The following is a 288,358-nucleotide window of genomic DNA, read 5'->3' as shown; positions in this document are numbered from 1 at the left end:
CTGTGGGAAGGATGGTGTGAAAGGGTTCAGAAAAGATATACATGGATGTTACCAGGATTGGAGGGTTTGAGCTATAGGGAGAGGCTGAATAGACTGGGGTGTTTTTTTCCTGGAGTGTTGAAAGTTGAGGGTGACCTTAGAGGTTTATAAAATCATGAGAGGCATGGATAGGGTAAATAGAAAAGGGTTTGTCCCCTGGAGCAGGGATATCGAAAACTAGACGTCATAGGAGACAGCCCCTTGTGTGGTTGAAGTGTAGCAGAGGACAGTGTCCACAAGCTTGCAAGAAAATGATAATGATGGTATAGGTCAGTGAAAGCTTCAAGAAGCAAACAGTGAGCTGTAACTGCAAGACAATTACTCTGACTTGCATACTTGGAATTAATACAATTTCACTTCTCAGGAAAGTAGAATTGGAAACCTTCCAACATTACTCTTACAGTAAAACCGCTGTGAGTAGTTCTGGTTACGATATTATAAGAAGGATATAGAGGTACTAGAGAGGGTGTAGATAAGTTTTGCAAGGGTGAGACCAGAAATGTATGACGATACTTAACAGGAAAGGATTTTTTTCCAGTTGAAACTGGAAGATTGAAGGGTGACTTGATAGGGATCTATAAATTGAGAGGTTTTGATAGTGGGTACAGATTGTTTCATATTGTGGGGAAGGGTATGAATCAAAGCCAGCAATATAAGGTAGTCACCAAGGAATCCAATAGATAGTTTAGAACTCGCCACTAATGGTCTAGATGTATTTAAGGAGTTATAAGACAAGGATTTGAACGTTTACAATGATAGGTTTAGATAAAAGATAAGAGGTTTCAGTGAAATATAACACTGTCGTGGGCTAAATAGCCTGCTTTTATTGCAGCATTTACTTATAGTCTGATATGCAGCCCAGCAGATGTCAGAGAATGATGATGCTTTGGTACACATTGATTCCCAGATATGGATTCCCACAGTGTACTGTATAACTGCTGATACACAGGTATAGATTGATACTGAAACAGATTATGGACTAATTCACCTATAAATACACATAGATGGATATAGGCTCATAAGAGACATGCTGCTATGGCTAAATAAGTACATAGAGAGCTTGGAGTTCATGTGCATGGATCCTTGAAGGTGACTATTCAGATTGAGTGTACTAGTGAACATATCAGCTCTTGAGCTTCATTCCCAAATACATTGAGTAAAAAGCAGCAAAATTATGGTGCAATAAAATGGAGCTGGAAAACGCACAGCAGGATTTAACATCAAAAGAGCAAGAGAGTCAGCATTTTGGCAGGCCCTTCATCAGGACTCACTATCTGCAGTCCTCACTATCTCAAATTATGCTGCACCTGCATAAAGCCCTGGTTAGGCTGCAACAAAAGTATAACAATGAGTTATGGTCACCACAGTTTAATAAGGAGTTGAAGGTCATGAGAAGGCACCTAGGAAATATACCAAATGGTTCCAGAGTTGGGGTATTTTAATCTCAAAGTTAGATTGAAGAAGTTAGGTTTATTCTCTTTGGGCAGAGCGGATTGAGCAGAGATTTTAATAGAGGTATACAAGTTTATGACTAGTTTAGTTAAGGGAACAGGTGTTTATATTAATTGGTATAAGGACTAGAGATTTTACAAAAGAAACGTAGGAGGTGGGTTTATGCATACTGATAATGATGTGAGCATTTTGAGAAGATTTGTAGCTCAAGCTGATGTTCTGGGGGATCTGGTGTGCGTTGTGGAGAGTCAGTGACCGGCTGTGTCTGGGGGAATCTGGTGTGTGTTGTGGAGAGTCAGTGACCGGCCATGTCTGGGGGATCTGGTGTGTGTTGTGGAAAGTCAGTGACCGGCCGTGTCTGGGGGATCTGGTGTGTGTTGGGGAGGGTCAGTGACCGGCCGTGTCTGGGGGAATCTGGTGTGTGTTGTAGAGAGTCAGTGACCGGCCATGTCTGGGGGATCTGGTGTGTGTTGTGGAAAGTCAGTGACCGGCCGTGTCTGGGGGATCTGGTGTGTGTTGGGGAGGGTCAGTGACCGGCCGTGTCTGGGGGATCTGGTGTGTGTTGTGGAGAGTCAGTGACCGGCCGTGTCTGGGGGATCTGGTGTGTGTTGTGGAGAGTCAGTGACCGGCCGTGTCTGGGGGAGGGGTGTGTGTTAAGGGGAGTCAGTGACCGGCTGTAACTGGGGGATCTGATGTGTGTTAAGGGGAGTCAGTGACCGGCTGTAACTGGGGGATCTGATGTGTGTTAAGGGGAGTCAGTGACCGGCCATATCTGGGGAATCCGGTGTGTGTTAAGGGGAGTCAGTGACCGGCCATATCTGAGGAATCTGGTGTGTGTTGAGGGGTGTCAGTGACCGGCTGTGTTTGGGGGATCTGGTGTGTGTTGAGGGGTGTCAGTGACCGGCTGTGTCTGGGGGATCTGGTGTGTGTTGAGGAGAGTGAGTGACCGGCTGTGTCTGGGGGATGTCGGTTTGCTCGCTGAGCTGGAAGTTCATTTTCAGACGTTTTGTCACCATACTAGGTAACATCATCAGTGAGCTTCCGGGTGAAGCACTGGTGGTATGGCTCGCTCCCTATTTGTTTAGGTTTCCTTGGGTTGGTTAATGTAACATGAACATCAACTAACCACAAAAAGACATGTCCCACTCTACCTAGTATCCTTACATACAGATGAGGAAGGACACCACTTCGACTGAGACAACACATCCATCCGAGGACAAGCCAATCAGACACGCACAAGAATTCCTAGAAGCATGGCGTTCCAACCAGAACTCTATCAACAAACACATTAACTTGGATCCCATTTACCACACCCTGTGAAAAAGAACAAAAAATGACATCGCCAAGTCAAGGAAACGTAAATATATAAATAGATAGTGCTTCATCCATATGCTCACTGTTACCTAGTATGGTGACAAAACGTCTGAAAATGAACCTTCCAGCTCAGCGAGCAAACCGACATCCAGAATGATTGAGAACTTAACGAGGCTGATGGAACATTTTCCTTTTTATTATGAGAGGAATTGAAAACAAAGGTAAGGATGATGTGCTTCAGGTATAAGACCACATCTGAGAATCCCTACAGTATGAGAAGAGGCAATTTGGCCTATCAAGTCTGCACTGACCCTTCAAGGAGTGTTCCTCCCCGCTTCCCCCCCATCCCCATTAACTTCACAGAGGTTTTATTTTAACCCAGCTTGCCAGCACAAGTTTTAGCACGGCAAGTTAGCTAACCTGCATGTCTTTGGACTGTGTGAGGAAACTGGTGTAGTCAGAGACAACTCGCACAGACGCGGAGAATGTGCAAACACCACACATAGTCACCCAAAGCTGGAATCGAACCAGGTCCCTAGCACTATAAGGCAGTTGTGCTAATCTCTGTGCCGCCCTGATCTTGACACTTCTGTACAGTTTTTGTCTTCTTAAAGACTTTTGAGGCAGTTTGGAAGATATTTAAACATTGAAGATAGGAGTAGGCGACTTGACCCCTCAAACCTGCTCTGTCGTCTATTCTATCATCAAGCTCAATAACATATCAACCCCCTCCCCATATCCCTTGTTCTCTCTTAACACAAGAGCTATATCTTCTCATAAACAATGGTTTGGCTTCAACCACTTTCTATGATAGTGAGTTCCACTGGCTAACCATTCTCTGGTGAAGAAATTTCTCCTTATCACAATCCTAAAAGGTTTACCCTTATCCTTTAGACTATGAGCATTGCTTCCGGACTCCCTCATCATCTGGAATATGCTTCCACATCTAGCCTGTCTAGTCCTGTTAGAATTTTATAGGTTTCTATGACATTCCCCTCTCATTCTTCTAAACTCCAGTGAATATAATGCTAATCAGCTCAGTTTCTCTCCATGCCATATCCTGCCACTCCATTAGTTAATTTTGTAAACCTTTGTTGCAGTTCCTCTATGGAATCCATACAGTAAGGAAACAGGCCATTCAGCCCAATAAGTCCACACTGACCCTCCAAAACGCATCCCACCCACACTCACTCCCCTACCCTATCTCTGTATTCCTGCAGTTTCCCTTGGCTAATCTACCTACCTTGCACATAGAGTCATGGCATAGAGTCATAGTACAGCATGGAAACAGACCCTTTGGTCCAACCCGTCCATGCTGACCAGGTATCCCAACCCAATCTAGTCCCACCTGCCAGCACCCGGCCCATATCCCTCCAAACCCTTCCTATTCATATACCCATCCTAATGCATTTTAAATGTTGCAATTGTACCAGCCTCCACCACATCCTCTGGTAGCTCATTCCATACACGTACTTCCCTCCGCATGAAAAGGTTGCCCCTTAGGTCTCTTTTATATCTTTCCCCTCTCACCCTAAACCTATGCCCTCTAGTTCTGGACCCCAGGGAAAAGATTTTGTCTATTTATCCTATCCATGCCCCTCATAATTTTGTAAACTTCTATAAGGTCACCCCTCAGCCTCCAACGCTCCAGGGAAAACAGTCCCAGCCTGTTCAGCCTCTCCCTGTAGCTCAGATCCTCCAACCCTGGCAACATCCTTGTAAATCTTTTCTGAATCCTTTCAAGTTTCACAACATCTTTCCGATAGGAAGGAGACCAGAATTGCACGCAGTATTCCAACAGTGGCCTAACCAATGTCCTGTACAGCTGCAACATGACCTCCCAACTCCTGTTCTCAATACTCTGACCAATAAAGGAAAGCATACCAAATGCCTTCTTCACTATCCTATCTATCTGCGACTCCACTTTCAAGGAGCTATAAACCTGCACTCCAAGGTCTCTTTGTTCAGAAACACTTCCTAGGACCTTACCATTAAGTGTAGAAGTCCTGCTAAGATTTGCTTTCCCAAAATGCAGGACCTTGCATTTATCTGAATTAAACTCCATTTGCCACTTCTCAGCCCATTGGCCCATCTGGTCCGAATCCTGTTGTAATCTGAGGTAACCCTCTTCGCTGTCCACTACACCTCCAATTTTGGTGTCATCTGCAAACTTACTAACTGTACCTCTTATGCTCGCATCCAAATCATTTATGTAAATGACGAAAGGTAGAGGGCTCAACACCGATCCTTGTGGCACTCCACTGGCTACAGGCCTCCAGTCTGAAAAACAACCCTCCACCACCACCCTCTGTCTTCTACCTTTGAGCCAGTTCTGTATCCAAATGGCTAGTTCTCCATGTATTCCATGAGATCTAACCTTGTTAATCAGTCTCCCATGGGGAACCTTGTCGAACACCTTACTGAAGTCCATATAGATCACATCTACTGCTTTGCCCTCATCAATCTTCTTTGTTACTTCTTCGAAAAACTCAATCAATTTTGTGAGACATGATTTCCCACGCACAAAGCCATGTTGACTATCCCGAATCAGTCCTTGCCTTTCCAAATACATGTACATCCTGTCCCTTAGGATTCCCTCCAATAACTTGTCCACCACTGAGGTCAGGCTCACCGGTCTATAGTTCCCTGGCTTGTCTTTACCGTCCTTCTTAAACAGTGGCACCATGTTTGCCAACCTCCAGTCTTCCGGCACCTCACCTGTGACTATCGATGATACAAATATCCCAGCAATAAGCCCAGCAATCACTTCTCGGGTACACCTGATCAGGTCCTGGGGATTTATCCACTTTTAACCTTTTCAAGACATCCAGCACTTCTTCCTCTGTAATCTGGACATTTTGCAAGATGTCACCATCTATTTCCCTACAGTCTATATCTTCCATATCCTTTTCCACAGTAAATACTGATGCAAAATATTCATTTAGTATCTCCCCCATTTTCTGTGACTCCACACAAAGGCCGCCTTGCTGATATTTGAGGGGCCCTATTCTCTCCCTTGTTACACTTTGTCCTTAATATATTTGTAAAAACCCTTTGGATTCTCCTTAATTCTATTTGCCAAAGCTATCTCATGTCCGCATTTTGCCCTCCTGATTTCCCTCTTAAGTATACTCCTACTTTCTTTATACTTTTCTAAGGATTCACTCGATCTATCCTGTCTATACCTGACATATGCTTAATTCTTTTTCTTAACCAAACCCTCAATTTCTTTAGTCATCCAGCATTCCCTATACCTACCAGCCTTCTCTTTCACCCTGACAGGAATATACTTTCTCTGGATTCTTTTAATCTCATTTCTGAAGGCTTCCCATTTTCCAGCCGTCCCTTTACCTGCAAAGATCTGCCTCCAATCAGCTTTTGAAAGTTCTTGCCTAATACCGTCAAAATTGGCCCTTCTCCAATTTAGAACTTCACCTTTTAGATCTGGTCTATCCTTTTCCATCACGATTTTAAAACGCATAGAATTATGGTCGCTGGCCCCAAAGTGCTCCCCCACTGACACCTCAGTCACCTGCCCTGCCTTATTTCCCAAGAGTAGGTCTAGTTTTGCAACTTCTCTAGTAGATACATCCACATACTGAGTCAGAAAATTGTCTTGTACACGTAAGAAATTCCTCTCCATCTAAACCTTTAATGAGTTTTTTGCTTCTGCCTTTACGAAAGAAACGAACTTTGTAGTGAATGAAACCTTTGAAGAGCAGGTGTGCATGCTGAAATGGATAGAGATAGAGGAAGCTGATGTGCTGAAAACTTTGTCAAACATTAAGATTGACAAGTTGCTGGGCCCGGACCAGATTTGTCCTCGGCTGCTTTGGGAAACGAGAAATGTAATTGCTTCGCCACTTGCGAAGATCTTTTCATCCTCGCTCTCCACTGGAGTCGTACCTGAGGACTGGAGAGAGGCAAATGTAATTCCTCTCTTCAAGAAAGGAAATAGGGAAATCCCCGGCAATTACCAGTAAGTCTCACGTCTGTCATCTGCAAGGTGTTAGAAAGGATTCTGAGGGATAGGATTTATGACCATCTGGAAGAGCATGGCTTGATTAAATGCAGTCAACACGGCTTTGTGAGGGGCAGGTCATGCCTCACAAACCTTATCGAGTTCTTTGAGGATGTGACTAGAAAAGTTGATGAGGGTCGAGCTGTAGATGTGGTGTATATGGACTTCAAGGCATTTGATAAGGTTCCCCATGGTAGGCTCATTCAGGAGGAATGGGATTCAGGGGAACATAGCTGTCTGGATACAGAATTGGCTGCCAACAGAAGACTGCGAGTGGTAGTAGAAGGAAAATATTCTGCCTGGAAGTCTGTGGTGAGTGGTGTTCCACCGGGCTCTGTTCTTGGGCCTCTATTGTTTGTAATTTTTATTAATGACTTGGATGAGTGGAATGAAGGATGGGTCAGCAAGTTTGCAGATGACACAAAGGTTGGAGGTGTCGTTGACAGTATAGAGTTCTGTTGTCGGATGCAGCGGGACATTGACAGGATGCAGAGATGGGCTGCGAGGTGGCAAATGGAGTTCAACCTGGATAAATGCGAGGTGATGCATTTTGGAAGGTCGAATTTGAAAGCTGAGTACATGATTAAGGATAGGATTCTTGGCAGTGTGGAGGAACAGAGGGATCTTGGTCTGCAGGTACATAGATCCCTTAAAATGGCCACCAAAGTGGACAGGGTTGTTAAGAAAGCATATGGTGTTTTGGCTTTCATTAACAGGGGTATTGAGTTTAAGAGTTGTGAGATCTTGTCGCAGCTCTATAAAACTTTGGTTAGACCGCACTTGGAATACTGCATCCAGTTCTGGTCGCCCTATTATAAGAAAGATGTGGATGCTTTGGAGCGGGTTCAGAGGAGGTTTACCAGGATGCTGCCTGGACTGGAGGGCTTATCTTATGAGGAGAGGTTGTCTGTGCTCAGACTTTTTTCATTGGAGAAAAGGAGGAGGAGAGGGGACCTAATTGAGGTATACAAGATAATGAGAGGCATAGATAGAGTCGATAGCCAGAGACTATTTCCAAGGGCAGAAATGACTAACACGGGGGTCATAGTTTTAAGCTGGTTGGAGGAAAGTATAGAGAGGGTGTCAGAGGCAGGTTCTTTACACAGAGTTGTGAGAGCATGGAATGCGTTGCCAGCAGCAGTTGTGGAGGCAGGGTCATTGGGGACATTTAAGAGACTCCTGGGCATGCATATGGTCACAGAAATTTGAGGGTGCATATATGAGGATCAGTGGTCGGCACAACATCGTGGGCTGAAGGGCCTGTTCTGTGCTGTACTGTTCTATGTTCTTAACACTATGGCAGTCCCAGTCGATGTTTGGAAAGTTAAAATCCCCTACCATAATTACCCTATTATTTTTACAGATAGCTGAGATCTCCTTACAAGTTTGTTTCTCAATTTCCCTCTGACTATTGGGGGGTGTCTATAATACAATCCCAATAAGATGATCATCCCTTTCTTATTTCTCAGTTCCACCCAAATAACTTCCCTGGATGTATTTCCGGGAATATCTTCCCTCAGCACAGCTGTAATGCTATCCCTTATCAAAAATGCCACTCCCCCTCCTCTCTTGCCTCCCTTTCTATCCTTCCTGTAGCATTTGTATCCTGGAACATTAAGCTGCCAGTCCTGCCCATCCCTGAGCCATGTTTCCATAATTGCTATGATATCTCAGTCCCATGTTCCTAACCATGCCCTGAGTTCATCTGCCTTCCCTGTTAGCCCCCTTGCATTGAAATAAATGCAGTTTAATTTATCAGTCCCACCTTGTCCCTGCCTGCCCTGACTGTTTGACTCACTTCTGTTCTCAGCTGTACCCGTCTCAGATCGATCTCTTTCCTCACTATCTCCCTGGGTCCCACCCCACCACCTTACTAGTTTAAATTCTCCCAAGCAGTTATAGCAAATTTCCCTGCCAGTATATTAGTCCTCTTCCAATTTAGGTGCAATCCGTCCTTCTTGTACAGGTCACGTCTACCCTAAAAGAGATTCCAATGATTTCGTCTGTGGAGGAAACTAAAGTACCCGGAGGAAACCCGTACAGACAAATGGAGAATGTGCAAACTTCACACAGACAGTCGTCCACAGGTGGAATCGAACCAGAGTCCTTGGTGCAATGAGGCAGCATGTTAATCACTGATCCGCCATGCGCAGAGTAAAGACATCTTTGTTCAGGCAAGGAGTTTGAAACTACACGCAATATTCCAGGGGTGGCCTCACGAATGCTCTGTATAATTGCACCAAAACATCTTTATCCATGTCGTCAAATCCTCTCACTATGAAGGCCATTATACAGTTTGCCTTCTTTACTATCTGCTGCTTACTTTCAGCACAATGGCATGGGTCTCATTGAACATTCCACTCTCAACTTACAGGCAACAAAATAATAATTTTTCTTCCTACTTTTGCTGCTATAATGGATAACATCACATTTCAGCAACGAGAGTCATGAGAGCATGAGCGAGGAGCCTGCCAGAAAGGTAAGTGTGAGTGTAAAATACTTACTTAGTGAATCAGCAACCTTCACTTCAGCAGTGAGAGTCAATAGAGCACGAGCCAGGAGCCAGCCAGGAATGTAGGTTTGAAAATAAAATACATATACTTCATGAATCCGTGGAGTGAAGCAGAACAGGAGCAGAACCGGACACTGGGACTGCTGTGTAAGTGAACCAATATATTCTGGCAGTGGCTAAACCCAAAGCATTATACTTGTAGCATCTCCCACCCATCCTCCTCCTCTAAACAAAATAGAACATTCTGTCTGGAGGGTTGGTAAAGTTGTATTTTCTTTTATCTCTTGGCAACTTAGAGCAGAAGGGATGGAAGCTAGGCTCCTCTTGCAGGATAGAGCATAGAACATAGACCGCTATGGCGCAGTACAGGCCCCTCAGCCCTCTATGTTGCGACAACCTGTGGAACCTGTCTGAAGCCTTTCTAACCTACACAAATCCATTCTCGTCCAAATGCCTATCCAATGACCATTTAAATGCCCTTAAAGTTGGAGGTCTACTACCGTTGCAGGCAATGTGTTCCATGCCCCTACTACTGAGTAAAGAAACTACCTCTGACATCTGACCTATATCTATCACCCCTCAATTTAAAGCTATGTCCCGTTATGCTAGTCATCTCCATCGAGGAAAAAGGTTCTTACTGCCCAAACTATCTAACCCTCTGGCTATCTTTTGTCTGAATTAAGTCTAAACCTTCTCCCTAATGAAAACAGCCTCAAGTCCCTCAGCTTTCCTCATTAGACCTTCCCTCCATATCAGGCAACATCCTAGTAACTGTCCTCTGAACCCTTTCCAAAGCTTCCACATCCTTCCTATAATGCAGCGACCAGAACTGTATGCAATACTTCAAATGTGGCCACACCAGAGTTTTGTACAACTGCAGCATGATCTCGTGGTTGTGAAACTCAATCCCTCTACTAATAAAAGCTAACTCACCGTGTGCCTTAACAATCCTATCAACCTGGGTGGCAACTTTCAGGGATCTATGCACCTGGACACCGATCTCTCTGCTCATCTGCACAACCAAGAATCTTGTGTTTAGCCCAGTACTCTGCATTCCTGTTACTCCCAAAGTGAATCACCTTTTCACATTAAACTCCATTTGCCACCTCTCAGCCCAGCTCTGCAGCTTATCTATGTCTTTCTGTAACCTACAACATGCTTTGTCACTATTTAAAACTCTACCGACCTTAGTATCATCCGCAAATTTACTAACCCATCCTCCTATGCCCTCATCCAGGTCATTTATAATAACAGTGGACCCAAAACAGATCCTTCCAGTACCCCATGAATAACTGAACTCCAGGATGAATATTTTCCTATCTAGCTAGCCAATTTATGATCCAAACCACTAAATCACCTTCAATCCCATACCTCCATATTGTGTGCAATAGCCTACTGCGGGGAATCTTATCAAATGCCTTACTGAAATCCATATACACCAACAACTGCTTTATCCTCATCCACCTATTTGGTCACCATTGTGGGATGTGGAAGGCAAGGGTAGCCACTAGTGTCCCTGCTGACTTCACCACCTGCAAGAAGTGCACCTAACTCCAGCTCTTCACAGACTACATTAGGGAACTGGAGCTGGACGAACTTCAGAAGAGGTGGAGGGCGTGACAGGGGTTGTAGGGACAGGGGTGACAGGGGCGTGACAGGGGTTGTACGTTACAGGATAAAGGTCAGAGGGAAAGGGAATAGGCAGCCAGTGCAAGGATTCCCTGTGGCCATTCCCCTCAATAATAAGTATACTGTTTTGGATACTGTTTGGGGAGGGGGGTGACCTACCAAGGCATTGCCAGTGGCAAGGTCTCAGACACCTGAACCTGGCTCTGTGGCTCAGAAGGGAAGGGGAGAGAGTAGGAGAGCGATAGTGTTGGAGATTAAATGGTTAAAGGAACAGACAGGAGATACCTAGATCACAAACGAGACTCCCTGAAGATATGTTGCCTCCCGGGTGCCAGGGTAAGGGGTGTCTCTAATCAAGTCTACAGAATTCAGAAGGGGGAGGATTAGCAGCCAGAAGTCATAGTATACATCTGTAACAATGACATAAGTAGGAAAAGGGATGAGGTTCTGAAAGGTGAATATAGGGAATTAGGTTGGAAGCTAGAAGACAGGACAAGCTGAGTAGTCTCAGGATTGCTACTGATGCCACGTACATACAGAGAGCAAGTGCAGCTGAACACATGGCTGCAGAGCTGGTGTAGGAGGGAGGGCTTCAGATATGTGGATCATTGGGATACTTCTGGGGAAAGTGGGACCTGTACAAGGAGGATGGGTTGCACCTGAACTGGAGGGGCACCAATATCCTGGGTGGGAGGTTTGCTAGAACTCTTAGGGAGGGTTTAAACTAGTTTGACAGGGGGATGGGAACCAGAGCTACGGATCAGAGGATGGGATAGCTAGTAAGCAGGCAGATACAACGTGCAGGGAGTCTGAGGAAGCAGAGACAGTTGATAGCTCAAAGATGCAGTCACTGTGAGGGGTTGAAGTGTGTCTATTTTAATGCAAGAAGTGTCAGGGATAAGGTGATGAAATTAGATCATGGATCAGTACTTGGAGTTTTGATGTTGTGGCCATTACGGAGACTTGGATATCACAAGGGCTTGAATGGTTGTTGGATGTTCCAGGGTTTAGATGTTTCAAAAGGAATAGAGAGGGAGGTAAAAGAGGTGAAGGAGTGCCATTGCTAATCAGGAATACTATAACAGCTGCAGAAAGGGAGGTCATTGAGGAGGGAGGGTTAGTCTATAGAATCAGTACGAACAGAAGTTAGAAACAGGAAAGGAGCAGTCACTTTATTGGGAGTGTTCTATCGGCTCCCCAGTAGCAACAGAAACACAGGAGCAGATTGAGAGGCAGAGTTTGGAAAGGTGCAGAAGTAGCAGGGTTGTAATGAGTGACTTCAAGTTCCCTAATATTGATTGGACCCTCCTTAGTGCAAATGGTTTGGATGGAGCAGACTTTGTCAGGTGTGTCCCGGAAGGATCCCTGACAAAGTATGTAAATCAGCTGACTAGAGGGGAGACCATATTGGATTTGTTGCCTGGCAAGGTGGGAAAGCATTTCAGTGACAGTGATCACAACTCTCTGATCTTTACGATAGTCATGCAGAGGGATATGAGCAGATTGTATGGGAAAGTATTTAATTTGGGGAGGCGGAATTACAATGCTATTAGGCAGGAACTGTGACGCATAAATTGGGATCGTGTATTCTCAGGAAAATGCACCACAGAAATGTGGAGGTTGTTTAGGAAGCAATTGCTGTGAGTGCTGAATGGCTTTGTCCCACTGAAACAAGGAAGGATTATAGGGTGAAGGGACCTTGGATTGTACATCTAATCACTAGGAAGAAGGAAGCTTATTTAAGGTTGAGGAAGCAAGAATCAGATAGGGCTCTAGGGGGTTACAAGAAAGCCAAGAAGGAACTTGAGAATGGCCTCCGAGCTGGAAAGGGGCATGATAAAGCCTTGGTGGATAGGATTAAGGAAAACCTTAAGGTGTATTACACTTACGTGAGGAACAAGAGGAACCAGAGTGAGGGTAGGGCTGATCAGGGATAGTGGAGGGAACTTATGTCTGTAGTCAGAGGAGGCAGGGGAGGTCCTTAATGAATACTTTGCTTCAGTATTCACTAATGAGAGTTTAAAAAACCTTAGAAGATGACCACCAATACATCTTCCTTAGGTATCCTGGGATGTAGAATATCAGGCTCTGGATGTTTATCAGCCTTCAAAGCATTCAATTTCTTTAATACTACTTCTCTATTAATACCAATTTGTTTAATTTCTCCCTCTAAAATCTGTGTTCACCATGATTTCTGGTATATTTTTCATTGTCTCCTTTTGTGAAGACAGATGTCAAGTATGAATTCAGTTCATTAGCTATTTTTGTTTCCTGACATAAATTCCCCATTTCTGACTGTAACATTAGTTTTCACCAATCATTTTTGTTTTTATTAACCTCTTATTAGATTGTTTTATGAAGAATAATTTGGACAGACTGGGTTTATTTTCACTAGTGTCTAGAAGAGCAAGGGGTGATCTGATTGAAGTATGTAAGGTTGTGGCACTGGAAAAGCACAACAGGTCAGACAGCATCTGAAGAACAGGAGAATTAATGTTTTGGGTGAAGGACTTATGCCCAAAATGTCGATTCTCCTGCTCCTCAGATGCTGCCTGCCGTGGTATGCGTTTCCAGTGCCATACTTTTCGACTTTGATCACCAGCACCTGCCGTCTTCACTTTCTCCTAGTATATAAGATTGTGAATGGCATTGATAAAGATGTAGAAAGGATGCTTACTATTGTGGGTGAATCCAGAACAAGGGGCACAGTTTTAAAATCATCATAGGACAGAAATGAGACTTTTTTTTTAAGAAAGGGAGATTGAGAAAAATAGGGGGTTTATGTTAACCACCCTTCAATCCGTTTCAGAGTATGAAGACCACAAATGCATCTGTTATTTCTACAGCCACCTCCTTAGGTACGCTGGGATGTTTTGATTTGCATGACTTTGCAGCTCTCTACCTCAGAGTTCATTGAATATTTTTTGTGATGCTAGATTCTTGTTAGGTAAAGAAATTGAAGAATATTGGGGGTAGATGGAATATAAAGTTCAGAACAGAAACCAGTCAGCCACGATCAGTCAACTTTGTACGAGCAGCTGGGAGAGAGCACATTGGAACTGAGACAAGCCCTTAGTGAGTGTGCTTCCAGGAATTTGGAGCACCACAGAAATTGAACTGCTAAGTCTTTTCTTTTTCTCAAAATTTAAATGTTTGTTGTCCAGATAAAAGGTGAATAAGGTAGCTGATGCGGCTGATTGAAGAACTGTTACCAGTCATAAAGCTGAAGCCTGAAGAAGGTGTTGATTACTGCTGAAGCTTAATGAGTGTGAGTCACCTCAGATCACCAATGCTATACTGTATTTACAAGTAGTGCACTTTCAGCAGAACCATCAGTAAGCTTTGCACGAGCAATTGGGAGTGAGTACATTGTGACCCAAGTGAATATCTTCTGGAAATTAAGAGTATTGGGGGAGTTTGGTGTAGAGGGGAAGAGCTTTTACTTTAAGTTCTTTGTGTAGCATGTCTTTTTAACAGGATAAATTGAGGCCCAAGATTGATAATCCAGCAAAAAAGAGTGACATCATAGGAATATGATTTTTTTTTGGTTGGTAGTAGTTGCAAATTTGATTATCTATTATAATTTGCTTTCAGATTAAAGATAAATAGGAGAAATTGTTTACAACTTAAAAACTAAAGGCTGGTAGGAAATTTTAGAAAAATCAAGACAAGAACTAAGTAAATAAAACATAAATATAAGGCCAGGTAATGTGTTGCATCTGATGTGCAAGTTGGTGGATCCCATTGTGGCTCTCGTCATGACATCGGTAGTAAATGTTAGTGCTTGAGGGACTTTGACTCGGAGTTAATGTGCTGGAGTCTGAGCTTCAGACGTTGTGACACACCAGGGAGAGGGCAGTTAGATAGCTCGGTTTCTCAGCCTCTATCGGGAGGTTTAGACAACGGCATACGAGGGAAGCTGAATCAACCATTATCTCTCGATAAGTTGACCAAGCCCCTGAAGTCCTTAGATAAGAATAAAATTCCTGGAAGCTATGGCTTGCCCACCAAGTTGTGTTTAGCTCAATGGGACTTAATTGGCCAGGACCTGCTGGAGGTGTACAACCAGCATCTGGCAGGTGGCTCGTGCGAATTCATGAGGGAAGGTATCATCCCCCTCCTTCACAAGCAGTAGAGGGTGAGCGAGGAAATTAGAAATTGGCAACCGATTTCTCTGCTGAGTACAGATTACAAAATCCTGTCAAAGATCATTGCCAACCGAATCAGGTCTGCTGTGGGATCAGTGATTCACTCTGACCAAACCTGTGCCTTACAGGGCAGGACAAACTCTGATTCTCACGCTCTTCAGGATGCAGTTGCCTACGTACAGGAGAGGTGGGTGGATACCCGCCTCGTCAGCCTGGACCAGGAGGAAGATTTTTGAAAAGATATCGTACAACTCCAAAATGAGCTTTGTGGAGGGAATCTGCAATTAAATCTGCGTGCTCTACACCAAAATTATTTGCAGTTACAATCAATGGGTAGGAATCAGATCTGGAATCGGACAAGGCTGTCCATTCCACAACCCCACCACCACCCCCAAACACACACACACACCATGTTTGTGTATTACAAAAGGTTTGTGCACAACATTAGATCAAACGGTATTAGGGTAGTGGATTAGCTTGGATAGATGATTGGCAAACCAACAGAAAGCAGTGAGTCACGATAAATGGATTTTTTAATTGCCAAGATGCTAATGCACTACCCTAATATCATGTCATCTAATGCTGTGTATGAGCCTTTTGTAACACACAAACTAGGCAGAGAGAGTGGATGAATGTTTTGTGTTGCTCCTTATCAAATGCCTTCTGGAATTTGAGATATATACTGTAATGTCTATTCGATCCCTATTATCCACTTTGATAATTACATTTTTAAAGAACTCCACTAAATTAGTCAAAGATGATTTATCCTTCACAAAAGCATGCTGTTTCTGAAGGATTGCATTTTTACTTTCCAGGGTTTCTATTATTGCTACCTTGATAAGCAAGACAGAGTACAGGAAAAAATTGAGTGCTTAATGGCATAGTATAAAGACAATAATCTCTCCATCCACATCAGTAAAATGAAGGAGCTGGTTGTTGACTTCAGGAAGGAGAGTGGCGGACCCTAACTATTTACAATTTATGTTAAGACTTAGATTAGATTCCCTACAGTGTGGAAACAGACCCTTCGGTCCAACAAGTCCACACCGACCCTCTGAAGAGCAACCCACCCATTCCCCTGACTAATCCACCTAACCCTATGGGCAATTTAACATGGCCAATTCACCTGGCCTGCACATCTTTGGATTGTGGGAGGAAACCGGAGCACCTGGAGGAAACCCACGCAGACACAGGGAGAACATGCAAACTCCACACAGGCAGTTGCCCAAGCCGGGAATAGAACCCAGGTCCTTAGCTCTGTGAGGCAGCAGTGCTAACCACTGAGCCACCGTGCTGCCCTTGGAAGCAGGGATAGAAAGCAATACAACCAAATTTGCAGATGACACTAAAATGGGTGGAAAAATAAATTGCAACGAAGAAATAAGAAACTTACAAATGGATACTGATAGATTCAATGAATGGGCCAAATTTTGGCAGATTAAGTTAAACATGGATAAGTGTGAGGTTATCCATTTTGGTCAGAGGAATAGAAATACAACTTATTATTTAAATGAACAGAACCTTCAGTGCAGAGTAATCTGAGTGTATAAGCAAGGAAGTGTTCACAAGGCATTAGTGAGACTGCACCCGGAGTATTGTCCTTATATTAAGGATGTATGTGGTTGCATTTGAGGCAATCAGAGGAGGTTTACTAGATTAATTCTATAGGTGAGAGATCTGTTTTATGAAAAGAGATTGAGCAGTTTAGCCTCATGTTGGTCAATCTAGAATGCAAAGTCATAGTTTTAGGATAAGGGGTTAATAAAGGATTGAAGAACCAAAGGCCCACTTCTGCTCCTAATTCATATGTTCGTAACTGGCTGTTTACAAGAGTAGTGGAAATGGAAAGGATTGACTGTTTAAATTAAATTGGGTGGGCACTTGAGGTACGTAACTAAATAACTGGATTGCTCTGAAGAAAACTGGTGACAACTTGATGGGCTATGTATGCTTCTGTATTGTAATAATCCCATGACTGAATTAAATCTTACTTGTGTTTGATAAAGTCCTTATTTCAATTAAATTGGAATTGAAAAATGTTGAATTAGCCTTGATCCTATTGAATAGTGGAACAAGTTTGAAGGGCTGAAAGCCTACTCCTATTTCTGTTTCTTATGGTCTTAAAGCAGATTTGCCCCTTCACTAGTTTATGTTGACTGATGTTTATGACCTTTTTATAACTGTTCCAATTATGTTCATTGCACTGCATTAGACAGCAGTCTATTCTAGCTCCCAAAAATGCCAATTTCTCACATTTTTTAATTCTTTCAAATTCATTGCTAGTTATGTGAATATTTATTATCCATTTCTAAATGCCATTGAGAGAGTGGTAATGACCTTGAACTGTTACAATCCATTTGGTGTAGGTGCTTACACTGTTCTGTTAGGAAGTGAATTCTACGTCTCTGAACATGCAAATGACACTAAGCTGGGTGGCAGTGTGTGTTGTGAGGAGGATGCGAAGAGGCTGCAGGGTGACTTGGACAGACTGGCTGAGTGGGCAAATAGATTAGATTAGATTACTTACAGTGTGGAAACAGGCCCTTCGGCCCAACAAGTCCACACCGACCCTCCGAAGCGCAACCCACCTAGACCCATTCCTCTACATTTACCCCTTCACCTAACACTACGGGCAATTTAGCATGGCCAATTCACCTAACCTGTACATTTTTGGACTGTGGGAGGAAACCGGAGCACCCGGAGGAAACCCACGCAGACACAGGGAGAATGTGCAAACTCCACACAGACAGTTGCCCAAGGCGGGAATTGAACGCGGGTCCCTGGCGTTGTGAGGCAGCAGTGCTAACCACTGTGCCACCGTGCCGCCCAAATACTTGGCAAATGCAATATATTGTGGATAAATGTGAGGCGATCCAGAAAAAACAGGAATGGTGGCAGTTTAGGAAAAGGTAAGGTGCAACGAGACCTGGCTGTCATGGTGGTATAGTCACTGAATGTTGGCATGCAGGTGCAGGAGGCAGTCAGGACAAATAATGGCTTACTGGCCTTCCATAGCGAGAGGATCTGACTTTAGGAGTAGGGATGTCTCGTTGCAATTGTACAGGGCCTTAGTGAGGCCATACCTTGAGTATTGTGTGCAGCTTTGGTCCCCTAGCCTGAGGAAGAATGTTCTTGCTTTTGAGGGAGTCCAGCAAAGGTTCACCAGACAGATTGATTAGAAATTTATGAAGAATGAGGGGGGATCTCAAAGAAACATATAAAATCCTGATGGCACTGCACAGGTTAGATGTGGGAGGCAAGTTCCTGATGTTGGGCAAACCCAGAACTAGGGGTCACAGTGTAAGAATAAAAAGTAAGCCATTTAGGACTGAGATGAGGAATCTCTTCACTCAGTTGAGAACCTGTGGAATTCTCCACTATGGAAAGCTGTTTGGGCCAGTTTGTTAGATATATTCAAGGGGAACTGAACATGGCCCTCGCGGCTAAAGGGATCAGAGGGTATGGAGTCAAAGCGGGAGTAGGATACTGGAATTGTATGATTATTTTGAATGGTGGTGCAGACTTGAAGGGCCGAATAGCCTACTCCAGTACCTATTTTCTATGTTTTCAATGATTTTGACCTAGCAAGAGGGATTGCAATATAGTTCCATGTCAAGATGTTGTGCAACTAGAAGAGGAACTTACTGGTGGTATTGTGATGTGTTTTGTCCCAGAATTCATGGTTTTAGAAGGTTTTATCAAAGGAATCATCTGAAGCAGCAAATTCATGCTAGACACATTGGATTCTGAGATTCACCTATGGATTTTGGGGCACGTCTATGTAGTTTTAATAATATTTAAATGTTTAAAGCCAATAAAAAAAGCTCTCAAATGTTTGTTACTTTCTTCGATGTTAATGGACGTGTGCATTTGATGATACAGGCTGCATTATAAAACTGGGCTGTAAGGTTCACAAGAAACCTGTGAAACGGCAATGCAGTATTGCCTGCATGAATTTCAAAAGGGTAAGATGCATAACACTGCCACCTACAGGTTTAATACGATGCAAACTCTTGATAACTAACTACCTTTTGATGGAATCTAACAGAAATTTTTGAGAATTCAAAGGGTAAAGAGGTCTGTTGCATTTTGACTCAATGTCGACCGTAAGTTATGAATTTATGCTACATTGTTGATATAGAAATTTGGAAAGCTAATTAGTAAACAACAAGGGATTTTTATAATCTTAAACATTTCAAACCATTGTGATCAAATTGTTTCTCACAATGCCTAATTGATGAGATCAGAGCTCATTTTAAGCATTCAATAAGCATCTTAGATCCTTGAATGGCAGTTTTAGCTAAGTTTCCCATATCAAAGTAGAGGCATTTCATTGAGAGGTCTTTACTGTATTTGACATGTAAAGGCTTTTTTAAATCTAATCTAAGGCACAGAATGAAGAGAGGATTAAAAATATGACATGGTGACCATTTACTGTGGCAAAGAATGTAATGGTAATAATGCATTAAGAATAATTTTCAAGCAAAAATCAAATCACGTTACTATCGATTAATCCATCAGTTCTATGATCCCATACAGTAATATTAGGTCTACATTCTTGTAAGTAAACATTAACAGACTTTATTAAACATAGCCACATACACAGGATGGTAAGGGGCCAAAACGTCTTGAAAAACATCTATATTGCAAAGGAGGTGGTGTTGGACATCTTAAAATGCATAAACATGGATTAATCTGTGGGGCCTGCTCAGGCGTACTCTAGTACTTTGTGGGAAGCTAGGGAAGTGATTGCTGGGTTTTTTGCTGAGATATGAGCATTATCGATAGCCACAGGTGAGGTTGCCATAAGACTGGAGGTTGGCTAAAGTGCCACTATTTAAGAACGGTGGTAAGGAAAAGCTAGGAACTGGTGACCGTGACATGTTAGTTGGAGGGGATTTTGAGGAACAGGATTTATGTGTATTTGGAAAGGCAAGATTGATTAGGGCTAGTCAACATGGCTTTGTGCATGGGAAATCATGTCTCACCAACTTATTGTGTTTTTTGAAGAAGTAACGAAGAAGATTGATTAGGGCAGAGCAGTGGATAAGATCAATATGGACTTTAGTAAGGTGATCAACAAGGTTCCGCATGGTAGACTGGTTAGCAAAGTTAGATCACGTGGAATACAGGGAGAACTAGCCATTGGATACAGAACTAGCTCAAAGTAGATGACAGAGCGTTGGTGGAGGGTTGCTTTTCAGACTGGAGACCTGTGACCAGCAGTGTGCCACAAGGATTAGTGCCATGTCCACTGTTTTTCATTTATATAAATGATTTGGCTGTGAACATAAGAGGTATGGTTAGTAAGTTTGCAGATGACACCAAAATTGGTGCTGTAGTGAACAGCCAAGAAGGTTACCTCAGAATACAATGGGACTTTGATCAGATGGGCCAATGGGCTGAGGAGTGGCAGATGGAGTTTAATTTAGATAAATGTGAGGTTCTGCATTTTGGAAAGGCAAATCAGGGCAGGATGGTAAGGTCCTGAGTAGTGTTGCTAAAGAAAGAGACCTTGGAGTGCAGGTTCAGAATTCCTTGAAAGTAGAATTGCAGGTAGACAGGATAGTGAAGAAGGTGTTTGGAATGTTTGTCTTTGTTGGTCAATGCATTGAGAATAGGAGTTTGGATGTCATGTTAGTGGGTAGGCCAGTTTTAGAATATCTGGTCTGTAGTGTGGGAAGGATGTTGTGAAACATGAAAGGGGCTACAAAAGATTTACAAGGATGTTAACATTGAGTCTAGATGACTCCTCATTGGAGCCATAGATTCAACGTTAGCGAGCTGTCTCTTCATGGATGCTGCCTGACTCACTGTGATCTACAGCATTTGTTGTTTTCAGTGCAGATTCCAGCATCTGCAATAATTTATTCCAATTTTTTTTACAAGGATGTTACCAGAGTTGGAGCGGTTGAGCTATAAGGAAAGGCTGAATAGGCTGGGGCTGTTTTCCCTGGAGGGTTGGAGGCTGAGAGGTGACCTTACAGAAGTTTATAAAATCAGAGGGACAGAGACAGGGTGAATCACTAAGGTTTTTTTCCCAGGGTAGCAGAGTCCAAAACTCGAGAGCATAGGTTTCCGATGAGGGGAACGGTTTAAAAGGGAGCTAAGGAGCAACATTTCATGCAAAGGATGGTGCATGAATGGAATGGGCTGCCAGAGGAAGTGGTGGAGGCTGGTACAATTATAACATTTAAAAGGCTTCTGGATGGGTATGGGATTAGGAAGGGTTTAGAGGCATTTGGTTGAAATGCTGCAAATGGGACTAAATTAATTTAGGGTATCTGGCTAGCACGGAGTTGGCCCGAAGGGTCTGTTTCCATGCTGTATAATTTTATGACTCTTATCTGCAGAACTCTACAGACTGAGGCTCTAGCTTCATGTGATTTGATAGTATGAAGCAGCTCCTTAGACATGTGCTCAGTAGTAACTCTTATAGTAGCAATTCCCCCAAGTTCATTTACATAACCCTTTTTAACTACTTGATCATGACAATTTATATTTTAATCTGTTCCACGTCTCCTTTGCTTGAGGCATACACTTCCATCAAATGTTAAAGGTACATGGAATCTGTAATTGTGTCTGAAGATATGAGCGGAAAATGAGTGGGATAGCATATTCTTTGAACAGGATTTTTAGAAATCTGTTTTTTCTAATATCTAAAACCTGATAGTAGTCACACAATACTAATGAATAACTGCTTTTATGTCAAATCTCATTGATGTTGCTAGATTGCCCCAAATCTTATTAAGCTGTGATCAGTTTGAGGTCATGTTGGTTTAATTTTAACTAAAATTAAAGTTTCATTGAGATAGGTATTTTCCTAGTCAACCTGAGATGTTACACCATACCTCTGGAATAAATAGGACTTTTAACCCGGGCCTCCTGGGTCAGAACTAGGGTCACCCTCTGCCAAAAGAGCCCTTGCATTTCATCAAGATGCATTGTGTCTTTAGAAATTCTATAGTTTGGTCCTGTAATTGTTAAGCAAAACACAAACCCTCACATGTTTCCACAATTTTCTGATGAATCTCTGCTATAGACTCCAGCTTTCATTTGTGCAGCTAAAGAATTTCTGCATGCTAAATTTTGGCATGATCCAATTTAGGCCTAAATCTGTTATTCCTCCGGATAGCTTTTTATTAGCTGCTTGTGTTGTTGAATTATAACTTAATGGGCTGCATCCAAGAATTTAATTTTTTTCTGTATGCCAAGTTCAAAGTGATTTTCTCTGAGTGTGATTAGAAAGATGTATTGCAAATCAATGCAGATGGTGAATCATCTATACTGCCTGAAACACCAGAACTTATGAATCAAAATTGGAACTGTGAAAAGTCATTTATAGATGATGGAAGATCCCTTTCTAACTCTATTTCCTTCAGATATTTCAGACAGTGTTATGACTTTACTGGCTGGGGAAATTTTGAAGCCTTGTATGTTTGCATTTGTGATTAAATTAATCGACTCTGTTTGCTGCTTCTCTGCAATGATCCAGGCTTTATATCACAAGAAATTGCTTCATCCAACGGTTTTCACTGCGGTGGGTGCTGTAATGAATTGGAATTGGACAAGTTGTCCACCATTGCCTGTTTGTTAAAAGCAAAGTGCTGTAGATGCTGGAGATCTGAAATAAAACAAAGTGCTGTAGAAAGTCAACTGATCTGGCACTGTGGAGACAGGAGCCAAGTTAATATTTTGAAACTACAATGAATCACTTTCAGAACACAAAAACCTCCAGCACTTTTGGTTTTCATTTAGCTCTTTGTTGTCATTTTCAAAAGGGATGGCTTGCCCAAAAAGGTACACCAGAGACTTTGCAAAAAGTGCCATTTTATTCCAAAGGTACAGGATGATCTAAGGTCTCTATTGAACAACATGAGAAGTAGGTTTCTCCTCTGTGTCCTGAAAGAGCAGACTAGAATCTGGAGTGCTGCTGGTTCACATTGTCTTTAGTCATGATTTGGAGATGCCGGTGTTGGACTGGGGTGCACAAAGTTAAAAATTCACACAACACCAGGTTATAGTTCAGCAGGTTTAATTGGAAGCACTAGCTTTCGGAGCACTGCTCCTTCATCAGGTGGTTGCTTCCAATTAAACCTGTTGGACTATAACTTGGTGTTGTGTGATTTTTAACATTGCCTTCAGTGTCTTTCTTGTGCTTTTTTTTAGCTTCCCTTTTGAGATCAAGAATCACAGAACATAGAACAATGCAGCACAGAACAGGCCCTTCGGCCCACGATGTTGTGCCGAACATTTGTCCTAGCTTAAGGACCCATCCATGTACCTATCCAATTGCCGCTTAAAGGTCACCAAAGATTCTGACTCTACCACTCCCACAGGCAGCGCATTCCATGCCCCCATCACTCTCTGGGTAAAGAACCTACCCCTGACATCTCCCCTATACCTTCCACCCTTCACCTTAAATTTATGTCCCCTTGTAACACTCTGTTGTACCCGGGGAAAAAGTTTCTGACTGTCTACTCTATCTATTCCTCTGATCATCTTATAAACCTCTATCAAGTCACCCCTCATCCTTCGCCGTTCCAACGAGAAGGCCGAGCACTCTCAGCCTATCCTCATACGACCTATTCTCCATTCCAGGCAACATCCTGGTAAATCTTCTCTGCACCCTCTCCAAAGCTTCCACATCTTTCCTAAAGTGAGGCGACCAGAACTACACACAGTACTCCAAATGTGGCCTAACCAAAGTCCTGTACAGTTGCAACATCACTTCACGACTCTTGAATTCAATCCCTCTGCTAATGAACGCTAATACACCATAGGCCTTCTTACAAGCTCTATCCACCTGAGTGGCAACTTTCAAAGATCTATGAACATAGACCCCAAGATCCCTCTGTTCCTCCACCTCACTAAGAACCCTACCGTTAACCCTGTATTCCGCATTCTTATTTGTCTTTCCAAAATGGACAACCTCACACTTGGCAGGGTTGAACTCCTTCTGCCACTCCTCAGCCCAGCTCTGCATCATATCTAAGTCCCTTTGCAGCCCTCCTCACTATCCACAACTCCACCAATCTTCGTATCATCTGCAAATTTACTGACCCACCCTTCGACTCCCTCATCCAAGTCATTAATAAAAATTACAAACAGCAGAGGACCCAGAACTGATCCCTGCAGAACTCCTCTTGTAACTGGGCTCCAGGCTGAATATTTACCATCTACCACCACTCTGACTTCGACCGGTTAGCTAGTTTTCTATCCAATTGGCCAAATTTCCCTCTATCCCATGCCTCCTGACTTTCCGCATAAGCCTACCATGGGGAACCTTATCAAATGCCTTACTAAAATCCATGTATACTACATCCACTGCTCTACCCTCATCCACATGCTTGGTCACCTCAAAGAATTCAATAAGACTTGTAAGGCAAGACCTACCCTTCACAAATCCGTGCTGACTGTCCCTAATCAAGCAGTGTCTTTCCAGATACTCATAAATCCTATCCCTCAGTTCCCTTTCCATTACTTTGCCTACCACCGAAGTAAGACTAACTGGCCTGTAATTCCCGGGATTATCCCTATTGCCTTTTTTGAACAGGGGCACAACATTCACCACTCTCCAGTCCCCTGGTACCACCCCTGTTGACAGGGAAGACTAAAAGATCATTGCCAACGGTACTGCAATTTCCTTTCTTGCTTCCCACATAATCCTAGGATATATCCCGTCAGGCCCGGGGGACTTGTCTATCCTCAAGTTGTTCAAAATATCCAACACATCTTCCTTCCTAACAAGTATCTCCTCTAGCTTACCAGTCCGTTTCACACTCTCCTCTTCAACAATACGGTTCCTCTCGTTCGTAAATACTGAAAAAAATACTCATTCAAGACCTCTCCTATCTCTTCCAACTCAATACACAGTCTCCCACTACTGTCCTTGATCGGACCTACCCTCATCCTCGTCATTCTCATGTTTCTCACATACGCATAAAATGCCTTTGGGTTATCCTTGATCCTATCCGCCAAAGATTTTTCATGCCCTCTTAGCTCTCCTAATCCCTTTCTTCAGGTCCCTTCTGGCTATCCTGTATCCCTCCACAGCTCTGTCTGAAGCCGGTTTCCTCAACCTTATGTAAGCCTCCTTCTTCCTCTTTACAAGACATTCAACCTCCCTCGTCAACCAAGGTTCCATCACACGACCATTTCTTTCCTGCCTGACAGGTACATACATATCAAGGACATGTTGTATCTGTTCCTTGGAAAAAGTTCCACATTTCCACGACATCCTTCCCTGACAGCCTATGCTTCCAACTTATGCTCCTCAGATCCTGTCTTACAGCATCGTAATTACCCTTCCCCCAATTGTAAAACCTACCCTGTTGCACGCACCTATCTCTCTCCATAACCAAGGTGAAAGTCACAGAATTGTGGTCACCATCACCAAAATGTTCACCCACGAACAAGCCCATCACTTGTCCCGGTTCATTACCGAGTACCAAATCCAATATGGCCTCCCCTCTGGTCGGACAATCTACATACTGAGTTAGAAAAGCTTCCTGGACACACTGCGCAAACACCGCCCCATCCAATCTACTGGATCTAAAGAGCTTCCAATCAATATTTGGGAAGTTGAAGTCGCCCATGACTACTACCCTGTGGCTTCTGCACCTTTCCAAAATCTGTTTCCCAATCTGTTTCTCCACATCTCTACTGCTATTGGGGGGCCTATAGTAAACACCCAACAAGGTGACTGCACCTTTCCTATTTCTGACTTCAGCCCATACTACCTCCAAAGGCAGATCCCCCTCGAACTGCCTTTCTGCAGCCGTTATACCATTTCTAATTAGCAACGCCACCCCCCCTCCTTTTTTACCACCCTCCCTAATCTTACTGAAACATCTGTAACCAGGAACCTCCAACAGCCATTCCTGTCCCTCTTCTATCCACGTTTCCGTGATGGCCACAACATCGTAGTCCCAGGTACCGATCCACGCCTTATTTCTGATACTCCTTGCGTTGAAGTATAGGCACTTGAACCCATCTCTGTGTCTGCAAGTATTCCCTGTCAGTGCTACCTTCTTCACAGCCTCCCTACATTCTTGGACATCCTGACAAACAGCTAGCCTACTTGCTGGACTACAAGTCCGGATCCCATCCCCCTGCCAAATTAGTTTAAACCCCCCCTGAAGAGTGCTAGCAAACCTACCCCCCAGGATATTAGTGCCCTTCTGGTTCAGGTGCAACCCGTCCTGCTTGTATAGGTCCCACCTTCCCCAGAATGCAGTCCAATTGTCCAAATACCTGAAGCCCTCCCTCCTACACCATCCTTGCAGCCACGTGTTCAACTGCACTCTCTCCCTATTCCTTGCCTCACTGTCACGTGGCACCGGCAACAACCCAGAGATGACGACTCTGTCTGTCCTAGCTTTTAGCTTCCAGCCTAACTCCCTGAGCTCCTGAATGACCTCCCCAACCCTCTTCCTACCTATGTCGTTGGTGCCAACGTGCACCACGACTTCTGGCTGCACACCTTAAGGATTCTGAAGACACGGTCCGAGACGTCTCGGACCCTGGCACCCGGGAGGCAACAAGCCATCCGAGAGTCTCACCCATGTCCACAGAACCGCCTGTCCATCCCTCTAACTAGAGATCTCCTATAACTAGCGCTCTCCTCCTCTCCCCCTTTCCCTTCTGAGTCTCAAAGCCAGACCTCGCGCCACGGACCCGGTCACTGCAGCTTACCCCTGCTAAACCGTCCCCAACAGTATCCAAAGTGGTATACTTATTGTTGAGGGGAACGACCACAGGGGATCCCTGCACTGCCTGCTTCCTCCCCTTCCCACCTCTAACTGTTACCCAGTTACCTCTGTTCTCTGGCGTAGCTATGTCTCTGTAGCTTCTATCTATCACCCTCTCAGCCTCTCGAATAATCCTCAGTTCATCCAACTCCAGTTCCAGTTCCCTAACTCGTTCTGTGAGGAGCAGAATCTGACTGCATTTCCTGCAGGTGAAGTTGGCAGGAGTATCGGTGCTCACCCCTACCTCAAACGTCCTGCAGGAGGAACATTCCACTACCTGCGCTGCCATTACTCTACACCTCGTCTCCAAAACAAGAACACTGAGTAGCTTCCCTGTGGACTTTTAAATTAGGTTAGAGGAGGAGGATGGGAGGGAGGCCCTACTATGTAGGGCCTGGGGTCTAGAACACACCCACTCAAATATCAATCACTTACCTTCCCAACCAGCTCTGCACTCCAACCTCACTTCCGCCCAGCTCGCGCCGCTCTCTGCTGTGAAAAGACCGTTGGCGTCTAGGTAAGTTCTTTATATATCAATCACTTTCCTTCCCGATCAGCTCTGCGCTCCAACCTCACTTCCGCCCAGCTCGCGCCGCGCTCTCGCTCTGCATTATTCCTTTGTTCTAAGGCTGGAGTGTCATTAACTGTGATCCCTGGCATTCTGCTTCTTTATTCAGTAGGACTACATTATCTTTGGTAAAAACAATGACTGCAGATGCTGGAAACCAGATTCTGGATCAGTGGTGCTGGAAGAGCACAGCAATTCAGGCAGCATCCGACGAGCAGCAAAATCGACGTTTCGGGCAAAGCTTTATTCCTGATGAAGGGCTTTTGCCCGAAACGTCGATTTTGCTGCTCGTCGGATGCTGCCTGAATTGTTGTGCTCTTCCAGCACCACTGATCCATTATCTTTGGTATCTGCTAACCTGAGAATATTCAAACCGATAGAAATAGCTATACTAAATAAAGAAGCGTAATGATAAGGAGTGAAGTGCAGGGTTTCTGTGATCTCTCTACCACTGTAGCAAACTGTAGCCTGCAGCTGCTCTCTCACTTTGTTTTTAATACCTCCCAGTCCTCAAGGCTGTACAGAGGATGGTTTAAGAAATTTTAATTTCAATCCTAACGTAGCATTAGAAATAATATATTCATCTGCTCAAAATTAGTTTTCTTGGACTTAAAAATGATACCTAAATGCCAGAATTAATTTTGTGGGTCTGTAAAATCAGGAAGGTGATTGCCTCCATTTGGCCTGTTACCTCCCTCAAGTAGAATGTATCTTGCTTTTCAGCATCCTCCAATACCTGGACACCTGCAGACAGCAGTGATCTATTGTCTCTTTTCTGTGTTGACAATCCAGTTCTCTACTGGTGTCTTTCCTTGGAAATTGTGCCCCTCTGTAATATTGCCTTGTTGGGTTCCCCTGATAACATTGACTGCATCCCATTTCCTAGCACACCTTCTGTCCCAATTCACTAATGTTTTACTCACTGACAGATTATTTTGTCCTTTTGATTTCTGCATTTTCTGCCAATATCACAGTTCTTCTAATACCAATCACTTTAGGTTGTGGAGTAGTACTGCTGGTATGAGATGGAATAAGTACTATAGCGAGGAGTTAATCAGAAGATATACAATACATATGGGTGGAGGCAACAAGTAAAACAGAAAGAAGAAACTGGTAGGAGTAGGATTCAGGCACCCTAACAACAACCACAGTGGGGCAGATAATAAATCAGGACATAATGAGTGCATGTAACAAAGGACCAATTAAACCTGTTGGACTATAACCTGGTGTTGTGTGATTTTTAACTTTATACACCCCAGTCCAACACTGGCATCTCCAAATCATGTAACAAAGGCAGTACATTAATCATGAGGATTTGAAGTGATTAGAACCAGATAGATCTTGCTAACTACAAGATCCTTGATTGTGGTTTTTAACTTGGTGGAATCAGGAAGACCTGACTGACCAATTTAACAGGCGATTCAGAATCTCCTCAGTTCAGGTCACTAACTTCGAGCCACAAACCAGTGTATTGTGTATAAGTAAATAAAGGGTGACTTGGTGATGGTGTACCGGCCTCTGCAGTTATTTCACTGATTTGTTTTTAAAACAAAATAAACAGGAGATTCAGAATTTCATCAGTTTGGGAGATTGACTCCAAGCTGGTTGGTCACAGCCAGTGTGTACTGCTGTTAGTTTATGGGGAATTAATGGGTGAGTTTATTATGGGGAACAATGAAATGGCAGAAGAGTTGAATTATAACTTTGGATTTGTCTTCACTGGGGAAGACACAAGCAATCTCCCAGATGTAATAGTGGCTGAAGGACCTAGGGTAATGGATGAACTGAAGGGCATTTATATTAGGCAGGAAATGGTGTTAGTTAGACTGTTACATCTGAAGGCTGATAAGTTTCTGGGACCTGATGGTCTGCATCCCAGGGTACTTGAGGAAGTGGCTCTAGAAATTGTGGAAGCATTGGTAATCATTTTTGAATGTTCTATAGGTTCACAGTTCCTGTGGATTGGAGGGGGGCTAATGTTGTCCAACTTTTCAAAAAGGAGGGAGATAGAAAACTGGGAATTATAGACCAGTTAGTCTGATGTCAGTGGTGAGAAAGATGCTGGAGTCAATTATAAAAGATGAAATTACAACACGTTTGGATAACAGTAACAGGATAGGTCAGAGTCAGAATGGATTTACAAAGGGGAAATCATGCTTGACTAATCTTCTGGAATTTTTTGAGGATGTAACTATGAAGATGGACAAGGGAGAGCCAGTGGATATAGTGTACCTGGACTTTCAGAAAGCCTTTAAAGTCCACATAGGAGATTGGTGATCAAAATTAGGTTACATTGTATTGGGGGCAAAATACTGACTTAGATTGAAAATTGGCTGCCTGACAGGAAGCAAAGAGTAGTGATAAACTGGTCCCTTTCGGAATGGCAGGTGGTGACAAGTGGGATACCACAAGGTTTGGTGCTGGGACCGCAGCTGTTTACAATATACATTAATGATATAGATGAAGGTATTAAACGTAATATTAGCAAATTTGCTGATGACACAAAGCTGGGTGGCAGGGTGAAATGTGAGGAGGATGTTATGAGAATACAGGGTGACTTGGACAGGCTAGGTGAGTGGACGGATGCAGCTTAATGTGTATAAATGTGTGGTTGTCCACTTTGGTGGCAAGAATAGGAAGGCAGATTACTATCTAAATGGAGTCAAGTTAGGTAAAGGGGAAGTACAACGAGGTCTAGATGTTCTTGTACATCAGTCAATGAAAGCAAGCATGCAGGTACAGCAGACAGTGAAGAAAGCTAATGGTATGCTGGCCTTCATAACAAGATGAATTGAGTATAGGAGCAAAGACGTCCTTCTGCAGCTATACAGGGCCCTGGTGAGACCACACCTGGAGTATTGTGTGCAGTTTTGGTCTCCAAATTTGTGGAAGGATATTCTGGCTATTGAGGGAGTGCAGCTTAGGTTCATGAGGTCAATTCCCGGAATGGTGGGAATATGTTGAAAGATTGGAACGACTGGTCTTGCATACACTTGAGTTTAGAAGGATGAGAGGGGATCTGATTGAGACGTATAAGATTACTAAAGGATTGGACACTCTGGAGGCAGGAAGCATGTTTCTGTGATGGGTGAGTCCCGAACCAGAGGACACAGTTTAAAAATAAGGGGTAGGTCATTTAGAACAGAGTTGAGGAGAAACTTCTTCACCCAGAGATTAGATTAGATTAGATTAGATTACTTAGTGTGGAAACAGGCCCTTCGGCCTAACAAGTCCACACCAACCCGCCGAAGCGCAACCCACCCAGACCCATTCCCCTACATTTACCCCTTCACCTAACACTATGGGCAATTTAGCATGGCCAATCCACCTAACCCGCACATTTTTGGACTGTGGGAGGAAACCGGAGCACCCAGAGGAAACCCACGCAGACACAGAGTGGTGGATATATGGCATGCTGTGCCCCAAAGGCAGTGGAGGCCAAGTCTCTGGGTACTTTCAAGAAACAGACTGACAGAGGTGTTAAAGATAGTGGAATCAAGGGTTATGGGGATAAGGTAGGAACAGGAAATGATTGTGGATGATCAGCCATGATCATAATGAATGCTGCTGTGGCTTGAAGGGCCGAATGGCCTACTCCTGCATCTATTGTTTCAGTTTTTTTGGGGGAACCTGATTTCCAAACTGACTGATCCACACAGTCAGTTTGTTACTGTTATCCCTTGTTGTTTTGACGACTGATTTCTGAACTGGCTGATGTTCAGTCAGTGTTCCAGTTCTTATTAGGGAACTGTCATTTCACTGGCTGGTTACAGCCTGTGTGCTACTCTTTTTGGTTTGTTTTAAGAAAGGGCTATGCAGATGTGTGGCAGGACTTAGCCCTTGCACTCTCTGATTTTAAGTGTCTGCACTTTCCTTTTTGCATGTGTTTTCACTTTTGTTTGGTGTTTGGGCTCTGCCCTTCTGAGTCAACTGCAACTTTCCAGATGAACTGTCAGGGTGGCCGAGGGTCAGAAGATCTTTGGGCTCCCATGCACACCGTTATCCCAGGGAAGGGGACGTGCTGTCCGATTGGTGGCCAGAAGGTGTGTCGGAGCAGTCCACAGGCCAGATGGTGTGGCAGGGTGAACCGAGAAGCCCAAAGAGGCATGGAGCGGACTGAGAGCTGAAGGGCTGTCAGGGTGGGCTGCTTTTGAGTGGCCAGAAGGTGGGAGGGATGAGTGGGTTGCTGGTGGGGTCTGTGTTCAATGCATTTTTTCATTGGATTGGACTGTCCTTTCTGTGTGTGTTACTGTTTCCTTTTGTGGTGGAAGGTGGGATTTGAGGTTCACTCTTAGCTCCCTGATAACTGAACGGTGGGGTTTGGGGTTTGGCCTTGCTGCCCTTTCCCCTGTAAATAATTGTTTTTGTGAACTGCTGGTTTTTTGTTAACTGTTGGTGTTTTGTACTGTTTCATAAAATAAAAAAAAGGAGATTCAGGATCTCATCAGTTCAGAGAACTGACTCCAAGCCAACCGGCCACAGCCAGTGTATTGTGCACAAGTAAATAAAGGTACCGGCCTTGGTGCAGTTATTTCACTGACTTTAAAAAAAAAAATATGAACAGGGGATTCAGAATCTCGTCAGTTCAGAGGGCTGACTCCAAGCTGGTTGGCCACAACCAGTGTGTACTGCTGTAGGTTTCAGTTTTTTGGGGAATTCCTGAGCTGGCTGATCCACACAGTCAATTTGTTACTGGTATCGCTTTTTTTTTTGTTTGTGGACTGATTCCTGAGCTGGCTGATCTTCACAGTCAGTGTGTTCCAGGTATATTTCAGTTCTTATTAGGGAACTGTCGTCTCACTGGCTGGTTACAGCCTCTGTGCTACTCTTCTTTTTGGTTTATTTTGAGAAAGGATTATGCAGATTTGTGGCAGGGCTAAGCCCTTGCATTCTGATTTTTAGTGTCTGCACTTTCCTTTTTGCATGTGTTTTCACCTATTTGTGTTTGAACTGAGCCCTTGTGAGTCAACTGCACCTTTCCAGATGAACTGTTCCTCTTTGGGTAGGTCTGGTTCTCTGTAGGTGGAGTAGGCCTCTGTGTGTGCGCTGGGAGGTGAGCATTTGCTGCTCCTGGAGTGGACTCTGCCTTTGGGAGTGGACCAAGTCCCTGTGAGTTAACTGCTCTTTTACAATAAACTATATTCCCGAGAGTCGGCCTGGTCCTCTATGGATGAATCAGGCCTCCTATGGAGACTGAACACCTGTGTATATGCTCTGGGGTGTGCATTTTCTGCTTTCAGGAGTGGACTCTGCTTTTGGTTGTGGACTCTTTCTGGTAATGGATTCAGTATATCATTTCTGGTAATTGACTCTGCTATTTTTGCTTGTAGGGTTTATCACCTGCACTGTGTTGTGTGTCCCTGGATCTGGCTGGCTTTACTGTGAGTCGAGAGTCTCGTACGTCATCCTGAAAGCTGTCACCGCAAGAGCCGGAGGGTGAGTAGGCTGTCCTGTAAACCGGAAGGTGGGTAGGCCATTCTGATGCCGGTCGCCCTGAGAGACAGAAGGTGGGTAGCTGTCCTGTTGTCCCGAAGAAAGGGCGGAACGGGCTGTCCTAGAGGTGGCTGGAAGGTATGTCAGGATTGCTGAGATCCTAGGAGCAGGCCAAGGACCAGGAGGGGTGTAGGGCAAGGCTGCCTTTGAGTAGCCGGAAGGTGGGAGGCACAGCTGGGATGTCTGTGTTCTATGTACTGTTTTTCATTGGAGTGGACCATAGAAACATAGAAAAATACAGTGCAGTACAGGCCCTTTGGCCCTCGATGTTGAACCGATCCAAGTCCACCTAACCGACACGAGCCCACTATCCTCCATATACCTATCCAATGCCCGTTTAAATGCCCATAAAGAGGGAGAGTCCACCACTGCTACTGGCAGGGCATTCCATGAACTCACGACTCGCTGAGTAAAGAATCTACCCCTAACATCTGTCCTATACCTACCACCCCTTAATTTAAAGCTATGCCCCCTCGTAATAGCTGACTCCATACGTGGAAAAAGGTTCTCATGGTCAACCCTATCTAAACCCCTAATCATCTTGTACACCTCTATCAAGTCACCCCTAAACCTTCTTTTCTCCAATGAAAACAGCCCCAAGTGCCTCAGCCTTTCCTCATACGATCTTTCTACCATACCAAGCAACATCCTGGTAAACCTCCACTGCACCCGTTCCAGTGCCTCCACATCCTTCCTATAGTATGGCGACCAAAACTGCACACAATACTCCAGATGCGGCCGCACCAGAGTCTTATACAACTGCAACATGACCTCAGTACTCCGGAACTCAATTCCTCTACCAATAAAAGCCAGTACGCCATATGCCTTCTTCACCGCACTATTTACCTGGTGGCAACTTTCAAAGATCTGTGTACATGGACACCAAGATCCCTCTGCTCATCCACACTACCAAGTATCCGTCCATTAGCCCAGTACCCCATCTTTTTATTACTCTTACCAAAGTGAATCACCTCACACTTAGCTACATTGAATTCCATTTGCCACCTTTCTCCCCAGCTCTGCAGCTTATCTATATCCTGCTGTAACCTGCCACATCCTTCGTCACTGTCAACAACTCCACCGACTTTCGTATCATCCGCAAACTTGCTTACCCAACCTTCTAGCCCCTCCTCCAGGTCATTTATAAAAATGACAAACAGCAATGGTCCCAAAACAGATCCTTGCGGAACACTGCTAATAACGGCACTCCAAGATGAACCTATACCATCAACTACTACCCTCTGTCTTCTTCCAGCCAGCCAATTCCTAATCCAAACCTCCAACTCACCCTCAATGCCATACCTCCGTATTTTTGAAGTACCCTACCATGGGGAACCTTATCAAACACCTTACTAAAATCCATATACACCACATCTACCGCTTTACCCTCGTCTACCTCCTTAGTCACCTTCTCAAAGAATTCAATAAGGTTTGTGAGGCAGGACCTGCCCTTCACAAAACCATGCAGACTATCCTTGATCACATTATTCCTATCCAGATGTTCATAAATCCTATCCCTTACAATTCTCTCTAAGACTTTGCCCACAATAGAAGTGAGACTCACTGGCCTATAGTTACTAGGGATATCCCTACTCCCCTTCTTGAACAAGGGAACCACATTTGCTATCCTCCAGTCTTCTGGCACTATTCCTGTAGACAACGAGGACATAAAAATCAAGGCCAATGGCTCTGCAATCTCCTCCCTTGCTTCCCAGAGAATCCGAGGATAAATGCCATCAGGCCCAGGGGACTTATCTATTTTCACCCTTTCCAGAATTTCCAACACCTCTTCCCTACATACCTCAAAGCTGTCCATTCTAATTAATTGTGACTCAGTATTCACATCGGTAACAATGTCCTGTTCCTGAGTGAATACTGACGAAACGTATTCATTCAGTATCTCCCCAATCTCTTCAGCCAAGGAAAAAAGGCTCTCCCTGTCCTCACGATTTAACTGTCTGATTATCTTTTGTCTCAATTAAGTCACCCCTCAACCTTCTCTCAAATGAAAATTCCTCTCTGCCTGATAGGTACATACTTATTCAAGGAACAGGTACTGCAGGTCCTTGATAAGCTCCACATTTCAGTGTGTCTATCCCCTGCAGTTTCCTTTCTCATGCTGTGCATCCTAAATCTTGCCTAATCACATCATAATTGCCTTTCCCCCCAGTTACACCTCTTTTCCTGCGGTATATATCTATCCCTGCCCATTTTATTGTAAGCATTATCGAATTGTGGTCACTATCACCAAAGTGCTCACCTATCTCCAAATCTAACACCTGGCCGGGTTCATTCCCCAGTACCAAATCCAATATGGCATCACTCCTTGTTGGCCTGTCTACATACTGTGTCAGAAAACCCTCCTGCACACATTGAACAAAAACTGCTGCATCTAAACTACTTGAACTACTTCCCAGTCAATGTTGGGGAAGTTAAAGACCCCCATAACAACTACCCTGTTAATCTCGGTCCTATCGAGAATCAAGTTTGCTATCCTTCCCTCCATATCCCTAGAATGAAGGGGGGATGGGTTTGCAGCCAGGGCTGGAACAGCTGAGCCTAAGGCATAAGCCTGGCATAAGTGTGGCTTGGGCTTGCCATGGTGGACTGCTGGAAGACCCCATACGATCTTCTTCAGTGTGGGCTTCAGGCAACAGTGGTGATCCTGGTGTTTATAAAGCCCAGGCAGTAGCAGTGAAGGCAGGCCCAGGTAATGGTGGGGCCCAGGCACCACCAGCAGCAGTCCTGGGTGACAGTGAGACCCAGATAGCAGTCGTGGAAGCCGGCTCAAAGTTTGGCAAGATCCTGGCACCAGCAGTGGAGGTAGACCAAGGCTACAGCAGCAACAGTTGTGGTGGTAGCTGCTTGTGCAGTTGAACACAGATCAACAAAGGAAAAAGAAAATCAAAAAACACAAAAACGAAAAAGAGAACCAGAAGTCAAATGGCCACCTTCTCAAAGAACTCAACAAGGTTTGTGAGGTACGACTTATCCTTAACGAAACCATGTTGATTATAAGATAGCAAATGTTGATCCCTTGTTCAACAAGGGGAATAGGGACAACCCTAGTAATTATAGACCAGTGAGCCTTACTTCGGTTGTGGGTAAAGTGTTGGAAAAGATTATGAGAGATAGGGTTTATAATCATCTAGAGAGGAATAAGTTGATTAGAGATAGTCAATGCGGTTTTGTGAAAGGGTGGTTGTGCCTCACTAACCTTATTGAGTTCTTCAAGAAGGTGACAAAACAGGTGAATAAAGGTAAAGCTGTTGATGTGGTATATATGAACTTCAGTAAAGTGTTCCACACGGTAGGCTATTACACAAAATACGGAGTTTCGGGATTGAAGGTGATTTAGCGGTTTGGATCAGAGTTGGGCATAGAAGGATGGCTTAGTAAATTTGCTGATGACACTAAGGTAGACAGAGTTGTGGATACTCCCAAAGGATGCTGTGGATTACAGAGAGACATAGATAAAGATACAGAACTGGGCTGAGAAGTGGCAAATGAAGTTTAATGTGGAAAAGTGTGAGGTAGTTCACTTTGGAAGCAGTAACAGGAATGCAGAGTACTGGGCTAATGGTAAAAATCTTGGAATTCTGTGTCTTGGTGCATAAATCCCTGAAAGTTGCCAGCCAGCTTGATAGGGTTGTTGAAAGGCGTATGGTGTGTTGGCGTTTATTGGTAAGGGGATTGAGTTTCTAAGCCACGAGGTCATGCTTCAGCTGTACAAGACATTGGCAAGGCCACACCTGGAGTACTGCGTACAGTTCTGGATACCACATTGTCTGTGTGGAGTTTGCACATTCTTCCCGTGTCTGTGTGAGTCTTCTCCGGGTGCTCCGGTTTCCTCCCATAGTCCAAAGATGTGCAGGTCAGGTGAATTGGCCATGCTAAATTGCCCATAGGTTAGTGTGTTAGTCAGAGGGAAATAGGTCGAGGTGGGTTACTCTTCGGAGGGTCGGTGTGGACTTGTTGGGCCGAAGGGCCTGCTTCCACACTGTAGGGAATCTAATTAAAAAAATTATAGGAAGGATGTGGAAGCTTTGGAAAGGGTTCAGAGGAGATTTACTCAGATGTTGTCTGGTATGGAAGGAAGGTCTTACGAGAAAAGGCTAAAGGCACTGAGGTTGTTTTCGTTGGAGAGAAGGTTGACAGATGACCTAATTGAGACATATAAGATAATCAGAGGGTTAGATAGGGTGGGCAGTGAGAGCGTTTTTCCTCTGATGGCGAACGCTAACACGACGGGATGTAGCTTTAAATTGAGGGGGTGATAGATTTAGCTCAGATATCAGGGGTAGTTTCTCTGCTCAGAGTAGTAAGAGTGTAGAATGGCCTGCCTGTAACAGTAGTAGATGTTAAGAGCATTTAGATTCATAGAGTCATAGTCATAAAGATGTACAGCATGGAAACAGACCCTTCAGTCCAACCCGTGCATGCCGACCAGATATCCCAACCCAATCTAGTCCCACCTGTAAGTACCCGGCCCATATCCCTTCAAATCCTTCCTATTCATATACCCATCCAAATGCCTCTTAAATGTTGCAATTCTACCAGCCTCCACTACATCCTCTGGCAGCTCATTCCATACACGAAGGGCTTGTTTCCACACTGTAGGGAATCTAATCTCATCTAAACTCCACCTAGTACTATTCGGACCATTGGCCCCATTGCTCTAGATCCTCTTGTAAACCTAGGTAACTTGCTTCACTATTAAAAGAAGAGGGAAGCCTCAGGCTCCATGGCCACCAGGACTGGTGGGGGAGAGCAAACGCCCACAAAGGCTACATTTTCCTTGGATGAAGCGCCACCCCTAGGAGGGTGAGGACTTCCCCACAGCACGGCTGTGTTGCCCCTCCCCAGGGGGTTCCTGCTGCCCCCTTTCCACCAGCCCCCAGTGATGAGCCAGAGCCCCACATAGGCCATTGTGCGGTCTGTACTAGTTTTATCCTCACCTCTTCCTCCCAGACAGTTTTTCCATTTGCCTTCCCCCGGGGGAGGATCTTTTCCCCGAGGTGCTGGGCAACCCAGTTCGGGAGAGTAGTGAGGCCTAAAGCTTCTGCCACCCGATGACCCGACCTTGGGGCACACCTCGAAGGGGTGCACTGAGGAAGTCCCTGCCAGTAACCCTGAGGTTTAGGTCGCTGGAGGTTTGAGACCAGCTGGTGGTGCCAGACCAGCTCCCACTCTCACAACAGGGGAGGAGCTGGCGACTGAGAGTGACTCTGGATCAGTGGTGCTGGAAGAGCACAGCAATTCAGGCAGCATCCGACAAGCAGCAAAATCGACGTTTCGGGCCCGAAACGTCGATTTTGCTGCTCGTCGGTTGCTGCCTGAATTGCTGTGCTCTTCCAGCACCACTGATCCAGACTCTGGATTCCAGCATCTGCAGTCATTGTTTTTACCTGACTGAGAGTGACTGCCCAGAGGAGGGTTCAGGCTTGGCGGTGGGCACTGAGGATGACGCAAAGTCCATCTCTAGTGAGGTTTTTGACTCCCAGGCTCCCCCCACCGAGCTCCCCCTCATCCTGCTCGGGTAATTCCAGGACTTTGTCGAGGAGATGCACAGTCGCCGAGATTGAGCTGGCCTGGCACTCGACTGCTGGAGCTCCTTTTAAATTAGTGTTACCGGTCAGCCCAGGTTGCTCACTGAGCACCTGGTTAGATGTGAAAGAGCGAAAATGGATCAGAAACTTGTTTGGTGCTCTCCTGCTGAGGGCGAGGGATTTTTGCGCCCCCCCATCCTCCCAGCAAATGAATATAGTTTAATTGTATTGGTGGTGGTTGCACAATAGTGCTGACATGAAGACAACCATAGCCAGCCTCAACATCAACGGCAGCAGGAAGCCACAGCACAGATTCCAGACCTTCTCGGTCCTTCGGGACGGGAAGTATGCAGTGTGCTTCCTGCAAGAAAGCCACACTACCCCGGGAGACGAAACCACCTGGCTTCTGGAGTGGCAAGGGATGGGGCTACATGAGCCACCTCACCTGCAGATCTGGCGGGGTGGCTATCTTGTTGGCCCTGCATTTTCAACCAGAGATCTTGGGGGTCAGGGAGCCTGTGCCAGGGCATTTGCTTCACCTGATGGTTTGGCTGAGGGGCAGTGGTGCTTCACTTTGTGAACATCTACGCTCCCGTGGTCTGACTAAGGCATTTCTTTGGCGAAGTGTCCACTCATCTTGCCTCCATTGACAAAGGCCAGTAGATTGTCGTTGATGGGGGGGGACTTTAACTGCATCCTTGAGGACAGGGACCATGGCGGTGCCCGGTCTGGTTTGGCGCGGGGAGGAGTTTGGGGGACTTGGTCAAGTTCTTCGACCTGGTGGACGTCTGGCAGAATCTCCATCCTGACTCCATCACCATCACCTTCACCAATGAAGCCTGGAGTCAGAGCGTCCAGAATCCGACCACCTGTACAACCCACGTGGGTGGCCTACATGTGGCAAGTACTCTGCACAGATCATCACCTGATGTGGGTGGAGCTCCTTCCATTCAGCGGCTGCCCAGCTCGGGTCCACGTACAGCAGTTTAGCAATCTGTTGCTGGAGGACGAGCAGTTCTGGGACTCATTTCGTTAGTTCAGGCTGGCTGGAGATGGAAGTGGGGGGAGGGCTTTCAGGGCTTTCCCTCCTTCAGGGTATAGTGGGCAAAGCCCATGCCCGTGTTTTCTGTCAAGAGTTCAAGAGAGGGTCGAAGAAAAGGCGGAAATACAGGATCAAGGAGTTGGAGAACATAGAACATTACAGCGCAGTACGGGCCCTTTAGCACCCCTCAATTTAAAGCTATGTCCCCTTGTGCGAGGAAAAAGGTCCTCACTGTCCACCCTATCTAATCATCTGATTATCTTATATGTCTCACTTAAGTCACCTCTCAACCTTCTTCTCTCAAACAAAAACAGCCTCATGTCCAACCTCAAGCCTTTCCTCATAAGACTTTTCCTCCATACTGGATACCATCCTAGTAAATCTCCTCTGAACCCTTTCCAAAGCTTCCACATCATTCCTATAATACGGTGAGCAAGTACAGCTGCTGAATGACATAAATGACCTCATGGCTCCGAAATGCAATCCCTCTACCAATAAAAGCTAACACGCCATAAAGCCTTCTTAACAACCCTATCAACCCTAGTAGGAACTTTCAGAGATCTATGTACATGGACACCAAGATTTCTCTGCTCATCTATACTGCCCAAAATCTTACCATTAGCCCAGTACTCCTTATTCCTGTTGCTCCTTCCAAGGTGAATCACCTCGCACTTTTCCACACTAAACTGTATTTGCCACCTCTAAGCCCAGCTCTGCAGTTCATCTCTGTCCCTCTGTAACCAACAATATCTTTCTGTTACTATCCATAACTGCTCCGACCTTAGTATCATCTGCAAATTTATTAACTGATCCTTTTATGCCCTCATCCAGAAGGAGGTGTTCGACCTGGCGTGTGGTCAGCCCGACATGGACCCCGGCCTTGCAGGGGATGTATGAAGAGAAGAAGGCTGCACTCGTTGGATCCCGGGGCGCGTACATGAGGTTGCGGATCTGGCTTCTCCAGGACCTAAACCCCAGCTCCTCATTCTCATTGGAAAAATGGTATGGTACCCGTCAACAGCTCCTTGTGCTGCTGGCAAATGACGGGTCCCTTGTGTTGGATCCGGTGGACATCAGGGCCCAAATTCACGCCTTTTACACCACCCTGTTCTCTCTGGATCCATCCAACAAGGATGCTTGCAGAGTTCTGTGGGAGGACCTGCCACGGCTCAGCCCATAGGACACCGGAAGGCTCAACGCTCCCGTCATCTTAGAGGAGCTGATCGGCACTCATGACCGGTTCTTGAGGGGCAAGTCCGCAGGGCTGGATGGGCTGACTGTGGAGTTCTTCAAGGTATTCTGGGATGTCCTGGGGAGCAACTATGTGCAGGTCTTGGGCCAGTGTCTTACTGCTGGAAAGCTGCCCCTTTCTTAGCGCAGGACGGTCATCGCCTGCTGCAAAAGAAAGGGGACCTTCGTTCTCTGAAGAACCGGCATCCGGTCTCCTTCCTCGGCATGGATTACAAAATTTTCACCATGGTGGTGGCTTCTCACCTGGCCTCTGTGCTGGCCCACATGATCCACCCTATTTGCAGCAAATCTAGCAGTACATTGTTTGCAAATCAAGGCTCAGTACAAATTTAATTTTAACCCTTCATTTTTCATCTTTCGGTAAACAACAAATAAGGAGAAAAAAATACATAACCAGGAAAACAAAGAAAAGAACTATAAAGAGGGGATTTACCCTTCGTCAGGAGTAGCTGCCATTGTCAAAGAGCTGTTGCTCAGGAATCCACACCTCCACAATTGCATTCAAGTGGTTGTTGGAGGGGAAGGCCATGGCTACAAGGGTGACCAGGGTCGAGGATGTGCTGGGTGGCGGGGGCCTGGGCTGGATGCTGCGACAGGAGTTATCTCAGAGGGTGGCAGTAGACATCCAGTTCACGGGCATTGCCATCCAACACCTTGAAACGGCAGTATTCCGACCCAATGTCGTGCACCAGTTGGAGGATGTTCAGGTGAGCGGTGGGACACCGTCCGTGCTTACCCCTGCCCAAACGGAATTTCACATTGGCCCCAGGATCCCTTACCGCCCCAGAAGCCTGTGTCCCACAACCTGAGCCGCCTCCCAGAACTTTAGTTTTGTCCTCCTCAGGGACATAGAGTCATAGGGTCATAGAGATGTACTGCATGGAAACAGATCCTTCGGTCCAACCTGTCCATGCCGACCAGATGTCCCAACACAATCTAGTCCCACCTGCCAGCACCCATCCCATATCCCTCCAAACCCTTCCTATTCATATACCTATTCAAATGCCTCTTAAATGTTGCAATTGTATCAGCCTCCACCACATCCTCTGGTAGCTCATTCCATACACGTACTTCCCTCTGCGTGAAAAAGTTGCCCCTTAGGTCTCTTTTATATCTTTCCCCTCTCACCCTAAACCTATGCCCTCTAGTTCTGGACTCCCTGACCCCAGGGAAAAGACTTTGTCTATTTAACCTATCCATGCCCCTCATAATTTTGTAAACCTCTATAAGGTCACCCCTCAGCCTCCGACGCTCCAGGGAAAACAGCCCCAGCCTGTTCAGCCTCTCCCTGTAGCTGAAATCCTCCAACCCTGGCAACATCCTTGTAAATCTTTTCTGCACCCTTTCAAGTTTCACAACATCTCTCTGATAGGAAGGAGACCAGAATTGCACGCAATATTCCAATAGTGGCCTGACCAATGTCCTGTACAGCCGCAACATGACCTCCCAATTTCCTTTCTCCAATTTAGAACTTCAACTTTTAGATCTGGTCTATCCTTTTCCATCACTATTTTAAAACAAATAGAATTATGGTCGCTGGCCCCAAAGTGCTCCCCCACTGACACCTCAGTCACCTGCCCTGTCTTATTTCCCAAGAGTATGTCTGAAGAAGGTAGATTTCTGAAGAAGGGCTCATGCCCGAAACATCGATTCTGCTGCTCCTTGGATGCTGCTTAACCTGCTGCGCTTTTCCAGCAACACATTTTCAGCTCTGATCTCCAACATCTGCAGTCCTCACTTTCTCCAAGAGTAGGTTTAGTTTTGCAACTTCTCCAGTAGGTACATCCACATACTGAATCAGAAAATTGTCTTGCATACACTGAAGAAATTCCTCTCCATCTAAACCTTTAACACTATGGCAGTCCCAGTCGATGTTCGGAAAGCTAAAATCCCCTACCATAACTACCCTATTATTCTTACAGATAGCTGAGATCTCCTTGCAAGTTTGTTTCTCAATTTCCCTCTGACTATTGGGGGGGGGGGTTCTGTAATACAATCCCAATACAATCCCCTTCTTATTTCTCAGTTCCACCCAAATAACTTCCCTGGATGTGTTTCCAGGAATATCCTCCCTCAGCACAGCTGTAATGCTATCCCTGATCAAAAATGCCACTCCCCCTCCTCTCTTGCCTCCCTTTCTATCCTCCCTCTAGCATTTGTATCCTGGAACAAATGCTGCCAGTCCTGCCCATCCCTGAGCTATATTTCCGTAATTGCTGTGATATCCCAGTCCCATGTTCCTAACCATGCCCTGAATTCATCTGCCTTCCCTGTTAGGCTCCTTGCATTAAAATAAATGCAGTTTAATTTATCAGTCCCACCTTGTCCCTGCCTGCCCTGACTGTTTGACTCACTTCTGTTCTCAGCTGTACCCGTCTCAGATCAATCTCTTTCCTCACTATCTCCCTGGGTCCCCCCCCCCCGCCACCTTACTAGTTTAAATCCTCCTGAGCAGTTCTCGCAAATTTCCCTGCCAGTATATTAGTCCCCTTCCAACTTAGGTGCAATCCGTCCTTCTTGCACAGGTCACTTCTACCCCAAAAGAGATTTCAATGATCCAAAAATGTGAATCCTTCTCCCATACACCAGCTCCTCAGCCATGCATTCATCTGCTCTATCCTCCTATTCCTGCCCTCACTAGCTTGTAGCACTGGGAGTAATCCAGATATTACTACCCTTGAGGACCTCCTTTTTAAATTTCTGCCTAACTCTCTGTAATCTCCCTTCAGAATCTCAACCTTTTCTCTTCCTATGTCGTTGGTTACAATGTGGACAATGACCTCTTGCAGGCCCCTCTCCCCCGTGAGAACATTCTGCACCCTTTCTGAGACATCCTTGATCCTGGCACCAGGGAAACAACACACCATTCTGTTTTTCATTGCTGGCCACAGGAACCTATCTGTACCTCTGACTACAGAATCACCTAACACAATTGATCTCTTGGAAGCTGACATTAGAGCCAGTATCAATACCAGAAACTTGGCTGTTCGTGCTACATTCCCCTGAGAATCCATCACTCCCTACATTTTCCAAAACAGCATACCTGTTTGAAATGGGTATATCTACAAAAGATTCCTGCACTAGCTGCCTACCTCTCTTACCCTTCCTGGAGTTAACCTATCTATGTGACTGTATCTGAGACTTTCCCCCCTTCCTATAACTGCCATCCATCACATACTGTTGCTGTTGCAAGTTCCTCATCGGTTCTATCTGACTCTCCAACCGATCCACTCAATCTGATAAGATTTGCATCCAACAGCGTTTATGGTAGATATAATCCGCAGTAAACCTGAAACTCTCTTTAAACTCCCACATCTGACAAGAAGTACATATCACTGCAAAGGCCATTTTTGCTCCTTCACAATCTACAGACCCAGAAAATAACACCATCTTATTCCTCTGCAAACACTGCCCCAGGTTAAATTAATAGTTATGGCTTATATTTTAAGTTTAATCAAGAGACTTATCTCCAAAAACATATAATCAAGAAAGAATCCACTATACTCACTACTGCAGCCTTTCTCTTGGCCAACAATTAACTTATCTGATTCTGTGCTGTGAACTTCGCCCAACAGTTCCTCCAAGATTAGTTGTGAATTTCACTGTTTGGTAATTTTCTCAGATGCACTCCGATGTTCACCGACACACGAATTCAAACAGCAAAGGCAGTAACTGTGCAGGTTCTCCCTCTCTTTCTCTTGCACTGTCCTCCCCATGTGCTTCCTTTATCTGCTCTTCTCCCTTTTACAACTGCTGTTGTTTTGACTTTTTTTTTCCAAAGTTCCAAAACAATGCAACAGCATATAAAACAGTAATTTCTGCTCCTGGAATTCGAGGAAAAATGGCCAATTTGACATAACACAGCGGGATCTGTATTGACTGCTGCTGCTCACCATCCACCTCTTCTCCTCATCCACCGCCCGGACACATGCCCATCTGCCACCAGGCAGTGGGGATTCCCAGTGGAGGGCTCTCTAAACTGGAGTCCTCCCCCTTTCTCTTGTGGATCTGGGGTGGAGGGTGTTGCATGCGGCAGACCCCTACAACCACAGATTGCAGTGGTTCACAGACTCCCAGCCCAACTGCTTGTTCTATGGTGCTGTGGAGTCTGTGGGCCATATATATATTGAGTGTGGGCATTTGCACCCCCTTTTTGAGTTTCTCAAAAACCTTCTGCTCTGTTTTTGGTTGCACTTCAATCCCACACTCCTGTTCTTTGGGCACCCGGTACAGAGGGGGGAGGGTAGGTCAGAGAACCTCCTTGTGGGTCTGCTCCTGGGCCTGGCCAAACTGACTATAAACAGGTCCAGGCAGTGGGCCATGGACGGGGTCGTTATGGCTGATTGCCTGCCCCACTTCCGCAGCTACGTCCAAGGCCGGATGTCTCTGTAGAAAGAGCAAGCAGTGCTTGAATACCAACACCCTTAAGGTTTTCAGAGACAGGTGGGTACCATGCGGTGTGGAGTGTTTTGTCTCTGCCTCTAACTCAATTTTGATTTGATCCCTGTCCTCCCCTTCACAGTTTGATCACGCAGCATTGCTCTCGGAGAAAGGCACTGCTTGTTACTGGCCACTCGGGTGTTTCTTTTCTTCCTGGTGGTGGAATAGAAATAAAGATTTACACACTTGTTGTTTTTCACTGTGTCCTACGCCTGCACACACATGACATGGGTGCTGGGGAAAATAAGCACTACTGTTGTTTGGTGATAGTGTAAGAGGGGGAAAAAAGCAGGAGATTAATATCTCCTTAATGAAGGACTTTCTCCTAGCTGGCTGGCCACAGCCAGGGTACTGTGCAGTAGTAAATAAAGGGGGATGTGATTTTAAAAAGATGTTAAATGGTGAGTCCTATATAGACAGCTGCTGCACACCATCCACCTCTTGTCCTTTATCCATCACCTGGACACACCTTGGCGTACCCATCTGCCACTGGATGGTGGGGATACCCAGTGGAGGGCGCTCTTTGCAGGAGTCCTCCCTCTTTCTCTCAAAGATCTGTGGTGGAGGGTGTTGCACTCAGTAATCTCCTGCAACTGCAGATTGCAGTGGTCACAGACACCCAGCCCAATGTTTATTCTGTGGTACTGTGGAGTCCGTGGACCATGTATATACAGGGTGTGGGTGTTTGCACTTTTTAGTTTTCTTAAAGGCCTTCTTTTATGTTTTTGGTTGCACTTCAGCCCCACGCTCCTGATCTTTGGGCACCCTGTACAGAGGGGGAAGGGCAATTCAGAAGGTCTGCCTGTGGGATGCCCATTAACAGGTCCAGGCAATGTGTCGTGGAGGGAGTGGTTATTATTGACTGCCTGCCTCTCTTCTGTTAGTACATTTGTGTCCAGGTGTCCCTGGAGAAGGAGCACATGGTGTCTGCCAACACTCTTGAGGTCTTTAGAGAGAGGTGGGCACCACGAGGTGTGGAATGCTTTATATCCCCCTTCAACCCTATTTTGATTTAATCCCTACCCTCCCCTTCACTTTTTCTTCACATAGCTGCTGCCCTTATGGGATTCTGCTTGTCACTGTTTCCTTGGCCACTTGCATTTTATTTTCCCTGGTGGTGGAATATTTATAAAGTTATTTATACTTGGTGTTTTCACTGTGTCCTGCATGCACATGAATTGGGTGCTGGAGAAAATAAGCACGACTGCAGTATGTCAGTAGTGTAGTAGTACATAAAAAAATACCACCAGGAAATTCAAATGTCCTCAGGTTACGACTGACTCAGAGCTAGTTGGTCACAGGCAATGTGTACCACTTTCCTTTTCCTTGAGAATTGGTTTCTGAGCTGGCTGGGCCACAGCTCGTGTACTGTGGGGAACGTTCCTGTTGGACTGTGATATTAACTCGTATGGCTGTGTTATGCCACTACTTTAGAAAAGAAAAATATAAACAGGATGCAGAATCACCTCACTTTCAGGGGACTGACTCTGAGCTGGCTGGCACAGCCAGTGTACTGAGCATATGTACATAAAGAATGAATTGGTGATGGGATACTGGCCTCTGTGCAGTTATTTTAGTAATTTTAATATTCATATAGATTGGAGCAGTCAGATTAGTGGAAGAGGCCGTGAGGAAGAATTCATAGAGTTTTTTTGGGACAGTTTCCTCGAACAAAATGTGATGGATCCAACCAGTCATCTGTTTATTTTGGATCTGGTGCTGTGTAATGAAGCAGGTTTAATAAATAATGTCCAAGTAAAAGATCCGCTTGGAAACAGTGACCATTTAGAAATACATATGAGTCAGCGTGGCTTCATGAAGGGGAAATATAGTTACTAGAATTCTTTGAGCAGGTAACAAGCGGGAAGCAGTAGAGGTGATGTATTTGGATTTTCTGAAGGCACTTGACAAGCCTTGGGACATTGGCTACTTAGTAAGAGCCCATAGTATTGGATGGAGGACTATATAGATTAGATTAGATTAGATTACAGTGTGGAAACAGGCCCTTCGGCCCAACAAGTCCACACCGACCCGCCGAAGCGCAACCCACCCATACCCCTACATTTACCCCTTACCTAACACTATGGACAATTTAGCATGGCCAATTCACCTGACCTGCACATCTTTGGACTGTGGGAGGAAACCGGAGCACCCGGAGGAAACCCACGCAGACACTGGGAGAACATGCAAACTCCACACAGTCAGTCGCCTGAGGCAGGAATTGAACCCAGATCTCTGGCGCTGTGAAGCAGCAGTGCTAACTGCTGTGCCACCGTGCCGCCCATGAGTAATATACTCGAGTAATTGTCTAATATTTTTGACTACATTTTAATGTTAAATTTTACGGGGTTGACTATTACATGACTATTACATTATTTTGAGTGGCTGAAATTCATGCCAGTTCAAATTCATACCTTTTAATTCACAGAAGCCCAACTGATCTCCAAACGAACAACAAAAAAACAACAACAGATAATTGTAATTCTGAAAACCTATAACAGAGCGCAATGGCAGGGAACTGGAAGACTAGAATAAAGGGGGAATGACCGGCACACTGACTCAAAAATGTTGATCTGTTATCTTTGAAGAACTAAGGTCAAGTCTTGGACAAGATTTATGGAAAATTCCAGATTTTTTGGCCAAAGATAGGGGGTCAACCTTTATATGAGATCAATTATTACTCGAGTATATACAATAATGCAAGGCAAAGAATTGGGCTAAGGGAGTATTTTCAGGGTAGCAACCTGTAATTAGTAGTGTGCCACAGGGATCAGTGCTGAGGCCACAATTACTTACATTAGCTATTAAAGACTTGGATGAGGAAAATTAATATATTATAGCCAAGTTTGTACAAAGTAAACAAAATAGGTAGGGAAGCAAGCAGTGAGAATGACACCAAGTGTCTGCAGAGGAATATCTACAGGTTAAATGATCAGGCAAAAACTTGGCAGAGGGAATATAACGTGGAGAAACATAAGGCAGGAAATATAAAGGAGATGATTATTATTTAAATGGAGAAAGATTACATAAAGCTACTAAATTGATGGATTTTGGAATACTCATCCATAAATCACTAAAAGTTAGCATCCAAATTTAGCGGGTAATGTTGGCTTTTATTTCAAAGGGAATGGAGTATAAAAATACCTTAAACTATACAAGGCACTCATCAAATCACAGCTGGAATACTGTGAATAGTCTGAGCCCCTTTAACTAAAGAAAGATTTATGCCATGCCATGCATAGCAGGCCTTCTTTAGGAAGAGATTGGGCCTGTACCCATTGGAATAAAGAAGAATAAGTGGAAACCTAGAGACTTGAGAAGGTAGGTGCAGAAAGGTTGTTTCCCCTTCGTATAAAAGTCCAGAATGAATGAATAATAAGAGACCACATATTTAAGACAGAGATGAAGAGAAATTTCTTCCCTTAGAGGGTATTAAATCTGTGGAATCCTTTACTGTAGAGTACTGTTGTGGCTGGGTCATTTTATATATTCAAGGCTGAGATAGACAGAGCAGTAAAGGAGGGAATCAAAGGTTATGGGAAAATGGCAGGAAAGTGGATTTTTAGGATCATTAGATCAAAGTTTGTGCGAAGATTTGTAGCTCGGGTGCTCGTTGTTGTGGTTCTGTTCGCCGAGCTGGAAGTTTTTGTTGCAAACGTTTCGTCCCCTGGCTAGGCGACATCATCAGTGCTTGGGAGCCTCCTGTGAAGCGCTTCTTTGATGTTTCCTCCGGTGTTTATAGTGGTCTGTCCCTGCCGCTTCCGGTTGTCAGTTTCAGCTGATCATTAGATCAACCACAATCTCACTGAATCCCAGAGAAAACTTTCTGGGCCAAATGGCCTACTGTTGTTTCAAAGTCTTAGGTCTAAATCTCCTCTCAATGTTCTCTTCTCCAACGAGAATAGCCCCATCTTCTTCAATCTCTAAAATAATTAAACTTCCTCACCCCCTAGAACAATCTTGCAAATTTTGCCTGCATCCTTTTTGGTATGTTGACATCCTTTCGAATGCGTGATGTCCAGAATTGGATGCATTACTCCAGTTGGTGCTGAGTCAGAATTTCATAGAAATTTATCATAATTTCCTTGCTTTTTCACCCTGTATCTTCAATTAACAGTGCACAGGATCCCATATGCGTTCTCAACTCGTTATATTACCTTAATAATTTGAGAATAAATTCCCAGGTCTCTCTGTCCACACCATGTTAGAATTTCTTTTTTTAATTGTATCCCATTATTCTTTCTACCAAAACAAATGTGCATTAAGTATCAAAAGCCAATCGTCCTCCCATTCTACCAAGATGTTCATGTTCTTTTGAAATTTAACGCTAGTCCTCTAATGGTTCACAATACTTAAAGATTTTATGACATTTGGACATTTTGAAATTGCTTAATTTTGGTCACCGACATATCAAAAGCTGGTGTCCTGACACTGGACCACATGACAAACATTTTTCTAGACTGAGAAACAACCATACACAACTAGAATCTGTTTCCTGTCACTCAGCCAATTTCCTATCTGTGAAGGAAGACACATTTATATCATGAGCTCTAACTTTCCTCATTGTGTGAGACTTTATCAAAACTCTTTTTTAATTTCATGTACATCATATCAATCGTATTATTCTCATTAACCTACATGTAACAAAGAACTGCAGGTACTGGAGATCTGAAACAAAAATTGAAACTCAACAGGTCTAACAGCATCTATGGGAAGAAAGTTTCAAGTCTGGTGATTTTATGTCAGGACCAATAGTAGCTAGGAAAAGCTGTTTCTCATGCTGAAGGTGAGGTCTGTCCATGAAAATGATTCAGAGCTTCCCATCGCCTGCCAGTTCAACAGACTACTGTATTCCCATGCCAACATTTCTCTCATAAACTTGGCTATGTGCAAACTCGAAGAACAGCATTTCATTTTCTGCTTGTGAATCCTGCAGCCTCTGGGATTCAACATCAAGTTCAATAACTTTAGGGCCTAATTCTATCTTTCCTTTTTTTTTTAACCCACCCTACTATGTCAAAGAGTCATAGAATAATACAGCATGGAAACAGGCCATTTGGCCCAAACTGGTGCATGGTGCCCACTTAGCTAGTTCCAATTGTCCACAATTGGTCCATATCCCTCTAAACCCTTCCCATTCATGTACCTATCCAAATGTTCTTTTAAATTTTGCTATTGTACCTGCTTTAACCACTTTCTCTGGCAGCCCATTTCATATGTGCACCACTGTCTGCGTGAAGAAGTTGCCCCTCAGGCCCTTCTTAAATCTTTCCCCTCTCACCTAAAACCTATGCTCTCTAGTTTTCCATTCCCCATCCCTGGGAAAAAGACCATATGCATTCACCCTACCCATGCCCCTCATGATTTTAAACACCTCAATAAGGCCATCCCTAATTCTCCAACATTCCAAGGGATAAAGTTACCCTTACCAATCTCCCCCTGTAACTCAGGCCTATTAGTCCTGGCAACATCCTCGTAAGTCTTCTGTGCACTCTTTCCAGTTTAACTATTTCTTTCTTATAACAGGCTGACCAAAACTGTACACAATACTCCTAGTGCAGCCTCACTAATGACTTATTCAACTGTAACATAACATCCCAACTCCTATACTTAATGCCTCGATCGATGAAGGCCAAATGCCTTCTTCACATCTTGTCTACTTGTGACATCGTTTTCAAAGAAATATGTACTTGTACTCCTAGCTCCCTCTGATCCATAACACTCTCAGGACCTTAATATTTCCTGTATAAGTCCTACCTTAGTTTGACCTTCCAAAGTGTAACACCTCACATTTATCCATGTGGAATTGCATTTGCCAATGCTTAGCCCACTTTCCCATCTGATCAAGGTCCCTCTGCAATTTTTGAAAACTTTCCCCACTATCAATGATACTCCCTAATTTTGTATCATCTGCAAACTTACTAATCATGCCTTGCACATTCACATCCTGATCATTTATGTAAATAGCAAGTAGCAAAGGTCCCAAAGCACCAATCTCTGTGGCACACCACTACTCACAGGCCTCCAGGCCAAGAAACAACCTTCAAGCATCATCCTCTGCTTTCTACCATCGAGCCAGTTTTGAATCCAATTAGCTGTCATGGTTTGATTTCAGCACAGCTATCCATTCTATGCAGCCCTCACTTCTTAATATTGGTCATTCGGTTTCTTTTCTGTCCTAATCTGCCATCCATAATCCCCTCATTTATGTACCCTTTTCATATTTCTCTTTCCCTGGGCTCCATCTCAACTATCCAGTCACCTCTCCACCTCCCTGTCCCAAAACCTCATCGTCAGCATAAATAATAGCTTTTCCGAGCTGCTGTCAGTTCTGATGAAGAGTCACAAGATTCGAAACAATGACTCTGCTTTCTTCCCACAGATGCTGCTAGCCTAGCTGAGTTTCACCAGTAATTTTTATTCTCATTAACATTCTCTGCCACCTTATCAAATTACTCCAGCACAGTAATTAAACATAATTTGGTTTAACAAAACTATGCTAGCTTTCCTTAATTAACCCTAATTTACCCAAGCAACTCTTAATTTTGTCCTACTTATGAAGGCACAGTTTAATGGATGCCTGCCAGTGGATTTGCTGGGAGGTGGAGTTGTATGAAATTCCTGTGGCCTTCCCATCATATTCACCTCTGATATGGGCTCGATTTGCAGAAGGTGTATGAGGTTTAGGGCTGCCCAGTCTTTGTCTCTCACCCTAGTTGAGGTTGAGGGCGATAAGACTAGGGGATTTGAGGAAGGATGTCAGGTTATCATGTTTGAGTTTTGGGTAAGAAGACAGGGGCTCCCCCATTATGCAACTTCCCACATTCAATTCTCCCCCAAGATCTTCCCACCCCAGATGCTCCCTCAATCCCTGTCTAGCATCTCCATCAAAACCTCAAATCTTCCCTCCTATCCCACTTTTGCTGCAAGACCTTCTCTTTAATCATTATCTTGGCACCAGACCAAGAATCTGGGGTCTATCTGTATTCCTCGCAGCTGGCAAATCTGCTGTGGGACTTCATCACGAATAAGAGATGCAAGTCTCTCTCCAACTGCTTAAACTCCTCACAGCATGAAATTCCATTTTGACAGTCAATATTTTGGTGATTTGGTGATGTATTCTGATAATCAATTTTAAATTAGCTGTCCTTTAGTTGTTGGGCTTATTCATGTATTCTTGTTTGAACAAGAACAATTTAATTTTCTACCCTCTGATGGCACCCCCATTTCTATGGTGAATGGGAAAGCATTGACCTGTGCTCTGCAAATTCCACCCTTATGTTCTTTAGTATCCTTGGATGCGTATTATCTGGGTGTGATGGCTTGTCAACTGTAAGTGCATTCCAGTCATTTAACATCTCCTCCTAATGAATTGCAAACACATTAATTGTCTGAACTACCTCTTTAGCAATGACAGCATCTTCTTCTTTGGTAATGATAAATGCAAAGCATTCATTTAGTAACTCAACTATACCCCCTGTCTCCAGGCAGAAATTCCATTTTGTGTCTATAATTGACCTCATTCCTACTTTTATGACCCCTTTGTTATTTATATACCTGTAAATGTCTTGTAGATTCCCTGTTTTGCAGTTTCTTATACTTTCTCCTTCAATGTTTTATTTGAGTTTTTCAATTCTCCTGTACAGAAGGAAGACATTCGACCCATCAGCTCCCAAAAGAGCTATCCAGCTAGTCCCACTGTTATGGACCTGGCCAGACCCCCTCAAAACATTTCAAGAAGGTAGCCCATACCCTAACCTTTCTAGTTGTTTAAAGCAGGTGTACAGTGGATATTCTAGGAGTGATGTAGCTGTCAAAACCCCTTGGTTTTAAACAAAACCATTTAGTGTGCTGAATGAAACATAAACAAAAGAGATCAGAATAGAGAATAACGTAAATTTTCCGAAAACCTAACAGATGATCCCAAATTAAGAATGCTGTTCGAAATGTCTACAACTATGGCCAGAAAGATCCCCCAGCAAAAAGGTAAAATCAGATACAGGTTTTTACAGGAGAGAGAGATGTCAGGGAGATTTAACATGGAACACCTTCTTCCATGTAGCTGTTTCTTTGGCCAGCTTAAACTGACTAGCAGCTCTGAACGGCAAGACTGCTTAAACCAAAACAAACCAGAGAAAAGCTGAACTGGGACAATTAGCTGCTCCCCTTTCATGTACATTTTTTTTTAAACTTAACAGCTTCTTCAAGTAGATAAACCCAGATATCTTGGAACCCATGACTTTATGATTCCTCTGAAAAAACCAAGGACAACGAAACCTTGTTGAAGGAGCAGCATCATCACACCACTCTCCAACCCAAGTTTGTAACCCTCTAAATTCAAATATACACCAACTCTCTTTTCAAACCTCCTATGGAATCCGCCTCTCCCAGGCAGCACATTCAAACCCTAACAACTCTCTTTGTAAAGAAGTTTTGCCTCACCTCACTCCTAGGTCTCTTACTGACTGTTTTGTAATTGTGAACCCCCCCCCACCCCACCCCACCCCACCCAGTTCCTGACATATCAATTAGTACAAACAAATTTTTTTTTACCCTGTCAAAATTATTCATAATTTTGATCAGCTTAGTAAGGTTACCTCTTAAGCCCCAATTTTCTAATCTTTGCTTGTACCTAAAATCCCTCATTCCTGGTATTGTTCTAGTAAATCTCTTTTGCATACATTCCAGGGCTTTATCATCCTTGAAACAAGGTGCAGAATGTATTGTAAAAGACAGGACACAGGGTTTCATAAAAACATAAATAATTAGGACCATAAATAGGCAATTCAGCCCCTCAAGCCCGCTCTGTAATTTAATACAAACATGCATGATTTCATCTCGGCCTCATCTCCACTTTCCTACCCAACTCCCATTACTCTTGAACCTGATGCGAACTGAAATTCAGTCTGTCTCCACCTTACATTTATTCAGTGACTCAGCATCCACCACAGTCTGGGTAGTGAGTTACACAAATTCACAACACTGAGAAAAGTAATTCCTCTGTTTTAAATCTGCCATCACTTAACCTAAAATTCTGACCTCTTGGTCTAGATTGCCCAACATTTAAGATCATGGTTGATATCTGAGACTTAGTGCTTGCCATTTCTGTGCTATTTGTGAAGTTCAGGATTCAACATACATTTGACATATGTGTTTAGGGAGTGTCTCCAGGTGCTTGAGCATGGTTTCAGGATTTACATATTTGAGTAACTGGAGTCACTGAAGAACATCAAAGAGGAGCATGTTTTCTGGTGTTGTTCCTTGAGCTTGTGATCATACTTTTCAAAAAAAAAATCACTTGTCGGGCATGAATGGCACTGGCTGTCCAGCATTTATTGCCTGTCCCTGGTTACCCTTGAGAAGGTGGTAATAGCTGCTGCAGTCTGTGTGCTGAAGGGAAACCCACAATACCCATGAGGAGGGAATTCCAGGATTTCGACCCAGCAACAGTGACGAAATCGTAATAAATTTCCAAATCAAGATTGGATTACTGGCGCATACAGTCATAGAGTCAGAGATATACAGCATGGAAACAGACCTTTTGGTCCAACTTGTCCATGCTGACCAATCTAGTCCCACCTGCCATCCCTCCAAACCCTTCCTATTCATATACCCATCCAGATGCCTTTTAAATGTTGCAATTAGACTAGCCTCCACCACTTCCTGGCAGCTCATTCCATACACACACCACCCTCTGCGTGTAAAAGTTGCCCCCTCGGTCTCTTTTATATCTTTCCCCTCTCACCCTAAACTTATGCCCTGAGTTCTGGACTTCCCCATCCTAGGGAAAAGTTTATCCTATCCATGCCCCTCATGATTTTATAAACTTCTATAAGGTCACCCCTCAGCCTTTGATGCTCCAGGGAAAATAGCCCTAGCCTATTCAACCTCTCTCTATTGTTCAAATCCTTTAACCCTGGAAACATCCTTGTAAATCTTTTCTGAACCCTTTCAATTTTCACATCATCCTTCCAATAGGAAGGAGACCAGAAGTACACGCAATATTCCAAAAGTGGCAGTCCCATTCAGGGATGTTTGCATGAGAGTAAAGTAGTTCATCAAAATGGAAGGTTGAGGTCATTCCTACAGACAGAATAGAGGTGTTTCACAAAGCAGTCACCCTGCTTTGTGAAAGGTCTTGTCAATTTATAGGACACCACGTGTGACCAAAAAATAGATTTAACTAGATTAAAATAAGTACAAATAATTTGCTGAAAGACGTATATGGGACCTTGGTCGATGAAGAGTAAGTGGTGAATGGGCAAGTGTCACACTTTCTGAAATTGAACAGCAAGGTACTATGGGGAACGAGCAAGTGTTAGGAGTAATGGGGGAGTGATCCAGTGTGTTGCAGATGGAACAGTCACTGAGGGGAGTGGAAAATATATTTGGTAGTGGTATCTTGCTTAATTTGGCAGAAATTGTGGAAGATGAGCCTTTAATTATGGAGACTAAGGAAGGGAAAATGAGGACAAGTGGAACTCTATTGTTGTCCTGGGGAGGGAGGAGAATATGGGAGGGCAGAAGTGTGGGAGATGTAAGCACCATGTCAACCAACCGGTAGAGATAAATGCTGATTTGAGGAAAACGCAGGTCATGTCAGAGGCAGCATGGTAAAAGATGGCAGCATCAGAAGAGACGTAAATGAGAAACTAGGAGGAGAGAATGGAATACTTATGGAAAGCAGGATTTGAGGCATCTTAGGTTAACTCATTTTCTTTCCTCGTGTACGCTCACTTGGTGCTGACTTCCATGTTCCCGGCATCGTTGCCTTGCCTTTCCATGCTTATTGGTACAGTCACACAACCAGGCAGCATGGTTTGCTAGTCAGCAGTCCTCAGACAAGAGGGTATACATATTACTTTACATCACTGTGCTACATCATCTCTTATTTCCAGTATATGCCAGCAATCTATGTGACACATATCCTGCATGTACAGTAAACAGACAGCCATATATTCATTGCTGTGGGGAATAGTTCTAACTGGAATCTTTTGGGGCAACTGTCAGTCAGGGGGTCCCAGCACAATTAGTCAAGGGCAGCCTCCCAGATGAGTCCAGGGGATTGATCACAGTCCGGGTGGGTGTTCTTTGTCTGGGGATCTGTGCTACTGCAGTCCAGGGAGTGGAACACCATCAGTTATTTGGTTCTATAGCGCCAAGTATGCAGAGTTGGCTAATGCTGTCAGAGAGAATTACAAGCAATAGTCAGTGGTATCCTGGAATGTCTTGTGCGGGACTGTCCGAAAAAGTCAGTAGAGGAGTTGGGCCATGGTCAGGTCTGCAGAATCTGAGGAGAAAGGGAAAAGGTGGGGGTATGTTCGGACAGAGCCACAATAATGAGATATATAAAATTATGAAATAATTTTAGGAATAAATGTTTCCCTTTGTTAGAGGGATCAAAGACCGGAGGCATAGATTTAAGCAAAAGAGCAGAAGGTTTAGAGGAGATACGAAGAAACATCTCTTCACCCAGAGGGTAGTGGAAATCTGGAACTCCTTGCCTGTATAGATCAAGACAGGTGATCAAGACAGAAACCCTCATAACATTTAAGCAGTATCTAGATGTGCACTTGTGATGCCAAAGCATACAAGACTATGGACCAAATGCGGGAAAATGGGATAAGAATAGATAGGTGAGTGTTTTTGATCAGTGTCGACTCGATGGATGAAGGGGCCTTTTCTCTGCTTTAACCGATATGAGGCTGAGCAAAGTTTCTCACCATAGCTTAAAAAACTTGCCCCATTAATGGTCTAGACCAGCTCATGTCATCCTACATTTCCAATTCTAGCCCCAAATTACTATGCCCTATTACTATCGCACCTCATTTTCACTGTCCTCCCATTACAGAGAAAGGCAGCTTGTAACAGGGCAAAGCCATCGTCTGGAAGTGGAAGGGTGTCCAATATTAGGCTCCTCGCCACATACTGGGAGAGAATCATGCTAGAAAAAGGCTGTGACCACTCCTGTGGAGTTGCAGAACACTTCATGACCATCCAACCAAGTAAGGACCACTCTTTACTTCACCGCAATTCACACAGTAACCTTGCTGTCAGTGTCACTTACTACACACCACTCCCAATCACTGGTCACAGCATCTTCTCTCCTTTGTGTCTTGAGGCATCACCAGCTCATCTACCCCATTGTGATGAAACAATCTATTCCCACAAAAGCCATTTCTATTACCTCTGATGAAGAGAGTGCTGAGACTTCACAGGAAGAATCGAATAGTCTGTCTCCTGACCGCCCACATCTGCTCAGCCACTGTTACTCCGGTGAGAATGTTATGCCCAGGGAGAGTGGGACCACAATCCGGTGAACACCAGAAATTAACTAAAGATCCTCAGGCAGCAGATTTCACCCACAGCCACTTCCATCTTGAAGAGTAAGAACAGTCGATACTGGGAACACCAATGTCTGCATGTCAGATGTGGATTTATCTTCGAGAAGCTGCTCCCTGTCCATTTTTTCCAGTTCCTACCTAACACTGTTGAAATTTGCCTTCCCCATTGTGGCACTTTTACCCAAGGACCAGTCTTATCCTTTTTGTTAACTGCCTTAAAACTTGCAGAATTATGATCACTGTTCCCAAAATGCTCTCCGACTATACTGCATGCAGTGTACAAAACAAGGTAAATGAGCTTGTAATGCAAATTGAAATTGGCCAGTATGATGTTGTGTGTATCAGAGAGATGGAATGGTAAGGAGATCAGGGCTGGGAACTAAATATCCAAAGATGCACATCCTATCAAAAGGACAGGCAAATGTACAAATGGGGTGAAGGTTGTTTTGTTAATAAGAAAATAAATTAAATCAATAGCAAGAAGTGATATAGAGTCAGAAGGCATAGAATCTGTGCGGGCAGAGTTGAGGAACCACAAAGGAAAAAAAAAACCCTGGTGTGAGTTATGTACAGGCTTCCTAGCAGTAATCAGGATTTGAGAAAGAAATAAATCTGGAGATAGGAGCAGGATACTATTAGGAGATAGGATACTATTACAATAATCATGGGGAAGATACATATGCAGGTGGACTGGGAAATATAGATTGAAAGCAGATATCAAGAAAAATTCATGGAATGTCTACAAGATGTTTTTATGGAGCAGCTTTTGGTAGAGCCCACTAGGGTACAGGCATTTCTGGATTTGGTGGTGTGTCACGAGGCAGACTTGATTAGGCAGCTTAAGATGAAAAAAACCCCTCAGGATAGTAACCATAATATGCCAGAATTCACCCTGAAGTTTCAGACAGTGAAGCTGGAATCAGATGGAACACTATTATAATTGAGTAAGGGTAAATGAAAAGACTTGAGGAAGGAGCTGCCAAGTGTTAATTGAAAGGGGAGCCTAGCAAGGAAACAGCAGTGGCAGGAGATTCTGCAGGTAATTTAGGAGGCACAACAGAAATTGATTCCAATTAGTGAAGAAACATGCTAATTGGAGGAGGAAGAGGCAATTGTGGGTGACAAGAGAAGTGAGGGACAGCGAAAAAGCAAAAGAAAAGGTATACAATGTGGTGAAGATTACTGGGAAGACAGGGAATTGGGAAACCTTTCAAAACCAGCAGGTCAGTAACAAAAGCAATCAGTGGTGGTGGTGGAGGGGTTCAGGGTGGGGGAAAGGGGGTTTGAGGAGACGATGAAAATATGAGGTTAAGCTTCCTAGTTAAACAAAAAAAGATTACAAGAGGTTTTGTTTAGATTCATTAAAGGTAAGAAAGAGGCGAGCGTGGACATTGGACCACTGGAAAAAGATGTTAGAGAGTTAGTAATAGGTCACAAAGAAATGGTGGAGCAACTGAAAAGGTGCTTTGCCTCAGCCTTTATGGTGGAAAACATAGTAGCTTACCAGAACTTCAAGGCAGCTGTGGGTAAGAGGTGAGTGTACTGGTCATCACTCAGAGAAAGATGCTGGAGAAGCTGAAAGGTCTGAAGGTGGATAAATTACCCAGACCACATGGACTACACGCCAAAGTTCTGAAGGAGGTAGATGAGGAGATTGTAGAGGCATTGGTTGTTATCTTTTAGGAATCACTGGAGACAGTGAGAGTCTCAGAGGACTGGAAAATTACTAATGGATCACCCTGTTTAAGATGGGGGTGGGGGTGGAGGTGGGAGGGAAGGCAGAAAAGAGGAAATTAAAGGCCAATTAGCCTGACCCTAGTCATTGGTAAGATTTTAGAGTCCATTATTAAGGATGAGATTGCAGAGTACTTGGAATTCACGATAAAATAGTGTTGAGTCAACGCAGCTTCATCAAAAAGAAAAGTTAAAAATCACACAACACCAGGTTATAGTCCAACAGGTTTAATTGGAAGCACACTAGCTTTCAGAGCGCTGCTCCTTCACCACCTGATGAAGGAGCAGTGCTCCGAAAGCTAGTGTTTCCAATTAAACCTGTTGGACTATAACCTGGTGTTGTGTGATTTTTAACTTTGTACACCCCAGTCCAACACCGGCATCTCCAAATCATCAAAGAGAAGTCATCTGACAAATCTGTTAGAATTATTGGAGGAACTAATGAGCCAGTGGATGTGATCTGTTGGGATTTCTAGAAGGCCTTTGACAAGGTGCCACGCAGGAGGCTGCTCAACACAATAAGTTCCATGATGTTAGGGGCAAGCCACAGGCATGCACAGATGATTGGCTGATTGGAGGAAGGAAGAGAGTGGAGATAAAGGGATCTTTGGATTAGTGGTGCTGGAAGAGCACAGCAGTTCAGGCAGCATCCGAGGAGCAGTAAAATCGACATTTTGGACAAAAGCCCTCCATCAGGAATACAGGCAGAGAGCCTGAAGGGTGGAGAGATAAGTGAGAGGAGGGTGGGAGTGGGGATGTGGACTTCAACAGTTTCCTCATTTCTCCTTCCCCCACCTCACCCCAGTTCCAAACTTCCAGCTCAGCACTGTCCCCATGACTTGTCCTACCTGCCTATCATCTTTTCCACCTATCCACTCCCCCCTCCCCCCGCCGACCTATCACCTTCATCCCCTCCCCCACTCACCTATTGTACTCTATGCTACTTTCTCCCCACCCCCACCCTCCTCTCACTTATCTCTCCACCCTTCAGGCTCTCTGCCTGTATTCCTGATGAAGGGCTTTTGCCCGAAACGTCGATTTTACTGCTCCTCGAATGCTGCCTGAACTGCTGTGCTCTTCCAGCACCACTAATCCAGAATCTGGTTTCCAGCATCTGCAGTCATTGTTTTTACCTATAAAGGGATCTTTGTCAGGATGGCAGCCAGTGACAAGTGGGGTCAATATTGGGACCACAACTATTCACTTTATACATTAACAATCTCAATAAAGGAACTGACGACATTGTTGCTAAGCTTGCAGATGACTCAAAGATAGGTGGAGGGGCAGGTAGTGTTGAGGAAGCAGGGAGACTACAGAAAGACTTAGAACAGGCTAGCAGAGTGGGTAAAGAAGTGGCAGATGAAGTGTAATATAGGAAAATGTGAGATTATGCACTTTAGCAGGAAGAATAGGGGCTCAGACCATTTTCTAAACAAGTGTGACAACACTGTGACTTTAGGAGAAGTCTTTTTTATCTTGGTTTCCTTCAGAGTGAGACTGGGGAACAGGTGATGAGCAGACTATGAGAAGATAAACAACTTGTGAAGCCTTGGATGTTTTTTTAAAGTGGAACAATAGAAGCAGCCTGAGTGGGTACGGTGAAACTCCCACTCCCAAGATCTTTAGTTTAGCTTTCAGCAGTTGCTGTTGGGATCTTGAAGAGATGGAAGCTATTTTTTTGTCCCTCTCTCAGTTACAGCCAAATGCTGGTGATTGTCTGCCTGCTACAGGATTTACTTGTGAGATAGCTCTATTTTCTGAATTTGCCTTTTGCCAAGGGTGTGTTTATGGGATGTTGCTATATTGGAACATTTGCTGTTTAGTAGTAAAATAATCTATTATTCTGTTAAGTTTTCCAGTAGAGTTAAATTATTCCAAGTTCCTCTATCTTTTGTTGCATTTTAGCTATAGTGCTTGAAGAAATTGTGTTTTGCTTAAAGTGGAGTAGTTTAACCAATTGATTGCATCTAGAAAACAGCACCTCACATTTACCTTTGAAGTAAGAAAAAGTTAAGGTCTAGGCTATCTTCTTAATATATTTTGAGGGGATGTGGTCTGATCCATAACACAAAGAAAGGCTTTGAAAATCTGAAGTGCAAAAGGACTTGGGAGTTCTGGTTCAGCATTCTCTCAAGGTTAACATGCAGGTTCATTTGGCAGTTAGGAAGGCAAATGCAATGTTAGAATTAATTTCAAGATGGCTAGATCACAAGATCAGAGCCGTACTGCTCAGACTATAAAAGGCTCTGGTCAGACTACATTTGAAATATTGTGAGCAGTTTTGGGCCCCGTATTTAATGAAGAATATACTGGTGTTGGAGTGGATCGAGTGGAGGTTTACAAGAATGTTTCTGGGGATGAAGGGCTTGTCATATAAGGAGAGGTTGAGGATTCTGGGATTTTCAAAAAAATGGTGGGGGAATCTGATTGAAACTTACAGAATATTGATAGGCCTGTATAGAGTGAATGTGGAGAAGATGTTTCCTCTAACAGGAGAGACTAGGACATGAGGACATAGCCTCAGAGTGAAGGACAATCCTTGAGAACTGAGATAAGGAAGAATTTCTTCAACTGCTGGGTGATGAAAATGTGGAATGTATTGCCACAGAAGGCTGTGGAGGCTAAGATATTGAATGTTTTTAAGACAATGATAGATAGGTTATTGATTAGTAAAGGAATCAAGGGTTATAGGGAGAAGGCAGGAGAATCAGGTTGAGAAACATATCAGCCACGATCGAATGGTGGAACTCAATGAGTCAAATGGCCAAATTCTGCTCTTATGGTCTTATGGTCGTTTCAAATCATCTCTACCATTGTGGAAAGCCACCACATTGCACTTTGTCTGCACCCGTCTTCCCCTTGTCCCCCTCCCCCCAACCTGCCCCCACCTCCCCCAGAATCCTACATTGTTGATGCCCACCCTGCTCCTTTACACACCCCTGTGAAGGTAAGTGTAGTGGTCGCAATCAATAATCTCCTAGCCTACAATCCCCCAGCCTACAATACCCTTGGATGCTCCCCCATTGAACATAACTAACCCCCTCACTGGCCTTATTCCCACTACAAAAAATACCTTTGCTCTTCCACCAGCTGCTGTTAATCCCCAAAACGTATTGCTTACCCTTGACCCCTCTTGAAAGATATTTTGATGGACATTCAAGACTACAATCTCTCCAGACCTCAACTGACATGAATGAACAGTCTCTAAATATGGCTAATAAAACACCTGATCAGTATGTTTACTGTTCCCTACACAACAATACATGATTTCCCTGACTGCTGACACTGACTCTATAGGACTAAACAGTGAACATTCTTCAGATTGTACAGACTGTGCAGTTCTCCTGATCATGAGCATCCCAAGCAGACAACTGATTGTGTTGAAGTCCCTGTACTGTGTGCAGAAAGCACCCCTGACAGACAGTGCTTGGACACCTTGATTGACAATGGTCCCGGCTTGTATGACTGACGACTGGACCACATCAGGTTCTGACATAGGCAAAAGCAGAAATTGTTGAGATGCTCAGCAAGTCTAGCAGAATCCATGGAGAGAAAACAGAGTTAAAGTTTCTAGTCTAGTGACCCTTCTTCACAATTCCCAACCAACCTCCATCTGGTTTTCTCTTCACAGATTCTGCCAGACCCATCAATTTTCTTTCAGATCTCCAGTATCTGCAATTCCTTGTTGTATTTCACTTTCTGATATGTCTATTTTGTTGAATGAATGTTTATAGCCCAGGTAGCTGGTACATGCAGTAAATGTTGGATTGACATCAAGGTATGTTATTCACCAAGTTGTATTTTCTCCCCCTACCCTGAACCTTTAAAACGTCTGGCTTTAACTGAAACACCAATGTGCTAATGGGCATGGCATGGCAAGATTAGGCTTGGCATGGATGGTGTGAGCATGCAGGTAGGTGCTCAGTAAGTTGGTGCTAAGAGAGCAAGACAGCAGCTCTGGGATGCAGCTTGGTCCTATCCTTGAGCTGGGTACTTGTACATGAATGCAAATTATGTCTGCTGCTGCCTTCTCAATGCTAGTTCATGGTACACCCTGTAATAAATGTCAGTGTTTCGTGAGTGGTCTGCCAGTGTATTGGAGAGGTGTCATGATGGTTGTGATGGGCTGGCAAATGTTGGATGCCCATATCTGTAATGAAGGTGTATGCGATTAGTGCCTGAGGACTGAGTCCTGAAATGTTGTTGCAATATATATAACATGGGAGGCTGATCAAGTAAGTGGTGAGCTGAACCACACCATGTACATGGTCTGGTTTCCTTGTCAGGTTTTCCTGACATCTAGCTTGGTTGGCAAGTTTGGTAAGGTGGGAGAATGAATATTAATGAGATGAGCTATGGTGTTAACAATGCACTGAACAAGCATTAATTCCTGTAATTGTCTTTTCACTACTGCTTAGCTAGAATTTCACATGCTGCAAGTAAAATGATCTCAATGTCATGATTCCCAAATTCTGCTATACATCTTTTATAGCCCACATCATTCAGACCTCTATAAATTAACCCAAAAAATGACTTTCTCTCTACAGATGCCATTTCACCTGCTGATTATTTCAGCACCTTTTTTTTATTTTGACTTTTTACAAAAGTGCCCATGGCAACAGAACTCTACATATTGTTTATGATAGAGCCACATACTTGATTCAATCATCACCGAAGTTGCCGTTTTGAAATTAGTAGATGGCGAAGGACTTGCCAATAGATGCAAACAGATATCCTGCTGTGTTATTACTCAGACTATTACACTGAGCTGTACTCTGATGAGATGGATCTCTCCTGCAGCTTTCAGTAATAATTCTGTCAGACAAAAAACACATGACCCTGGAAAGATCACTGATCTCTTTAGCAAGCAGAAAGGCAAGTGGTGAGGATAGAGTTCCAACTGAGCTACTCAAATGCAGAAATCTATTGCCACACGTTCATCACCCCATCTTCTCTGTGACAAGATAGATGTGTTCCATAGGGTGTGTGTGATGTAAAATTAATCATATATTGTGAAAAAAGTGACAGTCGACTCTGCACCATCTGGAGATGGCATCATTTGGGAGTGTGATGCTGAAGGACATATTTAAAACATTATTTAAAATTGTAATGACTGAGTGCTTAATACTCAAAGATAAAAATAAATCAGGGTTGGTAGTGAATGAAGATAGAACAGAGTAGTTGCAGTACTGGTAACAAAAAACATTGTGGAAAAAGAGAATTTCCTTGAGGGGCAAAGACAGTTAAAGCTGAGATGTAAAACAGGTATGATCATATTATGTGAGAGTATTCCAGTTGTGGTGACAAATGACTCTTCAAATTGCCCTTTGACATTCAATAGTATTACCATCATGAAATCCCCAATTATCAAGGTCCTGGAGGTAACCATTGACCAGTAACTGCATTAGACCAGCCATGTAAATACAGTGGCCACAAGAGCAGATCAAATGCTTAGGATATTGCAGTGACACCTCCTGATTCTCCAAACCCTGTCTACCAACAACAAGGCACAAGTCAGGAGTATGATGAAATACTCCCCACTTGCCCACATCATGCATCTCCAGCAACACTCAAGAAACTTGACACCATCCAGGACACAGCAGTTCATCTGACTGGAACCATAACAACAAGCATCCACTCCCTCCATCACTGATACCCAATGGTAGTAGGATGTACCAATTAAAAGACTGCCGAAATTCACCAAAGACCCTTAAAAAGCCCTTTCCATAACCATAAACACTACCATTGTCAATAACAAGGGCATTAGGTCACCACCACCTGTAAGATCCCCCTCAAATCAATTACTATTTTGACTTGGAAATATATTGCAGTTCCTTGACTGTCGCTGAGTCAAATTCTGAAATTCCTGCCCTAACAGCATTGTGGATCAACTAACAGCATGTGGATGGCAGTGGTTCAAGAATGCAACTCACTTCCACCTTCTCAAGGAAAACTAGGGATGGGCAATAAAAGGTTGCCAGCAAAGCTCATGTCCTACAAACAAATTAAAACAAAAGTTGCCTGCTGTTGCTGGTGTCAGCAAACTCTACCATCAGATATTAACTATAATGAGGATCAAGGTGTCAATCACACCCTTTATGCATAGCCTGAATACAACACAGCTCACTTATTCATTTAGTTTAAGAAGGATGATGGACTTTTGCAACAAGGAGTGGACATTCGGCCCATTGTACTTATGTGGCCTCTTTTAAAGTTGTTGTATTCAATTTTCACTCCTGTCTTCTTTCTGCTTATTTCTGCATTATTCCCCTTTCTCCAGTTTCCCTCTGGTTTGTAATATTGAACCTGCTCCATTGCTTTTTCAGGCAATCCATTCCTGATAAGATGGACATGCTAGGCAAACAAATACCTCTTCTCCCTTCTGAACCTTTAGCCAATCACTTTGGATCTGTGTTATTTGGTAGCTAATGTGTTGCCATTTTCTCCTTGGTTATTCCGTCAAATATTTCAGCATTGTAAACACTTCTATTAAATCTTAACCGTCTCTACTGCAAAAAGAACAATCTCAACCTCTCTCATTTAGACTCTTATGGTATGACAAAATAATTTATAGGTGTGGCAGAGACAATCTGAGACTTTGAAAGAGAATTTGCACGTGAGTTACTAACATGACGTCATCAATGTACAGAATGTCTCTGCCGATAAAGGTATTGTTTTCTGATCAAAATATCTTCTGCTTGCTTTCAATCCAGCAGATTGTAGAATTTGACCTCTGAACTTGCAGGTAAACTCTAAGTTAAACTCGTTCCATGTTTGTTGGAAAAGCAAACGTCAGGAGCAAGGAGAATAAAATAATAAAGTGAGGGCCAGGGCACAACTCTGTTACTCTGTTCTCAGGGATCAAGAGGGATCTTGTGGTGTGTAGTGATTTTGCAAGATCAGCCAGCTGGATCTCATAGAATATGAATTCCCTGATTGGAGCTATTAATCTGGTACAGTCATGGAGCCCTGGTTGATGGGATGTTGGCCTATGTGGAATTATTTCAGGGTGCTTGCCCACAGATCCCAGAAGATGGCAAGACAAGTTAAAAGTGTAATGAAGAAGACAAATGAGAAGTTTGCCTTTATCGGGCGTGGCATAGATTGTAAGAGCAGTTAATTCATGGTGGAGCTGTACAGAACTTTGTTTAGGCCACAGCTGGAGTGGCCTACATAAAGGATGTGATTACTCTGGAGGGGCTGGAAAGGAGATTCACCAGGATCTTGCTGGATTGACATTTCAGCTGTGAAGAGAGGATGGATAAGCTCGGTTGTTTTCTTTACAGTTGAGAATGTTGGGGGTGGGTGATCTGATAGAGGTTATAAGATTATGAGGGGCATGACTGAATGAACAGAAAGCAGCTGTTTCCTATAGTCGAAGGATTAAAGCAAGAGGGTATAACATTAAAGTGAAAGGCAGGATGTTCAGATGGGATTTGAAGAAAATCTGTTTTACCCTCTAGTACGTCAGATGGATCAGTTTTTGTCCAATATATATAGGAGGGTTTCCTGACACAGTATGTTAAAGGGCCGACAAGAGGGGAGGCCACAGTGGATCTGGTGCTTGGTAATGAACCAGGCCAGGTGTTTGATTTAGTTGTAGGTGAGCACTTTGGAGAGAGTGACCATAATTCAGTTACATTTAGTTTAGCGATGGAAAGGGCTAGGTACATGCCACAGGTCAAGAGTTATCGATGGGGCAAGGGCAATTATAATGCAATTAGGCAGGAATTAGGATGCATAGAATGGGGTAGCAAAATGCAGGGGATGGGATGCAGATAATGGAAATGTAGAGCTGGTTTAAGTAACAGGTATTGCATGTCCTTGATACGTATGTCCCTGTCAGGCAGGGAGAAAGTGATAAGGTAAGGGAACCATGGTTTACAACAGAAATTGCATCTCTTGTTACGAAAAAGAAGGAGGCTTATGTGTTGATGGAGATTTACAGATCAGCTAGGAAGGATTTAAAGAGAGAGTTAAGAAGAGCAAAGAAAGGACATGAGCAGTCTTTAGCAAATAGAATAAAAGAGAACACTAAAGCTTTCTGAGGAATAAAAGGATGATTAAGGTAGGAATAGGGCCAATCAAAGACAGAGTGGGAAGTTGTGTGTGGACCCTGTGGAGATCAGAGAGGTGCTAAGCGAACATTTCTCATCGGTTTTCACTCAGGAAAAGGAGAATATTGTAGAGGAGAAGAATGAGGTACGAGACATTATACTAGAAAGGATCGAGGTTAGTTACGAACAGGTGTTATCAATTCTAGAAGGAATGAAAGTAGACAAGTCCCCTAGGCCGGATGGATTTTTCCAAAGATTCTGTGGGAAGCTAGGGAGGAGATAGCAGAGCCTTTAGCTTTGATATTTGAGTCGTCATTGTCTACAGGTTTGGTACCAGAGGACTGGAGGATTGCAAATGTTGTGCCCTTGTTCAAGAAGGGCAGTAGAGATGACCCAGGTAATAATAGACCAGTGAGCCTTATTTCTGTTGTAGGAAAGGTTTTGGAAAGGATTATAAGAGATAAGATTTATAATCATCTAGCAAGCAACAATTTGATTTCAGATAGTCAACATGGTTTTGTCAAGGGCAGGTCGTGTCTAACAAACCTCATTGAGTTTTTTGAGAAGGTGACCAAGCATGTAGATGAGGGTAGGGCATGGACTTCAATAAAGCTTTCAATAAGGTTCCACATGGTAGGCTGTTGGAGAAAATGCGGAGGCATGGAATTGAGGGTGATTTAGCAGTTTGGATTAGAAACTGGCTTTCTGAAAGAAAGCAGAGAGTGGTGGTTGATGGAAAATAATCAGCCTGGAGTCCGGTGCCACAAGGACCTGTTTTGGGACAACTGCTGTTTGTCATTTTTATAAATGACTTAGACGCAGGCATAGGTGGATGGGTTAGTAAATTTGCAGACGACACTAAAGTCAGTGGAGTAGTGGACAGTGTGGAAGAATGTTACAGGTTGCAGGGGGACTTGGATAAACTGCAGAATTGGGCTGAGCGGTGGCAAATGGAGTTCAATACAGCTAAATGTGAGGTGGTGCATTTTGGGAAGAATTACAGGAAGGCAGAGTACTAGGTAAATGGAAAGATTCTTTGTAGTGTGGATGTGCAGAAGGATCTTGGAGTCCATGTACATAGATCCCTGAAAGTTGCCACCCAGGTTGATAGTGCTGTTAAGAAGGCATACGGTGTGTTAGGTTTCATTTGTAGAGGGATTGCGTTCTGGAGCCGCAATATCATGCTGCAACTATACAAACGACTAGTGTGGCCACACTTGGAATATTGTGTATAGTTCTGGTCCCCATATTTCGGGAAGGACGTGGAAGAATTGGAAAAGGCGCAGAGGAGATTTACCAGGATGTTGCCTGGTCTAGAGGAAAGCTTTTATGAGGAAAGGCTGAGAGACTTGGGTCTGTTCTCATTGGCAAGAAGAAGGCGAAGAGGGGATTTGATAGAGATATACAAGATGATCAGAGGATTAGATAGGGTAGACAGTGAAAGTCTTTTTCCTAGGTTGATGACTTCAGCATGTACGAGGGGGCATAACTACAAATTGAGGGGTTATAGATTTAAGACAGATGTCAGAGGCTGGTTCTTTACGCAGGGAGTGGGTAAAGTTATGGAATGCACTACCTGCTAATGTAGTCAACTCAACCACATTAGGGTGATTTAAACAATCCTTAGATAAGCACATGGATGATTTTGGGATAGTGTAGGGGGACGAGCTGAGAATAGTTCACAGATTGGTGCAACATCGAGGGCCGAAGGGTCTGTTCTACACTGTATTGTTCTTTGTTCTATGTTCTATCCAAACAGATATTGGCAATCTGAAATGCACTGTATGGGAGAATGATTGAGGTAGGAAACTCTCAACCTTTAAGAAGAACTTGGATGAGTACTTGAAGTGCCATAACGTTCATGATATGGGCCTAGTGTGGAAAAGTGGGACTAGTGTGGAAGTTGTTTATTTCTGAAAGTAGAGTCTCGATTGACTGAAGGGCGTCTTCTGCACTGCATGATTCTATGATATATTGCACGTAGTCATGTGGAAGAATTGTTAAGACTGAGGAGCTTGATAAAGAGTCAATTATCTCCAAAGTCTCGTAAAATCCTGATGAAGAGCTTATGCCCAAAATGTTGATTCTCCTGCTCCTTGGATGCTGCCTGACCTGCTGTGCTTTTCCAGCACCATACTCTCATCTCTGATACTCCAGCATCTGCAGTCCTCACTTTCTCCTGAGATCTATGTAAGTCAAGTAAGGAGATATATTCTGTTCTCCATTTTTCTCTTCCAGCTGTGTACATGGAGAGATCACGTCCAGTGCCAATCTGTCATTATGGAAACCCTATTGTGCCTCTACACATGATTGGCCTGCAAATAGATGGAAATATGATTGTCATTACTAACACCACATCATAATTGTGCATTCGCCCCTGGAGCTCTTCAACATTATTTGCTACCTTTACGTGCATCTATCCTCAAACTGTTATTGAATTCCCCATAGTTCTTCTTGGTCTCCTTCTACGTAATATGGTGCAATGTGTTTCTCTACCAAGCACTCTCAATTCTTATTTCTCTTTCTTAATTCCTTTCATGCTTGCCCATCCCTTTGTTGATTTAGTTTAAAGATCCCCCAACTTCTCTATTGAACCTTGCCCTGAGGATGTTGGCTGCAATGTTGTTGAGGTACAACTCATGCCTTTTAAATAATTGACTCCCGATATAGAATTAATCCTAATTCCCTAAGAATCTTCAGCATAATTTGTAGCTCCTGCATCATACTTCAGGCCATCTCTATTATTATCCTAACTTTCCTATTTGTAGTTTTGTTGATGCATGGTATTGAGAATAGTCCACAGACTGCGAATTTCAGTGTCCTACAAAACTCTGATGACAGGATCTCTTAACCTGTCCCCTCCTTGTGATTGTTACTGACATCAACCACAACATACAGCTCACTCCTTTGCACATGCAGAACATTCTGCATTATCTCTGTAGTACCCTTTGGATCATGTTGGACTCATTATGATGGTTATGAAAATACCTGTCTGTGGTTGTAGTTTTAGATTAGATTACTTACAGTGTGGAAACAGGCCCTTTGGCCCAACAAGTCCATACCGATCCGCCGAAGCTTAACGTGCCCAGACTCATTCCCCTACACCTAACACTACAGGCAATTTAGCATGGCCAATTCACCTGACCTGCACATTTTTGGATTGTGGGAGGAAACCGGAGCACCCGGAGGAAACCCACGCAGACATGGGGAGAATGTGCAAACTCCACACAGAGAGTTGCCTGAGGCAGGAATTGAACGCAGGTCTCTGGCGCTGTGAGGCAGCAGTGCTAACCACTGTGCCACCGTGCTGTGTAGGAGGTCTAGAATCTCCTACATGACTGCATTTCTACTACCTGTATTCGTTGTTCCCTTCATGTGCAATTTTTCATTAATTGTTTCTATAGGCTAGACTGCACTCCCAGCAGTGTTATCACTCTCAGCAGTCCCCAATGAAACATTTAAGAGTATGTACCCAATCTACATTCTCCAGCACTTCCTGCACCTCCCTATTTTTCCACCTATCTGCTACTCTGAACTGCCTTTGCTTATTGAGTGGCCACCTTCTGGAAAATGCATTCTGGAAAACACTCAGCCTTCCTGATGTCCTCCAGTGAATCCAACTACCCATACTGCTCAGAAATCCTGAGCAGAGATAAATCCTACACTTTTACTATCACCATTCCTCAATCTAATCAGCAAATACACATATTCTGAAGTTCTGACACAACATAGAAATTGATTGCAGGAACGATGCAGGAACAAGCAATGGGTTCCCACCTTCACATCAAAACTTTTTTAAAAACCCGAGAAACTTTTGATCAAATATAACAAAACTATTACAACTTTTAATGACATTTAAAATTAATGGGAAATTGCATTGCACAATCAAGAAACAAGTCAATGATATAACCTAAATAGCTAGTTAAAAAGCATTTATTTACTTGATTAAGAAAAGAAAGTGTCAGCATTTGAAACCCTGCAGTGTGAAAACAGGCCCACCCACACCAACCCTCTGAAGAGTAACCCACCAGACCCCTTCCCCGACATTTACCCCTGACTAATGCACCTAAAGTACACATCTCTGAACACCATGGGAAATTCACCTAACCTGTACATCTCTAGGCTTGTGGGAGGAAACCCACCCAGACATGGGGAGAATGTGCAAACTCCACACAGACAGTCGCCAGAGGCTGGAATCAAACCTAGTTCCCTGACGCTGTGAGGCAGCAGTGCTAACCACTGAACCCCCGTGCCACCCCTTAAAATGCAAATGTGAGGAAGACATGTCACAATTTTAATGATGAAGACTTCAATGTACTTCTTAAAGAGGTGTAGGTGAGACATCACTAACGTACTGGTAATGATAATTGCAGGATGCCTATCAAAGTTATAATCTTAGAGTGGGTGGAGGTAATAGAGGTTATGTGACTGCCAGCAGCTCCATTTCATGGATCATGAAGCAATGTCTAAAACAATTGAATGATTTAATACAACTTGCCAGAGTTTGTTGAGTTCTTGAAAATAAATTTAACCTATGTTTTCATTTTAGTTCTAAAACGATTTGAAGCAAAGAACTTAGCCATGATTGTTTTGATGGGTTGTTGGGTTACATAAAGTCAAATGTATTTAAAAATCAGTTGCCTTTGGAGAAAGGATCACTAAGTATTTGTAAAGTTATCTTGTTTTATCAACAGCCAAGAAAGTGAAGATGTGAATTTTGTTTTCATCTCCAAACCTCACAAGTGAAGAATGAAGCATAACATAATACTTATGATGCCTGTGTTTGTATTGAGATGGCTCAAAGTGTCTGGAATTGTTCACTGACTGAGAATGATGTGGCCTTTCTGAAGGATCTTAATGAGTTTGATCAGAGGATCAGAGGATCAGAGTCTCAAGCAATTGGTGGGAATCATTAATACTTCAGTGAGCATGACCAATTGATGTAGAGAAAGCTGAGTGTCACCAACTGAATGTTCAAGTACAGTATGAGTGTACATGCTTCTATGATGTAACAAGTGGTAATGTTTAATAATTCCAAATTTTTTCTTCTTCCATCTCCAGCTCACTTTGGCAACATTGGTTGGACATGATGGTAGGTCAGCAGCAAGGATGTTGAAAGGGGCTTGGAGAAGACACTGAACTGTGGGTCACAGATAAAAGTGAGATAGTAATTGAGCCAGAGGAGGAAAGCAAATGGCATCCAGACAAGCAGGAAGGTGCACACCCTGGAAGCGTGGACAACCTGAGTGGCACAGTTACAATGGTGTTCACGTTTCTCTTTCAGGCTTCTGCTTGATCGGGGAAGGGGACAGTCGTAACTGATCATTGCAGTTATAGATAATACTCAGCCTCTCTTCCTCTGAACAGACAGATATGAAACTGATGCCATTTGATTCTGAGGATGTGTGGTAGACCATTCTAACTGTTGGGTGGTAAGGAAATCTTCAGTGATGCATGGTCCACTTCCACCCCATATTGAGACTTCAATGGAAGAAGCGTTTATTACAGGACAATGGAATGTATTGATTGCCCAACATGACAGGCATTTAGAATCCTTGTACAGGACATGGAGGTGAGGGAGGTGAAGACAGGTTTTGTCTTTTTCTTCAAATCTTGCTGATGCTACAAAGTGGACATATCTCACTTGGGGTGCTACGAGTGGCCCTAACCAGATCAATACAAACATGTGAGTTGTATGCAGCTAATATGGCATTAATACAAATGACTTTGATAGGACTATTCTTGCCTGCTCCAAGTACAGTAACTGTGCAGGCCTCCTAGCCAGAAACTGCATCTCTAAATGGTTGTGATGAGCTATCTACTGCTGGTCAAGCTTTTGGCACAAGAGGCCACCAGCATGGGAAAGGCATCTGAGGCAATAGGGTGTCAACTCTTGCAGAATGAACACTTCTCACTCTCCATCTCCTTTGCGACTGTAATGATGACAGTGTGAATCTTTTGGTGTTCTGTTTTGAGCAAATCTTTGTGCTGTGTTATTTAATGCAAGTACAATTATAATTTAGTTTCTACATTCCATTTGAGCCTATATTTAAGCAAAGAACAAAGAGAACAAAGAAAATTTACAGCCCAGGAACAGGCCCTTTGGCCCTCCAAGCCTGAGCCGATCCAAATGTACTGTCTAAACCTGTCGGTCAATTCCTAAGCATCTGTATCCCTCTGCTCCCCACCTACTCATACATCTGTCCAGACACATCTTAAATGAATCTACCACCTCTGCTGGCAATGCGTTCCAAACGCCCACCACCCTCTGTGTGAAATACTTGCCGCATGTATCCCCCTTAAACATTCCACCTCTCACTTTGAAAGCATGACCTCTCGTTATTGAATCCTTCAACCTGGGAAAAAGCTTTACTGGTGTAAAATTATTTGAAATTATTTTATTAACATGAAACATTTTAATATTGCAATAGAATAGTTTAAAATTTGGAAAAAGGTGAACTACCGCACTGTATCAGAAGTTTAGCACAACAGCTGAAATTGACATCATACTGCTTTAAATGACTTAGAGTCATTCAGTTTTGCAGAAACAGACCCTTCAGTCCAACATGTCCATGCCAACCAGATATCCTAAATGAATCTAGTCCCAATTGCCAGCATTTGACCCATATTACTCTAACCCCTACATATTAATTTCCATCCAGATGGCTTTTAAATGTAATCGTAACAACCTCCGCCACTTTCTCTGGCAGCTCATTCAATGCATGCATGACCTGCTGCATGAATACATTGTCCCTTAAGTTCCTTTTAAATCTTTTCCCTCTCACCTTAAACCTATGCCCTCCAGTTTTGGACTCCCGTACCCTGGGAAAAAGACTTTGGTGATTCATCCTATTCACGCCCCTCATGATTTTATAAATCTGTCAGCCTCCAGTGCTTCAGAGAAAATAGCCTCAGCCTATTCAGCCTGTCCCTATAGCTCAAACCCTGGCAACATCATTGAAAACCTTTTCTGAACCCTTTCAAGTTTAACATCTTTCTTAGATGAAGGAGACCAGATTTGAATGCGGTATTCCAAAAGTGGCGTAACCAATGTTCTGTACAGTTACAACACAACCTCCTAACTCCTATACTTAATGCACTGACCAATAAAGGCAAGTGTACCAAATGCCTTCTTCATTACCCTTTCTACCTGTGACTCCGCTTTCAAGGAACAATGAGCCTGCACCCCAAGATCTCTTTGTTCAGCAACATTCCCCATGACTCTACCATTAAGTATATAAGTCCTGTCCCTATTTGTCTTACCAAAATGCAACAATTCACGCTTATTTAAATGAAATTCCATGTGCCACTCCTTGCCCCATTACCCCTTTTGATCAATGTCCTGTTATACTCAGAGATAGTCTGCTTCACTGTCCACTACATCACCAGTTTCGATGTCATCTGCAAACTTACTAACCATGCTTCTTATACTCACATTCAAATTATTTATATAAATGAGAAAAAACAGTGGACTCTGCACCAAGCTGTGCAGTGCATTGCTGGTCACAGGTCTACAGTCCGAGAAACATCCCTCCACCACCTCCTAACTTCAGGCTAATTTTGTATTCAAATTACAATCCAAATTTTGTATCCAAGCTTGCAATGAATTACAATGAGATTTTGCTCTAAAATAAAATGTCACTTACTTGCTTTCATTTATTCTGTTCTTTTGTCCAATTTCCTGAAGGAGGTAAAGTTTGCCATCTCAATCAAAATGCATCGCTCACCAGCTGCTCAAGTAACCCCAGTCCTGTAGTTTTCTGAGGAGACTTGTGAAATGCGGCAAGAGTGATATCCATGTTGATATTCTTCATTTCATTGAAATCTGGTGCAATCCCACCTGGAGAGGTGAAATGTCAGTCCGTTCTGCTGAGCCAAGTGTAAAATGCGCCACAGCCTACCACATAACGTAACTGGAAAGTGCTGTAATGTACTGCCTGACCTCTTCAGTGACTGGAAACATATTATCAGCATCCTGATTGTCCTCCCCACCACTTGACCTGTGCAGATGTGTGTGCAGTTGAATCTTTGCTTCATTATTCGTTGATGGTAAGATGTCATTAGCCACAATTTTAGTAGGTAACCTTTGTCATGAAATAACCTTTCAGATCTGGGATTGAACATGGCCACTGCTGGGGCAACCGGTAGCCACCAATAGAAGTTGTTGTTTGAACCAAACAGCAAGGTAAATATTTGAGTCTGGCTTGCAGGCTGCATCAATGGGGTTCTGAGGGCTAGGGGCAAGAGCAGCACAGTGGCTCAGTGGTTAGCACTGCTGCCTCACAGCACCAGAGACCCAGGTTTGATTCCCGCCTCGGAGTCTGTGTGGAGTTTGCGCATTGTCCCCGTGTCTGCATGGGTTTCCTCCGGGTGCTCTGGTTTCCTCCCACGGTCCAAAGATGTGCCGGTCAGTTGAATTAGCCATAGTGTTACATGCATTAGTCAGGGGTATGGTAGGGGAATGGGTCTGGGTGGGTTACTCTTCAGAGGGTCGGTGTGGACTTGTTGGGCTGAAGGGCCTGTTTCCCTACTGTAGGGAATCTAATCTAAAGGGGCAACAGTGATTATTGGAGCAGTGGGGGAAAGTGGTCCTCTAATATGGCAGAGTTTTATGTCTGGCATTGATGTTCCTAATGTTGTTTCACCCTCTGACCCAGGTCCAGAAAGATCAGACATAACCTCGTGTGGAGTCTTCTCCTCATTAGCAACTCTGCCAGTGCTATTCGTCCAGTTGCATGAAGAGTGATCCAAAATCAAATAAAAACTGTCACAGCTTGTATCTAGTGAGGCTGTAGGCTGTTTCTTTAAGCCAGCCTTCAAAGTTTGGACTGCTTCTTTCTGTCAGACCATTTAATGTTGAGTGGTATGGAACTGCCGTTATATGTTGAATCCCATTCGACTTTAAGAAATAATGAAATTCCCTGCTGGTAAATGCTGGTCAGTTATCTGTGACTAACTCTACTAGGACTCCATGTGTTGAAAAAGATACACACAGTTTCTCTATCATTGTCCTAGTGTTTGGTAAATGGAACCTATGTACATCCCAACACTTTGAGTGGACATCTACAATGACAAAGAACATTGAACCCATGAAAGAATCTGCATAGTCAATGTGCCATCAAGTCCTTGGTGTACCTACCTATTCCCATTGATGTAGGAGAGCTGCTCATTGTAGTTTTTGTCTTTGTACGCACTCAGGAGAACTGCTCCACAGTGTATTGTATACAGTTCTGGTTGCCCCATTACCAGAAGAATATGGAAGCATTGGAAAAGGTGCAGAGGAGATTTACCAAGACGTTGTCTAGTCTGGATGGAAGATCTTATGAGGAAAGGCTGAGAGACTTGGGTCTGTTCTCATTGGAACGATGAAGGCTAATTGGGGATTTGATAGAGACATACAAGATGATCAGAAGATTAGATGGGGTAGACAGTGAAAGTCTTTTTCCTAGGATGATGACATCAGCTTGTACGAGGGAGCCTGGCTGCAAATTGAGGGATGCTAGATTTAAGACAGAGGCAGGTTCTTTACTCAGAGAGTGGTAAGGGCATGGAATGCTCTGCCTGCCAATGTAGTTAACTCAGCCACATTAAGGAGATTTAAACAAGCCTTAGATAAGCACATGGATGATGGGATAGTGTAGAGGGATGGGCTTAGATTAGGCGAGAAACAGAGGGGCTGAAACAGAGGGCGAGAAACAGAGGGGCTGAAACAGAGGGGGAGAAACAGAGGGGCTGAAACAGAGGGGGAGAAACAGAGGGGCTGAAACAGAGGGCGAGAAACAGAGGGGCTGAAACAGAGGGGCTGAAACAGAGGGGCTGAAACAGAGGGGCTGAACCCATTTGTTTCTCGCTCTCTGTTTCAGCCCCTCTGTTTCAGGCCCTCTGTTTCAGCCCCACTGTTTCAGCCCCTCTGTTTCTCGCCCTCTGTTTCTCGCCCTCTGTCTCTCGCCCTCTATTTCTCGCCCTCTGTTTCAGCCCCTCTGTTTCAGCCCCTCTGTTTCAGCCCCTCTGTTTCAGCCCCACTGTTTCAGCCCCTCTGTTTCTCGCCCTCTGTTTCTCGCCCTCTGTCTCTCGCCCTCTATTTCTCACCCTCTGTTTCTCGCCCTCTGTATCAGCCCCTCTGTTTCTCGACCTCTGTTTCTCGCCCTCTGTTTCAGCCCCTCTGTTTCTCGCCCTCTGTTTCAGCCCCTCTGTTTCTCGCCCTCTGTATCAGCCCCTCTGTATCAGCCCCTCTGTTTCAGCCCATCTGGTTCAGACCCTCTGTTTCTCACCCTCTGTTTCAGCCCCTCTGTTTCTCGCCCTCTGTTTCAGCCCCTCTATATCTCACCATCTGTTTCAGCCCCTCTGTTTCTCGCCCTCTGTTTCAGCCCCTCTATTTCTCGCCCTCTGTATCAGCCCCTCTGTTTCAGCCCCTCTATTTCTCGCCCTCTGTATCAGCCCCTCTGTTTCAGCCCCTCTGTTTCTCGCCCTCTGTTTCTCGCCCTCTGTCTCTCGCCCTCTATTTCTCGCCCTCTGTTTTAGCCCCTCTGTTTCAGCCCCTCTGTTTCAGGCCCTCTGTTTTTTGCCCTCTGTTTCTCACCCTCTGTTTCAGCCCCTCTATTTCTCGCCCTCTTTTTCAGCCCCTCTGTTTCTCGCCCTCTGTTTCAGCCCCTCTATTTCTCGCCCTCTTTTTCAGCCCCTCTGTTTCAGCGCCTCTGTTTCTCGCCCTCTGTTTCAGCCACTCTGTTTCAGCCCCTCTGTTACAGCCCTCTGTTTCTCGCCCTCTGTTTCAGCCCCTCTGTTTCTTGCCCTCTGTTTCTCGCTCTCTGTTTCTCACCCTGTTTCTCGTCCTGTGTTTCTCGCCCTCTGTTTCAGCCCCTCTGTTTCAGCCACTCTGTTTCAGCCCCTCTGTTTCTCGCCCTCTGTTTCAGCCCCTCTGTTTCTTGCCCTCTGTTTCAGCCCCTCTGTTTCTCGCCCTCTGTTTCTCGCCCTCTGTTTCAGCCCCTCTGTTTCTCGCCCTCTGTTTCTCATCTCAACTGTGAGCTAATCTCTCTGCGTCCAAAATGGTTTGAATTTTAGTTGTGATGGCCCTTCGGTTTTCCCATTAATAATACCATACATACTCCAGTAATAGTTGATCTCATGTAAATGTTGCATCCTTAGTTTTGGCCAAAAAATCTGGAATTTTCCATATATCTTGTGCAAAAGCTGACTCTAGTTCTCAGCAGATAACAGATCAATATTTATGAGTCAGTATGCAAGGTGTACTGCTCTGCTCCAGATCTTCCAGTCCACCAACCAACACGCTCCCCTCCAGGTTTTCAAAGTTACCATAATTTGTTGTGCATTTTTCTTTACTCCTTCAGAGGTCAATTGGGCTTCTGCTAATGATACAGTATGAATTTTATGGACATGAAATTCAGCCACTCAAAAGTAGTATCCATGTAATAGTTGACCCCATAAATTTTATATTCAAAAATAGTCAAAAACATTTGACTATTACTCGAGTATATATGTTAGGTGTTTTACTTTTGAAAGGACCCAGGTGGTATAGTAGCTCAGAGGTTAGCAGTGCTGTGTCTCAGTGCCAGGACCTGGGTTAGATTCCACCTTTGGCTGACTGTGGAGTTGGCTCATTCTCCCTGTCACTACATGGGGTTTCTCCAGCAGTACAAAGATGTGCAGGTGGATTGACCATGGTAAATTGCCCATAGTTGCAGGCTAGGTGGATTAGCCATGTGAAATACAAGGTTACAGGGATAGGGGTAGGGTGTGGATGGGAGGGTGGGTACGGGCAAATGGCCTGTTTCTGCACTGTAGGGATTCAGTGACTGGATCTTTCAGCAAACAGCGTCTGATACTGTCAGCTGTAATTGGGAGCACGGCCATATCAGTGATCACAGAAACAGTTTTTAATTAAATTTGCTGTGAACTCCAGTCCTTTGCACAAGACCTCACTTAGGCTGAGAATCTAAACCTTTACAGATTTAGGGTACAACTTGGTTTTGATCTCTTGTTAAAAACAGCTGGTTTATTTAGCAGTGATTGTAGTAAAAAGCTCAGGCCCAAGCTGATGGGGCAAAATTCATTGTGAGAGAGTCACATGGATTAGCTCAATATTTTTCAATTCAAAAATGGCTGCCTGAATGAAGTCTTAATTTAGTACTCAGAAAGTCTTCCAGGAAGGTCTAGGGGCTATCAGAGGAGCCAAAGCCACCTTGCATATTGACCAGGAAGCAATTCTGCAATTCTGCAAGGCCTGGCCAGTACCATTTGCCTTATGGGCAGAAGTAGAGGCAGAAATCAAAAATCTGGAGAGTGAAGGAATCATCAATCCAGTCCAATTCACAGGCAGGATACTGGAAGAACACAGGAGGCCAGGCATCATCAAGAGGCAGAGAAGTTGATGTTTCGGGTGTAAACCTTCTTCAGGACTGGGGGTAGGTGTGGGGGGAGCTGTAAATAAAGGGAGTGGTGGGGGCAGGGTGGTGAAGTGGGGTTCGGAGAGGAAAGTTAGAGGATACAACCTGGTTGGTCAATGGGAGGGATGAATCTGGTTGGTGGCAGGGAGGAGTGGAATGGAGGGGGTGGGGCTAGGAAGGGAATCGGGGAATGGGAAGGGGAGTTATTTGAAATTGACGAACTCAGTGTTGAGTCTTCTGGGCTGTAGGCTGCCCAAACGGAAGATGAGGTGTTGTGCCTCCAATTTGCATTTTGGTTCATTGTAGCAATGGAGGAGGCCAAGGATGGTCATGTCAGAAAGGGAGTGGGAAGGGATTCGCTTGTGGAAAGAACATCCTCAGGAAGTGATGGAAGAGGATACAATTACAATGTTCAAAAGACATTTGAATAAATACATGAATAGGAAAGTCTGGAGGTACATGAGCCAGGAGCAGGTAAGTGGGACTAATTTAGTCTGGGATTATGTTTTGTTTAGACTGGTTGGACTGAAGGGTCTGCTTCTGTGCTGTATGACTCTATCACTCTGAGATGGGGACGGTACAGTCATTGCCATCAATGACCTGGAGAGGTGAAGGCATTTGCATTTCCTCAATCAGGATATATTCTAATCAGAGAGACTCTAGGTTGGCGCACAGCAAAACCCCAAGACAAACTCAAGCCTCGGCCAAAAGGTTAAAAATTTCTTCTGGGTCCTGGCCAGCAAGCCATTATTTTTGCCGCCAGTATGCAGAGGCCTAAATTAAGTAGTACAACGCATAAACCAGAATCCAGGAGGATATCCAGACAAGTTCATACCCTGGAAAGTCCACCTACATCTAGTTTTGGTACTAGTTAAATTGCTTAGCAACATCAAAATAAGAACAAATCAAGGTAAAAGGCTTGTTAAATAATCTTTCAGTTCTGAGAGAACCTTGGTGTGATACTGTTATAGATCAGTAATGCAAATGCTGATTGGTCAAAATCTGTGAGCACCAGGGCTCATGCAGGGAGATAGGGATAGGGGATTGGTTAGTTAGGAGAACAAACATGTATTTCTGCAGCTGCAGATGTGACTCCAGGATGGTGTGTTTCCTGCCTGGTGTCAGGATCAGGGATATTACTAAGCGGCTGCAAGCATCCAAAAGGGGGAGGGCGATAAGATAGTGGTTGTATTACATATTTGTACTAATGATATAGGTAGAACGAGGGATGAGATCTTACATCAACCATTCAGGGACCTAGGCATTAGATTTAGAAGCAGGACCCCTGAGTATTGTTGAGATTTCTCATGTTGCTTTGTCCTAGAAAGTATAGAAATAGGAGAAGAAAGCGAATGAATGTGTGGTTCAAGAGTTGATGCAGGAAGGAGGGTTTTAGATTCCTGGATCAGTGAGATCATTTCTGGGTAAGGTGGGACCTCTACAAGTGGGATGGTCTGCACCTGAACCAGAATGGGACTAAGATCCTTATGCGAAAATTTTTAATTAGTCCAGCAGGGGCAGAGAACATAGCCTGTCAGTTCAACAGTGACACAGCATAACTTAGAATAGGAACCAAGATAGACTGAGTTCAGACATATGTCTCGAGGGAGTAAGGTAAGGCTGGAGGCCTCTAATGCCAGGAGTATTAGAGGTACAGATGAGTTAAGAATATTAAATGATAATGGAGATGCAATGTTATTGCAATCACAGAGATATGGTTGAGGGAAGGATAAAATTGACAATGTAACATTGCAGAGTATAGGGTCTTCAGGCAGGATAAGGGAGGTGGTGTTGCATTTTTGGAGCAGCCAATTTTGAGAGGGGTCAAAGTGCTGCTGGTAGCTCTAAGTACAGGTTTAGGTGAAGACTGGACTTTGCTGAGAGGATGAGCAGCACTAAGGCAAGGGGAAGGTTAGACATTTTATTTCCCAAGTTCACTTGCTGTTAGAAGGGTAAAGATGGCAGTCAGTGGAGTGGTATGCTCTTCTGTTAGATGTTGGAGATCAGGAAGTAGTTGAGTGTCTATGGTGACTAAGTCTGAAGGAAGGTGTGTCAGGCTGCAGCTCCTCTCAGACTGGATGCACTGAGGAGCATGCAAGAGGCATAGAATGTGATATATAGTAACTTCAGGGAGCAACTGAACTGCAAGGGGACTAATACTCTGGCACAGAGATTTGTTAGAGATACTTGGGCGTTGGGATTTAAACTAGTCTGGTTGGGGAGTGGGGGGGGGTGTTTTGTGGGGTGGAGGAGGAGGGTTGGATTCTAAACAGTAATAGGCAAAGATAAATTTGAGGCTACTACAGAAGTTAAAGTGAGCAAGTTAATTAGGCAGGCAGCTGCATTTTCAGGACACACTTCAAGTCAGAGCTGACATGGTCAGACTTTGGATGCAGAAAGATCTGGTCCAGGCAAAACTGAAAGGGGTGGTGGTGATGGGGGAAACCAAGGGGCCATCACAGGCAGAATTGAAACCTTTTTGGACCTGGAGAGACCAGATCAGAGTAGAGAACAGCATATTATTATGGGGAGCAGAGTGATTGTCCAGAGCAAAGGTCACTGCCAGATATTGGCTGAACTCCCCCAGAGTCATCCAGGGGTTTCCAAAATGAAGATCTTAGTGAGAAGTTATGTCTGGAGGTCAGGATTGGATGCAGACATAGCTGCATTGGTGGAGCAGAGCCCTGAGTGCCAACAAGGATAAAGGTTATCTCCAGCTGCTCTTCCACATTCATGGGAATGTCAGGTAAAACTTGCACTCAGTTACACTTTGACTATGCTGGTTGTTTTATGGGCTCAATGTTCTTCATCATTATGGATACCTGTTCAAAGTGGCTGGATGTACCGAAAGTTGATTCGTTATACAAAAGAAAACAGTGCACAACTTTTGTAATAGACAGAGTCCCGGAAGGCAACTGGCCATTGCTTACCAGCAGGGAATTTAAGTATTTCCTAATATCAACATATAAGCACAGCTCCATACTGTCTATCATCCAAAGGTCTGGCAGAAAGATCAGTCCAAACTTTGAACGCAGCCTTAAAGAAACAGCCTATTCAATATCAAACTTTCCCATTTCCTATTTTATTATAAGACCACTCCTCATGCAACTACAGGCATATCTCCAGCAAAGTTGCTCATGAAGAGAAGGTTCAGTACCAGGTTAAATCTGATCTTTCCAGATTTGCGGAAGGAGGGTGAAATTGCATCAGAAATGCCAAACAAGACTCCACTAAATGAGACACAGTTTACTTCAGGAATTAAGTTTGAAATCACAGGAATGGTGCTACATGGCTAAGAGGCATGGTTGCTGTGACGTCAGGTCCAGTGATGTACAAGGTTTGGATAGCTGTGCTGATCCTGAACAAACATGTGGACCATATGAAAGCTGCAAACTCACAAACGGTGAGGGAGCAAAATGGGCCCGGCTCCTCAACAGCCTTTCCCAGTGTTCTGGAACACGAGGGTTCTCCCACTCAGTCAAGTGTTGAAGAGACCTCGGAATCTGAGATGGATACAGAGTATGTTAGTGCCTATAACCCTCTGCCACCTGAAGAGGAGAATGACTTTCTTCTGTGATGCTCTGGTGAGCTCCAGTGCGTTACACACTGCCTGTATCAGAGGTAGAGTTGTAGCAACCTGACCCAGCTCTAAAACGACCAGGAGAAGCTGCAGAAAAAAAAGAAACAGTCTGTGTCCTTGGAAGTTCTTATAACATGGTCAGCCAGGTGGCCCTCATACAATATGATCCCCAGATTGAGGTTGTTGATCTGATCTCATCAGGGAGCCCTGGCTGACAAATATAAACAGGAGTGTCAGAGGTTCTGCTCACTCTGAGGAAGCTGGAAGCTGACAAACCTCATTCCTAATGAAGGACTAATCCCCGAAATGCCAGTTCTCCTGTTCTTCGGATGCTGCCTGACCTGCTGCACTTTTCCAGCACCACACTCTTCGACTCGAAGCTGGATCCGTGTCAAGGACTTCTAACATGGCCTGAAAGACCTCTTCTGTACAGTATGATTCTACAATTCAAATGAAGTGATGGACTGGTGGGTATGTAACATAATAGCATTTTCACAAAGGACAAAAATATCTGTTTTGTAACTAGTCGACAATACACAAACGTAGTTATGTGCTGCATGTTATAATATGTCATTGTATTGGTGTTTTGATTTCTTTAGTGTTAGATTCACGTTAATTTTCAAATGTTAAAAAGAGGGTGACGTTGGACAAGCGTTTGGAAAACACTGCTTTAAATGCAAAAAATGAGTACATGTCGCATGATCAAACACTTAGAAATGCCTAGAGCATGGCACCTCCATGAATCAGAGCTTCAGTTATTCAGAGGTAGACCCTCGACAATGTGACATTCAGAAGCTATACACTTCCATGAAGGTTGCAAACGCATCATAAATTGCCACGTGATAAGTATGGGTAGCATAACTTGATCCCACTTCTCCCACCTGGGAATGAGTGGGTGAACGTGGTCACCCCTGTTGTCTGTGTGAATCTCAGCGCCTACAACCAAGCGGCAGGGAGCACAAGCATGCACTCCTGAAAGCAGGGCCCCAGCTGGGCGCGGACGCCGGCCATTGCCATGGAGAGTGTCAGCCAATGAGGTAAGCTGGCCGGGCCGGAGCGAGCCTGTTTCACAAATTCGGGGGCTCGATTTGTTCTTCGTGTGAAAAAAGGACGAATAAACGAGCTGCACAGGTTCTCAGTACAATACCGAGGACAGCGCACACCCAGCAAGATGATGCACATGATCCTGGTAAGCCAGCCGCAGGTGCATCCATATCATTTCTTGTTTTCCGTAGCATTCAAAATCGGATCTTATTAACTTTGTTCACCCTGTTTTTATGAGTAATATTTTATGCGTTCATTGCCAACTGGTGAAATATTAGATTGGATGTTGTGCTCAGTCAATGATATTGAAAGCGTTTGTTGTAAATTTCACAGCGTATTCACGCTGGATCTTTCAAGCCATTGTCAAAGCTCGGGATCTGAACTGAGCTTGGTTGAAAACACAAATAGTCCACCTTGGAGTCCAGGCTTTCCTTCGACCGACAGTATTTTGTAAAATAACTAACAATTATTTATTTAATACCTGATCATAAGATAATTGATTTCTTTTTTACTCCAATTTCATTCTCTGTATCAAACTAACTCAATTTTTAATGCGAGAAATCTAATACTCCCGTGAAAATATAAACACAATTATTGTGTATAACGTATTTATTTCGTAACATTCTCATCTCGTCCCTCTTATTCCCCGAGTTATTGTCTGAATGAAGTATTGTAACTGAGTAAGACCTACGCCCATTGATTTCCACCATTGCCTTGGAATAAGTATTTTAAAAAAGACGTTTGAATAAAGAAAATGCACACCCGAGTAGCTTTTCTTAACGTTGCATTGTGCGAATGAATAGAAATTGATGAAATAAGAGAAGATTGTTCTGGATAATAGAATTCACCAAGTAACCCACTTTCTCGAGAAGGAGCACTGAGAATCTTTGGTATAGCTTTGAGGAGTATAACTCACCACCACGGCTTTCCTTGTCTTTATTGGACTCTAGCTACATCAGTAAGACCGACGTTGAGATACAAATATTGTAGAGCAGCCTATTGACTAGTTAATTTCTTTATTGTTTGAAGACTAAATGTGAATGGCTTGTAAAACAAACCATTTTCCATTTTAATGGTAAATACATTTTGGAAAGTAATCGTAAGTTGGATATTTCCAATCACCCTGTTCATACTTGTTACTACACACCTCTGGAGCAGGTTGGACTTGAATCTAAACTGGGAACAGATACATGATTTGCAAACTAAACCATTTGATATTATCGACCCCAAAATAATGAATGTATTAAGCTCAACTGTGCCAGTAAAAAGTGTTTGTAAAAAAAAAAGTAATGGTAGTTTAAGTGCTTAGTTACTTCTGGCTATGTTTTGTGAAATGACAAACACACTTCAATAAATAGACAAGGAAATTGGGGATAATGGGATGAATACATTGTTCAAAACAAGTACAAGGCGTATGGAATTTTAAAATTATCTTTGTGAATTTCACAGACAAATCAATTTATTGGCTTGCACAATATTCATTCATTTTGGATAGCCAGTTTGTGATTTTTGGATACTTGTTTGATTTTTAACATTTGTAAAAATATTTTTTCTAATAGTGAGAGAACTTGCTGAGTAACTCGCTGGGGTTTTCTGTATGAATTATTATCTCCAACAATGTTGAATTGCTGTCAAGTTACTGTAAAATATCCCTCATAAAAGATCAAAAATGAATACCTTCTCTGGCAGACTTTCCCATGTGATACCTACTAACAGGTTCAGAGTCTTAGGTAGATAGGATAGTGAAGAAGGTGTTTGGTATGCTTTCCTTTATTGGTCAGAGTATTGAGTACAGGTGTTGGGAGGTCACGTTGCAGTTGTACAGGACATTGGTTAGGCCACTGTTGGAATATTGTGTGCAGTTTTGGTCTCCTTCCTATCAGAAAGATGTCGTGAAATTTGAAAGGGTTCAGAAAAGATTTACAAAGATGTTGTCGGGATTACAGGGTTTGAGCTATGGGGAAAGGCTGAATAGGCTGGGGTTATTTTCCCTGGACTGTCAAATGCTGAGGGCTGACCTCATAGAGGTTTATAAAATCATGAGGGGCATGGATAGGATAAATAGATAAAATCTTTTCCCTTGGGTGGGGGAGTCTAGAACTAGAAGGCACAGGTTTAGGGTGAGTGGGGAAAGATATAAAAGGAACCTAAGGGGCAACGTTTTCACACACAGGGTAGTGCATATATGGAATGAGCTGCCAGAGGAAGTGATGGAGGCTGGTACAATTGCAACATTTAAAAGTCATATGGATGGGTATATGAATAGGAAAGATTTGGAGTGATATGGGCCACGTGCTGGCAAATGGGACTAGATTAGGTTGGGATATCTGTTCGGCATGGACGAGTTGGACCGAAGGGTCTGTTTCTGCACTGTTCATCTCAGTGACTCTATGGATTCCCACATTAACATTTTGGATTTAAAGAAACGCAACTGAATAGGCACAAGGACAAATCTGGCCCTAATGGACTGGGCAAGACATGGCAGAAGTTTAAGGAGATGCTCAATTGCTCCAACTAAAAGATATTGTATTCCAGAAAGAAAGTAAGATTGTAAAAGGGGGAGACTATCCATGGCCATACAAGGAAGTTAAAGATAACTGAAGATAAGAAATAAGATATTGCAAAGGTGAGAGGCATGTTGGAAGATTAGGAAAATTTTAAAGATTAACAATGGATTACTAAAAACAAAATCATACATGAACAGAGGTAAATTATGAAAGAAAACTTGTGCAAAGTATAAACATGGATAGTAAAAGCTTGTCTAAATATATAAAAGCAAACAGAGTAGCTAAATCAATGTTAGTCCCTTGGAGGATGAGACTGGGAAGGTAAATCAATACTTTTCTTCAGTTTCACGCAACAGATAATGCAAAGACTATAGAAAAGGAGGAACTTGGAATAATCATCATCACTAGGGATACATAGGACATAGAACATTACAGTGCAGTACAGGCCCTTTGACCCTCGATGTTGCACCGACCTGTGGAAACAATCTGAAGCCCATCTAACTTACACTATTCCATTCTCTTCCATATGCCTATCCAATGACCCTTGAAACACCCTTAAAGTTGACGAGTCTACTACTGTTGCAGGCAATACATTCCATAACCCTACTACTCTTGAGTAAAGAAACTACCTCTGACATCTGTCCTATATCTATCACTACTCAATTTAAAGCTATGTCCCCTCATGCTTACCCTCACCATCCGAGGGAAAAGGCTCCCACTGTCCAACCTATCTAACCCTCTGATTATCTTATATGTCTCAATTAAATTGCCACTCAACCTTCTCCTCGCTAATGAAAACAGCCTCAATTCCCTCAACATTTCCTTGTAAGACCTTCCCTCCATACCAGGCAACATCCTAGTAAATCTCCTCTAAACCCTTTCCAAAGCTTCCACATCCTTCCTATAATGCAGTGACCAGAACTGTACACAATACTCCAAAAGTGGCCGCACCAGAGTTTTGTACATCTGCAGCATGGTCTCATGAATGACCATGAAAGTCCCTCCTTCTGAATCTTGGCCCTCACTGAGACATAGTGATCCTCAGGTTAAATGAGTTTGCTCTCTCTGAGACCATGGTGACTTTACCTTGACAATAAAAACAACAGAAATACTCCAGAGGGCTGTCAGCCTCAGTGGAGAGAGAAATAGAGTTAATGTTTCAGGTCAGAAAGTTTTCATCAGGATTTCATCATTTATATTCTCCATGTCTCTGGGAGTCACCTAGTAGTGAGTGAGGCAGTCATCACGCAAGGCACAAATGCTAACCTGTATAATTGTGGGCTGGGAGGAGGATGCTGGTGTCCATTTGCAGAATCCAGTGTCATGACAGCAGGGACACAGAGAGGCAACATCCCTACCCCACTCCTCAATTCCACTGCCAAACCACCACCACCACCACCACCAGGCCCCTGAACTACTTGTGACCAGGCTCCCTTGGTGAACCTATGCTTCTCCTTGTTTGCATTGCTGGCATCTGCAGCCATTGTTGTGGTTCTGTTCACCGAGCTGGGAATCCGCGTTGCAGATGCCCCGCCCCCCCGTCCAGGCGACACCCCCAGCGCCCGGGAGCCCCCCACAAAGTGCCTCCGCGATGCCTCCTCCAGCATCCACAGTGGCCTGTCTCCGCTGCCCCCGGCTGCCAGCTCCAGCCGTCCGCCGCAGCGGTCGGCACACCGGGTCCAAGTCAATGTGGTCCTGTTCTGTCCTATGGTGACAGCCTGTTCTATGGTCCGGGTCCATTCCTGATTGGTGGTTTTTGAAATTAACGATTTTTGGCGCGCAATTTCTTGTCTGTATTTGTGAAGTCTGTTGTGAGCGTCTGTAATCATTACCTGGATCATCCTGAATCCATTCTGTCTGGCTGTGTCCTGGCTTGTGGGTTGTTTACTGGCGGTCTGTATCTGACACATGGTGGAAGGATTCGATTCTTTCTGCATTCGTGCAGGAACTGGAGTTGTTCGTATGTGGCGCTTAGGCAGTTGGCACAGGGTTCCCATTTCCTGGCTTGTCTCAATACCAAGTCCTGAACTACGAAAGCAACCACCCCAACACACAAAAAAGAAGTTGCATCAAGACACTGTTCAAAAGGGCCACAACACACTGCAGTACACCAGAACTGCAAAAAGTGGAAGAAGAACACCTATACAATGTATTCGCCTAAAACGGATACCCGCACAATTTCATCAACAGATGCCTAAGGGAAAAACAACGGAATGAGGACATGCCGCAACCCAAAGGACTAACCACACTACCATACATCAAGAGCATTTCGGAACTGACAGCCAGACTACTGCGACCACTAGGACTCATAACAGCACACAAACCAACAGCCACTCTCAGACAACAACTCACCAGAACGAAGGACCCGATACCCAGCATGAGCAAAACCAAGGTAGTGTACAAAATCCCATGCAAGGACTGCACAAAACACTACATAGGACAAACAGGAAGACAGCTAACGATCCGCATCCATGAACACCAACTAGCCACGAAACCAGCTGTCCTTAGTAGCCACACACTCAGATGACAAGCAACATGAATTCGACTGGGACAACACTACTATTATAGGACAAGCCAAACAAAGAACAACCAGGGAATTCCTAGAGGCATGGCACTCATCCGCAGATTCAATCAATAAGCACATCGACCTGGACCCAATACACCGACCACTGCAACGGACAGCCGGAACCGACAACCGGAAGCCGTAGAGACAAACCACCACAAATGCTGGAGGAAACACCACAAAAGCGCCCCACAGGAGGCCCCTAAGCACCGAGGACGCCACCCAGACAGGGGACGAAACGTCCGCAACACAAACTCCCAGCTCGGCGAACAGAACCACAACAACGAGCACCCGAGCTACAAATCTTCTCACAAATTTTGATCTGCAGCCATTCCAATTGGCACTGCCAATGAAGAGCTGCTAACCTCGGAGTGCCCAGCAGTTCTTGGGAGAGGAATTTCCAGACCTTCCTACTTAGCAGTGATCCTTCCTCAGAGGAGCATTCAGGGGACTCATGCAGTCTCTAGTTTGTGGGCGAGATCTCCACAGCCTGTATTAAATACCACATTTTGTTTCACAGTGTCATGTAAAGTCACAAATTGCCAGACATTTCACTCAGAAGAACAAAATGTGTGCTGTTTGTAATGATTGGACTGAAGTCAGCCAGGTGGACTTCATAGAATATGAGTTCTCTGATTGGGGCTGTTGACTTGCTCCAGTCAGAGAGCCCTGGCTGACAAATATAAACAGGAGTGTCAGAGATTCTGTTCATTCTGAGAGCTGGCTCTAAGGAGGCTGGATCAGTGTCAGGGATACTCCGTGTGTAAATCAAGGATGACTTGGTCTTGGGATAAAGGCCTGTGCAGAGTTATTTCACTGTTTTTACCTGAAATATTCTGCTGACCCTGAAAACAGTTGAGGACTATGCCAGCTTAGTTTGAAGAACACCCTTAGATATGATTGATCAGAATTGTTATGACACAGAAGGATGCCATTTGGCCCAATTTATCTGCACTGGCTCTTCAAATGAACATCGTCACTTAGTGCCAGTCTCCTGCTTTATCCCCGTACCCTTGCACATTATTTCCACCCAAATCACCATCCAAAGCCCATTGAATGTCTCAATTGAACCTGCCTCCACCACATTTCCAGGCAGTGCATTCCATACCAGAGCTGAGTGAGAAAAACGTTTTCTCATACCACACTTGCTTTTTTGCACATCATTACAAAATTGGGATTCAGGGTAGACACATCTCTGCAGCCTGATGGTCTACATTCTTGGGTCTTAGAGGAAGTGGCAGCAGCTGTTATGGTTATAATATTCCAAAATTCCCTGCTTGTAGGAAAGGATCCAGTGAATTAGAAAAATGCTAACATAACACCTTTATTCAAAAATGGAGAGAGGCAGAAAATAGGAAACTACAGACTGGTTAGTTTAACCTAGTTTTTGGAAAACTGTTGGGATTCCATTATTGAGAAAGTAAAACAGGATATCTGGAAAACCAAAATGCGACCATCAGAATCAAGACAATTTTCTATAGGATAAATCACATTTGACGAGTTTACTAGAGTTCTTCGGAGATGTAATCAGTAAAGTGGATAATGGGGATCCAGTGGATGTGATAAATCTGGACTTCCAGAAGGCATTTGATAAGGTGCCACACAATAGGTTAATACATAAAATAAGATCACATGGGATTAATGGTAAATTATTAGCTTGGATAGAGGGTTGGCTAACCAACAGAAAGTAGTGAGTCAAGATAAATGGATGCTTTTCTGGTTGGCAAAATGTAACTAAGAGAGTGCCACAGGTTTCGGTGCTCATTACAACCTGTATTAATGACTTGAATGCTGCGATAGAAAATATGACAGCCAAATTTGCAGATAATTCAAATACAAGTGGGAAAATAATTTGCAATGAAGAGATAAGGAATTTACAAATGGATATGGATAGTGTCAGTGAATGGGCCAAAATTTGTCAGATGAAGTTTAGTATGGATAAGTGTGAGGTTATACATTTTTGTTGGAGGAATATAAAGGCAACTTATCATCTAAATGGAGAGGAACTTCAGAAGGCTTCAATGTGGAGGGATCTGGGTGTCCTCATGCATGAATCATGGAAAGTTAATATTTGGGCACAGCAAGTAATAAGGAAGGTTAATGGAATTTTGGCATTTATTGCTAACGGAGTAGAGTATAAAGTAAGTGTTGCTGCAACTGTACGAAACATTATTGAGACCACACTTGGAGTATTGCAGACAATTTTGGTCACCTAGAGGGATGTAGTTGCATTGGAGACAATTCAGAGTAGATTCATTATACTGATTTCATAAATGAGATTGTCTTAAGAGAGATTGAGCAGCTTAGGCCTGTAGTCTCGGGTTTAAAAGAATGAGATCTAATTGAAATACGTAAAATGCTAAGGGGGATTGATAAAGTAGATGTAGAAAGGATGTTTCCTCATGTGGGACAATCTAGATTGAAACATAATAGTTTCAGGATAAGTGATAGCAGATTTAAAACAGAAATGAAGAGAAATTGCTTTTCTCAAAGGGCCATGAACTGTGGAATTCTCAGAACGTGGTTAATGCTGGGAGATTGAGTAAATGTAAGGAGAAGATAGACAGACAGATAGGTTTTTAATTAGTAATGGGTTGTAGAGTTATGGAAAGCAAGCAGAAAGGTTGAGTTGAGGCCAAGATGACATCAGCCATGATTATATCAAATGGCAGAGCAGGTTTCAAGGCCTCCTGCTCATAGTTTTTACATTAGCACTACTTCCTTGCGGCCTATTTGATAAGTCTTATTACCAATCTCAATATTCACCATCTCTGTAACAAGGTAGTGTCACTTAAAAGTTTTGCGCAGCGAATCATACTTCAAAACATGAAATTACAAGTGTTAATAGGAGATGCGCTTTCCCACTGTCACATCTTATTCAGTTGTGCATCTGAAATTCTATTTAATTTTTAAAAATGGGTGTGTATTACATTGAATAATGGTGACAAAGCATTTTTCTATTTTGGTACAACGAAGAGCTTTTGTTTTGAATGTGTTGTTCCTTGCTTACCAGCAGTACGCTTTGTTTTTGTTCTTTCATGAAATATGGTTATGACTGGCAAGGCAGTATTTTGTTGCCCATTCTGAATAACTCTTAAAAAGCTGGTGGTGAGCCATCTTCATCTGGTGGAGGTACACTGTGGTTATTCCAAGATTTTGATCTGGTGATAATAAAGGAATGGCAAGTGGACAAGCTGATCAAGTGGACAGTTTTGTCCTGGATGACGTTGAATTTCTTGTGTTGTTGGAGTCATACCTGTCCAGATAAGTGGAGATCCAACCCTGTGTAGATGGCACACAGACTTTGGGGAATTGCGTAATTCCTAGTACGTGACCTGTTGTAGTTGAGATAATTATATGGATCATTAATGGTAATCCCAGAATGTTGATAGCAGGGTAATTTAGTGATGTCAATGCCAATGAATATCATGGGGTAGTGGTTAGATTTTTTCTTGTTGGAGATGCCACACAAGTGCCAACAATGTTAATTGCCATTTATCAATTCAATCTGAAGAAGGGTATAGATGGTAGTTGGCAGCAGGTTTTCTGATTTTTGGAGTTTCATGGCACCTGAGTCATAGTTGACCATTCTCAGGTCAAATCCCTCATGATTGTAGCACTGCTGCCATGTGTGGTGAGTATGTCCTGCTGGCAGATGGTAATGGGTGATACCTGGAACATTAACTATAAGGAATGTTACTATGACTATGGCAAGTTGTTACTTGACTAACCTATGAGACAGGACTTCCAGTGTTGAAACATGCCTCCAGATTTGGGTGGCACTGTGGCTCAGTGGTTAGCACTGCTGCCTCACAGTGCCAGGGACCCGGGTTTGATTTCACTCTGAGGTGACTGACTGTGTGGAGTTTGCACACAGTGTCTAGGTTGATTACGTTAAAAATCACACAACACCAGGTTATAGTCCAACAGGTTTAATTGGAAGCACACTAGCTTTCGGAGCGACGCTCCTTCATCAGGTGATTGTAGGTTGATTACAGTAGTCTAACTGGTTTTAATTCTTTTGATTTTTCTGGAGTGGCACATCTGAGTGTCTTGATAGGCCACTTTAGTGGGATGTTAAGACTAGGTCTGGATTGATTTGTAGGCCAAACCAGGTAAGGATGGAAGATTTCCTTCTCTTAATGAGCTTGTGGGAAACGACCAAGGAGAATTCTTGGAGAAGTCGGTTCAGTCACCACAACTGAGAAGAGAATCACAGGCATAGGTTTGGCTGCTTAGGAATCAGGCTTGTAGACTGAGTGAATAGTATCAGGAGTGGGATAAAGTACTTTTTGTGTTTGTGTTTGCTAGGACTAGAGAACAGGAGTGAGACACCTTAGTTTGATGACTAGTGGATTAGGTTGTGTAATCAGTTCCTGGATTGTTGTCTGATGTAGATAAGGTTCAGTGTGAGAACTTGGCCCCATGGAATGCTCCTCCTGCAATATGTGGGAAATCAAGAATACTTTCAATGTCCATGCTGCCTACATATGTGTTCAGCTACAGCTCTTGATTTGCCTTATGGGGTGAATGGAAATGCAGATGGTCTCACCATGGAGTATCCATAAGGTTGAGAAAGTCATGGATAGCAGGTTTGGTGATCTTGTCACATCACCAGTAAGGTCTATACTGACAGAGAACATAGAACATTACAGTACAGTACAAGCTCTTCGGCCCTAGATATTGCGGTGACCTGTGAAACCAATCTGAAGCCCATCTAATCTGCACTTCCATTACATTTATCCAATGACCATTTAAATGCCCTTAATGATGGCAAGTCTACTACTGTTACAGGCAGGGCATTTCAGGCCCTTACTACTCTCTGAGTAAAGAACCTACCTCTGACATCTATCCTATATCTATTACCCCTCAATTTGAAGCTATGTCCCCTCATGCTAGCCATCAACATCTGAGAAAAAAGGCTCTCACTGTCCACCTTATCTAATCCTCTGATCATCTTGTATGTCTCAATTAAGTCACCTCTCATTCTTCTCTCTAACGAAAACAGCCTCAAGTCCCTCAGCCTTTCCTCATAAGACCTTCCCTCCATACCAGGCAACATCCTAGTAAATCTCCTTTGAACCCTTTCCAAACCTTTTACATCTATCCTATAATGCAGTGACCAGAACTGTATGCAATACTCCAAATGTGGCCGCACCAGAGTTTTGTACAGATACAAAATGATCTCATGGCTCCGAAACCCAATCCCTCTGCCAAAAAAAGCTAACACACTGTACGCCTTCTTAACAACCCTATCAATCTGGGTGGCAACTTTCAGGGATCTATGTACCTGGACACTGAGATCTCTCTTCATTTCCATACCACCAAGAATCTTACCATTAACCCAATACTCTGCATTCCTGTTACTCCTTCCAAAGTGAATCCTCTCACACTTTTCTGCATTAAACTCCATTTGCCACCTCTCACCCCAGCTCTTCAGTTATCTATGTCCCTCTGTAACCTGCAACATGCTTCCACACTATCCACAACTCTACCGACCTTCATGTCATCCACAAATTTACTAACCCATCCTTCTACACCCTCATCCCGGTCATTTGTAAAAATACAAGCAGCAATGGCCCCAAAATAGATCCTTGTGGTACACCACTAGTAACTGTCCTCCAGGATGAACATTTCCTATCAACCACCACCTCTTCTTACAACTAGCCAATTTCTTATCCAAACTATGAAATCACCCTCAATCCAATGCCTCCGTATTTTTTGCAATAGCTACCGTGGGGAACCTTTCAAATGCTTTACTGAAATCCATATACGTGACATTAACCGCTTTACCCTCATCCATCTGTTTGGTCACCTTCTCAAAAAACTCAATAAAGTTTGAGATGCATGACCTATCCTTCACAAAACCGTGTTGACTATCCCTAATCAAATGATTCCTTTCTAGCTGTTTATAAATACTATACCTTATAATCCTTTCCAACACTTTACCTATAACCAAAGTAAGGCTCACTGGTCTATAATTACCAGGGTTGCCTCTACTCCCTTTCTTGAACAAGGGAACAACATTTGCTCTCCTCCAGTCTTCTGGCACTATTCCTGTAGACAATGTTAACATAAAGATCAAAGCCAAAGGCTCTGCAATCTCCTCCCTAGCTTCCCAGAGAATCTTAGGATAAATCCCATCCAGCCCTTGGCATGTATCTATTTTCACACTTCCCAGAATTGCTAACGCCTCCTCCTTGTGATCCTCAATCCTGTCTAGAGAAGAGTTCGGTGACCACCAGCAAGATGAGTAGGTGGGGCAGGTAGTGCAGGAATCCCCTGTGGCCATTCCTCTCTCTAAACAGGTATACTGCTTAGATATTGTTCGGGGTAATGGTTTGTCAAGGGATAGCAGCAGTAGCAGCCAGGTTGGTGCTACCCAGACTGGCACTGTTGTAAGCAGGGATGGTTGAAGTGTAGACGAGCACTTGTGGCAGTGGGCTCATTAATAGAGGGCACAAATAGATGTTTTTGTAGCTGCAAGTGAGACACCAGGATGGTGTGTTGCCTCCCTTATGCCAGAGTCAAGGATGTCTGAGCAGGCATGGCATATTCTGAAAGGAGAGGGTGAGCAGTCAGAGGTGGTTATCCATATTGGTACTAGCGACTTGGGATAAAGACAGATGAAGTCCTGCAAAGGAGTTCAGGGCATTAGGTAGGAAGTTGCAAAGTAGGACCTCTAGGGTTGTAATCTTGGGATTATGTCCTGTGGTATGTGTCAGTGAGACTATGAATCGGAAGTTAATCGAGGTAAATACATAGTTGGGGAACTGATATGGGGGAGGGCTTCAGGCAAGTAGATTATTGGAATGTCTTCTGGGGGGACATGGGACCTGTTCAAGAAGAACATCTTGCATCTAAACAAGGGGGAGACCAATATCCTGGTAGGGAGGTTTGTTAATGCCACTTGTGGGGGTTTAAACAAATGTGGTAGAGGGTAGGAACCAGAGCAGTAGGCCTGCAAGTTAAAATGCCTAAGGAGGAGTCAGAGACTAAGGCCAAGGAAGAGCAGAGTGTGCAGAGGTTACTGAACATGGCAGCACTGGCTGTCTGAGGTGTATTTGTTTTTTTTTTATAGATATTTTTATTAGAGATTTAACATTTTTACAAGTTTACAAAAATAAACAAAACTCTCAAATACAAACATTGATATACAATTAAATCAAATATACAATAGCCAAAATTTAACAAAATAAAAAATACCGGAAAAGGAAAAAAAAAACAAAACTCAGCTATCTACTAATCTAACCTACAACTAACCAGAGTGTATATTTAAGTCTCTTACATGCTCGGAATGTGTTAACATCAAATGTAATAAAACCCGTATTCGTGCGGGATTCCTCTCCTAAGGGGCCCCGGACCAGCCAGGTTTGTAATTTCAATTAAATAAAAGCCCTTGTTAGGATAGCCGAAATATCTGTATTTATGTAATTCAAGAAGGGCTGCCATATTTTATAAAATAATTCGGTCTTTCGGTGCACCATATTTGTAAGGAAGTCAAGGGGAATACATTCCATAATTAATCTGTGCCAATTTGAAAGTCCAGGGGGGCCCTCAGCCACCCAGTTCACCAAAATATTTTTCCTTGCACAGAAAGAGAGAATAGAAAATAGTCTCTTCCCGTACATGTCCAGGGAGGGAAAGTTCGAAAAGCCCAAAAGGAGAGATACAGGGTCCACTTTAATTTCCATTCCTAAAATTTCTGTCAGGGTACTTGCTACTTTAGTCCAATATCTACGGATCTTATGACAGGTCCATAGGCAATGTACAAGAGTGCCCACCTCTATTTTACATTTAGGACACATTGGAGATGCTCCTGCCTTAAATTTTGCCAATTGATCTGGTGCTATATGGGCCCTATGAAGTATCTTCAGCTGGATAGCCTGGGTTCTGTTACAGATAGTAATTCTTCTAGCGTTTTCCCAAATATCATTCCATGTTTCTATAGAGATTTCTAGTCCCAAATCCTGATCCCATGTTTTAAGCAGATTATTCATATCTCCCGATACTTCATCATGTAGTAAATGATAAATATTACTGACGGAAGATACCCCCACTGGTCGTAGGACACTACATTCTCTACCTGATAACGTAGTCGTCTTCTGTATATAGTCTCGAATTTGGAAGTATCGAAAGAGGTCTCCATAGGTAATCCGAATTTCTGATGCAGCTGTTCAAAAGACATTAGGACCCCATCTTTAAATAGGTCCCCTAGACATGAGATACCCCTGGATCTCCAGAGTTCAAAAGTGGCATCTGTAAACCCCGGTTGGAATCCCCATGCTCCCACTATCGGTGCATAGGGTGATGTTTTATGTGAATTACCCTCATTTTGCTGCATTATATTCCAAACCTTTATTGTGTTTAGTATTATAGGGTTTTTACAGTGATCTGTAATGATTTTCCTCTTGTCTGAAAATAAAAGGTTAATAAGTGGGTATTTTACTTGAGAGGCCTCGATGTCCAACCAGATTGATTGTGGGTCAGACAAGACCCAATCAGCTATGTAACTTAATAGGGAACTTAACTGATATTTCCTAAAATCTGGGAAGTCCAATCCTCCCCTTGCCTGTGGAAGCTGTAGCTTCTTCAGCTTAATGAGGGGCCGTCTATGAGTCCAGATAAAGGAACCCAGCCAGCCATATAATTTACGTAGAGCCAGCCTCGGCAGCATCACCGGAAGCATTCTCATAGGATATAGGAGACGGGGCAGGACATTCATTTTAATTAGTGCTATTCTACCCAACCAGGAAATTGGAAGGTCTCCCCATCGCTGGAGGTCCTGCCTTATCCTTTCCAGTAAATGCACAAAATTAGCCTTATATAACTGACCAAATACTGGGTTAATAAAAATGCCTAAATATAAGAAGCCCTCCAGGGACCAATGAAAGGGAAAAAGGGATCCGTCCACTAAGTGGGGTATCATAGCAAGACCACCCATTGGCATAGCCTCCGATTTTGAAAAATTAATTTTATAGCCTGAGAATGCGCTAAATGTATTAATAACTTGCATTAAGCGAGGTACGGACATCAGAGGATTACTGAGGAATAGAAGAACATAAAAGGGTAATTTTATGTTTGCCTGTACCAATCCTCGGAGCCGTTATATTAGGATCAGCTCGTATAGCTTCTGCTTGTGGTTCAATTATTAGCGTGAATAACAATGGCGAGAGAAGACATCCCTGACGGCAGCCCCTACCCACATTGAAGCTATCCGAATCTAATCCATTGGTAACCACAACTGCTTTGGGATCACTATACAATGTTGAGACCCATTTGGTAAACACCTTTCCAACGTCAAACCTTTCCAATGTGTAAAACAAATATGACCATTCAACCCTATCAAATGCCTTTTCCGCGTCTAATGAAACTACTACTCCTGGTATCTTTTCCCTGATGACAGGCTTGAATCATATTCAAAACCCTTCTAATATCTACAGCCCTTAATAAACCCTGTCTGATCCTCCTTTATGATATGTAGCAGTACCCTTTCTAGTCTCAATGCTAATATTTTAAAATCTACATTTAGTAAGGATATTGGTCTGTATGATGTACAATCTTCTGGATCCTTTCCTTTTTTAAGGATAAGAGGGATATTTGCCTCTTTCAGCGAAGGCGGGAGATAGCTCTGAATATATGCATAGTTATACATGTCCATAAGTGGACCAGCCAATATTTCTGTGAATTCTTTATAGAATTCAGCTTGAAAACCATCTGGGCCAGGTGCCTTACCGCTCTGAAGTTGCCTAATTGCATCAAGTATTTCCTGGGTTGTTAGAGGAGCATTTAGGACCGATACCTGTTCCGGAGTTAGGCCCGGAAAGGTCAAATTTTAAAAAAATGATTGCATCCTCCTAGTCCTGTCTTCACAATCCTGCGATTTATATAACTCAGAATAAAATTCTCTAAAGATCGCATTAATCTTTTTATGATCATGAGTCAAAATACCCGTACTTTCCTTGATAGACATAATAGTCTGAGGGGCCTTTTTTTTCTTTGCAAGAAATGCTAAGTATCTACCTGGTTTGTCGCCATATTCATATAACCTTTGTTTTGCAAATAATATTTCCCTCTTAGCCGTTTGAGTAAGCGTAGTGTTTAAGAGCTGTCCTAAGAGCCGTAATCCTTTGCAATTTAATAACAGAAGGTCTATCAGTGTATGCTGTTTCAGCTGCTTTTAAACGAGCTTCAAGCAGACGCTGTTGTTCTCCCTTCAATTTTTTCTGGATCGCTGAGTAGGAGATGATCAAACCTCGCGTGTAAGCTTTGATGGTCTCCCACATCATTGATGGGTTGCTAGCCGTACCTGAATTAAATTCTAAACAAGTTTTAAATTCTTGAGAGAAATACTTTACAAATTTACTATCTTTCATTAGGAAGGACTCCATACGCCAATGCCGAGGGGATGTCCCATTGTTCCTCGCCTTAGTTTCCATATATACAGCAGCGTGGTCGGAAATTGCTATACTACCTATTTTACAGGATTATACGGAATTTTAAAAAATTGAGGGGGCAAAAAACATATCAATTCTGGTATGACATTTATGTGGATTAGAGTAGAAAGAAAAATCTCTGCCCTGTGGATGAAGACATCTCCATACATCTACTAATCCTAATTCTTTGTTCAAATCCACCAATTGTCTGGATCTGGGGGATACTCCTGCAGTAATCTTGGGAATCCTATCTGTATCCGGATCCATAATACAATTAAAGTCTCCCCCTATAATTGTATGACGGGCACCAAAAGCCATCAATTTTGAAAAGGCTTCCGTTATAAATTTAAAGGGATGTGCCGGGGGGGCAGTACAAATTTAAAATCCCATATTCCTCTCCATTTATAAGGGTTTTAATCAAAATATATTGTCCAGATTTATCTTTTATCTGATTTAGGATTTTGAAAGGGAAATTCTTCCGAACAAGAATAACAACTCCCCTGCTTTTTGAGCTAAAAGAAGAAAAAAAGGCCTGATCAAATCCGCCCTGTCGTAATTTCAAGTGTTCTTTATCCAACAGGTGTGTCTCCTGTAGGAGAGCTATATCAATTCTTTCCTTCTTTAGACTTGATAATATTTTCTTCCTTTTGACTGGCGAATTACTCCCCTTGACATTCCAGGTGCACCACTTAACCGACTGATCAGCCATAATCATCCGGGCAAATCCGAGACTCCTCAGGAGGGGGAACCCTATCCAGAACATCCCGAGCATAGAGCATATAAAATTCACAAAAATAGAGGCTCTCTAGTACACTCACAACAGTATAATAAAAAAACTATTTCTAAATAATAAAAAAAAATAAAACATATTTAAGTGGAGATTTTCCCCTTGTTCCCAGGGGGTGTCACTTCCTTTCCAAAAGTCCATCATATCCTCTCCCAACCAATGCCCCACCCTTGACCCAGGCGCTCCTCAATAAAATGAGGAGAATCCAGATATAATACAAAGCTAGAGTTAACAGTGAGCACCCTACCCCCACCCATACCAACACCTGGATATATTTGGTAACGTTAATACCATATATAAACGTATAACTATAAAATTACAACCTCAACAAATAATAATTAAATATAATAATACAAAATAACAAGGGAAAAACAACCCCGCTCCTAAAGACAGAGGTAAAATAGAATAAGGTAACCACCTCCCCCCACCAATACTAACCAAACCCTCCGGCTTATATATACATAAAATAATAAAAAAAACCCAACCCCAAGGCGGGGGGAGAAAATCAAATCCCTCTCCCCACCCCCCATGATAGTATTAAATAGTAAGGTAAGAAAAAAGAAAAAAAAAGGGAGGGGATATAAACCGGAGTGGGGGAAAGGCAAACCAACATCCATTATCTCTTACAATTTATCTAAGAGAGTCCAAGAATTCCTTAGCCTTTTCTGGCGATCCGAAGTTATACATGGATCCTTCATGGTTAAAGCGTAGCGTTGCTGGGTAGCGTAAGGAGTATTGAATATTTAAGTCCCTTAAACGCTTTTTCACCTCGTCGAATGCCTTCCTCTTTCGGACCAGAGCTGGGGAAAAGTCCTGAAATAACATGATCTTGGATCCTTTATAGGTCATAGCTTGGGGGTCTTTTCCAAGATTTCTAGAAGCTTCTAGGAGTATCTGCCTCTCCCTATAGCTCTGCAGCTGGAACAGGACCGGGCGTGGGCGCTGGTTCGAGCCAGGCCCGCGTATTGTGACCCGGTTGGCCCATTCTACCCTTACCTGGCCTGATCCAGATTCTAGATTTAAAAGCTGTGGCAGCCACTGCTCGAGGAATGCTGTAAGCTGGCCTTCCTCTTCCCGTTCGGGAAGGCCCAGCAAACGAATATTTTTTCGACAACCTTGATTATCGAGGTCGTCAATGTGATTCTCTAAGGTCCGGACTCGCTGTTCGAGAGTCCGGACCTGATCCACGGCCGATTGTGCTGTAGTTTCAGAGGTCGCGGCCTTTAGCTCCGCCCCTCCAACTCGGCGCTCGATCTCCTTAATGTCTCGGTCGTGCCTCTGCAGCGCGGAGTGAGTCCCATCGATTTTGGGACTCCTCGATAAAAGCGTTGATCTTCGCATCCAGCTTGGAGATTATCTCCACAAGGCTTGTCACTGTAGGTAAGTCCCCCGGGGCAGCTGTGGACGCCTCAGCTGCAGCTGGAGAGGGTGGGGGAGGGATTCCTGCTTGCTGAGAGCTGCGGGGTCCCTTCCCTTTGGTCATTTTTACTAAATATTACTAAATATGTTTAAATGTAATACTAAGCAACTAATTAAATTAAACAGCTACTATGAATGATTTGGTGAGTGTGGTGCGGGTGGGTGACCCACTTTACCCAAGTCTTGGGAGGAGCACTATAGACTCAGACTTGCTGGGTCGCCGCCATCTTGGATCCCCGAGGTGTATTTCTTTTAATGTGAAGAATGACAGTTCAGGCAGATGAACTTAGAACTTGGATTACTACATATAACTATGGTGTTATAGCTATTACAGAAACCTAGTCGAGAAGGGGATAAGACAGGCAGCTTAATGTTCTGGGTTTAGATGTTTCAGGTAAGAGAGAAAAGGATGTTATGTATTACTGATAAAGGAGAATATCACAGCTGTACTGAGGCAGTTGAGGAAATTGCTTGGAGGGCTCACCTAATGAGCCCATATGGGGAGACCTCAGGAATAGGAAGGGTACAATCAATTTGATGGGATTTTACTGCAGGCCTTCCAACAGGTGGCCTGTCTGTCATAAGCTGCTTGTCTTATTCCCTTCTGGTAGAGGGACAGAGGCGTGGACAGTTTATGGAAAAAGGTAAAAACAACAAGGTTGCTGTGGTGGGTAACTTTAATTTTTCCTACACTGTATTGATTGGGACTCGCTTAATGCCAGGGGCTTGGATGGGGGGATATTTGTTAGGTGTGTTCAGGATAGTTTTTGGAAACAATATGTAAATAGTTCAACTGGAGAAGGGGCTATATTAGACTTAGATTAGATTAGATTACTTACAGTGTGGAAACAGGCCGTTCAGCCCAACAAGTTCACACCAACCCGCCAAAGCGCAACCCATCCATACCCCTACATTTACCCCTTCACCTAACACTATGGGCAATTTAGCATGGCCAATTCACCTAACCTGCACATCTTTGGACTTGGTATTGGGAGTGAGCCAGTCAGGTGATCGAAATTTCAGTGGGGACCATTTTGGGAGCAGTGACCATAATTCTGTAAATTTTAATTTACGTATGGATAAGGACAAGTGTAGACCTCAGTGAAAGTATTAAATTGGGGGAAGGCTGTCTACCACGATATTAGGCAGGAACTGGAAAATGTACATTGGGGTGGCTGTTTGGGGAAATCCACATCTGACATGTGGGAATTTTTTAAAGGCCAATTGATTAGAGTTCAGCACCAGCATGTTCCTGTGAAAATGAAGGATAAGGATGGCAAGAGAAATTGAAAACTTAGGAAGAAAAAGGTGGCATAGGTAAGATTTAGAAAACTGAAGACAAACAGAGCTCTCAAAGAATTCAAAGATAACAGGAAAGAACTCAAGCAATGATTTAGGAGGGCTAAAAGAGGTCATAAAATGTCTTTTGCAAACAGGATTAAGCAAAATCCCAAGGTGCTTTGTCCATGTATAAGGAGCAAGAGTAGTTCAGGAAAGGGTAGCATTACTCAATGACAAAGGCGAGAACTTATGTATGGAACTGGAGGATGTGGGTGATTTCCTTAATGAATACTTTGCATTGATAGGAGAAGAACAGGTTGGATGATGAGGGGTATATTGATATTCTAGGGCATGTCAATATAAAAAAGGAAGAGGTGTTATGAAAAACATTAGGGTGGACATGTCCCTAGGACCAATGGGATCCCATAGAATCCTTACAGTGAAGAAAGAGCCATTTGACCCATTGCGTCTGCACTAACCTCTAAAGAGCATCCACCCAGCCTCACCCAATCCCTATAACCCTCAAGCAACTTTTATCATGGCTAACCCACCTAACCTACACTCTAAGGCACAATTTCTAGCATGGCCAATCCACTTAGCATGCACATCTATGGATTGTGGGAGGAAACCAGACCATCTGGAGGAAACCCATGGAGAACTGGCAAGCTCTGCATCAATAGTCACCCAAGATTAGGATTGAACCTGGATTACTGGTGCTGTGAGGCAGCAGTACTAACTGCTGTACTATCATGCCATCCTGCTCCAGTTCTATCCCAGAATGCTGAGGGAGGCAGTTGAGGAAATTGCTGGAGCAGTGTACGTAATCCTCGTTAGTCACAGGAGAGGTACTAGAGCAGTGTAGAATAACCAACAGTGTTCCTTTGTTTAAGAATGGCAACAGGAATAATCAAGGTTATTACTGGCTGGTGAATCTTATGTCATGATCGGAAAATTATTTGGGAACATTCTTAAGGGTAGGATTTATTCATAGTTGGAAAAATATAGATTTATTAGCGATGAGCAACATGAGTTTTTTTGAGGAAGTGAGCAAGTTGATTGAGGACAGAGCAGTAGATGTTGTCTCTAAGGACTTTAGCAATATGTTTGACAAGGTCCCTCATAGCAGGTTGATACAAGATGTGATCAATGGTGAGCTGGTAACATGGATGTAGAACTGACCTCGCCAGGAAGATAGAGACATATGGACCGCGTAGAGGCAAAAGGTTTTAATTTCCCACCTCTCTGCTCTGTCTTCCTCTCCGACCTATCACCTTCACCCCTACCTTCATCTACCTATCGCACTCCTAGCTATCTTTGCTCTACTCCCTCCCATTTATCTCTTAGTCCTGCTGGCCCACAAGTCTCATTTCTGATGAAGAGCTTATGCTTAAAACATCGATTCTCCTCAGATGCTGCCTGATCAGATGTGCTTTTCCAGAACTACACTCTCAACTCTGTTCTGTGTTTGACGTTCTGTGTAACCCCCGGACCAGTGATATTTAAACGAATTATAAACTCATTAAGGATTAGTTGCTGGGGTCTTTCTTCTGTTTTTGTTCCATGTTTAAACCCTTCTGGTGTTTTTCACACTTTGTAACTTTCAAAAGTCTCCATGGACTAGTGTGCAAGTGCTGAAGTAGTTTTTGCTTCGTATTGCAAAGCAGAACAAACTGCGAGAGCAGGATGGCGTAGGCAAGAAGTACTGTCAGCACGGGGTGGCTGTATCTGTTCAGAACTTCCAGGTAGCAATTCTCCTGCTTTACCTTTCACGAAGAACAATTAAGGAATAACCTCCTGAAATCAACATTGAATTTGAACAATTGCTACAGCCACAGCACTAACCACAAGAGTACTGCCAGTGACTGAGAAGGTGATCGTATCAATGAAGATTTCAATGCCTGGCTGCTTTCATATTGGTGCTGGAGATGTTAATGTCCCTCAGTTTACAATATATGCTAAACTGGGTTAAGGCACAGAGCATTTTACTTTAGAGAGAGAAATTAATTTTATTTCTATTTGCCGGACTTAATCATGTTGAATCTATGCATTTTTTTTATGAGTCTCGTGCCTTTGGTCAACAGTCACATGATACCAAGTTGTAGTTCAACAGGTTTATTTGAAATCACAAGCTTTCTGAGCACTGCCCCTTTGTCAGGTGAAGTGAAGAGAAGCACCCAGGCACAGAATTTATGGGCCGAGAGATCAAAAGATTATATACATGGTGTGACTGGGAGTGTTAAATAATGACTGTCTGCAGGCGATCAAAAGACAGTGTGAGTAAAGTGTTGACAGCTGAATAGCACATGAATCCAATTAAATGACATAGAGAGATAATTACAAAAAAAAAGGTGGTGCTGGAAGCAAACCAGTTGGCTAGAATAGCATGATAGGTATAAGAGTAGCATACCAAAGGTCTATCCAAAGTAACAAGTAATTCAAAACTGTACAAACAAATTAAAGTAGAGAGATCATAAGTTATCAAGTGATGTTAAAACAGGACAAAAAGGAAGATTTTACAAATACAGATTAGTATAGTGGGTTTGCATGGAGTGCAACATGAACATAGTTAAGGCCATCTTCATGGGCACAGAACTTGGCTATCAGTCTCTGTTTGGCAATTTTGCATTATTGTGTATCTCAAAGGCTGCCTTGGAAGGCACTTATCTGGAGATGAGAAGCTGAATGTCCTTGACCACTGAAGTGTTCCCTGACTGGGAGGGAACATCCCTATCTGGCAATTGTTGAGGAGTGTCCATTCATCTTTTGTCATTCAACTGCTCACTCTTGGCAATATACCATGCCTCAGAGCATCCTTGCCTGCAGCATATGAAATAGATAACGTTGGTTGAATCACATGAGTATGTGCTGTGTACATGGTAGATGGTGTTCCCATATGTGATGGTAGTATTCATGTTGATGATCTGTCATATCTTGCAGAGATTGCCATGGCAGGGTTGTGTGGTGTTATGATAGATGTTCTCCTGAAGGCTGGCTAGTTTGGCACAAATGATAGTCTGTTTAATGTTTGGCAGTTGTTTGAAGGCGAAAAGTGGGGGTGTCGGGATGTTCGTTGTCATCGGTGACAAGTTGAAGGCTGTGAAGAACATGGTGCAGTTTCTCTGTTCTGGGAAAGTACTGGATGATGAAGGAAGCTCTATCGGTAGTATCCTGTGACTGACTTCTAAGGAGATTGTTGCGATACTTTTGCTGTGGCACATCAGAACTGACTATCAATGAGTTGAGCAGCGTATGCCATTCTCAAGAAGGCATCTTTCAGCATCTTTAGGTGTCCATTGCATTCCTCCTTGTCTAAACAGATCCTGTATATATGCAGGATCTGTCTGTAGGGGATGTTTAGGGTGGAGGCTAGAGAAATGCAACATCATGAGGTTATCCACGGGCTTGCGATTAAAATGAGGTACTGAGGTGTCCATCCTTGCTGGAGGTGAGACTGATTCTGAAGAGTAGTCAGTCATAAGTCTGATAGTGGATGAAACTTGTTAATATCATTGAGTAATTGTTCAGTGACTCTTTGCCATGAGTCCAAAGGAAGATAATCTTGTTGATATATCTGGTGTATAGTGTTGGTTAGAGGTCCATCTCAGCAAAGAAGTCTTGTTCGAACTTGTACATGACCACAATGTCTTTACCTTTGACAACCAGTTCTTCATTCAGACACACGCACAGCCATGGGGACCACATGTTGGCATATTGGGGTGCGAATGTGGTCCCCATGGCTGTGCGTGTGTCTGAATGAAGAACTGGTTGTCAAAGGTAAAGACATTGTGGTCATTGTAGGATGACGTTTGGAAATTGGCAGTTGTTGGTGTTGAGTACTGAGGCTGTAGTAGCAATGCCATTGTTGTGGGGGATGCTGGTGTAGAGTGCCAAAACGCCCATTGTGACGAGGAATGTTCCTCATTTGACTGATTCATGAGTGCTGAGTTTTTGTAAGAAATCTGTAGTGTCACGACAAGGCTGGGGGTTTCAAGGTGCCCTCAACATAGACAGAGAGGTTCTCACTCAAGGTCCTATTGTCTGATATGATGAGACATTGTTATGAAGTAGTGGGTATGTACTATACCTTTAAGAGAGAGTGAAAGCTGTTTTGTACTGACCTGTCATGTGACTGACTAGCAGTCTCAGAGTGTACTGGAAAATTGAAAATATGTAACATTTGGCTATGAAACTAGTACCTGCATTTTGGTTGCAATGTTTTCACAATAGTTTGAATTTAACCAATCAGCTTAAATTATGCCCCAAGATACTAAAACCCTGTTGAATTTGAATTTTACTTTTTTGGGGGCTGCTCATCTCGGGATATGACTCTTGCTTGCGGTGCGAGAGGTCCTGGGTTCAAATCCCCCCAGGAGTCCCCAAACCGTTATGACATGGCGGTGAACCCTTCTGCTAATTAAACCAAACATCCAGAAAAGCTCACCTCCCCTCATAATCTGTTAAAGTATGAATGACAGAGAACTCTAAAATTCCACAATTGAAAGAAAATAGCTAATTTATTCTTTAACTCTAAAAGTGAACATTAAACAACAACTATTCACAACTCTAAGCATCCTTTCTCCTGACTGCTTATTATCTGCCTCCAACTCTATAACAATCTACAGTCCCAATAACCACCTGCTTTAAAATTACATCAACTTAATTTTCAAAACCAGACAGCGGTAGTTTTCTCCCATGTCCTCCTCCCTCTGGCTGTAAATCTCCTTTATTTTGCTGCAAAGATGTTTCATATGAAAGAGGTAGCTTTGATAGAGAGTGTTTTGTTTGCAGTTACTCTGGCAACCAAAGCAACCAAAGCTCAGGTACTTGTTTCACAGCCAAATGTTACAAATTTTCAATTTTCCAGTTCACTCTGAGACTCTAGTCAGTCAATGACAGCTCTCCGTGCAAAACCACTTTTACTCTCTCTTAAATGTACCCCTCACAACAACATCCAGGTGTGTTGGCTTTGTTTATCTTCAGAAGGCAGTAAACGTCTCCTATGCGAGAAGTTTGCAGGTTGAGAGTATATAGGATACTCTGAAGGTCTGGATAAAATGTCTTGATCAGTATGTTGATTTGACAATGTGTTCTTTGGTCAGATTGGCAGGTAGTTTTCTGTACTGTTGCTTGTTCAGTTGTTTTTGATTAGATTAGATTAGATTAGATTAGATTAGATTACTTACAGTGTGGAAACAGGCCCTTCGGCCCAACAAGTCCACACCGACCCGCCGAAGCGTAACCAACCCAGACCCATTCTCCTACATTTATCCCTTCACCTAACACTACGGGCAATTTAGCATGGCCAATTCACCTAACCTGCACATTTTTGGATTGTGGGAGGAAACCGGACCACCCGGAGGAAACCCACGCAGACACGGGGAGAATGTGCAAACTCCACACAGTCAATCGCCTGAGGCGGGATGTGTCTTTGCAGTCATTGGTTCTATTCTGAATGATGATGGCTCCTCATTTGACTACTGGTTTGATGACAATTTGCAATTGTATTGAGAGCCTAGATGACATTGCAATGTGCTTAGATAACATTCTGCACTATCTTGAGTGTGGCTGATGAATCTGGCATTAACACATTTTCTGATGGCTTGAATATACTCTTTCTTCTTTGGTCGCTGCACTATGGATCTCTGTGTCGACTGTTCCGGTTTGTTAGTTATCTCATTGTGCTTGCTGTTAATATCTTGGGGTTTGTGGAAGAATTCCCAGATCCTCATTTGCCTGATGAATTCCTCTGTGTCTACTGTGTGGCCAATGGTGTTCATTTTCATTGAACGGAGCCAACATTATTGCTCAGCCCTAACTGCCTTTGAGAAGGTGCAACCTTGAACTGTTTTTGATCTATCTGTTGTATTTGTACTTAGAGAGCTATTAGGGAGAGAAATTCAGGATTTTTACCCAAGGATAGTGATGGAATGAGGGTAGAATTTCAAGTCAGGATGGTGAGTGGCTTGCAGGAGAATTTGCAGATGGTGGTGTTCCTATTTATCTGCTGCCCTTGTTATAGAATCATAGAATCCCACAGTGTGGTAGCAGGCCATTTGGTCCATCGAGTCCACACTGACTCTTCGAACAGAATCCCATCCAGACCGAACCCCCTACCCTATTCCTGTAACCCTGCATTCCCCATGGCCAATTCACCTAGCCAATGCATCCCTAGACACTTTTAACAATTTTGCATGGCTGATCCACCTTGCATATAGAACATAGAACATAGAAGAATACAGCGCAGTACAGGCCCTTCGGCCCTCGATGTTGCGCCGATCCAAGCCCACCTAACCTATGCACATAGTTGGACTATGAAAGGAAACCGGAGCACCCAGAGGAAACCCTTGCAGAGACGAGGAGACACAGCCCAAGGTTGGAATTGAACCTGGGTTCCTGGTGCTGTGAGTCAACCACTAAGCCACCATGCTGCCCTTGGCATTCTAGATTGAAGTGGTCATGGAAGGTGCCATCTATGAATCTTGGGTGAAGTTCTGCAGTGTATCTTGGAGACAGTACATATTGTTACTACTGAACGTTAATGGTAGAAAGAGTTGATGCCTGTGGACATGGAACCAATGCAGCAGGCTACTTTGTCGTGGATGGTGCCAAGCATCTTGAGTATTGTTGGAACTGCAGTTGTTCAGGTAAGTGAGGCATTTTCCATCATAGCCCTGACTTGTGCTTTGTGCCTTGGTGGACAGGATCGGGGGAATCAGGAGGTAAGTTACTTGCTATAGTAGTCCTTGCTACTGAACTGGTCTTCTAGCCACTATATTAACTGGTGAGTCCAGGTGAGTGTCAGCTAACCCTCAGAATGTTGATAATGGGGGATACAGTGTTGAGAACATCATTGAATGTCAGGGGCAATGTTTAGGTTGTCTCTTATTGGAGATGGTCATCGCTTACCATTTTTGTGGCACAAACATTACGTATCACTTATCAGCACAAGCTTGGCTGTTGTCCAGGTCTTGTTATATTTGAAACATGGACTACTTCAGGATCTGAGGAGTTGTAAATTATGTTGAACATTGTACAATAATGGGTGAACATCCCCAGTTCTAATTTTACGATGAAGGGACAGACATTGATGAAAATGGTTGGCCAATGACACTACTCTGAGGAACTCCTGCAGGGTTGTCCTGGAGCTGAAATTACTGACCTCTAACAACCACAACCATATTTCTGTATGCCAGATATAATTTACCAGTGAAGAGTTTGCCCCAATTCCAATTGATTCCAGTCTTTCTAGGGTTTGTTGATGCCACACTTGGTCAAATGCAGCCATGATGTCAAGGCCTGTAACTGTCACCCCTGGAATTCAGTTCTTTTGTCCATGTTTGAACCAAGATTGCAATGAGGCCAGGAGCTGAGTGGCTCTGGCAGAACCCAAACTGGGCATCACTGGGCAGGTTGTTATTAAGCAGTGCTGCTTGATGGCACTGTTGAGAACATCATCCATCACTTTACTAATGATCAAGAGTGGACCTATGGGTGGTAAGTGGCCTGATTAGATTTGTCCTGCTTTTGTTATGAACAGGAAATACATGGGCAATTTGCCACATTGTTGGGTAGATGCCAGTTTAACCAGACTTCCTTAAGTTAATGAAAGTTATTGAGTTTATTAGTTTGCAAGTGTGAAAAGAAATAATAACGCAACTCACATGTGCAGATTAGAAATCAGAAGTGAATCAAAAGATATTTGCATCAGTCTTTGGATGTTTATGAAGAATAGCTAGTGGGAATGTTGATGAATGAACATTCAATTTCGAGATTCTTGACTTTATAGTCAGCTGAAATTCCTTTGTCCTTTGTTTCTTTTGAACTGGCTTGCCAATTAGCTACAGTACTCACATGCATAAGTGACAAGTGAATGGTTCTTTGCCTGTAGCTTTCACACTACATTTGCACTCAAATCTAGGCTAATATATATAAGTGCCTCAGCCAAATGACACATTTTCACTCACTGACATGCACAGACCAGTAGTGAGAACCTCACAGAATGATAGGTGTTAAACATACTTTTGAAAGAGAACATATCTCACATCCAGACTGCTATCTTTTCTCTTATCATTTTCATGATACTGGAGATTATAGTTTAGTTATTACAGCATTTGTCCCTTTGACGTTTCCTTGGCACCTTCAGATGTGAAATTTCTGCATTCATTCCTCGTCAGACAGCTACTGAATTGATATCCACGGTTTTCTTTTGCATATATGTCATCTTAAAAAAAAAACACATTGCAAGTAAGTGCTCAATATGATGAGAAGTGATCCAGGGTTACTGATCATAGGTCATGACAAATGCTGCATGTACCTGCCACACCTCAACAACTGGATATCTGGGAAGGCAACAAAGCTTGGTGTAAGGCCAGCAACATTACTAACTCTGTGAGGGTAAGACAGAGTATCTGGATGTTAAGCTTGAATCTTGAATTCCAGGAAGTGCTGAAAAGTAAATTGTAGTATTGCGGTGCATTGAATAGCATGAGAGGTTAATGGTGTGTCATACAAGACAGGCATTTACCAATCTTGATTATCTAGGTAGAGTCTTAGGCCTCTTGAAGTACTGTTGCTAAACTGGTCTCTGCATTACAGTGATTCAACAGCAGCAGGGTAATAGAAAGTATTTGCCTTACATGGTGAGCAGGTAGCTACTTTCAGCTAATGATTTTTGTGTCACTGTTAAGGTTCACTTTCAAATAAACATTCCGGTTGGGGCTCCCAAAGAAAGAAATAAGTCAGGAAAAATGGGAGGCAATGATCTTGTGGTCACTAGACTATTAATTCATAAACTCAGCTAACATTGTGGGGTCCCTGATTCAAATCCCACCTTGGAAGATGATAGGATTTAGGAATTAAGAATCTACTGATTGTGAGAAAAACCCATCTGGCTAACTAATATCCTTCAGGGAGGGAGACCTGCCATCTTCACCTGCTCTGGCCTACATGTGACCCCATACCTACATTAGTGTGGTTGACTCTGAATTGCCCACTGAAATGGCCTAGCAAGCCACTCAGTTGTATCAATTGCTAAGAAGTTTCAACAAAGAAATAAAGCCATACAGAACTGGCATAGACCTAGGCACCGGAAAAGACAATGGCAGAAGCAGCCTTGTTGACCCACCAAAGTCTTCCATACCAGAATCTGGGGCTAGTGTCAAAACTAAGAGAGTTGTATCATAGACTAGGTAAGCAACAGCCTGACATATTCATTGCATCATAATCTCACAGACTATCCCTGGAAATGTCCTGTCCCACCAGCAGGACCCAGCAGAGATGTTGGCACAGCTGTATACAGTCAGGAGGGAGTTTCCCTGGGATCATCAGCATTGACTCTGACTCTGGACCCCATGAAGGGTGGCACAGTGACACAGTGGTTAGACTGCTGCCTCACTGCATCAGGGACTCAGGTTCGATCCCAGCTTGGATGACTGTGTCAGGTTTGTGTGTTCTGTCTGTGGCTGCACAAGTTTACTCTGGGTTCTCTAGTTTCATCCCCCAGTCCAAAGGTTAGATGGATTGGCCAAGCTAAAAATTGCCCTGTAGTGTTTAGATGTTAAGGACCAGACCCAAATCTCTCAAAATATATTAAGAAGATGGTCTAGACCTTACATTTTTCTTATTTTAAAGGTAAATGCAAGGTGTTGCTTTCCATATACAATTCGGTAAGTCAAACTATCAACTTTAAGTAACACTCACTTTATTTTTACATGACAGTTAAAATACAGACAAAATAAAATAAAAGAATAGGCAAATGCAAATTCAGTAAAATAAATTGTTTCAAATGCAATTCTAGTAGCAGGAAGAGAAACCCAGCTTTTAGCTGTAACAGAGAGGGGAATAAGAGCTTCCACTTCCAGCTTCAAGACCCCAGCAACTGCAGAAAGCTAAAACTAAAAATCCTGGTTCTATGGGAGCTTGATTCAGGTTGCTTTTATTGTTTCAAATTATAAAGCCCTCACAAGCTGTTTGCTGTATTGGCTATAAGCAGATTGTTGGTCACCTCTGTCTCAACCTTTCTTAATTTTAGGGAAAAAAAAACAAAATATATATCTTGAAGAGTTAGTATCATCATATAGATTAGGTGGGCTAGGCATGGTAAAAACCCTATGTGATGTTATAGAGATCGGGTGGTGGAGTGGGCCTGGATGGGATGGCTTATGGAAGGTTACTGCAGACTTGATGGGCAGAATTCTCAACTATAGAAATTCCGTGATTATATGATTCTATTCTCAGTGCTTCATGTTGTACACGGGCTAGGAAACCTTCAGCTGATTACCCCATATTCTCCTTCTTTGCCTGATGCATCAGTACTCCTACAGGTTGAACTGAGGATGGCAAGGACACAAAATGGACTCTGGGTGGGGAATTTCAATGTCCACCATCAAGAGTGGCTCGGCAACTGCACTACAAATCGAGCTGGTCAAGTCCTAAAGGACTGTTATTATTGGGTAAAAACCGAAAGAACTGCAGTTGCTGGAAATCAGAAACCTAAACAGAAATTGCTGGAAAAGCTCAGCAGGTCTGGCAGCATTTATGGATGAAAATCAGAATTAATGTTCTGAGTTCAGTGAACTTTGTTCGGAATGGGGAGGGGTTTAGCCATTTTTAGATTTTCTGACCTATAAAGGATGGTGGGCAACTTCCTGGACTGCTGTCCCAGTTACAGTGCTGGCAATTCTATAGCTTCAACAACCTTAATGGGAAAGATGGCCTTGCTGAGGCAACCCTGAGACCATGAGGATGCTTCAAGATGGAGGTGACCTTGGAGGTGTATTAACTTGCACAGAGGCTGGTGTTCTGTCACCAAGTCACCCTTTATTGACATGTGCATAGTACTTGACACTTGACTCTGAGTGATCAGAACCTTTGACTTTTCTTTTGGTCTTTAAATAAGGGCTTTAGTAAAGCTTTTGGCAAGGTTCTGCATGGTAGACTAATAAGTAAAGTAAGAACATGACATAATTGCATGGAGATCAGTATCCTATCACCAACTCACTCTTTATTTACATGTTCATAATACATGGGGTCTGACCAGCCAGCTCAAAACCAGTCCCTGGGCTGAGGGGATCTTAGAATCTCCTGTTTATATATTTTTTTTAACTTTTTGAGTCCACTGAACTGAGGAGATTCTAATCTTTCTTTTTTGTTTTTCTTTCTTCCCTAAACTGAGGAGATTCTAAATCTCCTAGTTATATCTCCTGTTTATATCTGTGAGCCAGGGCTCCCTGATCGGCCCAGGTTAGCAACCATTATCAGGGAACACGTTTTCTATGAGATTCCCCTGGATAACCTCATTATAATCATCAGTGGTTGACAACCACCTGATGAAGAAGCAGTGCTTTGACAGCTAGTGCCTCCAAATAAACTTGTTGGACTATAACCTGGTTTTATGTGATTTTTAACTTTGTCCAGCCCAGTCCAACACCAGCACCTCCAAATCCTGTTCCCTTTCAGTAGCTCGAGCATGGGCTTATGGTCTGTAAGTATTACAAATTTAAATCTGTAAAGATATTGGTGGTACTTTCTCATCTTCCAAACCTTCCTTCTCTATGTGGACATTTTTGCACTCTGCATCAACCAAAATCTGGGAAGCATTTATTGTTAAGTGTTCCCCTCCATCGGGCCATCTGTGAATCAACAGTACCCTGATATCATGCAGGGAGGCATTGCATGTCATTATCAGATCTCACTTGGGATCACAGTGCACCGAAACCTTAGACGATGGTAGCTGCTCCTTCACTTACCAAAAGACTACATCTTGGCAATGAGACCATTTCCAGAGCTGACCCTTTTCCAATAGCAGGTGTAAGAGTGCCTGGATTGCAGTACCGTTGGCAATGATCTTCTCGTCTTCACTGGCAACGGGGGTGGTACCAGGGGACTGGAGAGTAGCGAATGTTGTGCCCCTGTTCAAAAAAGGGAATAGGGATAACCCCGGGAATTACAGGCCTGTTAGTCTTACTTCTGTGGTAGGCAAAGTAATGGAAAGGGTACTGAGGGATAGGATTTACGAGTATCTGGAAAGACACTGCTTGATTAGGGACAGCCAGCACGGATTTGTGAAGGGTAGGTCTTGCCTTACAAGTCTTATTGAATTCTTCGAGGAGGTGACCAAGCATGTGGATGAGGGAAGAGCAGTGGATGTAGTGTACATGGATTTTAGTAAGGCATTTGATAAGGTTCCCCATGGTAGGCTTATGCGGAAAGTCAGGAGGCATGGGATAGAGGGAAATTTGGCCAATTGGATAGAAAACTGGCTAACCGGTCGAAGGCAGAGAGTGGTGGTAGATGGTAAATATTCAGCCTGGAGCCCAGTTACAAGTGGAGTTCCGCAGGGATCAGTTCTGGGTCCTCTGCTGTTTGTAATTTTTATTAATGACTTAGATGAGGGAGTCGAAGGGTGGGTCAGTAAATTTGCAGATGATACGAAGATAGGTGGAGTTGTGGACAGTGAGGAGGGCTGTTGTCGGCTGCAGAGGGACTTAGATATGATGCAGAGCTGGGCTGAGGAGTGGCAGATGGAGTTCAACTCTGCCAAGTGTGAGGTTGTCCATTTTGGAAGAACAAATAAGAATGCGGAATACAGGGTTAATGGTAGGGTTCTTAGTCAGGTGGAGGAACAGAGGGATCTTGGGGTCTATGTACATAGATCTTTGAAGGTTGCCACTCAGGTGGATAGAGTTTGTAAGAAGGCCTATGGAGTATTATCGTTCATTAGCAGAGGGATTGAATTCAAGAGTCGTGAAGTGATGTTGCAGCTGTACAGGACTTTGGTTAGGCCACAGTTGGAGTACTGTGTGCAGTTCTGGTCGCCTCACTTTAGGAAAGATGTGGAAGCTTTGGAGAGGGTGCAGAGAAGATTTACCAGGATGTTGCCTGGAATGGAGAGGAAGTCGTACGAGGATAGGTTGAGAGTTCTCGGCCTTTTCTCGTTGGAACGGCGAAGGATGAGGGGTGACTTGATAGAGGTTTATAAGATGATCAGAGGAATAGATAGAGTAGACAGTCAGAAACTTTTTCCCCGGGTATAACAGAGTGTTACAAGGGGACATAAATTTAAGGTGAAGGGTGGAAGGTATAGGGGAGATGTCAGGGGTGGGTTCTTTACCCAGAGAGTGGTGGGGGCATGGAATGCGCTGCCCGTGGGAGTGGTAGAGTCGGAATCATTGGCGACCTTTAAGCGGCATTTGGATAGGTACATGGATGGGTACTTAATCTAGGTTAGAAGTTCGGCACAACATTGTGGGCCGAAGGGCCTGTTCTGTGCTGTATTGTTCTATGTTCTATGTTCTATGTTCTATGTTCTAAGAGTGCCTGGATGGAGGTCAGGTTAAATATGAACATTCTGTAATAATTCACCAATCCAAGGAAAGACTTAAACTCCAGTCCAGACCTGGGAGCCGGAGCACCATTGATCGCTCTCAGATATGTATATATAAAACCCGGTCTGTAGCCAAAGTACTTCACTTGGGATGCATAGAACACACATTCTTCCCTTTTAGGGTGTATGGCCACTTTGAAGAAACATCTAAGGACAATGTCCAAGTTCTGTGGTTCTGTTCGCCGAGCTGGAAGTTTTTGTTGCAAACGTTTCGTCCCCTGCCTAGGTGACATCCTCAGTGCTTGGGTGCCTCCTGTGAAGCGATTCTGTGGTGTTTCCTCCGGCATTTATAGTGGCCTGTCCCTGCCGCTTCTGGTTGTCAGTTTCAGCTGTCCACTGTAGTGGCCGGTATATTGGGTCCAGGTCTATGTGTTTGTTGATGGAGTTTGTGGATGAGTGCCATGCTTCTAGGAATTCCCTGGCTGTTCTTTGTTTCGGTTGCCCTATAATGGTAGTGTTGTCCCAGTCAAATTCATGTTGCTTGTCGTCTGCGTGTGTGGCTACTAAGGATAGCTGGTCGTGTCGTTTCGTGGCTAGTTGATGTTCGTGGATGCGGATCGTTAGCTGTCTTCCTGTTTGTCCTATATAGTGTTTTGTGCAGTCCTTGCATGGGATTTTGTACACTACATTGTCCAGGTTCGCTAAGTGTTCTTTATTGGTCTTCTCTGTTACTAGCATGCCATCCAGATAAATAGCAACCTGGGGTAGATCTTACAAAATGTTCTCTGTCATCTGCTGAAAAATGGCACAGACTGATAATACACCAAATGGCAGTCTCATCTATTGGTACGAACCCTTATTGGTATTGATTTGGAACAAATGGTATTGGCAGGTAATCTAAGATGATGTCTGTCCAATCTGAATTTCTTCAGGTACACATCAGGTGGGAATGCTTGCTGTGATATTTGTGTAGAAAACTTGATTAGTTTCTGTTGTTTGTGTCCTTTGGATAATAAAATTTTCTTTTGATGTTTAAGGAATTCTGCAGCCTTGTGTGAATATCTTTCAGTGAATGATCACCATGTTAACCAAAAAAAAGATCTTTAATGCCAGATTTCATTCTGGGTTCTGACTTGTTCACTAGTACCATCAGCTGGAATTGTAACAATTGTTCCAGACAAATTTCCGTTTTCAATGACTGAGCTAGTTCCAGTTTCTTCATTATCCTGAAGAGGGTCCTGTTCTTCCTGGCAACTTCGCATTCCAGTCTTCTATTGAGCAAATTAACAACTTGAAAGAATTTTCTTTTACATAACGTGGACCTTGATTGGGTTTAAGGAATCAATGGATGTTGACAGGCAATATACAAAAAGGAATTTTGAAAGTTATTTTGAGGAGTGTACTAATGAACTGGTCAATGAAAGTTTGATTGTTAGTAAGTTTCTAAAATCCATTTTTTTGAGTAGATCTGAGGATCTGTTCTCCAGAATTCCTGCAACTCTGAGTCCGTTACAAGACTGGTCTTAGGCTAATTTTTCTTCTAAACTGCCTTTATTAGCCTTAGACAGAGGTTTTATTGAGCAGTTGATTGTATTATATATTCTCGCCACTTGGCTATGCAAGGCAGAATAAAAGGACTCCTACAACTTAAAATGTACTAATCTGTTCTCTGCTCAGAGCGATCAGTACGGCTTGCATTTCTCAGGCTCTGGATTATCTTGCCTTCCAGAAGGTGGAGCTTAAGATATTTCAATATTTTTTATTTTACCTCATATCATTTTACACTTTTTCCCTTCTCAGTGTTTCACCCAATGCCACTATGCCCTTCTGACCAGGAATATATACTGCATTCCAAGTGAGGTCAGTGTATAGTTTCATAGCTACATCAATGTCTTGCTTTAATTTTCTTATCCAATTTATGTACAGATCTGGTTATTATCTTTCATGTTTAGCTTCTGCTGGTAATTTTCCGTGTAATGAAACAATGACTGACAGACCGAAAGATAAACAATATCTCTGCAGTAAAAGAATGGTTATGGTTGAAAGATTAAATATGGTAAATAAATTACGAATAGTGAAAAATAATACAACAATTTCTATTTTCTTGGTTCCTAAAGTTCAGAGGGGCATAAAGGCATTGAGTAGGGTATAAACAGGCAAAATTGTAAAATGAGATGAGATAAAAGGAAAAGAAGATTGAAGGATATTAAACTGCATCTTCTACAGGGCAAGATAACGTAGAATCTATACAGTTTAAGCCCTAGTGATCTCTCCAAGCAGAAGCAGAATATACCTTTAAGTGGTTTGAGTCTTTATATTCTGCTTTACATAGCCAAGCAAATAGAATATATAATATGAGTAACCATAATTAAGTTAAATTTAAGTCAGTTATGGAAAAGGATAAGGATTTGGAAGTTTTGGAAAGGATTCAGTGGAGATTTACTAGGATGTTGGCTAGTATGGAGGGAAGGTTGTATGAGGGAGAGTTGAGGGAATTGAGGCAGTTTTCATAAAAGAGAAGGTTGAAAGGTGACTTAATTGAGACATATAAGATAATCAGAAGGTTAAATAGGGTGGAGAGTGAGAGCCTTTTCCCTTGGATGATGATGGTTAGCACAAGGGGACATAGCTTTAAGTTGAGGGGTGATAGATAGAAGTCAGATGTCAGAGGTAGTTTCTTTACTCAGAGAGTAAGTGGGGAGTGGAACACACTGCCTACAACAGTAGTAGACTCTCCAACTTTAAGGGCATTTAAATAGTTATTGGATAGGCATATGGATGAAAATGGAATAGTGTAGGTTAGATGGGCTTCACAGGTTCCACAGGTTGGCGCAACATCAAGGGTGAACGGGCCTGTACTGCACTGTAATGTTCCATGTTCTATATTCTATGATGAGCCAGAAATAAAATTTCTAAACTGGAGGAAGATGTTTTTTCCTAATATATGATTTGGCCCAAATGAATTAGGAGCAGTGACTTGTCAGAGCAGGAGGAGGCTTTCAAACAGGAAATTGTGAGTGTACAGGACAATTCTGTTCTTGAAATGTGAAGACTGGTGAGCCCTGGATGCCAAGGAACACAAAAGTTGGGGTTAAGAAAGAGAGAAAAGCTTATGATAGATATTAAGGGCTCAGTATGGCAGAATTCCTACAGGAGTATATTAAGTGCAGTGAAAATTTAAAAAGTTAATTTAGGAAAGCTAAGGCAGTGCATGAAAAAGATTGGCGGATAGAATAAAGAAAAACCCAAAGTGATTTTTAAAAATATATATAAAGTGCAAGAGAATAACGAGTGGAAAAGGAGAGTCCATTAGAAACTATGGAAGTAACCTGTGTATTGGTTCAGAAGATGTGGGCACAATCCTCAATGAAGACTTTGCATTAGTCTTCACAATAGAAAAGGATGATGCAGGAACAGGTATGGACATTAGAGTGGAGGACTGTATGATATGAGAAGAAATTAACATGACAGTGGAGGTAATGGCAGGTTTAAAAATGCATAAATCTGCAGAACCAGATGAGGATATTGAAGGAAGAAAGGAAGGAGATATCAAAGACTGTGACAATTTTCAGTTCTCCTCTGGCCACAGGCAGGCTGCCATGGAGCTATAAAACTGCTAATTCAGTCATTCATTAAATAAGGGATGGAATGAATAGACCAGGAAATTATAGGCCAGCCAATCTAACCTCAGCAGTGGGGTTTATTATAATTTTGAAGGACAGAATATATCTGCACTTGGAAAGGGACTGATTAATTTTTTTAAAATGGGCATGGATTTGTTAAGAGAAGGCGATGTTTGACAAATTTGATGACCTTTTTGACGAAGTAACCATGAGTATTGACGTGGACTTTAACAAGGATTTTGATAAGGCCTCTCATTGCAACTGGTCAAAAAAGAAGGGCTCATGGGATCCAAGGTACTGTGAGACATTGAATCCAAAATTGGCTGAGAAGTAGGATTCAGAGGGCAATTGTGAAGGGATGTTTCGGTGACTGGAACTCTGTTTCTAGTGGGGTTCCATCGGGCTTGGTGCTGGGACCATTGCTGTTTTCCTCACATTTATTTATTTGGACTTAAATATAGGGGATATGATCAAGAGGTTTGTGAATGACACACCAGTTGGATGGGAATTAAGTGAGGAGTATAGTCATAAACTGCTGGAAGATATCACTAGACTGCTCAGGTTGGCAGAGCAGCAGTAACTGGAATTCAACCAAAAGAGTGTTAGGTGATCTATTTTGAGAGGGCTAATCAGGCAAGGGATTACACAATGAATAGTAGGACCCTGGAAAGTACTGCATATCCTCAGATCTCCAAATATAACTGGATAGGTAGATAAGATGGTTAAGAAGGCATATTGGACATTTGCCTGTATTAACTGAGGCAAAGTGTAAAAGGTTACAATGGAACCAAATAAAGATCATGGGTTAGACCACAGCTGGAGGTACTGTGTTCAGTTCTGGTCACCACATTCTAAGAAGGGTGCGAAACAAAATCAAAAATTACTGGAGAAACTCAGCATGCGTGGCAGCATCAGTGGAGAGAAAGCAAAAATAATGTTTTTGGTCCAGTGAGCCTCCATCAGAGCTGATTGTAGCTGGAAAAAGGTTGGTATACATGCTGAAGATGGAGATGGGAGTGGGGAAGAAGGAGCTAATGATGGTGGAGACGGAACCCAGAGAGAAAGAAAAAGAATTTGGGGCAGCACGGTAGCTCAGTGGTTAGCACTGCTGCCTCACACAGCCAGGGATCTGATTCCAGCCTCAGCTAACTGTCTGTGTGGAGTTTGCACATTATCCCTGAGTCAGTGTGGGTTTCCTCTGGGTATTCCAGTTTCCTCCCACAATCCAAAAATGTGCAGTTTAGGTGAATTGGCCATGCTAAATTGCCCATAGCGTTAGATGCATTAGTCAGGGGTAAATATGGGGAATGGGTTTGGGTGGATAACTTTTTGGAGGGTCGGTGTGGACTTGTTGGGCCGAAGAGCCTATTTCCATACTGTCGGGAATCTAATCGGGCAGAATACACATATATCATCCTTTCCTAGTTACAATCAGGTCTGAAAAACAGTCACTGGACCTGAAACTCGTCTTTCAGTCCATAGATGTTGCTAGATTTGCTGAATTTTTTTTTAGCAATTTCTGGTTTTGTTTCTGACTTCCGGCATCTGCAGTTCTTTGGATTTTTGATAAGAATGTGACAAGTACATGAGGAGATTACCACAATTCTGCCTGGACTAGAAGGTCTGAGCCATGAAGGTAGACTAGAAAGTTTGGGTTTGTTTTCCTTGGAGCAGTGAAAGCTGAAAGCAGACCTGATAAATGTGTATATGATTATGTGGGGTATAGATAAGGTGAAAGGAAGGCTTTTTTATTCATTAGTAGAGAGATCAGTAACCAGAGTGCATAGATTTAAGGTAGGAGGCAAGGAGGAGAGATGACGAAAACATTTTTTACCCAGAGAGTGTTGCAAGTCTGGAACTCTGCCTGAAAGTGTAGTAAATCAGAAATTCCCATAAAATTCACTTGAGTGGCCAACAGCTTGAAAATGGGATTAGTGTAGTTTAGGTGAGGTGATGGCCTGGTGGAACTATCTTGGACAAGTAATCCGGAAACCCAGGTAATGTTCCAGAGTCCTAGATTCAAATCCCATCATGGCAGATCTTAGAATCATAGAATGTCTACAGTGTGGAAACAGGCCCCTGAGCCCAACTAGTCCACACCGACCCTCCAAAGAGTATCACCACCCAAACCCATTCCCCTTGAGGAGAAAGTGAGGTCTGCAGATGCTGGAGATCAGAGATGGAAATGTGTTGCTGGAAAAGCGTTGCTGGAAAAGCGCAGCAGGTCAGGCAGCATCTAGGGAACAGGAGAATCGACGTTTCGGGCATTAGCCCTTCCCAATCTGAAGAAGGGCTAATGCCTGAAATGTCGATTCTCCTGTTCCCTAGATGCTGCCTGACCTGCTGCGCTTTTCCAGCAACACATTTCCAAACCCATTCCCCTTCCCTATTACTCTACATTTACCCCTAACCTACACATCCCTGAACACTGTGAGAAATTTAGCATGGCTAATTCATCTAATCTGCGCATCTCTGGATTGTGGGAGGAAACCGGAGCACCCAAAGGAAACCCACATAGACACGGGAGAATTGGTGGATTTGAATTCAATAAAATTCAGGAATTAAGAGTCCAATGCTGAGCTTGAATCCATTGCCAGTTGTCGTAAAAACTCATCTGTTAACTAATGTCCTTTAGGGAAGGAAATCTTCCACCCTAACCTGATCTAGCCCACATGTGATTCTAAGCTCACAGCAATGTGGTTGACTCTCAACTGCCCTCTGGGCAATGAGTGATGGGTAATAAATGTTGGCCCAGTCAGTGACACCCTCATCCCATTGAATGAATAAAAAAAGTCAGATCTTTGGTGTAGATACAAGGGTTTCCTTCTGTGCTGTAAATCTCTATAAGTCTATGGACAAATTACTTTTCAGAAATTTTCAACTGGGGAGAGATTTCTGATTTCCCAATCTTAAATATGCTATAGAATTTTGAAAGCAATGTGAAGCAAATAAATCCAGCTGCTTTGGTGACAAATAAGATTCCTTGACCTTACAACGTGTCCCTTATAAACTTTGGGGATACTGACCTAAGCATGGTCAGTGTTTTATACATAGAATCCATTCTTATGCCTTTTGGATTCCAATCTTGATTTTAAATTTTATTGAGTCATAGACTGAATGGTACAGCTGTCATCCAAATTTAGTGTAGACTGTATATATGACGAAGACAATAAAGTTTTGCTAACATCTATGCCAACCGTAGAATCTCGCATTGTTTGCTCCATTGTCTCAATGTTGAAAGTGATGAATCTACCTCATTTTAAGATTCATATCAAAGGCCATAAATTGCTTATTCACTGATCATCATTTATAAGCCTTTTTAACATATCCTTCCCAATATGTAGTCTACAAATTTGTAAGCATTACATTTTAACCATTCATTTACAAAATGTATTAAAGCATTCCTACCAAATGTTAACTGCTTCCTTTATCCCTCTGAGTACACTTGTTAAATGTGCCAATAGCAAAACAGAAGCTTGAAGTCGTATTTGCATCTGTATATCAAAGTGCAGCAACAGGAGGTGGGATAGAACTCACACAAGTGCAAATCTGGTGATCCATTGGAAATTAGTGAGGGAGAACACTGTTATGACCACAATGAGAATTTCCCTCTAGTCCCACAACTCCACTGCTTACAATATTAATTTAAATATTTTGTCCAGTTATCAATATGGTCAGTTATATACTTTCTCTATATTTAGGTTTAGATTAAAAGGATCCATCAACCACATTTATTTAAAAATGCAAAATTATTGATTTAACATGAAAATAAGACTCATTCAGAAAAAAAGGAAGGGGAATTTACATTTTTGAAATATGTGGATGTAAGCAGAGGGTGTTGGGATGTTTTTCTGATTGAAAGTCTGTGTTTAGTTGGATCCCACAGGGATCTGTTTGTTGTTTGTTGTTAACATAAATCATTTTGACTTGAATGTAGGAGGGTTGATCAGTAAGTTTGCAGATGATAAAAAAATTGGCAGCTGGTATATCATAAGAAGGATAGCCTTGAATTACAGGAGGTTATAGATGGTCTGGTCAGGTGAGCTCATCTGTGGCAAGTGGAATTCAATCTAGATAAATGTGAGGAGATGCACTTGGGCAGGACAAACCAGGCAAAGAAATACATGATGAACAGAAGAACATTAACATAAGTACTAGGAGCAGGACTTGACAATTGACCTCCTTTAGCCTGCTCTGCTGTTTGATATAACCAAGGCTGATCTCATCTCAGCCTCAGTTCCAGTTTCCCTCCTACCCTGCCTATCCTTTCAACCCGTTACTAGTTAAAAAGGATTCTAGCTCTTGCTTAAATTTCTGTAATACCTTAGCATTCACAGCACCCTGGGATAGTGAGTGCTACAGATTCACAACCCTTTCAGAGAAGTAAGTTCTTTTCATTTCTGTTTTAAATCTTCTATCCCTTGCCCAAAAACTATGATCTATCATTCTAGATTGTCCCCCATAGACTCAGAGTTGTACAGCAAGGAAACAGACCCCTCTGCCCAGCTTGTCATGCTGACCCGATATCCTAAATTAATCTAGTCCCATTTGCCAGCATGTGACCCTTATCCCTCTAAACCCTTCCCATTCATGTAGCCATGACTCTGTCTAAGTTTTCAATCCCCTTTAGCATCTTATACACCTCAAATAGATCACCTCTCATTCTTCTAAACTCCAGAGACTTCTAGGCCTAAACTGCTCAATTTCTCTTCAGAAGAGAAGCTGTACGTATCTGGAATCAGTCTAGTGAACCTCATCTGAATTGTCCCCAGTGCATCCCTCCTCAAATAAGGGGACCAAAATTGTACTCAGTAATATAGGTGTGGTCTCACTAATAACTTGTACAGTTGTAGCAATAATTCCCTACTTATATACTGTATTCCTTTAGCAATAAATGCCAAAATTCCATTCTCCTTCCTTAGTACATACGCACTAGTTATCTGTGATTCATGCATGAGACCACACAGATCCCTCTTCACCAAAGCACTTTGAAGTTTCTCTCCATTTAGGTAGCAAGTTGCCTTTCTATTCCTCCAAACCAAAATGGATAATTTCATAATTATCCACTTTAAGCCTCGTCATCTAAACTTTGCCCATTCACCTAACCTATTCATTTCCATTTTCAAATTTCTGATCTGTTCATTGCAACTTACTTTCCCACTTATTTTAGTGTCCAGTAGGGCTCTGGGAAGCACTGATGATCAGAATGATCTTGGGGTGTATTTACACTAATCCTTTAAGGCATTCGGACAGGTGGATGGAGTGGTTAAGAGGCCTATGTTATAATTGCCAAAGATAGCGTTTTAGAGCAGGCCAGGTTGTGCTGTAACTGTATAAAACATTAATTAGGCCATAGCTAGACTCCCGTGTGCATATATATTCCACATTACAGGAGGAATTAGATTAGATTAGATTAGATTAGATTACTTACAGTATGGAAACAGGCCCTTCGGCCCAACAAGTCCACACCGACCCGCCGAAGCGCAACCCACCCAGACCCATTCCCCTACATTTACCCCTGCACCTAACACTACTGGCAATTTAGTATGGCCAATTCATCTGACCTGCACATTTTTTTTTGGACTGTGGGAGGAAACCCGGAGTAAACCCACGCTGACACTGGGAGAATGTGCAAACTCCACACAGTCAGTCGCCTGAGGCAGGAATTGAACCCAGGTCTCTGGCGCTGTGAGGCAGCAGTGCTAACCACTGTGCCACTGTTCTGCCCACGAATGTAACAGTACTGGAGAGCATTCATAGAAGATATGTTAGCCTGAGCTGGATTGTTTCAGTTATGAAGAGAGATTTCCTTAGATCCCAGGAAATTCAGAGGGAACATGATGGACATGTATAAAATTATGAGGGGCATAGGTAGAGAGCCAAGAAGAGAGCTTTCCCCTTAGTGAGGGATCAATGACTGGGGGTGGGGGGGGTGGGGGATGTGGGGTGAGCATGGATTTAAACTAAAGTGCAGAAAGTTTAGAGAGATGTCATCCTGAGGATGGTCAGAATCTGGAACTCACTGCCTGCAAGCATGGTAGTGGCAGAAACCCTCATAACATTTAAGAAGTATTTAAATGCGCACTTGTAATGCCAAATGTACAAGGTCGTGGATCAAGTGCTGCAATGGAATCAGAATTGTTAGGTGGTGGTTTTTGAGAGGTGCAGACTTGTTGGGCTGAAGGATCTTTTTCTGTGTTGTATGACTCTATTTGAAATTAAAAAAATCTATCCTGCTAAACACCCCAAAACACACACTCCCACAAGAAATAACTGATTTCTCTGCAGAGCTTCACTTTGGAGGAGAAAAAAAGTCTCTGCTTGATAATTGTTAGTGCTTGAAGTCAAGCTCTAGTTAGAGTGGCATTCTGGGACGAGTAGGCAAGTCACTCGAAAGGTCCAACTATCGCTGGGATCTGCGCGGTCTAGGTCATTCAGGAATCACTGAAAACAGCTCCATTTAAGCCTTCTCATAAAGTATTTCACATAGCATAAGAACACCTTTTCAGAAACAGAAGTGTTGAGCTGGAAAGCTTATTTCCTTCAATGTCGACGAACTCAACTGTGTCCAAAACACATTTCAAACAGAATCTCTCTCTGGTAGTCATAAAAGTCAAGTACTGACCTGCAACAAACAAGCCCATGCGATTTGCAAAACAAACCTTATTAAAATAATAAAATTCATGTCCGAAGTGGCCTTTTAATAAGAAACAATCTACTAGCCACAGAATGTGAAATAAACCATTATCCCTCTTCAAAACTGCAGTCTTATAAAATATTAAATGAGCTGGCATAGAAATTATGAAAGCACATGGGAGGTATGTGGGCAGAAGGGCATGATAGGTGAGAGCTAGAGGGCCTGAAATATTTTAAAACAATGAGGATAATGCTCTAGTGAACCAAAGGGTTCTTCCAACTAGCCTACCTCAGCTCTCACTCATCCACATAGTTTGTTACACTTTACTTCTGGAGTTGGTGGGTCTGACTGCAGCCTATATTCCTATCCCACTAACCTCCACAACAAAAACTGTGAGTTACCTATCTTAGTAGCAAAAATCCAGCCCTAATATTTCCAGATCTGGAACATATCCTCACACAAGTCAGAATTATTAAACGTTTCTATCTTTTTTTAAATCCAAAAAGGATTTTTTTTTGACAGGTTATTGTTGTTTAGGTACAATTCAATCTACTGCTTAGTATGTTTGCAATGTTCAATTGAGGGTACTTAGTCTAACAATAGACACTGTGTTTGCTTGCAGCATGGAACATCACTAACACACAATGAAACTTTTATGCCGTGTTCAGTGGCCTTTTATAGGATATATTCTTTGTCTGACAGATTTTTTTGTTTTAAAAAATGTCTAGCTCTCCCAAACCTACTTGCTTCATAGTGAATTCAAAATCTGTAGGATTTTTATTCTCACGATTCTTTTGAAAAGCAAATCAGTATTTTTGACGCTGGTAAAGTATGTCTAAATAGTAGAAAATCCAAACTGAGACTGTGCGCTCTGTTGTGCAGTAGCAGACAATTTGCTGCTGTTGGTTGCCAAGCATCAGCATTGTTGACAAATGCAGCAGCCAAGTTGTAGCATGGGACAAGTAACAGTGATTAAGATAAATACTTAGTTAATCTGTTTGAATTAATGTTTTGGGCTTTAGAACATTAAAAAAGTCAAGATTTCAGGGTGCAACCAAAATGAAGGATATGGTGGATACTGAGTAAGACCTCAACAAATTACAGGGGAACATTAATAAACTTTCAGAACAAACAAGTAATTTGCAAGTGAATTTCAAAAAAGATAAATGAGCGGTCAAGCATTTTAGTAGGAAGAATAGGGAAGTTACTTATTACTTAAATTGTATGTCTAAGTGAGGTAGACAAACAAAGGGATCTGAGTACAAATGTGCCAATCATTGAAAGTTGATGCACAATTTGGCTAGGCTATTAAAAAAATAAAAGTAATATGCCTCATTTCTACAAGGCTGCAGTCAAAAACATGTGGTACAGTGGTAAAAGCCCTGCTTCTGGGCTAGAAGGTCTGTGTTCAACTCCGAACAAGTTGATTCAAAATACTTGTGGTTGAAAGTAAAGAAACAGAAGTAAGCCTGTATTGAACTTGGAGCTCTGTTTGCCATATTAAAGAAAAAATGAAGGCTGATGACTTAATAGACGTCTTAAAAACTAAGGATGATTTTGCTGCAATGAATACAGAGACAGTGATTCCTTTTGTTGGGAAGTGCATAACTAGAGGCATTCTTGGTGACTATTGTAGCATATTACCACATGGAGTGGCTGCAAACAGCATACATACCTTTAAGGAGAAGCTAGAGAAACACATAGAGTCATAGAGTCATAGACATGTATAGTGCAGAAACAGACCCTTCAGTTCAACTCGTCCATGCCGACCAGATATCCTAACCTAATCTAGTCCCATTTGCCAGCACTTGGTCCATATCCCTCTAAACCCTTCCTATTCATATATACATCCAGATGCATTTTAAATGTTGTAATTGTACCAGCCTCCTTCCTCTGGCAGCTCATTCCATACACGTACCATCCTCTACGTGAAAAACCTATGCCCTCTAGTTCTGGACTCCCCCTCCCTAACCTCCCGCTGCCCCCGCCCCCAAACCCTGGGAAAAGACCTTGTCTATTTTCCCTATCAATGCTCTCCCAACTTTATAAATCTCTATAAGGTCACCCCTCAGCCTCCAACACTCTAGGGAAAACAGGCCCAGCCTATTCGGCCTCTTCCTATAGCTCAAATCCTCCAACCCTGGCAACATCCTTGTAAATCTTTTCTGAACGCTTTCAGGTTTGATGGAGAATGGGATAATGGGCAGTGAGAGGTTAATCAGGATGTTTATTCTCAAATTGAGCATAAATACTGCCACGGACATCAGTCTTTCGTTGTACAATACATCCTTTTTTTATGTAATATGCTTTGGTTGAAGGTTGGTTAGAACACTACTTTTCTTTCATTTATGGGAGATTGGCAAAGTTAATTCTTATTGCTCACTTTGAGAAAGCAGTGTTGAGCCATCTTTTTGATCTGTTTCTGACCTTGTGGTAGAGTGGGGATTTCTGGGATTTTGGCTCAGTGCCAATGAAAGGACAGTGATATATTTTTAAGGGTGGCGTGTGGCTTGAAGGGGTTCTTGCAGGCAGTGGTATTTCTATGCCCTGTTTCCCTTGTCCTTTTTAGGTGTTAGAATTCATGGGTTTGGAAGGTACTGCAAAAAGAGTCTTCATGAGTTGTTGCACTGCATCTCATAGATTGTACTCATAGCTTCTAACCTGTGGCACTGGTGACAGAAGAGAATGTCCAAAGTGGTGAACGGAGTTTCAGTCAAGTGGGTTGCTTTGTGCTCAATGGTATGAAGCTTCTCGGTTATTATTGGAGCTGTATTTGTCTTATCAAAGGGAGAGTATGCCATCACATTCCTGACTTGCATTTTGCAAGTGCAGAAAAACTTTGGCTAGTGAGGAGTTAAGTTACTCACTGCAGACTTCTAAATGTGTACTTGTCCCATATCCTTGATGTTTGATGTTTGAAGTGTTCATCCAATTTATTTTTACAGGTTGTAAGGTTTCCAGCCTCCACTACCTTCCAAGGCAGTGCAATCCAGATTCTCATCTTCCACTGAGTCAAAAAGTTTTTAAACCCAAATCCCTTACCCTTTTCCCAAATCCTGCCCCTTACAATTTGAGTTGTCTGATCAAGATATGCTTAGGTTGCAAGTTAAAGCAATACATAGTTCATCAATGCACATTAAAATCCTTTTAGCCTCGATTCAAGTGGTTCATTCTGATTTATTTTATTGACTTATTCTTAGTGGTTTGATAGAAATGATTGACATTTTCAACAGTGGGAAAAGTATTAGAAGCACTTCTGAGGGATTGAAATCTACATTCAGAGAGACAGGATTAATCAAGAACAGTCAACATGGTATTGTTAAAGGAAGGTTGTGTCTGTCCAACTTCATTAAACCATTTGAAAAGGTGACCAGGTGTGTAGATGAGGATTGATATCGTTTACTGGGAGTTCTGCAAGGCTTCTTATAAGGTCTTAGATGGGAGACTGGGAGCAACGGAAAGAGCCAATGGGATGCAAGGAAATTTAACAAATTAGATCTGCAATTCAGAATGGATCAATTAACTTTGCACAAACAAATGGATGAAGGCGCATCCAAAGTGAGGTACAGCTTGAATGAACGTGTATTATTAAAATATAGTGCACAGGGGAAAAGGTGCTTTTAGGTTTTTTTTGTTTGTGGTGTGTGTAAGGTCCTTTTTGTTGTTTATAGTTTAAAAGGCTGTATTCAAACTCAACAAAGCAGAGAGAAGGGAGTCCTAGTTTAACAGCTGCAGCTTCAGGGCTCTGCTGATTGGGCAAAGAAATCAAAACAGTAATATCACAGCAAAGTATGTGTGAATGGGTTTATGATTTTTAAAAGTTTGTATTTTTGGAAGAAGGGATTAAACGAGAAATAACAGGAATAAGTGACTGTCAGGGCAAGATAATAAAGGAATATAAGTAAGCAAAGTAGGGTAAGGGAACTACAGTTAGAGTAAGGAAAGTAAGTTAACTGTATTCAACCATAAGCATAATTATATATTTTTTTGAAAATACAGTTACTGAGGGGCTTAAAAGAAGTAATAGCAGGAGAGCTCAGAGCGATGATATGCTCCTTCTGTGCTATGCGGCAAATCATGGAAACTTCAGTTGTCCCTGGTGACCACATGTGCAGGAACAGTGTCCATGAGCAAGTCATGGCTCACATGTTCAGTGAGGGGTCATGCTGCTGGCGCAGACTGAACAGGCAGAAGGAGCATGGATGAGCAAGCAGGATAGAGGAAGGCACGCAGTGCAGGAGTCATCTGTTAGCATCTGCTTTCTAACAGATATATCATTTTGGCTACAGTTGACAGAGATGACTATGCAGGGGAAAGCAGTGACAGCCAACCTCTGGGTACCATGGGTGGGTCTGCTGCACAAAAGGAGAAGAACCGAATGGCAGGGCTATAGTGGTGGTATTGGTAACAGACAGGCATTTCTGCAGCTGCAAGAGAGCCTTCCTAGTGCCAGGGACATTAATGTCACTGAAGGGCTGCAGCATATACTGAAGGATGAGTACAAATAGACAGAGATCATGGTACATATTGGTACCGATGACATAGGTAGAAAGAAGGATGATGTCGCACAAGCAGAATTTAGGGAGCTAGAAAGTCAATTAAAAGACATGACCTCACAGGTAGTAATCTCTGGATAACATTTGATGCCATGTTTGAGTGAGTATACAAATGGGAGGTTAACCCAGATGAATGTTGGATGGAGTGACGGTACAGAAGGGGGAGCTTTACATTTCCGAGACATTGGGACAACCTTCCGGGTGGAGGGACTTGGACAGGGTGGGCAGGTTGAACGCTAACTTGAATGGGACTAGAATTCTTGTATTTGGAGTTTTGCTATTGTGGTTAGGAGGGTTTAAACTAACTTTTCCAGAGAGAATAGAATAGACAAAATTAGAAGAGACAACGAGCAAATCTGGAAGGCTTGGACCCTGTCCCAGTTAAGGCTCAAGGGACTTTAGCAGCTGTTGGATGATAATTGTTTCAATGCTAGGAGTCTGCTAATCAAGGCAGAGGGCACAAATCAAAACATGGGGGTAACATGTCATTGCTGTCAATGAGACCCAGTTGAGAGAGGTGCAGGCTTAGCAGCTTAACATTTCAGGGTACAGGATCTTCAGGTGAGACAGAGAAGGAGGTAATGTGGAAGAGGTGTGGCAATTTTGATAGTCTAATAGAGCAGTAAACAGCAGTGGCAGCTCAGGGTCAAACTGAAAGCGCAAAAAGGAGCAATCATATTGCTGGGAGAGTAGGAATGGCTCCAAACACTGTAAGAGAAATATAAGAGTTTATATGTCAGCAAATTACAGGCAAGTTTAAAAGTAAGTGAAAGGAGGGGAATTTTACCTTCCCCCAATATTAACTGTAGTTGACATAGTGTGAAAGGTTTTGAAGGAGCAGAATTCTTAACAAGGTTCCACGGAAGCTTTTTAAATGAGTACATAGAAGGCCCCATGCTAGATGACATGGTCCTGGACTTAATTTTAGGTAACAAAGCTGAGAAGGTGGTTGAAATATCAGTGAAGGAGCATTTTGCAGATTGTTAGATATATGATTGTTATGGAAAAACACAAAGATGGGCTTGAAATCAAAATTTCAAACCTGGGAAAGGCTGATCAGATCAGATCAGATCTGATTTGACCAGAGGGGATTGGGAGCAGATACTTATAGGTAAATCTGTCTTCAAACAGTGGGATGCGTTCAATTAAGGAAACATGGAGAGTACAGAGCCAACATGTTCCAAAACAAATGTGACCATCAAATCCCGTGAACCCCGAATACGAAGGTATATACAACATTAGTGTAAGAGAAACCTTTAATCTATGCCATCCAGTTTAGGATTCCTCTAGCCTGGAGAAAAGATCTTGGCTAGTCATCTTATCTATACTCCTCATGATTCTATAACCTTCCCTTATCCTCTGATACCAAAAGGGAAAAATCCCAGTCTATCCAGCCTCTCTGTGACATCCTTGTAAATCTTTTTTGCACCCTTTCCGGTTGAATAATATCCTTCCTACAATAGGACAACCAGAATTGTATGCAATACCCCAAATGGGTGGCATAGTGGCTCAATGGTTAGCACTGCTGTCTCACAGTACCAGGGACCCAGGTTTGATTCCAGCCTCGGGCGACTGTCTGTCTGTGATGAGTTTGCACATTCTCCCTGTGTCTGCGTGGGTTTCCTCTGGGTGCTCTGGTTTCGTCTCATAATCCAAAGATGTGCAGGTTAGGTGAATTGGCCATGCTAAATTGCCCATAGTATCCAGGGATGTGTAGGTTAGGGGTAAATGTAGACTATGAGGGTAGGGAAATGGGTCTGGGTGGGTTACCTTTCAGAGTGTCAGTGTGGACTTGGGCCAATTGGCCTGTTTCCATACTGTAGGGATTCTATGATTCAATGATCTGTATGGCCATAACATAACATTCAAGCCCCTGTACTCAGTGCTCTGACTGATGAAGGCAAACGTGCCAAACACCACCTTCACCACCCTGTCTATCTGTGACTCCACTTTCAAGGAACAATGTACCTGTACCCCTAGGTCACTCTGTTCAACACCATAACTCCAGGCCCCACCATTGTCTGTGTAGGTCTGTCTGGTTTGTGTTACCAAAATACAACACCTTGCATTTATCTAAATTAAATGCCGTCTGCCATTCCTTGGCCCACTGGCCCAATTGATCAATGCCATTGTATTCTTTGGCCTTCTTCACTTTCCACTATACCACCAAGTTTGGGCTCACCCACAAACTTACTAAACATCTCTCCTATATTATCATCCAAATCATTTGTCTAAATGATGAACAACAGTGGACCCAGCACCAATCTTTGTGGTGTACTGCTGGTCACACGCCTCCAGTCTGAACAAGAACCCTCAACCACTATCCTCTATCTCCTACCGTCAAGCCAATTTTGTATCCAGATGGCCAGCTCTCCCTGTAGTCCATGATCTAAACTTACTAAACAGATTAACATTTGGAACCTTGTCAAAGGCCTTGCTAAAGTCAATGTAGATAACATCTCTTCAAAAAACTCAATGAAGTTTGTGAGACACGATTTCCCAAGCCATGCTGACTATCCATTTGGACTAACCATTGCTATTCCAAACGCACATACATCCTGTCTCTCAGAATCCCCTCCCACAATTTACCTACCACTGATGTCAGGCACACTGGTCTGTAGTTCCCTGGCTGTTCCTTGCAGCCTTCTTAGATAATGGTACGACTTTAGCCACCCTCCAGTTTTCCAGCATTTCACCCGTGTCTGTCAATGAAATGTGTCCACTTGCACTACAATTTCCCCTTAGCTTCCCACAATGTCCTGAGATATACTTGATCAGATCCCAGAGATTTTAAGACCTCCTGCACCTCCCTCTTATGTAATGTGGACTCTTTTCAGGTCTTCACAATTTATTTTGCCTTGTTCTCTAGCTTCTATGTGTTTTTCTGTGGTAGATACTGACATGGAATTAAGGGCTACGGGGAGAATGCGGGTAAGTGGAGTTGAAATGCCCACCAGCCATGATTGAATGGCGGAATGGACTTGATGGGCTGAATGGCCTTACTTCCGCTCCTATGTCTTATGGTCTTATGAAATATTCATTTAGGATCTCACTCATCTCCTGTGGTTCCACACAAAGATGGCCTTGTTGATCTTTAAGGGACCCTCTCTTCCCAATAACTTTTTTTCCCCCTAATGTACTGGTAGAAACTTCTTGAATTCTCCTTTGCCTTATTTGCCAAAGCCATCTCATGTCCCCTATTTGCCATCCTGATTTCCTTCTTAAGTGTACTCCTACAATCCCAGCTTTCTATATCTGACATATGCTTCCTCTTCTGTCTTGACCAGAGCCTCAATATCACTGTCATTCAGTATTCCTCACTCCTGTCAGCCTTGTCCTTCACACTAACAGGAACATGCTGTCCCTGAACTCTTGTTACATCACTTTTGAAAGCCTCCCACTTGCCAGTTGTCCCTTTACCTGTGAACAGCCTCCCCCGATCAACATTTAAAAGTTCATGTTCAATACCATCAAAATTGCTACAGTTTACAACTTTAACTTGTGGATGAGGCCTATCCTTTTCCATAACCATTTTAAAACTAATAGTGCTCTCCCAATAAGACCTCGGTCACTTGCTCCACGTTATTTGCCAAGAGGAAGTCAGATTTTGCCCCTTCTCTAGTAGGGCTGTCTACATATTGATTGAGGATGTTTTCTTGAACACTCTTAACAAATTCCTCCCTATCCAAGCCCTTATCCCAGTGTATGTTTGGAATCTTAAAATTCCCTACTATTGCAACTCTAATATTCTTACAGCTATCTGCCATTTCCCTACATGTTTGCTCTTCAAATTCCCAGTTATTGTTGGAGGCCTGGAGTACAATACTATCTTCTTATTTCTCAGTTCTACCCACATAGCTTCACTAGGTGATCCCACAGGAACATCCTAAGTACTGTCATGATGTTTTCCCAATCAAAAACGCCATCCCTCTCCTCTCTTGCCACCCCTTCTATTGTTCTTATAGCATCTAAAACCTGGAATATTGAGCTGCCAGTCCTGACCCTCCCTCAACTATGTTTCTACAACAGCTGTGATATCCTCGTCCCATGTTCCCATCCATGCCCTGATGCCTTACCTGTCAGGCCCCCTGCATTGAAATAAATGCCATTTAATTCATCAGTCTTCCCTTATTCTCTGATGTGCCTGCTTTGTCTATTTAAATTGTTCTCTTTACCTTCTGTACCAGCCTCGGCCTTCTCTCTTATCTCACTGTTGCTTACAGTCCACCCCAGTACCAGACTAGCTCAAACACTCCTGAGTAGCTCGAGCAAATCTCCCCACCAAGATTGGTTCCCCTCCATTTCAGGTGCAACCTGTCACGCTTGTATCAGTCACTTTTGCTCCAGCAGAGAACCCAATGATCTAAACATCTGAATTCCTGGCCCCTGCCCCAGCTCCTCAATCATGCATTCATCTGTCCTACATGTTCCTACATTCATAAATATATGGCACTAGGAGTAATCCAGAGATTACTATACTTGTGAGTTCCTGCTTTTTAACCTCCTGCTCAACCCCCATATTCACACTGCAGGATCTCATCTCTTTTTTTCTACCTGTGATGTTGGTACCAATGTGTATAACAACCTCTGAATGCTCATGCTCCTCTTTGAGTATTTGCTGCAACTGCTCCAAGACATCCTTGACTCTGGTACCACGGAGACAACACACCTTCCTAAAGTCTCGCTTGCAGTCGCAGAAGTGCCTGTGACTGTCCCTCTAGAGAGTACCTGACAATTGCTTCCTTGAACTTTGCCATACCCTGCTTTACAACAGAGCCAGGCACAGGACCAGAGACCCAGCTGCTGCTGCTATTTTCCCCGAGAGGATATCCCTTCCCCCTCCTCCCCAACAGTATCCAGAATGGCATGCTCATTTGAGAAGGGGATAGATCCACTCCTGCGCTATCTGCCTATCATTCCTGGTAGTCACCTGTCATGTGACCACCTCCCTGAAGCTACTATTTGTAACAGTCTCTGCCTCCCATATGTTCCTCAGTGCTTCCCAATTACCCTCCAGCCGATCCACGTGATCTGAAAGGAGCTGTAGTTGGACACACTTCCTGCAGGCAAAGTCACGAGGGACAGTTGACTGCTTCCTGATTTCCCACATCTGACAGGAGGACCATACCATTCCACTGACTGCTATCTTTGTCCCTTCAACAACTAGTGGACTTGGGGGAAAAGAGAGGCCTTACCTTTGCCTTGTTGCTCGCCCTCCTCAGCAAAGCCTGGTATTTATCCAGGCCCACTCTTAGAGCTAACCAGCAGCCTTGCAAAGATGGCAGGTTTCAGACACAGCAAAGCCTCCCTCCAGCATTTGTCTCAACTCCCACACTCCTCTCCCAGCGACTGCACACTCTTGCTAAACACACTGTGTGCTGGGAGCACTATAGCCAGCTTTTATAGTAAAAGGCTGCAAGAACCAGATCTAACCAGTTTACTTAATTATCTTAACAAAAAACTGAAAAACCTGCGAATGCTGGAAATCAGAAACAAAAACAAAAACAGAAATTGCTGGAAAAACTCAGCAAGTCTGGCAGCATCTGCAGAGAGAAATCAGTGTTAGTGTTTCAGGTGCAGTGACACTTCTTGTCTTTGTATTTAATTAGCAAATTAGAAGAGCTAAAAGGGGATCTGAAAAGATAATGGCAGGTAAAATAAGAGAAAATCCCAAGTTGTTTAGAGGTACATGTAGGGTAAAATGATAACTAAGGAGAGAGATGTGCCCATTAAAGACCACAGCCAAAGTGAATACTTTGGGTCAGTGTTCACTTCTAAGAGGGACAACATATGCATAGAAATCAGGGAGAAACTCTGCGATTGAATTGAAAGAATTAGCAAAGTCAGGTAGGAATTTCTGATTGGCTTAAACTTAGATAAATATCCAGGTTTGGATGAATTGCATCTCAGGTTATTGAGTGAGGTGAGGGGGGAAATAACAGGGGCACTTGCAAGAATGTTCAATTTCTCCACGGCCACTAGAGAGGTGCTGGAGGACTGAAGGTAACTGTGGTGCCATTATTCAAGATGGGACCAAGGGAGAAACCAGGAAACTAAGGTCAGTCAATCTAACCTTGGAAAACTATTTGAAGCAATTCCGAGGGCCAGATTTCATCTGCATTTGGAGAGGCAGGGATTAATCAAGCACAGTCAGCATGGTTTTGGCAAGGGGAAGTCTGATTAACTTGACTGATTTTTTTTCAAAGAGGTGACCAGGTATATCGAGGATAGAAATACTTTTGATGGAGCTTACTTGCAGTTCAGCTGGGCTTTGGAAAAGGTCCCACCTGAGAGACTGAAAACAAACATAAGAGCCCATGGAATTCCAGGAAATTTGGCAAATTGGATCCACAATTGGCTCAGTGGTGGGAAACAGAGGATGGTTGAGGTGTTTTTCTGATGTACAGTGGGGTGCCACAGGGATCAGTGCTGGAGCCCTTGCTGTTATGGTATATATAAATGATTTAGATGACAAGTTTCCCTATGGTAGACCGGTTAGCAAGTCCAACAGTAAATACAGGGAGAACTAGCCATTTGGATACAGAACTGGCTCAAAGAAGACAGAAGGTGGTGGTTGTTTTTCAGATTGGAGGCCTGTGACCAGTGGAGTGCCACAAGGATTGGTGCTGGGTCTACTACTTTTTGTCATTTGTATAAATGATTTGGATGTGAGCATATGTCGTATAGTTGTAAGCTTGCAGATGACACCAAAATTGGAGGTGTAGTGGACAGCGAAGAAAGCTATCTCAGATTACAACAGGATCTTGATCAAATGGGCCAATGGGCTGAGAAGTGGCAGATGGAATTTAATACAGATAAATGCGAGGTGCTGCATTTTGGGAAAGCAAATCTTAGCTGGACTTATACACTTAATGGTAAAGTCCTAGGTAGTGTTGCTGAACAAAGAGAGGAGTTGTTGACAGTGAGGAAGGATGTGGCAGGTTACAGCAGGATATAGAGAAGCTGCAGAGCTGGGCAGAAAGGTGGCAAATGGAATTCAATGTAGCTAAGTGTGAGGTGATTCACTTTGGGAAGAATAACAAAAAGATGGGGTACTGGGCTAATGGTCGGATACTTGGTAGTGTGGATGAGCAGAGGGATCTTGGTGTCCATGTACACAGATCTCTGAAAGTTGCCACCCAGGTAAATAGTGCGGTGAGGAAGGCATATGGCGTACTGGCTTTTATTGGTAGAGGAATTGAGTTCCGGAGTCCTGAGGTCATGATGCAGTTGTATAAGACTCTGGTGCGGCCGCATCTGGAATATTGTGTGCAGTTTTGGTCGCCATACTATAGGAAGGATGTGGAGGCACTGGAACGGGTGCAGAGGAGGTTTACCAGGATGTTGCCTGGTATGGAAGGAAGATCGTATGAGGAAAGACTGAGACACTTGGGGCTGTTTTCATTAGAGAAAAGAAGGTTTAGGGGTGACTTGATTGAGGTGTACAAGATGATTAGGGGGTTAGATAGGGTTGACAGTGTGAACCTTTTCCCACGTATGGAGTCGGGTATTACAAGAGGGCATAGCTTTAAATTAAGGGGGGGTAGATATAGGACTGAAGTTAGGGGTAGGTTCTTCACTCAGCGAGTCGTAAGTTCATGGAATGCCCTGCCAGTAGCAGTGGTGGACTCTCCCTCTTTATGGGCATTTAAGCGGGCATTGGATAGGTATATGGAGGATAGTGGGTTAGTATAGGTTAGGTGGGCTTGGATCGGCGCAACATCGAGGGCCAAAGGGCCTGTACTGCGCTGTATTCTTCTATGTTCTATGTTCTATGAGACCTTTGAGTGCAGGTTCATAGCTCCTTGAAATTGGAGTTGCAGGTAGCTAAGATAGTGAAAAAGGAGTTTGGTATGCTTTCCTTTATTGGTCAGAGTATTGAGTACAGGAGTTGGGAGCAAAAGAGAAAATGCTGGAAAATCTCAGCAGGTCTGGGCAGCATCTGTAAGGAGAGGAAAGAGCTAACGTTTCAAGTCTAACTGACCCTTTATCAAAGCTCTTAAGCTTTTCAGCTTTGACAAAGGGTCAGTTAGACTTGAAACGTCAGCTCTTTTCTCTCCTTACAGATGCTGCCAGACCTGCTGAGTTTTTCCAGCATTTTCTCTTTTGGTTTCAGATTTCAGCATCTGCAGTAATTTGCTTTTATACAGGAGTTGGGAGGTCATGTTGCAGCCATACAGGACATTGGTTAGGCCACTGTTGGAATATTGCATGCAATTCTGGTCTCCTTCCTATCAGAAAGATGTGAAACTTCAGAAAAGATTTACAAGGATGTTGCTAGAGTTGGAGGATTTGAGCTACAGGGAGAGGCTGAACAGGCTGGGGCTGTTTTCCCTGGAGCATCGGAGACTGATGGGTGACCTTATAGAGGTCTACAAAATTGAGGGGCACAGATAGGATAAATAGACAAAGTATTTTTCCTGGGGTGGGGGAGTCCAGAACTAGAGGACATAGGTTTAGGGTGAGAGGGGAAAGATATAAAAGAGACCTACAGGGCAACCTTTTCACACAGAGGGTGGTACGTGCATGGAATGAGCTGCCAGAGGAAGTGATGGAGGCTGGTACAATTGCAACATTTAAATGGCATTTGGATGGGTATATGAATAGGGAGGGTTTGGGGGGATATGGGCCAAGTGCTGACAAGTGGGACTAGATTGGGTTGGGATATCTGGTCGGCATGGATGGGTTGGACCGAAGGGTCTCTTTCTTTATGACTCTATGACCTTATGACTTGAATGTCAGAGGGTTGATCTGCAAGTTTGCGGATGCTATGAAATTTGTCGGGGTGGTAAATAGTGAAGAAGATAGCCTTAGATTTCACAAGGATACAAGCAGTGACAAATGTAATTCAATCCACGTAAATATGAGGTGATATATTTGGGCAGGACAAGCAACGCAAGAATACTTGATGGACTGTAAGACTCTGGGAAGCACTGAGGATCAGAGGGGCTTTAGAACATAGAACATAGAACAATACAGCACAGACAGGCCCTTCGCCCCACGATGTTGTCCTAGCTTAAGCACCCATCCATGTACCTATCCAATTGCCACTTAAAGTTCGCCAATGATTCTGATTCTGCCACTCCCACAGGCAGCGCATTCCATGCCCCCACCACTCTCTGGGTAAAGAACCTACCCCTGACATCTCCCCTATACCTTCCACCCTTCACCTTAAATTTATGTCCCCTTGTAACACTCTGTTGTACCCAGGGAAAAAGTTTCTGACTGTCTACTCTATCTATTCCCCTGATCATCTTATACACCTCTATCAAGTCACCCCTCATCCTTCTCCATTCCAATGAGAAAAGGCCTAGCACGCTCAACCTATCCTCGTACGACCTATTCTCCATTCCAGGCAACATCCTGGTAAATCTTCTCTGCACCCTCTCTAAAGTTTCCACATTTTTCCTAAAGTGAGGCAACCAGAACTGCACACAGTACTCCAAATGTGGCCTAACCAAGGTCCTATACAGCTGCAACATCACTTCACGACTCTTGAATTCAATCCCTCTGCTAATGAACGCTAATACACCATAGGCCTTCTTACAAGCTCTATCCACCTGAGTGGCAACTTTCAAAGACCTATGAACATAGACCCCAAGATCCCTCTGCTCCTCCACCTTACTAAGAACCCTACCATTAACCCTGTATTCCGCATTCTTATTTGTCCTTCCAAAATGGACAATCTCACACTTGGCAAGGTTGAACTCCATCTGCCACTCCTCAGCCCAGCTCTGCATCATATCTAAGTCCCTTTGCAGCCGACAACAGCCCTCCTCACTATCCACAACTCCACCAATCTTCGTATCATCTGCAAATTTACTGACCCACCCTTCGACTCCCTCTTCCAAGTCATTAATAAAAATTACAAACAGCAGAGGACCCAGAACTGATCCCTGTGGAACTCCACTTGTAACTGGGCTCCAGGCTGAATATTTACCATCTACCACCACTCTCTGACTTCGACCGGTTAGCCAGTTTTCTATCCAATTGTCCAAATTTCTCTCTATCCCATGCCTCCTGACTTTCCGCATAAGCCTACCATGGGGAACCTTATCAAAAGCCTTACTAAAATCCATGTATACTACATCCACTGCTCTACCCTCATCCACATGCTTGGTCACCTCCTCAAAGAATTCAATAAGACTTGTAAGGCAAGATCTACCCTTCACAAATCCGTGCTGGCTGTCCCTAATCAAGCAGTGTCTTTCTAGATACTCATAAATCCTATCCCTCAGTACCCTTTCCATTACTTTGCCTACCACCGAAGTAAGACTAACTGGCCTGTAATTCCCGGGGTTATCCCTATTCTCTTTTTTGAACAGGGGCACAACATTCGCCATTCTCCAGTCCCCTGGTACCACCCCTGTTGACAGTGAAGACGAAAAGATCATTGCCAACGGCTCTGCAATTTCCTCTCTTGCTTCCCACATAATCCTAGGATATATCCCGTCAGGCCCGGGGGACTTGTCTATCCTCAAGTTATTCAAAATGTCCAACACATCTTCCTTCCTAACAAGTATCTCCTCTAGCTTACCAGTCCATTTCACACTCTCCTCTTCAACAATACGGTCCCTCTCGTTCATAAATACTGAAGAAAAGTACTCATTCAAGACCTCACTTATCTCTTACGACTCAATACACAGTCTCCCACTACTGTCCTTGATCGGACCTACCCTCGTTCTCGTCATTCTCATGTTTCTCACAAAGGCATAAAATGCCTTTGGGTATTCCTTGATCCTATCCGCCAAAGATTTTTCATGCCCGCTCTTAGCTCTCCTAATCCCTTTCTTCAGCTCCCTTCTGGCAATCCTGTATCCCTCCACTGCTCTGTCTGAACCTTGTTTCCTCAACCTTATGTAAGCCTCCTTCTTCCTCTTTACAAGACATTCAACCTCCCTCGTCAACCTCACATGACCATCTCTTTCCTGCCTGACAGGTACATACATATCAAGGACACGTCGTATCTGTTCCTTGAAAAAGTTCCACATTTCCACGACATCCTTCCCTGACAGCCTATGCTCCCAACTTATGCTCCTCAGATCCTGTCTTACAGCATTGTATTTACCCTTCCCCCAATTGTAAAATCTACCCTGTTGCACGCACCTATCTCTCTCCATAACCAAGGTGAAAGTCACAGAATTGTGGTCACCATCACCAAAATGTTCACCCACTAACAAGCCCATCACTTGTCCCGGTTCGTTACCAAGTACCAAATCCAATATGGCCTCCCCTCTGGTCGGGCAATCTATATACTGATTAGAAAAGCTTCCTGTACACACTGCACAAACACCGCCCAATCCAATCTACTTGATCTAAAGAGCTTCCAATCAATGTTTGGGAAGTTGAAATCACCCATGACTACTACCCTGTGGCTTCTGCACCTTTCCAAAATCTGTTTCCCAATCTGTTTCTCCACATCTCTGCTGCTATTGGGGGGCCTATAGTAAACACCCAACAAGGTGACTGCACCTTTCCTATTTCTGACTTCAGCCCATACTACCTCCAAAGGCAGATCCCCCTCGAACTGCCTTTCTGCAGCCGTTATACCATTTCTAATTAGCAACGCCACCCCCCCCCTCCTTTTTTACCACCCTCCCTAATCTTACTGAAACATCTGTAACCAGGAACCTTCAACAACCATTCCTATCCCTCTTCTATCCACGTTTCCGTGATGGCCACAACATTGTAGTCCCAGGTACCGATCCACGCCCTAAGTTCACCCACCTTATTTCTGATACTCCTTGTATTGAAGTATACACACTTGAGCCCATCTCTGTGTCCGCAAGTACTCCCTGTCAGTGCTACCTTCTCCACAGCCTCCCTACATTCTTGGACATCCTGACAAACAGCTAGCCTACTTGCTGGACTACAAGTCTGGATCCCATCCCCCTGCCAAATTAGTTTAAACCCCCCCGAAGATTGCTAGCAAACCTACCTCCCAGGATATTTGTGCCCTTCTGGTTCAGGTGCAACCCATCCTGCTTGTACAGGTCCCACCTTCCCCAGAATGCAGTCCAATTGTCCAAATACCTGAAGCCCTCCCTCCTACACCATCCTTGCAGCCACGTGTTCAACTGCACTCTCTCCCTATTCCTTGCCTCACTGTCACGTGACACCGGCAACAACCCAGTGATGACGACTCTGTCCGTCCTAGCTTTTAGCTTCCAGCCTAACTCCCTGAGCTCCCGAATGACCTCCCCAACCCTCTTCCTACCTATGTTGTTGGTGCCAACATGCACCATGACTTCTGGCTGCACACCCTCCCCCTTAAGGATTCTGAAGACACGGTCCGAGACGTCTCGGACCCTGGCACCCGGGAGGCAACAAACCATCCGAGAGTCTCGCCCATGTCCACAGAACCGCCTGTCTGTCCCTCTAACTAAAGAGTCTCCTATAACTAGCGCTCTCCTCCTCTCCCCCTTTCCCTTCTGAGCCTCAGAGCCGGACCTCGTGCCAGAGACCCGGTCACTGTAGCTTACCCCTGCTAGGCCATCCCCCCCAACAGTATCCAAAGCGATATTCTTATTGTTGAGGGGAACGACTACAGGGGATCCCTGCACTACCTGCTTCCTCCCCTTCCCACCTCTAACTGTTACCCAGCTACCTCTGTTCTCTGGCATAACTATGTCCCTGTAGCTTCTATCTATCACCCTCTCAGCCTCTCGAATAATCCTCAGTTCATCCAACTCCAGCTCCAGTTCCCTAACTCGTTCTGTGAGGAGCAGGAGCTGACTGCATTTCCTGCAGGTGAAGTCGGCAGGAGCATCGGTGGTCACCCCTACCTCAAACATCCTGCAGGAGGAACATTCCACTGCCTGCGCTGCCATTACTCTACACCTCGTCTCCAAAACAAGAACACTGAGTAGCTTACCTGTGGACTTTAAAGTTAGGTTAGAGGAGGAGGATGGGAGGGAGGCCCTACTATGTAGGGCCTGGGGTCTAGAACACACCCACTCAAATATCAATCACTTACCTTCCTGACTAGCTCTGCGCTCCAACTTCACTTCCGCCCAGCTCGCGCCGCTCTCTGCTGTGAGATGTAAACCTTTTGCATTCTGCCTGTCTCTTCAAAATATTGTGTACACTGAAATATTTATTCCCCGCTCTTGTTCAGAATTATTTATCCCTATGATTGTTACTAGTTCATTTATCTTATTACTGGAATATATTTGTTCAGATAAAGAAACTTTCATGTTTTTATTTCTATTCCCTGCAAAATTCTTAATCATTGACGTAAAATCTTTGTTAAATTCTCTATCCAGCTCTCTTGGCTATCATTCCCATGTTACAATACTGTTTTGATTCTTTGAGGTTTGAGTTTGGATTTCTAAACCTCCCCTCACCTGAACTCATTGCACTCCACCCCCAACTTCTGCCCACTCCACAGCCCTAGTCATATGATTGGGCAGGACATTGGTCCCTGCATGTTTCAGGTGAAGTCCACAGCAATGGAATATCTCATTCTTCCCTGAGTGCAGATGCCAGTGGCCCATGAATCAAAATCCTCTATTCTATCACTGCTCTTTGAGCCACATGTTCAACTCACTACTCTTTTTGGCCTGATGCTACTTGGCACATACTCAGGTGACAAACCAGAGATCAAACCCATCTTTTGGTGTTCTGAATTTTAATTTTATCCCTAATTTGTCCTGCTATGTCATTGGTTCCCAAACCTACCACAGAAACTGGGTGTTTCTCCTTCTGTCTCATCCCAGTTCTTCTCCAGCACAAGGAGATTTCCCCCAAGATTGGTATAGGAGCAGTTACCACAACATTTAGACCTCCCAGTCATCACTGAAAAGACTTGTCTGTTACCCTGACAAGTCTGTTCACTATCATTGCTTCATTCCTTTTCATTTTCCCATGGTAGAATAACATCTTTCACCATGGCGTCATGGTCAGTTTGCTCATCTTCCTTGCATTCTAACTCCTTCTTGAGGGAGGTACCTAGCACATTTACCCAATGGCCAAGATTAGAGCCAAGATCAGTCTCCTCTATCACTTGCTGGTTCCCGTACCTGTCTGATTCTCATGTTCCTAACCAACTCTAAAGTTCTACCTTATCTCAAATGAGTGTCTGCATAACTGTTCCCCTCCCTGATGTCTTGCACTATTTGTACTTCAGAGTCCAGCTCATCACATTTGAACTAAAGTATTACAAGCTGCACACACTTCCTGCAGATGTGGTTTTCTGGGACTACAATGCATTCAATTGCCATATTTTGGAATTAAGAAATGTCATTAGCCCTGCCATTTCTTAGCAAATGTATTTATTTATTTAGTGAAATAGCTAGTATAAGAACTTGCACTTTCCCAACTTAGTGAAAGAAAAATGCTCAAACTGACTGTGGTGGGGTGGAGGGGAAAGGTAGGGTCATAAAGAAGATAGAAGATAGAAGATGAAACATCACTTTCCCTCTGCACACCGAATTCCCGCATGAATCAAATTACCATTTCACGCTCTGTCTGTTTCTCATTCAGACATAGTCATTTGACTGTGCACCTTATACTGATTTTGAGCAAGTGAAAGATGAAGGGTAGGGGTGGGAAGAAACAAAAGAAAGAGTCAGTTGGTTGGCAGGATTGATTAAATGACAAGCCTAGGTTAAGGTGCCATGGCGATGGCCTAAGTAAAACTATTAAGCAGAAGCAAAAGAATCAGAAAAAAATGAGGCAAAACAAAAGCAAGAGAATGACACAAAATGTTCACAACTGATATTTGTTGAATTCAGTGCTGAGTCCTGAAGGCTATAAAGTGTCCACTTGAAAAGTGAGGTCCTGTTCCTTGAGTTTGTATTGAGTTTAGCTGGAAGATCGCAGAAGCTCATGATCAGAAAGATTAGACTGGGATCAAGATGGAGAATTAAAATAAAAACTGGAAACTCTGAGACAAATTTGCTGAGTGAAGTTCCAAATAGCAATTACCCTGTCCATTGCTTATTCGGCCATGTGGTTAGGAAACCACATCTTAAGCAGTGTATACACTATACAAAACTGAAAGAAGCAAAAGTAATTCTCTGTTTTATATGGAAGGAAGCTTAGGGTCTTAGATGGTGAGAAGGGAAAAGCACTTTTTTTATATGTATCTTTTATATCTCAAAGTGCTGGAAAATTGATTTAGAATAGTTAGGTGGTTGTTTTTGATTGGTCTAGATTCAATGGACTGAAGGGTTTTTATATGTGAAGTAAATCTCTATGTCTTGCATGGAAAGGTGGATGGGTGCAAGTGGTGAAAGAGGATTGGACCAGGGTATTAAAGGGGAAATAATTGCTTCGAGTCCTTAGGAAGGGAAACCTGAGTTACTGGTTCTGGAAATAGAATAGTTATGATCATGGGCTCCCTTAATTGTGATGTTGGAAGATCAAAGACTCCCCTCAGTGTGGAAAGAGGCCATTTGACCCATCAAGTCTGCACAACTGTCCGAACTTTATCCGAGAGAAAGGTGTGAGAGTGATTGAGCTTGTACTGCATGTAATAACTTAACGCCAGAAATGGAGACTGGAAAGTTGAGGATAGGAAGAATTCGAAATGGATCATGAAAGCAAGAGAACGACAGAAATTGGAAGACAAGTCCATGGCATTTTCCAGTTGAAAATTCCTACTAGGTTATTTTCAAATTGACTGTCATTCCTATTCTCTTGCAGTGGTCATGGAATTTTTTATATCTATTTGAACAGATTTAGTATGGAAACTGTATAGGGTATGAGAGCTCAAATACAATAAGGGTAAATAACTAAGAATTTCTCAATTGGGAAGAATACACCTTTCCATCTTCAACACCATGATCTCATCACCAGAATTCAATACCTAGCACAAATAGATAATCTGTCCGAATGATACCATGAAGTCTTCGTGCATTATTTATTAGGCTTTCGGATGTTAGCAAGCAAGTCTGTAAGATGATATAGTATGAATATTGCCCATTTAAAGCACGTTCTAAAAGCACATTTTAATTTTAGCATGGTTTCTAAACAATGGAACTTACATGAAGTGTGTTGCCTCGATTTTCGTTTTAATCACTGTTACTGGACGTGCTCCAAGAACTATATTGCATGTGTGCATATTCAATATTTTTTTTAACAAATGCAATGGCTCTGTGCATGTTCCCTTTCCTCATCCCCTCGCTCCCTCCTGTTAGCTACCATTTTCAATAAGAGCTTGTGAGAGATGGTGAGTGGGAATGAGCAAGCAAGGTGGAGAAGGACTGGTGAGTGGAGGGAGCAAAGGAACTTGGAAGAAAAAATGTTAAGTGAATTGGACTGAGGGGATCAGGAATGGGAAGTAATAAGGAGGAGTGAGGGAGTTGGGAGAGGGAAACAGCAAGTTGGAGGGAGTTAGACTACTGAACATAACTGTCTGAAGTACATTATATCATTCATTAATTGCCTCTGGAATATATAATTTTGGTGTCTTAATGCCAGTTCTGTATGTTTTTGTAATGCTAAGGCACTGATCTCACTAAGTGTTTGTAGCATCTGACCCCCACTGCTATCCCAAGCTGCCAGTGTTCTTGGTACATTGCCCTGGTTATTAACAATATGCCATCTGTCATTCAGTGAGAGGAAATTTTTTAAGTGAGGAGATCATGGATTTTAGCTGAAAATGTGTTGCTGGAAAAGCGCAGCAGGTCAGGCAGCATCCAAGGAGCAGGAGAATCGACGTTTCGAGCATGAGCCCTTCTTCAGGAGGGGCTTATTCCTTTTCCAGCAACACATTTTCAACTCTGATCTCCAGCAACTGCAGTCCTCACTTTCTCCTAGAAGATCATGGATTTTAGTCCCAGTCTAGAAACTTGAGCCCATAATCTATGTTGACTCCCAACACAGCGCTGTAGGAGTGCTGCACCAGGAGGAGTGATCTTTCAACTGGCATGTTAAATCATTGGCCAGTCTGTCATCTTGATGGACATCAAAACTTAAATGGCATGATTTCAAACCAAAACAGAAGTATCCCTCTGTGTCTAGACTAATATTTATTCCACAATCAACTTCAATGAAATAGATTAGCTGGTTATTAAACGCAGCAGCGTTTAATACTGTACAAGAGTTTAGCTTGTCGAGAAGTCACTGAAACTGCTGCTGAAATGTAGTTGTTTCTTTTCATGTAGTTCCCTGGTGTTTCCAGCCTTGTTGGTTCTTTCATAGTTAATGAATAAATGTGCCCATGTTTAAACATTTTGTTTCCATTTGTTGCTGAGAGTTTAAGGTGCATTGTCAGATACTCACTAAGGTATATCTTTCACATAGTCAGGAAACTCACTGATGGAGCAGGCATAATAATGAAACAAACCTTTCTCCTCCAATATTACACATAGCATTTTGTTTCCTAGTAACTGGACCTTTGAACAAGCATGCCCAAGTGAGATATCTTCTCGAACATTATTTTTAGCATAACATAAACCATTAACAATCGTAATTACATATGAACACAAAAGCTGCAAACATTTTAACAGTCTCACAGAAACAGTTTCAAGGTCTTTTACCAAGGTCATAGCATATTATGCAGAGTAGCAACCCTGAAACACATGGTGGGAAATCCTTTGTGATCCATACAGACTGCGACAGCAGGGGCTGTCTCGTGCACATTAATCCCAGACTTGGAATAGTGTTAAATTCTTGACAACTGGAGTAGTGTCCAAAGCCTGGACCATGGACACAGAATCTTTGTTGTTTCATGCAGTATTCAGAAGTGCTGGTTAGCTTTTTTCTAAAGAAAAGCTTCTTAGCCACTTATTTACGGAATGTTACATTTAATGACCCTTGAGCTTCTAACAGAAGTGTTCTGCTGGTCCAGGTTATCAGCTTATCAGCTGAGATGCATTGCTTGTTTTGTGATGTCCAATAAAGAGGAATTATTGCTGGCTGGTCAAATTCAATTTCTTTGCACATATTTAAAATTTATAATTGGTGGTATGGTTGTTAATTAATAAATATAGTTAACCAACATTAATATGTTGCAAGAAAGTGTTTGTCTCACTATCAAATTACTGACAAAGATAAAACAAAGAACTGGAATCCTGGAAATTTAAAACAAAAACAGAAATTGCAGGATGAGACTCGCAGGATTCAAATTATTAACTCTGTTTCTCTCCACAGATATTGCAGGCCTGCTGAGTTTGTCCAGCAATTTCTGTTTTTGTGACTGATAAAAAAATGTTTAATTATTAGCTATGTCAGTGGCCATTACAAATACATATCATCTCACCATGCAAGGTCATTAATGTTAGTATTTCACACCTTGTCAACATTTTAAAGGGACATGTGAATGTAGGAGCATATGAATTAGGAGCTAGAGTAGGCAATTAGACTGTTTAAGCTTGTCTGCCATTAAATACGTTCAAAGCTAATTTTGATTTGATCTGATTTATTGTAGTCATATGTACCCAAGTACAGTGAAAGACTTAGTTTTGTGAGCAGTACAGGCATATCATAGCAAACAAGGTAAAACAGACCATAGGTGCTTAGACAGACTAAGGCACACAAGTTATGGCTGAGCAGGAGGTCAATACTGTTTTATGATATGAGGTCCATTCATCAGTCTAATAACAGCAGGGAAGAAGCTGTTCTTGAACCTGTTGGTGTGTGTGTTCAAGATTCTGTATCTTCTGCCTAATGGAAGGGGATTGAAGAGAGCATTACTGGGGTGGGAGGGGACTATGATGATGCTGGCAGACTTTCCATTGCAACAAGCAGTGTAAATGGTGTCCATGCATGGCAGGTTGGTTTCCATGACAGTCTGGCTGTGCACACAACCTTCTGTAGTTTTTTATGGTCCTGGGTAGAGCAGTTGATGTACCAGGTCATTATGCACCCAGATAGAATGCTTTCTGTGGTGCATCTGTAAAAGTTGGTGAGGGTTCTTATGAACGTGCCAAATTTCCTCAACCACCTGTGGAAGAAGAGACGTTGTTGTGCCTTCCTGATTGTCACATCTATGTGGGAGGTCCAGGACAGATTGTTGGCTATAATTACTCCTAGGAAATTGACACTCAACCTTCTTACCTAAGTTCAATTGATGCAGGTAAGGGTGTGCCCTCCTCCTTCCTTCCTGAAGACAATGATCAGTTGTTTTGTTTTGCTGATATTGAGAGAGAGGTTATTATTATTGCACCATGACACCAAGCCCTCTATCTCCTTCCTGTATTCTGGCTCTTGTCTTTAATCTCCCATGTGCCCCTGATAACATCTGACTCCCTCATTAGTCAAGAATCTGTATTCCTTTGCCTTAAAATGTATTCAAAGTCTCTGCCTCTTACTGTCTGAGGATGAGAATTCCAAAGACTCAAGACACTGAGATAATAACAAATCATCTCTGTGCTTATTTTTAAACTGTGATCTCTAGTTATACTATCTTTCACAAGGGAAAAATGATTTTCAGCATTCACCTTGTCAAGTCCTCTCAGGATCTTTATATGTCTCAATAATATCGCCTCTCATTCTTTTAAACTCCAATGAATACAGGCCAAATACTTTCTGCATAAAATATTCCCCATCCAATTCCAGGCAATATTCGAGTGAACCTTCTCTGAACTGCTTCTGATGTATTTTTATCCTTTATGTGGGCGGCACGGTGGCACAATGGTTAGCACTGCTGCCTCACAGCGCCAGAGACCCGGGTTCAATTCCCGAATCAGGCGACTGACTGTGTGGAGTTTGCACGTTCTCCCTGTGTCTGCGTGGGTTTCCTCCGGCTGCTCCGGTTTCCTCCCACAGTCCAAAGATGTGCAGGTCAGGTGAATTGGCCATGCTAAATTGCCCATAGTGTTAGGTAGGGGGTAAATGTAGGGGTATGGGTGGGTTACGCTTCTGCGGGTCGATGTGGACTTGTTGGGCCGAAGGGCCTGTTTCCACACTGTAAGTAATCTAATCGAATTATCAAAACTGTACACTGTACTCCAGATGTGGTTTGAGCAATATCCTGTAGAAACTTAACAAAATATCTCTACTCTTATATTCTATTTTCCTTGCAATAAGCGAGATTTCATTTGCCTTTCAACTCACTTTCCACAGGCAGAAACAATTTGAATAAGGACAGTAATATTTGAAAATGAATGTAATGGTCATCCTGGAGGTTGATTTGAAAAATTAAGATGAGCAGGACGAGGACTCTCTTTCCTAAGATGGCAATCTTGGCCTGGCACGGCAGTCATGTCCCAGCGTGAGATCTTCTTCAGTGGTATCTGGGTATTCCAGCAGCCCAGCATGAAGGTCTGATGCAGAGGATTCATCTTGTTGTGGTGTCTCATCCTTGCTTCAGAGGCAGATTCTGGGTTTCCAATGGCCCAGCATGGGGGTCTTGTCCCAGTGTCAAGGTCTAGTCCCAGGGTGAAGGTCTAGTCCCAGCAAAGAAGTCTCAGCGTGGAGGCCCAGTCCCAGCATAGAAGTCTAGTCCCAGTGCAGCAGTCTGGTCCCAGCGTGGAGGTCTAGTCCCAGTGTGGCAGTCTAGTCCCAGCATGGGGGTCTGGTCTTGGCATGGTAGAGCAGTTTTGGCCATTGTGGCGATCTCGGCCTGGCTCTGAATGGCAGTTTTGGCTCAGTTTTCCAGCATACCTTGTTAATTGAACTGTGATGAACTTTTATTCTTTTTTTCTTATTTATGACTTCATTTAGGCAGGTTGTATGGCCGTTTACAAATATTTTCACTGTACCTTTTGTAAAAATACGTATGACAATAAATTTCTATTCTATTTTGTTCTAGTCGAGGATGTGTCATAAGTATGGTTCACTGTTTTTTTTTTCTTCTGGGTTGCTATACCAGCATATTAACTTCATTATTCATTTCCCAAGCCATCCTGATCTCTCTGTACCTCCGATTTCTGCAATCTCTCTACATTCAAATGATATACTGTATTTCTGTTCTTCCTGCCAGTGGACAAATTTTGACCACTCAACATGTATAAATATGTTTTCAGACTCTCTACTTCCTCTTGGTAACATTCTTTGTATCTATCTTTGTGTCAACAGAAAACTCAGTAACCATACACTCTAGACTTCCTTCATAAAAATCATTTATATAAATTGTAAATAGTTGAGGCCTGATCCCTATAGCACTCTCCTCATTGCATCTTTGCAAATTGAAAATTGCCCACTTATGTCTATGCTCTGTTTCCTGTTAGCTAACCAAACCTTTATCCATGCTATTATGTTGCTCTCTACACTATAAGCTCTTAATTTTGCATAATAATCTTTTATGCAGCACCTTTTTAAATGCTTCCTGGAAAACTAAATACACCATATCCACAAGTTCCTTTTGATCCACATTACTTTTTATGTTCGTTAAACATGATTTCCCTTTCAGAAAAACCATGTGGCCTGACGTATTGAAATTTTCTTAATTTCCTGTTATATCTTTCTTAATAAAAAGTTATGGCATTTTCTGTATGTCAGATATTATGGTAACAGTCCCGTGGTTTTCTGATTTTTGCTCTTCCCCCTTTCTTTGAACAGAGGAGTCACTATTGCCCAGGCTGATGAGACCAACATTAAGGGAATTTTGGAAAGTTAAAGCCAATGCACATGTTTCAAAACCTGAGGATGGAGTCCATCATGTCCTGGGGACTTGCTGGCTTTTCATTTTAGTAATTTTCTTCATGTTCTTTCCGGGGTGACTGAAATTGTTTTAGATTCCTTTCTCCCTTCGTTTCTTGATTTGCAATTATTGTTTGTATTCTCTACAGCGCAAACATTTGTATTCTCTACAGTGAAAACAGCTTCAAAATATCTATTCTGGGGTGGCACGGTGGCACAGTGGTTAGCATTGCTGCCTCACAGCGCCAGAGACCCGGGTTCAATTCCCGCCTCAGGCGACTGACTGTGTGGAGTTTGCACGTTCTCCCCGTGTCTGTGTGGGTTTCTTCCGGGTGCTCTGGATTCCTCCCACAGTCCAAAGATGTGAATTGGCCATACTAAATTGCCCGTAGTATTAGGTAAGGGGTAAATGTATGGGTGGGTTTCGCTTCGGAGGGTCGGTGTGGACTTGTTGGGCCGAAGGGCCTGTTTCCACACTGTAATCTAATCTAATCTAATCTAATTTCTATTCAATTCACCTGCCATTTTCCCAATTATTTTCCATCATTCTATATTCCTTGTTATTTCAGTTGTGACCATATATTTTGGAGAACTGATTCTGTAATTTAAAAAAATGTACTCCTGTGATATCCTAGATAGTAAGGAGATTAAGAAGTTGATTGACGCACAATGAAATGCTGTTAGTCTTGATCCTAGATGTTTGCTAATTACATCTAATGTGGCTGGAGGGAATCTATAGATTTCAGATTCTAGGTTGGGAACCTTGCAATCTTCTTTAAAAGTAACGCCTCCAATTAGTCTTTGGCCATGTACACTAATGCTGCCTTGTGTAGCTTTTTACAAATTACATTTAAGTTCCTGTAAGGAAAAATACATTTTTTGTTCTGTTTAAAGATATAATTTAATTACAATTTTTTTGTTGCTATTTGTGAATTCCTTATTCATTCTCACCACTGTATTTCCCACGAATTGAAAGCTGAAGATGGTATGATAAGGTACTGTCTGCTTGCTTTTCCAGCTAAACCTACATTATATGGGGAGGGGGTGGGGTATGAGTAGGGTGGGTAGTCAGAATCTCTTTTTCCTGGATAGAAACATCAAATAATAGAGGGCATAAGTTTAAGGTGAAAGGGGGCAAGCTTTTACAAAGAGGGTAATAGGAGCTTGGAACGTGCTGACAGCGGGGATGGTGAAAGCAGATATGATAGTCGTGTTTGAGAGACATTTAGACAGACACCTGAACAGGCAGGGAACAGATGGAGACTGACTATGTGCAGGGAGATGGGATTTATTTAGAATAGCATCATGAGCACACAGACATAATGGGCTGAAGGGTCTGTTCCTGTGCTATAGAGTTCTATATTCTATGTCCCTCAACATTCCCCTTCCTCTTTTATTGTTTCAGATACCTAATATTGTATCTTGGCCAACTTCAACAGGAAAGAAAGAAGAATGATGAAAAATATTGTCAATTAATGTCACAATCCAAGCCGACAGTACATGTATGAACACTGCCCCTACCTTAGATGCGTCATCAAGGTTCTGCACCTTATTTCTGAACTTGCCTTCTAGTGGACTGACATATAAGTATTCCCTAGCTTGGCTGTAACCCATTCATTATCAGTGACTCACCATGTGCACATCATAGCGTCACACTGGTTTCTGAGGTAAGGGCAGTGTCTGTATCTGTGCTTGTCTGCCAGCTGGAGAGTTGGTGAGAGACCAGTTATATTATGGCATAGATTCCAGATCACACCGGGACTGTACCTTTAAGATATATGATATCACGATTTGAGATGTGCTGCTACATGGCCTTCAGTCAAACTCTTTTATTTGAAGTTAGTGTTAGTTAGTTTTTTGGTTATGTGTTGGAACATCAATGAGTACAGAACCCAGAGTGTGTAGTTTTGTTATATTACAGGTTTGAAAACAGTAAATAAATTTCAGGCTTGTGAAGAACCTAACTATTTGTGGTTTATGTAATGTAGTTTAACATTTATAATAAATTACAAAATGGCATCATTGTGACAGAACATGGTCATTAGAAAATGGTGACAGTAGGCATAGACTAAACGTTAATTGTGGCAGTATATGGATTCTCAAGATTGGAAAGTTGATGGTCATCAAGTAGTTGTTGTAAGTCCTTTGTCCTAATAGTTATTCATCATTCTACCTGAGTCCATAGGGAAACTAATAAATGTAAACAGAGCTAAAGACTACAAATTTGGACTGAAGCACAGAGTATTCTTCTTTTCTCACTTTTAAAACGAGGGATCACGAGAGGCTGCTCACCTGATTTTTTTTAAGATAGTTTTGAACGGTCCTGAAAAGATAATTCCAAAGTGCTCCAAGAAAAAAAATGCAAAACACAATTCGAAAAGTAGTTATCTGTCTCCAGATCTTGGTTAATTCCACCACTTTTTTCTGAATCATCACAAAAATAAAAAAGCCCACATCATGTCATCATTCCTTTTTTGGTGTGCCTGCCACCAATAGGCAGAAACATGCTACTACAAGGTTGCAATTATTAAAGCACCATCCTAAAAAACGAGAAACCACAGAAACCCAGAAAATTATCATGATGCAATATAGATTCTTATACTGGCATTTTAACGATGCTAGATTGGCACACTGTTCCCAGATGGCAGAAAGGTAGCAAAGCTGTGTGCAGGCTCCGACCTGGAGCTCATCGACTCTGTCTGGTTTTAATTGTTTTTCTCAAAGCTTTCTTTCTTACTTTAATCTACTTACCTTTGGTGGAGAAATGAATGGCTTCAAGCTGAGGTAAGGTTTCTTCCAGGAGGCAGCAATGGAGGTAGTCGACTTTGATGCAGCATGGTGGAGGTCAAGCCCAGGTGCAGGGGAGAGCAAGCCAATGAGAGCGAGAGTGAGAGAACAAGACTAGTGTTGCGGAGAATTAGCCCAACGTGAAAGAGAGCGTGCCCAGTGCAGGGAAGGTCGAGCCCAGTGCAGCGGCGATAAATGTCCCTGGTATCTGTGGCAGCAGTGAACATGGGGGGACAGCAAGCCCAACAGGGAGGAGATCGAACCCAGCACAGAGGAAATCAAACCCTTGTGGAGTGTGCGAGTCCAGCATGGCTAAGCACTTAAGAAGGACTTTAATGTTGCATTTATAACTTATTTTTCTGCTTTATACCTAAGATCTTGTACTTAGGTACCTTTCCATGTAAGATGATAGCAGGAAAGGTGACATTGTACACTTTTCATTGTACTCAGCTATCCCTGTACTTGAGTACACATGACAGTAAAATCTAATTTCAGTTCTAATTCTATTAACATTTTGTCAGAACTTCATTTTTTTAATATAAAGAATGAATTTTTAGTTCCTGGTTCAAAAAAAACTAACAAAAAATAACGGGCAGTCAAATGTCTTCTTACTTTGGGCATGAAAGGTTAAGGATTACATTCTCTAGTATTTCTGATAATGACCAGAAAGAATCTTTCAGATTTTGGATGATCAACTTAAAGTTCGAGTCAATTTCAGGACACACAGGCTTGATTTCATATCAACACATCTAGAAACCATTGAACAATTCATAGATGGGTGTTAATGTATAAGTTGGGAACATGATTTCACTGAAGCTTACTTGGCTGAAAGACTTATGGAACTAGTCACTGCCTTCACATCCCATCAAATCTTTCAGAAATGTACGTCTGAACAAATCCAAGGTTTATGCTGTTGATGCGATGCTAAAAGAAGCACACAGTTTTGAGCAATTGGAGAATGCCAGCAGCATCTTCAAGTGCTTGATTCAGGAACAACTATCGCAGCTGTCAATTCATTGAGTAGAGCATCCAAATTTTGAATGAGATAGGACTTATCTCACCTAACAAGACTGTGTGCAGCATTTTGTTGAATTCATTTTTCATTGAACTCCATTATCTTGTATCAACATCAATCTTTCTCATTTTTTCCATTTTTTCCTAGTAATACAGTAATACTCTTATTGAAACCCATCTCATCAATGTGTGATCAAAGTTTATCCTTTTGATACTTTAATTCTCCTGATAACAAATTTCAAAAACTAAAGCCTTTCATCTGATCCATTAATTCACTTGTTGATGGCTAGTATTTTGTAAATGAACTTTCCTACTATAACATCTAATGAATAGAGTTCTTCGAAGAAGTGACCAAGTTGATAGATGAAGAAAGGGCTGTTGATATCATATACATGGCCTTTAGTAAGGTGTTTGATAAGGTTCCCCATTTAGACTAATGGAGAAAGTGAAGTCACATGGTGTGCAGGGTGTTCTAGCTAGGTGGATAAAGAATTGGTTGAGCAACAGGAGACAGACAGAGAGTAGTAGTTGAAGGGAGTTTCTTGAAATGGAGAAAGGTGACCAGTGGTGTTCCACAAGGGTCAGTGTTGGGGCCACTGTTGTTTGTAATATACATAAATGATCTGGAAAAGGGAACTGTTGGCATGATCAGCAAGTTTGCAGATGACACAAAGATTGGTGAAGTAGCAGAAAGTATAAAGGACTGTCAGAGAATACAGGAGGATATAGATAGACTGGAGAGTTGGGTGGAAAAGTGGCAGATGGCTTTCAATCCAGACAAATGTGAGTTGGTGCATTTAGGCAAGTCTAATTCTAGAGTGAATTATACAATGAATAGAAGAGCCTTGGGAAAAGTTGATGGGCAGAGAGATCTGGGAGTGCAGGTCCATTGTACCCTGAAGGTCGCTGCATAGGTGGATAGAGTGGTGAAGAAGGCATATAGTGTGATTGCCTTCATTGGACGGGGTATTGAGTATAAGAGCTGGCAAGTCATGTTAAAATTGTACAAGACATTGGTTTGGCCGCATTTAGAATACTGTGTACAGTTCTGGTCGCCACATTACCAAAAGGATGTGGAGGCTTTGGAGAGGGTGCAGAAAAGGTTTACGAGGATGTTGCCTGGTATGGAAGGTGCTAGCTATGAAGAGAGGTTGAGTAGGTTAGGTCTATTTTCACCAGAAAAAAGGAGATTGAGGGGGGACCTGATTGAGATTTACAAAATCACGAAGGGTATAGACAGGGTGGCTAGAGAAGCTTTTTCCCAGGGTGAAGATTTCAATAATGAGAGGTCACGCTTTCAAGGTGAGAGCTGGAGAGTTTAAGGGGGATACACATGGCAAGTATTTCACACAGAGGGTGGTGGGCGTTTGGAACGCATTGCCAGAAGAGGTGGGAGAGGCAGGTACGGTAGATTCATTTAAGATGCGTCTGGATAAATGCATGAGTAGGTGGGGAGCAGAGGGATACAGATGCTTAGGAATTGACCGACAGGTTTAGGCAGTACATTTGGATTGCCTCAGGCTTGGAGGGCCAAAGGGCCTGTTCTTGGGCTGTAAATTTTCTTTGTTCTTTGAATAAATTGGGTGTGGTTTTAAAGGCTTGATGTGTTTACAGATACCGCTATAAATTGTGCCATTTGAATGCTCTGTTGCAAAAATTGATGCACAGAACAGTTAACAATGCAAAAATAATTTGCCGTATAAAAATACATTTGAGAAAAAATGCTGGTTAAAGAGTTAAAGTTTATTTCTATTACATGAAAGCACTTTCTTTATAAATCATTTTTCTTTCATTTTTAACCAGTAATTTCAGGATTTCAGTGTAATTTCAGAGTTTGCTTTTCTGTGGAAATTGAAATATAGTATATAAGATATGCAGAGAGCTGAAATTTTCCAAGCCCCTCTGAGGGAGCTTTGGAAGTTTCCAGGCTGCCATCTTATCGCATCTTTTTTGATGATATAGCAATGGAGTCAACATTACCCCATCCCTCCCCTCTCCAATATAATCAAACCAGCTCAGGTATCACTTGATGCTGATTATTGTCACAGCACAACATAATTGTAAAATCAAGTGTGACAGCGCTAAACACCATCCCCCGCCCCAGTGATGTCTGACAATGAGCAAATGCGAGCAAATGGCTATACGGCAGTAAGGTGAAAACACATAACCATAAGGCCATAAGAAGTAGGAGCAGAACTAAGTCATTCAGCCCATTGAGTCTGTTCTGCCATTCAGTGAGATAGTGGTTGATCTGATAATCTTAAAATCAACTTTCCTGCCTTTTCCTCATAACCCTTGATTGCTGTATTAATTAAAAATCTGTCCATCTCAGCCTTAAATATTCTTAACATGCCAGCGTCTATGGTAAAGAATTTCACACATTTAGTACCCTCTGATAGAAGAAATTCCTTCTCATCTTCAATAGGTGATCCCTCACTCTGAGGTTATGCTCTCTGGCCCGAGACTGATCCACACATGGAAACAACTTTTCTGCATTTACTCTGTCAAACATATAAAATCTTGCAAGGTTGCTCTTTTAAAACAGAGGTGAGGTGAATTTTTTTCACGATTCTTAAGAATGCTCTTTCTAAAAAAAGTGGTGGAGGCAGGGTCCTCGAATATTTTTAAGGCAGAGGTCGATTAGATTCTTGTTAATCAAGGAGGTGAAGTGTTATCAGGGCAGGTGATATTGTGGATTTGAGTTCAAAATCAGATCAGCCATGAGGGTAAATATCCAGTAGATGTTGTCCACGTAGGTACCAGCAACATAGATAAAACTAGGGCAGAGATTCTGCTAAGGGAGAGTCATAGAGATGTACAGCATGGAAACAGACCCTTCGGTCCAACCCGTCCATGCCGACCAGATATCCCAACCCAATCTAGTCCCACCTGCCAGCACCCGGCCCATATCCCTGCAAACCCTTCCTATTCATATACACATCCAAATACCTCTTAAATGTTGCAATTGTACCAGACTCCACCACTTCCTCTGGCAGCTCATTACATACATGTACCACTATCTGTGTGAAAAGGTTGCCTCTTCGATCTCTTTTATATATTTGCCCTCTCACCCTAAACCTATGCCCTCTAGTTCTGGACTCCCCGACCCTGGGGAGTATGAACAGCTAGGGGCTAAATTTAAAAAAAACAGAACCAACAAGGTAATAATCTCTGGATTACTACCTGAGTCACAAACCATTTGGCACAGGGTCAATAAGATTAAGCAAGTAAATGCATGGCTCAAAGATTGGTGTCGGAGAAATGTGTTTGAATTCATGCGATATTGGCATTAGTACTGGGGAAGAAGGGACCTGTTCCAGTGGGACAGTCTTCACCTGAACCGTGCTGGGACCAGAGTCCTAGGGTTGTAGACGGGGGAAGCATTCAGTTAGAGGGGAAATTAGAAAACCGGAATTAAATGTGGAGGTCAGCACAGGCACAAATAGGCTGAAGTGTTTGGAAAGGGATAGCAATCAAACTTCAAGCACACACTGGACAGACGAATGGCAATGAGAAGAGGGACGATTAATACAAGACTGAAAGTGTTATGTCTGAATGCACAAAATATAAGGAATAAGGTAATTGAGCTGTGGCGCAGTTCGAAATTGGCAGCTGTGACGTGGACATCGCGGAGACAAGGGGAACAGGATTGGGAGCTGAATATTCAAGGATATGCATCCTATCGAAAAGATGGGAAGGTGTATAGGATGGTGGGTTTGCCTTATTAGTAATAAATGGAATTAAATCAGTAGTAAGAAACGAACTAGGGTCAGATGGTGTGGAGTCTGTGTTGGTAGAATTGAGGAACCGCAAAGGTAAAAAAAAACATAGTTGGAATTATGTACAAACCCCCAAACAGTAGTCAGGAGCTGGGGCACAAGATACACCACGTTATTGATAGGATGTGTAGGAAAGGCAAAGTTAGAGTGATCATAGGGGATTTTAATATGCGGATGGACTGGGAAAATCAGGCTTGTAGTGGATTGCAAGAAAAGGAATTTGTGGAATGTCTACAAGATTGCATTTTGCAGCAGCTTGTGGAGGAGCCCACTAGGGAACAGACAACACTGGATTAATGATGTGCAACGAGGCAGACTTGATAAGGGAGCTTAAGGTGAAGGAACCCTTAGGAGGCAGTGATCATAATATGATTGGATTTACTCTGCAATTTGAGAGGGAGAAGCTAGAGTCAGAGGTAACGGTATTACAGCTAAATGAAGGTAACTACAGTGGCATGAGGGAGGAGCTGGGTAGAACTGACTGGGAGAGGAGTTGAGCAGGAAAGACAGTGGAACAGCAATGGCAGGAGTTTCTGACAGTAATTCAGGAGACACAGCAGGGATTCATCCTGAGGAAAAGGAAGCATGGTACAGGGAGGGTGAGGCAACCATGGCTGACTACAGAAGTCATGGATGACATAAAAGCAAAAGAGAAAACATATAACGTAGCGAAGAGCAGAGGGAAACCAGAGGATTGAGAAGTTTATAAAAACCAACAAAAAAAAAGGGAGAATATTAAATATGAGGGTAAGCTAGCCAGTAATGTACAGGAAGACAGTAAGAGATTCTTTAGATATAGAAAGGGGAAAAGAGAGGCAAACGTGGACTCATCGGACCACTGAAAACTGATGCTGGAGAGATAGTAGTGGGGAACAAGGAAATAGCTGATGAAATGAATAATTACTTCACGTTAGTCTTCATGGTGGAAGACACTAGTAATATCTCAAAACTTCAAGAGAGTGAGGGAGCAGAGCTGTGTATGGTGGCCATCAACAAGGGGAAGGTGCTGGAAAAATTCATTTGCCTGAAGGTGGATAAATCACCTGGACCAATTGGACCACACCCCAGGGTTCTAAGGGAGTTAGCCGAAGAGATAGTGGAGGCGTTAGTGGTGAGCTTTCAGCAATCGCGAGAGTCAGGGAGGGTCCCGGAGGACTGGAAAAAGATGGAAAATTACAGACTGAGTAACCTAATCACAGTCATTGGTAAGATCGTGGAATCCATTGTGAAGTATCTATTCTGAATACTTGGAAGTGTATGGCAAGTATCAGCAAAGGCAGCATGGTTTCATCAAGGGGAGGTCATGCCTGACAAATCTACTAGAATTACAAATCTACTAGAATTCTTTGAGGAAGTTAACAAACAGATTAGACCAAGAAGAGCCAATAGATGCTATCTACCTAAACTTCACAAGGCCTTTGACAAGGTGCCGCACAGGAGGCTACTGAGTAAAATAAAGGCCCATTATGTCAGAGGCAAGGTGCTAACATAGATGAAATCTTGGCTGTCTGTCAGAAAGCAGATAGGGGAGTTAAAAGGGTCGTTCTCAGGATGACAGCGGGTAACAAGTGGTGTTCCACAAGGGTCAGTGTTGGGATCACAACTTTTCACTTTATACATTAAGGATATAAATGAAGGAACTGAGGGAATCTGGCTGAGTTTGCAGATGATACAAAGATAGGTAGAGGGACAGTTAGCATTGAGGAGGCGGGGAGGCTGCAGAAGGATTTGGACAGGTTAGGAGAGTAGCAAAGAATTGGCAGATGGAGTACAGTGTGGGAAAGTGTGAGGTCATACACTTTTACAGGAAGAAGAGGGGCATGGAATCTTTTCTAAATGGGGAGAAAATTCAGAAATCTGAAGTGCAAAGACACTTGGGAGTTCTAATCCGGGATTCTCTCAAGGTAAACTTGCAGGTTGAATTAGTATTTAGAAAGGCAAATGTAATTATTGCATTTAAAATTAGATTACTTACAGTGTGGAAACAGGCCCTTCAGCCCAACAAGTCCACACCGACCCTCCAAAGAACAACCCACCCAGATCCATTCCCCTACATTTACCCCTGACACTACGGGCAATTAAGCATGGGCAATTCACCTAACCTGCATATCTTTGGTCTGTGGGAGGAAAACGGAGCACACCTATGCAGACACTGGGAAAATATGCAAACTCCACACAGACAGTTGCCCGAGGCTGGAATCAAACCCAGGTCTCTGGCGCTGTGAGGCAGCAGTGCTTACCACTGTGCCACCCACGGTGGAGACGACTTGAATATCAAAGCAGGGATATACTTCTGAGGCCACATTTGGAGTATTGTGCACAGTTTTGGGCCCCATATCTCAGGAAGGATGTACTGGCCCTGGAGCATGTTCAGAGGAGGTTCACGAGAATGCTCCCACGAATAAAATGCTTAACATAAGAGGAATGTTTGAGGACTCTGGGTCTATACTTGATGGAGTTTAGTAGGATGATGGCGGATCTAATTGAAACATACAGAATACTGAATGCCCTGAACAGAGTGGACGTTGGGAAGATGTTTCCATTGTTAGGAGAGACTAAGACCCGGGCACAGCCTTAGAGTAAAGGAAAGACCTTTTAGAATGGAGATAATGAAAACCTTCCTCAGCCAAAGAGTGGTGAATCTATGGAATTCACTGCCACAGAAGGCTTTGAAGGCCAGGTCATTGAGTATATTTAAAACAGAGATAGAAAGGTTCTTAAGTATCAAGGCGATATGGGGAGAAAGCGGGAGAATAGGGTTAATTGAATCTGTGATTGAATGGTGGAGCAGACTCGATGGGCTGAATGACCTAATTTCTGCTCCTATGTCTTATGGTCTTATGATGCTGTTGAATGGCAGGGTAGGCTCAAAGGGCAGTGTGGTTTACTCTTCTCTGTATGTGTGTCACAGTTTCATTTTTTATGACCTACAGGAACAAATAAAAACCCACAAGCACTATTATCTACACACCATTTTTGTAATCAACATACTTTCAATCACAGATCAGAACTTTTCCCTTTTTAGCAAAACTGCAAGCATACTTCACTTCACTGTCCTTTTAATAGGACTTTAATTACTCCCAGAACCATTCATGGTCCCAAGTGCTTATTTTCCTTCTTTTTCTTTCTCTACCTGTAAACTTCCGATCCTAGAACTGTCTTTCAATAACTTTTTTTTTCCATAAATAAATTCTTCTTATAGAACAAGGTAGGCAAATCTTCTAGCCCAAATTTAACTCTTCATGAATTGGTCTTTCCAATCAGAGCTCCCAACAACCGTCATACAAAGAACAAAGAACAAAGAAAATTTACAGCCCAGGAACAGGCTCTTCGGCCCTCCAAGTCTGAGCTGATCCAAATCTACTGTCTAAACCTGTCGGTCAATTCCTAAGCATCTGTATCCCTCTGCTCCCCCCCTACTCATGTATCTATCCAGATGCATCTTAAATGAATCTACCGTACCTGCCTCTACCACCTCTGCTGGCAATGCGTTCCAGATGCTCACCACCCTCTGTGTGAAGTATTTGCCCCGTTTACCCCCCTTTAAACTTTTCACTTCTCACCTTGAAAGCGTGACCTCTCGTTATTGAATCCTTCACCCTGGGAAAAGGCTTGTCTCTATCCACCCTGTCTATACCCTTCATGATTTTGTAAACCTCAATCAGGTCCCCCCTCAATCTCCTTTTTTCTAGTGAAAATAAACCTAACCTACTCAACCTCTCTTCATAGCTAGCACCTTCTATACCAGGCAACATCCTCGTAAACCTTCTCTGCACCCTCTCCAAAGCGTCCATATCCTTTTGGTAATGTGGCGACCAGAACTGTAAACAGTATTCTAAATGCGGCCAAACCAATATCTTGAACAATTTTAACATAACTTGCCAGCTCTTATACTCAATGCCCCGTCCAATGAAGGCAAGCATACCATATGCCTTCTTGATTACTTTATCCACCTGTGCAGTGACCTTCAGGGTACAATGGACCTGCACTCCCAGATCTCTCTGCCCATCAACTTTTCCCAAGGCTCTTCCATTCATTGCATAATTCGCTTTAGAATTAGTCTTGCCTAAATGCATCACCTCACGTTTGTCTGGATTGAAATCCATCTTGCCACTTTTCCATCCAACTCTCCAGTCTATCTATATCCTCCTGTATTCTTTGACAGTCCCTTATGCTTTCTGCTACTCCACCAATCTTCGTGTCGTCTGCAAACTTGCTGATCATACCAACAGTGCCCTCTTCCAGATCATTTATATTTATCACAAACAATAGTGGCCCCCAATACTGATCCCTGTGGAACACCACTGGTCACCTTTCTCCATTTTGAGAAACCCCCTTCAAGTACTACTCTCTGTCTCCTGTTGTTCAACCAATTCTTTATCCATCTAGCTAGAACACACTGCACACCATGTGACTTCACTTTCTCCATTAGTTTACTATGGGGAACCTTATCAAATGCCTTACTAAAATCCATGTGTATGACATCAATAGCCCTTCCTTCATCTATCAACTTGGTCACTTCCTCAAAGAACTCCAAGTTGGTAAGGCACGATCTGTCCCGCACAAAACCATGTTGCCTATCACTGATAAGTCCATTCTTTTCTAAATATAAATAGATCCTATCCCTCAGTACCTTCTCCAGCAGCTTTCCCACCACCGATGTCAGGCTTACTGGTCTGTAGTTACCCGGAAGATCCCTAGTACCCTTCTTATACAGAGGGACAACATGAGCAACCTTCCAGTCCTGCGGCACCTCACCTGTATTTAAGGATGCCACAAAGATATTTGTCAGGGCCCCAGCTATTTCCTTTCTCGCCTCCCTCAGCAACCTGGGATAGATCCCATCTGGTCCTGGGGATTTGTCCACCTTAATAGCCTCTAGCCTACCCAACACATCTTCCCTACTTATGTCAACATGATCCAGACTAATCAAACTTCTATCTCTAATCTCAAGATTCATCATGTCCATCTCCTCAGTGAACACTGATGCAAAGTAATCATTCAGAATCTCACCCATTCTCAGGTTCGACACACAGCCTTCCTTCATTATCCTTTAGTGGACCAATCCTTTCTCTAGTTACCCACTTGCTTCTTATATAAGAATAAAATGCTTTGGGATTCTCCTTAATTCTGCTTGCTAAAGTTATTTCATAACTCCTTTTAGCCCGCTTGATTCCTCATTTAAGACTTCTTCTACATGTGCGACTATTCGCAGCAACAAGCTGCTCTTCCTTTCCTGGCTCTTGGCAGGTGAAAATGTGTTGCTGGAAAAGCGCAGCAGGTCAGGCAGCATCTAGGGAACAGGAGAATCGACGTTTCGGGCATTAGCTCTTCTTCAGGAATGAAGAAGGGCTAATGCCCGAAACGTCGATTCTCCTGTTCCCTAGATGCTGCCTGACCTGCTGCGCTTTTCCAGCAACACATTTCCATCTCTGATCTCCAGCATCTGCAGACCTCACTTTCTCCTCTTGGCAGGTGAACCCTGTTTGTGAATTTTAAAGGCTATCTTACAAATCCTCTTTCAAAGCCCATCTTCCACAACTTTGCATCCAGGCAGAATGATGATTAACTCTCCTTGAGTAAATGGATTGTTTTAAACCTAACTGTTTACAATATGACATTCTCAACATTTTTTTTGGAACTTTAGAGACCCATTGTCTATCCATTGTGCAATGAAATTCATTTTAATATTCTGTGAGAATGCAACCTTCAGTGTACACTCAGTTTGTGAAATAAGCCTGTTCAAAATGTTAGCAACATTCACATTCTACCCAGCAACAACTGAGGGCTTACTCCAAGGTTTTAGATAAGACATTCAGGACAGTTCAGGGGTCATGGAAGGGGAGCAATAAGTACAACAATGAGCAGTACTGCTGAGAAGAAAGCTGAACTACACAGATTCTGTGCAGGGGACTCTATGACAAGTCAAAATTAGTTGGGTGGCACAGTGCTGTTGGAACAAACTCAAGAGAAGTTCCAGCAATTAGTAGGCAGCTATGTGTTGGAGTCAAAAAAAACAGCAGATGCTGGAATCCAAGGTAGACAAACAGGAGGCTAGAAGAACACAGCAAGCCAGGCAGCATCAGGATGTGGAGAAGTTGACATTTCAGGTGTAACCCTTCTTCAGGATTGGGGCTGGGTGTCGGGGGAGCAGCAGATAAAGGGGGTGGCGGGGGTAGGATGGAGTGGGGATAGGTGAAAACAGGTAGAGGGTACGACCAGGTTGGTCAACAGGAGGAATAATTCCGGTTGGTAGCAGGGAATAATGGAAGGGATGGGAGGGGCTGGGAAGGGAGTTGGGGATGAGAAGGGAGGTTATTTGAAATTGGAGAACTCAATGTTGAGTCCTTCAGGCTGTAGGCTGCCCAGGTGGAACGTGAGGTGTTATTCCTCTAATTTGCAGTTTGGTTCATTGTGGCAATGGAGGAGGCCAAGGATGGTCATTTTGGAAAGGGAGTGAGAAGGGGATTGAAAATGGGCACTGACTGGGAGGTCCGGGCAGCCCCTGCAGGCCTGGCTGAGATGCTCAGTGAACCGTTCCCTAAGTTTACGTTCGGTCTCCCCGATGTAGAGAAGACCACATCAGGAGCACCTGATGCAGTAAACTAGGTTGAAAGAGAGGAAGGTGAACCTCTGCCTCACCTGGAAGGACTGTTTGGGGCCCAGGATGGAGGTGAGGGCGGGGGCCAGGGGCGTGTACTGGCTGATTTTGTGTCTTTTCTGGTTGTTTTCTGGTAAACCTTCTTTGCACCCTCTCCAAAGCCTTTAGTAGGGTGACCAGAACTGGATACAATATTCCAAGTGTGGTCTCACCAGGGACTTGTAGAGCTGTAGCAAAACCTCGCAGCTCTTAAACGCGATCCCTCTGTTAATGAAAACCAAAACACCATATGCTTTCTTAACAATCCTATCCACTTGGGTGGCAACTTTGAGGGATCTATGTACTTGAACGCCAAGATCCCTCTGTTCCTCCACACTGCCAAGAATCCTGTCTTTAATCCTATATTCAGCATTCAAGTTTGACCTTCCAAAATGTATCACTTCACATTTATCCAAGTTGAATTCCATCTGCCATTTCTCAGCCCAGCTCTGCATCCTGTCTATGTCGCACTGCAGCCTGCAATAGCCCTCAATACCATCAACAGCACCTTCAACCTTTGTGTCATCTGCAAATTTACTAACCCACCCCTCAACCTCCTCATCCAAGTCATTTATAAAAACTACATACAGCAGAGGCCCAAGAACAGAACCCTGCAGGACACCATTCAACACTGACCTCCACGCAGAATACCTTCCATCTACAACCAGTCTCTGCTTTCTGTCAGACAACCAATTTTGAATCCAGATAGCCAAATCTCCCTGTATCCCATACCTCCTGACTTTATGAATGAGCCTACCATGGGGAACCTTATCAAATGCTTTGCAGAAGTCCATATACACCACATCCACTGCTCGACCATCATTGACCTGTCTTGACACCTCCTCAAAGAACTCAATAAGATTTGTGAGGCATGACCTGCCCCTCACAAAGCCATGCTGACTGCCTTTAAATCACACTATGTTTTGCCAAATAGTCATAAATCCTATCCCTCAGAATTCTTTCCAAAACCTTGCTGACCACAGATGTAAGACTGACCTGTTCTGTAATTGTCAGGGATTTCTCTATTCCCTTTCTTGAAAAGAAGAAGAACATTCGCCTCCTTCCAATCCTCCGGTATGACTCCCGTGGAGAGTGAGGAGGCAAAGATCTTCGCCAGCGGCTTAGCAACCTCCTTTCTCACTTCCCAGAGCAGCCTGGGATAAATCTGGTCTGACCCTGGAGACTTATCAATCTTAATGTTCGCCAAGATTTCCAGCACATCAACTTCATCAATCTTGATCTGGTCAAGCCCATATCCCAGCTCCTCAAATTTCTCATTCACACCAAGGTCCCTTTCCTTAGTGAAAACTGAGGAAAAAAAATCATTTAGGGCTTCCCCTATCAGCTCAGACTCCACGCATAAGTTCCTTACGCTATTCCTGATCAGCCCTACCTTCTCCCTGATTATTCTTTTATTCCTCACGTATGAGTAAAATGCCTTTGGGTTCTCCCTAATCCTTTTTGCCAAGCCTTTCTCGTGCCCCCTCCTGGCTCTCCTCAGTGCACTTCTGAGCTCCTTTCTAGCAAGCCTGTAATCCTCTAAAGTTGTGCTAGATCCTTGCTTCCTCCACCTTACTTAAGCTGCCTTCTTCCTTTTGATGAGAAGCTCCTCTGTTCTCATCATCCAATCTTACCTCTTCTTGCCTGTCTCAAAGGAACAAATTTGTCCACCACTTGCAACAACTACTCCTGAAACAGTCTCACATGTCTGCTGTGCCCTTTGTGTGGAACAGTTGCTCCCAGGCTGTACTTCCCAACTCCTGTCTGATAGCGTCATAATTTCCTTTTGCCCAATTAAATATCTTCCCTCGGTAACGGCTCCTTTCACTCTTCAAGGCTATGTTAAATGTTAGGCAGTTGTGGTCACAGTCACCAAAGTGTTCTCTCATCTTGAGATCTGGCTCACTGTCCTGGCTCACTGCCAAGCACCAAATCCAAAATGACCTCTCCCTCGTCAGTCTGTCTACATACTGAGTAAGGAAACTCTCCTGAACACACCTGACAAAAACAGCTCCATCCAAACCATCTGCACTAAAGAGGTTCCAGTCGATATTGGGAAAGTTGAAATCACCCATAACAACAACTCTGCTACATCTCCATTTTTCCAAAATCAGCCAGCCTATCAGTTCTTCAATCTCTCTACTGCTATTAGGGGGTCTGTAGAAAACCCCCAATGAGGTGGCTGTTCCCATGCTGTTCCTAACTTCCACCCATACTGACTCAGTAGGCAAACCTTCCTCAACAACCTTCGTTTCGGTAGCTGTGATGCACTCTCTGATTAGCAATGCTACATCCCCTCCTCTTTTTCCACCCTCCCTGTTCTTTTTAAACGTTCTAAATCCTGGAACATCTAGTAACCATTCCTGCCCCTGTGAAACCCACGTCTCCACATCATAGTCCCAAGTACTGATCCATGCTCTAAGTTCATCACTCTTATTTGTGACTCTCCTTCTATTAGCTTTCTAACTTTGTATAGTAAAATTATTCCTTGTTTGTTTAAAAACATGGAAATTTGAGGTTTTATGCTCTTAGTAACTTTCCTGAAGTTTGCCTACTTTTCACTCACGGTTTGCCTACTGTGAAATAAATGTTAGTGGTCCCTAACCAGTTTGTAACAGACATTATGTGGATAGAATTTCGGGATATTTAAGGGGCAGCCACTTTTTTAGGAATGTATCATAGGCCCCAAAGAGTCAGTGAGAAATAGAGGAGCAAATATGCAGATAGTTATACTAGGGTATTTCATATTTTCCAACATAAACTGGGATAGTAATGATGTTAAGGGTTTAGAGGGGATGGATTTCTTGAAATATGTCCAGGAGTGTTTTTTGTATCAACACATAGAAGGCCCAACAAGGACAGCACAATGCCGGATCTGTTTCTGGGGAAAGAAGCTGGACAAAGTGTTTGGTGTGACAGTAGGGGAACATTTTAGCGACAGGGACCACAACACTATATGCTCCAAATTTTTTCTGGATAAGGAAAAAGATGGCTTGCAAAAGACAACTTTGGATTGGGGGATGACAGATTTTATTAAAATAAAACAGATCTGGCCACAGTTGACTGAGCACAACTCCTTTTTGATAAGTCTGCAACTGAGCAGTCAGGGGGTTATTCAGAAAGGAGCTGGGAGAGTACACGTCCAACAAGTACACTTTACGGACAGATGTAGCAGCAATAAGTTCAGAGAACCCTGGATATCTAGGACAATTCAGGAATGGATGAGGAAGAAAAGAAAGACTTTTAGCAAGTTCAAAGGGATTAATTCAGCCATGGCCCGAGAACAGTGAACTTAAGAAAGCAATTAGAAGAGCAAAAAGGGGGCATAATAAAAGACTTGTGAACACGATTAGGGAGAATCCTTTATAAAGGATATTTTCAAAGTACTTTTAAAGAGAAAAGGTTAACCAGGGAAAGAATAGGGCCCATTAGGGACCTGTGTGTGAAGCTGCAATGATATCAGGAGGGTGTTTAAATTAATACTTCCTGTTGAGGCGGAATGACTAACGAAATCATTTGACACCCAGAGTCCACTTCCAGCATCAAAGAGTTTATTGAAATGATACCAGTGGGAAGGAACCTCTGGGGGTGAGAAGCTTCACTGAACAAAGGAAAGATGAAAGTTTTATACATTTGTTTTCAGCCTGCCTTTAGCAATTACGGAGCGATCATATTATTAATTACAAACATACCCAAATTACTTATGTGACTGTACAGTGAGCGATGGGCAGCCATATGCACAACCCTCGATCTCCCATGATCTCATGTTCATTAGACATCCCTAGCTCTACCCTTGGGGCTTTTACAATTCATGCTGTACTTAACCACATGTCAGTACTGCTGACTTCGGTATCTGTAATTTAATTCTCCCTGCTAGCATTATAGGGGAGGCTTTCCATGACTGTCTAAGGCTGTAATTGATTGTCTTAGCGTGCGCCTACATCACAGTCACTCCATCTCACTGTATCTTCACTGTTCTTTTACCTAGTCATACCTGTTCCATCTGAACTCTCTCAGCTGGCACTATTCTTTTATAATTTGTCTCAACCGTTGCACGCTCTCATTTACATCTTGTATATCTAATGAACTGACTACAAAAAAAACGGATATTGACCCCGTCACAGTATCTCCCTCCTGTGCCAAATGAACGTGTGGTCTTCCCTAAATTGGGTGGCTCTGTAGCATCAGTAGTTACAATGCTTGACATGTTATACACATTTTTCAACCAAACTGAACAGTTCAAGGAATGCAGCTTACAACAGTCTTCTCAAAGGCAATTAAGACTGGGTAATAAGGGATGGGCAACAAATGCTGACCTAGCCTGCCATGCTCACGTTCCAAGAATAAATAAATAAAAAGTGTGAGGTGTCTTTAGAAGAATGTCATGTCCACCAATACATCATTGGAACAATGAAGGATATTCATGAACTGGGAAATGTTTTCATTCATCAATGTAAAATTTGTGTGTGACCATTGTCAGAGGAATACACAGTGTGTGCCTGCTATCCTGATTCCAAATGCCATTCTCCCATCAGAACTATTGAAGGATTGACTTCTTGGAGACATGGAATACTGGAAGAACAAATGGCCCAATACCTCATGTAAACAGAGGCTGAGATTCAATACAAAATAAGAACGACATGTTTCCAGGATCGTCATTTGAACAGAATAGTGGTCTGTTTAAAATGACATTTTGATGTTGGCAGAGTTCAAGTGATTCTGTGCAATATTCTCATGTCACTCACTGTACTTTACAGCCTGGAGCTCCAGAAATGGATAACCCTGGCAGAAAAAGATGTAATAGAATTAGCCACCACCTCTAACAACATGTCTCCGCATCAGTCTGAGGTCCAGGAGTATAAGCCATTCCAACCAGCAGCAGAATCCAGTGTGCAACAGGCTTTGGACTACAGAGAGATAAGATCATGGCATTGTGGGGGTCCCCAAACAGTGGCAGGTCACTCACCTATCAATTTAGGATTCTTAAGCTATGTGTATCAGTGCGGAGAGATGGAGGAAAGGCTTTATCCTGAGCCCTGAGGGAATAACCCTGATTAATGACCGCAACAGTTCAATCTTCATTCTGTATGTAATTTGGCCTCTCCTTGATTACCTGAGAGGAACCAGGACCTGGCTGTGAATGCAAGCACCTTTTGCCCTTTCACATTTGCTGTGGGCACTGGAGCTTAAACACAAGTGCTAGTTGGAATGTATAACCACTGTCCAGCAACAGAGTTCTGGCTTTGGCCCTCATTGATGGTTGCCAGGCTGCTGATGGAGAAAGCCACGTGTTCTGAAGAGTCAATCATAACAACTTTCTTGGTCTGCATGGACTCTTCCACTGTCTGTGCCAAATGACTTCAGACCCAATTACAAATTGGGTCTCAGCATCTAGTTCACCTCCAGCACTTCCTCAAGTGTCACAAGCCTGCACTGTGGTGTCCTCAGCCGTTCCACTGACTCATGCACTTCCACCAAGGAACAGGTATCTATGCTAGTAATAGTTTGTAAGGATATGATGGTACATCATTACAGAGATTAAAATTGAGGTTAATACCTGCACTTGCTAAGGTTTCTACTGTTGAGAAATGTGGAAACTTGCCATTAGAAACTGCTAACTTGGGGTTAACCGTGACTCTTTGAAAATAGTGATACATGTTCCTTCTCAAAAGCTGCAACCCTGTAAAATCAAATGTAATTTGTTATTCCTCCTTCAATCAATGACTTCTGATGAGTTTATGTGCTGTCTTTTGTTGCAAAGAAAAAGAGACATTATTGTCATAGATCTTATGTATTTGTACTTGTATGCCCAACATCTCCACTGGCATGCCACCACTCTTTGCAAACTAATAGATATTGCACTTCAGATACCCGACATTCCCTCACCACCCCAAAACTCCATTACTACCATCACTGCCCAAACTCTAAGTATCAGGTGTGTGATATATGTTGCTGGAAAAGCGCAGCAGGTCAGGCAGCATCCAGGGAACAGGAGAATCGACGTTTCAGGCATAAGCCCTTCTTCAGGGCTTATGCCGGAAACGTCGATTCTCCTGTTCCCTGGATGCTGCCTGACCTGCTGCGCTTTTCCAGCAACACATTTTCAGCTCTGATCTCCAGCATCTGCAGTCCTCAGGTGTGTGATATGTCTGCTTTATGCTACCTTCTGCATATAGATCAGATACTAGACAATGCCACACTTGACATACATCACATCCTCCTGTATATATACATCTGTAAAACAGTTATACATTCACCCTTTCTGATTGTAAAAAATAATTCAGCCTCTTACAGTACTGTATCCATAACGTTTCTGTGGCTATTGACCTCCTCTGTAATCCCTGTAGTTTCTTTGGTGTGTGTTGAGTTCTTTTCATTCTACCTTTTGGCTTTAGGACACCGTCAATCACGGACACCCTGGAGGAGGATTTGAGAGTGTTGTCATGAGACCATCCTTGGCTTGGGCCCTTTGATTTGTGTTACCTCCATTATGCATGGCAGATAAAAGATGTGAGACTATTGAAGTGAAACAGCTTAATTTTCCTCATTTGTGGGGAGACGAGGGAAACTAAATTGGAGAATGAATGGGAATGGGATAGCTGCGCTCAATTGTTGTTTTCTTCCTGGCAATTGTCCTGAATAATAATAGCATTCAAAATGGCAAAACATTCTTGCAAAATGTCCAGATTACAGAGGAGGAAGTGCTGGATGTCTTGAAACGGTTAAAGGTGGATAAATCCCCAGGACCTGATCAGGTGTACCCAAGACGTCTGTGGGAAGCTAGAGAAGTGATTGCTGGGCCTCTTGCTGAGATATTTGTATCATCGATAGTCACAGGTGAGGTGCCGGAAGACTGGAGGTTGGCAAACATGGTGCCACTGTTTAAGAAGGGCGGTAAAGACAAGCCAGGGAACTATAGACCAGTGAGCCTGACCTCGGTGGTGGGCAAGTTGTTGGAGGGAATCCTGAGGGACAGGATGTACATGTATTTGGAAAGGCAAGGACTGATTCGGGATAGTCAACATGGCTTTGTGTGTGGGAAATCATGTCTCACAAACTTGATTGAGTTTTTTGATGAAGTAACAAAGAAGATTGATGAGGACAGAGCAGTAGACGTGATCTATATGGACTTCAGTAAGGCATTCGACAAGGTTCCCCATGGGAGACTGATTAGCAAGGTTAGATCTCATGGAATACAGAGAGAACTAGCCATTTGGGTACAGAACTGGCTCAAAGGTAGAAGACACAGGGTGGTGGTGGAGGGTTGTTTTTCAGGCTGGAGGCCTGTAACCAGTGGAGTGCCACAAAGATCGGTGCTGGGCCCTCTACTTTTTGTCGAGGAGAAAGTGAGGTCTGCAGACGCTGGAGATCAAAGCTGAAACTTTATTGCTGGAACAGCACAGCAGGTCAGGCAGCATCTAGGGAACAGAAGATTCGACGTTTCGGGCACATGCCCTTCTTCAGGAAAATGTCTTCCTTTCCTGAAGAAGGGCATGTGCCCGAAACGTCGAATCTTCTGTTCCCTAGATGCTGCCTGACCTGCTGTGCTGTTCCAGCAATAAAGTTTCAACCTCTACTTTTTGTCATCTACATAAATGATTTGGATGCGAGCATAAGAGGTACAGTTAATAAGTTTGCAGATGACACCAAAATTGGAGGTGTAGTGGACAGCAAAGAGGGTTACCTCAGATTACAACAGGATCTTGACCAGATGGGCCAATGGGCTGAGAAGTGGCAGATGGTGTTTAATTCAGATAAATGCAAGGTGCTGCATTTTGGGAAAGTAAATCTTAACAGGACTTATACACTTAATGGTAAGGTCCTCGGGAGTGTTGCTGAACGAAGAGACCTTGGAGTGCAGGTTCATAGCTTGAAAGTGGAGTCGCAGGTAGATAGGATAGTGAAGAAGGTGTTTGGTATGCTTTCCTTTATTGGTCAGAGTATTGAGTACAGGAGTTGGGAGGTCATGTTGCGGCTGTACAGGACATTGGTTAGGCCACAGTTGGTATATAGCATGCAATTCTGGTCTCCTTCCTATCGGAAAGATGTTGTGAAATTTGAAAGGGTTCAGAAAAGATTTACAAGGATGTTGCCAGGGTTGGAGGATCTGAGCTACAGGGAGAGGCTGAACAGGCTGGGGCAGTTTTCCCTGGAGCGTCGGAGGCTGAGGGGTGACCTTATAGAGGTTTGCAAAATTATGAGGGGCATGGATAGGATAACTAGGCAAAATATTTTCCCTGGGGTTGGGGAGTCCAGAACTAGAGGGCATAGGTTTAGGGTGAGAGGGGAAAGATATAAAAGAGACCTAAGGGGCAACCTTTTCATGCAAAGGGTGGTATGTGTATGGAGGCTGGTACAATTGCAACATTTAAGAGGCATTTGAATGGGTATATGAATAGGAAGATGAATAGGAAGGGATATGGGCCGGGTGCTGACAGGTGGGACTAGATTGGGTTGGGATATCTGGTTGGCATAGACGGGTTGGACTGAAGGGTCTGTTTCCATGCTGTACATCTCTATGACTCTATGACTCTATATTGCTGCTTCACTATTGGTAGAGAGTCTAAATCCATAGAACTCTTTGAATTAATTTTTTCCAACATGCATTGATCTTCTTACTTTTCATCAAGCCAATAACAGCATTCCTTGAAAGGCCATAAATTGATTACAATTTATGGCCTGATGCTTTTCTTGCTGAATTTCCTGCTTTAACAGCCAAATTTGGCCCACAGCTCACCAACATATATCTAGGACTAAACCAAATACAGTGGACTGGATTTCAATGCAGGGTTGGGAAATCAGTACCTGGATGAATTCCAGATCCTGAATCCATCTCCGAGCTATGATAGACTTGTGATATGATTTTCAAGTCCAAATGGGCTAATTGGCTAGGAAGTGAGTTTAGCACTGAATTCAAAGAACAAGGTACTTCCAGGAATTGGGTCCTGTCCAAGTGACATCAGTGGTAGAGATGGGCAACAGTTAAGCTGTTGTGCAATGGCCTTGTTGAGCTGAGCAGACAGCTCTTGGCAAGGTGAAGGAGGTCAGCTAGGGTGGGTGCTGGTATTGCAGACAAATTAAGAATGTAAGAAATAGGAGAAGAAATAGGTCATTCAATCTCTCAAGCTGGCCCGTCATTCAATAAGATCATTGTTGATTTTCCTAGGCCTCAACCTCTCTTTAGTGCCAATTCTTTTTAGCCATCAATCCTTCATACTTCAGACATCTATCTATAGAACATCGAACATTACAGTGCAGTTGAGGCCCTTCGGCCCTCGATGTTGCGCCGACCTGTCATACCAATCTGAAGCCCATCTAACCTACACTATTCCATGTAGGTCCATATGCTTGTCCAATGACGAGTTAAATGTACTTAAAGTTGGTGAATCTACTACCGTTGCAGGCAAAGCATTCCATACCCTTACTACTCTCTGAGTAAAGAAACTACCTCTGACATCTGTCTTATACCTATCTCCCCTCACTTTAAAGTGGGAGTCGGTCGGTTTATAGTAAATGTCCATGTTGATTCGGTCGCCCGAGATAGAAATGGAAAGGTCTAGAAAGGGGAGGGAGGAGTCTGAGACGGTCCACGTGAATTTGAGGTCGGGGTGGAAGGTGTTGGTCGAGGAAGGTGTCCCACGAGGAGGTTGAACAATTCATCCACTTCACCAACACCTTCCACCCCGACCTCAAATTCACCTGGACCGTCTCAGACTCCTCCCTCCCCTTTCTAGACCTTTCCATTTCTATCTCAGGCGACCGAATCAACACGGACATTTACTATAAACCGACCAACTCCACAGCTACCTAGACTACACCTCCTCCCACCCTTCCCCCTGTAAAAACGCCACCCCATATTCCCAATTCCTTCGTCTCCGCCGCATCTGCTCCCAGGAGGACCCGTTCCAAAAACGTACAACCCAGATGGCCTCCTTCTTCAAAGACCGCAATATCCCCCAGACGTGATCGACGATGCCCTCCACCACATCTCCTCCACTTCCCGCTCCTCCGCCCTTGAGCCCCGCCCCTCCAACCGCCACCAGGACAGAACCCCACTGGTCCTCACCTACCACCCCACCAACCTCCATATACAGCGTATCATCCGCCGTCATTTCCGCCACTTCCAAACAGACCCCACCACCAGGGATATATTTCTCTCCCCTCCCCTATCAGCATTCCGAAAAGACCACTCCCTCCATGGCTCCTTCGTCAGATCCACACCCCCCACCAACCCAACCTCCACTCCCGGCACCTTCCCCTGCAACCGCAAGAAATGCAAAACTTGCGCCCACACCTCCCCCCTTACTTCCCTCCAAGTCCCCAAGGGATCCTTCCATATTCAGCACAAATTCACCTGCATCTCCACACACATTTATTGCATCCGCTGCACCCGATGTGGCCTCGTCTACATTGGAGAGACAGGCCGCCTACTTGCGGAACGTTTCAGAGAACACCTCTGGGACACCCGGACCAACCAACCCAACCACCCCGTGGCTCAACACTTCAACTCCCCCTCCCACTCCACCAAGGACATGCAGGTCCTTGGACTCCTCCATCGCCAGATCATAGCAACACGACGGTTGGAGGAAGAACGCCTCATCTTCCGCCTAGGAACCCTCCAACCACAAGGGATGAACTCAGATTTCTCCAGTTTCCTCATTTCCCCTCCCCCCACCTTGTCTCAGTCAAAACCCTCGAACTCAGCACCGCCTTCCTAACCTGCAATCTTCTTCCTGACCTCTCCGCCCCCACCACCACTCCGGCCTATCACCCTCACCTTGACCTCCTTCTACCTATCGCATTTCCAACGCCCCTCCCCAAGTCCCTCCTCCCTACCTTTTATCTTAGCCTGCTGGACACACTTGCCTCATTCCTGAAGAAGGGATCATGCCCGAAACATTGATTCTCCTGCTTCTTGGATGCTGCCTGACGTGCTGCACTTTTCCAGCAACACATTTTCAGCTCCTTCTGTAGTATCCCCACTTCCTCAAGACTACCAGTCCCTCCACTTTATCTTTGTGTCATCTCCACCCTTGTCAAGCATATCCTCAGTTCCTTTGTCCATATCATTAAAAGATGAGCAACAACATGAATAATTGTGGTCTCAACACTGACCCTTGCAGAACTCCGCTCGTCTCCAGCTGCCATCCTGAAAAGATTCCAACTTCTGCCAGTCAGCTAATTCATGCCAGTACTTTGCTGCTAACACTATTGGCTATGCTTTGTGTACCTTGTTTGTTACCTCTTCAAAGAATTCTAATAGGTTCCCATCGAAATCCCAGGTACCAACCCATGCTGCAAGTTCAACCATCTTATTCTGGATGCTCCTGGCATTGAAGTACACACATTTCAAATCAGCATCCTGATTGCAGGTGCCCTTTCGTGACCTTGTAAACCTACCTTCAATGTCCTGCACACTAGAACTACAATTCAGGTTAGAGTCAACATTAGAGTGGTGCTGGAAAAGCTCAGCAGGGTCAGGCAGCATCCGAGGAGCAGGAATATCTACGTTTCAGCCAAAAGCCCTTCATCAGGAACTTTTTGCCTGAAACATCGATTTTCCTGCTCCTGCTGTGCATTTCCAGCACCACTCTAATCTTATCTCCAGCATCTGCAGTCCTCACTTTCGCCCTGCTGTGAAATGCTGACTAGCAGCTGAAATGAGAAAGAGTAAAACAGCATTGGGTGCCATAACAGTATAATGGTGATCCAGAACAATGGAGTTAGCCTTTTCCAGCATGGTAGCAGTAGTAGCGACGACACGGAGGCAGGCTGGCAGGCCACAGGAGATAACTGAGAGGAGTAATTGGCCACTGGGTATTTCAGATCGCCGTGGTTTGGGACGAGAACTCTGCTGGCAAAACTCTTGCATTTCTTAACATAGAGGAAGAAAGGCTTACGATAATTGGGTAAGCCCAAGGCCAGGGCCTGTGTCAGAATAGTTCAGAGTTCCTCAGACGCTTGCAGTCGCTGGAGGTCCAATCAACAGAACGAGGCTGATCCTTAAGGGTAACCTGATGCGAAATCACACTGATATTCAGGCACCCATTGGCAGCAGTAGTTCACCATGCCAAGAAAGGACAGCATCTCCTGTTGTGTGGAGGCTTGCGGGGCATTGAGAATAGTAAAAACATGATCAGGACCCAGGTGACGGGTATCGTTCTCTGGGATGCAGCCTAGACACTGGATGGATGTCTGATATAATTGTAGCTTGGCAGCAGAAACGTGATGCCCACAGGAAGCTAAGTGGATCAACAAAGTCAGAGTTCCGCAAACAGTCCGTGTGGGACCATAAAGTGACGAGGAGGTCATCAGCATATTACAACACAGTGCTGCCACTCGGCAGAGAGAGCTGAGACAGATTCCTTTGCAACTGCCGCAGCATGCAATGCCGAGCTGTCTGTACAGCCCTGAGGAAGACGGGTCCAGATGAATTATTGGCTCCTGTAGGTGAAGGCAAAGAGATCCTGGCTGTCCTCATGCAGTGGAAAGGGGAAACCTGCTGAGAAGAGGTCTATGACAGTGTAACAAGCTGAATCTGGGCTAACAAGAAAAAGATGACATTGGTATCAGGGACAACTGGTGCCATGGGAATAACAATCTGATTTACGGCACACAAATCTTTAGCAAACTGAAACTCATTGTTCCTGCCGTGTTTGGGAATAGGTTAAATAGGATATAATGCTTCAGACAGGACAGGGAGGGAAGTAAAAGGGGCGGTGGACTTGCATTGCTGATCAGGGATGATATCACGGCTGTGCTAAAGGAGGACACTGTGGAGGTCTCTATGTAGTAAGGTATTATGGGTGGAGCTGAGAAATAAGAAGGGTGCAGTTACATTGTTGGGGCTGTATTACAGACCTCCCAACAGTGAGCGTGAGGTAGAACAACAAATAGGTAAACAGATTATGGAAAGATGTGGAGGCAAAATGGTAGTGGTGATGGGAGATTTTAATTTTCCCAACACTGATTGGGATACACGTAGTGTCAGGAATCTGAATGGGGCAGAATTTGTAAGGAGCGTCCAGGAAAGCTTTCTAGAGCAGTATGTCAATGGTCTGACAAGGGAAGGGGCCATATTGGACCTGGTATTGGGGAATGACCTAGGCCAGGTGATAGAAGTTGCGGTGGGGGATTTCTTGGGGAACAGTGACCACAATTCTGTAAGTTTTAGAATATTCGTAGACAAAGATGAGAATAGTCCTAAGGGAAGAGTACTAAACTGGGCCAAGGCCAATTATATCAAAATTAGGCAGGAGCTGAGAAATGTGGATTGGACACAGCTATTTGAAGGGACGTCCACATTTGATATGTGGGAAGCTTTCAAAGATAGTGCAGGATAGGCATGTCCCTTTGAAAACAAGGATAGGAAAGGCAAGATTCGTGAACCGTGAATGACAGGAGAAATTGTACAACTAGCCAAGAGGGAAAGGGAAGCATACATAAGGTCCAGGCAGCTAAGAACAGAACAGGCCCTGGAGGAATATCGGGAGAGTCGGACCATTCTTAAACGAGGAATCAAGCGGGATAAAAGTGGTCATGAAATAGCTTTAGTGAGCAGAATTAAGGAGAATCCCAAAGCCTTTTATTCTTATATAAGAAGTAAGCAGGTAAGTAGAGAAAGGATTGGTCCACTAAAGGATAATGAAGGAAGGCTGTGTGTCGATCCTGAGAAAATGGGTGAAATTCTCAATGATTACTTTGCATCAGTGTTCACTAAGGAACGGGAGGTGATTAATGCTGAGATTAGAGGTAGAAGTTTGATTAGTCTGGATCATGTTGACATAAGTAGGGAAGATGTGTTGGGTAGGCTAGAGGTTATTAAGGTGGACAAATCCCCAGGACCGGATGAGATCTACCCCAGGTTGCTGAGGGAGGTGAGAGAGGAAATAGCTGGGGCCCTGACAAATATTTTTGTAGCATCCTTAAACACAGGTGAGGTGCCGGAGGACTGGAGTATTGCTCAAGTTTTCCCCCTGTACAAGAAGGGGAGTAGAGATATTCCAGGTAACTACAGACCAGTGAGCCTGACGTCAGTAGTGGGAAAGTTGCTGGAGAAGGTAGTGAGGGATAAAATCTCTTTATATTTGGAATAGAATGGGCTTATCAGTGATAGTCAAAATGGTTTTGTGCGGGGTAGATCGTGCCTTACCAACTTAATAGAGTTCTTTGAGGAAGTGACCAAGTTGATAGATGAAGGAAGGGCTGTAGATGTCATATACATGGACTTTAGTAGGGTGTTTGATAGGATTCTCCATGGAAAACTAATGGAGAAAGTGAAGTCACATGGTGTGCAGGGTGTTCTAGCTAGGTGGATAAAGAACTGGTTGAGCAACAGGAGACAGAGGGTAGTAGTTGAAGGGAGTTTCTCGAAATGGAGAAAGGTGACCAGTGGTGTTCTACAGGGATCAGTGCTGGGGCCACTGTTGTTTGTGATAAACATAAATGATCTGGAAGAGGGCACTGTTGGTCTGATCAGTAGGTTTTCAGATGACACAAAGATTGGTGAAGTAGCAAAAAGCATAGGGGACTGTCAAAGAATACAGGAGAATATAGATAGACTGGAGGGTTGGGCAGAGAAGTGGCAGATGGAGTTCAATCCAGACAAATGTGAGGCGATGCATTTTGGGAAGTCTAATTCTAGAGCGAATTACACAGTAAATGGAAGAGCCTTGGGAAAAGTTGATGGGCAGAGAGATCTGGGAGTGCAGGTCCATTGTACCCAGAAGGTTGCTGCACAGGTGGATAGAGTGGTCAAGAAGGCATATGGTATGCTTGCCTTCATTGGATGGGGTATTGAGTATAAGAGCTGACAGGTCATGTTAAAATTGTACAAGACATTGGTTCAGCCGCATCTAGAATACTGTACAGTTCTGGTCACCACATTACCAAAAGGATGTGGATACTTTGGAATGAATGCAGAGAAGGTTTATGAGGATGTTGCCTGGTATGGAAGGGAAGGTTGAAGAGAGGTTGAGTAGGTTAGGATTGTTTTCATTAGAAAAAAAGGAGATTGAGGGGGGACCTGATTGAGGTCTACAAAATCATGGAGGATATAGACAGGGTGGATAGAGATAAGCGTTTTCTCAGGGTGAGGGATTCAATAACGAGAGGTCATGCTTTCAAGGTGAGAGATGAAAAGAGTAAGGGGGATATACGCGGCAAGTACTTTACACAGAGGGTGATAGGTGCCTGGAACACATTGCCAGCAGAGGTAGTAGAGGCAGGCACAGTAGATTCATTTCAGGTGCATCTGGACAGATGCATGAGTAGGTGGGGAGCAGAGGGATACAGATGCTTAGGAATTGGGCGACAGTGTGTTTGAATCACCTCAGGCTTGGCGGGCCAAAGGGCCTGTTCCTGGGTTGTAATTTTTCTTTGTTCTTTAAAATGGGAGTATTACAGGGACTTTGAGTACGATGCAATAGCCTCTGAGAGAGCAGAGCATTAATAACAGGCTGAATGCCTATTTTAGTATTAGGAGACAATTTATATTGATGCACTCAGGGAGGACTGCACCAGGATGGACAGTAACATGACGCAGTGGAGGAGAAAGCACCAACCCCACATGATTTTTATTGAGTGCCCATAGGGAAGAGAGGATGGACGCTAGGAGCAATGGGGCCATATACTCATGGGGAGAGGGTGGCTGATACCGGAGAAAAATTAGCAGCGAATAGGCAAATGGGAGCCAGATGCAACCAGCCTCATCAAACAATACAGTAATCTGAAAGCTCCCACAATGGATTCACCACAGGACAAAGATTGAATCATAAAGCCAATAAAGTGGGGACTTAACAGATACTGTGACGTGGGGCACTGAGATTGGACCCATCGCGAACAAAGGTGATTGTACAGTATCAAATTGGATGGAAGCACCTAGCCCATGGGACCGAAATAAACTTACCAATTGAACTGCAGTGAACCTGACTGACCTAAGCAAAGGGCTGCGGGGCTTACATATAAGTCAGGGACTGGACAATGAGTAAAAAGGGCCAAACAATGGGTGGTTGTGGGAGAGCGGGATGTAAGGAGTAGGTAATTGAGAAAGCTTAAGCAGGGTTCAGTACTTCCTTCTAGATCCTCTATCAGGTGGCGCAGGAGAGGTTCAACAGGGTTGTTCTGTAGTTGCCAGCAGTACAATACATCCTGTGTCACAGGGTCAGAGCACTGCATCAGCAAATTCAGAACCTGTGTCAGGACCTGAATGATCAGGGAGCTCCAAGAACAGGCCCTGATCAGAACAGTGGATCAAGGCATTGAATTTACACAGGGCTTGGTGACCCAGCAGGCAAAGGGGTGAATTCTTGGCAATGACAAATGACTCCTCCACTTGGAGCTGATCTATCTGAATGGGAACAGATTGGAAGAGTGATTCTACTGTGGGAATTCCGGCTATACCGACGGTGAAGACAGTTTCACTGCCTAAAGGAAGTTCCACAGAAAGGGGGTACAGATGAAATGGTTGCGCCGGAGTCGACTAAAAGCTTAACATGCTCCCCCTGAACATCACTTTCCATCATTGGGTCTTCGAGGGGAGAAGAAGATAGCTGGATCAAGGCAGCCTGTCCCGATAACCCCTCTGGAAGGGGTCCGTGAGTGTAAAAGTTGGGCCATGCACAAAGGGCTGAATTCCTGCAGTTGCAGGAGCAGCAGCCAACTGCATCCGACAGTCAGTAACCCAATGACTCTCCGACGACACTAACAGCAAATGCCACTATTCTTGGACTGAACCAGCCCCTGCCAACATCCCCCGCCCACACCCGGCCCCCCAACCCCACCCTCCCATCTGACTGAGGTGGGTAATACCTTCGGGGCCTTTTATTATAAGATTGGTGATATTGGAGAAAATGGACCTTGGGACCCTCTGCCCTCTTATTTGAATAGACTTGTCAGCCCACAGTAGTGAGGGAGGTAACTACAGCCCCCAATTCTGCTGTTGCCAGGTGAGATTGGTAAGCTTGAAAGCCTGAGCTATCTGCAGCTCAACACAAATTAACAGAGTCTGCACCACCAAAAGATCGATTCCTTCCAGAGGCACTCCCACGGATGATTCCCACGTGTCATTAAAACGGGTGACACCCCCTCCCAAAATCAGCAAGAGGTTCCCCTTTCTTTTGAAAGCATCAAGTGACCTCCCGAAAGTCACTGTGCTGCTTGGCCCTGTTTGAGCTGGCCTGCACAGCTCGATTCTGGAGCCACTCATCCTGGGGGATAATTCCCTTATCCCGCTGCTCCTCTGTGGTTTCCTCTATCCAATCACCATTTTCCCGGCTGGGACTGAAAAAGAATTCTTAACAGCCACCCAGGCAATTTTGAGTAGGAGAAAAACATCCCTAGGTAAAGGGATAATAAATTTGGCAGGTTTGGACCAGCCAGCCAGTGATGTCTTCCTCAGTGGGTTAGGCTCCTCATTGATCATGCTTGTAACTTTAAAAGGGGGATAAGTTTCAGGACAACTATTGCTGACCATCAATCGGATGATGGTCAGTTGGGTGATGGGAGGGGTGGAACTAGAAGGTTTATTTGCATCAGAGGTGGCGGAGAGCATCCCAGATGCCATATTCAGTGATGCATTTTCATCTGACTGCAAGTCTACATCGTAATGGGTTGGGTAGAATCAGGTGGGACTGTATGCAGGCCAGTTGTATGGACTATATATCTTGGTCGTGTGGAGGTTGAAGTGGCCAAGGCTGCTGTTGTTGCACAGCCGCTGCCAGGAGGATTTTAGCTGTAACTGTATCCTCCTGAGATTCAGCCAGGGATATAGCCCCATTGAGGCACTGAAAGGTGCCTCCTTCTGTGCACCAGAATCTTTCTTAGGTTTAAATTTGGGAGGTTGACGATGCTTAGCAACCTCTAGCTGTTTAACAAAACAATGCACCCTATAACATTTATCCCAATTGGGTTTGCCACCTCCTTCCTGAGTAATTTCTTGCCATTCCTTAATTTTACTGAAGTCGAAAGAGCCTCCGTAAGGTCAACGGTCCTGGGACCATCCATAAAGATCACCACAAAAAGGAATGACATATCCGGAATCTCATGTTTCAAGGAGCGCTGTATCCACTAGTGATCGTGGTGGAACAATGGGGTCTCCTACTTGTTGCCGTTCACCTTACACCTTACAATGTCTTTGTTTTCCATCTTTGGGCCATCTTCTGGACGCCTCACATCCACATTCACAGAGATGCACTGACTGCTGGCTTGATTTTCCATTTCCATAATCTACAAACAGATGTCAACTGGCAAGGAAGGAAAAGGAGAGAAAAGACCTGCACCCACACATACTAATATGCTATAAGCACTCACCGGTGTTTCTCTTCCATCCATAAGGTCTCAAAATCTTGAACTTCTTTCAAGTGGGTAGCTACCATTTCTTAGACTCTCTCACTGTCCTGGTAAGTTTAATCTTCTCTGTGATCTTGCCTCAACCTTTCAGTGGTCTTGGTCACCAGCTGGACACCAGACAGTCTCTACACTTCCCTTCCATGAAGGGAGCATTTAAGCCCAGTCCCACTTTCAGCTAGGACTGTCACGTGCACTGTTTCCACTGTTTCCTCCTATTTTTCTTTTTTTGGATCCCGTATTAATTAGGATATTGCCTCACTACACCAGATTCTGTCTACGAAGTTACTTAGCTTCAGACTTTGAGTCTTGTTTCAAGAAGCTTTATTTCTTGTGAATTATGGAGAGGTTGCCTCAGTTGGCACTGTCGAATACCACCCTCTTGAGCTGAACAGTCAGCCTATACTTATACAATCATACAAACAACTTTGTTTACATTTCTGCACTTTACAATAATTCAGGATAAAGATAAGCACCATACAACTATCACCTTGTTGTCAAGGACAGTGAAGCTAACGAGCTCAAGAAGCACCCCCACTAACGAACTTATGATGTACTCTCTATGTTTCATCACATAATTACACAACCTCAGTCTTTATTTGCAGCAATATTTTCCAACTAAAGCAAGAGGCTGAGAGCCAAGCTACCCTGGTCAAGTATCCCATCATGCAGCAGTATGCCAAGTTCTTACGACTTCCACATAAACAAGTGGTAAGTTGCTTTTGCAGCTGGATAAATGCCCAATCTCTTGCATAGAGGACTTAAATGCAAATGTGACTGTCCTTCACAAAGCTGGACATTAGCCATGCATACTTGCAATTGTGGGATTTCCCAGAAGTATGCTAAAATTAATAACCACGGGTTTGTATCAATATACAAGGCTGATGATACAAATAAATGGCAGCCTGTGCAATTTTTCAGCAGACAGTGGAAAACATTTTACAAGGTCAACTACATTAATGGCCCAATGGAGAGGAATAACAATAATGTATGCATCCCAGGTTTTAGTTAATGCAGAGCGTAAATACACCCAGATAGAGAAGGAAGCTTTGGCAGTCATATTTGGAATCTGGAAGTTCCACCAATACTGTTACAATGTAAATAATGGACCATAAACACTTGCTAGGTCTACTTAAAGAGAACAAGGCAGTACCACCCCTAGCTTCAGGCCAAATTCAGCGATAGGCTCTAATAATAAGTACGTATAATTACAAGTTTGAACACCATCTGGGAGGCCAGTTAGCAAATGTGGATGCATTGAGCTGCCTCCTGCTGGCAGATACACCACCAGTCGTACTGCCACTGGAAGAGTCTGTAATGGGTTTAGATTTTCAGGACACACTTCGAATCACAGCTCACAATATTAGACTTTCAACACAAAATCTGGATTTGACAAAACTGAAAAACTGATTATGGGGGAAGCCAAAAGGCCATCACAACCAGAGTTGGAACCATTTTGGACTCGGACTAACCAGATCACAGGAGAAGACGTCATATTATTTTGTGGAGCAAGAGTGATTGTAATGTGCAAAGATCACCACCACATACTGGATGAACTCCACCAGGTCATCCAGGGGTTTCCAAGATGAAGATGTTGGTGAGAAGTTAGGTCTGGAGGCCAGGATTGGATGCAGACATAACCTCATTGGTGGGGCAGTGCCAAAAGTGTCAAGGACAAAAATCATTGCCAGCACTTCCCCCCACCTTTGTGGGAATGGCCGGGTAAATCCTGAACTCGGATATATGTTGACTTTGTAGGTCCTTTCATGGGCTCAGTGTTCTTAGTCATGTTGGATGCCCACTCAAAGTGTCTGGATGTGCATAGAATTTATTCATCAAACACGGGGACAATGATAGAAAAACTGTGCGCATATTTTGCAAAACATAGTTTCCTGTAAGTATTGGTCACAGATAATAGGCCATCATTGACCAGCAGGGAATTTGAGTACTTCCTAAAGTTGAATGGTATCCGACATATAAGGATAGCTCCATACTGGCCATTATCCAATGGTCTGGCAGAAAGAGCAGTCCAAACATTGAAGCCAAGGTTAAAGAAACCGTCTATAGCTTCATGAGAGACCAAGCTGGCCTGGTTCCTATTTGATTATAGGACCACTCCTCAAGTAACTACAGGGATAGCTCCAGCAGATTTACTAATGGGGAGAAGACGCAGTACCAGGTTAAATGGGCCACTTAAAGAGACCTAAAGAGAGAACTAAGAAGAGCCACGAGAGGACATAAGAAATCATTGGCAGGTAGGATCAAAGAAAATCCTGAAGCTTTCTATAGGTATTTCAGGAATAACAGAATGACAGAATGACTAGAGAAAGATTAGGGCCAATCAAGGACAGTAGTGGGAAGTTGTGTGTGGTGTTTGAGGAGATACAGGCTACTAGACTAGACAGGATTGACGTTCACAAGGAGGAACTGTTAGCAATTCTGGAAAGTGTGAAAATAGATAAATCCCTGGGCCGGATGGGATTTATCCTAGGATTCTGTGGGAAGCCAGGGTGGAGATTGCAGACCCTTTGGTTTTGATCTTTATTTTGTCTTTGTCAATACTAACAGGAATAGTGCCAGAAGACTGGAGGATAATAAATGTTGCCCACTTGTTCAAGAAGGGAAGTAGAGACCTCGATAATTATAGACCTCGAGCCTTACTTCGGTTGTGGGTAAAGTGTTGGAAAATGTTATTTATAATCATCTAGAGAGAAATAGCTTGATTAGGGAGAGTCAACATGGTTTTATGAAGGGTAGGATGTGCCTCACAAACCTTATTGAGTCCTTTGAGATGGTGACCAAACAGGTGGATGAGGGTAAAGGGGTTGATGTGGTGTATATGGATTTCAGTAAGGTGTTTGATAAGGTTCCCAGGATAGGCTATTGCAGAAAATACGGAGGCATGGGATTGAAGGCGATTTAGTGGTTTGGATCAGAAATTGGCTAGCTGAAAGAAGACAGAGGGTGGTAGTTGATGGGAAATGTTCATCCTGCAGCTCAGTTACCAATGCTGTACTGAAAGCATCTGCTTTGGGTCCACTGTTGTTTTTCATTTATATAAATGACCTGGATGAGGGCGTAGAAGGATGGGTTAGTAAATTTGCGGATGACACTAAGGTTGGTGGAGGTATGGAAAGTGCCAAAGGATGTTGCAGGTTACAGAGGGACATAAATAGGCTGCAGAACTGGGCTGAGAGGTGGCAAATGGAGCTTAATGCAGAAAAGTGTGAGGTGATCACTTTGGAAGGAGCAATAAGAATAAAAAGTACTGGGCTAATGATAAGATTCTTGGTAGTGTAGATGAGCAGAGAGATCTCGGTGTCCATGTACATAGATTCCTGAAAGTTGCCACCTAGGTTGATAGGGTTGTTAAGAAGGCATATGGTATATTAGCTTTTATTGGTAGAAGGATTGAGTTTCGGAGCCACAAGGTCATGCTGCAGGTGTACAAAACTCTGGTGCAGCTGCACTTGGAGTAATACGTACAGTTCTGATGGATGCATTATCGGAAGGACGTGGAAGCTTTAGAAAGGGTTCAGAGGAGATTTACTAGGATGTTGCCTGGTATGGAGGGAAGATCTAACGCGGAAAGGCTGAGGGACTTGGGGCTGTTATTATTAGAGAGAAGAAGGTTGAGAGATGACCTAATTGAGACATATAAGATAATCAGAGAGTTAGATAGGGTGGACAGTGAAAGCTTTTTTCCTTGGATTGTGATGGCGAGCACGAGGCAACATAGCTTTAAATTGAGGGGTGATAGATATAGGACAGATGTCAGATGAGTTCCTTTACTCAAAGAATAGTAGGGGTGTGGAATGCACTGCCTTAACAGGAGTGGACTCGTCAACTTTAAGGGCATTTAAATTGTCATTGGATAAGCATATGGATGAAAAAGAGAGAGTGCAGGTTAGATGGATTTCAGATTGATTTCACAGGTTGGTGCAACATCGAGGTCCGAAGGGCCTATACTGTGCGGTAATGTTCTATGTTCTACGTTCTAAATCTGATCCTCCTACTGACCTGGTGGAGAGTGTGAAATGGCATCAGGAATGATAATGCCTAATACAAGACTGCACTAAGCGAGATGAACCCTTTACCTCAGGGGACAAAGTTTAGTGTAACAGCCATGGGAATGGCCCTACATGGTCAATGCGATGTCAGGTCCAGTAATGTAAGGTTCGAGTGACAATGCTGAACAAGCATGTGGACTATATAAATTTCAAACTTGTAAACACTGGGAGCAAAACATTCCTAGCTCTTTGACAGCGTTACTGACTGTCCTGGAACCTGTGGGATCTCCCTGTCTATCAATCGTCGAATATACCTTGGAGTCTGAGATGGATACAGTGGACGTTTTTTTTAGATTAGATTACTTACAGTGTGGAAACAGGCCCTTCGGCCCAACAAGTCCACACCGACCCGCCGAAGCGCAACCCACCCATACCCCTACCCCTACATTTACCCCTAACCTAACACCACGGGCAATTTAGCATGGCCAATTCACCTGACCTGCACATCTTTTGGATTGTGGGAGGAAACCGGAGCACCCGGAGGAAACCCACGCAGACACGGGGAGAATGTGCAAACTCCACACAGTCAGTCACCTGAGGAGGGAATTGAACCCGGATCTCTGGCACTGTGAGGCAGCAGTGCTAACCACTGTGCCACCGTGCCGCCCACGACGTTGCCACCCTGACACCTTTGCCACCTGAAGAAGAGAATAAATTTCTTATGATTAGATTACTTACATTGTGGAAACAGGCCCTTCAGCCCAACAGGTCCACACCAACCCACCCAGACCCATTCCCCTGCACATTTTTGGACTGTGGGAGGAAACCAGAGCACCCTGAGGAAACCCACGCAGATTGGAGAGAATGTGCAAACTCCACACAGTCAGTCGCCTGAGGTGGGAATTGAACCCGGGTTTATGGCGCTGTGAGGCAGCAGTGCTAACCACTGTGCCACCGTGCTGATTCTCCAGGCGCAAGAAGTGAGCTACTCTGCATTACACGCTGCCGGTATCAGGGGCCGAATTGGAGGAACCTGACTGACCCAGAGCTAAAATGCCCCAGGAGCAGCTACAGAGAAAAGAACCAGATGGGGAGGGTTGGCTTGATTGTTACAAAGTCAGCCAGGTGGACTTCGTAGAAGATGAGCTGCCTGATTGGGGCTATTAATCTGACCCAATCAGGGAGCCCTGGCTGATAGATACAGAACATAAGAACATATAGAACGTATAACAGTACAGCACAAAACAGGCCCTTCAGCCCACGATGTTGTGCCGACCATTGATTCTCATGTAAGGTAAACCTAATGTATGAACCCTCGAATTTCTGTGACCATATGCACGTCCAGGAGTCTCTTAAATGTCCCCAATGACCTTGCTTCCACAATTGCTGCTGGCAATGCATTCCATGCTCTAACAACTCTCTGTGTAAAGAACCCTCCTCTGACATCCCCTCTATACTTTCCGCCAAATAGCTTAAAACTATGACCCCTCGTGTTAACAATTTCTGCCCTGGGAAAAAGTCTCTGGCTATCAACTCTATCTATTCCTCTCATTATCTTGTATGCCTCAATTAGGTCCCCTCTCTTCCTTCTTTTTTTCCAATGAAAAAAGTCCGAGTTCAGTCAATCTCTCTTAATAAGATAAGCCCTCCATTCCAGGCAGCATCCTGGTAAACCTCCTCTGAACCCTCTCTAAAGCATCCACATCTTTCTTATAATAAGGGTGACCAGAACTGGACACAGTATTCCAAGTGCAGTCAAACCAAAGTTTTATAGAACATAGAACATAGAAAGCTGCAACAAGATCTCACGGCTCTTAAACTCAGTCCCCCTGTTAATGAAAGCCAAAACACCATATGCTTTCTTAACAACCCTGTCCACTTGGGTGGCAATTTTAAGGTAACTATGTACCTGCACACCAAGATCCCGCTGTTCCTCCACATTGCCAAGAATCCTGTCTTTAATCCTGTACTCAACTTTCAAGTTCGACCTTCCAAAATGCATCACTTCACATTTATACAGGTTGAACTCCATCTGCCACCTCTCAGCCCATCTCTGCATCCTGTCAATGTCATGCTGCAGCCTACAACAGTCCTCTATACTGTCAATGACATCTTGCTAACCCATCCTTCAATCTCCTTATCCAAGTCATTAATAAAAATTACAAAGAGTAGATGCCCTAGAACAGAGCCCTGTGGGACACCACTCACCACTGACTTCCAGGCAGAATACTTTCCTTATGCCCGAAACGTCGATTCTCCTGCTCCTTGGATGCTGCCTGACCTGCTGTGCTTTTCCAGCAACACATTTTTCAGCTCTGATCTCCAGCATCTGCAGTCCTCACTTTCTCCTAGAGTACTTTCCTTCCACTACCACTCGCTGTCTTCTGTCAACCAGCCAATTCTGTATCCAGACAGCTAAATTTCCCTGTATCCCATTCCTCCTGACCTTCTGAACGAGCCTACCATGGGGAACCTTATCAAATGCCTTGCTGAAGTCCATATACACCACATCCACTGCTCGACCCTCATCAACGTGTTTAGTAACATCCTCAAAGAACTACATAAGATTTGTGAGGCATGACCTGCCCCTCACAAAGCCGTGCTGACTGCATTTAATCAAGCCATGCTCTTCCAGATGGTCATAAATACTATCTCTCAGAATCCTTTCTAACACCTTGCAGATGACAGATGTGAGACTGACTGGTCTGTAATTGCCGGGGATTTCCCTATTTCCTTTCTTGAAGAGAGGAATTACATATAAACAGGAATTTCAGACATCTTGTTCACTCTGAGAGCTGGCTCTGAGCGAGCTGGGTCGGTGTCAAGAACTGTCCACGTGTAAATAAAGGGTTGCTTGGTTGAATGAATGCCAGCCTCTGTGAAGTTATTTCAAGTCGTGTTGATTCCATACCCCCTCACCACATGTTTAAGCATAAGCAAATCATCAACATTGTGTAAGGCAGTGACCAGGGGAAGGCCAATCCTGGCTTGGCTGGGGTCACTTTCGCTATTGCTTTTCCTTTGACCTCATGAATTATTTGAATGGTTATTTAAATTCACACCTCAGTTTGGAGCTTTGCCAGGAGCTTCTGCTGCTGCATTACTTTTGTCATTAAAACTCAGAGCTGCTTACATAGTTCCATATCATAGTCTGTAATCTTATCTTTCATCAATCTTCTTTCAATGATCCCTATTATGAAACCCTCTGGAGCCTTGTAACCTCAGTCATTAGTTCATAAAGGATCAATTTGGTTGTTCAGTTGGGAATAGCCAATAATCTCAGTGATATTGCAATGGCCTTTCAATTGGATGTCTTTTAGTTGGATTCATGTGTTGTACCACCCCTGAGCACCACTGGTTGTGCGGTGTGTGAAATTCTGCTTGACTCCCAGAAATTTTAATGTACTTTTCACAAGCTTGTCTGTAAAGTGGGTCCCTTGACTAGAATCTGCAAGGGTAGCCATAACCACAGTGTCACTTCCTCTCCGTATCTAGTGATCTGTATCTGCAGTGTACTTCCTGATCATAAGTGTTTTGATTCACTTAATGAATTGACCTATCATCACCAAGAAGTAAGCATTCTCCTTGCACTTAGATAAGGACCCTGTAAAGTTGATCTGCAAATTTTCCCAAGTGCCCTTGTGTTGAGGTTGGTTTCCCACGCAAATGCCTTTTCTTGTGGTTATGTTGTGTACAACACAATGTCAGTGACTATAACTTACCTCCTTCCTGGTCCATGCCTGGGCACCACATGAATACATTTCAAGTGCATGTAACATGTCTTCTTCAATCCTTGGATTTGTATCCCAGTGTAAATTTGTCTAATGCATCTGAATGCTGATATGTAGTCCATGATTGCACTTCACTCACCTTGGCCTGTACTAGTTTATGATCTGTTCACTTATCTTGGCCTGGACTGGTTTATGGTCTGTTCACTCACCTTGGCCTGGACTGGTTTATGGTCTGTTCACTCACCTTGGCCTCTAGTGGTTTATGGTCTGTTCACTCACCTTGGCCTGGACTGGTTTATGGGTGACGTGTGGCATTGTTAGTCAAAGACAGTATTACAGTGTCAGGATGTTTGATAAGGATGAGTCTACTGAGGTAGTATGGGCTGAGGTTAGAAACAGGAAAGGAGAGACCACCCTGTTGGGAGTTTTCTATAGGCCTCCAAAAAGTTCCAGCAATGTAGAGGAAAGGATAGCAAAGATGATGATTCTGGATAGGAGCAAAAGTAACAGGGTAGTTGTTATGAGGGACTTAATCATTTTAAATATTGACTGGAAATGCTATAGTTCGAGTACTTTAGATGGGTCAGTTTTTGTCCAATGTGTGCAGGATGGTTTCCTGATATAGTATGTAGACAGGCCAACAAGGGGCGAGGCCACACTGGACTTGGAATGAACCAGGCCAGGTGTTAGATTTGGAGGTAGGTGAGCACTTTGGTGAAAGTGACCACAATTCAGTTACGTTTACTTTAGCAATGGAAAGGGATAGGTATATACCACAAGGCAAGATTTATAGCTAGGGGAAAGGCAATTATGATGTGATTGGGTGAAATTTAGGATGCATAGGATGGGAAAGGAAACTGTGAGCGATGGGCACAATTGAGATGTGGATCTTATTCAAGGAATAGCTACTGCGTGTCCTTGATAAGTATGTAACTGTCAAGCAAGGATGAAATATCCTAGGATTCTCTAGGAAGCCAGGGAGGAGATTGCAGAGACTTTGGCTTTGATCTTTATGTCGTCATTATCTACAGGAATAGTGCTACAAGACTGGAGGATGGCAAATGTTATTCCCTTGTTCAAGAAGGGGAATAGAGACAACCTTGGTAATTATAGACCAGTGAGCCTTACTTTGGTTGTGGGCAAAGTTTTGAAAAGGATTAGAAGAGATTGGATTTATAATAATCAAGACAGGAATAATTTGATTCGAGATAGTTAACAGTTTTGTGAAGGGGAGGTCAAGCCTCACAAATCTTATTGAGTTCATTGATTCAGGTGGATGAGGGTAAAGCGATTGATGTGGTGTATAGGGATTTTAGTAAAGTATTTGATAAGATTCCCCACAGTAGGCTATGGCAGAAAATATGGAGACATGGGATTGAGGGTGATTTAGTGGTATGGATCAGAAATTAACTAGCTGAAAGAAGGTGGTTGATAGGAAATGTTCATCGTGGAGTTCACTTACTAGTGGTGTACTGCAAGGATCTGTTTTGGGGCCACTGCTGTTTGTCATTTTTGTAAATGACCTAGATGAGGGTGTAGAAGAATGGGTGAGTAAAGTTACGGAAGACACTAAAGCCGTTGGAGTTGTGGATAGTGCAGAAGGATGTTGCAGGTTACAGAGGGACATAGATAAACTGCAGAGCTGGGCTGAGAGGTGGCAAATGGAGTTTCATGAAGAAAAGTGTGAGGTGATTCACTTTGGAAGGAGTAATAGGAATACTGAGTACTGGGCTAATGATAAGATTCTTGGTAGTGTGGATGGGCAGAGAGATCTCCGTGTCCATGTGCATAGACCCCTGAAAGTTGCCATCCAGGTTGATAGGGTTGTTAAGAAGGCGTACGGTATGTTAGCTTTTATTGGTCAAGGGATTGAGTTTCGGAACCATGAGGTCATGTTGCAGCTGTACAAATCCACGGTGCGGCTGCAGTTGGAGTGTCACGTACAGTTCTGGTCAGGAAGGATGTGGAAGCATTGGAAAGGGTGCAGAGGACATTTACCAGGATGTTGCCTGGTATGGAGGGAAGGCCTTATGAGGAAAGGTAAGGGAAATGAGGCTGTTTTCGTTAGAAGGTTAAGAGGCAGTTTAATAGAGGTATACAAGATAATCCGAAGATTAGATTGGGTGGACAGTGAGAGTCTTTTTCCTCAGATGATGACGGCTAGCATGAGGGGACATAGCTTTAAACTGAGGGGTGACAGATGTCAGGTTCTTTACTCAGAGAGTAGTAAAGGCCTGCAACAGTAGTGGACTTGCCAATATTAAGTACATTTAAACAGTCATTAGTTAAACACATGGATGAAAATGGAATAGTTTAGGTTAGATGGGCTTTAGATTGGTTTCACAGGTCAGCACAACATCAAGGGCCGAAGTGCTTGCACTGTGCTGTAATGTTCTATGTCCTTTTTTTTATACTGTAAATCAGGAGTATTGAAAATTTATTGCGAAACCTAGTAAAACATAGTAAACAATATTTATATTAATTGAATATTTTGTTAATTCCAATTTGACATATTTTTGCCTTTGGCTGTAAGTCTTTAATGTGTTTTGTAAATATTAAGTTCATTATAATCATATAGAATTTAACACGCTGTATGGAAAAGATGAATTTTCTTGAAAGTGTATTATTCAAGTTGAAATGTTTTGTCATTGTTAAAAATGTTATAAATAAGGAATACTTTATTGTACAGAGGACCAGTTTGGCCCAAATGTGAACAATTCCCTGACCCAGTCATCCTAATTCTTGACTTGATTATGTAATTCACTTTTTGTAATCAATCAGAATGTCCTGAAGAAGGGTCATTGGACCCAAAACATTAACTCTGATTTCCCTCCACAGAGGCTACCAGACCTGCTGAGATTTTCCAGCAACTTCTGTTTTTATTTCAGATGATGGCTTCCATTGTTCTTTCAGTTTTGACCCCCCTTTTGACCTAGAAATGGAATGGTAATAATATTTTTTCATAAAATCTGTTACTACCATTGATGTTTGACAGTTGTCAGTGTGTCCCTGCATGCTGGTGATAAAGATTTCTGATTTTAATCCATTCCAGACTCTAAGTGAATATGTGCCCAACAATGTGCCAACACAAACACTGACAGCTTTGGCTAAAGGAACATCCATGTGGTGGCTTATTCTGTACCATTCTATGCCCAGGTATGTCTGGCTGACCCAAAAAAACAGAAATTGCTGGAGAAACTAAGCAGCAGGTCTGGCAGCATCTGTGGAGAAAGATCAGAGTTAATGTTTCAAGTCCAGTGACACTTGTTGAGAACTCAACAGCTGTCTAACCACTCAGGCATCCTCAGAACCTTAGGGATGACAAACATTGGAACAGATTTGGAGAGGCTATACATCTGAAACTGGGGAAGAGATAGGGAACACCTCTGAAACTTTGGAGGAAGAAACCCAAATTAAAGAGACAGTCATCCCAACACTGAAGGTCCACGAGCTTCCAGACACAGTCAGTTTGCTCATCAGTGGGCTTATTGAGCCACTCTTGGTCATGGACATTGACATCCTTTACTCAGAGAACATTTTGTGCCTACAGTGCTTCTTCTAAGATGTTCTCACCCTACAGGATTATTGATTCATTAGCTGAGGGAAGATGATAAATGGAAGTCAAATAAGGTTCCCTTGACTTGATGCCCTAAGTCTTCATCGAGCTGAATCAATGTTGAAGACTCCAAGAAACACTCCTCCTCTACTATTTAGCAAAGTGTTTTCACCTTGGTGGGCAAGCCAAACCCAGGGATAGCAAAGATGGAGTTTCGTACTTTGGATCTAAAATTGATAGGTTTTTGATATCTAAAAGTATTGTGGGATTTGCAATGGAATATGGAACAAAAGTGGTTATACGGAGATCTATCGCAGTTCAGTTATTGATCTCATTGAATGATAGACTATGTTGAAGGGCTGGCACGGCTCTCAATTTGGCAACAGCCATAATTATGTAACTACAACTATGTCAAGCTGTCAGTTGACTATGTGTGAGGCAACTGTGCCAATTTTGCCACAAGTCAACAGTTATTAATAGTAATGCTGCTTGAGCTGTCTGATTTTGTTACGGTTGATGCTAAGTGGTCCATTCAGTTTCATTATACTTGCTCTTGCTCATAGACATTTGATTCTTTGAGGCATGCAAGATCATTTTAGGGGGGAATTAACTGAATTCAAATTCCCCTCTTTACCCTGGTAGGACTTCAATTCATATCTAGTTTATTAGCCCAGTCTTCTGGGTTACTCATTCTGTAAGATCACTTATTATGTCACTGTATCTGTTTGTACAGGTGCCTTTGCTTCAGTACTGGACCTGGTTACCGCTACTGTATAGCAATTGATAGAAATAAAGAGTTTAACTGCACATGTAACTAGTTTCAAACAAGTTCTACATTGAACATGAAACGGTATAGTAGAATGATAAACTCTGTTGTTTTGGATTTTTGGCTATGATGAGGACATAGTAAGGAATTATATAAATGCAAGGTATTTTTCAAAAGATTTATTTGAAATGACTTGATGCGTCCTTTTGTTTATCTGATCTTCAAATGAACTGGAACTAAATTAAATGTTAAACATATATCTGCTGTAGCTTATATTAACAGGATGTTTGTGTCACCAAGGATCCCAGTTAATAGAATACTGCTTTCAAATGAATATAAATGTATAATATAATAACGATAGTATGCATTTTAAACATTCACAGGGATCCCAGCCAGTTGATCAATGAAACAGTATGGTTAAGACTTATCAAAATTGAATTTTACTGTTAGTGTTAAAATATCTAGGGTGATTAGAATTAGGCAGCTGAAGTGAAGTAAAGTTAGCAGCTAAGGTTTTATGGCTGGACGTATAATATTATACATAAAACTAAAGTGATTTGAATATTTATTTCAGAACCAAATGGAATCGTTAGACAGACATGTGAATGTGTTAATAGACTACATGTTCGGTCCTAGAGGTAAGTCAATCTAATTAGACTGAAATCTGATGCATATGTAGGAAATATGGATACTGTCTGATGTGCACATATACACCCATTGTATACATAGAACATAGAACATAGAAGAATACAGCGCAGTACAGGCCCTTCGGCCCTCGATGTTGCGCCGATCCAAGCCCACCTAACCTACACTAGCCCACTATCCTCCATATGCCTATCCAATTAAATGCCCATAATGAGGGAGAGTCCACCACTGCTACTGGCAGGGCATTCCATGAACACACGACTCGCTGAGTAAAGATACCAAGTGATAGGAAACAAAGTAATGTTCAATACATAATTTTTAGTCTAGAGGAAGATTAGGGTTAGTGGAGTTCTCCATGGGTCAGTATTGGAATCCTTGTTTATTTCTGATATTTATTAATAGGGGCATGGATTACAGGAACAAGGAGATGAAATTGAACTTGCTTAAGGTGCTTGTTCTATCTCAGCTGAATAATTGTGTATAGCTGTGAGTGCCACATCAGAAAGATATAAATGCAATGAAGAGAACGTGGAGGCAATTTACAAGATTGATTTCAGGAATGAGAAACTTCAGTTATGAGGAGAGATTGAAGAAGCTGGGACTGTTCTCTTTGGAGAGAAGATGGCTGACAGGAGATTTGATAGAAGTTTTCAAAGCACGAACAGGCTGGATAGAGTAGATGGGGTGAAGCTGTTCTCACTTCTATGAGGAAAAGATGGGAGGGCATAGGTTTAAAGAAATGTGCAAAGAAGCAATTGATGAAAAGAAGTGAGAAAATTTATTTTTCCATATAGCAAGCAGTTAGGCTGCGCAATACACTGCCTAGAAATATGGAGGAGTCAGATTCAGTTGAGACATTCAAGAGAACTCTAAATTAATAGAAATAAAGTGCAAGCGTAAGTGGAAAAAACAGGAGGCTGGCTCTAGGTAACATTGTTCGAAGAGCTGCTGCAGGCATAAGCTTTGGATTAACCTTTTTCTGCACCATACCAATTCTGAAATTCTATGATAAATGCTATGTGTAACAGAATGAAAATTTTGCAAAAAGAAAATTTCACTTTCAAGCTTTTTGTCTTGCACTGATCAGGACTGACATAGGCATGCATTTGACATAGTCTACTTGGACTTCACTAATGCTTTTGAAAGAGCCCTGCATAGGATACTGGTAGTGAAGGTATAAGCTCATGGGATCCAAGAAAATTTGATTAATTGGATTCAAAATTGGCTGAGTGGCAGGAAGCAAAGGGTGTTCCTGTGACCTGTGTTCAGTGGAGTTCTGCTGAGATCAGTGTTGGGACTCTTGCTGCTTGTGGTATAAATAAGTTACATTGACTTGAATGTAGGAGGCATTTGGCCAGCATTGGCATTCCTGCTGCCATCTCACTCACCCCCTCAGGTCTGGAAATATCAGGTTTATCCTGGTGTGGAGTCTTCTCCCCATCAGTAACTCTGCTGGAGCTATCCCTGTTGTTGCATGTGGTGTGGTGTGGTCCTATAATTGAACAGGAACTGGGATAGTTTGGTGTCAAGTGACACTGTTTCTTTAAGCCTGCCTTCAATGTTTGGACCAGTCCTTCTGCTAGACTGTTGGACGATGGATAGTGTAGAGCTTTCCTTATGTGCTGAATGCCATTAGACTTTAGGAAATATTCAATTCCTGCTGGTAAATGATGTCCCATTATCAGCGACCAATACTTCTGGGAGTCCATGTATTTGGAATGATGCTCACAGCCTCTCAATTATCATCTCTGAGTTTGCCAGAAGAACGTTATGCCCACTTTGAATGGGTATCCACAATGACCAGGAATATTGAGCCCATAAAAGAGTCCAAGATTTATCCAACCATTCCCATGAATGTGGGGGTGTTGCTGGTGGCAAGTTTTGTCCTTATTAGCACTCTGGGCACTGCCCCACCGCTGCCCCAGGTTCCTGTGACTGGAGACCTGTGTTCAGTGGAGTTCTGCTGAGATCAGTGTTGGGACTCTTGCTGCTTGTGGAATAAATGACAGCATCCAAGCCTGACCATCACACACAGCCTTTTGCCACCATTTTTACCTTGGAAATCCTTGGATGACTGTGGTGGAGTTCTGCTGTGAGTTGGCCTAGGGTCCCTCTGCTCAGGACGTACCCTGAAGCTCTCTGATTGCCTACACTCAAGTGGTGTTCCCCAAGCTCAGTTGGGCAGGTGAGGGTGTCCTCTTCCATTGGGATGCTGTGTGATTGCCATGCTCCACTTCTTCCATTTTCTAATGTGGTTCCTGTTTGAAGTCCAGGTAGGCTTCAGCGAGTAGGCACTTCTGCATAGTTACGTCATTAATCCCACATACCAAATGATGCTTCATCATCTTATTCAGGGTTAACCCAAAATCACAGGCCTCTGCCAACCATCATAACCTCATCAAAAATCCTGATACGATTCCCCCAGTTCTCTAACAGCTGACTAAAACAGAAAGCATCTCAGGATTAGTGGAGGTTCAGGGTTGTAATATTCCTTAACCAACTTCGTCCACTCTTGGAAGGTTTTAGTGTCTGGAGCCTCTTATAACCAAAAATGCTGCAGGTCCACACGCAGTCGGAAGATTACTCATTGCTTTTCATTTGCCCCAACACCATGTGCCCAGAAAAAAAAATTCACACTCTTGTCACTGCTGAAATAACTGCAGAGAGGCTGGTTCTCGTCACCAAGTCTCCCTTTATTTACTAGTGCACAGTTCACTGGGAATCAACCAAGGAGATTCTAATCTCCTGGTTACTTTTTATTTCTTGGTCACACAGCATTATAATTCAGTGAATCTTAGTATTTGCATTAAGAGCACAAGATCAAAGAAAGGTGTGAATAAATAGTTTACAATCCATTATAAAGGACTCAAGCTCTCCAGAGAAAAATCAAATCTTGTGCATTTGACAATCCAAGTTATTGCACTCTTTCAAAAAAAATTGTTACACTTTGTTTTTCCCGAAAAGTAAAAATGCATTGCAATACACTAAAGTGAAGCCTGGGATTTGAAGCTCAATTCACATAACATCACGCATTGCTTTCAGCCCACACGCAGAGCTATAGATCCATACATGGAAACCAGTCCGAGGCCTACAAGCTGAAATATTGGCATAGAAGCCAAGTCTCGTAACCATGTCACCCCTTACTTTATAAGTGCATTAGCTAGCTTATGATCAGTCCTCAACTGAGATTCTAATGTCCCAGTTATTTTAGACAGCGCAGGCTTTCCTGATTGGGGTTGTTAACCTTGGCCAATCAAGAACCTTGTAGTCAACGAGATCCACCTGGTTCCAATCACTGCACAAGTCTTACTCCTTCAAGGTCTGAAGCTATTCTCCCACCAAACCCATTTGATACGAAAGTAGGTGTGATCAACATAAAATGCGACTGTCAAAAAAGTGCAAATGCAGGTAGTTCAGCTAAGTGTGGAAGTTTAAGAGTATAAATCTTAATCTTTTGTCTTCTTAAATTCTAGAAGGGAAGGGAAGGGAAGGGAAGGGAAGGGTAGACATTTAAGGGTTGTATTTTCTTTTCTTTAGGCCTAAGGAAAGTTTTTAAACAAACTCTCCTAGGGCTGTAACTACTTAATCTAATTAAGTGAACTGGTTAAATCTGATTCTTGTACACGGCGCTCCTTATTCTATAAAAGTAAGGCCTAAAGTCTCATAGCACAGGGTGTGACCAGCAAAAGACTGCAAATGCTGTGAGTTGAGCTGTGTGTGGGAGGGAGGCATTGTTATGCCTTGTCTGGCCATTTTTGCAAGGGACTGCTTTGTGGTTGAAGTGCTGCTTGTTAAATCTAATAACAGGCCTAGGTGAATACTATCCTTTTTTTGAGAAGGATGTTGTGACAAGGTAAGGGAAAGTTAAGCCCTTTCTTCTCCCCTAAGTCTGCTATATATTAAAGGGGCAGAGCTGGCAGTCAGTGGGGTGTTCTGCTCTCCTGTCAGATGTGGGATATCAAGGAGCAGTTGAGTGTCCCTGATGGCTATATCTGCAGGAAGTGTGTCTGGCAGCAGCTCCCCTCCAATCGCATGGGTCAATTGAAGCTGTAGTTAAAAGCAATGAGTTGTCTAGAGGCAGAAAATGTGATAGATAGTAGATTCAGGAAGGTGGTCACACTAAGTGCAGTCAGGTAGATGGGTGAGCTGCAAGGAGAGGGAGGCAGGGAGTGCAGGTGTTTCCTGTGGCTATCCCCCTTAAACAAATATCTTGTTTTGGAAAGTGTTAAGAGGATAACTCTCAGGGGAAAGTGCCAGCAGCGGGCAGATCTTTGGCACCACTCAGCTGTAAAAGCAGGGTATAAGAATGTGGTTCTGGAAAGGTACAGCCGTTCAGGCAGCAGCTGAGGAGCAGGAGAATTGAAGATCCCTAATGAAGGGCTTATGCCTGAATTGTCGATTCTCCTGCTCCTCGGATGCTGCCTGACTGGCTGTGCTTTCCAGCGCTACATTCTTTGACTGCGATCTCCAGCATCTACAGTGCTCACTTTCTCCCTGTAAAGAGGGTATGGGCATATCCAAATAAGCAATTGTTATGGGACTCTAGCCAGGGGCACAGACAGGCAGTTCTGCGGCTGTGAATGATGGTGTGTTGCCTCCCTAAAGCCAAGGTCATGGATGACTCCCTGTGGTTACAGCACATTCTCAAAGGGGGGGGGGGCATGGCGAGCTTCAAGTCATTTCACATATTAGTACCAATTATATATGTAGAAAAAGGGATGAGGTCCTACAGAGTGAATATAGGCAATTAGGCAGGAGATTATGGGTAGTAATCTCTGCATTACTCCCTGTGCCATGTGCTTGAGAGTAGCAATAAGAGGCAAGGGCAGATCAGTGCATGTCTGAGGAGCTGGGACAAGGATTCAGATTTTTGAACCATTGGGACCACTTCTAGGACAGAAATGACCTGTACAAAAGGGACATGTTGCACCTGAACTGAAGGGGTCCAGTATCATGGCAGGATGATTTGCTAGAGCTACTCGGGATTATTTAAGCTTCTCTGACAGTGGGGTGGGACTCTAAGCAGCAGTGAGACAAGAGAGAATGTTGAGGGCCGGTACAGAAAGTAAAGAGCATGTTAAGTATTCTATGCTGGAGAATGAGGATAGATTATTGAATTAAACTGCATTTATTTTAATGCAAGAGGCTGATAGATCTGGCAGCTGAACCCAGCATGGATGGAAATGTGGAAATGGGATATCATTGTCATCACAGAAACATGCTGTGGGAGGAATAGAACTGATCGCTCAATGTTCTGGGGTACAGAAGCAATAGAAAGGATAACAGGGAAGACGAGGTGGGGGTGGGGTGGTAACATTTTTTGATTAGGGAACACCTCATGGTATACTTGGAGAGGATATTTATCCTCTAGCGAAGAGGATAAATAGGGTGGTCAGTAGGACTTTAAACTTCTGAGTTGGGGGGAAGGGAAAGTGAAAGCAACAGGGAGTATGGAGGTAAATGGCAAGATTAGCAGCAGGATAGAATGTTTCCAGGCGGATTTAAAATTGAGGCAGACTGAGAATGCAGTAAAAAGCAAGGATAACTTAGGACATATGACTTCCAACATCTCTAATGATAAGGAAGTTAGCATTAAGGCACTTTACCTGAATGCTCATAGCATACATAACAAAGCCGATGAACTAATGGCACAGATAATAGTGAATGATTATGATGTAGTAGGCATCACAGAGACTTGGTTACAGGGGGGTCAGGACTGGCAGTTAAACCTCCATGGTTTTTCAACTTATCGAAAAGACAGAGAGGTGGGCAGAGGGGGTGGGGTTGCCTTGTTAGTTAAGAACAAAATTAAATCTATGGTATTGAATGACATAGCGTCGGATGATGTGGAGTCTGTGTGGGTGGAATTGAGGAACCACAAAGGCAAAAAAAAACATAATTGGAGTTGTGTATAGACCTCCTAACAGTGGTCAGGACCAGGGATGCAACATGTACCGGGAAATAGAGAAGGCATGTCAGAAAGGCAAGGTTACATTGATCATGGGAGACTTCAATATGCAGGTGGACTGGGTAAATAATGTTGTTAGTGGATCTAAAGAAAGGGAATTCATGGAATGCTTACAGGATGGCTTTTTGGAACAGCTTGTCATGGAGCCCACAAGAGAGCAGGCTATTCTGGACCTAGTGCTTTGCAATGAACCAGACTCTATAAAAGATCTTAAAGTAAGGGAACCCTTAGGAAGTAGCGACCCATAATATGATAGAGTTCAGTCTGGAGTTTGAAAGGGAGAAGGCAAAATCGGATGTAATGGTGTTACAGTTGAATAAAGGTAATTATGAGGGCATGAGAGAGGAACTGACTAAAATAGACTGGAAGCAGAGGCTAACCGGGAAGACAGTAGAGCAAAAATGGCAGGAGTTTGTAGGTATAATTGAGGACACTGTACAGAGGTTCATTCCCAAGAAAAGAAAGATTAACCGGGGAGGGATTAGACAACCTTGGCTGACAAAGGAAGTCAGGAAATGTATTAAAGAAAAAGAGAGATCCTATAAAGTGGCTAAGAACAGTGGGAAATCAGAAGATTGGGAGGGATACAAAAGCAAACAGAGGATAACAAAGAGTGTAATAAGAAAGGAGAGGATCAAATATGAAGGTAGGCTAGCCAGTAATATTAGAAATAATAGTAAAAGTTTCTTTCAGTACATAAGAAACAAACGACAGGCAAAAGTAGACATTGGGCCACTTCAAACTGATGCAGGAAGCCTAGTGATGGGAGATAAGGAAATAGCAGGAGAACTTAACAAGTACTTTGCGTCAGTCTTCACAGTGGAAGAAATGAGTAATATCCCAAAAATTAAAGGGTGTCACGGGGCTGAGTTGAGTATGGTTGCCATTACGAAAGAGATAGTGCTAGAAAAGTTAAAAAGTCTTAAAATTGATAAATCTCCTGGCCCCGATGGGATACACCCTAGAGTTCTGAGAGAGGTGGCTGAGGAAATAGCAGAGGCATTGGTTGAGATCTTTCAAGAGTCACTGGAGTCAGGAAAGGTCCCGGATGATTGGAAGATGGCTGTTGTAACCCCCTTGTTCAAGAAAGGATCAAGGCAAAAGATGGAAAATTATAGGCCAATCAGCTTAACCTCGGTTGTTGGTAAAATTCCAGAATCCATCATTAAGGATGAGGTTTCTAAATTCTTGGAAGAGCAGAGTCTGATTAGAACAAGTCAACATGGATTTAGTAAAGGGAGGTCATGCCTGACAAACCTGTTGGAATTTTTTGAAGAGGTAACAAGTAGGTTAGACCAGGGAAACCCAGTGGATGTGGTCTATCTAGACTTTCAAAAGGCCTTTGATAAGGTGCCACACGGGAGGCTGCTGAGCAAGGTGAGGGCCCATGGTGTTCGAGGTGAGCTGCTGGGATGGATTGAGGATTGGCTGTCTAACAGAAGGCAGAGAGTTGGGATAAAAGGTTCTTTTTCAGAATGGCAGCCGGTGACGAGCGGTGTCCCGCAGGGTTCAGTGCTGGGGCCACAGCTGTTCGCATTATATATTAACGATTTGGATGAGGGAACCGGGGGCATTCTAGCGAAGTTTGCCGATGATACGAAGTTAGGTGGACAGGCAGGTAGTACTGAGGAAGTGGGGAGGCTGCAGAAGGATCTTGACAGGTTGGGAGAGTGGTCCAGGAAATGGCTGATGGAATTTAACGTGAGCAAGTGCGAGGTCTTGCACTTTGGCAAAAAGAATAAAAGCATAGACTACTTTCTAAATGGTGAGAAAATTAATAAAGCCAAAGCACAAAGGGATCTGGGAGTGCTAGTCCAGGATTCTCTAAAGGTAAACATGCAGGTTGAGTCCGTGATTAAGAAAGCGAATGCAATGTTGTCTCTTATCTCAAGAGGGTTGGAATATAAAAGCAGAGATGTACTACTAAGACTTTATAAAGCTCTGGTTAGGCCCCATTTGGAGTACTGTGTCCAGTTTTGGTCCCCACACCTCAGGAAGGACATACTGGCACTGGAACGTGTCCAGCGGAGATTCACACGGATGATCCCTGGAATGACAGGTCTAACATATGAGGAACGGCTGAGGATACTGGGATTGTATTCGTTGGAGTTTAGAAGATTAAGGGGAGACTTAATAGAGACGTACAAAATAATACATGGCTTGGAAAAGGTGGATGCTAGGAAATTGTTTCAGTTAAACGAGGAGACTAGGACCCGTGGACACAGCCTTAGAATTAGAGGGGGTCATTTCAGAACAGAAATGCGGAGGCATTTCTTCAGCCAGAGAGTGGTGGGCCTGTGGAATTCATTGCCACGGAGTGCAGTGGAAGCCGGGATGCTAAATGTCTTCAAGGCCGAGATTGATAGATTCTTGTTGTCTCGGGGAATTAAGGGCTACGGGGAGAACGCTGGTAAGTGGAGCTGAAATGCGCATCAGCCATGATTGAATGGCGGAGTGGACTTGATGGGCCGAATGGCCTTACTTCCACTCCTATGTCTTATGGTCTTATATTCCATGGGATTGTCTGGTGAAGCTATATGGGTGGAACTATGAAATAAGGATGTGATAACTTTGATGGAATTATACTCTAGACCCTCCAATAGTTAGTGGTAAATTGAGGAGCAAATATGTAGGGAGGTCACAGCTGTAAGAATAATAAGGATGTAATGGTTGGGGACTTTAACTTTCCAACCTAGACTGTGACTGCCATAGTATTAAGGTCTTGGATAGGGTGTAATTTTAAGTACATTCAAGTGACAGTGTTATTGTGGGAGCGCTGTGGGACCAGTGACCATAATTCTATTAGTTTTAAAAAGTTATGGAAAAGGATAAGCCTGGTTCATGAGTGAATTTTCCAAATTGGAGCAAAGGCCATTTTTGATGGTATTAAACAAAACTTTCAAAAATTGATTGGGGGAGGCAGTTCATGGATAAAGAGATGTCTGGCAAATGGAAGGCTTTCAAAAGCATGAAAATAAGCAGTCAGCATGTTCCTGTTAGTGTGAAGGGCAAAGTAGGAAACACTCCATAACCAGAGATATTGAGACTCTGGTCAAGATGAAGGAAGCATATGTCTGGAATAATCAGAATCAAGCTGGGATCAAGTGAATCCCTTGAAGTATAGAGTGTGTAGGAGTACATTGAACAGGGAAATTAGGAGGGCAAAAAGGGGACATGAGAACTTTGGCAGATAAGGTTAAGGAGAATCCAAAGAGATTCTTCAAGGATATTGAGGGCAATTGAGTAACTAGGGAGAAAATAAGGCCCCTTAAAGATCAATAAGGCCATCTATGTGTGGAACCACATGAGATGAGTGAGATCCTAAACCAATATTTACAGCAGTATTTAATGTGGAGAAAGACATGGAAGCTAGGGAACTCGACAAATAGTGGTGTCTTTAAAAGTGTCCATATTACTGAAGAGGAGCTGGAATGCATAAAGGTAGGTAAATCCTCGGAATCTGATCAAGAGTCTCTGAAGACATTGTGGGAAGCTAGGGAGGAAATAGTGGTGCCTAGAGGAGATATTTATATCATTGACAGCCATGAATGATTGGGGAAGACTGGAGGGTCACTAATGCAGTTCCATAATTTAAGACCGGAAGAAAAAGCTGGGGAACGTAAGACTGGTGAACTTAACATCAATGATGGCTAAATTACAGTAGGGATTCTGAGAGGCAGGATCTCCATGTATTTGGAAAGGCAATGACTGATTAGGGATAGTCAGTTTGGCTTTGTGCATAGAAAATAATGTGTCTCAGACTTGATTGAGTTTTTTGAAGAGGGAATCCAAGATGGAGGATGAGAAAAATGTCTGTAAGAGCTGCTCCTTTTTTCGAGGTATCTTATGCTGGGGTGATGCCCTTGAATTGCAGGGGCAGCAATTACTGTTTTACATGCTGTTGCATTGTTTTGGAGCTTTGGGGGAAAAAGATCAAAACAACAGCACTTTTTAAAAGGAGGAAGGCAGTCAAAAAGCAGTGACCACATTGTCAGTGAGGGAGGGAGAGACAGAAACCTGCACTAACTGACACAGCAGTAAATCTGCACAGTTACTGCCTTTGCTGTTTGAATTCATGTGTCTAGGAAAAATGAACAAACAGTGAAATTCACAGCTGACCTTGGAGGAACCTGTGTGGGAGAGCTCACAGCACAGGTACAGAAAAGTGCATAGTTTTTAATGTGTAACCTTGCTGTAAGTCTACAGTAGCAAGTAAAATGGATTCCTTCTTGATGTTTTATTGAGAGATCTCTTGATTAAACTTTAAAAATATAAACTATAAGTACTAAGTTAGCTTAGAGCACTGCTTTTTTAAGAGCAAAAATGCAGTGCTATTTTCTGGGTCTGTAGGTTGTGAAGGAGCAAAGATGGCCTTTAGTAGGGTGATATGCTCTTCCTGTTGGATGTGGGAATTTAGGGAGAGTTTTCATGTTACTGATGATTATGTCTGCAGGAAGTGTCTTTGATTGTGAATCCTATTTTATTGCATGGATCAGTTGGGGCGGCAGTTAGAGGTAATGAGGAATTTATAAGTGCTAGGGAGTGTGATGGATGGCAGTTATCAGAAGAGAGAAAAGTTGCAGATACAGTCACATAGATGGGTTAACTCCAGGAAAGGTAGGAGAGGTAGGCAGGTAGTGGGCACAAGTCTTCTGTGGCTATCCCCATTTCAAACAAGTATGCTGTTTTGGAAAATGTAGGGGGTGATGGACTGTCAGGGGAATGCAGCAAGGAGAGCCACGTTTCTGGTATCGAGACAGACTCTAATGTAATGAGGGGTATGTCTGGTTCCAAGCGATCAATTGTGTTAGGGGACTCTCTAGTCAGAGGCACAGACAGACATTTCTGTGGCCAGCAGCGAAAAATCAATGGTGTTGCCTCCCTTGATCCAGGATCAAGGATGTCAGTGGGTGCAGAATCCTCTCAAAAGGGAGAGGAACCAACAGGAGGTCACTGTACATATTGGAACTAACAACGTAGGATGGGAAAAGGACGAGATTCCGAAGGGAGAATGTAGAAAGTTAGACAGGAATTTAAAAAGGTCCTCGAGTAGTAATATCTGCATTACTCCCAATGCTATGAGCTAGTGAGGGTAGGAATAGGAGGATAGAGCAGCTGAGTATGTGGATGAGAAGCTGTTGCGTAGGAGATGAGTTCACACTTTTGGATCATTGGAAGCTCTTCTGGGGTAGAAGTTACCTGTACACGAAGGATGAATTGCACTGGAATTGGAGGGGGACTAATATATTGGCAGGGAGATTTGCCAGAGCTGCTCGGGAGGATTTAAACTAGTAAGGTGGGGGGTGGGAGCTAGGGAAATACTGAGGAAAGATCAATTTGAGACTGGTACAATCGAGAAAGTTAGCGACTTTGGACAGACAGGAACAAAGCCGAGAACAAGGTAGGGCTGAAATTAAATTGTATTTACTTCAATGGAAGAGGCCTAACAGGGAGAGCAAATGAACTCAGGGCATGGTGAGGAACATGGGTCTGGGATATCACAGTAATTACAAAGATGTGGCTTAGGAATGGACAGGACAGGCAGCTTAATGTTCCAGGATACAAATGCTACAGGAAGGATAGAAAGGAGGCAAGAGAGGAAGGAGAGTGGCATTTTTGATAGCTATAGCATTACTGCTGTACTGGGAATACATCCAGGGAAGTTATTTAGGCAGAACTGAGAAAGAGTTGATCACCTTATTGGGATTGCATAATAGACCGTCTAATAGTCAGCGGGAAATTGAGAAACAAATTTTTAAGGAGATTTCAGTTATTTGTAAAAATAGGGTGGTTATGGTAGGGGATTTTAACTTTCCAAACATAGACTGGGACTGCCACCGTTTTAAGGGTGTAGATGGAGATATTGATAGAAAAGGATTGACCAGATCTAAAAGTTGAAGTTCTAAATTGGAGGAAGGCTAATTTTGTTGGTATTAGGCAAGAGTTCCCAAAAACTGATTGGGGGCAGATACTTGCAGGTAAAGGGATGGCTGGAAAATGGGAAGCCTTCAAAAATGAGATAATGAGTCCAGACACAGACATGTAGGCTAAAAGGAAAGGCTGGTAGATGCAGGGAATGCTGGATGACTAGAGAAACTGAGGTTTTGATTAAGACAGGAGAGATTGAGAGAATCCTTAGAATACAAAGGCAGTAAGGAGTATAGTTAAGAAATAAATCAGGAAGGCAAAAAGGGGACATGAGATAGCTTTGACGAATGTGGTTAAGGTGAATCAAAAGAATTGTTATAAATAAATTAAGGACAAAAGGGTAACGAGGGAGAGAACAGGCCCCCTCAAAGATCAGCAAGGTGGCCTTTGTGTGGAGTCACAGGAGGTGGAGGAGATACTAAACGAATGTTTTGCATCAGTGTTTACTGTGGAGAAGGAAAAGGAAGCTATAGAATGTAGGGAAATAGATGGTGATATCTTAAAAAATTACAGGGGAGGAGGTGTTGGATGTCTTGAAATGCATAAGAGTGGATTAATCCCCAGGACCTGATCAGGTGTACTCTAGAACTGTGGAAAGCTAGGCAAGTGATTGCTGGGCCCCTTGCTGAGATATTTGGATCATTGATAGTCACAGCTGAGGTGCTAGAAAACTAGAGGTTGGCTAACGTAGTGCCACTATTTAAGAAAGGTGGTAAGGAAAAGTCAGGGAACTATAGACCGGTGAGCCTGACATCGGTGGTGGGCATATTATTGGAGGGAATCCTAAGGGACAGGATGTACATGTATTTGGAAAGGCAAGGACTGATTAAGGATAGTCAACGTGGCTTTGTGCGTGGGAAATTGTCTCTCAAACCTGATTGAGTTTTTTTGAAGAAATAACAAAGGGGATTGATGGGGGCAGAGCAGTGAACATGATTTATATGGACTTCACTAAGACGCTTGACAAGGTTCCTCATGGTTAGCAAGATTAGAGCACATGGAATACAGGGAAATTAGCCATTTGGATACAGAACTGGCTCGAAGGTAGAATGTGATGGTGGAGGGTTGTTTTTCAGGAGGCCTGTAACCAGTTGTGGATTGGTGCTGGGTTCACTACTTTTTGTCATTTATATAAATGATTTGCATATGAACATAGGAGGTATAGTTAGTATGTTTGCAGATGACAAAATTGGTGGTGTGATGATCAGCAAAGAAGGTTACTTTTGAGTATAAAGGGATCTAGATTGATGAGCCAATGGGCTGTGGAGGGTGCAGATGGAGTTTAATTTAGATAAATGTAAAGTGCTGATTTTTGGGAAAGCAAATCAGAGCAGGACTTATACACTTAATGGTAAGGTCCTAGGGAGTGTTGCTGAACAAAAACACCTTGCAGTGCAGGTTCAAAGTGGAGTTGCAGGTGGATAGGATAGTGAAGCAGGCATTTGGTATGCTTTCCTTTATTGGTCAGAATATTGAGTACAGGAGTTGGGAGGTCATGTTGTGGCTGTACAGGACATTGATTAGGTCACATTTGGCATATTGCGGGCAATCTGGTCTCCCTCCGATAGGAAGGATTTTGTGAAACTAGAAATGGTTAAGAAATTATTTACAAGGATATTGCCAGGATTGGAGGATGTGAGCTATTCAGAGAAGCTGAATATGCTGGGGCTGTTTTTCCTGGAACGTCGGAGGCTGAGGGGTGACCTTTTTATACAGGTTTATAAAATCATGAAGGGCATGTGGAGGATAAATATACAAGGTCTTTCACCGGGGTGGGGGGAGTCCAGAACTAGAGGTCATAGGTTTAGGGTGAAAAGGGTAGGATATGAAAAGTGACCTAAAGGGCAACTTTTTGATGCAGAGGGTGGTACGTGTATGGAATGAGCTGCCAGAGGAGTTTGTGGAGGCTGGTACAATTAAAGCATTTAAAGGCATCTGGTTGGGTATACGAATGGGAAGCATTTAGAGGATATGGACCATGTGCTGGCAAATGGGAATACATTAGATTAGGATATCTGGTTGACATGGATAAGTCAGACTGAAGGGTCCGTTTCTGTGCTGGACATCTCGACCACTCCAAGTGACCAAGGAGATGAAGGCAGAGAAGTAGATGTTGTCTAATTGGACTTTAGAAAGCCCTTCAAGATTCCATATAGTGACATAGTTAGTGAGGTTAAATCATATGGGGTCTAGCCAGTGCTAGCCAAATGCATACAAATTGGTTTGATGGTTCTGAGATAGAAGGCAGTGGTAGAAAATTGCTGTTCAAGCCAAAGGCCTGTGCCAGAGGTATGCTCCGAGGATATATGCTGGCTCCACTGTTGTCACGTTTATACAAACCATTTGAGTGAGAATATAGGAGACATGTTTAGTAGGTTTGTGGATGACACAAAATTGGTCATGAGTAGACAGTGAAGAATGCTATTTAAGAAAACCTAAGATCTTGATTAACATGGGCCAGTGGGCCCTGAGTTAATTTTAGATAAATGCAGTTTTGCAGTTTGGGAAGACCAATTAGTGCAGGACTTACGCAGTTAATGGTAGGGCCCTGGGGTGTTGTGTTGAACAAAAGATCTGGGGATGCAGGTTCATTGTTCCTTGAAAGTGGCTTCACAGATCATGTTTGGCACTTGTGATTTCATCGCTGAGGATTGGGTACAGGGGTTAGGGCATCATGTTATGATTGTACAAGACATTGGTAAGACCACATTTCAAAACCTGTGTATAGTTATGGTCGATCTGGTACAGGAAAGATATTATTAAACTGGAAAGAGTGCGGAAAAAGGTTTAACAAGGATGTTGCTGACAATGGAGCAATTGGGTTATAGAACATAAAGTACAGAACAGGCTCTTTGGCCCACAATATTGTGCCGAGGATTCATCCCAACGTAAAATAACCTAACCTATGCACCCTTCAATTCAGTGATGTCCATATGCATGTCCAGCAGTTGCTTAAATATCCCTAATGAATCTGCTTCCACCACCACCGCTGGCAACACATTGCTTGCATTCGCAACTCTCTGCATAAAGAACCTACCTCTGATGTCTCCTCTAAAACTTCCTCATAAAATCTTAACTATGACCCCTTGTGCCAGTCAATCCTGCCCTGGGGAAAAGTCTCTGGCTATTGACTCTATCTATGCTTCTCATTATCTTGTATACCTCAATCAGGTCACCTCTCTCTTTATCCTTCTTTGCATCCTCTCCAAAGCCTCTATCTTTCCTATAGTAGGGTGACCAGAGCTGGACACAATATTCTAAGTGTGGTCTCACCAGGGACTTGTAGAGCTGTGGCAAAACCTCATAGCTCTTAAACTCAATCCTCCTTTTAATGAAAGCCAAAACACCATATGCTTTCTTAACCCTATCCACTTGGGTGGCAACTTTGAGGGATCTATGTACTTAAACACCAAGATCCCTCTGTTCCTCCACACTGTCAAGAATCATATAACATAGAAAAATACAGCGCAGTACAGGCCCTTTGGCCCTCGATGTTGTGCCGATCCAAGCCCACGTAACCTACACTAGCCCACTATCCTCCATATGCTTATCCAATGCCCATAAAGAGGGAGAGTCCACCACTGCTACTGGCAGGGCATTCCATGAACTCACGACTCAGAATCCTGTCTTTAATCCTATATTCAGCATTTGAGTTCAGCCTTCCAAAATGTATCACTTCGCATTTATCCAGGTTGAACTCCATCTGCCATTTCTGTCGCGCTGCAGCCTGCAGTACCCTCTATACTATTGACGACACCTCCAACCTTTGTCATCTGCAAATTTACTAACCCACTCCTCAACCTCCTCATCCAAGTCATTTGTAAAAACTACAAAGAGCAGAGACCTTGCAGGACACCACTCAACCCTGTCTTCCAAGCAGAAAGTTTCCATCTACAAGCACTCTATGCCTTCTGTCAGCCAACCAATTCTGAATCTAGATAGCCAAATTTGCCGAGAAGTGCAAGGGAGGAGCGAAGGACGACTTAAGTGGGTGACCTCTAAACCCGAGTCTCTACACCATATGGCCTCCCTCCAACCCACCTCCTCTAACCTTACTACAAGTCTGTAAACTAGGTAAGCTTTCAGGTTTCTTTTTCTTCTTCTCTTCCTTTGTTTAATTCTGAGTAGGCTTTCAGAGTAGCAGGATATGGATGTTAGGATAGTTGCATGTTCCTCCTGCAGAATGTGGCAGGTGAGAGACACTTCACATGTCTGTCTGTTCCTCACCTCACTATCTCTTGGCACTGGTAGCAAACTCAAGATCACTACTCTACCTGTCCTGCTTTTCTGCTTCCAACCTAGCTCTCTGTAGTCACTTTTTTCAGATCTTCAATCCCTTTCCTGGTTATTTCATTGGTGCCAATATGTATCACAATTTCTGGCTGCTCACCCTCCCTCTTCAGAATCCTGTAAACCTGATCGGGGTGAGAGAGAAGCGGAGGACTGCTGGGAAGGTGAGTTAAAAATCAAAATTTTTTGAACAGAGCAGTGAGGAGAGAGGGTGGAGAAAAACCAGGGCTGCTGGGAAGTTTTTTTTAAAGGAGGCTGGATTGACTGGGACTTTTACTCCGGACTGTAGAAGGCTGAGGGGGTGATGCTGGATCTCATTTTCTGCTGAGTCTAAGTCCGGTGGTAGATTCAGGTACAATTTTATTTTAATACAACTTCATTACAGCTTAAGATGTTTTTTACTGTAAGGCACACGAAAGTTTCAGATTGTCTTAATGTATACAGTTTTCAGTGTACACCACCCCCCACCCCACTTGATTACTATTGGTTAGCGGTACCATATTATCCTTCTGTAATTGGCTCTCAGGTCCAGCATCTTACACAGTTCAAGCTTGCTAATCACTGAGGTGGACAGGCCTGTGGTCCACCCCTGTCCTTCACAATGTTTCCCCAGACTTATCTATCTCCTTGAGGCTTTTCAGTGGTTACTGTATTCAAGTAACATTTGCCAATTGCACTGTGTAAACTGCCAATTATGTGGATATTTGCCTTTTACTTTCAGACCTTTTTTAAATTTCTAATTACAGGGAATACAAAAGAATATCACTTTTTGATCAGTTCCAACAAAGTTATGTGGTTACACCTAGTATTAGAATTCTTCAGCTAACAAGTTGTCTTAATATGTCCATTCAATTCACATTCCAATATCCGCTAATCTCTATTCATTCCTCCCTGTAAAGATAAGGGCAGCCACTTTTGCTGTCTGAAACTGAACAGTTTGAATCTTGTCCTCTAATGCTCTTGCTGATTTTTTTTAACACAAATAAATCTATAGCTACTTCAGAATCTGTGTATGATTATATGAAGGATTTTAACTAAAACCTACTCTTAATGTTGTAATAGACTGATTGATTGATTGATTTAAATTATTCAAGAGAAACAACTTGTGTGAAATGTTCTTTTCTATGTAAACAACTGCAATTACACATTCAATCTCATCTGAGCAATCTTAATTAGACAGTTACAAGTTCTACTTGCAGAGACTAAATAAGCAAATATTTTCCCACATGCTGTTAACAGCTGTCCATGGCTGACAGTAGTTGGCCATTTTGTGTCACTAGTCATGGGCAACCCTAACGGGTGGCCATATTGAGGTTTATAGAATCATGAGCATGAATAAGGTGAATAGTCAAGATAGGGGAGTTCAAAACTAGAGGGCATAGGTTTAAGATGGGAAGGGGAAAGATTCAAACGGGACCTGAGGGGCAACTTTTTCCTAGATGGTATTGTATATATGGAAGAAGCTGCCAGAGGAAGTGATAGAGGTGTGCAAAATTACAACATTTAATAGACATTTGGACAGATGCATGATGAGGAAAGGTTTATATGGATATGAGCCAAACACAGCTAAATGGGACTAGTCCAGTTTAGGAAATCTGGTTAGCATGGATGAGTTGGGCTGAAGAGTCTACTCCCACTCTGATTCTCAGTGATACTTAAAGGATTAATGCTGATGTATGCATTAAACCCCTTGATCACTTTTATAGTCAAGAGTAGATTAATGGGGTATGATTAGCAAGGTAGGATTTGTCCTGCTTTTTGTGGACTGTATATACCAGAGCAACTTTTCATATCCCAAGGAGACTCCAGGCTTGTTCTGTACTGGACCTACTTGGCTTGGGCCACAATCAGTTCCAGAGCACAAGTTTTCAGTGCTATTGCCATAAACTCATTGGAACCCACACCCTTTATCAGTATCCATTACCTTCAGTGTTATTTGACATCATGGAGTGAATCAAATTGGCTGAAGGCTGACAAAGGGCCTGTTTCCACATTGTAAGGAATCTAATTTGTGATCTTGGACCTTAGGAGCTAGTCAAAATGGATCATCCACTTAGCATTTTGGGCTGAAGATGGCTACAAATTATTTAGCCTTAACCTTTATGTTGATGTGCTGGGTTACCACCTTGCTGAGATGGAGATATTTGTGGAGCTGTCACTTCTGGTTAATTGTTGAGCTGTCTACCACCATTCATGGCTGGATTTGGTAGGACCATAGAGATTTTATTTGATTCTTTGGCTGTGACATGACTTACCACTTACACTGTCACTGTCTATTGTGTGACAGTTCTACTATTTGAAATGCACGTAGTCTGTTATAGCTTCACCAGGTAAGCACCTCACTTTTTACATATGCTAGGTGCTACTCCTGTTATGCTCTCGTGCGCTCTTAATTAGCCAGGGTGTGCTGATGATAATAGAGTAGGGAAATGCAGGACCGTGCTGCTGATTATCAACGGTGCCTCATTGATTCCCTGTTTGATTTGTTTGAAATCTATCCCATTTAGTACAGTGGTAGTGTCACTCAGTATAATAGAGTAATCTGAAGACAGATCCCAACTCCACCATGTCATGATAAAATATACCTGAGATGGATAATTTGTGTTTTGTTAGGTTTATCCAGCTTTTTGGTCCCCTTACCACCTGCCACCAGACCCAAACTCAGTATTGGTAGTAGTTGCTGTCAAATCACTGGTGGTGATGAACAGTTAAGACCTCTGCCAAGAATACATGCTGTGCCCTTGTACATTGTACATGCTGTGCCCTTGTACATTGTACATGCTGTGCCCTTGTACATTGTACATGCTGTGCCCTTGTACATTGTACATGCTGTGCCCTTGTACATTGTACATGCTGTGCCCTTGTACATTGTACATGCTGTGCCCTTGTACATTGTACATGCTGTGCCCTTGTACATTGTACATGCTGTGCCCTTGTACATTGTACATGCTGTGCCCTTGTACATTGTACATGCTGTGCCCTTGTACATTGTGCTGAACATGGAGAAATACTGATTCACCAGCTGAAGGGAGACGGGTTAATCGGCAGTAGGTTTTCTTGCCTGCGTTTGACTTGTTGGTATGTGACTTCATGGTGTCCAGAATCAATGTTAAGACTCCCATTGCAACTCACTCCCAGCTGTAAACCACTGTTCCACTACATCTGGATGAGTACCACTGATGTAAAACATAACCAGGACTGGTTATAGTTTAAAGATAATGTCCCAGAAGCCACTATGATTCCACGAATGTGACTGTCAGGATGTTTCTTGACTGGTCTGTGGAAGACCTCTTCCCATTTTGGCAGTTGGCCTTAGCAATTTCACAATGACTGTTAGCTATCATTGTTTCCATTGCCTAGGTTGATCCATTTGATTTCATTAGTTTTTGATCTTCTATTGATTTGATAAAACTGACTATTTCAGAGGGCAATTAAGAATCGAGCATGTAGTGATTGTAATAAAGTCAGCCTCGATTGGACAAGGTTAACAGCCCCAAGCAGGGACACCTGGCTGATAGGAAAAAAAAAAATCAGGATTGTCAGATATCTTCCTACTCTGAGGGAGTGGGATCGGTGTTAAGAACTTTTCATGTGTAAATAAGGGTGACTTGGTGAGGGGATACCAGCCTCTGTGGAGTTATTTCAAAGAGTACTGTGAATCTGAAATCACGTAGACCAAATTAAGTAAGGATGACAGCTTTTCTTGAAGGATATTTGAATTTTATTTTGGTTTAACTTCTGAAATTACTTGAACCTTTTTTGTTGTACTTTGTTTAATACATTTAGATTGGTAAACTTGGGGATCCAGTTCTGAAGTTATTTTCTTTTTAGATCCCAGGGTTAAAGGATGGCTAATGCTGGATTCCTATTTACCTACGTTCCTCCTTACACTCTTGTACCTAATCGCTATATGGCTGGGAACAAAGTATATGAAGGAGAAACCTGCATTCTCTCTCAGGATTCACTTAATAATATATAATCTTGGAGTAATGCTTCTGTCTCTCTACATGTTTATTGAGGTAAGATATTATCTCAAAATCTAAATAAACTTTTAAAAAAATATTTGTTGATGTGCTGATATCAAGATTTGGAGCAGAATATCTGTTTTACAGGGTAATGGTTCTGAAGAAATTAATGTTACATTAAACTCCAACACAATGAGCATCACTGCTATTGTGAGCAGATTCCATGAGGGAGGGCTGCCAAAGAGAGGCAAGGCCCAGAAAAATATTTGTTACGGCTGGAGTATTGGGAAGGCTGCAGTAAAGTTAAGGTGACAAAAAGGCAAATTAAGAGATATGAAGCACGAGTCTGAGAAGAAACTTAAGACTTTAATGAGATTGGAACTTATTTACATAATTATAGCAGTTGGAAGATTTATCAAGGCCTTGACAAATGAGGTTTATTTGAAAAAATTACTTAAGTGAATACACATTGTTTTGAATTGTGAAGTTTTCCCTGCAATTTCAATATGCCCATGAAGAAGCATCTTGGCTACAAAATTCAGACTAGCCCCGAAAGGCTGGAAACTACCATTTTAGTCATTAAAATTGGTGGAAAGGCCAGTAGGCATAAAAGATACAATACTATGCCCTGGTATTTTAAGCACCTGTCAAGATGCTTCTGCTATGATATGAACACCTGTTACCTTCACCCTCTTGGGCAGCGCATTCCATTCTATGACATTGGATGAAAATGTTTTTCCTCAGATTCTCTGTAAACCACTGGTTATTCACAGAAGTTGAAGAACTTATGCCCTCTCATCATAGAAACACCTGCCATGCAGAGCAGATCCTCATGGTCTGGCCTATCTATGCCTCATAATTTTGTATACCCCAATCAGATCACCCCTCAGCCTCCACTGCTCCAAGCAAAACCAACACAGCCTACCCTGGTCTTCATAACTGAGACTTTCTATCCCAGGCAACATCCTGGTGAATCTCTTCTGTACCATCTTCAGTACAATCATGTCAATCCAATATTTTTGGGACCAGAACTGCAAACAGTACTGTATCTGTGACCTAACCAATATTTATACAGTTGCAACAAGATGACTTTGCTCCTTTTTATTCCAAGCCTCAGCTAGTAAAGGCATGCTATATGTGATATGCATTCTTCACTATCCTATCTGCCTGTGCAGCCAACTTTAGGGATCTATGAACTTGCATCCCAAAGTCCCATTGTTCCTCCTTAGGGTCTTACCATTCATGATGTAAATAATAACCAAAAGAACGGTGTATACTGTAAACCAGAAACTGCTTGAAAAGCTCAGCAGGTCTGGCAGCATCTGTGGAGAGAAATCCGATGTCAGATGCAATTCTTTACTCAGTAGTAGGGCTGTAGAACACACCACCAGCAACAGTAGTAGACTCGCCAACTTTAAGGTTATTTAAATGGTCATTGGATAGACATATGGATGAAAATGGGATAGTGTAGGACAGATGGGCTTCGAATTGGTTTCACAGGCGCAACATTGAAGGCCAAAGGGCCTGTACTGTGTTGTAATGTTCTATGTTCTAACATTGCGTGTCAAATGACCCTTCTCAACTCAGAACCTTGAACTGAAGTGTTATCTCTGATTTTATCACCAGAGATGCTGCTAGACCTCCTGAGATTTTCCAGCAAGCTTTTTTTTTGTTTCATTCATTGTATAAATCCTTCCCTTATTGGAACTCCCAAAATACATCATCATACTTGAATCATGATTAAATTCCATCTGACTTTGCTCTGCCCAATTTACCAGCTGATCAATATCCGACTGTAGCCTATGATCATCCTCATTATCAACAACACTGCTAATTTGAGACATCCACAAACTTGCTAATTATGCCTTTTACATTCATATACAAGTGATTGATGTACATAACAAACAGCAAGGATCCCAGCACTGATCCCTATGGTATTCTGCTGGTCTCACACCTCCAGTCACAAAACCAACCCTGCACCACCACCCTTTGCCTGTACTTACAAGCACATTTTGGATCTTACTGCATCATGAAATCCACACTCCGTGCTCTGCATCACCATATGTACTCTCTGCATCAGTGTGGCCTCATACTATCCCAGAGCTGTCTTGCTCCCCTAGTTCCATTTCATTCTCTATTTCATTCAGCTCTTTAACAAGAAACTTTTTCTCATCCTTTCAAGCATTAAGGAACATGCTGCAACAAGTTAGAGATACTTTAAACCCTTTGGAATATCCCTTCCCTCTAACTCCTTTCTCCTGACTGTACCACTTAAGTGTTTACCAACCCTTCTGGCCTTCTGCTTTGCTGGATGTTCCAAACTCAAAGGTTTCAGTTTTATCCCTCTGCACCAACACCTCAATGAATTGCAGACTAGACCTGACATGGAATTGTTGTTCCATCACTTCTGTTTGCGCCCATTGTTTTGGATGACTTCACCCACCTCTACCACCCGCTTGGACCCATCTATCTAGCCTTTTATCTGCACTTGACTTGTTCATTGAGAACTGTCAATGTGACATTGGTCACGTTAATTTCTCTGCCCCTCACTTGCCACCACACCCACCACCTTTCCATTTGACCTATCTCCCTCTGAATTGATTGCACTCCATGTTCTCAGATCCAACCTGACTTTGTCAACTTCACCTTTTTCTTTTGAATCGAGGAATCTGAGGGGGATTGAAGTATACAAAATCCTAAGTGGTAGAGAGAGTAGACAAGAGGAACCTGTTTCCTTTGGCAGACAGATCAAAAATCAGGGATCATAGATTAAAGGTAAGTGGCAGAAAGATTAGAGGAGACATGAAGAAAACTTTTTTAAATCAGGTAATGGTGAATGTTTGGAATTTGCTGGAGTTGATGGTGTAGACAGAATCTGAATCCCTATAGCACAGAGACAGGCCCTTTGGCTCAAACTGGTCCATGCCAACCAAAATGTCCATCCACGCTAACCGTATTCCTCTGCACTTGGTGCATATCTTTCTAAACTTTTCCTATCCATGTTTTTGTCCAAATACCTTTTTAAATGTTGTTAATATACTCACCTCAACCACTTCTGCTGGCAGTTCATGCCACTGTGTACCACCCACTGTTTTTAAAATAAAGTTGCCCTCTGGTTCCCTTTTATTCTTTCCCCTCTAATCTTAAACTGATGCCCTCTAGTCCTTGATTTCCTAACCCTATGAAAAAGATTGAGTGCTCTATTTGTGTCTCTAAATCTTAAATACTTCTGGACAATCTCTCCTCCACTTCCTATGCTTTAAGGGAAAAGATCCTAACTTGGCCAACCTCTCCCTACAACTCACTGTTGAGTCCTGGAAAAATCCTTGCAAATTTCTTCTGCAGTCTTTCCAATTTAAAAACACCCTTCCTTTAGGAAGGTGACCAAAATGGAACACAAAGTCCTGTATAACTGCAACATAACTTTCCAACTTCTATACTCCATGCCCTGACTGAAGGCCAGTGTGCCAAAAGCCTCTTTCACTGTCCTGTCTACAAGTGACTCCACTTGCAGAAACAAAGAACTTTTACAGCCCAGGAACAGGCCCATCAGCCCTCCAAGCCTGAGTCAATCCAAATCCACTGTCTAAACCTGTCACCAATTCCTAAGCATCCATATGCCTCTGCTCCCCACCTACCCATGCAGTGGTCTAGACGCACCTTAAATGAATCTACCGTGCCTGCCTCTACTACCTCTGCTGGCAATGTGTTCCAGGCACCTACCACCCACTTGGTGTGTATCCCCCTTAAACTTTTCACATCTCACCTTGAAAGCATGACCTCTCGTTACTGAATTCTTCACCCTGGGAAAAAGCTTATCTCTATCACTATTTTGTAGACCTCAATCAGGTCCCCCTTCAATCTCCTTTTTTCTAATTAGAACAGTCCTAACCTACTCAACTTCTCTTCCTAGCTAGCACCTTCCATACCAGGTCCAATATGGCCCCTTCCCTCGTCGGACTATTGACATACTGCTCTAGAAAACTCTCCTGGACGCTTCTTAGAAATTCTGCCCCATCCAGACCCCTGACACTACGTGTATCCCATCAATGTTGAGAAAATTAAAATCTCCAATCACCACCACCCTATTGCCCCTACATCTTTCCATAATCTGTTTACCTAATTTATTCTTCTGCCTCACGCTCACCGTTGGGAGGCTTATAATACAGCCCCAACAGTGTAACTGCACCCTTATTTCTCAGCTCCACCCAAAATGCCTCACTACTCAAGCTCTCCATAGTGTCCTCCTTTAGCACAGCCATATCGTCCCTGACCAGCAATGCAACTCCTCCCCCCCCCCCTTTTTACTTCCCTCCCTGTCCTGTCTGAGGCATCTATATCCTAGAACATTTAGCTGCCAATCATGCTCTTCCTTCAACTAAGTGTCTGTGATTGCAATAACATCATACTCCCAGGCACCAATCCAAGCCCTAAGTTCATCTGCCTTACCCACTGTACTCCTTGCATTAATGTATATGCACTTCAGGCCACCAGTTCTTTTGCGTTCATCTGTTCTCTGCCTGCTCTTCCCCTTATTAATGCTAACTTCATGATTCTTACATTCTCCAGTTTCCACCTCGCTGCCGACTTGTTTTCACTTCTGGTTCCCAGTCCCCTGCCACATTTAGTTTAAAACCTCCCCAACTGCAGTAGCAAACACTCCCCCAAGGACATTGGTTCCAGTCTGGTTCAGGTACAGACCATCCAATTTGTAATAGTCCCACCTTCCCCTGAACCAGTCCCAGTGTCCAACAAATCTGAACCCATCCCTCAAGCCACATGTTCATCCTGCCTATTATTTTATTTCTACGCTGTCTAGCACGTGACACTGGTTGTAATCCCAGGATCACTACTTTTGAGGTGCTCCTTTTAGCTTCTCTCCTAGCTCCCTGAATTCTGCTTTAAGGACCTAATCTCATTTTTTACTCATCGTTGGTGGCTATATGCACCAAGACAACTGGTTGTTCACCCTCCCCTTTCAGAATTCACTGCAGCCAATTGGTGACATCCTTGACTAGAGCACCTGGGAGGTACCATGCCATCCAGGAATCTCATTTTTGGCCATGGAACCTCCTATCTATGCCCCTTACAATAGAATCCCCTATGACTATGGCCCTACAAGTCTTTTTCCTGCCCTTCTGAACAGCAGTGCCTAATCTTGGCAACTGCTGCCCTCTCCTGGTGAGCCATCTCCCCTACACTATCTAAAATGGTTTACCTGTTTTGGAGGGAGATCACCTCAGGGTACACCTACTCTTTTCTGCTTTCCTACTTTTTTTTTCTGCCTTTTGGTCATCCATTCACTATCTCCCTCAGCAAATCTAATCTGCAATGTGACCAGTTCACTAAACGTGTCATCCACGACTTCCTCAGCATCACGGATGCTCCACAGTGAGTCCATCTACAGCTCCAGAGCCGCTGTGTGGTCAAACAGCTGCAGCTGGACACACTTGCAAGTGTAAGAGTCAGGAATGTCAGCCACATCCCCGAGCTCCCACATCAAGCAAGAGGCACATGCCACGGGTCTGAGGTCCCCTGCCATTGTAAGCCTTAGCTTTATATCTACCAACTAAAACCAAACAATGCACTTAAATATATGAAAGAGAAAAAGTAAAATCCTTACTTTAGAGTCTTTCTTCTGGTTAGGGAGTCCCAATGTCAACAAACTGGGTTACCTCAGATTACAACAGGATCTGGACCAGATGGGTCAATGGGCTGAGAAGTGGCAGATGGAGTTTAATTCAGATAAATGTGAGGTGCTGCATTTTGGGAAAGCAAATCTTAGCAGGACTTCTACATTTAATGGTAAGGTCCGAGAGGGTGTTGCTGAACAAGGAGTCCTTGGAGTGCAGGTTCATAGCTCCTTGATAGTGGAGTCTTGGGTAGATAGGATAGTGAAGAAGGCGTTTGGTATGCTTTCTTTTATTGGTCAGAGTATTGAGTACAGGAGTTGGGAGGTCATGTTGCAGCTGTACAGCACACTGGTTAGGCCACTGTTGGAGTATTGCGTGCAGTTCTTATCATCTTCCTATCAGAAGGATGTTGTGAAACTTGAAAGGGTTCAGAAAAAATTTACAAGGATGTTGCTAGCGTTAGAGGATTTGAGCTGTAGGCAGAGGCTGAACAGGCTGAGGCCGTTTTCCCTGGACTGTCGGAGGCTGAGGGGTGACCTCATAGAGGTTTGCAAAATTGAGGGGCATGGATAGGATAAATAGACAGTCTTTTCCCTGGGGTGGGGGAGTCCAGAACTAGAGAACATAGGTTTAGGGCGAGAGGGGAAAGATATGAGAGACCTAAGGGGGAACTTTTTTTACACAGGGTGGTATGTGTATGGAATGAGCTGCCAGAGGAAGTGTTGGAGGCTGGTACAATTGCAACATTTAAGAGGCATTTGGATGGGTATATGAATAGGAAGGGTTTGGAGGGCTATGGGTCAGGTGTTGGCAGGTGGGACTAGATTGGTTTGGGGTATCTGGTCGGCACGGACAGATTGGACCGAAGGGTCTGTTTCCATGCTGTACATCTCTATGACTCTAAACCATGTATCGTCCAATGATACACATGTAGTATCTCTGGTTTAGCTGCTACCCAAATTTATGCTAAGCTCTTACCTTCCCAGCACCCTCCTAGTCTCCACATCAGCCCTGCTCTGTCTCCTACTGCTTCCAGACAGGAACAAAAAAGAACCGTGCACCTGAACTCCAAAGTCCCTCTGTTCCACTATATTCCTTGTTGCCCTATCACTCACCATAAAACTAATTTGATTTGACTTTCTGAAGTGCAAGACCTCACACTTGTGTATATTTTACTCCATTTGCCGTTTCTCAGCTCAGTTCCCCAACTGATCAAGGTCCTGCTGCAACTTCTGATAACGTTCCTCATTTTCCACAATACCTCCTATTTTAGTGTCATCAATTGTGACTAATTGTGCCTTTACATTCTCATCCAAATCATTGATATAGATAACAAACAGTAATGGGCTCAGCACTGACCCCTGAGGCTCTCCACTATTCACAGGTCTCCAGTCTGACAAGCATCTTCCCACTATTACACTCCGCTTCCTCCCATCAAGCCAATTGTGTATCTAATTTGCCAGTTCTCCTTGGATTCCAATCTTTCAGAGCAGTCTACCATGTGGAGCCTTATCAAAGGCCTTAATGAAATCCATGTGTATGTGTCTTCCCTCCCACCCCCACTGCCCTTGTCAACCTTCCTGGTCACTTCATCAAAGAACTCTAACAAATTTGTGAGGTGTAATCTCCCACACATACAGCCATGCTGAATATTCCTAATTAGACCCTAAATCCATTTTATTTTAAAGGTATCTGGATCTATACAGGGGCGGCACGGTGGCTGTGGTTAGCACTGCTGCCTCACAACACCAGGGTCCTCCCACAATCCAAAGATGTGCAGGTCAGATGAATTGGCCATGTTAAATTGCCCATAGTGTTAGGTGCATTAGTCAGAGGGGGGTGGGTTGCTCTTCGGAGGGTCAGTGTGGACTTGTTGGGCCGAAAGGACTGTTTCCACACTGTAGGGAATCTAATCTACATGTTAATTGCTCTAGGCTATGGGCCCTGTGCAGGAAGATTGGATTAGAAAGGGCCAAAGGGTATCTTTAGACTCCCATGGACAAGATGGGCCAAATGGTATATCATTTCTATGGTTCTTGCTTTCTATTATTCCTAACAAACTACAAACCACAAAAATAAGGACTTCCTATTCTGTTCATCCCGATACTACGGTCAGTTCCTAAAACCTATTCCCAATCAGACAAAACTCTTGTTGTCTTACTTTTTTGAACCCTGATCACACATCAGGAGCTCTGCCTCTGGATTTTGTGAAGATCTGCCCTACTCCTGTCTTGCTATTTCTCTAACTGCGTTTCGATATTTTGAAGTTTCTCTGAGAGATGCCAGCATGGATTTAAAATATCTAACGGTCATGCCTAATAGGACCTGATCAATTTTTTTTTTCTTGGAGCGATGACTAAAGTATTGAATAAATTGAGATTTTCCAGTATTTTTTGTTTGCATTGTTCAACTGTAATGTTGGCAAATGTTATTTTTACGGACTTCCATGAAGCATTTTTCTAAATGCCTTCCTAAAGTTGAAGAGCATGGAATTGAAGACAAATTAGACTTTTGTTTTTTAAAAAAAAAATTGTGAAAATTGTTTTTTTCCCTCTTGAGCATATTGCTATTAGTTTCAAATTATGTTCTGTCAAAAGTTGTCAAAAAACATTTTCTGGTGACCGGTTTATGTTCTTCACAGCTGGTCCTGGCAAGCTGGGAAGGCAGGTACAACTTGCAGTGTCAAAATCTCCACAGTGCCAATGACGCTGACATTAGGGTGAGTCACAAAAATGAATGGGTTTCCAATTTGGTAGCAATGCTTAATGTTGTAAAGAATATTGCTGCATAGACAGTCCTGCATTTCAGAGTAATGTCAGCACATGCCAGAAGTCTCTATGAAGGGCTTCTGTCCGAAATTCGATTTTCCTGCTCCTTGGATGCTGCCTGACCTGCTGTGCTTTTCCAGCACCACATTCTCGACTCTGATCTCCAGCATCTGCAGTCCTCACTTTCTCCACACGTCAGGAGTCTGCTAACTTTTTTATCTATTCATAGGATGTTTAAACAATAGGTGTGTCTATTATTCCACATCCTTATTTGCCTTGGAGGAAGTGATTGGGAGCCACTTTCTTGAATTGCTGCAGAAATTGGTGTTTAGGTACACTCCTAGGATTGTCAGGAAGGGAGTTCCAAGATTTTGACTGATCAACACTGTGAAGAAACAGCAATATAGTTCCCAGTTAGGATAATGTTTGGCAGGAAATTTGCAACAGATTGTGTTCCCATGTATCCTGCTGATTCCTCTTTCTAGGTGATAGAAGTTGTAGGTTTTGGAAATTGCTGTTGAAGGAGCCCCTGTGAGTTTCTTTATTACATCTTATAGACTATACACACTATTGCCATTGTGCATTGGTGGTGAGGGGGGGGTAGGGGGGAAGAATGAATGTTTGAGGTACCAATCAAATGGGTTGCTTTGTCCCAGCTTGTGTTGAACTTGTTCAATGTTCTCGGAGTTGTGCTTTTCCAAGCAAGTGGAAATATTCCATCAGACTCTTGATGCGCTATATGGATAATGGATGGACATTGGGGAGACAGGAGGTGAGTTACTCACCGCAGCATTCCTAGCTTCTCATGTGTTCTTGTAGCCAAAGTGTTTCTATGGCTGGTCTAATTCTGTTCCTGGTCAGTGATAACCCCTAGGAATATGAAGGCAGGGGATTCAGTGATGGTTTGCCTTTAAATGTCAAGGGATGATGGTTAGATTACCTCTTGTTGGAGATTATCATTACCTGGTACTTTTTTGACTTGAATGTTTATTAACTTATTTATTAGCTCAGGTCTGGGTGCTGCTGAAGATTTACTGCTTATGGATCTTGGTGGCGTTAATATCTGAAGAGTCACAAATGGTTCTAAACATTGTGCAAACATCTCACTTCTGACATGGTGGTTCAACGGTAGTATTATTTTGCAAATGGCTGGGAGTGGGGTGGGTGTGTTGGAGATGCCATGAAGATTAAAATGTCTAATTGGCTGTGTTAAACTATAGGCTGTGAGCCTTCTAACCAGCCCACCTTGGCATTTACATTCCTTCATGGCTGCCTTCAAGTTGCTATCTTACATGATGGTAAAATATGGCAGAAGGGACCTTTTTTTTTTTTTAAAGAGTTGGGTCTGCTCAGACTCAATGCTTTTAGACTCCAACTTAATTCTACCCCCATTAATATCCAGCCCTATAACTTAAAAGGAGCCTGAAACTTTGACTCTCCTGCTCCTTAGGATGCTGCCTGACCTGCTGTGCTTTTCCAGCACCAGGTTTTTTTGACACCTATTGGCAGCAGTTCAACTAAATTCTCAATCTGATGTTCTCAAAGACTACACCTGGTCTCAGACTCTTGTACCCCATTGTGATCAACTATGTTTTGATTATCCAGACTTGGTAGGAGACATCTATTCACCAGTACTATTGGTTAGGTTGGCAGGGTGTTCTGTCCACTTATTTCCACTGCCAGGTTGAGAAGTGATGCGGACTGCTGCTGCTTAGATCAAGACAGACCTACATTTGGTTTTTGTGACAAAAGGAACAATAAAAAAAAATCATGTGGAAAGAACTGCAAAAAATTGGACAAGGCTTTCAAAGACTGATTGAATGCCCTCATTGTATGTAATGCTACATGAGTCGACAACCTTTGCCTGTCCTATGATTTTAATTTCAGCTGACTGTTCAATTATTAATAAAAAAACATTGGCAATAACATATCGAATCTCTAAAATGAAATTTCACTCAAATAATTACTGTTCACGGAATTACTGTTCTCTGTACACTGATGCAATTAGTTATGAGTATGGTTCCTATTCATTTCACAGGTGGCAAAGGTGCTTTGGTGGTACTACTTTTCTAAAGCTATTGAATTTATGGACACGTTTTTTTTCGTCTTACGGAAGAAAAATAGCCAGATTACATTTCTTCATGTATATCACCATGCAACAATGTTCAACATCTGGTGGTGCGTCCTTAACTGGATACCTTGTGGCCAAAGTAAGCTGTACTTTCATTCTATTTGTGGAGGGCTGAACATCATTACTGAATAAAATTGTCTCTCAAATTTGCATGTAACAATTTTTTTTTGTAAATCAGTTGTATATGAATTGCCACTGCAACATAGTTTTTTTTAAATCAGTTACTCCTGTTCCTGCAAATGTTTATATGGTGAATAGCTTTGAAGCTTTTGAAATACAGTTAGGTCCACAGCACAGGGGAAAAAAAAACTCTTTGACTCATTGTATCTGTGCCCATTAAAAATTACCATCTTGACTCTGCATCCTCACACCCTGCTTTCTGTAAGGTATCCATTCTACCTCCCAGTGACTCCATCTTCATTGCATCTGCTCTGACTGTGTCTCAGATTTGTCCCCTTTTTGCCTCTGAGGATTTCCTGCTGGCATGTTCAACAGGACCCTTGGCAATGTTAGACCCATTTCCCACAAACTGCCCTCAACTATGATAATGACCCTCTAATTCTCACTTCTAATCCGTCAGCCTCAGCATCAAAAAGGATTATAAACTGCCAGTGGGTTGCCAGAATCAGACAAATCTCCCCCTTCCCTGCATTGTCAGCATTTTTTTTGTGTAGGGACTGTTGCCTCCAGGACAGTCTTGTCCATTTCTTCCACCATTCTCAACATTTCATTCCCATGGTACCTTCCCATGCAATCACAGTGCAATACTTGCTTGTATACCTCTTGTCCATCTAAGGCTGACATACCTTCTATGTGACAAGCACAGGAGATCAAGATGTGGAATCAGTCTGGGTAGAAGTAATAAATAACAAAGGGAAGAAATACTTAGTAGGAGTAATCTATAAGTCCCCAAACAGTAGTTCTGCAGTGGGGGGCACGGTATAAACTGGAAATATTAGAGACTTTCAAGAAAGGTACAGCAATTTAACATGCACATCGATTGGAAGAATCAAATTAGCCTGCAGGTAGAGTTCATTGAATGTATTAAATTCTTTCTTTGTCTCTCCATTCAACCAGGGAGCAAGCTACTTTGGATTTGAGTATTGTCTGACAAGGAGAGATTAATTGATGACATTGTAGTTAAGGATCGTCTAGGGAGTAGTGAGCATAGTATGATAGAATTTAAAATTCAATTGGGAGGTGAGAAAGTGGAGTCCCACAGTAGCATTCTGGAATTCAACAATGTCCTTATATAGACATAAGGACAGATTTGGTGTGAATACATTAGGCAGGAAAGTGAAATGGTAAGACAGTTGATGAGCAATGGCAGATGTTTAAGGAGCTACTCAATTCCTCAAAACTAAAATATATCCCAGTAAGAAAGAGATGGTAAAGGGGATAAAAAAAATGCATTGCCAAACAAGGGGGTCAAGGACAATATAAAGTATGCCATATTGCAAAGACCTCCCACAATCCAAAGATGTGCAGGTCAGGTGAATTGGCCATGCTAAATTGTCCATAGTGTTAGGTAAGGGGTAAATGTAGAGGTATGGGTGGGTTGCGCTTCGGCGGGTCGGTGTGGACTTGTTGGGCCGAAGGGCCTGTTTCCACACTAAGTAATCTAATCTAATCTATAAAAAACCAGTGGCAAGCTGGAAGATTGGGAACTTTTGAACATAAAGGAATACTACAGAATTAATAAGAGCTAAGGTAAATTATGGAAGAAAACTAACACAAAACAACAAGATAGCTAAAGCTTCTATAAGTATATAATTCCCTGGACACAAGAAAGGATCCAGTGAATTGGAAAATGGCTAACATAACACCCTTATTCAAAAAAGAAAGGAGGCAAAATGTGGGACATTACAGACCAGTTAGTTTAACATCTGTTGTTAGAAAGTGTTAGAATCTATTATCAAGGAAGCAATATCAGTACATTTTGAAAGTCAAAACGCTACCCATCAGAGTCAGCATGGTTTTATGAAGGGCAAATTATATGCAACTAATTTGCAAAAGTTATTTGAAGAAGATATTCAATGTAGGGAAATAGATGGTGACATCTTGAAAAGTATACATATACAGAGGAGGAAGTGCTGGATGTCTTGAAATGCATAAAAGTGGATAAATCCCCAAGACCTGATCAGGTGTACCCTAGAATTCTGAGAAGCTAGGGAACTGATTGTTGGACCCCTTGCTCAGATATTTGTATCATCGACAGTCACAGATGAGATGCTGGAAAACTGGAGGTTGGCTAACGTACCACTGTTTAATAAAAGTGGTAAGGACAAGCCAGGGAGCTATGGACCAGTGAGCCCATTGTATTTGGAAAGGCAAGGACCGATTAGGGATAGTCAACATGGCTTTGTCTCTCAAACTTGATTGAGTTTTTTTATTGAAGAAGTAACGAAGAAGATTGAGGTCAGAGTGGTAGATGTGATCTATATGGACTTCAGTAAGGCATTCAATAAGGTTCCCCTGGGAGACTGGTTAGCAAGGTTAGATCTCATGGAATACAGGGAGAACTAGGTATTGGATACAGAACTGGCTCGAAGGTAGAAGACGGTGGTGGAGGGTTGTTTGTCAGCCTGGAGGCCTGTAACCAGTGGAGTGCCACAAGGATCGGTGCTAGGTCCACTACATTTTGTCATTTTATATGAACAACTTGGATAGGAGCATAAAAAGTATAGTTAGTAAGTTTGCAGATGACACCAATATTGGCAGCGAATAAGGTTATCTTGGATTATAATGGGATCTTGATCAGATGAGCCAAGGCTGTGAAGTGGCAGATGGAGTTTAATGTAGATAAATGTGAGGTGCTGCATTTTGGGAAAGCAAATCATAGCAGGACTTATACACTTAATGGTAAGGTCCTAAGGAGTGTTGCTGAACAAAGACCTTGCAGTGCAGTTTCATAGCTCCTTGAAAGTGGAGTTGCAGGTAGATAGGATAGTGAAGAAGGTGTTTGGTATGTGTTCCTTTATTGGTCAGAGTATTGAGTACAGGAGTTGGGAGGTCATGTTGCAGCTGTACAGGACATTGGTTAGGCCACTGTTGGAATATTGCGTGCAATTCTGGTGTCCTTCCTATCGGAAAGATGTTGTGAAACTTGGAAGGGTTCAGAAAGGATTTAAAAGGATGTTGCCAGGGTTGGAGGATTTGAGATATAGGGAGAGGCTGAACAGGCTGGTGCTGTTTTCCCTGGAGATTCGGAGGCTGAGGGGGGACCTTTATAGAGGTTTATAAAATCATGTGGGGCATGGATAGGATAAATAGACAAGGTCTTTTCCCTGGTGTGGGGGAGTCCATTACTAGAGAACATAGGTTTCGGGCGAGAGGGGAAAGATAGCTAAGAGGCAGCTTTTTCACACACAGTGGTACATGTCTGGAATGAGCTGCCAGAGGAAGTGGTGGAGGCTGGTACAATTGCAACATTTAAGCGGCATCTGGATGGGTATATGAATAGGAAGGGTTTGGAGGGAAATGGGCCAGATGCTGGCAGGTGGGAATAGATTGATTTGGGATATCTGGTCGGCAAAGACCAGTTGGATTGAAGTGTCTGTTTCTGTGCTGTATATGTCCAGACTCTGACTCTATTTAACAAGCAAGGTAGAGAATAGGGATGCTGTAGATGTAATTTATCAGAACTTCTGGAAGGTGTTTAAGGTGCCATGCAAAAGATTAATTCACAAGGTGGATCATGCGGGATTAGGCGTAATTTACTGTCTTGGATAGATTGTCTTCTGTCCTTCAGCCAGAATCGAGATAAATGGGGATTTTTCTGGATGGCAAGATCTAACTTGTGGGGTGCCACAGGATTTGGTTCTTGGACTTCAGCTATTTACAATCTACATTAATGACTTGGATACAGGGCTGGAAGGCTCTATAGCCATATTTGTGGATGACACAAAAATAACCAGGACAGTAAATTGCAATAAGGAAATAAGAACCGTACAAATGGATATAGGTAAGTTACGAGAGCGGGCTAAAATGTGGCATGTGAGCTTAAGTGCGCGGTTGTGAATTTGGGTCTAAAAGAATGGGAAGGTGACCTATTATCTTAATGGGGAGAGACTTATGGGTGCTCCAGGGCAGAGGGATCTAAATGTACATGTTATGAGTCACAGAAAACCTGCATGCAAGTACAGCAGATAATAAAGAAAACGAATGGAATGTTTTATAGCTAACGCAATAGAATTAAAGGTAAAGACATATTACACTAGAAGACTTAATCAGACAGGAGTTGGGAAGTACAGATTGGGAGTAGCTGTTCCACAGGGTACAACAGACCTATGGTGACTTTGAGGAGCAGTTGTTATGAGTGATGCACAAATTTGTTCTTGAGACAAGCAAGAAGGGGTAAGATTAAGGAACCTTGGATGACGAGAACAGAGGAGCTTCTCTTCAAAAGGAAGAAGGCAGCTTACATAAGGTGGAGGAAGCAAGGATCTAGCACAGCTTTAAAGGATTACAGGCTTACTACAAAGGAGCTCAGAAATGGACTGAGAGCCAAGAGGGGGCACGAAAAAGGCTTGGCAAGAAGGATTAGGGAGAACCCAAAGGCATTTTACTCATACGTGAGGAATAAGAGAATGATCAGGGAGAAGGCAGGACTGGTCAGGGATAGTGTAGGGAACTTGTGTGTGGTGTCTGAGCAGAAGGGGAAGCCCTAAATGAGTTCTTTGCTTCAGTTTTCACTAAGGAAAGGGACCTTGTTGTGAATGAGAAATTTCAGGAGCTAGGAAACAGGCTTGACCAGATCAAAATTGATGAAGTTGATGTGCTAGAAATGTTGGCAAACATTGATAAGTCCCCAGGGCCAGACCAGATTTATCCTAGGCTGCTCCGGGAAGCGAGAAAGGAGGTTGCTAAGCCACTGGCGAGGATATTTGCCTCCTCACTCTCTCCATGGGAGTCATACCAGAGGATTGGAGGGAGGCAAGGAGAGAATAGGATATTTTCAAGGAGAATATGGAAATCCCTGACAATTGCAGAAGTCAGTCTTGCATCTGTGGTCAGCAAGGTTTTGGAAAGAATTCTGAGGAATAGGATATAAGACTATTTGGAAGGCAATCAAAATGGCTTTCTGAGGGGCAGATCATGCCTCACTAATCTTGAGTTCTTTGAGGAGGTGACAAGACAGGTCGGCGAAGGTCAAGCAGTGGATGTGGTGTATGTAGACTTCAGCAAGGCATTTGATAAGCTTCCCCTTGGTAGGTTCATTCATAAAGTCAGGAGGTATGGGTTACAGGGAAATTTGGCTATCTGGATTCCGAATTGGTTGACTGACAGAAGGCAGAGAGTGGTTGTAGATGGAAAGTATTGTGCCTGATGGTCCGTGGTGGTGAGTGGGGTCCCGCAGGGCTCTGTTCTTGGACCTCTGCTCTTTTGTAGTAATGATAAATGACTTGGATGAGGAGGTTGAGGGGTGGGTTAGTAAATTTGCAGATGACACAAAGGTTGGCTGTGCCGTTGATCATATTGAGGGTTATTACAGGCTGCAGCGTGACATAGACAGGATGCAGAGCTGGGCTGAGAAATGGCAGATGGAGTTCAACCTGGACAAATGCGAAGTGATGCATTTTGGAAGGTTGAACTTGAATGCTGAATAAAGGATTAATGACAGGATTCTTGGCAGTGTGGAAGAACAGCGGGATCTTGGTGTTCAAGTGCATAGATCCCTCAAAGTTGCCACCCAAGTGGATAGGGTTGTTAAGAAAGCATATGGTGTTTTGGCTTTCATTAACAGGAGGATTGAGTTTGAGAGCCGTGAGATTTTGCTGCAGCTCTGCAAGACCTTGTGAGATCACACTTGGAATATTGTGTCCAGTTCTGGTCGCCCTACTATAGGAAAGATATGGAGGCTTTGGAGAGAGTGCAAAGAAGGTTTACCAGGATGCTGCCTGGACTGGAGGGCTTGCGTTATGAAGAGAGGTTGACTAAGCTTGGAATTTTCTCTGGGGAGAAGGAGGAAGAGAGGTGACCTGATTGAGGTATATGAGGTAATGAGAGGCATGGATAGTCTATAGCCAGAGACTTTTCCCCAGGGCAGGATTGACTGGCACGAGGGGTCATAGATTTAAGATATTAGGAGGAAGGTATAGAGGAGGTCTGAGGTAGGTTCTTTATGCAGAGAGTTGTGAATGCAAGGAATGCGTTGCTAGCGGTGGTGGTGGAAGCAGAGTCATTAGGCACATTTAAGTGACTGCTGGACATGCACATGGACAGCAGTGAATTGAGGGGTGTGTAGGTTAGGTTATTTTAGTTTAGATTAGGAATAATCCCTGGCACAATGTCGTGGGCCAAAGGGCCTGTTCTGTGTTGTATATTTCTATGTTCTATGGTTGCAAGGTGTTGGTGAGACCACACCTGGATTATTGTGCACAGTTTTGGTCCCTTATTTGAGGAAAGATGTAGTGGCATTGGAAGCAGTTCAGAGGAGGTTCACTTGATTTCCCCTCCAAAATGAGTGGTTTGTATAAAGAGCGATTGAACAGATTCCTGAAGAAGGGCTTATGTCCGAAACGTCGATTCTCCTGTTCCTTGGATGCTGCCTGACCTACTGCGCTTTTCCAGCAACACAGTTTCAGGATTGAACAGTTTAGGCTTATACACTCTGGAATTTAGAATGAGGGGAGATCAAATACAGTTAGTCAAGATGATAAAAGACATTTTATAAAAAATGTGGAGTGGATGCTTCCTCTTGTGGGCCATTCTAGGACAAGAGGTCATAGTCTTAGGATGAGGGGTAGCAAATTTAAGAGTTGAGGGAAAAACTACTTCTCCCAAAGGGTTGTGAATCTGTGGAATTCAATACCCAAAGTAACATGGATGCTGGGATAGTGAGTAAACTTGGGGAGTTAAACAGACTTTTAATTGGTAATTGGTTGTAGAGATAGGGAGAGAAGGCAGGAAAATGGGGGTGAGGAGCATATTAGCCATGATTGTATGGCGGAGCAGACTTGATGAGCTGAATGGCCTAATTCTGCTCCTATGTCTTATGAATTTACATGAAGCGGCACATTGAATGAAATACAGATAATCTGTATTTGCTGTTCACAATATGGTCTCCTTTACATTGGGAGATTAATAAGGGCTCGGTGACCACTTTGTTGAACACTACTTTCTATCTGCAAAAATGACCCGAATCTTCCAAGTGCCAGCCACTTCAACAGACTTCAACAGACCACTGCACTCCCACCAACACTTCTGTTGTAGGCCTTCTGTTGCATTCCAGTGGCCCTCCGCACAAGCTCAAAAAACATCAAAGAGGAGGGGGTGTAGCACTACTAATCAGAATCACAGCTACAGAAGCTTCCATTGTCGAGGAAGATCTGCCTACTGAGTCCGTATGGGTGGAAATTGGGAACAGCAAGGGAGCAGTCACCTCATTAGGGGTTTACTACAGGCCCCCCAATAGCAGCAGGGAGATGGAAGAAAGCATAGGTCGGCAGGGTTATTGTAATGAGTGACTTTAACTTTCCCGATATTGATTGGAACCTCCTTCGAGCAGAAGATTTGAATGGAGCTGTTTTTGTAAGGTGTTGAGGAGGGTTTCCTAACTCAGTACATTGACAGGCCGACAAGGGGAGAGGCCATTCTAGACTTGGTGCTCGGAAATGAGCCGGGGCAGGTATCAGATCTTGTGGTAGGAGAGCATTTTGGTCATAGTGACCACAACTGCCTCACATTCTATACAGCTATGGAGAAGGAGAGGATTAGGCAAAATGGGAGGATATTTAATTGGGGAAGAGGAAACTATGATGCGATTAGACGTGAGTTAGGAAGCATGGATTGGGAGCAATTGTTCCATGGTAAAGGCACTATAGACATGTGGAGACTGTTTAAGGAACAGTTGTTGCAAGTGATGAATAAATATGTGCCTCTGAGACAGGCAAGAAGTGGTAAGATAAAGGAACCTTGGATGATGAGAGCGGTGGAGCTTCTCGTCAAAAGGTAAAAGGTAGCTTACATAAGGTGAAGGAAGCTAGTCAAGCTCAGCTCTACAGGATTACAGGCAGGCGAGGAAGGAGCTCAAAAATGGTCTGAGGAGAGCCAGGAGGGGGCATGAGAAAGGCTTGGCAGAATGGATTAGGAAGAACACAACGGCATTTTACACTTGTGTGAGGAATAAGAGAATGGTCAAAGAAAGTAGGGCTGATCAGGGATAGCCCTTCTTCATTCCTGAAGAAGGGCTAATGCCCGAAACGTCGATTCTCCTGTTCCCTAGATGCTGCCTGACCTGCTGCGCTTCTCCAGCAACACATTTCCATCTCTGATCTCCAGCATCTGCAGACCTCATTTTCTCTTCATAGCATAGGGAATTTGTGTGGGGAGTCTGAGGCAGGGGAAGCCCTAAATGAGTTTTTTGCTTCTGTCTTTACGAAAGAAACAAACTTTGTAGTGAATGAAACCTTTGAAGAGCAGGTGTGCATGCTGAAATGGATAGAAATAGAGGAAGCTGATGTGCTGAAAATTTTGTCAAACATTAAGATTGACAAGTTGTTGGGCCCGGACCAGATTTGACCTCGGCTGCTTTGGGAAACGAGAAATGCAATTGCTTCGTCACTTGCGAAGATCTTTGCATCCTCGCTCTCCACTGGAGTCAAACCTGAGGACTGGAGAGAGGCAAATGTAATTCCACTCTTCAAGAAAGGAAATGGGGAAATCCCCGGCAATTACAGACCAGTCAGTCTCACGTCTGTCGTCTGTAAGGTGTTAGAAAGGATTCTGAGGGATAGGATTTATGACCATTTGGAAGAGCATGGCTTGATTAAATGCAGTCAACACGGCTTTGTGAGGGGCAGGTCATGTCTCACAAACCTTATCGCGTTCTTTGAGGATGTGACTAGAAAGGTTGATGAGGGTCGAGCTGTAGATGTGGTATATATGGACTTCAGCAAGGCCTTTGATAAGGTTCTCCATGGTAGGCTCATTCAGGAGGTCAGGAGGAATGGGATTCAGGGGAACTTAGCTGTCTGGATACAGAATTGGCTGGCCAACAGAAGACAGCGAGTGGTAGTAGAAGGAAAATTCTGTGGTGAGTGGTGTTCCACAGGGCTTTGTCCTTGGGCCTCTACTGTTTGTAATTCTTATTAGTGACTTGGATGAGGGGATTGAAGGATGGGTCAGCAAGATTGCAGAGACACCAAGGTTGGAGGTGTCGTTGACAGTATAGAGGGCTGTTGTAGGCTGCAGCGGGACATTGACAGGATGTAGAGATGGGATGAGAGGTGGCCGACCTGGATAAATGCAAGGTGATGCATTTTGGAAGGTTGAATTTGAAAGCTGAGTACATGATTAAGGATAGGATTCTTGGCAGTGTGGAGGAACAGAGGGATCTTGGTGTGCAGGTACATAGATCCCTTAAAATGGCCACCCAAGTGGACAGGGTTGTTAAGAAAGCATATGGTGTTTTGGCTTTCATTAATAGGGGATTGAGTGGAAGAGTCATGAGATCTTGTAGTTCTATAAAACTTTGGTTAGACCGCACTTGGAATACTGCGTCCAGTTCTGGTCGCCCTATTATAGGAAAGATGTGGATGCTTTGGAGAGGGTTCAGAGGAGGTTTACCAGGATGCTGCCTGGACTGGAGGGCTTATCTTATGAAGAGAGGTTGACTGAGCTTGGACTTTTTTTCATTGGAGAAAAGGAGGAGGAGAGGGGACCTAATTGAGGTATACAAGATAATGAGAGGCATAGATGGAGTCGATAGCCAGAGACTATTTCCCAGGGCAGAAATGACTAACATGAGGGGTCATAGTTTTAAGCTGGTTGGAGGAAATTAGAGGGGATGTCAGAGGCAGGTTCTTTACAGAGTTGTGAGAGCATGGAATGCGTTGCCAGCAGCAGTTGTGGAAGCAAGGTCATTGAGGACATTTAAGAGACTCCTGGACATGCATATGGTCACAGAAATTTGAGGGTGCATACATAAGGATCAGTGGTCGGCCCAACAACGTGGGCTGAACGGCCTGTTCTGTGCCGTACTGTTCTATGTTCTATCTCATTTTCAATTTGTATGTTTGGACTCCATATCGAGCTCAATATCTTTAGAGGTTGATTCCATCATTTCATGTCTTTGACCCACCCCATATCTGAGATGGAAATGTGTTACTGGAAAAGCGCAGCAGGTCAGGCAGCATCTAGGGAACAGGAGAATCGACGTTTCGGGCATTAGCCCTTCTTCAGGAATGAGGAAAGTTGGTCCAGCAGGCTAAGATAAAAGATAGGGAGGAGGGACTTGGGGGAGGGGCGTCGGAAATGTGATAGGTGGAAAGAGGTCAAGGTGAGGGTGATAGGTCAGACTGGGGTGGGGGCGGAGAGGTCGGGAAGAAGATTGCAGGTTAGGAAGATGGTGCTGAATTTGATGGATTTGACTGAGACAGGCTGGGGGAGGGGAAATGAGGAAACTGGTGAAATCAGAGTTCATCCCTTGTGGTTGGAGGGTTCCTAGCCGGAAGATGAGGCGTTCTTCCTCCAACCGTCGTTTCGCTGTGGTCTGACGATGGAGTCCAAAGACCTGCATATCCTTGGTGGACTGGGAGGGGGAATTGAAATGTTGAGCTACAGGGTGGTTGGGTTGGTAGCCACCCTGTAGCTCAACATTTCAATTCCCCCTCCCACTCCACCAAGGATATGCAGGTCTTTGGACTCCTCCATCGTCAGACCACAGCGAAACGACGGTTGGAGGAAGAACGCCTCATCTTCCGGCTAGGAACCCTCCAACCACAAGGGATGAACTCGGATTTCACCAGTTTCCTCATTTCCCCTCCCCCCAGCCTGTCTCAGTCAAATCCATCAAATTCAGCACCATCTTCCTAACCTGCAATCTTCTTCCCGACCTCTCCGCCCCCACCCCAGTCTGACCTATCACCCTCACCTTGACCTCTTTCCACCTATCACATTTCCGACGCCCCTCCCCCAAGTCCCTCCTCCCTATCTTTTATCTTAGCCTGCTGGACCAACTTTCCTCATTCCTGAAGAAGGGCTAATGCCCGAAACGTCGATTCTCCTGTTCCCTAGATGCTGCCTGACCTGCTGCGCTTTTCCAGCAACACATTTCCATCTCTGATCTCCAGCATCTGTAGACCTCACTTTCTCCCCACCCCATATCTGACCCTGTTATGGCTTTCATAAAACATAATTTATAGAATTCCTACAGAGGAAATAAGTTGTTTATCTTATTGAGGCTGTACCAATCCTCTGAAGAGTATCCCACCCTATCCATGTAACTCTGCAATCATAGTGATACAACACAGGAACAGACTCCTCAGTCCAATTTGTCCACACAAACCAGACATCCTAATCTGACGTCATCTCATTTGGAACATATCCCTCTAAATCTTTCCTATTCATGTGTTCTTATGCAGAAAGTCAGGAGGCATAGGATAGTGGGAAGTTTGGCCAGTTGGATAGAGAACTGGCTAACCGGTCAAAGTCAGAGTGGTGGTAGATGGTAAATATTCAGCCTGGAGCCCAGTTACAAGTGCAGTTCCGCAGGGATCAGTTCTGGGTCCCCTGCTGTTTGTAATTTTTATTAATGACTTGGAAGAGGGAGTCGAAGGGTGGGTCAGTAAATTTGCAGACGATACGAAGATTGGTGGAGTTGTGGATAGTGAGGAGGGCTGTTGTCGGCTGCAAAGGGACTTAGATATGATGCAGAGCTGGGCTGAGGAGTGGCAGATGGAGTTCAACCCTGTCAAGTGTGAGGTTGTCCATTTTGGAAGGACAAATAAGAATGTGGAATACAGGGTTAACGGTAGAGTTCTTAGTGAGGCGGAGGAGCAGAGGGACCTTGGGGTCTATGTTCATAGATCTTTGAAAGTTGCCACTCAGGTGGATAGAGCTTGTAAGACGGCCTATGGTGTATTAGCGTTCATTAGCAGAGGGATTGAATTCCAGAGTTGTGAGGTGGTGATGCAGCTCTACAGGACTTTGGTTAGGCCACATTTGGAGTACTGTGTGCAGTTCTGGTTGCCTCATTTTAGGAAAGATGTGGAAGCTTTGGAGAGGGTGCAGAGGAGATTTACCAGGATGTTGCCTGGAATGGAGAATAGGTTGTACGAGGATAGGTTGAGTGTGCTAGGCCTTTTCTCATTGGAACGGCGAAGGATGAGGGGTGACTTGATAGAGGTTTATAAGATGATCAGGGGAATAGATAGAATAGACAGTCAGAAACTTTTTCCCCGGGTACAATAGTGTTACAAGGGGACAAAAATTTAAGGTGAAGGGTGGAAGGTTCTTTACCAAAGAGAGTGGCGAGGGCATGGAATGCGCTGCCTGTGGGAGTGGCAGAGTCAGATTCATTGGAGACCTTTAAGCGGCAATTGGATAGGTGCTTAAGCTAGGACAAATGTTCGGCACAACATCGTGGGCTGAAGGGCCTGTCTGTGCTGTATTGTTCTATGTTCCCGTCCAAATGCCTTTTTAAATGTTATCATACTCGCTCTGCAGCACACACTCACCACATGAAAAAGTTACCCCTCTGGTCTTTTTTAAAAAGGAAAGTCTTTCCCCTCTCTCCTTGAGTTTGGCCTCTAGTTTTGAACTACCCCCAATCTAGGAAAATGACCTTGGCTATTCACCCTATCCATACCAGTCATGATTTTCTAAACCTCTACAAGGACACCCCTCAGCCTCCATTCCCGGGTAAAAATGCCCCAGCTTATTAAGCCTCTTCCCTATAGCTCAAATCCTCCAGTTCCAGCAACATCCTTAAATCTTCTCTGCACCCTCCAGTTTAACAATGAAACTCTCCAGCCCAGGCAATAATCTGGGAAATCTCCTTTGCACTGACCCTTGTGCAATTACATCCCTCCTTTTAAATTGGATTCTAGAATTGTGCACAGCACGCTAGGTTTAGCCTAACCATGCTTTAATACAATTCCAGCATCTCTTCCCTTCTCGGAAAAACTGTGCCTTGGCGAATAAAGGCAAGTATCCCAAATGTTTTCATAACAACTTTATCCAATTCCCCATTATGTTAAGGGAACAGTGAAGATACACACCAGTCTCTCACATCTTCTGTGCTTCCCAGTATTCTACTTTATTATAATATATCAGTCTAAACATTATGGCACAGACAGAGAACACCGGGGGGGGGGGGGGGGGCTAACACCTTCAACATTATCTGGCTGACACCAATTGTTACAGTTAACCTGAGAATGTAACTTCTTTTAAAAAAAAAGCTTTGTGATTTACATATGAAAGAAGTGAAACTATCATGGTATTTGAATAGATGAAAGACTCAACAGACAATCAAGGTAATTTTCAATGTATAATTTCAGTTACATCGCACTGTAAACTTTTGCTATAAATTGTCTTACAATAGTATCCTCAACAACCACCTGATGAAGGTGCGTTGCTCCGAAAGCTAGTGCTTCCAATTAAACCTGTTGGACTATAACCTGGTGTTGTGATTTTTAACTTTGTACACCCCAGTCCAACACCGGCATCTCCAAATCATGATGTTCTCTTGCCTTATTTTTCCTGCCCAAGTGCATCACCATCTACCACTGATCAGCCCTTCAACCCATCTGTCAGTCAGCAAATTCTGCATCCAATTAGCCAAATCACATGAGCTCTTACCTTTGCTATTAGTAATATATTGACTGTTCTTGATTAATACCTGCCTCTCCCAAAACATTTTTTATCAACTATCCATGTACCTCTGGATCATGTGAGACTTTAGCCAGGGTCTCAATGCAGATTAATTCTCAGAATTGCTTCACGTAGTTTCTCCAACACTGAGATTAAACAAACTGCCATGTAGTTTCCTGGTTTATTCCCTGCTTCTTTCTTGAATAATGGCACCACATCAGCTATCCTGTAGTCCTTTGGCACCTCTCCTCTGGCCAGGGAGAAATTGAAAATTATTGCCAGTGCCCCTGTTATTTCCACCATTGCCTCACTCAACATGTCAGGCATTCATTTCAATGTATTTCCTTCTAATCCTACCAAACCTCTCAGAATCTCTCTATGCTAATTTCTTTAAAGTCCTTCTCTCTGATTTCTATACCCACATCATTCCTGTCACTTGTGAACACCAACACATCCTCTAGTTCCACATCATTTCTTCAGAAGACCACAAAAATATTTAACTTGAAATAAATCAGTTACTGAGAGGCTTGTTTTCTTTTTAGAAATTCAGTGCTTCCATGGAGGTGTGGATTTTTCAAAGAATTAAGTAGCTTGAGTTTGTTCACATTAGTGGATTATTTCAATTAAGTCAGGGAGGGGTATAGCGGAATTCAGTCATTTGATAGGAGATTCTTCTTTACCCAGGTAACAGTACTAGATTTAAGGAACAAGTCGTCAGCTGCTTCAAGTGCTGAATGGTTGTATACCATTGAAGTAGAGCTGGACCACTTTGTAACTGTAGAATTCACAGCATAGAAAAGGGAAATACTAAGCAATGTAAGTTATAGAATTACACCGTGACTTGGCCCATTTGAGTCATTCCACACAAATTATTATTGCCTTCATTAAGCCGACTTTACTGCACTAGTCTATAGCCATGGATATTATGACACTCATCTCAGTAATTTACAATATTTGAGGTTTCCTGCCTCAACTATCTTCCCAAGAATTTCATTCTAGATACCCACTACTCTGAGTGAATATGTTTCTTCAAATCCACTGTAAACCTCCTGCCTTTCACTTTAACATATGCCCCACCGTTATTGACATTTCAACTATTCATCCTGTGCATACATCTCAAGCTTATACATCCCAATTTGGTCCCCCTCAACCAATTCTGCTCCAAAGATAACATGCTGAACTTCATAGCAGAAATACCGCAGTCCAGGCGACATCCTGGTGAATCTCCTCTATACCACCTTCAGCGCAATCACATCCTTCCTAGAGTGTGGTGACCAGAAGTACCACACAGTAACTAACCAAGGTTCTGTACTGGTCCAAACAAACCAACCTTCTACCACCACCAGTAACTAAACAAATTTTGGATCCAACTTGCCAAGTTACCCTGGATCCCTGGAAGCTTTTACCTTGTCAGTTTCCATTTGTGGTACTTTGTCAAAGGCTTTGCTGCAATCCATATAAATTATATCAATTGTATTACCCTCATTTAAACACTTGGTCAGCTCCTCAAGATATTCCACCAGGTTCCATCAGAAGCATGACTACAATTTGACAAAGCTATGCTGACTGTCCCTGATCAAACTTAGCCCCTCTAAATGGAGGTAAATTTGTTCCTTCACCACTTTTTCCACTAGTTACCTGACTGACGCTAGGCGCACTGGTCTATAGTTCCCCAGTCTATCTCCAGCACCCTTTACTGTAAAGTGAAACCACACTATCTGTTTCCCAGACAGGTCAAGGGGAGGCCAGAGTCAAGTTAGAAATTTGGATCAGGACCCTGTAATTTACTCCCTCCTCTCCCATAGCAACCTGAGATGTAATTCTGGGAATTTATCCACTTTTAAAGCCACAAAGCTCCAATACCACCTTGCTGCTTGCATCAATTGCACAAAAAAACTTCACAGTCCATCTTCTTGAATTCTGAACTTGCGTCCTCCTCCATGTAAAACTGATATGCAATACTAATTTAACACTCTACAGTCATTATAAATCAGACTTCCTGGGGTGGTTTAGGTTGCTCAATGAATTTCACATGGGATTCTTTCGAATTATTTCTATCAGAAATTGATTTTGAATGTTTTAATCTATTCTTTCACATCTCATAGAATCATAGAATCCCTACAGTGCAGAAAGGGGCCATTTGATGCATTGAATCTGCACTGACCTTCTGAACAGCATTGCAACTAGACCTATCCCATCCCTGTAACTCTATATAGGGTTTATCATGGCTAGCCTACCTAACCTGCACATCCTTGGACACTAGGTGCATTTTTCTTCTAAAAGCATGGCAAATCCACCTCACCTGCACATCTTTGAACTATGGGAGGAAACCAGAGCACCTGGAGGAAACCTAAGGGGAGAATGTACAGACCCTACACAGACAGTTGCCCAAGAAGCTGGCACACATTGGATGCTAATACCTGTGGATGAGAAATGTAAGGGGCTGTTACCTGGAGAGTGCACCCCAAGATGGTGGTGCCTGGTGTTCAACATGGAGGTTCTCTGGGTAGCAACCGCTTGAGTTGTTCGGTACATCCATGCTCATACTCTAAATTCCAAGACAAATTCCAAATATCTAGTTTGCTTAGCATGGCTGGTAGGTTAGGAAAGAAATTATTGAGGTCAGATGCAGAGCTGTGGTCATTAACCAGCATTATTCCTCTTAATAGTCAACTTGCTACTGCTTAGTGAGAATTTGGTCTCAACACTTGGAACCCAGTTAAAGGAATCAGCAAGTTGCTCCTGGTGTCAAGGTAGGTCTCACTAGATTTCTCATGTGATTCTGTCACATCTCTCATTACAGACCACATCATTCTACGTGAATGTGACACAAATCAGAAATGCTTACCTAAAAGGATGCAGAGGAAAGTTTAATAGTAACCTTCAAAGGGAAGAAAGAAAATGAGGAAGGAACTGCAGAAGTGTTGGGGAATGAATAGCCTTTTCAAAAGCTGGCACAGACTTGGTGGGCTGTGACCTTTTAATGTGTTATGTGATTCTGTTTTTCCTCACTACTAGTAGCAGATGGCCTTCAACTGCCAAAACCTTCCACTCAATTTCTCCATACAGTTAGTTCCTCTATAATGCAAAGATTGTGTTCTTGTGCAACCCTGCGTTAGAGAAAAAGTAGTGGTTTAGAAACAGTGTTGGTGCTGTAATTGCAATCCAGCCACTTCGTCAATCACATTACAGTGAATTCATGTTGACAAAACGTATGTTATAACCGAACGACCTGTATATCTAATGCTTCTCTATCTGTTTTTTAAAATCCTTCTTTAAAACTAATCGCATTCAAAAAGCTTTTGATTGTTCAATTCTTTCATCCATTTGCTTGATGTCCATTTTCTCACGTGCAGTACTTAGGACATGATGTAATGCAAATTAAGTTGAAATTGTACATAAACTGTTCAAACAGCATTACTATACTTTTCCTAGCTTCCATTAATTTTGAGGAAGGGTCATCAGACCTGAAACATTAACTCTGATTTCTCTTCACAGATGCTGCCAGATCTGCTGATCTAGATCCAGCAACTTCTGTTTTTATTGCTACACTTGTATATGGTTACTCTGCCTCTGGCTTTGTTTCATTACAGGTTTCTTTGGTCCAACACTGAACAGTTTTATCCATGTATTAATGTACTCCTATTATGGCCTATCCACCATTCCATCCATGCAGCCTTATCTTTGGTGGAAGAAATACCTGACCCAAGCACAGCTGGTAAGAACTAACTTTAAACAGCATTTTTCACACCCAAAACATTTCATGGCCAATGAATTACTTTTGAATCATGGTTACTGTTGTCACGTGGGAATACTCTACAAGCATTCTGAGTTTGGCAATGTTCTGTAAACTGCAATGTCCAATTAAACTGTTTTAACAATGCAGTTTTAATAATAAATTTGGTCTGCACATTGGGAAAACTCAACTGTTATTTAGAAGTCCTGTGGTATGGGTTTAGTTGCATCACAGCAGGTTGCTGGGAACTCTGTTTTTCATTACATCCAGAAGAAACTGCCCGCAACAGTCCAGCAGTGTCTCAGTACTGCACTGGAGTTTGCCTTGTTTTGTGCTTGTCTCTGGGGCTTGAAACCAGTACCCACTGACTCAAGTAATTGTTACCCTGCAGCCTATATTTCATGTTTTTTTATAAAAATGAAGCTACCAGTCATCTATGCATCAGCAGAACAGACTCTTTGCCATGATTGCTGACTCAACTGTAATTAGGCTAATATTGATACCAAAAGATAACTGGTCACTTTAGTCTTTGCAAAAATGATCAATTTTCACCAAATCAAAATACTTGGGCTTTAATAGTTTTGAGGAGAAAGTGAGGTCTGCAGATGCTGGAGATCAGAGCTGAAAATGTGTTGCTGGAAAAGCACAGCAGGTCAGGCAGCATCCAGGGAACAGGAGAATCGACGTTTCGGGCATAAGCCCTTCTTCAGGAAGGGCTTATGCCCGAAACGTCGATTCTCCTTTTAATAGTTTTAAAATACTCAATAATTGACTACTGTGGTAACTTATTAAAGCAAATTAAATGAAATGTCTTGGTAACTTGTTATTGTACAGCTTTTATCACTTATTCCTACAAAGACAGTATGCAAAATAAAACATCTGAAAGAAATATCACTTTTTCCCTTCAAACATAGACCAAGGATGAACTAGATTCCTGACTAATTGTAGCATTAGAAATCTTTTGGCTGCATTGAACCTAGCTGGCCCAAAAGTTCTCTTAAGAGTTGGTAAGAGTTTTGCTCTTTCTACCTACCACTCCCCCACCGCGCGCCCCCCCCCCCGCGCCCCCCCCCCCCGCGCCCCCCCCCCCCCCCCCCCCCCCCCACAACTTGTTGCCTCGCCCCACAGCTCACCTCCCAAATGATGCTTTCCTCTCAAGGACTCTTGCTGCTTCTTGCTCACTACCCTCCTGAATCCTTGCTATGAGCAGTTAGAAATACAAGCAGCAGTATCAATATTTGGAATAGGCGCAGTAGGTGGGACAATGAGCAGGAGTTGTTGTTTTTGGATAGGTGCTGAGTGTGAGAAGGTCAGGATAGAGGTAGCAAGTGGGAATACTGGATAGTGTTAATAAGCAGGAAGAGTGTAATAGTGGCAGTATGTGGAAGGGTTTAGATGGGGATGTCAAGCTGGAGAGTGAGGAAAGGAAATGGAATAATCAGGACAGGGAGTAAAAATGGTGGCAAGTGGAAGAGTTGGTAGAGAGGCAGAGGAGTTTTATGGTTTTCAGAATGAGCGAGAAGATTGGGATAGTCAGAGATTGGGCGAAAGTGAGTACTGCAGATGCTGAAGATCACAGTCAAGGCTGTGGTGCTGCAAAAGTGCACAGTAGGGCAGGCAGCATCCGAGGAGCAGGAATATCGACATTTTGGGCAAAAGCCCTTCATCAGGAATGGGAGAGATTGGGAGAGTCAGCGAATTGGAGGTTTGGACAAAGTACAAGTTTATTTACATAGACAGTATGCAAAATCCACAAACTGGAATGGAGGCAGTGCTGTTTGGAGAATGTCACTAATTTACAAACCCTGCTGAAACAAAGACACAACTAGAAAGGGCTTAAAATAGGGGAATACCAGTACCTTTTTTTTGCATGGGAGGTGGACATCTCTGGCAAGCCAGCATTTGCTAGTCATTTCAGAGTCAACCACATTGCTAAGAGTTTAGGGTCCCATAAGCCTGACTGGATAAGGATGTCAGATCCTTACCTGAAGGATATTAACAAACCAAACAGGTTTATATGACAATTGATAGTGATTGATTACATGGTCACCATAAGACTAGCTTTTCATTCCAAATGTTGTTAAATTCAAATTTCGTTATCAGCCACTTTGGGATTTAGGTCCATGTCCCTTTTAACATTAACTATTAATCCAGAATGCCATGCTAAAGAATCATATAATCCCTACAGTGGGGAAGCAGCCATTCAGCCCATCAAGTCCACACTGACCCTCAGAGGATCCACCTCGATCCACCCTATCCTTGTAACCTTGCATTTTCTCATGGCTAATCCACCAACCTGCACATCTTTGGACTGTGGGAGGAAACTGAAGCATCTGGAGGAGACCCACACAGATATTGGAAGAATGTGCAAACTCCACACAGTCACCCAAGGCTGGAATCTAGCCGGAGTACTAATCAATCCAATGACACTGCCACTGTTGAACTAGTATTGAATGTTGACCACAGCATATTGTGTTGCACTTATGACTATTATTAAGTTACATATTAAATTGTATGCTTCTAGTATTGATTAAAATCACTACATTTTACAAGTGGATACCTTTTCTGAGTATTGAATAATGTGTACTGGAGTCTTGAAACTGCATAATGATTGAAATGTGTCCTTCAAACTTTGATACTTAATAAATCTTTCTTTGCTGACCTATATACTAAAAGAGGCAATTTTGAGTCTCTAGTCACATGGCAGTTTTGTACTAGTTGACTTTTTTTCATTTGACATTTCTCAGTCAAGGAGGGTATATGAAAATCAACAGATATAAGTTAACATGAGTGGGCAGCACGGTGACACAGTGGTTAGCATTGATGCCTCACAGCTCCAGGGTCCCAGGTTGGATTCCAGTCTCAGGCAACTGTCTGTGTGGAGTTTGCAAATTCTCTCCCTGTCTGCGTGGGTTTTCTCCCACAGTCCAAAGGTGAATTGGCTGTGCTAAATTGCCCATTGTGCATTAGTCAGAGGGAAATGGGTCTGGGTGGGTTACTCTTCAGAGGGTTGATGTTGTTGGACCAAAGGACCTGTTTACACACTAGGGAATCTAATCTAATGAGTTTATTCTATCACTTTTATCCTGTAGTAAAGTTTATGATTAGATGGAAGTAGAACTAAATGTGAGCAATTCCAGTACAGTTGTCTGTTTACATGATTTTTTAGCTATTAAATTTACTGTCATTAGTAGTAAATATATTAATCTTTATATTATGCATTCCAAGTGTAGAAAGTTGTTTCCTGGATTAACAGTTGACCATCTCTCTCAATCCTCCACTGTGTTACAACATTGCCTGTCTGACATCTATTCCTGGATGAATTGAAATTTCTTCAAATTAATATTTGTGTTGTGAGTAAATCATCACAAGTCCCCTCTTTAAACTGGCTACTTACTAAAGAATCTGACAATCAAGTGCTGAAACAACATTTAAACTTTATTTTGGTTACTACATGCGATAAAAGTCACTCAAATAAGCAAGTTAAGCCTCACAACTGGGCTATAATGCCATAAACAGTGGAATGATTCACCATCCTATCTGTCTCTGGAAATGCCCAGGGTTCAATGGTTGAAGTTCTTTGCTGAGTTGTTCCAGTGTTAGATTCTTATGCAGATTTTTGGCCTTCGGGTCTATCATGTGATAGTATCAAATCTTTAGAGTCCTTTGATTCCAAAATGTTGATTTACTCCTCTAGAACCCTTGAGTCTGCAGCATGCTTCCTTTTATCAGAGTAACTCCTCTGTTCCTTGTTACATAGCTAAATTTTCAAACAGACACAACACTATCCTGTGATTTATCCTTAAGAACTTAAAGGACTAATCAGTTGTCCTTGAGGCACAAAGCAGCCTTTTATCAAGCAGTTGTTAACAGTTTGTTCATGTAGCTTTGACTCCTTTTCCTAGGCATGACTAATTGTTTTCGGTCTCTATGTAACAGCTCATGTTTGTCCCTTTGACAGAGGTATTGCTGCTTTCAAATCTATGAACAGTTATTAAAGTTCTGAAATTCACATGATCACAGCTGAAACTACAGTGGCAAAATTGGCTTGATGCTACCATTCCCAATTTAAGAATCAAGAAAGGAATCTGTAGTGTGCATGCTCACTGCTACTGGCACTGCCTTTGTAAAGGAGCTTACACTGACAGCTTGTTAAATAGGCCAGTTGTGATATCAGATCAACATGCAATACTGATTTGAAGCCAGCCCTGCCACTTTAGAAGTCCATACTCCAATCAATCCTGTCTCCAACCTTGCATAGCTAAATACAGGATTAATCATGAGGAGGCTCCCACCTGTGCTGTGTAATGGAATCATCGCACACTACAGTTTTTGTTTATTCAGGCTGTTACAACAATTTCACACACAATAGATGCTTTTCATAGTTGGTTAAAGCTTCAGTAATACATGGGAATGCTGTAGTGAATTTGCTGAATTGACGGTTTCTTGCAGAGCATTTGCTTCCAGATATGGATGCACTAATTGGTATTGAGAATGACTGACTGGCTAAATGAAGACCAGGATAAACTGTTACAGGGGAGGCAAAAGAAGGTTTCTTAGTGGAAGATCATATCTAAATAGGGTACATGGGAGCATTTCACAAACTTGAACATTAGCAATGACCATTTAGTTCCGACGTGTGCTTTACTAAAGAGGTTGCAACTCCAAACTCAGCAGAACAAAGACTCTCATTGTCTGTTATTGTGAAGGCAACTGTGCCTTTGTGTCTTTCTGCACCTGTCTTACCAAGCTACTCCATTTACAGCGTTCTGTGGCATAACACAGGTTGTCTCTGCATAGAGCTACAGCTTCTTATCGTCACCTTTTGAGATGTAAATGTGTGAAGCAAGCATAAAAGTTATAAGAACTGCAGGCTTCCTTTGATGCAGAGTGTCATTGGTTGCACAGGATCATACAAATACAAGTAAATCATTCAGCCCTTTGGCCCTGCCCTGTTCTTTCATTCAGCCCTTTGGCCCTGCCCTGTTCTTTCATTCAGCCCTTTGGCCCTGCCCTGTTCTTTCATTCAGCCCTTTGGCCCTGCCCTGTTCTTTCAATACTTTTTATCCTTCAAACATCTTGAACTCTACACTACTGGTAAAGAGAATCTATTGACCACTGCCTTAAACATACTCAAACACTGAGCCTTCCCAGCCCTCTGTAGAAGAGAATTCCAAAGGGTTAAAACCCCTCTAAGACAAAAACCCCTTCACTCAGGTGCATCACACTTTTTTTGTAAAATATGCCCCTGTTTATACCATTTAGGTATTTTATAATTTTCAATGAGATCATCTTTCAGTCTTTGACTTTGTTAGGAATAGTCTCAGTTTGCCCAATCTCTTTTCAAATGACAGCAGTACCATTCTGGGAACAAGTCTGAAGAATCTTTATGGCAATAATATATCTTTGCTGAGTTAGGACCAAGCACTGCTCAAAATACTGCAGGCGCAGACTAAACAAGTTCCTATGCCATTGAAGCAAACATTTATTACTTCAAATTCCCTTTTAATAAAGGCAAATATTCCATTAGGCATCCTAACAGCTTGCTGTATCTGCATGTTAGCCTTCAGTGGCTTATCAACAAGGATACCTGGCTACTTTTGTAAATCTACACTTTCCAACCTCTTGCTAAACCAACTTGACCGTGGTCAGGTAAATGGGGGATTAGCAGCAACCTGAAAAAATGCTCAGCCAGAAAAAGAGGAGACAGTGAATGAACCAGTGCAGTAAAGGCCTTTTGGCCCATCAAGTCTGCACTGACAATAACTGCCTCCAATGATGTTCTAATCCCAATTTCCTGAACTTGTCCCATATCCTTGAATGTTTGTGATATTTCAAGTGCTCATCCAAAGAGTTTTCTTCAAAGTTGTTAGATTTCTGGCTTCCAATATCTTCTCAGGCAGGGCATTCTTGATTTCTCCCCACACTTTTTTAATGAAAAATATTTATGTCAAATCCTCTCTGAACCTCCTACCTCATTTAAAACTATGCTCCCTCACTATAAAACTGTGCCCCCTTGTGATTGCTCCCTTAACAAAGGGGAACAGCTGCTCTCTATTAATCTTATACACCTCAATCACTATTAACCTTTGCATTGTCTATTGACCATCTTTGTGTCATCTGCAAATTTGCTTTAGGTTCTCCCCACATTTTCAGACACACCATTTGCACACATAACAAGTAATAAGGATCCCAGCACTGATCCTTGCTGGATTTTGGCTACCAGTTACTCCAGCAGCTTTCTACCATTACCCTTTATGTCCTATCACTAAGCTAGTTTTGGATCCATGTCACCAGGTTTCCCTGAATTCCTTGTGCCTTAAACTTCTCCAATGGTTTCCCATGTAGGACCTTGTCAAACCTTTGCTAAAGTCTATATAAACTACTAGGAGACTGTGAGGACTGCAGATGCTGGAGATCAGAGTCAAAACGTGTGGTGCTGGAAAAGCACAGCCGATGTTTCGAGCATACATTCCTGATGAAGAGCTTTAACTCTTCTGCTCCTTGGATGCTGCCTGACTGGCTGTGCTTTTCCATCACCACACTTTTTGACTCCATATAAACTACTTCAACTGAGTTTTTCTCACCCACACATTTTCAAAAAAACTAACAAGTTTGTTAGGAATCATCTCCCTCTGTCAAAGCCATGCTGACTATCCCTAATTAGCCTCTTGCCTTTTCTCAATGATGGAAGAACCCAGCACATCAGTGCAAAAGATAAGACTGAAGATTGTGCAACGATCTCCAGTCTTAAGTGTAGCCACCTTGACAGCCTCCAGTTGTCCCCAGCATTCCAGATACCAGTCTTCATACAACTTCAACCATTTCTTGATATCAGGTGGAATGAATTGAAACACTGGATGCTGCAAAGGCATGGGGGCCTAGACAAAGTTCTACCATTAGTACTGAAAGTGTGTGCTCCAGAACTTGCTGCTCCCCTAGCTAAGTGTTCCAGTATAATTACAACACTGGCATCTACCTGACATTGTGCCCAGGTATGTCAGGTACAAAAAAGCAGGACAAATCCAACCTGGTCAATTACTGCCCCATCATTCTACACTTGATCATGAGTAAAGTGATGAAAGGTGCCATCAGCAGTGCTATCAAGCTGCACCTGCTCAGTGACAACCAGCTTGTGTTCTGCCAGGGCCACCTTATAACAGCCTGGTTCAAGCATAGACAATAGAGCTGAGTTCTGGAAGTGAGAGGGACAGCTCTTAGCAAAACTGGAATCAAGAAATATTGGGGACAAACTCCCCAGTAGTTTAAGTCATATCTGACACGTGGGAAAATGGTTGTGGTTGTTGACGGTCTGAAGATGGATGGGCCCAGGACACTTGGCCCATCTCAGTCTCAGGACATCTCTGCAGGAGTTCCCCAGAGGCCCATCCATCTTCAGCTACTTCATCAATTTTCTTCCCTCCATCATAAGGACAGAAATAGGGTATTCACTGATGATTGTGCAATATCCAGCACCACTCGCAACTCCTCAGATTTTCAGATTTGGGCTGATTAGTGGTAAGTAACCTTCTGGCGAGGCTATGACCATCAATGATAAGGGGCAATCTGACCACTGCCCCTTGACATTTAATGGTGTTACCATCACTTAATTCCCCATGCTAAATTGCCCGTAGTGTTAGGTGTAGGGGATTGGGTCTGGGTGGGTTGCTCTTCGGAGGGTCGGTGTGGACTTGTTGGGCCGAAGGGACTGTAAGTAAATAATTAATCTATCACTGAATAATATCCCCAGGCTAATTCACCTAGCCTGCACATCCCTGGACACTATGGGCAATTTAGCATGGCCAGTCCACCCAACCTGCACATCTTTGGACTAGGCGAAGAAACTAGGGCATCCTGGAGGAAAGCCACAGACACAGGGAGAATGTGCAACCTCCACACAGACAGTCACCCAAGGGTAGAATTGAACCTGGCACTGTGAGGCAGCAGTGCTGACCACTGAGACACAATGCCATCCTTGCCTTAAACTATGATCATTGGTCAGAACTTGTCCACCATCGGGAACATCCTTCCGGCATCTAACTTGTCTATCTCTGTTAAAATTTTATTGGTTTCTATGAGACTCCCCCTTATTCTTCTAAACTCAAGTGAATACGATCCTGACCGACTCGATCTCTCCTCGTGTGTAGTCCTACCATCCCAGGAATCAATTTGAGTGAAGAAGGGACCAGTTACAGGAAAAGGCCCTTCAGTCTGTAATTTGGTAAACCATTACTGCACTCCTTCTTTTGTAAGAGCATCCTTCCTCAGATAAGGAGACTAAAACTACACACAATATTCCAGGTGTGGCCTCACCAATGCTCTGTATAATTGCAGCAAGACACCCTTGTTTCTGTACACAAATCCGCTTACTATGAATGCGAAGGTACAGTTTGCCTGCTGCACCCGCATGCTTACTTATAGCGATTAGCGCACGAGAACACTCAGGTCACATTAAACATTCCCCTCTGTCAATTTACAACCATTTAAGTAGAATTCTGCCTTCTTATTTTTGCTACCAAAGTGGATAAACTCACATTCATTCACATTATATTATATCTGCCATGCATTTTGCCCACTCACTCAGCCTGTCCAAATCCCACACCACATCTCTGCATCTGCGTCACAGCTCAGCACTGTACCATCTGCAAATTCTGAGATATTACATTTAGTTCCCTTATCTAAATCACTAACATTGTGAATAGCTGGAGTCCTTATACTGTTCCGTGTGTTAACTCACTTGTAATGGCTGCTATTCAGAAAAAAGACACATTTATTCTTACTCTTTGTTTCCTGTCTGCTAACCAGTTTCCTGTTTATTTCATTATCCCTAATCATATGCACTTTAATTTTACACATCAATCTCTTATGGGAGACTGTGTTGAAAGCCTTCTGAAAGTCCAAATAAACCACATTTAATGCCTCAGTCTGATCTGCACTACTCATAACACCCCTAACACAATTTCCCTTTTGCAAACCCATGCTGACTGTGCCTGATGTATTCTTTCTCATGAACTGCCTGAGGAAGGAGTGGTAGCTTTGAAAGCTTGTGGTTTCAAATAAACCTGTTGGACTATAACCTGGTGTCGTGTGATTTTTGATTTTGTCCACTCCAGTCCAACACCAGCCCCTCCACATCATGTTCTCCAGACACTCATTAATCATTTAACTTCTTTGTGATTTTTCTTATTTCTTCCCCATCAGATTCTGCTTGTAATAGACTCACATTTGCTTTAGTGAAATGTTTTTATTTTCATGCATCTTTTGAAGCTTTTAGCGTCCATTTTTAAATGTTTGTGCTAGGTTCCATTCATGTTCTATTCTCCTTTATCTTATCAGTTTCTTGATCTTCCTTTGCCATACACCCAAAACCTGCAATTCTGCAAAATACCACTATTTCTGGCAACATCTGACCTTTTCTTTTAATCTCATACAATCCTAAACTTCCCTTGTTAACCAGGATTAACAGAATGTTGTGTTTTAGCATCATGACGGAATGTGTCATTGCAGTAAGTCATGTAATAATTTATAAAAATAAGCCATTGTCTATTTAGCATCATGCCTTTTAATGCAGTTTCCCAATCCACTTCAGCCAACTGTACCTCAAGCCTTCAGAATTCTCCTTATTCAAATTTAACACACGTGCTTCAAAATGAACCACATCATTTTCAAACATTGTGTAAATGCAATAGGCATACAGTCCGAAAACTTTATTTACAACAGGATTGTTCTATTAGCTCTTTCTCATTACCTAACACTAAAGTTAAAATAGCAACTACTTTAGTTAGTTCTTTAAAGCACTGTTCTAGAAACCCAACTGTCATACATTCCAGAAGCTCATCTTCCACAGCTTGAGTGCTCCATTTACCAAGTCTGCATGCAGATTGAAGTCACGTATGACAACTGCATTGCTCAGGCTACATGCTTCTCTCATCTCCTGAGTAATACCTTGCTTTACACTGTCATTGCTACTTGGTGACCTGTAACTAATTCCAATCAATGTTTGTTGCCCCTTGCTGCTTTTGAGCTCCAAACAGATTCCACATATTTGAAGATCTGAAACAAAAACAGAAATTGCTAGAAAAACTCAGCATGGTCTCTGAAGAAGGGTCACTGGACTCAAAAGATTAGCTCTGATTTCTCTCCACAGAACTGCTGACATTCCATACATTGTTCTTCCTATCTGAGAACCTCCCTTATTAATATCCTGAACCCATCCCTTATTATCATTTGATCCACATTTGGGCCCTGTATGTGGAAATAATATGATATTTCTTCTGGCAAATGATATTGGGGCAGATGAAAAGTAACGAGTAATCCTTCTGACTAAACTGCAGCATTTTTGGTTATAAGGGTCTTAACTTACCCAGAGAGACTAGATGCTAAAACCTTCCAAGAGTTGATGAAGTTGGTTAAATATTATTACCACCCCAAACTTCCTCTAATTCTGAGATGCTATCTTTTCTTTCCAGCTGTTAGAGAACTGGGGAAATCTCAGAGTCATAGAGATGTAGAGCATGGAAACAGACCCTTCAGTCCAACCTGTCCAAGCTGACCAGATATACCAACCCAAACCAGTACCACCTGCCAGCATCCGGCCCATATCCCTCCAACCCTTCTATTCATACACCCATCCAAATTCCTCTTAAATGATGCAATTGCACCAGCCTCCACCACTTCCTCTGATAGCTCATTCTGTGTGAAAAGGTTGCCCCTTAGGTCTCTTTTATATCTTTCCCCTCTCACCCTAAACCTATGTCTTCTAATTCTGGACTCCCCAATCCCAGGGAAAAGACTTTGTCTATTTATTCTAGCAATGCTCCTCATAATTTTGTAAACCTCTATAAGTTCACCCCTCAGCCTCCGACGCTCCAGGGAAAACAGACCCAGCCTGTTAAGCCTTGTCCAATAGCTCAAATCCTCCAACCCTTGCAACATCCTTGTAAATCTTTTCTGAACCCTTTCAAGTTTCACAACATCTTTCTGATAGGAAGGAGACCAGAATTGCACGCAATATTCCAACAGTGGCCTAACCAATGTCCTGTACAGACGCAACATGACATCCCAACTGTTGTACTCAATACTCTGACCAATAAAGTAAAGCATACCAAACGCCTTCTTCATTATCCTATCTACCTGTGACTCCACTTTCAAGGAGCTATGAACCTGTACTCCAAGGTCTCTTTGTTCAGCTACACTCCCTAGGACCTTACCATTAAGTGTATAAGTCCTGCTAAGATTTGCTTTCCCAAAATACAGCACCTCAGGTTTATCTGAATTAAACACCATCTGCCACTTCTCAGCCCATTGGCCCATCTGGTTAAGATCCTGTTGTAATCTGAGGTAACCCTCTTCGCTGTCCACTACACTTCCAATTTTGGTGTCATCTGCAAGTTTACTAACTGTACCTCTTATGCTCGCATCCAAATCATTTATGTAAATTACACCGATCCTTGTGGCACTCCACTGGTCACAGGCCTCCAGTCTGAAAAACAACCCTCCACCATCACCCTCTGTCTTCTACCTTTGAGCCAGTTCTGTATCCATATGGCTAGTTCTCCCTGTATTCCTTGAGATCTAACCTTGCTAATCAGTCTCCCATGGGGAACCTTGTCAAATGCCTTACTGAAGTCCATATAAATCACACCTATTGCTCTGACCTCATCAATCTTCTTTGTTACTTCTTCAAAAAACTCAATTAAGTTCATGAGACATGATTTCCCATTCACAAAACCATGTTGACTATCCCTAATCAGTCCTTGCCTTTCCAAATACATGTACATCCTGCCCCTCAGGATTCCCTCCAACAACTTGCCCACCACCGACGTCAGGCTCACCAGTCTATAGTTCCCTGGCTTGTCCTTACCACTCTCCTTAAGCAGTGGCACCACGTTTGCCAACCTCCAGTCTTCTGGCACCTCACCTGTGACTATCGATGATACAAATATCTCAGCAAGAGGCCCAGCAATCACTTCTCTAGTTTCTCACAGAGTTCTCGGGTACACCTGATCAGGTCCTATGGATTTATCCACCTTTACCCGTTTCAAGACACCCAGCACTTCCTCCTCTGTAATATGGACATTTTGCAAGATGTCACCATCTATTTCCCTACAGTCTATATCTTCCATATCCTTTTCCACAGTAAATACTGATGCAAAATACTAATTTAGTATCTCCCCCATTTTCAGTGGCTCCACACAAAGGCCACTTTGCTGATCTTTGAGGGGCCCTATTCTCTCCCTAGTTACCCTGTTGTCCTTAATGTATTTGTCAAAACTCTTTGGATTCTCCTTAACTCTATTTGCCAATGCTATCTCATGTCCCCGTTTTGCCCTCCTGATTTCCCTCTTAAGTATACTCCTACTTCCTTTATACTCTTCTAAGGATTCACTGGATCTATCCTGTGTATACCTGACACATGCTGCCTTCTTTTTCTTAACCAAACCCTGAATTTCTTTAGTCATCCAGCATTCCTTATACCTACTAGCCTTCCCTTTCACCCGAACAGGAATATACTTTCTCTGGATTCTTGTTATCTCATTTCTGAAGGCTTCCCATTTTCCAGCCGTCCCTTTACCTGCGAACACCTGCCTTTCAAAATCAGTTTTCGAAAGTTCTTGCCTAATACCATCAAAATTGGCCTTTCTCCAATTTAGAACTTCAACTTTTATATCTGGTCTGCCTTTTTCCATCATTATTTTAAATCTAATAGAATTATGGTCGCTGGCCTCAGTCACCTGCCCTGCCTTATTTCCCATCTGTATCAGGATTTTTGAAAAGGTTATGATGACTGAAAGAGGCCTGTGATTTTGGGCTATCCCTGAATGAGATGCTGAGAAACCGTTTGGTATATGGGATTAATGACGTAACCATGCAGAAGTGTCTACTCACTGAAGCCCAACTGGACTTCAAACAGGCGTTGGCTTTGTCATTAGAAAATGTGGCAAGTGGAGCATGGAAACTACAAGGCACTACAATGAAAGTGGCCACCCTGACCTGTCCAACTGAAGTTAGGGAACACCAATTGAGTGTAGGCAATCACAGAGCCTCACTCAGACATTTCCTGAGAGCAGATGGACTCCAGGCCAATGCGCGGCCTCAGCCAAATGGCTCAAAAAGTTCTTCAGGATCTGGGCCAGCAAGCCATTGTACTTGCTGCCAGTATGCAGCAAAGGAGTCCAACAAAGCATGACTTGAGTAATACACTGGAAAGGTCCCTGATGTGCGGGTTGGAACAATTACATTGCTTAGCATTGTCTAAATCAGAACCGATTCAAATTAATACTTGGTTGAATGGTCTTTAATTCCCATGGAGCTTGATACCAGTGCAGCTTTATCTATAGTTGCAGAATCTGTCTTTAACAAGATTCACTCCAGACTACAATCTTTAAACTTGTGCAAGATTTCAGACTGAAAACATTCAGTTCTAGCCTCCTATGAGAAGCAGTTGGTGCAGTTGCCATTGATGGTAATAAAAGACTTGGGCCCAAGCCTATTGGAATGCAGTTGGTTGAGAAAGGTTCAACTAGATTTGCTCAACATTTTTCAATTGGAAAATGGCTGCCTCAGTGAAGTTCTAGCGAAATACCCAGGGGTTTTTCAAGAAGGGCTTGGGACTACCAAAGGGGCCAGTATCCCATTACCAAGTCACCCTTTATTTATTTACGCACAGCAAACTGGCTGGGGCCTGGCTCAGAGCCACTCCCCTGAACTAAGGAGATACATGTTGACCAGGAAGCAATTGCGAGATTTTGCAAGACACTCTCAGTGCCAATTGCCTTGCAGGTAAAAGTAGAGGCAGAAATCAGGAGGCTGGAGAGCGAAGGAATTGTCAAACCAGTGCAGTTTTGGGCCGGTCATACAGATTGTGAAGCCTGATGGCTCAGTTCACCTTTGTGGGGATTTTAAGCAAATAGTAAACTTCTTCTTGCAGCTGGATAAATGCACCATCCCTAACATAGAGGACTTGTACGCAAAGTTGGCAGGGGCTGTCCTTTACAAAGCTGGACATGAGCCACACCTTCCTGCAATTGCACCTGGATGAGGAGTCCCAGAAATACATACAATTAATACCCGTAAGGGTTTATATCAATATACAGGACTATCATTTGGGGTTTCATCAGCCTGTGCCCTTTTCCTGTGGACGGTGGAGAACATTTTACAAGGGCTACCCCAGGTTGTCAATTATCTGGATGGCATACTAATTACAGGGTAGACCATTAAAGAAAACTTGGCAAACTGGGACATAGTACCTAAATGTTTCTCCAGGCATGGAGGATGTGTGTTCCAGGCACCCCAAGTGACCCACTTGGATTGCAAAGTCAGAAAAACCAGGTTACACCCCACTCCCCGTTGGAAGATTAAAGGAGGGAGATCAAAGGAGCTCTGGTTCCCATGTTTGTATGGAGCTTAGGTCTTTCCTTAGGTTAGTGAATTATTATGGAAAATTCATATGTGGCCTGGCTTCCATGTTGACACTCTTGCACCTGATAAAGGGTTAGCCTTGGAAATGATGATGTAGTCAAGAAGTAGCCTTAAGGGAAGTGAAAAAGCAGCTATCATCCTTCCATGTTGACCTATTGCAATCCAAAGCAATGTGCTGACATGCGATGCCTTCCTGTACGATATCAGGCTAGTGTTGGCCCACCAGTGGTCCAAAGAAGAGGACCACCTGATAGCATATGCTTCTTAAACTTTGGCTGATGCTGAACGCAAATGCGACCAGATAGAGAACAAAGGTTTGGCAGTTATCTTTGGTATGAGGAAGTTCCACCAGTATATTTACAGGCAGGATTTTGACATAGTCACAGATCACAAACCCCTGCTAGTCCTTCTGAAGGAAGACAAGGTGGTGCCACCCATAGCTTTCGGTAGAATTCAGCATTAAGCCCTTATTCTCAGCATGTACAAGTACAAGTTAGAACATCATCCAGGAAGCCAAGTCACGACTGTAGATGCCTTGAGCCATCTCCCACTGGTAGACACTCCACCAATGGCATCTCCCCAGAAGAGTCCATTTTGGATTTAAACTTTCTGTGCACCCTTCCAGTCACCGCTGGCAATATCTGACTGCGAATACAAAAAGATCCTGTCCTGGAAAAACTAAAACAGCTGCTGGTAGTGGGGGAAACAGAAGGGGCATCGTAACCCGGATTGAACCTTTCTGGATCTGACAAGAGCAGATCATTGTGGAGGACGGCATATTACTGTGGGGAGCAAGAGTGATTGTTTTGAATAAAGGTCACTGCCTGATACTGGCTGAACTCCACCAAGGTCATCCAGGAGTTTCCAAGATGAAGATGCTAGCAAGAAGCTATGTTTGATGGGCAGAGTTGGATGCTGACATAGCTGCATTGGTGGCACAGGGCCCGGAGTGCCAACAAAGACAAAAATTGTCACCAGTAGCACCTCCACATTTGTAGGAGTGGCTGGGAAAGCCATGGATAGGTTTGCATGTTGACTGTGCCAGTCCTTCATGGGCTCAATGTTCCTGGTCATTGTGGATGCCCATTCAAAGTGGTTGGATGTACATAAAGTTCATTTGATAAACTCAGGGATGATGATTTAGAAACATGCTCTTGCAGAAGTATTAGTCATGGACAATGAGACATTGTCATAGTAACCGATCACAAACCCTTAGTAGGGCTACTGAAGGAAGACAGTGCCCTCATCTTGGAAATGGTCATTTACTGGCAGGGAATTTGAATATTTTCTAAAGTCAAATGGCATTCAGCACATTAGGTCAGCTCCATATCACCCATTGTCCAATGGTCTTGTGGAAAGAATGGTCCAAACGTTGAAGGCAGGCTTAAAGAAGCAGCCTACAGCATCACTTGATACCAAACTGTCCGGGTTTCTTCGATTATAGGACCACACCGCATGCAACAACTGGGATAGCTCCAGCAGAGTTGCTGAGGGGAGAAGATTCCACACCTGTTTAAACCAGAACAGGGGGTAGGGGGTGGGGGTGAACAGCAGCAGGAACGCCAATGCTGGACAAATGCCTCCTGAAAGTGAGAGAGACGATTTAATTCAGGGAAAAAGTTTGCTGCTGGAACCATAGCAATGGCCCAGTATGGATGCGAGGCAAGGTTGATGCAAGGTCAGGTCATGTGTCTTAAAAAATTCAAATAAGTGATATAGTCCTGAAAAAACATGTAGATCACCTGAACATACCTGGCTCCTCAGAACAACCAGAAGGCTTGTCAGAAACCATAGGCTCCCGTCCTCTGTATAGTGTCGAGCAAACCTCAGAGTCTGAGATGGATGCAGGCTCGATACCATTACCACCAGGAAGGGAGGAGGAAAGTCTCCTGCGATGCTCAGGATGAAAAAGATGGGCTAAAGTCTGATGCACGCCATCTACATCAGAGTCCAAGTCAGAGGAACTGGACCTAGGCCAGAAATGCCACAAGAAAAGCTACAAGAGAACATCCAACAGCCTTATGGGGCAGGCAGTTAGTGGTTAGAACAGAGGGTCTTGTTGACAATGAGGTCTTTGTTTGCGATTGTTAACCTGGGGCAATCAGGAAAGCTCTGGCTAACCAATATAACCAGGGGAAAAATATAAGCACTACCTCAGTTAGTCGGTAGTGTGGGAGTAAAAAAAAACAGGGGATTAGAATATTTTTTAAAAGGATTAGAATAAAAAAAACCCTGGAGATTAGAATCTCCTCAGTTGAGAAGAGATAGAGAGAAAAAAAATGTATATATAACCAGAAGATTTAGAATCTCTTTAGTTCAGGGGAGTGGCTCTGAGCCGGGCCCCAGCCAGTTTGCCGTGGATAAATAAATAGTGACTTGGTAATGGGATACTGGCAGCCTCTGTGCAGTTATTTCACCACATGCCTTTCAATCATCTTTTTACTTCAGTATTCGCAGCAGAAAAGGAGGATAGCTTGTTGCAAGTCCCAAAGAAATTAATTGAGGATAAGGGGCAGGATCTAAATAAAATTATCTTAAATAAATCTGCAATAATGGGAAAATTTAATGGAACAGAAGGGTTACAAATCCATAGGATGTGGTAGTCTCCATGTACAAATGTTAAAGATATTAGGAGCGCACATTACCAATGCCCTAACCATAATCTTTTGGAATTCCCTGGATTCAGGCATTGTACCTCTGGATTGTAAATTTTCTCATTTCTCACCATTGTTTAAGAAGGGTGACAGAGGGAAACCAGGGAATTACAGACCAGTTAGCCTAATGTGGGGAAATTGTTGGATCCGGGGAGAGTCAGTATGAATGCAAGAGGGTAGGTCATGCTTGACAAACCTTAGAGTCTTTCAAAGAAGTGACGGAAATGGTGGACAATTAAGTCAATGGATCTTGTTTATATGGACTTCAAAAAGGCTTTTGATGGATCCCACACAAGAGACTGCTAGATGAGAATTGAGGGCAACTTACTAACAAGAGAAGAAATTGTTTGAGTGGCAGGAAACGGAGTTTGAATAAGGGGTAAGTACTCAAATTGACGGGATGTGGCTAGTCTCAGGATCTGTGTTGAGGCCTCAGTTGTTCACAATATTCATTAAGGACATGGATAATGGCATAAAAAATCAAACATCCAAATTTGCTGATACAAAATTGGGCAGCATCGTAGACAGTGTTGATGACAGCATACATTTACAACAGGATAATGATAGATTAGGTGAATAGGCAAAGCTGTGGCACATGGATATTAATATAAGCATGTGTGAAGTTACCCATTTCGGACTGAAAAAGAATAGCATCAGGGTATTTTTTTTAAAAAGCACAAAGTTAAATACAGTGGATATCCAACAAAAATTGGGGGTTCAGGTGCATAGCTCTTTAAAATGCCACAAACAGGTGCAGAAAATAATCAAAAAGGCAATGGATTGCTGATCTCCATATCTAAAGGGCTGGAGTATAGGGATGCAGACACTAGGCTGCAGTTACACAAAACCATGTTTGACTCCACTTACAGTACTGTGAAAAGATATGGGCATCATCTTAGGAAAGATGTTTTGGCCCTGGAAGGAGTTCAATACAGGTTTATAAAATGATACTTCGACTTCAGGGGTATGAGGAGATATTAAACAAATTATTCTCTGGAATTTAGAAGGTTAAGGTGTGATCTAATCAAGGTCTTTAGGATATTAACAGGAAAAGACAGGGTAGATAAGGATAAATAATTTCAATGGTTGAAGATTTTGGAACCGGGGATGTAGTCAAAGAATCAAGGCCAGGCTGTTCAGGAGAGATGTTAGAAAGCACTTTGAAATGGAAAGAGTAATGGAAGTTTGGCTGCGGTCAATGCGAATTCAATTGGTAAATTTAAATCTGAGATAGACAAATGTTTATTTAGCCAGGGTATCAATGGATATGGGCCCAAGGCAGACATGTGGAGTTAGGCCATAAATCAAGCTACAATCTTATTCAATGGCGGAGCAGGCATGAGGAGCTCAATTGCCCAGTACTTCCTATTTATTTTGTTGCAAATGCTACAGGCATTCAGTTAGTGTGCCCTTACCTCTGTATTTTGACATAATTTATTTTTGAAGCGTCCTTCATGCTAGTTTTTGCTTCTCCTGTCAATTTTCCCGTGCATTTTTCAACTTCCTCCTCCCAACTTTACTTCCTTCTAATTCAGATTGCCCCATCAGGTTCCCATTACCCTGTCAAACTAGTTTAAACCCAGCCCAACAGAATCAGCATATTTCCCTTGCATGACATCAGTCCTAGTCGTGTTAGGGTGTAACCCACCTGATTTGTATCGATCCCACCTGTCCCAGAAACTGTCAATTCCTCAGAAATCAGATGAGCTCCCTCCTGCAGCAGATCTTCAGTCGTGTATTCAATTGATCATTCCTCCTTTTCTTACACCAACTAGTCTGTAGCACTGGGAACAATCTTGAAATTGCTGTTTGAGATCCTCCCTAACTGCTCAAAGTCTTCCTTTAGGTTCTCCTCCAATTCATATCATTGGTACCAATGTGGACAACAACTTCTAGCTGAGTCCCTTCCTCCAGAAAGATGTGCTACAGTCTGCCTGTGACATCCTTGACCTTGGCACCCAGGAGGCAACAACATCCTGGAGTCAGGTTTCATGCCACACAAATGCCTGTGTGATCCCCTGACAATGGAATTTTATAAACTATTGCTCTCTCATTCTTCTTTCTCCCTTTCTGTACAGTTATAGAGTCATAGAGATGTACAGCATGGAAACAGACCCTTCAGTTTCCTGATGAAGGGCTTTTGCCCGAAACGTCGATTTTGCTGTTCGTCGGATGCTGCCTGAATTGCTGTGCTCTTCCAGCACCACTGATCCAGAATCTGGTTTCCAGCATTTGCAGTCATTGTTTTTACCTTCAGTCCAACCCGTCCATGCTGACCAGATATCCCAACCCAATCTAGTCCCACCTGCCAACTCCCGGCCCATATCCCTCCAAACCCTTCCTATTCATATACCCATACAAATGCCTCTTAAATGTTGCAATTTTACCAGCCTCCACCACATCCTCTGGCAGCTCATTCCATACACGTACCACCCTCTGCGTGAAAAAGTTGCCCCTTAGGTCTCTTTTATATCTTTCCCCTCTCACCTTAAATCTATGCCCTCTAGTTCTGGACTCCCTGATCCCAAAAGACTTTGTCTATTTATCCTATCCATGCCCCTCATAATTTTGTAAACCTCTATAAGGTCACCCCTCAGCCTCGGATGTTCCAGGGAAAACAGCCCCAGCCTGTTCAGCCTCTCCCTGTAGCTCAGATCCTCCAACCCTGCAACATTCTTGTAAATCTTTTCTGAACCCTTTCAAGTTTCACAACATCTTTCCGATAGGAAGGAGACCAGAATTGCACGCAATATTCCAACAGTGGCCTAACCAATGTCCTGTACAGCCGCAACAGGACCTCCCAACTCCTGTACTCAATACTCTGACCAAGAAAGGAAAGCATTCCAAACGCCGCCTTCACTATCCTACCAACCTGCGATTCCACTTTCAAGGAGCTATGAACCTGCACTCCAAAGTCTCTGTTCAGCAACACTCCTGAGGACCTTACCATTAAGTGTATAGGTCCTGCTAAGATTTGCTTTCCCAAAATGCAGAACCTCGCATTTATCTGAATTAAACTCCATCTGCCACTTCTCAGCCCATTGGCCCATCTGGTCCTGATCCTGTTGTAATCGGAGGTAACCCTCTTCGCTGTCCACTACACCTCCAATTTTGGTGTCATCTGCAAACTTACTAACTGTACCTCTTATGCTCGCATCCAAATCATTTATTTAAATGACAAAAAGTAAAGGACCCAGCACTGATCCTTGTGGCAATCCACTGGTCACAGGCCTCCAGTCTGAAAAACAACCCTCCACCACCACCTACCTTTGAGCCAGTTCTGTATCCAAATGGCTAGTTCTCCCTGTATTCCATGAGATCTAACCTTGCTAATCAGTCTCCCAAGGGGAACCTTGTCAAACGCCTTGCTGAAGTTCATATAGATCACATCTATTGCTCTGCCCTCATCAATCTTCTTTGTTACTTCTTCGAAAAACTCAATCAATTTTGTGAGACATGATTTCCCACGCACAAAGCCATGTTGACTATCCTGAATCAGTCCTTGCCTTTCCAAATACATGTACATCCTATCCCCCAGGATTCCCTCCAACAACTTGCCCACCACTGAGGTCTGGCTCACCGGTCTATAGTTCACTGGCTTGTCTTTACAGCCCTTCTTAAACACTGGCACCACGTTTGTCAACCTCCAGTCTTCCAGCACCTCACCCGTGACTATCGATAATACGAATATCTCAGCAAGAAGCCCAGCAATCACTTCTCTAGCTTCCCAGAGTTCTCGGGTACACCTGATCAGGACCTGGGGATTTATCCACTTTTAACCATTTCAAGACACCCAGCACTTCCTCCTCTGTAATCTGGACATTTTGCAAGATGTCACCATCTATTTCCCTACAGTCTATATCTTCCATATCCTTTTCCACAGTAAACACTGATGCAAAATACTAATTTAGTATCTCCCCCATTTTCAGTGGCTCCACACAAAGGCCACCTTGCTGATCTTTGAGGGGCCCTATTCTCTCCCTCGTTACTCTTTGGTCCTTAATGTATTTGTAAAAACCCTTTGGATTCTCCTTAATTCTATTTGCCAAAACTATCTCATGTCCCCGTTTTGCCCTCCTGATTTCGCTCTTTCTTTATACTCTAAGGATTCACTCAATCTATCCTGTCTATACCTGACATATGCTTCCTTCCTTTTCTTAACCAAACCCTCAATTTCTTTAGTCATCCAGCATTGAGTTGAATTGTACGTGGGACCTGAATGTAGCACCGTCACCTTTACCAGTTTCCAAATGGAATACCAATTAGCAAACAAGTTTGTCTCCAAGAAAGTTTGCACTACCTGTTTGGTTTCCTCAGACTGTTTGGTAGCCACCCCTTTCTTCTCTACTATATGTTTCTAATCTCCCTTTATGTGTCCTTATATCAGTACTGAGGAAGGGTCGCAGGATCTGAAAAATTAACGCTGACTTCTCTCCACAGATATCAGATCTGCTGAGCTTTCCCATTAGTTTCTGTTTTTGTGGTATTGACATAGTCCTCTGCCTGATGAATACACAATGACTTCAGCTGCTACTCAAGATCCAAAACACAGAATTCCAAGTGATGCAGTTGGTGTCAGTTCATGTAGATATGTTTGTCTGAGACATATGGTACCTTCCATTAGGCACTTCGGATCTGCCATTCTGTTCCTCTAAAAATTATTTCTTACCCAACTTTTTCTGTGCCTTATCAAAATGACCTGAAATAAATTTGTTTCCCTTATGTTACATGACCACAGCAATTGGTTGATGCCAATATCTTGGTTATAATTATGAAATATTCATTTTACAGCAGTCCTTTGTCAAGTCTATTTCAACCACCAAGGAAAAGCAAAGGACGGCTAATGAATGCTAAGGGTTATTTATTGACAACAGAGTTTGTGTTATCAACCCACATGCATAGCAGGCCTGTGAGAGCCTGCTGCCAGAAGAAATCTTAGAGCAGAGATCTAAATAGGAGTTAATTCTATAATTCATTCAGCCAGCAAATCTGCTCCGTCATTCAATGAGATCATGGCTGATTTGATAATCCTCAACTCCACTTTCCTGCCTCTTCCCTCATATTCTTGAATTCCCATATTGATTAAATATCAGTAGTGTGGCAATTAGGGCAGCATGGTGGCTCAGAGTTAGCCCTGCAACCTCACAGCACCAGGGACTGGGTTCAATTTCAACTTTGGGTGACTGTCTGTGTGGAGTTTGCACATTCTCCCCGTGCCTGTGGGTTTCCTCCTACAATCCAATGATGTGCAAGTCAGGTGGATTGGCCACGCTAAATTGCCCATAGTGTTAGGTGCATTAGTCAGAGGGAAGAGGGTGTGGGTGGGTTACTTTTCGAAGGGTCGGTGTGCACTTGTTGGGCCAAATGGCCTGTATCCACACTGTAGGGAAACTATTCTCCCTAATCTAATCTATCTTAGTCTCAAATATACTTAAAGACTCTGCCTCAACAACCCCAATAATTTTCTGGTGAATCAGTATCTGTTCTATCCTTTAATCCCTGCACGTATCTGCAAAATTAAAGAAATATCAGTATCTGAACGTGCGACTGTTAAATTCAGTGACATCGGTCTTCACTTTGCTGTAATATGTCTCTGGCAGGAGGAGTGCACTGGAAATCAAATCATAAGCTGTACCAAAATGTAAATGTCTCAGTTAAGCACCAAAAATGGTGAATTTGTTTCTCTTTCTCACTGTTATCTAGAATAAAATTAGCTTTTCACTAGCTTTCTTCAGTAAACTCACAGATTATTTGTTTATTAAGAACAGACTTATGATTTAAGCACATGACCAAACTGTTTATCCATGTAGGACTAAGTTATATTCTCCTTAATCTTAGCACTGCCACAGCTCTGCAGAGCATTTATGAGTGGGAAAAATAGGGACAAACCTGTTGATTAAGAGTCCAAACAAAAAGGGTATATTGAGGTGACATTTTCACAGTATCTATACCTTTTATGTACAACATCATGCTGTAATTGATTGCAGAGCAATAAAAATCTGTCAGTTTGGGTAGCAAGTCAGATGGTGCAACACCCATTACCTCTTAGTTGAACTCCAGCAAGTTAGTTAAACATAATTTCCCCCTTTAGAAATCCTCACCGACTCTTCCTAATCAACACAATCTTTTCCACACCAAATAATTATTTCTAGAAGTTTCCCACTAGTGAAGTTAAACTAACCAGTCTGTAATTGCTAGGATTATCCTTACAAACCCTTTTGAACAAGTCTGAAATGGTTGCAATTCCCCCCATGTTCTCATACAGCCTCTGATCTAGGCAGCCAGCGGCCCGATAATGTCTATGTGCACTTTCTTCAAAATCTTTGGACACATCTTGTCTGGCCCCAGTGCCTTATCAACTAACTGGCAACAATCAATCCAACATACCTTGCTTATTAGTTTTGAACATTTTGAGTGACAACGTTTCTTGCTTATGCTTGGGCAGCATCCTTTTGTAGAGACAGATGAAATGTATTCATTTAACACTTTAGCTATGCCCCTTCTCCAACTGTAAATCTCCTTTTCGGTCTCCGATCAGCCTTGCACCTCTTTTAATCACACTTACTGTTAATATCATTAAGAAAAATTCCAAAATCTTCTCTTTGCTTCTCTTATTTGCTTTTACCTCTCCCTGAACATTCCATGCTTCTGTTTATTTTCAGTTGTTTTCTGCCTTACCCCTTAAATGCACAGCTCCAAATCCTCTTCATTACCAAAAACCAAACGCCTGAAGTGAGAACCATACCCCGAGACCCCTTCGTCGGGGAATTAGCTCAAATGGTAGAGTGCTCGCTTCACATGCGAGAGTTAGTGGGATCGTTGCCCACATTCTCCACAATAGTTTTTGGGCAGCATGGTGGCTCAGTGGTTAGCACTGTAGCCTCACAGCACCAGGGACCCACGTTAGATTTCAGCCTCGGGCGACTGTCTGTGTGGACTTGCTGGGCCGAAGGGCATGTTTCCACACTATAGGTAATCTAATCTACCAAGATTGCTTTCACTCATTTGTGTAATATTGCACTTGCTTCAGCCCACCTGTTGTTCAGATATTTGTCCATGCTTTGCTATCTTCTAACTTAACTATTCCAATGGACTCCTGACTGCATCCCATCTTGCACTCATTTAAAAACCAGGCCCTATATCACACCCATTTTAATTCTCCACCCAGTCCACCAACACTTTGAAATTAAAATTCTTGTCATCACATTCAAATCGCTTCAAGGTCTCACCATTTTCAATCTGTAGCCTCATTCAGAATTAAATTCTGTAAGAACTTTACAGTCCTCCAAACATCACCTTACATGTCCCCCACTTTTTTTGTCCATCATTCACATGCCTTCAATTACAAGTGACCTGATTTATGGTATTCCCTTTTTTTGACTTTTATGCCTTTCCACTTTTCTTTCATTGAGACATTTATCAAAACTACTTTGACCAAGCTTTTGATCATCCACATTCATGTCTGCATTTGCTTGTTTCAGATTTTACTTACTTTAGATTATTAAAGTTAAATTCAAGCTGTAAATTATCAGTATGCAATTTTTCTCAACAGTCCTAAAAATAAACTGTGTGCCATTATGGTACAGTAGATTAACTTACTTTATTGCATTATTTACTTTATTGAAGCACATCAGTTCAGGCTTATTTAAATCAAATGTGTTTATTCTTAGTTAGGGTCATTCAGCAAAGAAACAGGTCCTTTGGCCTATTACGCCTGTGCTGCCAAACAGACACCAAACTACACCAATTCCTTTTATCTGTACTTGGTCCATAGCCTGCAATGACCTGGTGTTTTAAGCATTCATCCATATACTACTTAAATGTTGTAACAGAACCTACCTTTACCACTGCCTCAGGCAGTGTGGTCCACATTTCCATTACTTTTTGGGTGAAAAAAAAACTTTCCTCAGATCCCCTCTAAACCATTGACTCCTCAGCTTCAACATATGTTCATCTGCATTTAAGATGAGATGGGGAATGTTCAAGGGAGATATGAGGGATAGATATTTTACACAGAGTGGTAAGAATCTGGAGTGTGCTGCTGGGGTCGTGGTGGAGGCAGATATGACAGGGGCATTTAAGGGGCATTGGATAAGCACATGAATATGAAAGGAATGGGAGCATATGGACCAAGGACAGGCAGATGAGATTAGTTTAATTTGCTGTCATGTTCGGCACAATATTGTGGACCAAGGGTCTGTTCGTGTTCTATGGTAGCCTGGGATATATCTCATCAGGCCCCTGGTATTTATGGACCTTCATGTACACTAAAACATCTTTCATCTACTTCTGCACAATCAATTAAAATTCATGACCCATTAAATTTTATAAAATTTTGAAATAATTTTGCATTGATAACGATCTTGTTTATGTTTACTTAGGAAGCAACAGTTAAGAACTCCTAGAGCCTGCATGTAATTTTTATATCTGCCTCGATGCCATATAACTTTGTATCATTAAATAAGGAAAATCTTCTCAATATCAGATAAAAACTTAGAACATAGAATGTTACAGCGCTATACAGGCCACTCGATGTTGCGCCGACCTGTGGACAAATCTGAAGCCCATCTAACCTACAGTATAGAACATAATAGAACTTGCGATTGCTATTTATAGAAAAGAGCTCAAACTTTATGTTATGATTCGGAGATGCCGGTGTTGGACTGGGGTGTACAAAGTTAAAAATCACACAACACCAGGTTATAGTCCAACAGGTTTAATTGGAAGCACACTAGCTTTCGGAGCGATGCTCCTTCATCAGGTGATTGTGGAGGGCTTGATCGTAACACAGAATTTATAGCAAAAATTTGCAGTGTGATGTAACTGAAATTATACATTGAAGAATTGATTGTCTGTTAAGCCTTTCATCTGTTAGAATACAGTGATAGTTTCACTTCTTTCATGTGTTAATCACAAAACCCTTTTTTTAAAAGTTGCATTCTCGGGTTAGCTGTTAACAATGGTGATAGCTAGACAATATGTTAAAGGTGTTAGCCCCCTGTGTTCTCTGTCTATGACCTGATATTTAGATTGATTCTAATCTAAAAAGTGAGATAACAGAGTTTTACATAAATTCATGCAGTTTTTGAGCTCAGAGTTCTACATGAATGTATGCAGTTTATGAGCAAAGTGCAATGTAACTCTGCAAGTACAAAAAAATTCAGCACACAAAATGTGTGTGCGCATGTGGGTCTTTGTCTGTCTGTGTGTCTGTCTGGGGTGGGGGTTGTGAGTGTGAGAAAGTGTGTGTGTGTGTGTGTGTAGTGAGTGCAGAGTGTCTTAAGTCTGTGAGGGGTGCATGTGTGGGAGTGTGTGTGTCTATAATGGTGTGTGTGGGTGTCTGTGTGTACCTGTGTCCGTGTGTATGTGAGAGTCTGTGTGTGTAGGAATATCTGTGTGTGTGCAGTGTAATGGTGATCACCTGAGGCCCTCCCTATGGGTACCGAACTTAGCTGAATGTCCAACATTCAGCCTCGGACCTTCGGGTGACCATCCTCCAAGGTGGACTTCGGGACAGGCAGCAGATGAAAGTGGCCGAGCAGAGGCTGATAGCTAAGTTCGGTACCCATAGGGAGGGCCTCAACCGCGACCTTGGGTTCATGTCACATTACAGGTGATCACCATTACACTACACACACACACACAGATATTCCTACACACACACACACTCTCATATACACACGGACACAGGTACACACAGACGTGCATACAGACACCCATACACATACTCCCACACATGCACCCCTCACAGACTTAAGACACTCTGCACTCACTACACACACACACACACACACACACACACACACACAATCCCCACCCCAGACAGACACACACACAGACAGACAAAGACCCACATGCACACATATATTTTGTGTGGTGAATTTTTTTGTACTTGCAGAGTTACATTGCACTTTGCTCATAAACTGCACACATTCATGTAGAACTCTGAGCTCAAAAACTGCATGAATTTATGTAAAACTGTTATCTCACTTTTTAGATTAGAATCAATTTAAACATCAGGTAATAGACAGAGAACACAGGGGGCTAACACCTTTAACATATTGTCTAGCCACCACCATTGTTAACAGCTAACCCGAGAATGCAACTTTAAAAAAAGGGTTTTGTGATTAACACATGAAAGAAGTGAAACTATCACTGTATTCTAACAGATGAAAGGCTTAACAATCAATTCTTCAATGTATAATTTCAGTTACATCACACTGCAAATTTTTGCTATAAATTCTGTGTTACGCTCGAGCCCTCCACAATCACCTGATGAAGGAGCATCGCTCCGAAAGCTAGTGTGTTTCCAATTAAACCTGTTGGACTATAACCTGGTGTTGTGTGATTTTTAACTTTATGTTGAAGTGCTTTTTGATTTGACTTGTGGAAGGCTTGGCTGTCATTGTCAGACTGTCACCCAGTGGGAATAGTTTTCTCAATATCTCTCATTACTGCTGAATTGTTTTTTCTTTTCATTGCCCTTTAATTGTTTAAATTCCAGCCAATGCATACTTGTGTTTGTATTAACTCTCCTCACAATTGAATCTGTAGAGTCCAGATATCATTCTTGTAAACCTTTGCTGTATTCCCTTTAAAATTAATGTATCTTTGCAAGGGTTTGCTGCTTAGAATACTCACACTACTTCAGGTATGATCTAACGAGAACTTTATATAATTGCAGCATGACTTCTACTTCCTTGTATTCTGGTCCATTAGATATAATGAGCATTCCATTAACATGCAGTGCTTAGTTATGTGCCTGTTCATGACACTTTAGTATTCTGTGCAGCTGAATTTAACTTCTCCCCAATTAGAAAGTGTTCTGTTCTTAGTATTTTAGATTTAAAATAGACTGGTTTACATTTGCCGAGATGGAATTCATCTGCCACAGTTTTACCCATTCACTTGGTTTTTAATAGGCTTCACCTATACTGCTTACAATCTTTGTATCAAGTGTGAATGTGATTTTCTATTCCATCCAAGTCATTAATAGTGAGTGGTTCTGCTCTACCGCAATTCTTTTGGGTTATCACTGTCACAGTATCCTTATTCTTTGTTTCCTGCCTCTCAGCCAATTTCCTAATCAGTTAAATAATTTGCTTTCAATTCCATGACATCAACTTTGTTTGGGTCTCTTGAGGAACTTTATCAAATGCATTATGGAAGATCATTTAACAATATCCAGAGACAGTTTCCTACCCATTACTTCAGTTGTCTCTTCAAGAAAAAAAATGTTAAATTCGTCAGGCGTGACATTACCTTGACAAATCTCTTCAGAATTTTTGTTTAATTTAATTATGCCATTTGACATCTTCTTTCAGGTACAATTTGTGCTTACAATTATCCATACACTCAGTGCAGTAGTGAAACCATGTGGATTCCCACTTGGCTGCTTGTTATTCCAGTCCTCCTATATGGTCACACTGGTCATCCTGTTCATAAACTTTTACAGAAAGGTAAGAAAAAATGCCTTACATGCTTGTCTGTAGAAAGTTAAATATAAATTGTAATGTTTCTAATTTTCTCAACATCCAAGTGTGTTATCAGTATTCAATAAAGGATCAAGGATGTCCCTACAAATTACAGACTGGACAGACTGCCAGCGGTGGGTAAAGTTTAAGAATTATTGTGTTAAATTTGAGGAGGATCTTCAGTTCCCAATGTCAAGGTACTTAGGGTCCCTGAGTTCATACTTGCCAAAATTTACCAATTGGCCATCTATTTAAGGACGGTAAATGGCTCCGAACTCTTTTAGAAGATCTAGAGGTCAGTAACAATATCGGAAGAGCTGGCTAAGGCTTAATGGCAGCATCCAATTTTTGATGAATATGTGTTGCTCCTACATAATAGCAGCTTGAAAAACTAGCTTCATCTGTTGTTCAGAATTTTGAGGTATCTTGCCCATTCACAATGATCTGAGGTAGACTGGACATGCTTAAACAAATTGAGTGTTTACCATTTGCTTGTTCATTTCTCAAGGCAATGCCTTAACCATCCTGTGTCAACCTACCTGGTTTAATGATTCGGAGATGCTGGTGTTGGACTGGGGTGTACAAAGTTAAAAATCACACAACACCAGGTTATAGTCCAACAGGTTTAATTGGAAGCACACTAGCTTTCGGAGCGACGCTCCTTCATGGACGCTCCTTCACCTGATGAAGGAGCGTCCATGAAGGAGCGTCGCTCCGAAAGCTGGTGTGCTTCCAATTAAACCTGTTGGACTATAACCTGGTGTTGTGTAATTTTTACCTGGTTTAAAATTTACACAAAGCCTGGCAGTTAATGATTCCAGTCTCCATATCAAAACCCCTAGCACTTACTTACCAATCAGCCTCTCATACACTATAAATATTGTTTTTTCCCTGTGATTGTCAGATGAGTGCAAGACAAAATGCTTCAAGAAATGTCTCTTTTTGTCTCAGCAATAATGAAGACATTAATTAATCCCATCTTTATTGAACAATAATCTACTATTTTAAAAAACTAACCGAAAAAATTCCTATGAATCGCATCTCAGCCACCTTTGCCCATCTGATTTTTCTAGTTCATGTGGATTAAAATCCCCCATGGTTGTTACTAGACTTCTCTGATAAGCATTATTTCTTCTTTTATACTTCATCCTACTGTTAGGGGGCCTGTATACCTCTCTCAATTATGGCATGTTGACTGTATCATTTCTCATTTCTATTTAAAATCCATTTAAAATTTGGCTTTCTGAACTTAGATCTTCCCTCTCTATTATCCTCATTCTATCATCAATTAAGAGAGCCACCCCTTCATCTTTTCCTGGCTTCCTGTCCTTCCTATGCATTGTACCCTTCAGCATTCAGGTGTTAATCTGAGCTATCCTACAGCCATGTCTCTGCTATTAGATCATATTATTTTATTTCTATTTGAGCTATCAGTTGATTTGTTTTGGTTTGAATGCTACAGAATGCATTCAGATACAGACCCTTTACAGATACTTTTATTATTTCTGTGACATCTAGCCTTATCTGTTGATTTAGTTTTAGATTTGTACTCTCTATCCCATCTTGTTCCCAACTGATACTTTTCTTTTTTGCTGTATTTTTACACTTTACCACATCTTCCTAAATTCTTGCCCTACTTTCTGCAGTACCTCACTAAATGGAATGCACTTCTACTGCACTAGTGTTGAGACACACATTCATTTCTTGAAACTCATTTGCTTTCTACCAATTTGCACATATTTCAGGTAATTGTTCAGTGATTATTACTTTTGAGGTCTTGATTATTTTGGTACCTAGCTCTTTATTGACTGTGCAAAATTCCTTTCCTAATCTTACCATGTCATTGGCCCCTACACATGGACAACAGTAACTGAATCTTTCTCCTCCCTGAGCAGATGTTCTGAACCCTGACAGAGTAGGCAACAAAGATGTATGGACTCTCATTCTTTGCTGCAGAGAATGGTGTCAATCTCTCTCATGGAATGGTTCTCTACTACCACTGTGTTCCTTTTTGCTCCCCTATTTGAACAAATTTCTATACCATGGTGAGTTCTGAGATCCATTTTGCAATGATCAGTCTCAAGCAAATAAGTAAAAGAACCTCAAATCCGCCAAGCAATTGCAAGGGTGAAATCCTACCCTCTCGGTCCCCTTAGTTGGAATCATACCTTTTCCTGACCATTGACCAAATCTGATGACCCTAATGGGTGTGTCCACCTTTTGAAAGGGAAGTGTGTCTGGTAATGTGTTCCCTCCCTGATTTGTCAGTGTCCACAGTTTGGTCCCCAGCTCAAAGCGTGAGAGACTTACTGTGGACATGTTAGCCAAGGATCACACTGGCTAAAGAACTCCTGAATATATTCTGTAGTGTTACAGCTGTGACACATCACTTGGCCTGTCATTCTCAATGTATTTTAATTTACTTAATTTTATTCAATTGTTTGTTTTTCTTTTTTATTTGTTTTATTATTCTTTTCACACTTCCTATGCTATTTGAATCTTATAGAACTTACCAGATACACAACAAATAGTAGAGCAAGAACCAATTCCTAGTAGATGAAAAAGTTAGTAAAAGCAAAGGAGCACCTCTTTCAACTACTCACCCAACTTGGCCCAATGCTCAAAGATGCAGTCCATGTCATGCCACAGTATAACTGGAGTGGTGAAGAAGGCTTTATAACTTGGTAATGAAGATGAGGGCTTATGTGAGAGAAAACATGATAAATTAAAGAGAGAGGACAAGGCCAGAAAGCAAAGTAGCAACTGTGGCAGGAAAATTAAGCCAGAGATTGTGAAGATAAAGGAATACAGAATCGAAGGCTCTTTATCTGAATGCTCATAGCATTACTGCAGAGACATGATTAAAAAGTTGACCAAGGTTGAGAACTGAATATTCAACATTTAGTAAGGAAAGGGAAAAAGGAAAAGTACGTAGGTTAGTGCTGTCAAAAAAGGACCAGTACAGAAGTCAGAGAGGTTCTTAATCAGAAGATCAAGGCATGGAGTAAATTTGGGTCATTCTAAGAAACAGAAATGAGTAGAAAACATTTCAAGAAGTTCCTTATAGGTCAAAAAATCATGTAGGAGTCAGAAAAAATCAGGGCTTTGGATTGTGAATAACAAGAATGATCATGGGGAATTTCAACTTATATGAATACTGCATATACCTAACTAGTATGAATGCCATGTAAGATGAATTCCTAAAATTTCTACAGAGTTTTGTTTTGGATCAGTAAGTTGAGACCACAACTAATTAGTAGGCTCTCAAGTCAAGTATGGCATAATTTTAAAAAAAGCAATAATCTAGTTGTAAAGAAGTCTTTAACAAAGTGTAACCATAGTATAATAGAATTTTATATCAAATTTGAAAGTGATATTCCTAAAGTGGGGTCTTAGATCTAAACAAAGAAAACTATAAATGTGTGAGGGAAAATTGTCTCTGCTAGATTAACAGGTTAGCTGGTAGACCGCTAATGGCTAGCTCATGAAAAATTAATACATAGTTTGCAAAAAATTTACATTTGTGGGCTGCACGGTGGCACAGTGGTTAGCACTGCTGCCTCACAGCGCCTGAGACCCTGGTTCAATTCCTGCCTCAGGTGACTGACTGTGTGGAGTTTGCACGTTCTCCCCGTGTCTGCGTGGGTTTCCTCCGGGTGCTCTGGTTTCCTCCCACAGTCCAAAGATGTGCAGGTCAGGTAAATTGGCCATAGTGTTAGGTAAGGAGTAAATGTAGGGGTATGGGTGGGTTGCGCTTCGGCGGGTCGGTGTGGACTTGTTGGGCCGAAGGGCCTGTTTCCACACTGTAATGTAATCTAATTCCTTTGAGGCACAAAAATGCAGATGATCTAAGTATGATGTAAATATGAGGGAACTACAGATATTTTCACCTGACACTAGGGGAAGTACTAGAAGCTATTATAAAGAATATGATTACTGGACACTTGGAAAATAATGGTAGGACTGGAAAAATTCAACATTGATTTCAGGAAGGGAAATTATATTGACAAGTCTGTTGGCCTTTTTTGAGAATACGAATGCATGAATAGATAAGGGTGAATACGCTAATGTGTATTTGGACTTTCATATGTTTTTCAATAACATCCCACACAGGTCAAACAGCAACATTCTCTATTTTATTCCTTTATTCAATCATGGGATGTGGGTGTCCTTGGCTGGGCCAGCATTTTATACCCATCCCTGATTTTTAAGAATCAACCACATTGCTGTGGGTCTAGAGTCACCTGTAGACCAGGAAAGGACGGCGGTTTCCTTCTTTGAAGGACATCAGTGAACCAGATGGGTTTTTCCAACAATTGACAATGGTTTGGTGGTCATTATTAATCTCTTAATTTCACAGTTTTTCAAATCGAATTTAAATTCCACCATCTGTCATGGCAGGATTTGAACCTGGGTCCCCACAACATTACTGGGTCTTTGGATTAATACTCTAGCAATAATATCACTAGACCATCGCCTCCCCACAAAATTAGAGCATCTGGGGTTTTTTTTGGGAGTGGGTATTAATATAATGACATAGATTAAGAATTGTTTAACAGACAGAAAACAGAGTATAAATAAACAGATTTCTCTCAGTTTGGCCAGCTGTAACAGGTGAGGTAATGCATGGATCAATGCTTTGGCCTCGGTATATTCAAATTCTGTATCAATGACTTAGATGTGGGGATCAAATGTATTTCTACGTGGGTTGATGACACAAAACTAGGTGTCATGAGAATTATGAGGAAAATGTCAAGGAGATTTAGACAGGCTGAGTGAATGGGCAAGAACATGGTGGATAGAATATAATGTGGAAAAATGTGAAGTTTTCTACTGAGGCTTGAAAAACAGAACTGCATAATTTGTTTTTGAAGCTGACAGACTGAATTGTTGATGTCCAAAGACCATAAAACATAGCAGCAGAAATTAGGCCATTCAGCCCATCAAATCTGCTCCGCCATTCAACCATGGCTCCTATGTTTCTCAATCTCATTCTCCCGTTTTCTCTCCATAATCCTTGGCCCCCTTGACAATCAAGAACCTATCTTAGTCTTAAATAGACTCAATGACCTGGCCTCCACAGCCTTCTGTGGCAGTGAATTCCATAGGTTCACCACTCTCTGGCTGAAGAAGTTTCTCCTTATCTCTGTTCTAAAAGATTTTCCCTTTACTCTAAGGCTGTGTCTTCAGGTTCTAGTTTCTCCTATCAATGGAAACATCTACCCAACATCTTTTCTGGCCAGGTCATTCAGTATTATTTAAGTTTCAATTAGATTCCTCCCCAATCCTTCTAAACTATCAAGAGGAGATCCAGAGTCCTCGAACATTCCTCATATGATAAGCTTTTCATTCTCGTGAACCTTCTCTGAACCCGCTCAAGGCTAGTAATTCCTTCCTGAGATATGGGACCCAAAACCGAGCACAATACTCTAAATGTGGTCCGACCAGAGCCTTAAAATACCTCAGAGGTACATCCCTGCTTTTATATTCAAATCCTCTGAAAATAAATGCCTTCATTGCATTTGCCTTCCTAACTACTGACTCAACCTGCAAGTTTACCTTAAGAGAATCCTGGACTAGAACTCCCAAGTCTCTCTGCACTTCAGATTTCTGAATTGCCTCTCCTTTTAAAAAAAAAAGTCCACACCTCTATTCTTCCTGTCAAAGTGCATGACCTCACATTTTCCCACATTGTACTCCATCTGCCACTTCTTTGCCCATTCTCCTAATGTGTCCAAATCCCTGCAGGGTCCCCACCTCCTCAATACTACCTGTCCCTCTACCTATCTTTGTATCATCTGCAAACTTAGCCAGAGTGCCCTCAATTCCTTCATCTAGATCATTAATGTATGAAGTGAAAAGTTGTGGTCCTGCCACTGACCCTTGTGGAACATCACTTGTCACCAGCTGCCATCCTGAGATGGCACTCCACTCTCTGCTTCCTGCCAGACAGCCAATCTTCTAACACCATGGGCCCTAATCTTACTCAGTAGCCTCCTGACAAGTGGCACCTTGTCAAAGGCCTTCTTGAAGTCCAGGAAGGAAGATAACATCCATTGGCTCTCCTTGGTTTGTTACTTCTTAAAGAGACCTGGGTATCCTTGTTCATACATCAGAGAGAGCTAATATGCATATAGAGTAAGCAATTAGGAAGGCAAATAATATATTGGCCTTTAATGCAGGAGGATTTGATTACAGGGGCAAAATATGTCTTGCTGTCATTAGAGGTTTAGTGAGGCCACACCAGGATGGTTGTGTACAGTCTTGATCTCCTTATTTCAGGAAGGACATGCTTGCTATAGAGGTAGTCCAATCAGACTGACCTTTGAGATGGCTGGATCATCGTATTAGGAGACAGTACCTATGTTGTTGAGTGTTTAGAAATAAAGAGGCAATCTAGTTTAAGCATACAATACTCTGATAGGGCTCAACAGGATAAATGCAGGATGATTTCCATACTTGGGATGTCTAGAACCAGGGAACACAATTTCAAATTAAATATTTCGAAAGCTTTTTATGAGGAGGAATTTCTTCACTTAGAGGGCAGTAAATCTTTTGAATTCTGTGCACCAGAGACTGGGTTTGCTTAGTCATTGAGCATAATCAAGAGATTGATACATTACCAGTCACAAAAGATAATAAGGGATCTAGAGTTATTGCAGGAAAATGACATTGATGCAGAAGTGTTCAAAATTTGCCAATGATACCAAACTTGAAGAAATGACAAACAGTGAAAATAATATCAACTGACTGTAAAAGGACATGAGCTAGCCAGATGGCCAGATAAGTGTTAGATAGAATGTAATAGAGAAGAGTAAAGTGATGCATTTTGGCACAAGATTTCAATGATATTATTTATCCTTTTTCATTCAAAAACTGTCCCGTTAAATATTCTCCTTTTTTTAATACAGACTTACAGAAAATCAGTACAACAGGATGACAAAGCTGCTTCTGATCTGAATGAAATGAAGAATGGATATTACAATGGCTATGCAAAGACAATGAAAGGCAGCACATCAAATAAAATAGATTAATTTCTATAAAGCAAGTATAGCATTAAAGTACTGATAAACACTCATAGTTACATCTACCTGCTCTCTTAATTTAAAATATTAAAATTTCTCTATTGGTCTTTAAAACAGAAAACCAGAACATTTGAATGCACTGGTTACAAAAAAAACTTGTACTTAATTTTTAGTTCAGTTAATATTTTATCAGAGTTTTCAGATCATTGTACTTTTCAGATGTGACCTACAAATTTAAACAATTGTCTGGTTTCTGGATCCAGCATAGGTTACAAGTCCAGAATCTTAGAGGAATTTAGATCATTCTGGAACAGAATTTCAAATGAATGTAACTGCCTTGTCATTTGTATATTCACCCAAATTTCAGTAAAAATACATGATTATTTTCACCAGTAAATATGTTTACAAAACTGCCTTACTTCTGGAGCACACAGTGATAATACCCTTCACAAAAACTCAAATTCAAGATTTTTATTTAAACTTCTTTCAATATTAAGGTCTGTTCCACCTGTCTCAAGATCTAGATTTCTACATGCTAATTAAAATGCTTGAATTTTATTTGTATATTCATAAATGTAGACTTTGTACTCTACTGACTGATTGAGTTGTTTGTATAAACCTTTTAAAAAAGTCTAATAAAATCTTTCAAAATACTCTTAATTTAGTCTTTAAATCGCTGTTGTTGGGAATTAAAATTTTCACAAAACTTAGCTTTTTTTTTACATATACAGTAAAACCTAGCTTCTTTATGTGTGCATGAAGAATTGATTATCTAAAGATTTAAATGTGAAGATAATACATTTCGTGATAACAATAACTTGTTACAATAACCTGAAGGGCCAATTCCTGTGCTCTACTGTTCTACGTACTGAGCATGGTAGGAGGCCATCAGACCACCTTGAAAATGATGGTTTCTGATTCCCCACCATCCTAAGGAAATTGATACACTTGGGGATGTCTAGAGATATGGCCTGTGAACAATCCCAGAACCTCAGATGAAATTCGAGAGGTAGTAAACATTTGTTTACTTGCACGAGATCTTAGTTTTTCTAATTGTTAGAGACAGGCACAAGGTTGTATCATCTAATGAACATGGGCAAGTCCTGAAGTTTTGTAACAAAGTTTAATATTATGCAGACAGCAACAACTGGAGATCAAGAAAATGACTCAAAAGAATGAGGCCAATCCCACTAACATCAAAATGATTGTTCAATCTAGAATGTCAACAAGTTTTCCAGAAATGCTTGATAGTAGTGTAAATTATCAGATGATAAGATTTTGTGGTGAAGCAAAGCATCAACTAAATTAAGTTAGACTTTGAGAAGTGTAAATAATGAACAACTGATGATCAAAGGTTATCTCATATGATATTAAGTTTCACATCAACCAGAAATTTTCAATGAATTAGTTTTTTTAATTACTCAAAAGCTTGTCCTTTTGTTCACAGAACAGGGTTCTCCAATGATTGAGGTAGGCTGACAAACGATAAATATTGGTCAAGTGATGAGAGCGATGCAGTCAAAGTGAGCACAATTCACAATATGCCACATTGGCCACATCAAAATTTATAGGAAGCACTAACAAAAACTTGACAATGATAATTATAGATAATATTGGAAAGACAGGAAGATAGATTGGACAATAGTTAATTAATATAAGACATCTCATTTTGGAAGGAATAACAGAAAAATGTTAAAAATGCAAAAGCAAGTTAAGAAGTTGGTGATTCAGATCTTTGGATATTGATAATGTATTTGATCAAACTAACAATAACACAAATAAATGTTGTTTAATAGCTGGAAGATGAAAAAGTAATGGTGCTGAGAGGAAGAACTTTATAACATAGTGAGTTACCACTGGAATTGAGGGATACTTTCCGAGAACCAGGACAGATGGAAAGGTAGTTGGCTATTACTATTAATAAAGAGATGAAATGAGGACAGTTGTGAGAGATGATCTAGGTTTGGATGATGTAGAGTCTATTTGGGTAGAGGCTTAAAACAGAAAGGGAAAGAAAACATTGGGAGCAGTACTGCACAGACCCCCAAACAACAGGCACTCTTTGGAAAAGGCTATAGATCAACAAATAATACGAGTATGAAAAAAGAAAAGAGAAATATTATGGGAAACTTTAATCTTCATGTTGATTGGGTTAATCAAATTTGAAAGGGTAGCTATGATAACAAATTCATCAAGTGGATTAGAGATAATTTCCTCAAACAATGTGTCTTGGAGTCAACCAGGGAGCAGGGTGTCTTGAAGTTGGTAATGTGGCAAGTTTAATAAATGAGCTCAGACTAAAAGGTTCCTTAGGAGCTAGTGATCATAACATGATAGAATTTAATATTCAGTTGGAGAAACTTGGGTCAGAAACCACTATGTTTTCATTAAATAAAGGGACTTACAATAAAGTGAGGGTAGATTTAGCTAAATTGAACTGGGTGGATAGATTATCTCCCAGACCATCCATAACCTCATCACCTCAGGGGACCTCCCATCCACCGCCTCCAACCTCATAGTACCACAATCCCGAACCGCCCGTTTCTACCTCCTGCCCAAAATCCACAAACCTGACTGCCCCGGACGACCCATCGTCTCAGCCTGCTCCTGCCCCACCGAACTCGTCTCCGCATACCTCGACACGATCCTGTCCCCATTAGTCCAAGAACTCCCCACCTACGTCCGTGACACCACCCACGCCCTCCACCTCCTCCAGGATTTCCGCTTCCCCGGTCCCCAACGCCTCATCTTCACCATGGACATCCAGTCCCTGTACACCTCCATCCCCCATCACGAAGGACTCAAAGCACTCCGCTTCTTCCTTTCCCGCCGTACCACCCAGTACCCTTCCACCGACACCCTCCTTCGACTGACTGAACTGGTCCTCACCCTGAACAACTTTTCTTTCCAATCCTCCCACTTTCTCCAAACAAAAGGAGTAGCCATGGGCACCCGCATGGGCCCCAGCTATGCCTGCCTCTTCGTAGGGTATGTGGAACAATCCATCTTCCGCAACTACACTGGCCCCACCCCCCATCTTTTCCTCCGCTACATTGATGACTGTATTGGCGCTACCTCGTGCTCCCACGAGGAGGTTGAACAGTTCATCCACTACACTAACACCTTCCACCCCGACCTCAAATTCACCTGGACAGTCTCGGACTCCTCCCTCCCCTTCCTAGACCTTTCTGTTTCTATCTCAGACGACCGAATCAACACGGACATCTACTACAAACCGACCGACTCCCACAGCTACCTGGACTACACCTCCTCCCACCCCGCCCCCTGTAAAAACGCCATCCCATTCTCCCAATTCCTTCGTCTCCGCCGCATCTGCTCCCAGGAGGACCAGTTCAAAATACGCACAACACAGACGGCCTCCTTCTTCAAGGACCGCAATTTCCCCCCCGACGTGATCGACGATGCCCTCCACCGCATCTCCTCCACTTCCCGCTCCTCCGCCCTTGAGCCCCGCCCCTCCAACCGCCACCAGGACAGAACCCCACTGGTCCTCACCTACCACCCCACCAATCTCCATGTACAGCGCATCATCCGCCGTCACTTCCGCCACCTCCAAACGGACCCCACCACCAAGGATATATTTCCCTCCCCTCCTCTATCAGCTTTCCGTAGAGACCACTCCCTCCGCGACTCCCTTGTCAGATCCAGATCCATACCCCCCACCAACCCAACCTCCACTCCCGGCACCTTCCCTTGCAACCACAGGAGGTGCAACACTTGCGCCCACACCTCCCCCCTCACTTCTCTCCAAGGCCCCAAAGGAAACTTCCATATCCGCCACAGATTCACCTGCACCTCCACCCACATTATCTACTGCATCCGCTGCAACCGGTGTGGCCTCCTCTATATTGGGGAGACAGGCCGCCTACTTGCGGAGCGATTCAGAGAGCACCTCTGGGCCACCCGGACGAACCAACCCAATCACCCTGTAGCACAGCATTTCAACTCCCCCTCCCACTCCACCGAGGATATGCAGGTCATTGGACTCATCCACCGCCAAACCACAACAACGCGACGGTCGGAGGAGGAGCGTCTTATCTTCCGACTGGGAACCCTCCAACCACAGGGGATGAACTTGGACTTCACCAGTTTCTTCATCCCCCCTCCCCCCATCTTGTCTCAGCCGAATCCCTCCAGCCCGGCACCGCCTTCCTGACCTGCAGTCTTCTTCTTGACCTCTCCGCCTCCACCCTACTCCGACCTATCACCCTCACCTTGACCTCTTTCCACCTATCACATTTCCAACGCCCCTCCTCCAAGTCCCTCCTCCCTACCTTTTATCTTCTCCTGCTGAACACTCTCTGCTCATTCCTGAAGAAGGGCATGTGCCCGAAACGTCGAATCTCCTGTTCCCTAGATGCTGCCTGACCTGCTGTGCTGTTCCAGCAATAAAGTTTCAGCTTTGATCTCCAGCGTCTGCAGACCTCACTTTCTCCCCGGATAGATTATCAGCAATGATAGTAAGCAAGCAGTGATAGACATTTAAGCAGGTAATTCATGACTTTTAGCAAAAATACCCAAACAGAAAGGAGGGAAGATTCCAAGAGAGGGATAAACCAACTGTGGCTAACCAAGAATGTATTAAGTTGAAAGAAAAAGCATCTAAAGACACCAAAGTCAGTGAAAGCCCTGAAGACTGGGATAATTTCAGAATATAGCAAAGTAGAACTAAAAATATAACAAAGGAAGAAAATGAATGATGAGGGCAAACTAGGACACAATGTAAGAACTGTTAATAAGAGCTGTTTTAAATATATATAAAAGGGAAGAGAGCAGTCAAAGTGAATAGAGGTACCTTAGAAAATGAATCTGGGTAGAATGGGAAACAAGGAAGTGGCGGATGAGTTGAATTGTTATTTGCATCATTCCTTATGATGGAAGATACTTCAAACATCCCCTTAATACTAGAGAATATAGAGGAGGAATTAAATACAGAGATAAGGCTGAAGAGTTGGACTACCTGGGTAACTCTTTCGGTAGCTGATACAGACATGATGGGTCAAATAGCCTCCTTCTGTTCTGTAAAAATCCATGATTCTATGAAATACTGTCACGATCACTAAAGGAGTAGTATTAGACATATTAATTGGGCTAAAGGTGGATAAGTCCACTGGCCCTGATGGCTTGTATCCGAAGATCCTTAAAGCAGCAGCTGCAAAGATAGTGGATACATTGGTTATAATTTTCCAGAAAAACGTTGAATTCTGGAGAAGGGTTGCAAAACTGCTAATGTGACACTCCTTTTCAAAAATGGAGTGAGGCAAAAAATGGGTAAGTATAGGTCAATTAGCCTTACATCTATTGTTGGGAAAGTATTGGAATCAATTATCAAGGAAGTAATAGCAGAACATTTGAAAAATTATAATCTAGTGGAATACAGTCAGCACGGCTTCATGAAAGGGAAATTGCGTTTGATTAATTTATGAAAAGTTTTTTCAAGGAAGTCTCAATCAGAGTAGATAGAGGGGAACTAGTAATGTGTTGTACTTGGATTTCCAGAAGGCATTCGACAAGATACCTCATAAAAGGCTAAGTTATAAGAGCCCATGTATTGGAGTGAGTATATTGGCATTTGAAGAGAACGTACTAATTCACTCAAAAACAGTGAGCGGGGATAAGGGTTTATTTTTCAAGTTAGCAACATTCCTCAGGGATCAGTCTGGGACCACAACTGTTTCCAATATATGTTAATGACATGGAGGCAGGAAGTAAATTTACTGCAGCCAAATTCACAGAAAACACAAAAATAGGTGGAAATGCAGGTTACAAACAGGATACAAACAGCTTACAGACAGAAATTGGTAAGTTAAATAAGTGGCTAATAAGTTGTTAAATGGAGTACATTGTAAGAAAATGTGAAGTTGTTCAGTTTATAAAGGAAAATGATACTGTTTAAATGGAGTAAAACTGCAGAAAGCTGCAACACAAAGGGACTTGGCGTACTTGTGCATAAAACACAGAAAGCTAGCATACAGGTGTAGCAGGTAATCAGGAAAGCTAATAGAATGTTGACCCTTATTTAAAGAGGGCTGGCATATAAGAGTTGGGATGTCTTACTGCAACTGTACAAGCTGTTGGCAAGACCACACCTGGAGTATTGTCACCAGTTTTTGTTTGGCCTCCTTATTTAACAAATAGGTCATTCATAGGATAAAGTTCAGAGAAGTTTCACTAAGATGATGCCTGATTTGGAGAGATTGTCTTATCAGCAAAGGCTAAACTGGTTTGGACTCTATTCACGGGAACTTAGAAGAATGTAAGGTAATCTCATTGAAACAAAGAGGAGTTTTAAGGGGCTTGATAGGGTAAAAGCTGAGAGGATGTTTCCCCATCTGGGAGTGTCTAGGGGACAAAGGGATTAGTCTCAGAATAAATGTCAATAAATTGCATTTTATGATTGAGATAAGGAGGAATTTCATCTCTCAGAGGGTTGAGAATCT

The 288,358-nt window shown here is 42.9% G+C and overlaps 1 protein-coding gene across 1 annotated transcript; it reads left to right on the top strand.

The window, feature by feature from the left end:
- The first annotated feature begins 84,382 nt into the window (after positions 1-84,382).
- On the top strand, positions 84,383-282,553 carry elovl2 (ELOVL fatty acid elongase 2). Its single transcript, XM_043719004.2, has 8 exons — positions 84,383-84,516; positions 198,238-198,301; positions 218,326-218,513; positions 226,734-226,811; positions 228,899-229,070; positions 246,181-246,305; positions 274,723-274,857; positions 281,784-282,553. The coding sequence occupies exons 1-8, from the start codon at positions 84,499-84,501 to the stop codon at positions 281,904-281,906; spliced, it is 903 nt and encodes a 300-aa protein (XP_043574939.2). The 5' UTR covers positions 84,383-84,498; the 3' UTR covers positions 281,907-282,553.
- The last annotated feature ends 5,805 nt before the right edge of the window (positions 282,554-288,358 follow it).

This window comes from Chiloscyllium plagiosum, unplaced genomic scaffold (assembly GCF_037043375.1).
Source record: "Chiloscyllium plagiosum isolate Xiang-an unplaced genomic scaffold, Cpla_swu_hap1 HiC_scaffold_34, whole genome shotgun sequence".
NCBI classification, from domain to species: domain Eukaryota; kingdom Metazoa; phylum Chordata; class Chondrichthyes; order Orectolobiformes; family Hemiscylliidae; genus Chiloscyllium; species Chiloscyllium plagiosum.
The sequence above is the reverse complement of the archived record's forward strand: the minus strand, read 5'-3'. Positions and strand labels throughout refer to the sequence as shown.

Excerpts from the sequence above, each read along its gene's own strand:
- elovl2 (XM_043719004.2), top strand. Across the intron at positions 198,302-218,325 it reads CTACATGTTCGGTCCTAGAG|ATCCCAGGGTTAAAGGATGG; the intron begins GTAAGTCAATCT and ends TTTTCTTTTTAG. Across the intron at positions 218,514-226,733 it reads CTCTCTACATGTTTATTGAG|CTGGTCCTGGCAAGCTGGGA; the intron begins GTAAGATATTAT and ends TGTTCTTCACAG.